Source organism: Myotis yumanensis, unplaced genomic scaffold, assembly GCF_028538775.1.
Source record: "Myotis yumanensis isolate MYYU_CA2020_CCGP unplaced genomic scaffold, mMyoYum1.0.hap1 SCAF_18, whole genome shotgun sequence".
NCBI lineage: Eukaryota > Metazoa > Chordata > Mammalia > Chiroptera > Vespertilionidae > Myotis > Myotis yumanensis.
The window spans coordinates 9,658,822-9,902,614 of record NW_027223769.1 but is presented as its reverse complement, the minus strand read 5'-3'; the positions used below and the strand labels follow the sequence as shown (position 1 = coordinate 9,902,614).

Genomic DNA, 243,793 nt, shown 5'->3' with positions numbered 1-243,793 from the left:
CTGTGCTTTCCAATAAATAGCTATTGGCTATTTTGGGGTGCGCCTGCTCTCAGGTGTGACAAGCACCCTGTTTCTTCCCTTTGCTAGTATTTTGATGGGGGGATGCATTGCCTACGAGTTTTGTTGTGGGTATTTCCCATAGGTTTTTTGGTCTTGCTATCTAGTTGGTCTGTTTTTATTAGGTAATTCAAAGATGTTCAAACTTATACCTCTAACACTGCCACCATTACCTCAAAAACATCCCAGGGAGAACTTTTCACCTTGACACTTTAATACCACCAGGAATTGCTTGTGACAACCAAACCAGAGGTGAAAACTGTGTAAGCAGTCATTTGTGTAGAGTGTCTTGTACTGATTATGAGATTATAGCAGACCCTCTGGATCCCCTCAGCCCATCTAAGTTCAACCCAGGGACAGTTCCAACCTTAAGCTCTTGCATCTCTCTTCTCGCTCTAGAGCTTTCTCTGGTGGCACCAAAGCTTCTTGGCCTGCCCTGTGCTTCCTGAGATCACTCTCAAATAAACTACCTGAACCCAAATGCCTGTCTTGGGTCTGCTTTTGTGGGGAACACAGCCCAAGACAGATACTAAGCCATGTTCCAGTAACTTTGCCTATTTCAAACATCTCTCGTATAGTAAAAGCTGCTTATGATTTTCAAAAGTGGATTGATGTTAGCTTAATACTTTTAATAGCATTTGGTGAGACTTCTTTTGATTATACACAAATAAAATGCTTGCCCTTCTTTGTCTACACCCTCTTTATTCCCTCAAAAGGCCCTGGTTGAGTAGCTGTTTCCCCTAGACATTGTCTTTCCAGGGCATGGAAATGAGAGTCCTTTATCTACTATTATATGCACCAGAGTATCTTTTGTGTTTAACGAAATATGTACTGAATTACTGTCCCCTTGTTCTTTGTGACTGTGAGTCTTATGAGTAAGACAGGCCAGGTGAGATTAGATCAAGTCAAATGCCACCTCTTCCATTAAAGCCCTCTCTGATCTCCTGGGAAGATACCTCAGCCATCTCTCTCATGGCTGCATTGTAATCTGTCTTGTATTCTAATCTCTCTGTCTTCTTCCTTGACTGTGAGCTGCTTTCCCCTTTGCCTCCCCATATCCTGTCTCCAGCAGTCCCTCAACAAAGATTTGTCTGGGCAGTCTGCCCAACGACAAGTGGCACAGACTCTTGCATAGGGGCCTGGGCTTCACCCTTGAGCCTGCAGCTGGTGCATCACCTCAGCACACCTCTAAGCAGGGCCCATGCCCCACACCCTTGGATCTTGGACAAGGTACTGAGACTAGACAGACACAAAAGGTGGACTCATTTGAGCTCAAGACATCACTGCTCAGAGCAAGCAGACAGGAAGCTCTGTTTGAGGACAGGGATCGGGGACAGAGTGTGACAGGCTCCTTGCTGGGAACTGCAGGGCTGCCTTAATACCACAGGGCCCTTCACATGGTGTCAAAAGAGGAGATTTGGGTTGTCTTGGTTTTTTAAAGCTAACTTTAAACACTACTGACAGCAAGATGTCTCTGGCATGAAAGCCAAAAGCCGACAGGGAGGCAAAGACTCACTGTTTCCATAGCTACCGACTGGACGCCATTGGGCAGCGCTCTGAACTCCAGAGCATCTTGGGCTCTGCCTGCAGGATGAAGTTTCTGGGCTCTGGGAGAATTCGGTCAAAAAGTGGAAGTTGCTTATCTTAGTTTCTGCGCAAACTGCTTTCTATTTTCAGAGACAGTGTTTCATGTCTCCCGGTGTCCAAGGGTTTCCCTGCAGAAACTCCTGCACCCAGGAATCCTGGGAAGCGGGTGAGGTCCCTTCCCCTTAAACCTTCTGCAGGTCACATCATCTGCTCCAAAGCCTGGTGACTTTGGTGCCTTCTCAGCACTGGAGGATGGCTTAGCAAGGCTGGGAGGGGACATGCTGGGCACGGATGAGGGGCTGATGGCAAACTGTAGCATCACCTACTTCCAACCTGGAAAACCTTTGGAAGGTCTGAGGAACCAAACCCTCTCAGGCTTCTCCAGTTCGTCCTTCACAGGGAATCTGTAAGGACAAGGTTTCCTCCAAGGCTAACCTGGGGGTGGCCTGGTGAAGCATCTTCCCACTGAGGCTGTGGGTGCTGAAGTAGGGCAGGCATTCCTCATCTGCTTCCTTGGATGTCCCTCTGACGCAGCAGTTCTCAACCTGTGGGTCGCGACCCCTTTGGGGGTCGAATGACCCTTTCACAGGGGTCGCCTAAGACCATCGGAAAACACATATATAATTACATATTGTTTTTGTGATTAATCACTATGCTTTAATTATGTTCAATTTGTAACAATGAAATTGGGGGTCACCACAACAGGAGGAACTGGATTAAAGGGTCTCGGCATTAGGAAGGTTGAGAACCACTGCAGTCTGACGGGAATGCTGTCTGATTGATGGGCACTTCCGGATCTCGTCTCCTTGGACACATCAGCCACCAGGCTGTTGTTTTCAGTCCTGGTGGAGAGACTCGCGCTGCCAGGTGTTGTGTGGGCTCCCGGCACAATGCGAAAATACCACTCACTCAGGGCTGCCTGATAAGGGCAGTACCTGCCACTGTTTTTCCATCTCCACTGTGGCCGCCCACGTGGTTTACGGCACAACTTGCCTGTGCTAAAGGGTCTGAGAAAACCCGGAGACTAACCGACTGCATTCGGGAGATTTTTAGTCTGTCCTTGGCAACAATTGCTACTGAGCTTAGTGACCTCTTTGCTTTCCAGCTCTGAGGCTCCAGCCTGGCTATGAAATTGCTACTTGTGTGTCCTCTATCTTTGAGTCACATTTCTAAGCCCATCTGATTAGAAACCTTTCCAGACAGGGAAGTCACAGGGTGCACATCCTTACCCAATGGCATGCTCCGGTGGCATCTGATAAATGTTTCTGGAGTGTTCCTCTAGAAATATTTTATTCAGTTTAAAGCAATCCTTTCTTTCCTTTCAGAATCTCCAAACCTGATTCTTAATACCAAGCATTACATTTAGAATAGCATTCATGTTTGCCTTTTTAAAATGCTTTTAGCTATCTCAGGAACTCAGAAGATACTTACACCCCACTTTCCTACCACATGATGGAAAGCGATGAACAGCTTTATAGCCCTTGGTAAGGGCGGAGGCGTTCTGAACACGCACGCTGGGCTCCTGGTGCCGGAGAGATCCTGCTCTCAGAGACCCCACTGCCCCTCTCAGACCCCCAGAGTCCTGGGCGACGCTGACATACCCATGCACTCTGCTCTGGGAGCCACCGACCAGCAGGCACATGAAAGGAGGCTGAGTCCTGTCAATCGGGGCTAAGCCAAAGCAACTCCTAGAGAATCAGCAAGCTCTCCTAATTAGGGAGCATTTAAAAAGAAGTGCCACTTACTTATGTCATACAGTAATTTCCTCATTTTAATGGTCACCTCAGTTAATGACTAACAACATATAGCCAAAAAAGGTCAGCCAAGCAAATCTGATGGACCAGAGAGAACTGTTGCTAATGAGCTCACTTTGTGTCTGGATGCAGACAGATGCACAGAAACAGCACAAAGACGAGAGGAGTCAAACCCCATTTACTCTCCAAGGCGGAAGACACGACCTCGCAGCCTACTTCCCACTATCTTTGACTGACAGCGAAGAGTAAACTTCAGCCTGGCCGTGCATGACATGAATGTTGAATTAGTTTGGTCCAAATTAAATGACATTTACTGAATTGTGACATATAAATATTCTAGAATTTGAAAATCTTTAGCCCAAAGTAAAAAGAAAAATATTGTTTCTGCTCAGGGTCCTTGCACAGTGTCCTCTCCCTACATGGGCAGGGAGCTGGAGGTGATCAGGCTCAAGGATTCGTGGGAACTGAAGGAGCGACCAGCCCAGAGTGATTTTTTTTTTTTTTAATTAAGAAGCAACAAAATGAACTTGAGCTTGGCAAGACCCCAACAGAGAAACCAGGCTGGCTCTGAGCCCAATTTACATGGATGGGCTGAACTGGACTTGGGCCTGGCTCCTTTGGGACTCTGGGGTCAACAAAGGCCCATCTGCAGACCTGCTCATCTTGGTTGGGGGAGAGGGTGACCTTCCTGGAGACCCCAAGAGTCTTCTAGCCCTCTGTCCTCCTGGATGCTCAGCTCCCCTCTGCCCTGTGAGATCTCCCCAGTGTCTTTTCAAGAAGTCTCTCCCTTTTTGCTAAAGTTAGTCATGGTCACTTTCTATTGTGTTACCCAGAAAACTGAATCTGTTCACCAACTCTTGTCTGTGCTAAGGACAGACACTGGCGTCACCTTAGCCTGCCTGGAGACTTGCTCTTTAAACAGGAACTACTCTTATGCCCTGAGGGATGGTGGTGGAATTTCAGAAATTATAACAAGTGTATGGGATGTTGGGGTGCCTGGAACCCCCAGCAGTATTACTACTATAGGGACTCTCACTCACATGGGAATGCTGACTCCAGGACATTTCAGGCAACTCAACACAGAAAAAAACAAAGCAACCCATTTTCTCCAGCTCCTTGGAAACCAAGGGGTAACAAAAAAGGAGAGGGGCCTTAAAGAGAATAGGAAAAGGGCATGGAAGGGATGTTCATTCATTAAGTCCCCAGGTGACCAAGGGAAGCCCTGGGCCTTCTTTTAAGGTGAGGAATTTTCAGGAATCATGGACTCACAATTCAGGCCTGGAGGGGGCCTGAGAGCCTGGGCTGCACTTCCCTTCCTGCCCACCATCCCACACCAGGGCCACAGCGGAGGTAGCTGGGGAAGGCAGCTCTGTTCCCAGGGAAGACTTCTGGTCATATTTCAGAGCCAGTGCAGGGCCAGATGCTTGACACCTACACTGAGGTGGCTGATCTATAAGCCAGAGGAGGTGGGGATTCCATTTTCCAAAATGCTTTCACACCCTTCACCTTATCTGAGCGTCCTTACTGCATGAGCAGGAAGAGTCTATTGCCCTCACTTTCCAAATAAGGAAACAGGGTGGGAAGAGTTAGGAGACATGCTCAAGATTGCCCATCCAGCAGCTAGAAGAGCTAAAACAGACCCCCTGGTCCATCCTACTCTTCTCTTTCTCCCACAGGATACAGGAAGACAGGTGTTCCCAGACCCGCCACTCCAGATGGCTCCCACTTCCTCCTGAGAACACTGTGCTGGTTCTTCTCACGGCAACAGAATGGAAGGGGTAGGACTCAGGCCTCAGCCCTGCACCTGCTTTACCTGCCCTTCATCAAACAAGGTGCTTCCCCACTGGGCTGCCTTCAGCTCCCTGCCCAACAGCGAGTGGGAACCTTTGTTCCAAGAAATGCCAGGGGCCCAGAGCCAGGGGAGGAGGTTGTTTGCCTGCTGCCAACCTCCAAGCCTGGTCAGGCCCCCTCCTCTCAGGTCCACCCCTTTGGCAGCAGACAGAGTGCCTTCTGAACATCTCTGTGACCTCTTCTGTGGCGTGGGTTGTGAACTGATGAGGCCAGCCAATGAAAATAGCTTTTCATCTTAGTTGGGATGCAAAGGGACAAGTTTGCCACTAATCTTTCATTGGGAGCGCACATATCAAACCTGCACGCGGGCACCGCCTCCCCTGCTGCAGAGGCCGAGCCTGACTTTCAAAAGAAGGGCATGCAGCCCTGGGCAGATCTTGAGGAGGAAACTCAGTGAACGGTGGTGTCATCGGCCTTGGGTCCCCCTTTGGGGATTTCCCCGGGGGCCTATCAAAACAAGAAGCAGTCTGAGTGAAAAACGAAAAGCAGCAGATGCTGAAGGAATGCAGCGTTGTTGATTCCTAGAGGCGGCTGCCTGAATATTAGATGCAAATAGGTGCTAATAAGTACAGTTGGAGAAGCTAATGAAAAACTGTCCTTCCCAGGAGGATCACTGCATGCAGATGCACAGGCAGCAGGGATGGTGGTCTGGGCGAAGCCTGTGTAGACTCCTTCTGTGGAAGCACTTGTGGTGCAGAGCTTCCTCCTGGCTCAGGGCTGGCCCCAGGGAATAGGAAGAGAAAGAGAGAGAAAGAAAGAGAGAGAGAGAATTGGCCCAAGGCAGTGTGCTCGGTACGGAAGAGCTGCTCAGCCAACCAGTGGCCCTGGCCATGGGTAGTGAGGGGGCTGCAGGTGTGGGGACAAGAGGACACAGGGGCAGGAGCAGGGGCAGGAGCAGAGACAGCGCACTGGGCAAGTAGCTTTCTGCTCACTTTAACGCACACCCCGACCTTTGCTTTAACAGTTTGGGGATGTGAGTTGGATAGGGATTCCACTATCCTGTCGTTCCTGACATTTGAGTCCTTGTCTTTTACATTCTGCTCACCCAATCTGCACCTGACTGAGCTGGAGTAGTGATTTCAGCCATACACATGTGCCCCCCCCCCCCCCCCCCCCACACACACACGAGTAACACACAGCCACTGGAGTGTGGCTGGGCCAGTGCCCTGGGTCTGGCATAGTTTCTGAGCTCAGGGAGACCCCAGCACTGGACCTATGTCACTTTGGAATCAGCAGCCCAATCCTGGCTCTGCATTTTCATACCTCACTTTCCTCATCTGTACAACAGTACTGATAATGCCTACTGCGTTGCTGCAAGAATTAAGGAAGAGCCATGCTATCACTGGTATATACTTCAGTTTGCTAGCTCACCTTTCCTGCTCTATCTCTGAGTGCTCTGGGCTTACCTGGGGCATGCAGGAGGCCTTGGAGCTGCCTGTGGCAGAGGCTGGGTGCCTACCAGAGCCCTAGTGCTGGAGAGCCTGAGCCTTCCTCAGGAGGGGCTCTGCTCTGTCAGGGTGGCCCTAGCCCCATCTTCTCTGGCCTTTCAAGCTCTATGAGTCCACCCCAGCCCCCAACTTCATCCTATACTCGGGGTCAGCTGCATGGAGTCGCCAGGCCAAACCAGCAGCAGATAAAATGAGAGGAAGGGGAGCATCCTTTAACTTATTTTATTACAGGTTTCTTTGCATGTTTTTAAAAATACCAGGTGGCCCTTCAAGACTGATTTACGCAGCTTTATGTGGTTCCTGGGAGAAGCCTGCCAGCCTCCTTCCTGGGACTGGCTTGCTCCCTGCCGGTGGGGCTACCTCTTCACAGGAAGAACAAAACCTGGAATCAGAGCCCCAAGCCCCCTTCACATCCCTGCGCTGGTGCTGTGTGCTGTGGACCTGGCACGTGCCCACTCTGTGGTGGGGGGTAGTGTATGGGGAGGAGTCGCTTGAGCCCAGTTGAACTCACCCACGACCCTCCCAGCTCTCAGGCCCCTGACCAAACAAGGCCTTCAAGGAGGTAGCCCTCAAGGTAGAGTCTGGGTCAGGGAGCATTTGCAGTTGAATCAGAGCCCCAGGAATTTGGGCATCGGCGTGGACAAGACCTTGACCGAATTGCACGGAAGCTGGATTTCTCAGAATCTTCCTCGGTGCAATCCTCTGCGTTTTGCTAGCCCCGCGCCCCCGAAGCGTGGGTCCTGGGCGCGCACCCCTGCCCAGCTGTGTCACGGCCTGCTCTGGCGGCGCCTTGCTCTTTTCCCCGGTCGGCGGGAGCGTGCGATCCACAGAGGCAGTGGCAGCACTCTGGCCGCGGTCTGGAGCCAAGTGACAGCCGGGAGTCCAGCTCTCAGGAACCCAGGAGACACGGGCGGCCCACGACTACCTTCACCCCCGCGGCCGCCGGGCCGCGCCCAGCGGCGGCTCCTTCGCAGCCTGTGGGGCCGCGGGAGCCGCAGAGCGCGCGTGGGTGCGGCACCGGTGAGCTCCCGGGAGCGGCCAGCGGATCCCAGGAGTGATCCCCTCCCCGCGGGGCCACCGCCGCTGCTGCTACCACTTCGGGGCGGGGCCCAGGCCGGGGGTGGGGCGCCAGGCGGGCGCGGCGCTATTTCCAGCCCTGCCGAAGGCTTCGCTAGCACTTCGCTGGGAGCCTTCCCGGCGCGCGAGCCGCATCCCGCGTTGCTGTAGGGAGGAGAGAGGAGAAGGCAGCGGCGGGAGGCGGGAGGCGGGGGACAGACCTGGACCAGGGCGGAGGAGGAACACGCCACCGCGCCCTCTCCCTCTCCTGGGCGCTCCGGTCGCCGGCCCCGCGTCGCTCGCTTCACCCACCGCACGCAGTTCCGCTGCGAGCGCGAGGAGGCGCAGGGCCCTCGCAGAGCTGGGGCGGAGGTCCTCCTTGCTCCCCCCGCGCCCCAGAGCCGAGGATTCGCCGCGGAGGACCGCGCCGGGGCTGGAAGCGCCCGCGACCCCGCGAGTGCCGGCTGCGACAGGTAAGTGCGCTGCGCCCCTGCGCCACCCCTTTCTTCGCCCTGTGCAGGCTCCTGGCTGGGAGGGGCGCCCTGAAGGGTCCCGAGAGGGCCCAGAACTGCACTGCGCCCCAGCCCCGCGAGCCCCGCGAGCGTGAGTCCGAAGCCTTGGGCAGAAATAGGGTGCGCGCTGGGTTCTGGTCTGGCAGCACTTTGGGGACCCCAGTAGTGGGAACCCGCTCCAGTAGTGGGAACTTTAATTAGACTTTTGCTTCTTGGATTTCACTTGCGGCCGCGCCTCTCGGGCTTCCTGGGTCCCTACGGATCCTCTGCTCCCGGTCCCAGCCCTGGGTGCTGGGCGCGGGGAGGCAGCGTCTGACTTCGACAGGGCCCGGCCGGAGCGCCCCGGGCTTTCCCGCGCGCTGGGGACTGGGACTCTGGGGCGGGTTGTGGCGAGCGGGGCGAGGGAGGAGTTAGAGGCTCCCTCGCTTCCTACCCAGCGGCGGAAGGTGCCCTGCCGCTCCTTAGCGCGAGTCCCCACCCTGCGACTCTCCTGGGCGCCGGCCTGTTTTGTACTCGAGGCGAGTGTGTGTGCGTCAGTGATCGGTGAAGGTGTGTGCGTGCATGTGTGCAGGAGTGCGGGAGTCGGAGTCTCGGGCGGCTTGGTGGGAGGTGAAAAATCCACTTTGCCGCGGGACCCAGCCGAGCTCTGGCCGTGGCTGCAACTCCAGCTGCTGGCTTCGAGTTCTGCACACCAGCTCTGGCCTCGCGGAGGCCGGCCGGGCCAGGCGAAGGCGCCTTTGCGGGGTTCAGCGGTGCCAGTGCTGGCGCTTGGGTCGGAAGTGACCCCTCTCTTTTCCCCGGCGCCAGACTGCCCCCGTGCCAACTTAGGCTGGTCTTCAGGCCCTGCGACCCTGACCCAGAGCTGATGCAGCAGCCGCACAGCGCCCTCGGCTGTGGACACTGGCTGCCCGGCTGTCTGACCTGACCGAGAAGACTCCCTGTCCCGCGGAAGTCTCTGGTATCACAGTGGACCGACCCCCTTCCTTGGGCCGCCTCCCTGAGCCGAGACTGGCTATCAGAAGGGGAATGGGCACCGAAGCCCTCTATGTCTGCTTGGCCGGGATTTACCCCCAGCAGCAGAGCGGAAGCGGTTGAATAAAGGGACCTCCTCTGGACTGAACCGGGGGAGGGGCAGTGGCAGAGGGTCACCCCCTTCCGCATCCCTGGGTGCTTACAAGCTGCACACCCAAGCCCCCTTTCTTTGGGTAAACTTTCACATCTGAGTTCGCCTTGACCCTTGCTCTGGGGTGGAAAACTTTTTCTAAGTCCTGCCCTACAACAAACAGCAGGAGTGGCAGAGTTCTCTTTCAAATTTCTCAGCGGTCATGGCCTCTCCTGCTCACCCTCTATCCCTGTCAACAAGGCAAGGCAGACAGGCCACAGGAACGGGTGACACTCTGGTCCTTGAAGGATACCTCCCTCTTTTAATCCATACAGCCCATGATATGTGGCAGGGAGAGGGCCTGGGAGCCCTGGGGGCGGGGGCGGGGAATGGAAGCACATGGCAGAGCCTTCATCAGATTTGCCTCTGTGAAGTGACCCACATGAGAGATAAAATTCAGATCTGAAGAGACGGAGCTTCATAGGGTGATCAATAATTCTATAGCATTTGAACACAGAAAACCTCAAAGTCTGACCCCATCCCATCGCCTGGCCTGTTCATTCTGGGACATACAGATGATTTATTTACCTGGATTCAGACTCCACACGAGTGAATTATGTTCCCCAGGTATTGATTTCTAAAAAGACCCCAAATTAAAAAGTCAGGGCTTTCTTAAAGCAAGGTCAAGGATTAATTATTTATAGAGAGACATCAATCAGCCAGTGTGGGGCTCCTGTATAAGTTGCCTGCAAGGGCAGAAGAAGCATCTTCTGATTCTGGCTCCAGCCAGGAGAGGAGCGGCCTGTCTGACCTCCTGGGTTTGGCGGAGGTTTCCTGGACTGTGGCCGGAGGAGGTTGCTTTGTAACTCAGCCTGTTGTCGGAGATGCCTTTTTAATCTCGTAGCCAGGATCCCACTTGGGAAATTTCAGGCATATTTGCTGTGTTTCCGTAATGAACATTTACTGATTACAGAGTATCAAGGGAATTTCATTTTTTAAACATTTATTCACAGCTCTGTTTATGTAAGCTAATAAGTCTGGGAAAGTTCGGCAAAGACGTTTTTGCTGCATGGTTGTTGGGAAAGTAGGCCTGGTGGGCTCATCTCAGAATGTACTCTCAGTTCAGTTGACAGGAGAGAAGTCAGATTCTCCTGATTGAAAGCGTCATGCAGGTTGCTTCTCTGCTCTTTACTCCAACTCTGAGCCAGCAGGGGCCTCATAGGCTTTTTGTGGTTTTGTGGATCGAAGAGATGGTCACTTAGAGCTTTTATCGTTGTTTGCTGATGTGTCTGGTTGGAGGCACCGGAGGTGAGCTCGAGTCCTGTGGGGCTGGCAGGGGAGGGTGTGGTGCCCCATCTCCTGCCCGGCCTGGAGTCTGGGACATTTGTCTTCCCTCACCGGCTGCACTTCCTGCTTTCTCCATCATGTAGCAGCCACGCCGGAGACACGTGGAACAGGGAGGGAACCAGTGGGCAGGAAAGTGGACACAAGTTTATGGCATCTTTTTAATGAACAGCCTTGGCAATTAGAGTCAGTAAACGCTGTGGGGAACAAGTGCCTAGCCTTTTAGCCAGTCAGAAGGTACTGAGTTACCAACAGTAGATTTATGAAGTACTGGCCCAGGGAGAGCAGTGTGGCCCTGTGGAGGGACGGCAATAAATTTTTTTAAAAAAAGGGTGAGGATGGTTCTCTGGATGTGTCTATGGCAATGGTGTCCTAGAGCCCCCGGAAGTTTGCTGGGAAGGCAGCCTGTGTGGTGACAGTGTGGTGACGGTAGGCTCCCTGGCACTGTCTTTGGAGTCATAGCCAGGACTTGCCTGGCTCCAGAGCAGCTCTGTTCCTTCCCTCCTGGGAAAAGGCTGCCCCAAAGCAGAGGAAACCCCTGGGCTCAGCCAGCCAGGGGCCAGAGCTGCATTAGCTCAGGGGGCAAAGGACACAGGAGACGCAGTCTCATTCTTTCCTGGCTGGAGGCTGTGTGACCCGTCAGCAAATCACTGTGGCAGCAGATGAGACTTACAAATTGGTCGTGGGAAAAAGTTGTGACTTTAACCCTGTACATAACTACCTGTCATTTGTGATCTGGAGCTGCCTGCACCTGCTGGCCGTAAATGCAGCCTCCGCCACTGACAGCATGAGGAGGCCTGCATTCAGGTGGGCTGACACCCACAAGCAACCCTGATTCCATCGCAAAAGCCGTCTTTCAGGAAGTCTGAGTGCCTGTATGTAGGCAAGGTGCTGGGGCTGGCAGACACAGCTGCCCTCCCAGGCCAGTGACCTGGGTCTCAGCATTCCCACTTCCCACCTGGAACGCCATGCATTGCTGGGCGATCAGTGCTTCTTGCTGCTAGTGACTGAGGACAAGGCACCCTGTCCCTGCCAAGACATGGCCAGAGCTGCCCCTGGCAATGACATTTACTTGAACTAAATGAGAGTTGTCAACATTGAAACCTGAAGTCAAATGACCCTGCGTCCCACACTCCCAGTGTCAGAGCCGCTGTCCATCTTCTTCATTCTGCCATCAGTGAACATTTACTGCGCATGGATTAGGTGTCTGTCATTGTGCCAGGCTCTGGGGACACAAGATGAGCAAAACTAAGAGTGGTCCTTGCCCTCGTGGGTTTTGTAGTTTTGTGGGACAGAAATTCCCTCACATTCATCCCTCACTGATTCAGGCTCTGCCTGCAACACTATTACTAAACAAACACACGGTGCCTGTGTGAGTCTAGGCTACAATGAACATATGAAGGACTCGGCTGGGTGAGTATGAGATCTGCAGTAGAGTAATCTGGCCTAGACTGAGGGGTCAGGAAGACTTCCCTGAGGAGGTGACACTCCGCTGAGATCTGAAGGAGGAGCTGAAACTAAGCAGGGAGGGGTGGGAGGAAGTGATGGAGAGGGTTGCCTGGCACAGAATGTAAGTGGATGAGAGGGAGCATGGAGCACGGGAAGCTGCGGAAAGGCCCATGTGGCCAGCAGAATGAAGGAGGGGAGATGTGGTTGGAGATGAGTGGAGTTCCGTCCGGCCCTTAGGGCCTTGAAGATTTTTGGGGGGAGACTTTGGACTTGAGTGTACAGCCCCTGTAGAGGAGGGAGTCGAGTGAGGAGGGAGCTGCAATAATCCTGGAGGGTGACCATGGTCCTAAAGAGGAGTGATGGACATGAATCCACCAGGGAGAGGGTGAGGGTGGTTGGGACCGTGACTCCTGGATCACGAGTGGGAGCTGTGAATGCTCTGAGGCAGGGCCCTCTGGACCAAGCACCTGTCCACTCTGGCTGGCGTGTGTTCTTCAGGGCTGGGCATGTCAGGTAGCTGCTCGTGTGGCTCTGCCTCTGTGTCCCTGCCCACTTGGCTTGCCTTCCAGCTTTCCTCCTAGCTCTTGGGCCTTCTGCTATATTCTCCCATGTGGTCACCATTTAACCCTAGCTTGTGTGCACACTCAGTAAGTTACAGCCAGTACCCTGTGCCCGGTGTTCTCTGGTGAGGACAAGCTGTTATGATGCCCACCTTTCTCTTGGCCTGCATGTCATCCATGTAGCTTCCTGGTGATCTGGTAGGTCCTTTACCTACCACCCACTTGTATCTGACCTGGCAGCTCCACTCCTGTGCCCTCCCCTCATTGCCAGCTCTTTCTCCTTTCCCTCCTACCGGTGGGAGTCAGCTTGTACCTACTCCTTCAAGGGGCTCTGCCCATGGCTCAGAGATCCCCAACTCCCTCTGATGTTGGTGCTTCGCTCTGCAGCTCAGCTCAGGCCCCAGCGTCCCTGCAGGCATCACCAGGTCCATGCAGCTCTTCTATAGCTGGGGTGGGACAGCAGGCCTGTGAGTCACCCCACTTCCCGTGGTGCCCACACTGCTGGCTGCAGGCCCTGCTCTGAGTGGTCACTGAGCTGCAGGCAACAGTCCAGGTCGCTGTCACCTTGTCCTCACTCTGCCTGGGCCCGAGCCAGCTCCTCCCTGGCTGTGCCAGACTCAGGGACAGGAGGGATGAGAAACAAGTAAAGGAAACTAAGAGGCACAGATGTGCTCGTTGGGCCCCAGGCCTCTCTGGGGCTGATTCCTACCTCCCTTGGGCTCTCTGCCTGGAGAGTGGACTCATCAGACTAGTCTTCCTTCCTATTCTGGCCACTGCCCTCATCACCATGGACCCGTGGCCATGCCCTGGTGCCTATCAGTGGGAAAGTGACACAGGAGAGCCCCTCTGCCAGCAGCTCCTAGCCCGGGCACAGGTTGACTCATACTTGGCAGGCAAGTCCTCCCCACATTCAAAGCTGCCTCTTCGTGGGGACTGATTTCTCTCCTGGGACAAGACCCATCTGCCCAGGCCTGTGAGCACTGAAACTCTCCTCCATCCCTGAGAGGTAGGGGTTTGCTTCCTGTGCTCTTAAGGGGACCATCAGGCACCCAGCAAATCTGACGGTGGTCCTGCCATGCGCAGAGCCTCTTGCCAGATCCCAGAGGAGGCTGAGCAAACCCAGCAGGTCACAGTGCTGCTCTCTCCGGCGGTCTTGGCCACGTGGAACTTGGCATAGAGCAGGTTCTCGGTGATTGCTGCTGGCAGGCTGAGGGAGCTGAACTGTGCAGTCTGTCTGCACGGGAGGGGCCACTGTGTGATGCAGGCACACTGTCTACACTGGTTGAGTCTAGGGTGTGAGCACCGTCCATTTAGTCAGTGCCTGCCCCACTCCTGCTGGGATCTTTGCACAAGGTTCAGAGCTCTCAAACCCTCTGTCTTCAGTGAATTTCCCTGTGGTTGAGCTCAGCCCAGACCTCGGCTTCCAGTCAGACAGTGGCTTGGTCCATCAGGTCTGTCTCCCAGAGCTGAGGGTGTTGAGCCCAATGTGCCATGTCTACACTGGTTGAGCCAGTGCACAGAGCAGGCACTGTCTACACTGATTGAGCCCGGTTCTGGCTGAGGGCTGTTTATACTGGTTGAGCTCAGCACATGACTCAGGCAGTCTACACTGGTTGAGTCATGCATCACGCAAGCTGTCTGTCTAAACTGTCTGAGCCAATGCTCAAAGCAGGCGCTCTGTGTACTGGTGGAGCCAGTGGGTGATGCGTCCAGCCTGTGGCTGGCTGAGGCCTGTATTCTGGACTTCTTCTGATACCCTTGCCAGGAATACTCCTTTCTCCCCTCCCGTGTACACCTCTGGGTCCAATTTAACTCCTGCTTCCCAGGAACTTTCCTTGGTGTTCCCTCAGCTTTCTCATGTCCTACTCCAGTCTCTGCTGGCTCGGAGCTGGGGGTGGTATGCATGTGGGGCATGGGGATGCATCGTGATCTCACCTGGATGCCCCCCACATCGTGGTTGGGGGCTGAGCCTGCTGCCACCAACAGATAGAGAGGCTGCCTGCTGTCAGTGGTCATGGCCAGCTCCCCATCCCTTACAGCAGCCATGCACAGGCCTTTTTCTCAGAAAAGTCATCTGGGCGGGGGCTCTGCCTCCATGCACATGGAAAACACACACTCCTCCAGACTGAGTCCATCTGGCTGTCTCCTGCTTAGCTTTGGGGCCTCTGTCTCCATTGTTGTTATTTCACCTCCTGAGGGTTGGCCTTATCTGCGAATTTAACTTCATCCCTGTGAAAGAACAATCTATGTCTATTATTTAACTCTTCTCAATTCCCTCTGCCATGCATTGAAGTGTCAACCAACAAACATGGCAACCAGTTCCACCTCATGCAGCCACTTCGAGGTTGTGACTGAAGCTAGTACCTGGAGTCAGACTGCCTGGGTTCAAACCCAGCTTCACCACTTAGTCACTGTGCGGACTAGGGACTCAGTTTCCTCATCTAGAAAATGGGGATGACAATAGAAACTGCCTGAGAGCCATTGTGCCTAGCAGCCAGCCAGCCCAAAATCAAAGGCAACTACACTATTATTATTATTGTTGTATTATTTTTATTATTACTATTATTATTAATCTCCTGTGTTTGGTCTCTCAGCTGAGGCTCAGTCCCTCTTCATCTCAGATGCAAGGAAGCATGTTGGACAGTGGCCTTGCCAGGTGATGTGACAAAGGCTTAGGGGGCATGTGAGCTAACTGGCTGGTGTCCCCTCAAGTCCCACCCTTTCTAAGCAGTTTCCTATCAATGCCTTTTTTGTGTTCCACATTCAGTACATTTAAAATTTTTTATTCCAAACACATTATGCACACCCCCAAAAATGTACAGATTGTGTGCACAATGCAGTGAACATCCGCAAACAAAACAGGCCTATGTGCCAGCACCAAAGCAGAAATCAGAACGTGACCAGCAGCCCTGTGTCTCCTTCCTCCCCATAGCAATTGTTCGCCTTACTTGTAATGACATTGCTTGGTTTTCCTTATTTCTAAACTTGATGTAAGTAGATTCATAAATCTGTACACGTTTGTGTCTGGCTTACCTTTATTTGTGAGATTCATCCACATTGCTGGGAGTCATTGTAGCTTGTTCATAGTTATTACTGTGTAAGATTCCATTGTGTGAATATACCCAATTTATTTATCCATTCTCCTCTTGATTGACATTTGGATTGTTCCGAGTTCTGGGCTGTTAGGAACAGTGCTGCTGTGGCCATTTCGCTTGTGTCCCTTGGACAGATGCACACACTTTAATAAGTGTGCCCCTCCCAGAGAGGGGCTGGGTCTCGGATGCATGTGTTCATGATTTGCCGGTGTTGTCAAACCATTTTCTCTAAAGGTTATACTAATCCGCACCCCTCCCCTGTTAAGTGTGAGAGTTCCAGTGGCTCCACATCCTTTCTAACTCCTTGTGTTGCCGGTCTTTATGTTTTAGCCATTCTATGAGTATGTAGAGGTACCACACTGTGGTTTTAATTTCATTTCTCAGATGATTAATACAGTTTGTTTTGTTGCCAAGGATATGTTGAATTTGAAAACATTATTCAACAAATTTAAAAATTCACTTCTATCTCCAAATTATAGATAGATGCCTTAGAAGTTGCGGGTGCTGGTGACTGCCTCAGCTGGCAGGTTGGATCTGGAAGGCAGTGGGTGGAGGAGGCAGGTGTTTCTCTGGATGAGACTGGGGACCCCACCATCTGCCCCTGAATCACCGGGGGAGCTTGTCAGAGCAGCAGATACTGGGCCCTATCTATCCCAGCCCCCAGTCACCAGATGGACCCCCATGATCCATCAGTCTCTCTGGGGCTCGCCTTTCTTTCCCTTCACAGATCCCATGAGCACTGAGACCACCTTGCCTGTGTGTCCACTGCTGGGTCCTGGCACAGAGCAATCCCGTCAATACCCATGGAATGAAGGACCAGAAGACAAAGTGCTGCCTGTGGGCCTCTGTCCTCTCCCACCCCCGCTGACCTGATGGGGATTTGTTGAGAGCCTGAGCTGCTATGGAGGGTTCTAGAAGCTGGGCTCTCACACCCTAGCGGGTGTCCTGACTGGGGCTCTGTTCCTCTAAATGACGCCCCCCCTTCTCCAGAGCCAGCTTCTGACCAAGGTCTGTGGCTCCAGGCCCCAGGCTCGGTGCTCACCCCCAGAGCTCCAGGCACTGGCCGTTGAGGAGCATCCCCTGGGCGACCTCATTCCTGGTGGGCTTATCTGTCACTGGGTCCCTCTGGAGAAGCCTGAAAGCCCTCGGAAAGCAGCACTCCATCCTGCACCATCTGGCCCCCTCAGCTCTTCAGCACAACCTTTTCATGGACGGCATGTCCTCGGGTCAAGTGGAGGCCTAAGGCCATGCTGTGGCCGCTCCTGCCCTCACAGTTAATGGGGACCGTGGCCCAGCCTCCTTTCTTTGGTTGTAGCTTCTTCACTTTCTCCCAAGTCTGACTTAGCTATTTGGAAAGCAGCACAGCCTGGAGGATGAGAGCTCTGGGTCAGACCCTCAGGTTCAAATTGAGGTTCTGTTCTTGATGGGTTTCAAGACCCAGCCATTACCCCCAGGGGAGAGAGGCAGATTCACAGTCAACTCTGATGCAACAAGTAGGGGTGACTGAGATCTCTGAGGTTGGGGAATGAGGGCAAAGGATTCAGGCTGGGGCATCTGCTGGGGGCTCCACAGAGGAGGAGGCCTGGGCTGGTCCTTAGATATGGGAAGGAGGCAGTGAGGACATCGGTAGTATGAAGTCCTCAGAGAAGGAAGTGCACTGAGCCCCCAGGCGACTATGGTCTCGTTGACCCAACACGAGAGGGCATAGAGCAATAATCAGATTTCATTGGTGAGTTATGGAAGGCTGCCGGGAGGAGGCAAGCTTGGGACTACATGCATGTTCAGGGCCAGGGGTGAGAACTTTATCCTGGTGCCACTAGAAATTCTCTCCACACTGTCGGATCATGGGCAATGGACAGTTGAGCCAAATACCAGTTGCTCTAAAACAGGGCGACAAAGAATGCACATTGTTTATGCGATGTGGAGGCGGGTGTGCAAAGATGGAAGAGCTAAAAGCAGTTTGGGAAAAACAACACCTTTTTTTTGTGGAAAGACAGATTAGAAAGGTTTATGCTCTTCTGTGATAACTAATATGAAAGGTTTATCAAAGTTAAAAAAAAAACCTTGACACTTTCTCCAAAATTGATTTGAGGACTTGGCAGATTTGAGGAATCATTCAGTAGCGTTTTATGGGTCGATGCTAATTTGATGCAGCAGACCCGTGCGTGCATCGTGCCAATTTACTGCCAAAGCAACATTAAGCACCGACCTTTCGTGCAAGGTTTATAGGCGGATAGCTCATAAAGATGCGTGCTTGACAAGTATTCTGCTTCTCTTAGGATGTGCAATATGACGTGTTTAGCAAAAAGCAACTAAATCGCCCTTGCCTTTTACTGGTAAACAATCTCTGGGGACTTGTATTATGTTTATTTCTATTATTTTTATTATTACTTGGATCCCATGCAATATTTCACCTCTTTGGGTCCTGGTTCGTGAGGAGCCTTTGTCTCCAAAGGCTGTGGTAGAGAGAAGTAGGAGGAGCCCTTTGGCATGGAGGATGCCCAAAGTGACCACTTTGGAAATAACTCGTAACCCAGGACATGGGAAGGCCAGTGACGCCCTTCCTAAAAGGAAGCAGAGGTTGCCCCTAAACAAGATCCAAGATCCTTAGCGCCAAGTAAATCCATTTCCTGCTCTCGTCGCCCTCCCCCCCCGCCCCGCTGATGTGTGATGGATCATCATAGCATGTCTCTTCCCGTCCAAATATGCGCTGTCAGAGCCCCTTCAGCGAGCAAATCATCAAGCTTTGTTTTGCACGTCAGAAAGGGTTTAACAATAAAAATTATCAAACCTCCCGTCTTTCACCACTGAAAGCCACTGCTCATATTTTCCACCAAGGAAAAGTGGACTTCCATGGTATTGTCTCCTCAGCTCCACCCGGCTCCTCGGTTCCTCCCATCCCACTGTTAATTCCCGGGGCTTAATGAAGAAGGTTGCTGGAGGGGTAGAGTGTGCAGACGGTATCAGCACAAAGCCTCGCGGGTTTCCGCAAGGGGAAATTTGATCCTGGGCAAATGTCAAGGCGTTTTTGAAATCTGTGTTATGATATCAGCTCGTTGCCAGTGTAAGGCTTCATTTGGATTTCATAAATATTGTATGGGGCTCTCTTATAACCACCTCGGCCAGCTGGAGAACACAATAGCCACTCCCAACACACACACACACACACACACTCACACACACACACACGCACACGCACACACACTCACACACAGGCACCCCACTGCAACTGCAATCTATTGCAGGGTTGTCATGAAAAGCCAATTGGTGATATTTCAATCACAATGTTCTTGTAACAAATTCCATTCAAATTCCCCTGGAAAGGGAGTTAAGGTTTCCTCCTGCTGCTGGGAGAATGATATGCTAAATGTAGCTTCCTGGGGCCCTGGCAGCCATCCAGAGCTTTGTAATTTATAGTTCTCTTTTGTGGTTTTCCAAGTGACCTTGGAACTCGCAACCTGGAGGATTCCTTAGGGTTACACGTTGCCCTTCAACGTCTTGTGAGAATGGTCCCCAAGTGAGAGCTCTCAGGGCCCCTGAGGCTGCAGCCTGGGAGAAAGGAGGGGAGCAGGGGTGCCCAGGAAGCCCGCGGCAGGTGGCTGGGAGATTGCTTGTGGCTGCTGACCTGCCCTCTGGAATTTACATCAGCCACCGAACAGTCCCATGTTGTGGATGAAGGCAGCCCGCAGGTGACGGGAGCCTCTCCCACCCCAGCACATCAGATCACCCCGGAAAAGAAGGGGCGGGACCATCTGCAATTACATTCATCAGCTATTTTTGGTTGAGGAATAAACAAAATGGCCCAACTACTGCTGTTACAGATTCTAGCAGAGGAGTGGCGTGTAGGAAAGATTAATGTACAATTAAAACCTGTGTATGGGTAAATTACAGGGTGACAGCTATCTAATGCAAACACCGCAGACGTGTAATTAAGAGGAGTTACAGGCTCTCGAGGGTGAATTTGCTGAGGAAAGCGCTAGGGAGATGTCTGTGGAGCTGGACAGGGACAGGCGAGGGGACAGCGTGGTGGCCGTGGAGCTGGGGAGGAGGAGCCCCACAGCGCGTAGGGGGGGCAAACTGGGGTGTGATGGGAGCCCCGGTCCTGTCAGGTGGCGCAGCCTGCCTCTCCAGTGTCCCCGGCTCTTGCTCCCAGCTGCCAGCCCTTTGTGGACCACCCTGCTCTCCCCTCCTCACCTTTGGCTCCGTGGCAGTGAATGCCCATGGACGTCTTCTTTCACGTTTTTAATTTCTCCTGCTTTGTCAGCTTTTTAAGGAATATGTTACATTATGTGGAAATTGGATGCTAACAAGATTTGTATGAATAAATTAGACTCTTAACTTTTTATGTTATTACAAAATTGAAATGGACTCTAATGACAGTCAGAATTAATGTTCTGTTTCAAATAAATGCCAGGGATGTGACTGAATTTCCAGTGCATTCTCCTCGTTTTCCATCTTTAGCCCTTCCCATAGGGCCTCGCCTGAGAGGGGGTCTCACTCACAGACCTTCCCCTTCCACTGAGGAGGCTGTCACTCACCTGGCCCGTCACCCAGGGCTCCTCCCTGATGACCTTGGGGTGCTCTGCCCGCCCTTTCCATGGAGGCTGCTGGGGAAATCTGCAGCGGCTCCTAGCGATTATGGCTTTTCTAAACCAACTGCCAGGTGAGTGTCACCTGCGGGGATCAGAATCCCCACAGACCAGGATCGTTCTTTCTGCTTTGTGTCCCCTTCTTGAGCCCAGGACTGGGGTGAGCACTGACCAGGTCCAGCCCCCTGCCCAGGGTTGAAGCAGCAACAGGGCCAAAGGGCTTTTCTGGATCCCAGTGGCCACACCACCAGCTCTGGGTGGGGGTGGACTTGAAGGGCTTTTCTGAGACAGAAACCCAGTGTCCCAAAGGGGCAGGACAGAACAGGGAGGGGCATGGGCACTGGGCCGTGGGCACTGTTTCCCAGCTGATGTGGGGAAGAAAAGGGGCCGGTAAGCCTAGACCTGGACCAGCCCAGTGGGAAATGCAGCCCTGTGCAGCAGGGCCTCGGGGCAAGGAGGTGGCGTGGTCTGGGATGCTTGGGGCACTGACGTCTTTGGAAAGGGGCAGTGGAACTCAGTTCCAGCTGCCATCACAGGAAGGGATGGGGGCTCAGCGTGACCAGAATGGTAACTATTATATGAAATCTCCTCCCTTCTGAAGTCCGGAGACTAATTCAAAATGTAAAACCAAAGTCCTGCACTCACCTAACAGTTTCCCCGTGAACTGCATTTGGCTTCTAGGCTGGAGGACCTTGGAGCCCAGGGCTTCCCTGGCTAAGCGGACACTTTCCCACCTGGAAAGTGAGGGCCAGAGCCCTGGGAGGGAACAGTAATTGCCAAGACTGCAGGCCACGGCTGCACAGCTGTTGGCTACAGATAACCGAGGCCTGACCAATCGTGGCCTCTTGAGACCCCCATCTGCTGGAAGGGGGGTCCTTACCCTGGGACTGTGAGCATCTGGGAAGCTGGTTGGGCCCCAAGCATGGCTAGATCCGGGCAAGCCCATCCCTGGCCACTTGGGCCACTCGGTTTGGGACTCAGTGGATGACTGGGCAGCAGAGGGGCCTATGCAGACCCCTACCCCACATCTGAGGGACCTCACCTCAGCATCCCTGCCTCCGCCTTCATGAGCCTTAGCAAGTCCTCGCAGGAATGCTTTCAGAAGAGCAAAAGAGGAAAATGGAAGCCTACCCCGCCTCTGGATCTGGGGTTCCCGCACCTTGTCACAGAGAGGGGGTGTCTTATGTTTTAAATCCTTTTATGTACATAAACTCAGAAGTCATATTCACTTTATTAAAATGCAGTAATTTTTATACCTGCTGCATGTAACCTATTCAATCACTTTGTATACCATGAACACCTCTTCATGGTCACAGATCTGTTCCCATCCTACTTTTGACGCCTGCATGGCATTCCTTCAGATGAGTTTATCATCATTTATTTACTAGTAAACAGTTTCCTTTAGACGTTCTGGTGGTTTTCATTTTTTTTTTTCAATTTTAAAGAATGTTGGAGTGAACATTCTTGCTGTATTCCTTTGTGTCATTTCAGAATAAGTTCCTAGCAGTGAAATTGTTGGCTCAAGGGATATGCATGGTTTTAAGACTTTGAATACTTCCCGACAAACACCTTCCACAAAGACACAGCGGTGCTTGAGTGTGCCTGTTTGCACACCAGCAAGTCTTCGTTTCTTAGATCTTTGTCAGTGTGATAGGTTAAAGAGAAGCATGCTTATTGCTTTTTAAAAAATAACTTTTATTCTCATCAAAATAACACCTATATGTAGTTTAAAAAGCATAGCCAATAAAAGGTTTACAATAAACCTAGCATCCTCTGCTTCATTCCTTACTGCCCTTCCCAGCCTCTCCCCAGAAGCAGTAACACATGTTTCCCCTGCATGGATGACTTCCTCTATAGTTCTACATAACATACATGTCCTGCAAGTGTGAAATGGACAACCAGTTGTCCCAGCATCATTTACTGAGCACTCACTCTTCGCCTTACTCTTTTAAAATGCCAGCTTCATCATTTGCTTCATTCTTATATTTACTGGGGCTGCTTTGGGACTCTGACTTTACTCTGTCTAATTTTGTACCAGAACCCACAACTGCAATAAGAATTGGTGATTCAGCTTATGAACACGTTTTTACTATCTTAGAAGGTAGGTCTCCTCTTGTTATTCCTGTGTGATATCACATTTTTATTCTTTTACATGCATTCTATAAATAGTTGGTCCAAGTTTCAAATATCCAATGGAAATTTGTATTGAAATTGTTTAATTATAGGTAAATTTAAGATAAATATGCAGATAAGTTGGTCTTTTACTTTATGTTTTACCATATTGCATCTTCTGATCAATTTATTCAACAGATATCTATTGAGAACTAGCTGTATGCCAGGCACTGTTCTAGGCACTGGGAGGGTATATCAAGAAACAAAGCAGAGGAAGATCCCAGCCCCCATGAAGCCAACATGGTAGTTCTCTGAAAAGCCAAGGAGGCCAGCCGGCATGGCTCAGTGGTTGAGCCTGGACCTATGAACCAGAGGTTATGGGTCGATTCCAGTCAGGGCACATGCCTACGTTGCGGGCTCATGTGGGGCGTGCAGGAGGCAGCCGATCAGTGATGCTCTCTCATCATTGATGTTTCTGTCTCTCTCTCCCTCTTGCTTGGAAGTTGAAGCACTTATTTATTCAATCTTCTGGCTTTCTTAAGTTCTGAAACACTTTCCGTCATCATCTCTTCAAATAGTTCCTTTTCTTTATTCTCAACATTAGCCTTTGAATTGCCAGTCACACATGTGAGGGACAGTGTATATATTAAGAATATGAACTCTGCACCCTGGCTGGTTTCAGATAGAGTGTCAACCTTCGGACTGAAGGGTCCCAGGTTCCATTCCAGTCAATGTGTGTATCTTGGTTGCAGGCTCAATCCCTGGCCCTGGCTGGGGCGCTTCGGGAGGCAACCAATCAATGTGTCTCCCTCACATCGATGTTTTTCTCTTTGTGTCTCTCCCCCTCCCTTCTACTCTTTCTAAAGATCAATGGAAAAAATATCCTCAGGTGAGGGTTAAAAAAAAAGAGAGAGACAGAATATGAGCTCTGCAGATTGCTACATGGATTTGACTTTACCTCTTCGCTTAAATTAATAGTTGAGGAACATGACTTAAACTCTATTCTCAGTTTTCTCATCCATAAATTGGGCATAATATTACTATACACTTAGGTTGTTATGATAATTAAATGAGTTAATATATCGGGTATCCCCAAAATGTATACATACACTTTGTATAATTATAAAGGCAGTGTTGCCGAAACCGGTTTGGCTCAGTGGATAGAGGGTCGGCCTGCGGACTGAAAGGTCCCGGGTTTGATTCCGGTCAAGGGCATGTACCTTGGTTGCGGGCACATCCCCAGTAGGAGATGTGCAGGAGGCAGCTGATCGATGTTTCTCTCTCATCGATGTTTCTAACTCTCTATCCCTCTCCCTTCCTCGCTGTAAAAAATCAATAAAATATATTTAAAAAAAAAAGAGTTAAACCTTTACAGTGTTAAGTTCCATATCACATCCCTTTAAAAAAAAAAAAAAAAGCAGTGTTTATTTTTTATTTTTTTAAAATATATTTTATTGATTTTTTTACAGAGAGGAAGGGAGAGAGATAGAGAGCTAGAAACATCAATGGGAGAGAAACATCGATCAGCCGCCTCCTGCACATCTCCTACTGGGGATGTGCCCGCAACCCAGGTACATGCCTTTGATCGGAATCGAACCCGGGACCTTTCAGTCCGCAGGCCGACGTAAAGGCAGTGTTTATTAAAATACATTTCATTTTCAGAACTGAGCTACCTGCTGTTAAAGTGTGTATACACCGTTTTTGGACACCCGGTATGTAAAGTGCTTACGACAGTTCCTGGCATGTGGCCATCTCTATGTAAGTCCTAGTTATCAGTTCCCGGATGCCCTGGAGACCCCACACCGACACCAGCATGTTCACCTCAAGGTCATTATTACAGGTTTACGAGAAGGACCCGGCTTTGTCTCAGTCCCTGGGGATGCATTTCTGCCAGTGTCTCCATGGTGGTTAGTACTATTTTGGACCTTCTCATTCTATTCTCTTCCTTGTAACCTCAGTCTCCTATTTTTCATGTATGCATTCTGGGTGGTTATGTCAGATTTATCTCCTGGATCCCTACTGCATCTGCTGGTTTACTAATTAATCTGTTATTAAACTCTCGTACTGTGTTTTTAATTTCAATCACTATGTTTTTTTATTTGTAGATATTCTATGGAGATCTTTCAAATCTCCATACTTGTTTTTGTAGTTTCCAATTCTTTTTTTTATTTTTAGTCTTTCTTTATGCACTTAATAATCTAAAACATAATTATATTGCCTTTTCAGGCATTTTCTTATTGCAGGTTCATGGAGTATTAGTTCTTCTGTTTGCTTATCAGCTGATTTTGCCTCATTTCTTTGAGCAGATTATAATTTCTATGTGATATTCTAGGGAAGCAGAAATGATCCAAACTAATTTAAGATTGGTGATATTTTAAACAGTATACCTGTGCTTCCTGGGTTGTGAAAGTTTTGGGATTTACACCACAACATAGGAAGTGTAAACTTGGACTTTACGGCCATGGTGCCAAACTGGGATTGACATTCTTTCTGGAAATCTGCCCCCCTACCCCTTCTCCCACCCCAAGATTGTTTTGTATTTCCCCAGACCGGTTGAGTTTTCCAGCCCCATTCCAATGAGTGGGGTCCCTGGTAGAGCCTGAGCTTGGTGCAGGAGCTCAGACCAGGCTGCGTCTCCTGCCCTTGCGGACGCCAACGCCTGTGCTGGCCTCTGTGGTCTGTCCGCTGCTGTTCAGCATCTCTGGGCACCAGCTGACAGTTTATTCCTGCAGCCCTCATATCTCTTCATTTTTGACACCTGAGGAAATTCAAGCTCAATTATGTATTTAATTATTTTATATTGTATCCAGCATTTCCATGCATTTGGAGCTAGGGGTGGTGGTGGTGGTGGGTTCTGTGTGTGTCTGCCATGATGTTTTATTTTATTTTTTTAAAAAAATATATTTTATTGATTTTTTTACAGAGAGGAAGGGAGAGGGAGAGGGATAGCGAGTTAGAAACATAGATGAGAGAGAAACATCGATTCAGCTGCCTCTTGCACGCCCCCTACTGGGGATGTGCCCGCAACCCAGGTACAAGCCCTTGACCGGAATCGAACCTGGGACCCTTGAGTCCGCAGGCCGACGCTCTATCCGCTGAGCCAAACCAGCTAGGGCATGCCATGATCTTTTATTTAGGATTTTTACATCTAGAGTGACAAACAAGATTAGTCTGTGATTTTATTTTTGTTTCATCTTTGGCAGGGTTTGGTACCAGGGTTATGTGTTATTCATCAAATTAATTAGGAAGTTTTCCTGCTTTCTCTATCCTCTGGAACATTTTAAGTAGCATAGAAAATTTCTGAAATTTCTGTTCCTTGAAGGTTTGAAATTTCCCAGTGCAATCTGTGTGAGGACACCGCCTCTGGGGGAGAATGAGGGTTTTCTGCTGGTTTCTGTTCAGCTTTTCTAGTTCTTAACTGTTTGTATAACTTCTGCTTCCTTAGACTATCATACCTTCTATCAAGATTTTTAAATTTACTACCACAGAATTCCACATGGTATTCCTATATTTTAATAATTTCTTTGCTTCTCTAGTTATATCTTTTTCATTAATGTTGTGTTTCTCTCTCTCTCTCTTTTTATGAATAGACTTTACCAGGCAGTTGTATATTTTATTGGCATTTTCTAAGACACAGCTGTTAAATTTATTTATTCATCCTACTATTAAACTCTTAAAAATCTCTATTTCTTCCTTTCATCTTTAACTTCTTTTTAAGGTTTATTGTCTTGCTCTTTTTCTAATGTTTAAGTTGAATGTCCAAGTCATTAATTATTATTTTTTTCCTTAAGAATAAAACACTTAAAGCAATAAAATTTCCTCTGAGCACAGTTCTGGCCACATTCCATAAGTTTTCGTGTGCAGTTGTCATCATAATTTTTCATACTGTAAAATTGCTATTTTGATTTCCTTTTTGATATAAGAGAGCTGTTCAGGAGAGTATTTTAAAGCTTTTATTTTTTCTTTTGTTATTAATTTCTAGTCAGATATTATTGTATCCCATACATTTTTAAAAACTCCCATATTTTCATGAAATCTAAAATGATGCTGATTGTAATGCACACCGTTATTTTTGTACAACTAAGAAAGAGGGGGAAAGGCACTGCTGGTTAAACTCAAACACCCCATCGATTGTAAGATACACATTCCACACACACACACACATGCGTGCCTACATAAAATTAGTCTTGAAACTGTTTTTCAAATTTTCTCTTTGCTTGTTCATTTTTTTATCAGCTTGATCTTTCCATTTCCGAGTGAGACCTGTTAAATCTTCCACTTTAATGGTGGATTGGTGAATTTTCCTCATGATTGCCACTGTTTGCTTTATATATTCTGAGGTTTTGTTGGTAGATCCCTACGAGTTCCTAATTGTTATAAGAAATTTTTATATTGCTTTTTTTCTCATTATGTGGCATTCCTCCTTACCCCTATTAATTCCTTTTTGCCTTGAAATCAGTATCACCATGTCAGCTTTCCGTAATACTTACTGGCACCCCACTCTCCATTCCCTTGTTCCCAGCCTTTGTGTTGCTTTTAAAGGCATGTTTTCCCCCCACCAAGATTGATGGTCTTCATCTGGCCAGCAGTAGGCTCTCTATGTGTGTAAGCACCTGTTTGTGAAGGTGGCAGAAAGGACGGGCTGGGGAACCCCCACGCTTAGGTCTGAAACCCTGCTCTGCCCTCTACCAACTGCGGGCACTGCACACATTGCTTAACCTCCTGGGGCCTCAGTTACCCCATCTATACAATGGAATAATAATGGTACCTGGCTATATGCTTATTTTGAGGATTAAATAAGCCAATACATGTAAAGTGCTTGGACTGAGGCCTGGCACATAGGGAACATCACTAAATGTTAGATGGGCTTAATCCCTTAATATTTATTCCTCACTAATATTTTAGATTTATTTCCATTACCTTACTTATGGCTTCTGTTTACTCACCTTTTTTGTGCTCAGTCCAATCAATATATTTTTTCCTCAGTTGATTTGAAAATTATAGATTTTTCTCTGTCATTTAATTGAGTACTCTTAAAATGTTAACATACACATTTAACTATACATTTTTTAGCAAGTCTAAAGTCATCTCTCTCATCCTTCGAAATAATCAAGTGTCTTTGCATGCTGCACGCTCTCCCTCCATCTTTCTACTTAGACTGTTAGTCAAGCATTTAAGGATTTTTTTCTATCTTAATACCAAAAAATGCATTATTAATAAGTAGAGTCAATAGTTCATTAAATTTGCTAACAAATTTTTACCAGTGTTCATGTTTTTAAAATCCTGCTCCTTCTCTCTGGGTTTATTTTTCTTGCAGAAATGTATCCTTTAGCATTCTTTCATTTTAGGTGGCAAAAGGTCTTTATTTTGCCTACATTCTTGAATAATGGAATAAAGGACCTTCATTTTCCTACAGTGCTTACCAAAACACGACCATCTCCATTGTCTTCCGGGCAGCTCCTGAAGCGAGGATGTCTGCTGTTGTTCTAACTGTTGGTAGGTAATGTCTTTTCTTTCTGGTAAACTTTAAGATTTGTCTTTTCGCTTTTGGTATTCTGGAGTTTTACTAAGATGGGTGAATTTTTTAAAAAATGTTATTATCCTGCTTAGCACTGTGTGTACATTCTCAGTATAAGAAATCATGTGTTTCTTCGATTCTGGAACATTCTTAGCCGTATCCCCTCAATGTATTGATTTTTCTACCAGTACCCCCTTCTTTTCTTCTGGAACTCTGTATTAGATGAATGGGTGATAATTTTTAACAATTGCATAGGATTTCAGAGTTTGAATAGACCAAAAATTAATTAAACATTTTTCTACTAATAGCAATTCATATTTTTCCATCTTTTTTCTATTACAAACAATGCTGTAGTCAGCATTTTAACCTCTCTCTTTTTTGTTAGATTCTATTTTTATTGCATTATGGTTAGGTAATGCCTTCTATTGGGATTTTGTCCTATAGTCTAACGTAAGCCCATTTTTCTAAATAGTCTAAGAGAGATCGAGAAAACTATTCTGTTTGCTGAGAACAAAGGTGTGAGAGGGAGCGTCAGATTTTTATTACTGAAATCTTTAATATTCTCACTTAATTTTGTTTGTGTAATTTGTTCATTTAAAAAGTGTTGACACCTTTATGACTGGGGATTTGTCGAGTCCCTTTTGGCCTAATCATTTGCTTTCTAGACTCTGAAGCTACGTCCTGAGACATAATGGTGCCTGTCCTAGAGGTCACTCTGCAGGGCTGACCCCTGGGTCCCCCGGAAGCCTCATGGACCTCCTTTGTGGGCCCTTGGGCTCTCCCTGTGCCCTGATCCCGAGTGGCTGCCCTGTCGCCTGTCCTGTGCCCTCTGCACTGGGCTTGCAGGAATTCCTGGCTCTGCCTGGTTTGCGGTCCCCACTCCCCTCGTGGATACAGGCTCCACCCACCCCCTCCATTTTTACATTTGTTTGATCTTTTCCATGGAAATTGGCAGGGAGAGAAATTAGACAAATGGTGCTCGTTGCCATTCTTAACACAGAAGTCCCTTTCCTTCTGCCAGCTGCTTTTCCAAGCACGCAAGCTTCCTCTTACTCAGCTTGATCTCCTTCCCTAGCTCCAGCCTCCCCATGTGCATGGTTCATGGCAGGAAGGATCATTTCTAGCACCTCTGGTCCCTGTGTGGGGACTCAAGCCTGTGGGGCTAGCAGCCTTGGCTCCTTCCAGGCGGAGGCTCCCTGCTTCCTGCTTGTCGGCCAGGCTGGGAACTGTCTCTGCAGGTGGATGGTAGCGAACGGCCAACAGTGGGCGTCTGCTGCCCCTGCAATCATCCAGCCCTGGACTGGGTGCATTACTACGTGACCCCATCAAGTTCCCACGTGAAGCCCTGAGAACTGTTAAGAGGAGGAGCCTCAGGTTATGCACCATGTGCATGGCCATCCAGTCGACCAGTGGCCCAGCGGGATCTCTAACCCGGGCCTCTATTCCTGGCCTCTTGGTGAATTTCAGCTGGCGCAGAGCTCAGCATCCCCCGGAACCCCTCTCCTCTTCCCCAGGGGAGGTTCTGTGGGCTCATTGCTCAAGGGACAGTCCTGTTTCCCACGCTGGACGTCAGGAGAGGCAGTGCCTACTGCCCAGCCACATTCTGCCCTGCAGCCTGCCCGCCCCTGCCCCAGCCTCCTGGGGGACCCCTGCTCCTTTGGCAGATGTTTCTCCAGTGCCTCTGGCTGGGTAGAGTCGGTGGGTGGAACAGTTGCCTCCCACAGACCTGTTCACCGGCAGCCAGTGTGGGTCATTTTAAACAGAAAATTACCTGCATCCCAAAGGGAGGGGTTTATGCTCATCCCACCAGAGTGCCGCCCATCCCTTCCCTGCCCGCCCCTCCTTCAGTTCTCATCTCCTGTCCTACACAGGGGCCTTCCTTTGCCCAGGCCAGTGCCCTTGCTGCAGGACTGTCTGCCTCACTGAGAACTCTGCGAGGGTGGTATATAGAGGCTGGCACGTAGTAGGTGCAGTGCTCAGCGAGTGTTTGTGGAGGAGGGGGAGGTGGTGAAGGTGGAGGGAGACGGAGAAGGCTGGGGAAAGAGGAGGAGAGAGAAGGGTGGGGGTGCTCCTGAGCCAAGCTCCAGGCTCTGCCTGTTCCGAATGCCCTCCTTTGCTGCACTGTTCCCAGCGGGTGCCAGCTCTGAATGCCTGTTTAAGTCACTCCACGAAGCTCAGCTTCTCAATCTGTTTTGTATTTGCAAGGGCCAGATTCATCTTCCTTTTTTAAAAGTCAAGCTTCTGAAACAGTCATTTAAATTCACAATGATTCTTCTCTAAAATAGCTGCTCTGAACGGGGCGTTTGGAGCCGTGGTTCTCGGGGACTCTGCCAGGAGACATGCAGGCCACGCAGAGACACCCTGGCGGTGCTCACTGTCGGTGACGGGGCGGGGGGGGGGGGGGGCTTCCAGGGTGGGGGCTCCCAGGGTGGGGCCAGCTTCAAATAAGGGGGGAGGCGTCGGGCTGCAGTCCATCTCGCTTCCCGAGGTGACCTGTGCACATTGGACCCGCTCTCCTGGGAAGGAGAGAGCTGGTTCAGCGGCCACTCCAGATGTTTGTCTGCACTGAGATTAGACATTGCAACACCCACACCTTGGAATATTCTGGACAATTAAAAAGCAAGAGGTAGATCTGTATCTACTGCCTGGGAAACATGTCCAAAATGTATTGTTAATGAAAAAGCAAACTGAGCACTATGTACATATATACTATTTCTGGCTAAAAAACACATACGTGCAAAAACAGCCACAGCTATATATTCACTGTTTACATATGTGTAAGTGCAATCTTGCATCTAGAAAGAAGTCTGGACTAGATTAGGGTAGCATTCAAAGGGGTCTTTAATTGTATTGTTTGAAGTTTTTTCCTATGAGAATGTATTTCTGTGTATGTGTGTAATTTAAAGAGATGCATGGATTTAGAATTGGGAATGTACACCACTTATCCTGAGCTTTTGGGGTTTTCATCTTTCTTTCTTTGAGTGATGATGTTGAATGGCTTATGCAATGTTTATTGGACATTCCAAAAAGTTTTCTGACTGATGCTTTATATGTAAATTGTATTTGTAGTTTAGGTCAGAGGTAGAAAATGTCTACTTAAAAATCAACATAGTAAATATTTTAAGTTTTGTGTCCCAAAAGATCTCTGCTGAAACTGTTCAACTCTGCCACCGTAATGTGAAGCAGCCATAGATAATATGAAAATGAATGGGCATGGCTGTGTCCCAATAAAACTTTATTGACAGAAACAGGTGGCCTGTAGGATTTGACCTGTGGGCTGCAGTTGGCTGATCCTTAAGGCACAGGGCGATATGAAATAGAGAAAAATAGTAAATGGAAATGTGTTAGGAATTTAATCAGAACTATCGTGTTGAAAGGCTAGTTTGAGGATCTGCAAAATTGGAAAAAAACAAAAAGCATTGCTTTTCTCAAGCACTGAACTGTATGTAGCCTCTTCCAGCTGGACCCAGGCGAGGCTGGGGCTATGGAACCCAGGAGAAAGGCCTGTGAGGGTGTCCTCTGTGCTCTGGGGGGAGCTGGCCCTCCGGATCCTGTGCGAGTCTTGGAGGGGCCTGAGCTTGCACACGGTTGGCACTTTGATGATATGAACAGGGCTCCGAGTGACCTTCCCAGCGAGACAGAGGACAGGGTCAGACTTGGGGCCGACGAGTGACCCGTAGGTTTGGGAAGAGACCAATGGCGTCCCTGTGGCTGGATGCTGCGAGCCTGGCCTCTCCCGGGGCCAGCCCTGGCCCTCTCGGGTGGGGTGTCAGCACCACCAACTCCAGTTCTCAAGGTTAGGGGCTGAGGTTAAGCACCAGGGGCCGTAGGACAGGCAGGACCCATTAGCCCAGCTGTGTAGGCCACATGAATTAGTCTCATGGCTGCAGATGGAACATTCGTGTCTGGGACTGAGCACCTCATGCTCCATGTTGGCAGGAGGGTCAGGGACCCCTAGGGTGTGTGCGTTTTCTCTGCTCCACCCCCACCAGCTGCAGCCCTCCATGCTGAAGCGCAGGGCGAGTGTGTGCCTGAGAGTGCACGCGAGCGTGGCAGAGAATAGTCACTAAGAGGGGAGGACGGAGAGTCCCTCCTTCCAGCCTCATGGGGAGAATTCTGTTCCCCTGACGTTTCCTGGGCCTGTGTATGGTCAGGGTAGTGAGAAGAAGCAAGGCAATCCTGGTTCTGGAGGGAAGAGGGTGCACGCCTCCCCAGGGGAGAGCAAAGTTATCACAGCTGAGGAAAGAAGGGAGTGGAAGGTGAGAGAGACAGTGGGCCGAGCCCTGAGGCCGGATGTGAGGGGAGAAGAGGCTGAGTGTTTGGGGAGAGGGAGGAGGGGACTGGATGGCTGCTATGCATACGTGTGAGGTCTCAGGTGGGGAGGGAGAAAAGGCTCTGACAGGCAGCTGGGTGTGACCAGCGGGATTTTGTTATCCTAGTGAGTTTCAAGAATAGATTTAGTTGGAGGTTGGTTGTTAAGTGGGTATATTTCTGAAAGGAACCTCAGCAATGCCAAAGTGAGCCTCAGGCCAGGCCCTTGCGGTCACAGGGGTGAATGTGATGTGTGTGTGTGTGTGTGTGTGTGTGTGTGTTGCTCATGCTCAGGTTTGGACAAACCAAGGCTAGCCCAAATGGGTGCAGCCAGCACCATTTCACCTTGAAGAATGGGGTTCATAGGGTGCGTTCATTTTGTCTGTGTCCTGGCAGACAGTGTCACCCAGAGACCTTTTCCTGGGTCTGGGCCCGGCTGTGGGCAGGGCAGTGGGAGAAACGATGTAGGAGAAAGCCTCAATACAACGCCCACAGGAATTTCCTCCCCGACTGGAAGCCAGCCAATTCGCACCCTGGCACAGCGTGGAGGCTGGCGCTGGCTGTTTGGTAACATCGTGGCGAGCGGCGCCTCGTCTCTATTTTGGTTCTGGCCACTGCCGCCTCTCCGCACCTTTCAAGAGTGTTCCTTCCTTCTGGAAGGCCAGGGTGCCAACTCCCCCAGCTCCTTCCCATTTTGGTAAATTAAGGGACAAATGGTGCCAAATTGTTCTCATCTCTTTCACAAGATTATTCGTAACCAGCTTCTTTTTTCCTCCCATTGAATGAGTGCATTAAAATTAAAATCGTTACCCGCAGCACAGACGACACTCCCCTTCATAATTACATCCTCTTAATTGGCATCTGAGGGCCCAGCTCCATTTAATGCTTGTCGGAAAATGTCTCAGACACATTTAATATTTTTAAGTTTAAAGGTCAACAAGAATACCTTACTTTAATTTGACAAGTGTGCAAGAAATAATGCTAGACTCGTTTAGGTTCAGGTAATGCACAAAGAAATCTATAAATCAAGCTGGGGGAATATTAGATGATGCCATATCGGAACCATCTGCCTTCATGCTCAGAAGAATCGATACCACAAAGAAAGCGCCGAAGATGTAGTGATTTATGCTCTTGTATCAGGGGAGAAATATTGGCCATTTTGAGAGTCACTTCGTATCATCCTAAAACAACAGGGCCCGAGGAAAGAGTGAGCGTGGCCATAACCCTGCACGTGTCAGAGAGCAAATCTGACACTTGGTTTTTTATTGTCTCTGCTCAGAAACGATGATTCTAAGGTCCCTTCATGCCCATGACTCTGCCCATTCTGCTATTGCATGCAGAGTATTGAATGCTGAGATGGTGTGGAAGGGAATTAACTAAATTGCCTCTGAGTGGGTGTTGCCAGGGGATGGAGGCTTACAGCTCAGGGACCTTGGGTTTTCCATGCCAGGCGAGCTACTTAAAACCCGGCCTCCTTTCGAGAGCTTTTGCTGGCCTTCGTCTTGGGCTGGGAAGAGGCAAGGTCTCCGGAACTCCATCCCCTGCCCTGTCGGATGCGGGGCTGTCACACCAAGATGTCTAAAATGGGAGGAGGTGCTGCGGCCCTGTGTGGAGGGAAGGAGCATCTCTGAGCAATTAGGTTTGGAAAAACTGGTGGCATCATTTTACCTCCTTTTGAGAGGTTGTGGTCGACAGCGCACTTCTCCAGGGAGCTGGGGGAGGCAGAGATCAGGTGAGCCTCAGGCAGATGTCTTAATCTCTAGGGAGGGCGAGGGGGATGTTTGAGAAAGAATATTTTGTAATTGGAGAGGTTTATTGGGGGGAGGGTTTGAAGTATAAAGTTATATTTTCACTAGAGGCCCAGTGCATGACATTAGTGCACTGGGGTGGGGGTGGGGTGGGGCCTTTAGCCCAGCCTGGGCCCTCTCGCAGTCCAGGACCCCTTGGGGGATGTTCACCTAGGGGTCCTTAGCGCTGCCAAGGAGGCAGGAGAGGCTCCCACCATCACCACCGCTGCACTCACCAGCCATCAGCTGGCTTCTGGCTGAGCGGCACTCCCCCTGTGGGAGCGCACTGACCATCAGGGAGCAGCTCCTGCATTGAGTGTCTGCCCCCTGGTGGTCAGTGCTTGTCATAGCGACCGGTCGTTCCACCATTCAGTCGATTTGCATATTAGGGTTTTATTATATAGGACTAGAGGCCCGGTGCACAAAAATTTGTGCACTCGGGGGGGGGGGGGGGTGTCCCTCAGCCCAGCCTGTGCCCATTCGCAGTCCAGGACCCCTTGGGGGATGTCCACCTGTTGACTTAGGCCCACTCCCCTGGGGGATCAGGCCCAAGCTTGCAGTCAGACATCCTTCTGGCAGCCAGGGAGCCCTCGGGGGATGTCCAACTAAAGGTTTAGGCCCCCAAGGGATCGGGTCTAAACCATTAGTTGGACATTCTTAGTGCTGCCACGGAGGTGGAAGAGGCTCCTGCCACCACCACTGCCCTGGCCAGCCATGAGCCAGCTTCTGGCTGAGTGGCACTCCCCATATGGAAGTGCACTGACCACCAGGGGGCAGCTCCTGCATTGAGCGTCTGCCCCCTGGTGGCCAGTGTGCATCATAGCAACCGGTCATTCTGCCGTTCAATGTGCATATTAGCCTTTTATTATTATTATATAGGATGTCCCTATTTCCCCTCTTTTTCCCCCTCTACCCAGCTCTTGCCCCCCACTGCTCTCTGGCCATCACCATACTGTTGTCTGTGTCCATGGGTTGTGCATATATTTTCTTTGGCTAATCCCTTCTTTAAATTCACTTCTTTAAATTTTTATTTTCAGAAAAGTGCTTATAACTGCACTATTATGTATTTTCTATTATATCATTTAGAATTAAGATATTTTTTAATTGAACTCTTGTAAATTTTAGCACAATTTAATAAATTATGCTAGAAGCAATTAGGAGATTTTTCATGTAATGCAGATACATTTCAATTAATATTTTATTAATTTTTAATATTTTAATTTGAAATAATCTCATACATGTAAAAAAACTATAAAATACTATAGCATATTATATGTACCCTTCACCCAATTTCTTAGGTGTTAATAATTTAAACATAACCATTATACAACTAACAAAATTTGGAATATATTTTTCTTATAATCTCTTTAATGTTACTTAATCCATTTACTTTGTTTTTGTTAATCTTCACCCAAGGATATTTTTCTGTTGAATTTTAGAGAGAGTGAAGGGAAAGGGAGAGACACATTGATTGGTTGCCTTCTGCACATGCTCTGATAGGGACTGGGGATCAAGCCAGCAACTGAGGTACATGCCCTCGAACCTGGGACCTTTCAGTCCACGGACTAATGCTCTATCCACTGAGCAAAACAGGCTGTAGCTTAATTCATTTACTTTTAATCTATATGTGTCTTTATATTTAAAGTGGGTTTTGTTTTTGATTTACCCTCATAATCTGTCTTTTAATTGGTGCATTTATGCCACTGACTTTCAGAGTGCTTACTGATAGAGTTACTGCCGTATCAGGCAGCTTCTGGGGCTTCTGGGGCTGGCCTGCGCCCGGGCTTGGATCCGGTCATGGACGGCAGGCAGGCAGCTTCTGAGGCTTCTGGGGCCGGCCTGTGGCCCGGGATCGGATCCGATCATGGGCAGCAGGCAGGCGGCTTCCGGGGTCGCACACAGGGGCCTGGATGGCGGCTGGCACTGGTGGCTCACGCTGTCCCGCCCTGCCTGCAGTATGCAAATTGGCCTCCATCTTTGTTGGCGGTTAATTTGCATATCACGCTGATTAGCCCATGGGAGGTGTAGCGAAGGTACGGTCAGTTACCATGTTTGCCTATTATTAGATAGGATAAGCGATAGAGAGTAAAGCTTTTCACAATTTTCCTGGTCAGAAAATTCCAATGAAAGAGATTCTGAGGTTTCCCTTTGTGACACTTGTGTTTCATAGGCTTGGGCTGTTATTGTGTGTTTATGTTGTCGTGTGGACTGCAGTCCCCATTGCATGTCATACACAGAGTGTTTTCTGTTTTAATAAAAGGAGAGGATGTGCTTTGAGGAAAAGTTTGATTTTTGTATTTGCTGCAGATTAGCACAGAAAAGGGACTGGGAGCCTGTTACAGCTTCCGTTTCCTCCTTCCCAAGAGTTGGTCCTAACACTACCAGCTAGAAATCAAAGTAGGAACATTTCCATCACCACAGGTGCAGTCACTGTGCTCATGACGTTCTGTGTAGAACAAACCCACCGTCGCATTCCTGCCTCTCAGAGCCTGGGCATGGAGGGATGCCTGGCCGGCCACACCCTCTGGCTGCTGGCTGTGGAGGTCACACTGCCATCTGAAAGCCAAGTTTGAGCCTCAGGGCTCTGTCCCTTTCGGGGGAGCTGACGATGATGTGTGAGGCTCATATCAAGTGTGGATGTGTGTCAGTTGCAAAGATGAGCTGCACCTTCCTTGAGGTGCTGGCATATTTTGGGCAGTGATGCCAAACCACCTTTATACCTTAAGTCATGTTGGACCAAGATCACTTGAAATTCATTCTAAAACCTGTGGGTTTTATTTTTTCTCACAAAATGTCCTTTTCTGCTTCACATGAAAAAAACTAGCAGTGGCAGACATCAGCAGGATCTGAAAGGTTGTCACTTGTCTGTCTGTACGAAACCCTTCCAATCTGAAAGGATACAGGTCCTTGCCTTATTGGAAATTCCGATGAAACTGGTATTGAGGGCAGTCAGGCCTTGCCTTGGTGAAGAAACTGAGAATGCAGCCCTGGGGAATTCACGGTGAAGACCAAACTGTGGAGGTCGGCAGGCCAAAGGTCAAATCTATTATTTGGCTATTAGTTGTGATGAATGGATGATAAGGGAGGCCATCCAAACTAGCGAGGTCTGTGTGACACACTGCTGAGGAGACGAGAGAGGAATGGCTGTGTCCCTGAGCCTTGGAGACCACCAATAGATTTGATTATGTCTCTAAACCGGAGTCAAATTTCTTGGAAGTAAATGAGCTGAATTGGAAAATAATATTAGACTTGCATTATGGGTGTTCTTGTAATGCCAAATTCAAGACAAGGACTGTGTGTGTCTGTGTCTGTGTGTGTGAATACAAGGGAAAACCTCACAAATATTTTCAGAATAGACTCCATTATTCCCTGCCAAGCTTCAGCTTCTAACATTTTGCCAATTTTTTAGAAGAATTCAACCTTGCTAACAACAGAATCTATAATAGTAAAAGAGTAATATGCTAATTAGACTGGACATCTGAACGACCTTCCAGACGTCCTTCCAGATGTCCTTCCAGATGACCTTCCAGATGAAGCCACAGCAACGGGGCCAAGGCAGAGGCACTTAGGGGCGATCAGGCAGGCAGGTGGGCAGTTAGAGGCAATCGGGCAGGCGAGCAGTTACAGGCAATTAGGCAGGCAGATGAGCGGTTAGGGGCAATCAGGCAGGCAGGCAGAGTAGTTAGGGGAGATGAGGCAGTCAGTTGAGCAGTTAGGAGCGATGAGGCAGGCAGGCAGAGGTGGTTAGGGGAGATGAGACAGGCAGGCAGAGGCGATTAGGGGTGATCAGGCAGGCAAGAGAATGGTTAGGGGTGATCAGGCAGGGAGGCAGAGGAGTTAGGGGCAATCAGGCAGGCAGGTAGAGTGATTAGGGGTGAGCAGGCAGGCAGGCAGGGGAGCAGTTAGGAGCCAGCGGTCCCAGATTGCAAGAGGGATGTTTCCCATGGGATCCTGGATTGCAAAAGGGTGTAGGCCAGGCTGATGACCCCCTCCCCCACCCCATACACTAATTTCATGCACCGGGCCTCTAGTTAATTATATAAAAACCCAACAACAACCCCAACCCCCCCCCCCCCCCAAACCCAATGCATTGTATGCGAACCTGTTTTCCTAGTTCTTTGAAGATCTAAATGCCAGTGAAATCAAATTGCATACTGGATTCTTTTGATCCAAACTGAAATTGTCAAAGGTTCTTGGTGGGTAAATGGGCTGAAGGTAGATGTTACCATATTTTTAATCATCAGGGAAAAGACCAACTGCATTAAACTTTCAAAATCAATCATTCTGATGTGCTTGGCATACTCAGCAGATGTGATGGAAATAGTTTTGCAAACACAGAACTTCAGGATAAATGCCAACCCCATTGCTCGTTGAGACACAACCCCGTAGTGGTAGACCGAGTCCAGCACTGGCTGCAGTGCCCAGAACTGCCGGTCACTTTCCCTTCTTGATGAAGTGCTTGAGGGCCAGTCTCAGGGGAGCCCCTCCAGGAGTATCACATTTCTCTGTGGGTTTGCCCGCAGCCTGAGCTCCTTGGGCGATTTTTGGAGACCCCAGCAGGAAGCTTCACAGCTTGGTTTCTTACTGGCCTTCAGGCTTTGCTAGATGATAGCAGGAGAAGTTGTTTCTCCAGCGCCCGGTTGATGGACAGGCCTGGGAAAGAAGCACCTTGGGGAGCTCTGTTCATCTTCCCCGAAGCAGTCGCTAACATGATGGAGCACTCCCTGTGCACCAGGTACTCCTCCAAATTGGCAATCTTATTGCCATTCAGCCCTTATTACAACCTTGCAAGGTGGCCGTTATCACACCCACTTTGCAGGTGAGAAAACCAAGGCACAGAGAGCTCAAGTAGCTTACCCAGAGCGACATAGTTGGATAGAGCCAGGACCTGGGCCCAGGCAGCCTGGCAGCTCCCGGGCCCTCCGCCCAGTGTTCACTGTCTCCTTCTCCTATTTCTATTTCATTCACCTATGCCGAGCAGCTGACTGAGTTTCCTGCGTGTCTGGATATGAAAACAAGCAGGGAGGGCCGGCTTAATGTGAAGAGTAACATCGTTTTTCAGGATCCAGAATACTCACAATACTCACATCCGAAAAACGTGTGGCCAGCAAGTGACCTAATACATGATGATATCAGAGCATCAAAACAAAAATGTAATTTTCAACATCAAATAAAGTGTCCTCTAAAAGTGTCAATTCTCATGTGAATGGCAGACATGGATGTTCCTGTCATGGCTGAAACTTCTCACCAGGACCGCAGGCGTCCTCTTCCCTGGCCTCCCTGCCTATGTGGCCAGAGGAGTCCTGCTGAAACCCAATGTCCTTGCTCCACCGCATCCCACTCAGTAAAAGCAGCATCCTCGCAATGGCCCACATGGCTGGCCCCCACGTCACTTTGACCCTACATCCTTTCACTCTTCCTTATGTTCATTGATCTCCAAACACACTGGGTGTCTTTGCACAGGTGGCTCCCTAGACAGCCACATGGTTCAGCTGTCACCTTCTCAGCGAGGCCCCATCCCACATGCTTGGTTTTGAGACCTTCCTCCAGCCTCCAGCCCTCCCAGCCCCCTTCACTCTGTCCTGCTTTTCTTTTCTTCATGGCATTTATCACCCTCTAATGTTATTCATAACTTACTAATTTATTATGTTTCTAGAATTGTGTCTGTCTCCTGGTTTCAATGTAATTCTATGAGGGCAGGATCTTTGTTTTGTTCACTGATGGGTCCCGATTGCCTAGAAGAGTGACCGGCACATAGTAGGTGCTCATTAAATATTTAGTACAAGTATAGTTTCCTTTGAGAGGAGCAGGAGGAAGGGGTACAAAGGGGACTAAGAATATTGGCAATTGTTTTATTCTTTAAGCTGAGGGAAAGTGCACTGGTTGTTGACATATATATGAAATATTTTCTAATGAATGTCTAAGAATCAAACAGGGCCAAGAAGTATAATTTATAGATGGTTTGTATAAGTGGGGGCAGTCCCCTGTCCCCATCCATGCACCTTGTCTCGTTTTGTGTATTGTCTTGAGTCGGTGGCTGCAAGGGCAGGTTCTTAGGCAGCTGTGCTTGTAACGGGGGAGGTGTGGGGGGACTGAAAAGAAAAACTGGGCCAGGGACTCTGACCATCAGGGCAGCGGGGCTCGGAGGAGCAACAAAACGAAGGAGCCCAAGCTGACTTGCAGAGCTGACTGGCAAAGCGTGTTGGGGCACAGCTGAGAAACAAGACAGCATCCGCCAGTTCAGGCTGCCCAGGGTCACCTCCTGAGAGCAGGATGCCTCGGGGCGGGTGTCTGTCGACCTTGGCAGGAGGACTGGTGTCCCTTCTGTTTGTCAGAGGAAAGACTGCAAGGGAAATGTTTTCTGCTGGAGCTGCAAGGGCTGCGTCAGGAACCTGTCCACTGCAGGAGATGGAGGCTTGACCTGCACAGGACAGAAGTCATGACTCAGCTCTGTGACTTCCTGCAGCCCCATAAGACCCCCAAGTGCTCGAAAGAGCCCGTTTCTGGGTTTGTTTTAGTCACGGTCAGTCTCTTTGTCTGACACTGGAGGAGTGAGTCCCGGCCGTGTGAAGCTCTGGCCCAGCCAGGGCAGGTGGTGTCAGTGATGTGAGCTGGTCAGTGTCCCGGCCTCATGTCTGGGAGGACACATATCCTCCCACACGCCAGGCAGCGTCCCAGACCTCGATCAATGCCTCTGGTGAGCATGATTTCTCCAGAGGAGCACCATTGATCAGGCCAGACGGAAAACAAGTGGCAGATATTGGGGCGAGTGAATATTCATTTGGAAATGTCAGTGAGCAAGTGGGATGATGCCTTCGGTGACCTGGCTGGCAGGATCGATTCTGGACATGAGGTGAACCAGATGTTTACAGAGGCTGAGGGCTCAGGCCAGGGACCCTGGGTAGGGTGGGAAGGGGCCAGAGTGTGTGTGGAACAGAGGTCAGACATTTCCCGGCCATCCAGCCCTCCTCCAAGTTCTTGAGGTGCTGATGAAAGCTGGGGCTGGCAGTGTGTTTATGGGGTGCGGGTAGTCACCCTGTCCAGGGCCTTTGTCTTTAGGTGAGTCACTCTGCACAGTGGCCACCGGGCCTGGGGGTGTCTGTGTGCCCGGAAGGTGTTGAAGGACCTCAAGACACACAGTTGCTGGTACCCTGAGCCTGCCTTGGTCTGAGGTCCCCACCTCCGGCCTGCACACTGGGGGAGGGGCTTTAGCAGTCTCTAGTCTCTAGCTGAGGCCCTTCTCGCCACCTTCATCCCAGCTCTGCTCACAGGAGGGCTAGGGCCAGGGGAGGCTGTGAGGTTTGGGATCAGGGTCCTGTGTTGTGGTGCCTCCTCACCCTGGGAGGGATGGGTGGGTGGGTGGGTGGATGGACAGGTGGATGTTCGGGTTTACTCTACCCTGGGAGCCCTGTTCCCTGGCTGGAAGCTTTCTAGACAGAGGTGGGAGGTCATCCCTGCTGGCCTTGGAGGCCAGGAACCCTGCCAGCTCATTGCCAGGTGCACTGTCACCTAGACACAGCCCACTTCTCCCCCAAGGCCCAATTAACCATCTGCAAGAGCTGCCATTGGCATGGGGAGGGACTTGCCTCCGCTTCTCTGTGCAGTCTGCTCAGCTAATGAGGGGGTTTGTGAAATTTTTAATTATGGCTTCCATGCCTGGCTTAATTATTTGCATATGGCTTTTGCAAGTGAGAAGAGGATGCCTGCATGCAGCGCTTCTCCTCAGCCCCGCATTTGACTTTAATTAAAGGCAGAACCTGAGGTCTTTCCATCACTAATGATCGTGGAAAATTAGCTTCCAATTCCCAGGGGTCACCAGAGTGATGCACCCTGAGGCTGAGAGGGGATGGAGGGGGGAGTGGAGCAGAGACACAGATGGCCGGTGGCCCCGCTGGGTGGCCCTCCTGAGCCCCCCTCCAGCCCACCCTCCCCATCTTCCCTCCAGGCCCTGGTGGCAAAGGGAGCTTTGTTGTCCTTTGCCAAGAAGGAGGCCTGGCCCCGGGCAGCGGCTGTGGGGGAAGCACCGTTAAGCTGGGCGTGAGGGCTGGTCATGGTCATTCTTGTGGTGTCCAGGAGCTGGGAATGGCCTGGGCGGCACTGGACTGTTTTCAGCTGGTGGCCATTGGGCAGAGGAAAGGGAGGTTCTGAAATACCGACATATGGGTGCACTAAGGTCCATTCACACAGGCACTCACCCAGACACCAATATAGGGGCCTTCACCCACTCATCCACAGGATGGAGTCACGTGTGCACACACAAAGTCACAGCAGTGTTTACGTGCGAGCCAAAGGCCTCAGGGCCTCCCTTGCTCTCGCCGTCCCTCAAGCTCTCACCGAAGCCAGCATTCGCTTGGTTAGTGGGCTGGTGCTGCCCAGGAGGTGGCTCGGCTGGGAGGGCTACTGAGAGCAGCAGAGTGACCACTTCCCGGCTGACCGACACAGGTCTGTGCTGGCCTGTGTCCAGGATGTGGCTTCCCCCATCACATAGGCAGTGTTAACGCTAGGAGTGCTGAATACGACCAGAGTTCTTATCTGCCTCAATTTACTAGCAGTGTCGCTGTGGGTAAGTTACTCAGCCTCTCTGAGCCTGGTTCCTCACCTGTAAAATGGGGGTTATAATTGTTCGTGTGGCTTTTGCATGGAACAAAGAAACTAATGCATAGTGGACTCTGTGGCCAACTGCATGTCACCCTCTCCCTTGGAGGGGCTGAACCCACGGCTAGGTCCAGGGAGGACAGCTCCATCCCCCTGGTTCCAGTAACCCAGGTCTGCTCCCATCAGAGCAGGGTATTCCCCCAGCCCCCGGCATTGGGTCAGGGCGGGGCCGTGGGCTCAGGTCCAGGAGTTTTATTCCAGGGTTGGGGATGGGGCTCCCTCTCTCCTGCTGGGTGTAATGAGGATGCATGTAGGACTGTGGCTACAATCATCATGCAGTCATGCAGGAGCCACCTGCAGACAAAATCTGCCCCAAGGATGGAAGAGCAGGGCCACAGGAAGGACTTGTGTCCTGGTGACACCATGGAGCTGCAGGGCTCCCACCGAGCTGGGTTTTCTATTCCTCATCCTGGTTGTCACAGGGTTCATGTCAGATGCTGGGCCTGACACTGTCTGCACACAGTTGATGGCAACTGTAGAAAGAGGAAGAGCTAGTCTCCTGGAAACACCCCAAGCGCCTTCTGAGAACGGCCCCTGTGCATCGTGTGCTGGGGCTGCCATAACACAGATCAGTACCGGGGGCTTAAATAACCATCGTTCATTGTCCCACATTCTGGAGGCTAGAGGGCTGAGGTTAAGGTGTCAGCAAGATTGATTCCTTCTGAGGGTGTGAGGGATAATCTGCCCAGGCCGCACCCCTAGCCTCTGGGGTCTGCTGGTAGAGTTCTGCTTTTATCCTTACATGGGGGTCTCTGTGCATGTCTGTGTCCAGATTTCCCCTTTTATAAGAACACTAGAGGCCAGGTGCACGAAATTCGTGCACTGGGGATGGGTGGGGGGTCCCTTAGCCCAGCATGTGCCCTCTTGCAGTCCGGGACCCCTCCCTCGTTACTGCCCACCTGCTTGCTGCTTCCTACCGCTTGGCTTGCTGCTCCTTAGTGCTGCCACGAAGGCCTTGGAGCTGCTGGGTACAGGCCCCCCGTTGCGTGTTTGTGTCTTCTATCAGGTCCCCAGCAGCCCCAACAGCCCCAGCACCACCTAAATAACTTAAGGGAAACTTTATTTAGTCTTCTTTTAAAAGCAATCTAGTTTAAAAATGAGTTGCAGTTAAGACAGAACAAAGAACATGGTACCTAAGAGTGAGATAGACTGACAGAGGAGAGGCTGGGCACTGGTCAGGGGCTTACATGCCAACTGTTCTCCACCTGGGAAATGATGTAAAATCGGTTTCTTTAGTTTTCTGCTTAATGGTCGTCTCCAGCACTGAGGTCAGAGGAGCTGCCTTCCAGCCCGTAGGCTGCTTCTCAGAGTCGAAAATTTCCCCATAGGCCTCTGCCTAGGACAGGACCTCTGCACCCCCAGGGTGCATAAACACACAGGGCTTCCATCAGGCTCCGCTGATCCCAGGCCAGGAGGCCTCTCGGCTCTGCTGATCCCAGGGCGGGGAGGCCTCTCGGCTCCGCTGATCCAGGCGGCCTGGAGGCCTCTCGACTCCGCTGATCCTGGGGCCCTGAGGCCTCTCGACTCCACTGATCCCGGGGCCAGGAGGCCTCCCGGCTCTGCTGCTTCAGTGCTGTTTGGCTTCGCTCTACCGCTTGGAGCCTGAGTATGCAGATTAACCGCCATCTTTTAGCTTCTGTAATTGAAACATTGTATCTTTTGGAGCTGTTGCTTCAGGAGCTCAGAGCCCGGCAGCTGCAGGCGGGAACCTTGGTTTCCTCTATCGCTGGGGCAACCAAGCATCCTGTTCTCAGCTGCCTGGTGGCCGGCCGCCATCTTGGCTGACAGTTAATTTGCATATACTCACTGATTAGCCAATGAAAAGGGTAGCGGTCGTACGCTAATTACCATGTTTCTCTTTTATTAGTGTAGATCAGTCATATTAGCTTAGGGTCCACTCTATTCCAGCATAACCTCATCTTAACTAACTTCAATGACCCTATCTCCAAGTTAAGTCACATTCTAAAGTACTGGGGTTAGGACTACAACATACGAAGTTTTTGTTTGTTTTTTTGTTTTTTTTGGGGGGGGGGTGAGGAGGGACACAATTCAGTACACAGCAGTGTATATGAATGTGAGTGTGTGTGTGTACACGTGTGTGCCACTGCTAGGCAGGGATCCTGTGCCACTGTTCCCCTGTCCCATCGCAGCGACCGTCCTGCAGGCAGAGGCAGATGCCCTGTGCTGGACTTGCATGTTTCTGCGTGAGGGCCATTTCTACGGAGCTATTGGAAGCGGCTCCTGACCAGTGGCCGCTGCGGCCTCTCTCCACACCAGCTGGCTCACAGGCTTTTTCTTCCCTCAGCTGATTTTGCACAAAATTTCTTGAACTGTTAGCATCATTTTTATCCAGAGGTCAGGTGCCCTTCCCCAACTAAGGCTATTCTTTTTATGGCAGGGGTGGCAACAGGTGGACCCCAGGCCAAATCCAGCTTGAACCTGAGTTTTTATTCACTCAGGTAGGGTTTTTTTTTTTTTAATGGACATTGCTTGCCAATTTGAGAATCAGGAAATTCAAGTTAAAATACAGGTTTCCAAATTGGAAGAACTGAAAGTCTGGGTCTGCTACTGAGGGTCATTGGATATGTCATTTTAAAAACAATTTTCATTATAAAAGTGTCTACGGTTATTATGGGAAATGGGCTGCTTCACACAAGTGTTCACTGAAGACCAATAATTGGCCATTTTGGGTCTCATCATAAAAATGTGTATTTCCACCTGTGTCATCCTCTTTTTATCAACCACGTAAAAAGTCAGGGCTCAAGTGACCCTTTGGATGACAGAGTGGCACAGGGCACAGGCGTGGAGTCCGTGTTTGCCATTCTGCTTCCAGGTGCTCCCGGCCAGCTGAGTGCTGCCTGCATCCTTGGCTCATCACTCCAGCCCAGCAAACATGCCACTGAGTGCCATGTCCAGGGATCATAAAGGTTTAGCACCTTTTCTATGTCTTTGGAGCGGAGAGAGGACATTTGGGCTAGCAGAAAGAAGCTGTAGGCTCAAACCCCCTTCTCTATTGTTCAAGACAAGCAAAGAAGTCAGCAAAACTGTACAGCAAGAAGAGCAAGACTGACCATAGAGGAGCATGTGCCCTTCGGGGAGAGGACTGGGACCCAGCATCCACCCACCTGCCTGGAGCCTCTTCCCTCCACCCCAGGACAGTGTCTCACCACAGCAGGAATCTTCACAAATAGCCCCGTGATATCAGTTTACCAGGGCCTGACTGACTGGTTGGAAAAACTGAAGCTCGGAGATGTAAAATGGTGGTGCCCAAAGTCTCCCAGTGAGAAAATGTAATGCCAAGTAGCAGACACTCAGAGCCCAGTGCTCCTTTCTCTGCAGCAGCCACTGTTACCTGTGTGGGAGGCAAGCCCCGGGGCTCCTGGGAGACACATGGGGGTACCACACCTGGCCTGAGGGTTGTCAGGGAATTGGAGAGATGAGACTGGAGGTGGGAGGTCGGCGGAGACTGCTTACTCACGGGCCTTGTGGGACATGCTGAAACATTTAAACTTGGACCATTGGGCAACTGGGGCCCCCGGACAGTTTTGAATAGGGGGGTGACAGCGAATGTTCTTTAGGCACAGTTGTGGATGCAGGGAGCTGTCCAGACCACCGGTGCTGAATCCATTTCACCGAGGGGCTGGAAAAGACAGACAAGACAACGTGCAGGAGAAAGAGTCCTCAGTTGGACGTCGGGGAACAGAGGAGGGAGAGTTAGAGTGGGCCTACATTTCTGGCTTTTCAGCACCCTGTGGTGAAAGAAAGGGAAGGCACTGGGGGTCAGTGTGGTGGAGGAGACTTGAAGCACAGGATGTCAGCTGGAGGCAGGAGGCAGAGACTCCCAGAGAAGGCAGGCTCCTATCTCATGTATAACCACTCATTAGAACTTCCAGGTCACTAACAGACCTACCCCCATCCTGGTTGCCTGCAAAAGACCCAATTAGCCACAGAGCAACCAGGATAAGGCCAACTGACTTGATGGTTCTGCCACATTCTTAGTCTTTGAGCCTTCAGATTGGAAGAAACCAACTAGTTTTGAGGAGAGGGCCAGGGAAAAACATGCCAAACTACTGGGGGTCAAGAATATGATTGTCAGCCTTGCAGCCAGCTTAGAGAGGCCAGCCTGCCCTCAAAGAGGATGGCTGTGCATGCGCACAGTGTGGGCACGCAAGCCACACCTGCTGGACTCCATGTGACCTCAGTCCAGAGGACCGAGCAGGCTCTAGTATGCATGCATCCCTTCTCCCCCTCCCTCCTCTTACTAGCTCTTTTTCCTTCTCAAACATTTCCCAAGTGTGCCTACTCTGTGATGGACACTGTTGGCAGCAGGGTCCACAAAGGCAAGTCTGCTGGGGCCTCCTGTGCCAACCCCAGAGAGAGGGATTCCCTGGAAGGAAGCCAAACCTCCTTGCCATTCTCTCCTCCTCTGGAGTCTGTGGATTGCTGTTAGCAGCTTGGAGGCAGTTGCACCCTGCCAGGGGCCAGGGCATTCTGGGTTTACTCGTACATTCCTTTCTGTCCATATTATACCCCAACTTTCAATTTTGAGAAGTAAATATGCAATTTTTCCCTCCCTGTAATTTTCCCTGCTGTGGCTGTGGATGTCAGAGCAGCTGGAGAATGTGAATAGCTCAGTGCTTTCTAAAAGTAAAAGGAGGCCGTTGAGCATCGTGCATCGTGTGCTGCTCTTGGCTAGATCCAGAGGTTCTGTTGGGGGACATGCTCTCCAGGCTGAACCATCAGGGGAACTTTAACCCCAATAATCTGTGTCCTCACCTTCCATTAGCAATGAGATAATTGCCAAGAAGTGAGCATGTGTGTGCACACATGCATGTGTGTGTGCTGCAGGGATGTTAATAGAGGGGAGTCGAGGGTATCTGCTTATGCAGTCAAGCTTTCTGCATTTTCCTCTGGAGACTTTTGAAGGTCAGGACAGTCTCGTGTATGCTTTTGTTTGGGAGAAGTGAGTCAGGCAGATCTGGGATGGCTTATTTACTGTGTAACCTTGGCCATATTTAGTCTATCTGGGTCTTAATTTTACCATCTGTAGAACAGAGTGGTGGGCTTGGAAATATGCTGCCAGATCCCCTTCCAGGAAGGACTCACTGATCACCCACAAGATGTGTGGTCAGCAACCAGCTCCCAGCTGTCAGCTTCTTCAGGGTCTGCCTCGGCAGCAACAAACTGCCGCATCCGAGGTCATGCCCTTCCCGGAGCAACCCACATCCAGCTACTGAGTAAGGGAGCCTGGACGGCGTGGCTACACCTGCTCCGGGCCTCCCCATTCAGGCTTGGCTGGAGCCATGTCCCTTTGACTTCTACCCACTTTGGAGTCTTCCCTTTTCCCTTCACAGGAGTTGATCATTAATAAACATCTTGCACCCCACGCTGTACCTCAGCATCTCCTTAAAGAGAACCAAACCTATGACAAATAAGGATAATGATTTTCACTTCAAGGGGTTATTGTGTGAAGGCTACATGGGATGTTTATATGTATCTAATACTGCCTGGAATGTTAACAAAGCATGACAAATATCTAATTCTTTCTCGTTCCTTCCCTGGAAATGGTGACACTAAATCCCATTCCAGGCCTTGAGCAAGTGTTCATTACTGGGCTCTGTAATACGGTTTGGATAAAGCCCAGGGAGGAAAGTGGCCCTGAAGGTTTGTGTGGGCTGCTAGGTTGGAGGGCCTACCCAAGGCGTCTGGAGCCAGTCTCGTCCCTGTTGAAGTTCATTTTGCCTGGATCACACCGGCCCTCTTAAGGTTCCTCATAGAAAAGAAATGGAGCATGCGAATACTCTTTATCATAATCACCATGTATCCACAGGGTGATTCATAAAAGTGCTGGAAATATATTGAAATTCAATATTGTTTTAGTCCAAATCAATATTAATAATTGTTTGCATTTTAAAGTGCACTTTGCAATTGAAAAATGCACAAAGATCAACCAGTAGATGCTAACACATCAAATTTTCCTATTAAAGGCATAGTACCTTCACTTTAAAATGTTTCTTATACAACTGAGGATGGCGCTGATCCATGAAAATGGTTATTTATTATTTACATGCACAACATTAGAATTTGCTTCCATTATGCATAAGCTGAAAGGCCAGTAAGTTTTATTTTTAAGTTCTTGATTTTTTAAAGTTACACTTTTTATTTTGAGATAATTTTAGATTCACCTACAGTTGTAAAAAAGAATACTGAGAAATCGTGTGTACTCTCTATCCCATTTTCCCCAATAGTAACATCTTATACAACTATAGTACAGTATCACAGTGATGATATCGATGTCGAAATAGTCAGGATAGAGCACACTTTCATCACCCTAAGGATTCCTTGTGTTGCCCTTTTAAATTCTTTAAAAATTAATTATTTTTAAATGACAATGGTGACTATTAGATTTCTGCCTCATAATGATTTCTATCAATAAGTGAGGCACTATCCTAGCTGGGTTCTGTGTAGGGATTCAAGCAGAGCAGTGGTCACCTCAGTAGGGAGTGGCCTCAGCCAGACTTGCCTCGGCCAGGCAGGCCTCAGGGGAGCATGGCTTTGTGGATCAGAAAGAACCTGAGAACACAATTTACAGTTTGACACTTGCGTTATGGGCCTTTGCTCCCTCCACCGAGACAAAGTTGTCTCAAAGAGAGACAACTTGGCAGCTTTGATCCACAGGGGCCCAGCAGTGACCCAGATTTGTGACAAGGGTGTAGGTGAAGGAGATCCTCACCAGAGGCCACCTGCTCTGCCTGAAAGTGGCCTCATGCAAATGAAATTGACAAGGTGCCTTTCTGTTCTCTAAGACGTGTGTCTCACACCAGAGTTGCAGGGAACTTGGGAACGCATCCACAGTGGATATTTTGGATGCTGACTGATTCTGAGATTAGGAAAATCAAATCTTGGGGTGTGCCTGACTGGAAGGACAGTCAGACACACCCCACTCTGAGCACATATCCATCTCATGGCACCTGCTGCTTGTTTGGCTTCCCGGGCCGCGAACTCAGCTCCCCGTGTCCTGGTCATGCTTCACATGGTCATGCCCTGGACCACTCTGGTCCTCCGCAGCTCCTGGGCCCACTCCCAGCGCCTGTGGGGTGAGTGAGACTAACAGTAGAGAGTGGTTTCTGCTCAGTGTCAGTCTTCCATTTGCTTTCATTGATTTTTTTATTGTGATAAAATATATATGTAAAATTTTCCATTTTAACCATATTTAAGCACAGAGGCATTAAGTATATTCACATTGTTGTGCAACCACCACCACAATCCATCTCCAGAACATTTTTTTATCTTCCCCAGCAGAACCCATTAATTAATAATTCCCCATTCCTCCCTCCCCTGAAGCCTTTGGTAACCACTATTCTATTTTCTGTCTCTGAATTTGACCACATGGAGTCATGCAGTATTGTGACTGGCTAGTTTCACACAGCATAATATCCTCAAAGCATGCATGTGTTGCTCTCATTGACTTTTGGTCAATATATTCAAACTGTAATTTTGTTTGGGTATTTCCCAACTTAACACTGTACATTTAGGGATAATCCATATTATGACATTTAAATGCCTTGTATATTTGTTTGTGCATATATCACATGTGTCGATGTAAATGTGTGTATAGTCAACATTTTCCCCTGCAAGTATATTAATTAGTCCTGAAGCCCCGTGCGGGCACACAGTGCTGCCCTCGCAGGGAGTGTGCATTCAGTATTTCAGCGCTGTCAGGTTCTGTTGGGCTCCCTCGTGGAGCTCACTTCCTTGCCTCTTCTCTCATAAGATTGGGCTGCAGTTCAGACCTGATTCTAACCCAGACCTGATAAAAACAAACCCACAGCTCCCTGAAACATAAATGACCTTTTTAAAATTCCAGGTCCATGGAGTCCCTCTCTCCACATGGCCCAAACACCTCCATCTATTAACTCATGCTCGCTCAGCATGCAGCAGAGGTTATTGATCACCTTCCCATGCCAGGCACTGTGTAGCGATGCTGGGAATGCAAACACGAGGGGAGCCCCCAACGCTGCTCCCCAGGCTCTGAGACAAGCGGGTAAATGCTCTCCATGCTATGAGGGAAGGGCTGTCATTGAGGGACACAATTCGGGGCACTGACCATTCCACACGTTGCAGGGTGGGGGTGGGGAGGGATTCGGTTTCTCTACCTGCAGAATTACTATCCCCTACCCTGCCCCATTGGCATAAAATGCCCTGAAAATGTAAGAAGTCCTGGGCAGAGGTGGTATTTATGGTGTGTTTCTACCCCCAACAGCTGTCAAGGGCCTTGCAGTCTGTGGCACCTTGGCAGAGTCTTAAGGACCCCCTTGACACAGCTGTGTGTTTTCAGGCTTCCCCTCAGCCTCTTTGTATAAGCAACTGTGGGAAGCTGGGACGTGGGACAAGACTTTGGGGCTGTTTGGGCCTGATTTACACCTCTGCCTCTGCCTTAGGACTCCCTTCTCCTCACTGCAGGAAGCAGGGATTGAAGGTAATCCCTTGCCTTGTAACAGGGAGGTGGATGGCTGGCGTATTTCCTGCCCTAAGAGGCATCTGACTGGGCTGGGTCCTGGGTATTTCAGGACCCTGGTCAGCGCCCCCTCTGTGCCCCACTTCACAGGAAGGGCAGGAGCTATTTCTAGCCTGCAACCCCGTCCTAGACCCCCAGCCCTTCCAGCCATTAGTCATCTTCGCAGAGCCTTGCAACTTTATGCCTATGCATAAAAACTGGAGGGATTCGTCCTGGAGTTTGCTGCCGGCGCCGCTGCCATTAGAGCGGTTTTAATTAGCTCAGGATTTTAATGATCTGAAATCAAGAAGAACCCCATCTCAGAAGTAAAGCCGGAGCTGCACACATGGAAGAACTTGTCTGACGAAACAGATGGAGGTGGTGCTCTCAGGGGACTGGGCTGTGTGCTCCTTTTCAGCAAGCAGCAAATGAGTTTCTGAGGCCAGAAGGCTGAGGAGGGAAGCAGAGGTCAGTCCCAGTGTCGCCCCGGCCGGCGCCCGGCGGGGGCAGAGCCAAGGTTGGCCCCTCAGCCGCCAGGGCTAATGCTTGGTGCCGGATTCAAGGTGACGGCAGTGCCTGGCTCCATTCTCCTCAAGTTGCCATAGCAGCCTCTCTCTCTCAATGAGAGCTTCTCCTGGAGCCCTCAGCTGGGAGGGAGGGACGTCATTGTTCGCTCCTGCCTGTTCGAGGAGGACACCGACTGGACAGAACTTTCCCAGCCAAGGCCCGCACACCATGTGGGTGCACCCATGGGCATGTGCTCGGATGCCTCCTGCTGCTTCCACTGGGGTGTGGGGTGGGTCCCCACAGCCAGAAGTGGTCCTCGGGGGGGCTGGGGGAAGCATCCAGGCCTTGTAGCAGCCGCAGTCAAGTGTGTCCTTGGAGCCGTCCGTTCATCGCCTGCCGGGCCATCGCCACTGGAGGTGCGTGTTTGGGTTTTTTTTTTTTTTTTGGCTGAATTCCCAAGTTCTTGCTTGTGCCCTGAAGTGAATTTTTTGAAGAGACAATGTTTAAATCAGATAAATAAGGAAATGGGAGGAATCCTTGGCCCTGCCCTGTGTCCCAGGAGGTGTTTACAAGATTAATTGGATTTTTTTCTTACAGTAAAAATCGGCGATGCCATTCAGGTGTCAGGAAGAGGAGCCGCTGGGAGTTCTAGGAATTGTGATGAGGGCGGGACCTTCTGGAAGCTCAGTGGGCTGTTTATTTTCCTTGCCTTACTCCTCCCTCTTTGCCCCCAGTTATTTGAGTTTTCTTATGGTCTGTTGGTGGTGGAAGGGAGGCAGGGAGATAGAGAGGGTTTTCCACTTGTCATCGGAACTGAGGCTGATGCCGTGCATGGTGAGGAGACCGCAGGCCCAGGTGGGCCTGCGAACGTGTTTATGGGGCCTGGGCAACCTGGCCGTGCCTGTGACAGATCCTAGCCTCCACAACCTCCAGGAGGAGACAAACAGCCTTTGGACCAGCATCTCCCTGTTGCCTTGAAAATAACCTGTGACTTTGAAGACCAGGACCCTTAGGGGAACAATAGGAGACCAGTTGTGCATACTCTCTGGAGTGTCTGGTGGTGTGATGATGACTTCCCATCTACCCCCCACCTTTAAAGAAATAATCTTACTGATTCTGTGATGTTGGCCCCCTCCTGGGGCATTGAGACCCAGCAGACTTGGAACAGTCACCTGGGAGGGGATACATGCTAACCTTTTGGTTCCCGTTTGCATGGAGCAGGGAGTTAGCTGGTCAGATGGTCTCCAGGGAGAGCAAACACTGACAGGAGGGTCTGGTGCTTAGGGGCTGGGTAGGGGAAGCCATGCTCGGCTCTAACTCCCGCTCCCTGGGCTGGAGAAGGTGCCTGTAGTCTCTCAGGAGCCAACAAAGGGAAGGGTCTCTGAAAAGAGAAATCTGAATGGTTGATGCTCTTGCCACAGTGAAGGTGCAGATGCTGAGGCTTCTTCTTACAAGAAGTGCCACAGAGGTGCCACACACTGAGGGGCTGGGAGGTGGTCCTCATCCAGGCTCCCAGGCTCATGGGCTGCCAGAGCCCAGCTGCATATGGTGGGCTGATTTGGGCAAGTTCAGAAACAAATGAGGGCGGGTCATGGCTGCAGGACAGGGGAAGTCAATGTGGCAGATTGCGGAGAAGAGGGGACTGACCAGTTCTTCTGCAGTCACTTCTGCAGCACCAGCTACTGTCCAGACAATGCGATGATGATCACTGGGGCGTCCGAGTCCCCCCTTTTCATCAAACGGAGTGTTTGGGCTGAGGTTGGGTGGCACTTTATCAGTTATTTTCCAAGCACATTTAGCCATAAACTTGCCATCCTTTCTTCCCCCTTTTCTTTGTCCTTCGCTCTCCTTCCTTACAAAATGTCCTGATGTCAGAGGTCACCCTAGATCAGATTGGCCTCCTGGCCTCGTGTCAGACTCAGGAGGCCCGTGTGGCCGCAGAATGTGTGCCAACACCATGACCAGCATAGTCAGGGCTTTGTGGCCATTTCCTCAAAGCTGGGTTCTTGCTGGGGACAGTCAGTGGTGTGGGTGTACAGGTGCCTGCCAGAGTGTGTGCAGGTGTGTGTGTGTATACGTGTTAGTTCATGTGTCCTGTCTCCACCGCATCCCCACTCTTTCAACTCTTTTCTGTGATGCCTGGCAATTTCAAGGGGTTAATCCAACTGCTAGAGATAAGAAGCAGAGCGAGGGTGGGAGAAAATAGCTCCACCTCCCCCATCCGTGGCTCACACTTCCCCTGGACCTCAGGGCTGGCCCCAGTGGGCCCCGCAAGCAGTGCCTGGGAGTCCGCAGGGCGTGAGCATGCTGTGGGCAGCACTGAGAGTGGCCTTGTTCTTCAACACAGCCTGGGGTCTGCCCTGGTCCCCAGGACAGTCAGACGGAGGGCAGCCACGGAGGGGGAGACATGGCCCCACATGCAGGGTCTAAGCCTTGGGGATGGGGGCTGTGGCTGCCCATTTTCACCCACTGCAAGCCCGGGGCAGGGTATCCCCAGGGATGGCAGGAAGCAGCAGTCTTCCCCTGAGGTTGGGGCCAGCCTGAAACCCCAGAGCCAGCTCCAGAAACAGAGCAGAGCTTTACACTTCCTCCCAAACATAAAAAGCTGGGAGGTCGTGGGAACCACCTGCTCAGCACAGCCCAGAGAACCCAAGATCCAGCGCGTTCCTCATGCGTAGAGGCCTGGGGCAGGTTAATTAAAGTTAACTGAGTGAAAAAATAATTACAGAGACTGCAGTGTGGAGAAACCCAAACCTGTAATTTAACACTCCTCAGCCCCAGAGCTTTCTCAGAACAGTCCAGGCCTTTCTGGTCTGGGCAGGGGAAGGGAGGGCTTCTTTCTTATCACTGCCTGCCTCATGCCCACAGGCTGGATGCAGAGGGGACAATAGCTGGGACTTCCTGCCGGAGTGCCTGGGTGTCCAGTCAGGAATGGGTTTCCTGCCCCGAGCAGGGAAAGGTCCTTGTGCTGAGCCACGTCTGGTCTGGGGCCCAACCAGCCACTCACCTGTGGTCTCAGAGGCCACGGGAGCTGCCCATCTGGCTCAGCCCCCCTCAGGCACTGCCCTGTTCCAGGATGGGGGAAGCCAGGGCTCCTTGGGTGGTCAGAGAGTGGTGTCCCTGGGCCCAGGCTGGTAAGAACTGGAGAAAGTTGGGGGACAGAGTGATTCTCTTTCAAAGGAGAGGTCCTGGGATACCTGCCCGTCTGGCACAGCCTCCTGTGCGGACTCCTCTTCAGCACCCACACTGCCCCACTGAGGGAACTGGCACCCTTCCTTTAGGCAGATGGCCTTGGGTTGCCCCATCATTGACCCATAGCCTGGCCCAACTGGGGTCACTGGTTGGTATTGGAATTTCTTCCCCTTCGGGAGGAACCGAGGTCAGGGGCAAGTTACATGCAGGCTCTGGGTCTGCAGTGGCCCAGCCTCTGAGCCAGGGGTCAGTCAGACTCGGGTCTGGCTGCCCTGCCCCAGGCCTGAGGGCCTCAAGATCGGAGACAACCACGATCTGGCCAGAGCTTCAGCTCCACTAGTGTGACTGTCCACAGTCCCACCAGCCCATCCAGCAAGTCTGTCAGGAGAGCAGCTCTGGCTGGTGGTGAATGGCCAGGTGGGGGCGTCAGTCTTTCCCTGACATCCTCTGGGCCTGGGAGGCCCCTTCTCAAAGCCTCTTGCCCTGTGGACACCTGTCCTGAATATCTCATAGAGAGGGGCCAGGGCAGAGGAGACTGAGGCCTTCACTGTCCGCCGGGTCAGTTGCAAGGGACAAGGACCTGGATTCCTATCTGTACCTAGAACTCACCATGGCATGCAAGTGTGCTTGTTCAGAGGCTCAGAGAGTCTGGACAGTGTAGGTGGGTGGCCACTGTGCCTGGCTCTGGGTCTTGGGGCCTTACTCTGGGCTGTCCCAGGCAGAGGCCAGAGTGTGTCTCTCTCCATGGTTTTTCTGGGGGTGCCAATACAGGAGGCCCTGGAGGGGAGCTGCTGTCCCAGCTTCAGGTGGTCACTGGACCTCCTTGGGCTTGCAAGGTGGGAGGGACACACCTGAGTTCCGAAGGGCTGAAGGCTTCAGGGATTACACTCGGTCACGGGCAGTGACTGGGGCCTCAGCTGCCCAGGAGGCCCTGTGCCGTGGTGATGGACCATCTTTCTCCCCTTCTGCCCTGTAGACTGTGGCCTGATGGACACCTGGTGTAGACAATGAGGGAAGAACTCGCCTCCCACACCCAAGAGGTGACCCCAGAGCAAGGCCCAGATGACCCTACGTGCCGGGACGATGCGGCTGGCCTGCATGTTTTCATCCATCCTGCTGTTCGGAGCCGCGGGCCTCCTCCTCTTCATCAGCCTGCAGGACTCCACGGAGCTCACCTCCCAGCAGGTGCCAGGTGAGCCCTTGCATTGGCCCCGCCGCCCGCTTGCCCTCCAAGGCTGCCCTGGTGCCAAATCTGTGCTGAGACCCCCTAGCTTCCTCCTGGTGGGCATCAGCCTCAACATGGGAACACTTTGTCTGATGTTAGACTACTAGCCTTAGGGCTCTGGCTTCTGACCTCTGACCTTTGGCCTCTGCACTTCTTTTGGGAATGATGGCCAGGCTGACCATCTCTCAGCAGGTTGTTGCCTTTGGTGAAACTCAGATGTAAGGAGGATTCTGCCACCTCTCAGGACCTCTCCCAGGATCTGGGACATCAGAGGGTGCACGATTTCTCCTTGAACTCATGCGCCCAAATGGGACTCTCTCTGCCCAACCCTGGGACCCCTTGAATCTAGCCCCTCTGGCCTGGGCAGAGGGATAGGGTACCTCCTGGCTTTCTGAGGCTGAGACTGTTCCTGCTGGTGTCCCACCCGCTGCCTCCTATCCCACCTGTCCCTGGTGACCCACTGGAGGGGCAAACCCTCACTGACTAGCAGGGGTCCGCTGGGGACAGTGAGGGGAGAGCAGGTCACATGGTTCTGGAGCCTTGGGCAGATGGGATGTGGAGAGAGGAGCTTGGGCAAGGTTCCTGCCTGTGGGACACAGCCCCTGCCCCAGAGAACACGGCAGGGTCGGGGGGCAGCAGGCACAGGGCCAAGGCCAGGGTCGCTCTGCTTTGGAATGAGAGGAAAGCACCGCTGGCAGGCCCGGAGCACGGGCATCTCTCAGCAGTGGTCCTGGGCCTTATTAGGGGAGGGCCATGAAGACACCCATGGGCGGTGTGCTCTGGGACAGGGGCAACACGGAGGAGGAGTGGAGGCTGGGGGCTCAGGCAGAAGGTCCCTGCGCCATCCCTGCCAGCAGCACGCAGCACAGGAGGGCGGAGCACGGCCTGGGGGCACCTGGCCCTTAGGTGGGCAGCCTCCTCCCCAGCCACCCTCAGCCCGGGCTGGCTCACACTCTCAGGGCAGTGTGGGCCTGTAGGCAGTAGGTGGGAAGGCAAGAGGAGCACGAGCAGGCCAGAGTTAGGGCCCTGGGCTTGGCAGCTGCTACCAGAGGCCCTGGCAGGGAGTGCCTATGAGTTGATTCTCTCATCACAGAGAGTGAGTGAGAGGCAGCCAAGGCTGTGTGTCCCAGGAGATGGCAGCCAGTCACTGTGCTGACTCAGGCCTGGCTGGACCCTCACAGATGGTGGCTGTCACAAGTGGGTCTGGCTGCTCCCCAGCAAGGACATGTGACCAAGCTGGCTCCTCTGTGGGGACTTTGCAGCCTCGTGGGGTAGCGACTCTGTCAGCCAAATCGGGCCCCACGCCATCAAGATGGACAGAGTTGGCCCCGAGGTGTGTATTATCTGGGAGGAAGTGAGCTCCTGCAGAGAGGCCCCCAAACACAGCCTGGGGTGAAGCACCGCACATCCTTGATGCGTGTGTGTGTGTGTGTGTGTGTGTGTGTGTGTGTGTGGTGTGGGGGCGCACATACAGGCAGAGGGTCTTCATGGCCGGTGTCCAGCTGGGACAGTGCCATGCACCTATCCGTGGTACACGCTAGGGGCAGGTGCTACATTCCTGGGTGGAGTTGGGTGTGGTGGCTGGGATTTCTAGGGTGAAGTGGTGAGTGGGGTGTGGGGAAGGCTCAGGCTGGCTGGGTGTGAAAGATGGAAGGAAGCTGGAGCCATGGACCCCGTGGGCCTGGCAGATGCAGGAAAAGAGCACTCTTGGGTCCTGAGCCGTGTTCTTCTGGCTGTAAATGGAACTGAACCCCCCTTGGCACGTGCCAGGTGACGGACAGCCTTGACACTCTACGTAAGGCACATCAAACACAGTCGTGGAACTTTAAATAATGCTTACATTACTTTCCCTGAGCAAAGTGTTCCTGACACAGGCTGTTTGTGCTGATTTGTTACTATTCATTTATTCTTTCCCTGTTCTTCTCACAGCAGCCTAATTGTGATTCGGTACCAAGAAAGCAATATCAAAGTAATTTTCCACAACATTAGTTACAATTTTCTTCTGATCTTTCAAGTGAAACAATCCCATCCTGTTGGCTTCTCTGAGCATATAAACCTTGATTACACTTATCTGTTGGAAACCAGTGCTTACAAAGTGTATGTATCCAGTTGCATGGGTGGGTGGCCCCCAGGGCCCTGGACAAGCCTTCTCTGGGTGCATTTCTGCCGGTGGGAGCTGCAGACCCAGGAGGCTGCCCTGCCGCCCGGATCGGGCGAGGCTGAGGGAGTCCACAGAGGAATTCCACACGGCTGCGCTGTCTCTCACAGTGGCAGAGAGTTCCGTGGGAACCAGTCACTGGGATCTGCTCTGGGCGGCACTGACCAATGGGGAAGGGGAGGCTGGACAGGTGGTGATTTGGAAACAAGCTAAGAGGGCAGGTGGGAGCTCTTAGTTACTTGTGTCCTCAGGGTTGGGGTGCCATTGAGGTTTCTCCCATGCAGTTACCAGGTGAACAGCTCCTAAATTTCTCGGGACCAGTCAGCAAACATCACCTGGCTAGTGCATTAGAAGTAATCTTATGGAATTGCCAACTGTTGTAAATCAAGCCATATTTTCAAAAATGTTTCCTATATTTATTTATTTTTGTTGTTAATCCTCACCTGAGGATATTTTTCCATTGATTTTTAGAGAGAGTGGAAGAGAGAGGGAAAGACAGAGCGACATATAGATGTGAGAGAAACACATCGATTGGTTGCCTCCTGCACGAGCCCAACCAGGGCCTGGGCCAGGGAGGAGCCTGCACCCGAGGTACATGCCCTTGACCAAAATCGAACCCAGGACCCTTCGGTCCACAGGCTGATGGTTTATCCAGTGAGCCAAACCGGCTAGGGCAATATTTGCTATATTTAAACCAAATCTTTTGAAATGTGAATCACTTTCAGTTAACCTACCTTCAGTCTAAGGTTAGATTTTCTTGTGGACCAGAGAACTCACCTATCCAACATTTTATTCTCCAATATTGCCAGGCCCTGAATCACTTCTTGACCCAGACTAGACTTGCCCCTTTCCTAAATGGAAGACTTGGAGAGCATGCCAGAACTAGGAATGACTCACCCGACATGCTGGCCCTGGGGAGGCAGAAGACAGGCATACTGAATGTTTATGAGCTGCTTTTCTTTATGGACTTTTCATATGGAGAGTTTGGAACAGAGAGATAAGTAGATTAGGACAGTACAATGGACCCCATGCACCCAGCACCCCCACCCTGGCCAAGCTGGCCCATCCACATCCCCACCCACCTCCCTCCTTCTATATGATTTTAAATCATGTACCATGTGGAATATGAATGCAGCCATAAATATTTCAATATTTTTCTCAGTTTAAAAGATAAGAATTCTTGGTTAGCATTCAACATTTTTAATATCATCAAATATTCAGCCAGTGTTCAAATATCTTGTTGTCTCACAAATATTATAAATACCTTTATTTCCCATTTGTTGTATTCAGTACCCAGGTCAGGCCCACACATCGCAGTTGATGGGTAAGTCATTAAATCTCTGCCATCGGTAAGATTCCCTCTCCATCTTTATTTCTCTCTTGCTATTTGTTGGAGGAAACTGGGTCACAAGTCCTGTAGAGTTTCCACAGTTGGGATTTTTGCTGATTGTGTCCACTTGGTATAGTTCAATATTGTCTTCTGTTCTTTGGAGTCCCTATCAGTTAAGTAAATTCGCAGTTCGATCAAATGTAGGATTCGTTTTTCCTTCTTCCTTCGGCCAGAATGCACGTGTGGCACCAGGTTGTTCCTTCAGGAGGCGCACCTCTGCCCGGCTCGCTTTTGTGAAGTCCGTAGCCTAGACGCAGCCGTTCACTAGGGCTGCACAGCGCGCTCTGCTGTTTTATCATCCCTCCATCCTTTTCAGTGGGATGGACTTTGTTCTAATGGGGTGAAGTGAGTCATTAGTGACCCGTGAAACCAAAGTGACCAGTGGATTGATTGGGTTATTCATTGATACATTAAAGAAATTGACTTTATGATACAAACTGTGTTGCTAGCACACTATACATAGTTTTTCTTAATGTTTGGTTTTTGCAGAATGAGTTTTTGGAAAGCGGGGCCACCCCATGTTTCAGTGATGTAACTGCTTCCCCAAAGCTGTGGAGTTGTGGGTGGTGGTGCTGGGGACTGGGGCTGGTGCTGGGGAGTCGGGGCGGGAAGGCAGCCAGGGTCACAGCTGAGGTTCCCCGCAGAGGTTCTGCTCAGGGGCCTCGAATGCAGACAAAGGGACTGGACAGCTCAGGTGGTGTCTTGGTCTACAGCCTGCCCCAGGGCACTCCTTCCAGGGCACGGGGCATTCAAGGATCATAACAATAACAAACAGCCACTTGCCGGGACTGTGCTAACACTTTACATGTGTTCATGCATATAATTCTTATAAACAGTGATTATTCCTATTGGCAGATGAGGTGCCCAGCTCTCCCTACGGTGGACACACCAACAGCAACACCGCTGACGTGGGCACACTCTGGGCATTCACTCGTGATGGGCACTGTCACGGGTCTTCCCATGTGTTTGGAATTCATTTGATCCTTTCAAAACCCCACGAACTAAGTCCTGTTACACTATTCAACAGAGGAGCTTGCTGAGGTGAGAGGTTAAAAGCTGTGCCTTTGGGCTTCGGAGCCAGCTGTAGAGCTGGCTGTTGCCCACTGCACCTACTGCCTCCCCACAGCCGTGATGGTTGGTATTGCCTGGTCTGGGCCCACAGCAGGGCCGGGCAGAGGGAAGAGTGTGGATCAGGGTTTGGAGGCATGAGAGGCTGGGGCATGGCAGGGACTCCCAGTGGGTTCGGGGCTGGATTGCGACCTGCAGATCTAGACTTGTGGCTGAAGACACACCCAGGCTGCGGCCCAGGGAGCCCTGGGAGCATTGCAGAAGAGCGAGCCTTTGCCACGGGCCATGGGGGTGCTCTGGGATTCTGAGGGGGGAGCGGCCATTAAAAGGCCCATCTTAGTGGCTGCATGTTGTGGCGCTGTACACAGGAGCCGGAGAAGGGACAACAACTACAGGAGACCAGCTGGGAGGGGTTGAGTGAGGCCAGAGGGATGGCAAGGCCCAGGGCCGGCGGGGGCAGGGTGGGGTGGATTCAGGGCATCAGGGGGTCAGGTTCGGATAGGGCCACATGTGTGGGAGGATGTGGAGGTGAGGAGGGCAGCCATCTTGGTTCAGGGGGCTTCGGTTCGGGGTTTCTGGCTCTGGAAGCTGGGGCACAGGGGTGCCACACACTGAGGCAGACACACAAAACGGGGAGTGGTCTGGGGGAGGGGCTGGAGACCACACATTCTGTTTTAAGCAGATGGCACCTGAGATGCTTGGCAGGGTGTGTGGAGTTGCCCTATAACGCCTCCACCCAGGGCTCCAGCCCCAGACCTCAGAACCAGACTAGAGAAGCGGGAAGCCCCCACCTGCCTCCCTCCACCTGCATCTTCACTCTAAGGTCATACACCCACCCCTGCCCTCTCACACACCTGAGGCAGAGTCCTGGCTGGCGGGGTTAGGAGGGCTTCCTAGAGGAGGGGAGGGGTGAGTTTCTTGTTTGCCTTCTCTACCTCACAAGAGGTTGACAGGTGCTGACCGCCAGCAGAAGCAGTGAGGTGGCTTGGATGATACTGGGGTCTGGGTTTCTCGCCAGAGCACACACTGCCGGGTGTCTTGCACAGTATCTCACAGCTAGAAATCGATAGAGTCAGAATTCCAATGCCATGGGCCTGGCCAGCTCCGGGGTCCTGCTCTGATCCCCTGGAGGCAGGGCTGTGCTGGCTGGAGGAAGCGTGGCCCTCGCTCTTGGTCCCACGGTGACCAGGGACACACAGTCCTGTGTGAGCCATGATGAGGCGGCACTGCAATGTCAGAGGGTTTGTCTTGTTCCTACAGTGACCATTTCTGTCCACGTGTGTCCCCAGGAAGCTCTGAGCACACACCACCAGGTCAAAAGCCCCGGGCGGAACTGCTGCGAGGCTCTGGAAGCTCTAACACCACCCGTGTGAGGCGGGTGCAGAAGAGGGAAGCGTGGTGGCCGTCCCTCGTTGGCTGTCGGCGGAGGGGCGGCCTGCTAGGCCGGGGTGTCCAAACCCACGCTCCTCCGGCCCAGGGGAGCCAGCCCCTCCCATTTCCGTGGAGCCATCTGCTTTCCCCAGCCAGCTGGGTTTTATTGGAATCCTCTCCGGACAGGTGGGTTTTATTGGAATCCTCTCGCGTCTGTTTCCTAAAACCATTTTCTAACGGCATTGCGGAACATCATACATATTTCCTACAAACCTGGTGAGGCTGACACATCCTTGTTGTGACTGTGAATATCAGAAGTGACATGTAATTGCAGTGATCCATCCTGTTAAGTAGCTGGCAATCTATCATTGCAAAATCAGCAGGGCTGGGCCTCTCGGAACCCGGTGTTTCTAAGCAGTGCACCTGCAGCGTGTCCAAGCTCTCCCCGGGTGCTGCTGGCTCACGAGGCCGGCCTGCCCTCCCTCCTCTCCCTGTCTGCGGCCACAGCAGAAGAAGTGTACTCTGGGCAAAACCACCCACTGACTTGCATTCTCTGGAGTACCCTCCCCTCCTCACGGCATGCACCAGGCTCTCAAAGCCAGGGCTGTGGGGCGGGATGCTTGTAACAGTGCCCCTTCCGAGCGTGGCCTTGGCCTTCCTCCCCGCTCTTCCTTGCAAACTCCAGAATAGCCCTGTGGGGGTTCTTCTGGTGCCATGGAGTGGCCAGTGAGCGGAGCCCTGGCCAATGTGAGGGCTGGAGACGGAGAGGGGACTGGGGTTGGCCAGAGCCCAGGAGCACAGATGGCTGAGCTCGCCTCGATGGTGTGGGTGCATTGAGGCAGGGCCTGCACATTTGGGGGCACACTCACGCTGTGTTCTGTGCTGATTCCAGGGCAGTATTGACTTAAACTGCACTGTGAAGGATGCCCCTGGAGGCCTCCGCCTGGCAGTCAGCCAGTGAGTGCCCAAAAGGAAGGTGGTGTCAGATACACAACCCTCAGGTGTGGGCACTCAGAGCCCAGGGGTTTTGGGGGAGGCCAGGGATACTGGCTTTGGCCCTTCTCTGATTGTGTTTTTCGGGGCAAGGCTTCATGAAGGATCCTCACTACTGCCCTGACCTCAGGGCGCCCACCGTGGCCCCATCTCTGCAGTGGAGTTGACCTGCCACAACCTTCTCTCACCTGAGACTGGGCTGTTCTGAGGGGCAGCACGCCCCGCCCCCGCTCCCAGCATCTGCTTCCCTGGTGGGGTCTCAGTTCCCCCGTTCCTCCGCCATCCTGTAGGTGGGGGGACATTTCCCTTCTCCCTGCAGAAGACGCCCGGGGGTCTCCAGCCCGAGCCTCTCTTCCTTTGGTGCATTAAATATGCTAAATGAGAAATAATGAGCATGTAGGAACTAATAACAGGAATCACCTAATTAAATTAGGAAACAGACATCATATTGCTATAATCTGGAAATTCATATTAATAGAAAATGGTCCCAGAATTGTTCTGCTAAAGGTTCCTAGGGGTGGGGGAATTAAAAAGGATAGCAGAACGGAATATTGGGACAATTATATCCAATAAGAGCAGGACTTACGTTTTAAAGGAACTAAAGTAAAATGCAAAAATAGGAGACAGGACCGTTGTGTGGGTCTAATGAAGGAATGGACAAAAATGGCTTTGAAAGCCACAGGGCTCCACACACGTGTGTGATGATAATTTTTAAAATGAGACAATGTAATTCGCTTCAGTGTGCATGAAACATAGTGCCACTGTGCCGGTGCCTGCATTTCATCTCCCTTCACCCTGTGAGGCAGGCATCACCGCCCTCACTGACACTCAGAGAGGTTCCGTCAGATGCCAAAGTCCTGCAGCCAGAGTGGCCCAAGGCAGGATTCCAGCCCAGGTTTGCCGGGCACACTTGCCTGTTGCTACTAGTTAATGTCATGGTCTGCATTTCTCGTATTTTCTGTTTTTCTACCATTTCCTCAAGGGGCTTTCTTGCCGACACGCAGCAGATTTCAGCAGCAGCCCCTCTCCCTGACCCAGCCCCAAGGCTCCTCTGGTGTCTGGTTAATCAGGCCACACAAAGACCCCTTCTGAAATTACAGTCCAGCTGGGAAACTGGGTCTGCCATTGTGTCCGGGCCTGGGTGCGGCGAGCAGGGCTGGTGGTTCGATGCCCGGAAGACCCGGCTCAGGCAGTGTCTGCACAGCAGTGACTGCTCCCCCAGGCCCCGCTCGGGGTGAATCGGGCTCTGTTCACCTGCGACAAGTCATGACTCAGCGGGCCCAGAGCGGCGCTCAGGTGTGGGCTGACCCCTTTCCCGCTCTGCCAGGCCCGGAGTGAATCGGAGGGACCCAGTGAGGAGGAGGGGGTGAAGATCTGTGCGTGAGATGCCCCAGAATTACTTCTGGTCTGGGGCGCCAGGGCTGCAGCTAGTCTGGCTTTGAACCCAGTGTTGGGGTGGTGCTGGGAGGCAACCCAGACGGGGACTGAACTTTCTCTCCCTCCGCCCGTGCCCACACCTTCCTCACCTCTCTCCCCACTCACTGCCCAGGTATCTTCAGTGGGAGTCACCTGACATCAGAGCTAAGCCCCCACTCGGCCCAGGGGACCTGCCAGGAAGAGCAGGGCGAGACTGCAGCCCCAAAGTGGCAAGGGTTCAGGGGTGGGGGTGGGGAGCCTTCTGCCTGGCTGGCCTCTCTGTGCAGCCCTGCTTGGCCTGTAGTCTCAGGGCTGTGTGTGTGGGGGGCGGGGGGGGGGGGGGGGGGGCGCGCGCGCTCAGGACAGTGAATCGGAAGACCGCGCTCCCTGTGGCGTGGGGAAGGGTCTGTGGAGCCTAACACATGCTTCCGGGCCCCGCCAACCTTCCTGATGTCGTACATGCTAACATGGGCAGCGAAGGAATGGATCTGTGCCAGGACAGGGTCCAAGGACAGGGCTGTTGCTATGGTTGCTATCCTTCTCCATGGCCACTGGATGGTTCGTGACTTCTTAAACCCCGGAAAGATCACGGTGGCAGTTATGACATCGGAGGCACTGAGGGCTGGTTCCGGAGGCTGATGCACATCCAGGGGGCAGTGGGCCCCTCAGGGACGCCCTGGGTGTGGCTGAGCCCACAGGCCTCAACTGCCAGCCCCTCCTGTTTACGGTGACACCTTTCATGTGGCTTTAGGGTCAGCATTGGTGTTCTCCTTCCCAGCATATTTGCAGGATTTGGGAGTTGGCAGATCCCACCTCAGCCAGAAGCTCACAGTTACATTATCTGCTGATATTTTCATTATAAACCTTATTTCCCCAGATTGTGGTTCTGCAGAATTAATTTGAATCGTGGTGGAATTCAGTGGACAATTCTTTCATTCAATTTTTTTTTCTTATATGGGAAAACAGCTGAACTTAAATGGGTCCCGTTACCCTCAGCAGCCACTGCTTGGGGACCACAGCTAGCTGGCTTCTGAGAGAGGGTAAGGAGCACCTGGGGGTCTTCCCATTGTCGCTGTCTGGGGCCCAGGCAGGAAGCTGGGGCTGCCTCTCACTGAGCCCTAGGGCCTGGCCATGCCATTTTCTAGCCCCAGAAGTCCTGAAGGCCACCTATAGAATAGATTGGTCCCCATCCAGGCTCCCCCTTCTCCCCAGCTTGGTTGTCCCCAGAGCAGGTCAAGGGTCTAGTTCCTGGCCGGTTCTCAGCCCAGGTGTTTCCCAACCTGGGTTGGACTGAACCCCTCACCACATTTTGGTTGTGTGTCTGAAGGTGCTTGTCCTGGGAAAGGCAGCCTGAAAGGAGTCTGGGACTCCTACCCACCCCCCACCAACAGCTACCATTTGTGAATGCACTCGACCTTTGCCCTCAGAGTCTGGGCCAGCCCTGGAGGGAGGGTGATAGGAAAAGGAAGGAGGAGGAGGAGGGATGTTAGTGAAACTGTGTGCGGTCTCCAGTCCCTCAGAAAATGCATGCTGCGCTGAGGTGGAGGGAGTGGACAGGCAGCCCCCGGCGGCTGTGCGCCTCCAACCGAGAGATCTGTGTGGGATGCAGGCCCAAGGTGGCCAGAGCTTCCTTTACATTTTTTTTCAAAGAAACTAGGAATCTGTAGCATATATTTATATGGATTCTCCTGGTTTTTAAGTGGCAGCTCAAAATTTAGAAGGTGTTTTCAGAGTCTGACAATAAACCATCTTGGCACTTGCTTTGGTTGGATGGGCTGGAAGGGTCTGTCCAATAGCCCAGCCTCCCTCGGGCTGAGACCTGCCCCCTCCCACACTCCCAGGGCATCTCTCCTGTCACCCCAGGGCAGAGAGGTGGTGGGTCCCCCTGGTGGGGAGGGGACTCATTAACTTTCCAGCGTCCTCAGGACTGGAATCATGCCAGACCCCAAGGGAGTCACAGGGAGAGCTTCTCCAGGTGCCTGCTGGCCAGCATGGCCTCAGTCTGGTTCAGAGGGTCAGGGGCCCTGCCAGATACTGTTCTCCACTCAGGCGTGAGACCTGGGGGGCCTAGAAGGTGACTGGTCAGCAGGGGTCTGGGGAGGGGCAAGGGCCAGGTGGGGGCCTGGGCAGGGCATGCAATGAAAACCTCCCTGCATTTACACGCAGTTATGCATATGCAAATATTTGCACCTGGAGCAAGCTTTTGTTGCTGTGAATAAAGAACAAATCATTTCTGGACAAACCTTCCTGCAAAGGTGGGCCCTTCACCTAGGAGCTGGGAAGTGGGCTGTGGGTGCCCTGTGAGTGCACTTGGGTTTAAGTGGAAAGTGATTTCTTGTTTCCCACAGTGATGGGGAAAGGCCGGGACAGCTGCACCGGCCTTTCTGCCTCACTAGGACATGCCTGGGGCGGGAGAGGGGCACTTTGCAGACAATTACTTCGCTGCTGCCTCCACTTCAGGCAGGGGCTATGCCACTGAGGCTCTGAGTGGGACCAGAGAGTCCCGTAGGCATCCAGGAGGCGGCACCTGGGGTGTCGTCTGAGCAATGATGAGATAGTGAGTACTGAGAGCCTACTGTGTACCAGGCACTGCACTTTACCTGCCTTACAAATACCCTCCCACAGAAGCATCACAGCACCCTGTCTCCATTTTACAGATGGGGAAACTGAGGCTCAGAAAGGCAAAGACACTTGCCAAAGATTACACAGCCAGTAAGTGTCTTCAGATCCCAGACACACAGGGCCTTATTAGTGACTGACAGCCACTCAGCGCTCTAAAGGCCTCGCTGTGAGACACACGGTGTCGGAGGGCAAGCCCGGGGCCTGCACGGCACTGCCACGCCGGTGTAGGGTGTGCTTCATCCCTGTGCAGACATGTTCTGATCTGTGCACATGTGTGTGCTGGTGAAGCGATGGGACCTCTATGAATGGGCGTGCGTTTCTGGCTCTCATTCACAATCGTGTGAACGAGTGTGTGTGTGCACAACCACAAGATGTGTGCGTGCTTCGGGCTCACAGCTTGTGTGGGAAACATTTCCCACCAAAGTTTGGGTTTGGTTGCTCTGGGCGCACATTGACCTTTTAACCTGCCATGAGCAGGCGTGGGACACAGTCAGGACCCAGGCTGGGGCAGGTGCCTTCAGCACCACAGGGGCAGCTGTCGCCACAGAAGTGGGTGAAGAATTGCCATTTCAGCACAAAGTTGGCAAAACCAGTTATTGTAACCCCCGCTGAGACCTGGGCAGACCAAATGATGAAATTACATTCATAATATTTCAGGCCAAGTGATCACTGCTCGAATTAGTTCCTTCTCAGAACCCAGCCAGAAGTAGCAGCAGTAATTAAAGGATTTTCTGGGCTTAAACCAAGTCTGCTCGCCAAGCAGGTACAATATACAAGGGCTTGCAAATGTGTGTGGGCCTTGTCCCTTCCTGGGGAGGGAGGGCAGGCAGTGAGAGCAGGAAGACGCAGCCAGGAGGAGTGGTTCTCACTGCTAGGGCACTTTCCCCCTTGCACTCATTTCAGAGTTGTCTCTGAGCCCCAACCTGGTTGGGGGCTGGGATTCTGCAGAGAATGGGACCACCAGGCCCCTGTTCTCCTGGAAATCATGACCAGGGTGACAGGGATTCCTGGTGTCCCTCGCTCCTGCCCAAGCAGGCTTCCAGCACTGTTAACAGGAGCGCTTGATATCTGCAGCTGCCTCCTCCTCCATTCTGCAGCTGTAACTTAGGGTCTGAGGCTGAGACCAGGCTGGGACTTCCCACCGAGCAGAGGAGGAGGAAGGAGGGGGCATTAGTGTGGCTTGACCCCTGCCTGACCATTCCTGTGTCCTAGAGAGAGTGAGGGAGCCAGGCGCACAGCAGGAGTCACACCCAAGCCGGGCCATCCCTCCACCAAGCCTGTTTTTCATTTCTTCTATTTGCCTCACTGAGGGCAACACACAGCACTCCTCGGGGAGCAGAAAATGCCAGAATCTCATGAAAGCAAATACCAACAATGTGGCCAGCCTCGGTGGTGTGGGCTGACTGAGCCCATGCGCCCGCCTGCCCTGGGTAAAATGGGACCTAAAACGTTTTTAAAACTCAGGAAGGAGAAATTCCAGGAGCCCAAAAGGGAGAGGGATTAGAGGGAATTGGTGAACTCCAGGGAATGCCAGCCACGGGGTCTGGGGCTAGGGCCTTTTTTAAAAAGCTTTATTCAGGTAAAATTTACATGCTAATAACATTCATCTACAGAGTGTCCCCAAAAATGTATACATGCTTTAACAGCTGATAGCTCAATGAATGTTTCCTTCTTTTCAGATTTAACCCACTGGAATTAATAATTATTCAAAGTGTGTATAAATTTTTGGGAGGCACCCTGTATTTTAAGTGTACACTTCAATGATTTTTAATGAGCTTACAGAGCTGTACAACCCCCACTACAATCCAATTTTAGGATATTTCCATTGCCCCCCAAACCTCTCATTCCCATTGCAGCCACTCCAAGGCAACCACTCACCTGATTTCTGTCTTTATAGATTTGTTTTTTGAACATTTCATATAAGCGTGATCATACAGTATATAGCCTTTTACATCTGGCTTCTCTCACTTAGCATAATGTTTTGAAATTTGTCATGTTGTAGCCTGTACTAGCGGTTCACTCCTCTTTATTGCTGAATAGTATTCCAATACATGGAATTTTGGTTTATTCATTCCCCAGTTGATGGGCATGTGGATTGTTTATGCTTTTTGGCTATATGACTAATACTGCTGTGAACATTCACATACAAGTCTTTGTATGAACACGTTTTTATTTTTCTTGGGTAAATATTTAGGTTGTATTGCAAATTTAAAGAAACTGCCAAACTGTTGACAAAATGGCTGCACCATTTACATTCCCACCAGCAATTCTCATCAACACTTGTTATTATTTGTCTTTTTAATTATAGCCGTTCTAGTGGGTATGCAGTGGTATTATTGTGATTTTAATTTGCATTTCTCTAGTGACTAATGACATATTTTCATGTGCTTATTAGCCATTCAAATATCTTCTTTAGTGAAATAATCTCCTGCTCATGCTTTAAATTATTTGTCTTTTTATTGAGTTGTTATTCTTTATTTTCTAGATACAAGTACTTATTGGATTTGCAAATAATGTCTTCCATCTGTGACTTGTCTTTTCATTTTCTTAATGGTGTCTTCAAAGTGCAGAAGTTTTTTTAATTTGATAAAGTACAGTTCATCCTTTTTTTTTTTTATGGGTCATGCTTTTGGTGTTGGATTTAAGAAATCTTTGCCTAACCTAAGGTCATAAAGATTTTCTCCTATGTTTCGCTCAAAGTTTTTATAGCTTTAGCTCTTACGTCTATGTCTGTGATCTATTTTGAGTTAATTTTTGCTTTGTGTGAGATAATGGTCTAACTTCACCTTTTGAGTGTGGAGATCCAATTGCCCAGCACCACTTATTGAAGACTATCTTTTCCCCATTGAATTGCTTTGGTACTTTGATGAAAAATAAATTGGCCACAAATATAAGGGTTTTATTTTGGTGTCTCAATTCTAGTCCATTGACCTATATGTCAATCCTTACTCCAATAGTACAATGTCTTAATTACCATCTATAACAGTGATGGCGAACCTTTTGAGCTCGGCATGTCAGCATTTTGAAAAACCCTAACTTAACTCTGGTGCCATGTCACATATAGAAATTTTTTGATATTTGCAACCATAGTAAAACAAAGATTTATAATTTTGATATTTATTTTGTATGTTTAAATGCCATTTAACAAAGAAAAATCAACCAAAAAAATGAGTTCGAGTGTCACCTCTGATACGCGTGTCATAGTTTCACCATCACTGATCTATAATAATAAAACATAACATGCTAATTAGATTGGACGTCCTTCCGGACGTCCTTCCAGGATGAAGCTGGCGCTGCAGCCGTGGGATCCAGGCCGGTGCCCGTAGCTGCTCAGGAGGGATCCAGGCAGCCACCCCAGCTGCAAAGGCCTACTCTTGCACAAATTTCATGCATCGGGCCTCTAGTAAGTTTAAAAAAGGATCATACATCATGAAATCAGGAAGTATAAGTCCTCCAGTTTTGTTCTTTTTCAAGATCATTTTGGCCACTGAGGCCTTTGTAAAGCCATGTAAAGTTCCATGTAAATTTTAGAATTAGTCAATTTCTGCCAACAAAAGGCCTTCTGGGATTTTGATAGGCATTGCATCAAATCCAACAATCAACTGGAGAAGAATTATTCTCTTAACAATATTGAGTCTTCCAATCCATGAACATAGACTGCCTCTCCATTTATTTAAATCTTATTTAATTCCTCTTAGCAATATTTTATAGTTTTCAGTATAAAAGTCTTACCCTTCTTTTGTTAAATTTATTCCTACAGTAAGTATTTTATTCTTTTTGATGTTTGTAAATGAGATTGCTTTCTTAATTTTATTTCTGGACTAGTGGCCCAGTGCATGAATTCATGAACATTGAAAGGAAATTAATTAGAAGAAATATTTTTTTTTTTAAATATATTTTATTGATTCTCCACAGAGAGGAAGGGAGAGAGACAGAGAGCCAGAAACATCGATGAGAGAGAAACATCGATCAGCTGCCTTCTGCACATCTCCCACTGGGGATGTGCCCGCAACCCAGGCACATGCCCTTGACCGGAATCGAACCTGGGACCCTTCAGTCCGCAGTCCGACGCTCTATCCACTGAGCCAAACCGGCTTCGGCTAGAAGAAATATTTTAATATCACTATTCTCCCTTTCTCTATAATAGAAGTGTCAACCAAATTCACAATCAACAATGACAGATCGAAATACACACGTGCGATTGGTGCCAGCGAGAGCTTTATATGTATCGTGCATGCATGAGTCAACTTAGCCTTTTGTATATAAAAAATAAACTTGCTTAATTAAACCTGTTTTCTGATTTAGCTAAACTTTTTCCAGCCCAGTAAAGCACCCCAACTTCTCTTTCAGGTAATTGTCAGCAACACAGCAGTAAATATCTACATGAAGCAGATTATTATTATAGATCACACAGGGAGAACAAAGGGTAAAATATTTAACTGCCACAGTGTTTGACTATATTCTGTGCAGTGAGAAAACCTGAAGTCATTTTCAAGGTCCACCATTTCTTACTTCTTTTCAGTTGGGTCAAGTTTCTAAGCTTTCTAAATATCCATTTTCCAGCTAATGAAAAGAAAATAGGATTTCACCAAGTCTTCTATCTACCTACTGCAGGACTTCTGTGAGGATCAAATGAGATGAGGCATGGGAAAACGCTTCATAGACATTTGGTTAAAGTGTAAAATGTTTCCACCTGTCTATAAGGCAAGTCTTGTTCCTGGGCTAAGAAACTGCAATGAGGCTAGTTGCTAGGGACAGGAAGCCAGCATTGCTACATGACATCATTACCTGGACACTTAGCATATTAGCCTTTTACATGTATAGATTGTTCATTGCTAGTATAGAGAAATCTGGTTGATTTTTCTATATCAATCTTGTACCCTTCAACTTGTCAGTTAATCCTAGTAGTTCCTTTTGTGAATTCCCTAGGTTTACTTGCAGACAACAGAGTCATGATGTCCTCGGATAAAGAGATTTTTACTTTCTTTCCAATCAGAAAGATTTTTTTTTTCTTTCCTGATTGCATTGGCTAGTACAGTATGAACTAGAAGTGGTAAATTCTGATCTTAGTAAAAACATTCAATCTTTCACCAGTAAGTATAATGGTACCTACCTATATATGTAAAAGCCTAAGCAACCGAACAACTGAACAACCGAATGACTGAACGACTGATCGCTATGAAGTGTACTGACCACCACGGGGCAGATGCTCAATGCAGGAACTGCCCCCTGGTGGTCAGTGCACTCCCATAGCCAACCTCTCATGGCCAGCCAACCTCCCATGGCCCCTCCCCCCAGCCAGCCAGCCCCAATGGCCCCAATTGGAACCTCCCACAGCCCTGCCCCACAGCTGGCCAACCTCCTTTGGCCCCTCCCCCCGGCCAATCTCCCACGGTCCCAATCAGCCCTGATCCCTGGCCAGGTCAAAGGACCCTACCCATGCACGAATTCGTGCACCAGGCTTCAAGTAGGATAGATAAAGATGACCTGTACAATCTGAGGAAGTTTCCTTCTACTGCTACTTTGTTGAAAAAAAATTTTTTTTTATCATGAATGGGTGGTGGGTTTTGTCAAATACTTGTTCTACATCTACTGAGTCGTTTAGGTGGTTTTATCCTTTATTCTGTAAATATGGTGTATTACATTAACACATCAATCTTGCATTCTTTAGATAAATCCCACTTGGTTATGGTGTATGATCCTTTTTATATGTTGTAGGTTCCGTTTGCTAGGATGGTGTTGGGGATATTTTTGAGAGACAAGTTTCTATTCTTGAGATGTTTTTGTCTGGCCTTGGTATCAGATTAATATACTAGTAGATCTTAGAATGAGTTTGGAAGTGTTTCCTCCTCCTCCTCTTCATTTCTAGGAGAGTTTGTGAAGGGTTGGCATTATTTCTCCTTAACTGCTTGATAGAATTCTTTAGTGAAGCCATCTAGAGCTGGATTTTGTGTGTGTGTGTGTGTGTGTGTGTGTGTGTGTGTGTTGGGGGGGGGGGGATTTTATATTTATATTTTTTATTATTTTTAAATCATTTTATTTTTTAATTATAGCTGACATACAATATTATTAGTTTCAGGTATATACCCCAGTAATTAGACATCGTATAACTTACTAAGCGATCATCCTGATAAATTTTGTTCCCGTCTGACACCATACATAGTTATTAGAATATTATTGACTATATTCTCTATGTTATACTTTACATTCCCATGGCTATTCTGGAACAACCAATTTGTACTTTCTAATCCCTTTATCTTTTTCACCCATCCTCCCAATTGCCCCTCCTATCAAACTGTCAAAATGTTCTCTGTATCTATGAGTCTATTTCTGTTCTGCTTGTTTATTTTATTTTTTAGAATGATTTGTTGATAGATAAATATTGATTACCATTTTATTGTTCACATTGTTTCCTTCTTCTTAAAGAAGACCCTTTAACATTTCATGTAATACTGGTTTGGTAGAGATGAACTCCTTTAGCTTTTCCTTGTCTGGGAAGTTCTTTATATGTCCTTTGATTTAAATGATAGCTTTGCTGGGTAGAGTAATCTTGGTTGTAGGCCCTTACTTTTCATCACTTTGAACATTTCTTACCATTCCTTCTGGCCTGCAAAGTTCTTGTTGAGAAATCAGCTAACATTCTTATGGGACCTCCCTTATAGGTAACTGACTGGTTTTGTCTTGCTGCTTTTATGAATTTCTCTTTGCATTTAACCTTTGGCTTTTTAATTATGGTATTTATTGCTATGGGCTCTTGGGGTTCATCTTGTTTGGGGTCTCTGCACTTCCTGGACTTTTATGTCTATTTCCTTCACCAGATTAGAGAAGCTTTCCATCATCATTTTTTTCAAATAGGTTTCCAATTTCTTGCTCTCTTTCTTCTCCTTTGGCACCCCCATGATGCAAATGTTGGTACACTTGAAGCTGTCCCAGAGGCTCCTTACACTATCCTCTTTTGGGGGGTTCATTTTTTTATTTTATTTTTTTGCTGTTTTGATTGGGTGGTTTTTTTGCTTCCTTGTATTCCAAATTACTGATTTGATTCTCTACTTCATCTACTTTATTGTTGATTCCTTGTAAATTATTCTTCATTTCAGTTAGTGTATCCTTCATTTCTGACTGGTTCTTTTTTTATGGTTTCCATGTTTTGTTTGTTTTATGTGGTTGAAGTTCTCTCCAAATTCAACTACTCTTATCCTAAGTTCATTGAGCATCCTTAAAATCAGTGTTTTGAACTCTGCATCTAGTAGATTGCTTATCTCCATTTTGTTTAGTTCTTTTTCTGGAGTTTTGTTCTATTCTTTCATTTAGGACATGTTTCTTTGTCTCCTCATTTTGGCAGTTTCCCTGTGTTTGTTTCTGTGTATTAGGCAGAGCTGCTACATCTCCTGGGATTGGTAGAGTGGCCTAATGTAGTAGGTGTCCTATAGGATCCAGTAGCACAGCCTCCCGGATCACTCAAGCTAGGCACTCCAGTGCACACACACCACCAACACCCCCCAAGTGCATGGGCTGTGCACACCCACCTGTTGTAGTTGAGTCTTGGTAGCTATCAATGGAAAGGATCTGCTGTGCAGAGGCCAACCACACAGAGCAGGATTTGCTTCAGCGGCGCTCTGGTGCCTGCTGAGTCCTCGTCTTTAGTGTGTTGTGGAGGTGGCAGGGTGGTACTTTGACACAGTCTAAAGATGTCCACCAGGTGCACTGGCTCTGGGGCCTCCCAAAAGGTACAGGCCAAGGTCAGCTGCCACCTGTGTTTGGCCCAGGGCCAACTGGCTTGACCTACAAAGCAATCTCCAGATGGCTGCTACTTGTGCTGGGCTTGGAGGTGCCTAGGATAGGCCAAGCTGTAAACCAGAGGTACACAGTGAGAGGTACAGGGCACACTATGGCTAGATGCTGCTTGTTTGAGAGATTTTAAAAAATTCTGAAGCATGAGCCAAGTCAGGCCATTCATATGGAAAAGCAACTGGAAACAGTTTGTGTGGGCCCAAAAGTTTGGTGGGGCACTGTCTTGGGAAATCACCAGGGTAGGGTGAACAGTGTGAACCAGGTTAATGGGGACTCAGATATGGTATCTGCCTACCAGCTCTGTTGAGGGGAGGGTTCAACAAAGGAACAATGGCCTCTGCCAGCACTTTTGTCATGGAGAAAGCTGCCTTCCACAGCTCTCACCCTGATGTGAGACAATTCAGGTCCTTCCAGTATGTCCCTGGTGCCTTTTGAGCTGCTGTCCCAGAGCTGGAGCTCAGAGGAAGTGAGTCTGAGTAAGCCCATGTGCAGGCCCTTTATGAGGAACTATCTGGGGCTCCAGCAGCCCTCCGTCTCACTCAGACTCAATTCCCACTGGTTTTTATAGCCATAAGTTAGGGGGACTTCTCTTTTGAGCACTGGAACTTAGGCTTGGAGACCTGGTGTGTGGCTGGGACCCTTCAGTCCTTAGGGGGGACCACTGTAGCCAAGATATCCCTCCTGAATTTTATCTACCATAAGGGTGTGGGACCAGCCCATTCTGCATCTCCACCCCTCCTACCAATCTTGATGAGGCTTCTTCTTTAAATCCTTACTTGTAGGACTTCTATTCAGCTAGATTTCAGGCTGTTCTACATGATGGTTGTTCTGTAGTTTAGTTGTAGTTTTGATATGGTTGTGGGAAGATGCAAGGCGCTTTTACCTATGCTGCCACCTTGACTGGAAGAGCTTGTGGGAAAATTTTTCTTTTTAGTCCTTGCCTGAGGACAGAGAGAGACAGAAATGTGAAAGAGAAACATTGATTGGTTGCCTTCCATATATGCCCTGACTGGGGAATCAAACCCAAACCCAGGTATGTGCCCTGACTGGGAATTGAACCAGAAATCCTTTCAATGCACAGGCCGACACTCAACCAACCGAGCCACTCCAGCCAGGCAGTAGAAAGATTTTTTAAAGGACTAATTCAATTTCTTTACTATAGGTCTATTCAGATTTTCTATTTCTTCTTGAGTCAGCTTAGTAGGGCTTTGTTCATTCCATTTAAATTGTCTCATTTATTAGCATAAAGATGTTAATAGTATTCTCTTATATTCATTAGTGATGTTCCCTCTTTCACTCCTGATTTTAGTAATTTGTGTATTCTCTCTTTTTTCTTTGTTAAGTCTAGCTAAAAGTTTGTCAACCTTGTTGGTCTTTTCAAATAACTTTTAGTTTCATTGCTTTTTCTCTTTTATTGTTTTCTATTTCATTGACTTCTACTCTAATATTTATTATTTCCTTCTCTTTGCTTGCTTTGAGTTTAGTTTATTCTTCCTTATCTAGTTTTTTAAGGTAGAAGCTTAGGTTATTGATTTGAGATCCTTTTTTTCTAATATAGATATTGCAGCTATGAATTTCCCTTTTAAACTGTTTTAACTGTTGTCCACTTTAGTAATCTCATTTCCCAGATCTCCCTTTAAATTTCTGTCTGGTCTGGTAGTCTACTGCTTTCCCCAACCTGTATCGCAAACTTGGGCTAGCTGAGATTTTAGAATTATGATTTTCAACAACATTCCTGGGCATGGAATTGTTCAGTCAGTCTCCGTGGCCTGCTCCACCTTGTTAGAACCTCAGCCATCAGGGAACTGGGTGGGGGTGATGGAAGCAGCCCAGACTAAAATGCCACAGGCTTATACTGTTCTTTCTGGGGTTCAGTAGATTTTTTTTATGAAAAAAATTGCTTCTTAATATGTTGTATACCTTCGGTCAAATTCCAGAGTTCTTCAACTGGTTGTTGTTTGTTGGTGTGTTTTTTTCTGTTCTGCCATTTCTTTGGGGTAAGGAATTTGCCAGATCCTCACTCAGCCATTCCAGAGGCCCTTCCTCTAGGACTGGGATCCTGTGTCTACACAAACAGGAGATGAGGACTCTGGCCCAAGTGCTGAACCTGATGTCCAAGCTGCACCCCAGACCCATTCAATCAAATCCACATCTTTAGGGGAGGGACCCAGGCAGCAGCTTTCAAAGCTCCCTAGGTGACTCCACTGTGTGAGCAACATTGAAAGCCACTGGTTCAGAACAGTGCTTCTCAGACTTTAACGTAACTACAGGCCACTTGGACCACCTGGTAAATGCAGATAATGATCCAATAGGCCTGGATGGGGCCCACGATTCTGCATTTCTAACAGCAGGATTTATACTTAGAATCATGACGCCTAAAGTGTGACTATAGACCACGAGCATCAGCAACATTTGGGAGCTTGCTAAGCAGACTCTTGGGCCTGACCCAGACCTACTAGACTAGAATCTGCATTTTAGCATGATTCCCAGGTGGTCTGAACATGATGGGAGGCTGAGAAGTGCTAGTTTGGGGGACTTTAATGGCCCAGCAAGTCTGAGAGATGGAGGATGCTTTCAGGTCTCATTAGGAGTCATAGGCAAATATGACTTAGTCCTTCTAGCTGGACAGCTCTTCTCCTACTGGTTGTCTACTCTGGGAGGCTCTCTCTTTGCCGTCCCCACCCCCTGCTTCAGCTCCTCCTTCCCTTTCTTTCCTGGGGTGGGTTCCGGACTCCAGGCTTGCCCCACACTACCCAGTCCTCATAATTCCACTCAGGCTATGGCAAAGCCCACTGGCACACACCCTACCCTGACAGGCCAGCCTACCTCTCCCTCCCTTGGCCCTGACCCTTGTGCAAAGGTCTTGTCACCTTCCAAAAACTCATCTGCTCTGTTTTCATGTTTACCCTGTTGCTCTCTGAGCTGCGCCCCCTCACCACTGCCTCACACCTTCCCCACCCACCCCTTCCCCACCCACTGGGGCTGCTGTTTGGTCAAGGCCATGGGTGTACTGTGACTAGCCTGAAGCTCCCAATCTATTGTCTGGCCATGCCATCCCTTGTCTCGTCCTTGGCATGATCTGAGCCCTCTGGGAGCTTGGACCCAGGCCCCCATTCCCAGGGATGGGTAACGTGGGGATCTTGGCCGGGCTGGGTCAGGGAGGGACAGGAGACACAGAGGGCCAGTTTCCGCACTGACAGTGACAGGCCTTGAGAGATGAAGGATGCTTTGAGAGAGAGAGCACTGACAGGACTGTGATTCAGGAAATGAAGACAGGACTTCCCTTCAGCTCTGCATCCCAGCTCACTTCTGGTTGCCTTGGCAACTCAACAGGTTCAACTTCTTTTCTGGGCATTCGTGTCTATTCTGGCAGGAAGTGACAGGGTCCAGGGAGTGTGCAGGTCTTCAGGGAGCAGACACGCGGTGCCCAGGATGGTTTTCACTTCCTTGCTGAGTTAGCTGTCCCTGGTTGTCACCTAGCTACCTCATGACTATATGATCATGTCCAACCGGCCACCCATCCTCCCATCCGTCCATCCATCCATCCATCTTTTTGTCTAGTAAGCAGTCATTGGAGCACTCCCCCAAGATGCCGACCCTCCCCTCATGCAGCTTCCTCAGGCAGGCATATGAGTCCTGACCCTCCAGGTCAAACAGGACTGCCTCTGTGGGTCCAAACATATCTGAGCAAGCAGGGAGATCAGAAAGTCCATGGTGACTTTTTTACCTGGCACATGTGTAGGCCCATAGCAGATATTCTCAACACATACCCACTGCAAGCCCGCCTACCACCTTCTGCCAGACCCTTCTTCTGTTCCTGCAATTTGCATACACCTGCCTCGTACTGGATCCTTTCTTTCACCTGATGCTACATGGTCTACCTGCTTTCACATGGATACATATAGAGTATGAGAGGGGTGAACCCCGTTTAGCAGCTTAACGGTATTCATTGTAAAGATGTGGCATTGGTTCATTTCACCAGCTCCTAACTGATGTATGTTTAAGCTGTTTGCAGTTTTGACTAGTTCATGAGTTATTTTTGTTTCCTCTGGGGTCACCTTTTTTTACTTCTTTTGGTCTTTCTTGTGTTGGAGGCTGTCCCCAGATGCCTGGTGACCTTTAGTTATCCATTCGTTGTTGAGAGCGAGACACCGAACGCCTGACTGATGTACGTGGGGGACGGGCTCTGCTCACAGTGTGTGATGAGGGGTCGGCATCTTGGGGGAGTGCTCCCAGGAAGAGTGCGCAGTGTGCCAGGGCTGCCACGAGCCACCACAGACTGGGCGGCTTAAACAGGGAAATTTATTCTGTCAGCTCTGGAGGTTAGAAGTCCAAGATCAAGGTGTTAGCGGAAATGGTTTCTTCTGCGGCCTCTCTCCTTGGGTCTTCTCCTGTGACGTCATATGGTCTTCCCTGTGTCTGTGTGTGAGTTTCTTCCTATAAGTACACCAGTCATATTAAGTTAGGGCTCACCTAGTAACCCATTTTAACTTAATACCCCTTTAAAGGCTTTATCATGAAGTCCTGGGCGTCAGGACTTCAACATTTGAATTTTGGGAGGACACAACTCAGTCCATAACCGAGAGACTTGCAGTCCCTGGTGTGTGCAGGCTGCCTTGGGGTCCTGGGGCGCTGGCCTCCTTCCATCTGAAGGCTTCCAGTAATCCTCTTATTTCCACGCTGCCCTGCTCTCCTCCCAGCCTGAGTGCCGGTCCTTTGCCTGTTGCAGCTCCAGCGGAGGACATCTCCCATGTGCTGAGGGGAGGGCCAGGCTCAGCCCAGTATGGACTCCTCCCCGTCTCCAGGCTCCTGCGAAGCCCCCCAGAGAGTCTGGGGTGTAGGGAAGGGGCTCTGCCTTTGGTCAATTTATTTTGAGTGACAAGAAATAAATAAACTTGTGCAGGGGGCCTGCACTGTTCACAAGCAAGCCCAGACTTTCAGCAGCTCCCCAGCCAGCCTGTGAGTGACAGGGCCACTGCTGCGACCACGCGCTCACTGTGTCAGCTGCTGGGAGGGGTAGGAAGGCGGAGGCCACAGAGGAGACGCCTGGGCTCTGGCTGCCCCATTGTAGGGCTCCTGCACTGCTTGTTTGCTCCTCAGGCCTCCATGCCTCCCTCCTGCCCAGGCCCCTGAGCCGCAGAACCCCGCCAGGCCTTCCCCGTTCGAGAACCTGCCGTCAGAGGAAGGAGAAGGACCCAAAGTTCCTGGTATCTTAGGGAGGGTCTGTCTAGGCCCTGTGGTCCACACCACCCACACAGCCAGCACACACACCATATACCACATACCTCACTCACCACACTTCACACACCACACACATATACCACACATCTCACTCACCACACTTCACACACCACACACATATACCACCTACCTCACACACCACACTTCACACACCACACACATATACCACACACCTCACTCACCACACTTCACACACCACACACATATACCACACACCTCACACACCACACTTCACACACCACACACATATACCACACACCTCACACACCACACTTCACACACCACACACATATACCACACATCTCACTCACCACACTTCACACACCACACACATATACCACATACCTCACACACCACACTTCACACACCACACACATATACCACACACCTCACTCACCACACTTCACACACCACACACATATACCACACACCTCACACACCACACTTCACACACCACACACATATACCACACACCTCACTCACCACACTTCACACACCACACACATATACCACACACCTCACACACCACATACATATACCACATACCTCACACACCACACTTCACACACCACACACATATACCACACACCTCACACACCACACTTCACACACCACACACATATACCACATACCTCACACACCACCCTTCACACACCACACACATATACCACATACCTCACACACCACACACATATACCACATATTACACATACCACACTTCACACAGACATTCACACATACACATACCACACTACACACATGAACACCACACACCACATGCACACTACGCACACACATAATCACATGCCACATACATTGCACACACCACACACTATACATATGAACATCACATGCCACACAATCACACACCACACACCCACATACATCACAGTCTATACACACACGCACTCTACCTGTACCACATATATGCCACACTCACCACACACATGTACCACACACTCACCATATACACACATATCACACACCCCATACACACACCCACACCGCTCCATCCTATTGGCCACTCTTCGCCAGCCAAAACCACACCCAGCTGAAGCTCCTGCGCCAAACCTGGCATCCACTCACTGCAGAGGGGCAGCTCCTTCCCCTGCTTTACCCTCTGGGGCTCCCACGGTGGCCTCAGAAGAGAGACAGGTACCTTCTCCACTCCAGACCCAAAAGGATGCAGGAGACAGAGAGCTGGTGTGCAGTGCAGGAGCTTCCAGAAGCAAGGCCCTGCTCGCCTATTCTAAATGTCACCCATGGGCTCCTTTCTCCTTGCAGGGGCCAGCCTAGCCTGGGAGCTGGGCCAGGAGTTGGGGATTCTCCATCAAAGATGGCTGTGCCCGTCATTGCTGAGAGCATCAGTGGCCAGCACTGTGCTCTAGCCCAACCTGGATGCAGAGATGAATGGTGGTCAGACCTGGCCCCAACTAGGGTGGCAAAAGCTTGTCTGACCAAAATGCTGTGCCCATGTATCCCGATCTGTAGCAACAGGAAACCCAAAGTCCACATACCCGTGAATGAAACCTTTGCAGGAGGTAGTAGAGCCTGACAGGAAGGCTGATGGTCTCTGGGGACCCTTTCTTGGAACCCCGTGGCTACCCTTGGAAGCCCAGTTCCAAAGTCTCTGGACTGAGCCAGTTGACTTTAAAGGTGTGTGTTTGCTTTGCCACCAGCAGAGAGCGCCCTGAGCCAGCTCACGATGTACTAATCCAGCGGTCACCAACCTTTCAGACCTCAAGGAGCACCAGTTGGCGACCGCTGTACTAATCTGTCCCCAGTCCTTCTCTGTCCTTCTGGTCCTCTGAGACTGGCCACCCCTCATGGCAGATCTGTTTCTGTCTCTGTTTACCTCCAGCCACCTTCCCACCTCCTGTAAACATAGCAGGATTAAGCACTGCTAGGTACTTAATAAATGTCTGTTGGGTGGAAGACAGGAAGGTAGGGATGGGCAGATGGTTGGATAGATGAGTGGGTCTGTGGGAAAATGGGTGGGTCAGTGGATGAATGGGTGGGTGGCTGGCTGGCTGGATGAACAGATGGATGGATGGATGGATGATGGATAGGCGATGGATGGATGGACAGATGAGTGGGTGGATGGATGGACAGACAGACAATGGATGGATAAGCAAATATACTATAAGAAGGAAGTGAGATGGAGGTCAGTAAAGGTTTATTGATAAACTAAAGCCATAGCCCCTGCTGTGGACTAAATTCTGTCAGGAAACAGAGAGAAAGCTTAATAACATCTCCAGGAAAAGAGCCCAAGTGCTGATTTTGTGGTAGCTCTCATGACCAGTGTTTCTGCGGTCTTGTCATCACATTCCCTCTGTCCTCCCTGTTCCCTAGTCATGCTCCTTCCCCTCTCCAACCTGAGCTGGGCCTTCACGACTAGGAACACAAGCTGGGAAGGGGTGTGACTGCACAAACGAGGTTTCTGAGAGAAGCGGCTGTTCCCGCAGCACCCACCCCGCACACTGGCCTGGCCCTTCCCGCCCCTGCTGCTTATGTGCTTTAGCTAGTCCTGGCTCAGGCTCTGGGGTTGCTGGTATGAGTACACTAAGTGGATCAATAACGTGTCAGCCCTTTGCCAAGAGCAAACCGAATCAATTGAGTGCTGAGTGACAGCTAATCATTTTCACCTGGTGTTTACCCTTCCAAAGACCCTCGGGCTGAGCTCCGAGGCCTGCTGGAGACCAAGAGGCAGTATCAGACTCTGCCTCTCCCCTGCAGGCCGAGGGTGCTCGCCCAGGCCATGTTTCCACTCCAAACACCCACACGTATGCGGTTTAGTGGGAACGTGTGCACGCCCTGGGCTCGTGAGAACGTGCGTGCCTGTGAGTGTGAGCAGAGCTGCTGGAGGGTAGCTGCGGGGTGAATGCCGGGCCTTTGGGGCTCATTGCCAGTGTGTGTATATGACTGTGTTTGTTTGACAATGTGCATGTCTGTTTGTGTGTTCATGACTGTGCACATGGGTGCCTATCTCTGAGTATCCATGTGAGTGTGAACACACAGGTGTACAGGTGTCTTTGTGAACATGTGCCTCTCTGTGTGCGTACGTGTATGTTTACATCAAGGTGTGTGCTGGGTGCCTGTGTTTGTCATCAGGGTGTTGCTGTACAAGCCAGAGGCTGCAGCCCCTGCTCCTCCTGCGTTCTCTCCAGGAGAGCGGTGCTGGTGGGATGCCCTCCTGGGCCAGCTCCCTCACTCCCCCTTGGCCAGTGCCTGGCAGGGAGGCGTGCTGGCTGGAACCCTGTCCTCCCCACTGTCCTCTTCCTGAGGGAGGGGTCCCGGGTTGACAGGAACATTTCAGTGGAAAGGGATGGCATCAGACAGGGTGCTCGGGCGGTCTCAGTGTCATCAAACTCAGCTTCATTCCTCGCTTCTGCTTTCCCCAAAGGGCTTCCCTCCCAGGCAGCCTTTCCTCTAGGGCGGCCCTAGCCTCCCCAGGCCTCCATTGTCAGCCCAGCTTTGTCACCTGACCCTCCATGAGCCCGTTCCTGTCCAGCTGACGCCCATGCCCGCCCTGGTGTTTGTGGTGCCACCTCTTCCAAAGCGCAGGGGCTGAGGGCGGGAGGGGCAAAGCAGGTGCTGGGGAGGAGGGAGAGCGGTGGGCAGAATAGCCTCTGTGTGCTTTGCTCCCAGACATAGGTCTCATGTCCCAGGTACTGACAGGAACATCCCAAAGGGTGCTGGCCTGCCTCCTCGGTGTCCTTAGCCCCACACGGGGCTCACAGCTGTCACTGTACAGGCCCTGGGTGAGGCCAGCTGCTTTGCTTGCTTCAGGCTTTCAATGACCCTGGTCTCTGGCCATGGGCCCTTGACCAGACTCTCCTGATTACCAGTCACCCAGGCCCCGAGCTCATTCCTGCCCCTCACACCCAAACCCTACACCAGATTCCCCGGCTAGACCACAGGCAGTGTCTTCACCTCGGGTTGGGTCCTTGCCCTGTAGCCTCTCAGAAGAGGGGAAGGTGCAGGGCCAGCCCGCACCGTGAGGTCAGGTACAGTGCAGGGTGAGGGGCACTCGCCTTTCCCAGTGGCCCTCCCATCCTAGATGAGGACACGCATGGCCCCTTTGGGGCACAGCCAGAGGAGCCCCAGGCAGCTTCTGCAGAGTGTGGCTGCAGGGTTGCTCTGGGCAGGCGTGCAGCTCTTCCAAGTCCCCATGAATAATTGAAGAGGCCTTAAAATGTGTGCCTTCCGCTGGGAGGCGGCCCCTCCCCCACTGTGTGCAGGAGCGAGCCCAGACAGTGCCTGGGTGGGCCCATCTGCTAGGGAGGTCTCTGGAGGGAGAGGGAGGGCAGGTCCAGGCTTGCCCATCCTGGGCTTATCCCCCTCCCCCATTCCCTGTGACCCTGCCTCCTGCCCCACCCTCGGAGCCCCCATGCCATGAAAGGGTCAGCCAGGAGGGCGTACTGCAGCCCAGCAAGCTCGAAAGGACTCATGGGCCAGGTGGCAGAGAGGCTCGCTTTTGGGTGAGGGCAGAGGTGGGGCTGGAGGACTGACTTGGGCCATCCCCAGCAGCCCCTCCTCTCGGCAGCCATTCCAAGGGGCCCAGGGGGACACACCACCCCTGGCTGGACTCCGGCGAAGGGCCAGAAGGAGCAGAGCCAGCCTGTGGCTGCTTTAAGGCAGGTCCCTGGGGGAGGGACCAGGTAAGCAACGAGGAGACCGGGCAGGTAGCGATTGCCCAGAGTTCCAGGGGGCCATGAGCTCCGCTGTGCTGTGCACGTGGGGTGCAGGGGGCAGGGCCATGAGTGTGTGTGCAGGTATTCACACAGTGTGGGTGCACTGGGGAGCTGTGTGGCCCTGTGTGATTAGGGGACACCCTGGGTCTGCACATCTGTGGCTCTGCGTGTCAGAGAGACTGACTGGAGCGCAGAGGTCCTGGCCTGGAAGGGCACCTCCTTTGACTCCAGGCTGAGCCCCACACACAGCCCCGGGCACCTCCTATACCTGAGCTGTCTGCCCGCCACCATCTGGGCTCCTTCCAGACCCTCATTCTGAGAGCTGAGCCTCAAGTCTTAATACCTCAAACCTGAAGAAATTTCTGGTAATGAGGTTTGCAAAAGGTGAAAATTAAAAACCAACTGCCATATCCGTGGTCCTGGGCTCCCTGCTGGGCCCTGCGAGGGGCCTGGGAGGCCGAACCGCCCTCCTCCTGAGAGCCCGCTGGCCTGCAGGAGCCTTGGCTTCCTCCTTAGGAGAAAGGGGTGACTTCCTCATCCGTTCCAAGGTCACACGCATGGACATGGATTTCCCCCTCGGCCCTTCCCCCACCTGGGACTTCAGGGATCTCAGGAGAGAGGCGTGAGGAGGAACGGGGTTGGGGAGTGAAGGGAGCTGGAAGAGCCAGGCGGGGCATTCAGCTGGGGTGACCCCTCCCCTTTGGCCCCGGCATTCCCTGTCCCTTTGTGTCCCTTCATCCAATCAGATGCTTTGGGAGGCTCAGGTCAGAGTGGCCTGGGCTCAGCTAAATCGGGACATGAGAATGCCTGCAGGTGGCCTTGTCCCTGTGAGCCCAGAGGGCTGCACTCAGGATGGGGCATCAGGGTCCTTGCTCACGGGGGTCTCCCTTCACTTTCCCTCTCCTTCCCACCTGCAAGGGTGGCCAGGAGCTGAAGGTAACCCAGCTCTGCCCTGAGGCCTACATGGACCTGAGAGGGGCCTGGGGCACCGGTCTCCTCAGATGGCTGTGCTGTCTGCCTGGAATGCAAGAGCAGCACACCAGGTCACATGCGACTGGGCACTGGCATTGGACCACTTAAATGTGAGGCCTCAGCTGGGTGCGGGGGGAGGAGGGGAGGTGAAGCTGAGCTCCCTTCTAGGTGGGAAACAGGCTAGGTCCCCTTCCCAGGAGCAGAGGGCCACCAAGCCTGTGCCTCTCGACAGCAGTGCCAAGCCCAGAATTGGCAAGGGCAGGTCTGGGTTTGCTTCTTCATCGACTGGCATGGGCGAAGGGGATGTGGCCGAGATTGTGAGCAAAGGCAGTGGAAGGGAAATGTGACAGGCCTGGCTCTCAGGGCTCCCATCTCCCCGCCCAGCAGCACCCGAGCCTGGCCAGGGCCCCTGACTGCTCCTGGCCTAACAGGCCCTCCCAGCATATGCAGATACAGGATGATGTGCTTCACCCAGAATCTTTCTGGAGCAGCCTGTTTCCATGGGCCTCCCCTCCTGGAAGTCCTCTGTCTGTAGAGCTTGGGATGGAAAGGCAGGGTCGAACCACAACCTCCTGCTGACCCTCCCTGTGGGGCCTGGGGCTCAGCCTGAGCCTGTGCGTGCTGAATGTGTGCCCAGGCTTCTGCAAGCCTGTGGACATGTGCATTCACACACACGAGTGTCTGTGCACATGTGTGTGCCACATAGTCCTGAGTGGGCCCCGAGGGAGCTGAGTGTCTGTGGCTGGCGGGTCCCCTGCTCCATGAAGGAGCGGCACCGGGCAGAGCTGGGGCCGGGCTGGTGCTGGCTGTGGGCTGTGCATCTCGCCGTGGCTGGGTCTTTATTAATGCATTTGTGAGCAGACCTGGGAGTTCATGTTGTGAATCTGGCCATTTGCTCCCGTTTCCTCCGTGCCCCCCGGGAGGAGGAACACATGTTAAATATTTGCGGTTTTGCTGCGTTAGTTTTTAAAGTTCAGCAGTAATTACCATGACCAGGTGCCAAGTGCAGCTGCTCCCCGGGGAAGCCCCCTCTGCAGCGGGCTGATGGCTGCATTCCAGCCAGCCGGTGTGCGCTGTTTGCACAAACCTGTGTGCTTTTCCTTCTGGAGTCCCTGTCCTGGGCCCCCTGGCCTTGCTGAGCCCGGAACCCAGCCAGGCCACACTGCCTGTGCGTGGGGGCACAGATGGGTGCCTGCAGAGGGTCTCTCCCCAAGGGCCCAGGGCAGGGCAGTGGGGGCCGAGCACCGGCGTGGGACTGCCTGAGCAGAGGGGTCCCAGCAAGCGCCTGAGCCCACGGCCGGCTCATGGCCACACCTATGGCAGCGGCACACGGATGCTGGCCTAACAGGCAGAACTGTCTTTATTTCCAGAATAGATTTTAATTGTTTTCTAGACCTCCGGCCTGTCTTGTGTCAGATGACTTGGCTACTCTTTAAGGTAAATTCAGTTTAACCCATGATTTCCTGGTCAAATTCAGGATAATTGGCACATTCCCGTGCAGTTCAGAGTTCTCCCAGGCTCAGGCCTGGCCCTGGGGGACATCCATTCCCCCATCTGGTTGCATGTAGAGACTGCTTTAGGGGAGGCTCTTGTGGCTTCCTAGGTCACAACTGCTTCTCCCCTTGGCTTTCCCAGGACTACAGTCACCCTCTCAGCAAGGGATGTCCTTCAGGGTAGCTGCAGGTCCAAAGAAGGAGAGGGCGTGGTGCCAGGCAAAGAAGGGGCATGTTTGGGCTGAACCTCACACCACCATGCCCATGGCCTCAGGCAGTCCCGGGAGAGAGCTCCTAGCATGGCCCCTGGTACTGGGTTTGGCTTGGTCAGTCTCCTGGCCTCTCCTCTGCCATCCCTGAGCTGGTTGTGACACCAGATGTGCACCTGCACTCCGAGGCTCACAGCCCACTGGGAACAGAGGTGCAGGGGAGCCCAGAGCAGGGGATGGAAGGAGGGACAGAGGCTGACCCCAGCCCTTCCAGCCCTCTGGGAAACTGTGAGCTGGGGGAATGCACCACAAGGCATTCAACCTGGTGAGGGAGCCTTGAGCCTCAGGATGGAGGCAAGCTCACATGTGCATGGTGTTAGCTGCTCCAGTCCAACTTCTGGCCCCACCCTCTGTGAACCACCTCCGAGTCCTGTGAGAAGGGCTGGGTGCAGACAAGAGCATCTTACCAACTGCTGCAGAGCATCTGGCACAGGAGCTGCTCTGCTGGCATCCAGGAGGAAAGATGGGCCCATCCCATTTGTACCCCTCTGGGCATGCCAAGAGCTCCAGGCCTCAGTCGCCAGTGGTAACTAGAGGGAGATCCAGCAGAAGCTCAGAGGGAAACAGGCCACAATCATCTGAAGGTTCGACTGAGGGCGGGACTGTTTTCAAGCTCAGCCACATGGCTCTTGGCAGGATTCATTCCTCTCAGGCTGTTGGCCAGAGAACCCCCTCAGTTCCTGTCCTTTCCATAGGACAGCTCACAGCCCCAGCCGGCTTCCTGCAGAGCCAGTGTGAGAGAGGGCAAACAAACGGGTCTCAGCAATGGCATCCATCGTGTTAGCTGTGTTCTTTGTGTGTGAAGCTGGCCTCTGGGTTCAGCCCACATTAGGGAGACAGGAGTGCAGGGCAAGGGCAAGTTCCCAGGCCGTGGGGCCATTGGGCGCCATCTTGGAGGCTGTCTGCCATGGGGGGGTGGGGAGGGAGTGTCTGCTGTGCTTTCAGGAGGACATGTTCTGTGTAAAAGCAACACTGGCTGCTGTGGAGAAACAGGTGGGTGGGCAAGGATGAAGCAGGGAGACCTTTTGGGAGAAACTTCTCTCACTGAGACTGGTTGGGTGGGTATAGCGTTCATAATAGAGCCTTCCTCAGAGGGCATCATGAAAATTAAAGGAGATAATATGGGAATCTTGCTGGGCATGACCTGTGGTCTGGGAAGACATGTGGTGTTTTTCCTGTGGACACACCATTGGGTCTGGCATTTGCTGCCGCCCCCTTTAGTTCGCTGGACGTGTCTGTGTGTCCACGGGTGTGTGAACAATGATGGGAAACAAGGTTCCAGTTCTTCCCTTGGAGCCTGGGGCCTGTGCGGGAGGGGGCAGCCGATGCTCTGGTTTGCCCAAGAAGAGCCTGGGCAGAGGGGAGGCGTGAGGATGTGCCGTTCATCCTTGTGGGCTGCCTAAGACCCTGCCCCTCAGGGAAATAGGAGAGCCACCTCAGCAGCTCGATCGCATGGCAGAGATTGGGGCACAGGCGTAGGGGTTCCTTACCCACACCGAGCGGCTCTGTGAGTTCAGCTGAGAGCTGATGTGCTCCATGATGCTGCCTCTTCCCTCCGAGGGTCTGGAACACTGGCCCCTGAGGCTCAGGATTGCCCTTCAAGGGTGACAGGGAGAGGCTGCAGATGCCCCTGGCAGCATGGGAGCTGGGTGTGAGAGGGAACATGCCTGCCGGCAGCCACACACTTCCCTCCTCCTGACCCCCGCCCATCGCAGCCAGCGGGTCTGCCCCAATGCACTCCCCTCCCCCCCCCCCCCCCCCCCCACACACACACAGAGCTCTCTACAGCAGTCATAGAAATTCACACTCTGCCGTCTTCTGGAAAGACTGCTCACACCTGTGAAAGGAACAGGGCATCCCGTACACCTGTTTCTAGTTAAGGTCCCCTGCTTTCAAAGGTCCCATCCCACCACCGACAAAGAGGACTGTTCCCTGTTGAGGGGCCATGGTGGCCTCAGCCCAAGAAAGCCAAGAATTTCATGACAGACACCAGGGGGTGGCTGGGATTCCAGCCCCAGCCCTCCACCTCTTGCCTCACTCCTGTCATGGACCCTCAGCCTGGGGACAGTCTTGGAGGTCATCTGGGTAGAAGCTGCCTGTGGAATTCCTGCCAGAGCCGGTGTTTGGGGAGCCTAGCAGCACCCGGAACTGCCCTCAGACTGAATGATTGGCTTACATTCTAGTCCCTACCAACTGTGCCCACTGAACTGGGAATTGGGCCCCAGGACAAGGGAGGAGGCTGGAGGACTGACGAGAGAGCACCAAAGTCCAGGTGCATTTGGAAGTCGGGGCTGAAGAACTGGCCAGGAGCTCAGTACTGACCTGGGGCCCGCACGCGTTCCCTGGTGCCTCCGGACGCCATTCCCGGCCTTCCCCCCTGCACCCCAGCTCCTGGGCCCCTGCCTTTCATCAACTCTGAGCATGTTGGGGTGGGGAGGAGGCCTTAGTCTAGCCAGGGGCTCTCAACCTTGGACACAGGTCAGAATCACACCGGACTCTCACAGACCCTCCTAATCAGTGGGGTCCCCATCCCAAGGGCATTGAGAAAGGCTCCCCAGTACATTCTGGTCTAACCCATCGCCAGCCGGCCTCTGCCTCCCCATCCCCATCTTTAATTTGCACCTGGCTGTGCCTTGAACTTGGCACTGCCATCTCCAGAGAGCAGACTCACTTCTACAGAGAAGGGGTCCCTCTGAGGACCCTCCGAGGCACCGGGGAGTTTGCTGGAGCTCAGACCGGCTGTGTAGTCCAGCGCCTGGCGGGACAGCTTACCTGTGATGAGTGTGGGGCAGCTTCGGGGACCTGGGGCACTGCAGGGAGCCTCATGTCCTTGGGTCTGTGGAAAATATCCCGACCAGACTCCCTTCCCATTCTTGAATAGCTACACTGGCACCAGCAGACCCGCTGGCCACCCCCATGCCTCACACCAAAGAGGTTGTGGGCTGTGGCCATGTAGGGTAGCGCCCACAGCCTGGACCCCAACATACCTGTATGTATGGTGGGTCGTTGTCATTCCACCCCCGAGTGCAGGGCCGTGGGGTGTGCGCTTGGAGCTGTGCCCAGCACTGGGAATTGACCAGAAATAAAGGCTCGCTATGGCTGTGATTAGAGACAAATGGGGAGACAGTTCAGCTCCCCATGCTGTTATGTTCTAACCGTGAGCTTTTCAAAACCCAGAAATGGGCCACAGGACAGAATTCAAGGGAAATGTCCCCAGGGAGCGCTGGGTTGTCACACTCTCCTCTGAAGTACGGCCGCAGGACGTGTGTAGCCGGCTCTCCCCTTGGGCTCCCTCTGGGCCTTCCCAGTTTGCTCTCTGCCCAGCTGACTCCTCTCGCCTAATCCGGGGCTGCTCACAAGTCCCGACCACTTGTCGCTGGCCTCTCCGTTTGATAGCCTTGTTCCCAAGGCTGTGACAACATTTATCTCCACGTCCCGGAGAATTTTCTCCTGTCATCTTCTGCAACAAGTGGTTGCAGTTTTCATTATGAGACTGAAAAAAAAGCAAAAACCTGTAGCTGAGAAAAGAGGCATGTGCCTTCCACCCTACACTGGGGACATCTTGACATTTAAATCCAATTACCCTTTCCCATCCTTGATGAGGATATGACATGCAGCTACAGAACATCCTGCGAGATAAATGCATCATGTTCCCTGTCTGCTCACAACTCCCAGGTGTGGGCCCGGTGTCCCCGGCCACCGCCGCCTGTGCGAGAGGATGGGGTCACGGACTGGCCACGTTAAAAGATCCTGGAAATATACGTTTAGAAAATGTTTGCAGCATTTGGCCTCTGCCCTTCCCTGAGTCATCAGTTGGGAAAATGGAACAGCAGCAGGAGCAGGAGAACCCTGTCAACCTTTGCAAAGAGTCTGTGGTCATGCCGGGCTCCCAGCCCTGGCTTTCAGCAAAAGACCACAACCCAGCTGGCTGTGGCAGAGCAGGGTTAGTTCAGCACATTCCCCCATTACTTCAAAGCTGCAGTCTCTCAGAAGCAAAGCACGGAGGACTCCCAGTGAATCAGTGAGCTAGTGAGGACCTTGTGCTACTATTCTGATGTAAATATCGGTTCTTTGGCATCTGGAGGGATGGAGTGCAATTCTTTAGCAAAGTGCACAGAAGGTTCCCTGGCAGAAGAGGGAGACAGTGGGAGGAGAGGAAATTGCTAGGATTAGAATCCTGCCTCTGTCTTCTAGAAGGGCTCCCGGCTATGGGCAGTATCCAAGGAGACCAGGCCCAGCTCCCCGCCCCAGTCCTGTCCCTCTTCAGAAATCCCCTTATCACTTACAGTTACAGGGTCTGCCTTGACTCTCCTTGCTCCATTTCCATCTGCAGAGAGAGAGGTCAAGAAAATGTCAGTGCACGGAGATTTAGAGTCTCGTCTTAACTGGGCTCCCCCGCCTGCTCCCTTCCCAGCTCACTCCCAGGCCTGCCTCTTCAAGATGGAGCAGACAAGCAGAGAAAGGTTAGCCCCTCCCCAGGAGTCCTGGAAGCAGGAAGTCTTTTCTCTCTCCCTTCCTAACAGCGCCCTCCCGCAAAGCACAGCTGAGGTGGTGCCCAGCCTTTCCTGGGTCCCAGCAGGGTCACCTCTGTGAGCCTCCACGCCCTGCACAGTTCCCTTAGGTCTGCTTCATTGATGTGGGCCACGGTCCTCTCTGCGTGTCCCAGAGCCGTCCTAGCAGCCTGTCAGCCTCGGGACAGAGTGCTCCCCTGTGGATTTCTCTTCCTCATCCAACTCTACGTTCTTCTCTCTTAGCCAACATCCTCAAGACAAGTTCTATGTTCATGCCTGGCTCCTGCCAGTACCCGATTCTGGGGTCACCTCTTGGGGTCTAGCCCCTCCTCTTCACGTGTCAATCTGGGTGTCCCCATCCCATTTCTCAGGGCCTCTTTCCCTCTCAGTCTGGTGCCTGACGTTGCTGAGCATTAACCTTCTGCACCTGGGAGTCTCTTTATAGGCTGCCAGAGAAGCCAGAACCAACCAATTCCATTGTCCCTAAATTACGACTTGTCCCATATCTCACAGCCGTCTACGCACCAGAACACTGCTGTCCACTGCGATGCCATCCAACTTCACCACCAGTAAATGTGTCAGCAGTTGCATCACTTGCCAGGGGCTACCTGTGCCCCACCTACCACCAATTCTGGGGTTCCTGTTGCTAGCTGGTCACCAGGTGATTCAACACTCATATTTCATCTTAGCATCCACTTTCTCAGACCACTGTCAGGTCATTGGGAAGGAGAATCTGAGAGTGGAGACACCTGTGGGAAAGGGAGGGCAGCAAGAGTGAGCAAAGGGAGGGTCCAGCTTGATGGAGTCAGCCCGTCCCATGTGGAGCTCAGGAGCTGGGATGGCCCTGCAGACTGGCCCAGGACTGACTCCAGGGCCTGAACCTTTATACTCAACAACCAGTCGCTGGATGTAGGCAGCCCCTGGGAGCAAGATGGGCAGCGACTTTCTGCAGCTGAGAGTGAGGTGTGGAGGGAAGCTCGGCTGCAAGCTTCCACAGTGGCCGCTGCACCCCGTCATCCCACAGTTCTATCTGACCCCAGCCTCCCCGCAGCCTTCACCTCTGGCCCCCAGCACCTGACCCCTTACCCCAAGCAGGACAAGGAGTGCCTACGGCTCGCTTTGTGAGGGGTCAGTTTTCCCAAATTGCTTGGCTTTCTCAGGATCATTGAAAATTGACTGTAGCTGATGTTATTGAATTCACTTCTTTCTGTCAGTTTTATGAAAGCTTTTTCCTTCCAGGTATTGCCATTTTGTTTCTGAGATACAAGCAAGATCTTGGCAAAGCAGAAATAGCAGTGTTTTTTTTTAACATGGCACTTGGGAGTTCTAGAATATGTTCACACAACTTTTTATCAATTTAATTGAGGTATAATTTATATACAGGAAAACACATTCATTGTGAGTTTGGACAAATGCATACCATCACCCCAATCCAGATCACACAACATTCCCCTCACCTGGAACATTCCCTCGGGCCCCTGCTCACCCAAAGCCCCTCCACCACGGCCCCCAGGCAACCACTGATCCCATGGCCAGAGGTCAGTGTTGCTTGTTGTGGAACTTATGTAAGAGAGACCCACAGGAAGTACAGTTTGGCTTATTTTGTTCAGCCCAGTGTCTGTGAGCCCCGCCCGTGCTGTCGTGTGTATTGGTAGTTGGTCTCTTTATGGACCGCAGCACCCATTGTGTGGCTGGGCTGCAGTGTGTGTATCCACTCCCCTGTCGATGGGCATGTTCTCTGCAGTCATCACCGCAGACGTGGACACAGGCAGCATGGTCCTTAGAGACGTTCAGGCAGGAAGTGTGACCTGTCCACAGCCGTGCAGCCAGGAGTGCTGGGAGGGGGCTCCATGAGCCAGGAGGCTGGACTCACTCCATCACTTAACTGAAGAACTCTAGAAAACAATGGTCTGGCCCAATAGCTGGTACATTCTGTAATTCCTTCCAAGGCATGTATTTTTCCAGAAGATTCTCTGGGCATTTTTTTTTATTGGATGCTACTTGAGTTAACATCCTTTCTCAATTCAGGGTAATCGTCATGGAGGGGCAGACCTACAGAGCAATCTGTTTGGGCACGTGCATGTCGAACGGACTATATATCATGACATCAGCCATTCTGAGAAAATTGCTTTTCCTCCCTGAATGCCAAGTCATAAATAATTTCAGGTTGGGAAGAGCTCTGCTAAGCATATGTTTGACTTCAGGGAGGGGCCTGTAAATATTATGAGCCACAGAACAAAAAAATGAGGGGACAGATTTGTGGGGTCACTTCTTGTCTGGACCTTACTATAAGGTGCTCTAGCAGATGCTGTGGGTGCCCCGCCCTGATCTATGTTCCCAGTGGGCTGTGCATAGCTCACAGCTGCACCCTTTGCCAGAGATTTGACCTTTTCTCCCCGAAGGTGATGCCTCCTCGGAGAGGTGGCCTACAACCAATCACATGCCGGTATGAGTGCTCTGGGGCAAGGGACCAACCAACAAGCAAAGCCCAGGTTTGTAACATTTGTCAGTTTCTGTGGTGTAAATACTCCCACTGTGGCCAATTCCAAGCTGCCTTGCAAAAATAAATGATAAGTTGCTTAAGGGTATACGCACACGCCAAAAAAAAAAGACATTTTAAAAGACAAAGGAATGATAAACACAGAATTCAGTGTGGTGGCCGGGGCGGGATGTGATGTCTGAGGGGCAGAGGAGCTTTGATGATATTGATAAAACTGTTTCGTAAGCCGGGTGCTGAATACAGGTGCGTGTTCTTATTCTTTACTAGAAGCCTGGTGCATGAATTCGTGTATGCTTGGGGTCCCCCAGCTGAGGGTGCGGGGGAGGGACCACAGGAGGTTGGCCAGCCAGCCAGGGGGAGGGACTGACTGGGGGGAGGGACCACGGGAGGTTTAGCTGTGGGAGCGCACTGACCACCAGGGGGCAGCTCCTGCGTTGAGCGTCTGCCCCCTGGTGGTCAGTGCATATCATAGTGTCCAGTAGTTCCACCATTCAGTCAATTTGCATATTGGCCTTTTCTTATATAGGAGGATACTGTATGTATTGTCATATATTTTCTTTGGTGTGAATGAACACTTCACAACAGAACAACTCTAAGAAAGCCTTTCAAGCTCTGAACTTGTTTCACCCACTTGTGCGGGGCATGGCTTTTGGTTGACGGAGCATGCAGCCTGAAGGCTGGTCTCGGCCTCCTGCATCTGCCTGCTGGCTGCACAAAGCTCACATTCCTAACGAGTTCTGTGCAGGAGAAGCGTGGCCTCGTGCATGGAGACTGCCATTTCCCTCAGGGCGGGCAGCTGGAGGAGGTGAGCGAGGGTGGTGGGCAGACTGCCCTGAGGACCTAGGGGAACGCCCATCCCCGCTCACCCGGCGTAGTTCTTTTTTAGACCTGGCAGCTGTTAGAGCCACGCCCGCCCACTGCCTGGTACTCAGCATTCGGACCTCCAACATCTAAATATGCCAGGTACTTACCGCCTCCCTCCTCCTGCGGGTGAGCGTGGGCAGCCCTCTCCACAGTCCCCGCATCACCCTGCCTTCCGAGCGAGGAGGTGCAGGACTAGAGCAGCTCTGGAACCGGCCAAGGCCCCACAGCAGGCGGGACGTGGGGCTGTGACTTCCACAGGACGGATTGCTCCCGTAGCCACTCAGTGCCACCTGAAGTCTGGTGCCAGCACCACTGCGCAGCTGTGGCCTGTCCCCTCCAGCAGCCCAGGTTCCCCGTCACCAGAGCCTCCCTTCCCCCAAGGCTCTGCTTCTGCGTGCAGCCTGGCCTGGGGCAGCAGCTGGGACAGGGAGACAGAGGGTTGGTCCGGACCTGGGCACCAGGGAGCTTACTGTCTGAGCATGACTGGGGGCTCCTGCGAGCCGGCGGGCCAGGTTGTTCACATGTCCTTTCCTCCCGGAGACATTCCTCTTTGGGCACAAAGCCACTGGCTTCCCTTTACCGAGATGACGGGACACAGGCTGCAGGCAGATGAATGGGCCTGCAGGGTCTCTCGGCTCAGTCCCTCATCGCTGACCTGGAAGCCAGTGCCACAAGGGAGGAGGGACCACAGCTCGGAAGGCAGCCAGGACTGAAGACAGGGAGCCAAGGAGAGACTAAAGAAGGAAATGAGACCAGGAAGCTGACGTCCCACAGGTGCACACACTCACCTGAGGGCATCCGAGAAGTTTCGGAAGCTGTTTCGAAGACCAGCTTCAAGGAGAGACCCACCCTGAGCCGACCCCAGAGAGGCCCTGTGGGATGGTGGGGCGGTTCAGTGCTGAGGGGAGGAGCCACGAGCAAAACTGTACAGGAAAGCAGTAGGTGGAGAGGAGAGCAGACCCTGGGGCCAAGGACAGCCAGGTTCAAGTCCATGCTCAGCCACTTACCAGCTGTGCACCCTGTGCAGCTCAACATGGGGGCATCTCAGCTCCTTTCTGTGTCATGTGGTGTGGGCTTCTTGGAGAGTCCAGGACTGTGAGGCTCTTCACAGTGAGTGGGATCCTAGAATCAATAAAACCCTCACTGGCGAGGGCAGGGGGCTCTGCCTGGGTAGCCCCTGCTGGCAGTCTCTGGGTGCTATGGGGGTGCACCTCTCAGGCCCCAGGCTGCTGAGATGGAGACCCAGCTTTCTAGGGCAGGACCAGACTCCGGGGGAGAGAGGCAGGAGCCCTGGCAGAGGAAGGGCACGGTGCCAGCGGACTCACAGAATCAGCTTCATAAAAGAAGTGGGGTCCGTGGATGCAGCCGGCAAGGGCCCCTGGCAGGTGCGCCGATCTCCGGGGGTTCTTGCCCTTCACCTGTCCACCAGCTGCATGTTGAGTCCTGCAGCGCCCCAGGACCTCTGTGAAGCCTGCTGCCTGGGCTAGGGGTGCTCCCAGCCAGCTGATGTGAAGGAGTGGCCACAGCACACAGAGACAGGCCAGAGGGATGGGGGTGGGGTGGGGGAGGACCCAGACGCTGCATCAGGGTGCTCGGCACGGGGCCTGCCTGAGACGTGGGGACCCTCACAGGGGAGGAGAGGCCAGGCAGTGGGGAACCTGCGAGATAAATGGGGCCTGAGAAGGATGTTCTGAGGCGGGTGGTGACAGCAAGGGTCGCTTAGGAGACCCTGATGGGGTCAGTGAGTGAGGATCTCAGGGGTGTGACTAGAGGAGGGGCATGGGGTCCGTGAGGGTTGGAGCATACGTGTGTGTTTTTTTCATTCTCACCCCAGGATATGTTTATGGCTTTGTGTTGTTGTTGTTTTCATTGATTTTAGAGAGAGAGAGAGAGAAAGGGGGAGAGAGAAACATTGACCAGTTGCCTCCTATAGGCACCCCAACTGCGGATCAAACCCACAACCTTTTTGGTGTACAGGACAACACTCCAACCAACTGAGCCACCCTGCCGGGGTGCAGGATGCATTCTTGAGTGGGGACCTGTCACCTGTCCAGGGAGGGTCACAGCTGAATCAGGGTTTTCAGCTTCATGTAAAGCTAGGTGCCCTGGCAGGGGGCTCCGGTCCCCCTGAGGCCATGCACAGCGACAAACTCTTTCTCCTCAAAGTCTCCCTCACTCCTCTCTGGAGCCACCTGGGCCTGTGAGCCTGTCCCTGAGGAAGAGCCACAGCGTTGGCACCTCCTTGGGCTACCCACCTCAGCCTTGGGCCAGGCCAGTCGTCACAGAGACTGCCAACAGAGAACCACACCCACTCTGCCAGCAGCCCGGCTCCTGGAGCCCCCTCACAGTCTCCCTGACCCTAACTCTAAAACTATTGGTTGGCTCCTAACTAGTTGTCCATAGGAGACCAAAGACAAAAATGGACAAAGCAAAATAAAACATTCTCTTTAGTTTTCCACAAGTGTGGGCACCAAAGTCTCCTGGTTCTCACATGAGGGCCTGGACACCAGACCCTCAGACCCTCAGACTGAGCCTCCCCTGCGGCCAGCGCCCAAGTCCCTCAGCAGCAGGGCAATGCCCCCACCAGCCCCTCACCCACCCCGCCTCGCCCAGGCGGGCCTGAGGATTCACTATGAGCTCACATTTGTATCAAGTACAGGAGGGAGTGAGGGGGACGCTATGGCTCTCCTTTTAATAGTGAATCCCATTTCCTCTTTCAGTTGGTTTTCTTGCAACAGATGCTGTTGCAGAAAATGGGACAGAATGGACAAGATAAAAAGGGGAGTAATTAACTCGGCACAGGAGCCTTCCCAGCAGCGGCCCGCTGCTGCGGCGGGGACACACATGTTCACAGGATTCTCGGCGCTCCCGATGCCGGAAAGCAGGGAGCGCCCTCCCGCTGTTTAGTAACTGATGACCATTTTTCTCCAATTAAGCTGAAATTGAAGGATCCTCAGACTTAGACACCCAAGTGAAATAATTAGTGCTTCGAATGCTAATTGTGCTCAGATGTGCCTTTGCCTGTGGCGGCTGCCTGCAAGCGAGCATGTAGGAAGGTAATCATGTGAGAGGAGCAGGCTGGCCCCCCAGCACCCCCAGAGTGACAGCCCCAGGCCAAGACTGTGACATCACTGATGCCATTTAAGACCTGCTGTGACCCTCTGCTCGGCCAGCCCCCTGGCCCAGGCACCGACAGGCAATGCGGTGTAATGGTTAGAACAAGGGCATATGGAGTCTAGCAGGTTTGGCCTAGACCCCCAGTTCCAGCGATGTGGACCAGGGCAAGAATCACCTCTGAGATTCACTGCCGTCACGCAAAACATTGGTTGTAACATCGGTCGGCCGGAGCACTAGAGCATCTCTTTATCCACCCTGTGTCCTCAGCGCCCACTCCGGGGCAATTAAGGGCCAGTTCTGTGCAGACTGACTGCCCCGGGGAAGGCTCTGCAGCTGCCACCTGAGCCCTGAGAGGACGGAGTGTGGGGGTTGCCCGCACCCACGAACCTGCTCACAAACTGGGGAGCATCTCTCTGCCCCCGAGAGGAATGCACTCCCTAAGGCTTCCCTTGCTGTGACCTTGTCCACAGGCACGCCCCAGCCCTGCTCTCTGCGGAGATGACAAACCTAAGAGGCTTAGGCTTCTTTGTGTCGCGCGTCCCCAGGAAATCCACTTAGATATTCTGTGTTCCCTGATCGCCACATAATAAGATTCCTTTATCTCTTGTTGTCACGGGAAGTATATATTACCTGATTAATATTAATGTTTGGCCGATTAATATTAATATCTGAACCGATTCATACTTCACAAGGCGACGATGTTGACGAGCGCCTTGGAGCCCAGACAGCTGTGGGGTTTTGGCAGGTCCCCGGGGACGGCAGAAGCCCGTGCTGACCCCTCTACCTCGCTCCCCGGGCCGCCGTGTGCTGCCGCAGTGTCTGTCCGAGCTGGCCGGGAAGTGTGTCTGGACTCTGATTGTGGCAATTAAAATCCTTGCATCCAAGACAGCATATTTTATCATTTAAACTACATTTTACATTCTCCTAACATATTTTCCCAGTAATGTTGTTAAATTGCGTGATAAGGGCTATTTCTTGCTTCTGAGGTTGAAATACATTACCCTTATTCCTTATCTGCCTGGAATTAGAAAGGTTTTGGCCTTATATGTTCAGGTTTCATTATCAAAATTTGCCTGACTTTATAAAACAAACAACATTTTGTTTGCCCTTGTTTTAATCTAAGAATGATAGAAGCTTTGTTTTCTGAAGTGGCGAGTGCTTTCAGCACTGGGGGGAGGGAAAGCGCCATGTTTTGCTGCAGCCAGATGATCCCCCAGGGCTCCAGGGGGTCAGTGGGGCCCTGGCTTACCTTTGATTTGGAGATGCCACCACCCCTGTCACCTGAGCATCCAGGAAGCCAAAACAGTCAGGGATGCCAAGCTTCCTGTTCCTCTTGCCCACAGGGAAGGCAAACCAGAGACTGCACCTTTGACCAATAGTGCTGGACTGTGGCTATATAGTTTCCCCATCCCGTGCCTCCCCTCTAGCTACCTACCAGTCTAGCCCCGGCCCTTGTCTGTTCCCCATCTCAAATTCTTTCCTCTCGACCTTGAACCATCAACCTACCATGAATCCACTACCGTTCATCCACCCACCATCATTCAATCACCCGCCACCCACATGCCACCCTCATTCCATCCTCTGCCACCATCCATCCCACATCCCAGCTGCGGTCAATGTGCCCCTGATGTGCCGCCTCCCCATCACCTGTGCTCCGCACATCTGACATGGAAGACACCCCTTGTGCAACATGTGAACCTCTCCCCACCCTGATTCCCCCACCTACAGTGCCAGTTAAATGTGCCTGGAACAGTGCCTGGCCCACATGCCTGGTAATAAATCACCTTCCCCCAGTGCCCACCATCCTGAGTCACCCTGGATGGTGACCTCTGGTGGGCTCTTCTGAGAACACATCTCTGTGCCTCAGGAGGAGAGGACATGGCCGGGCTGTGTCTCCTGGGGTGAGGGGACTTCCCTGAAATGTGACCCCAGCCCACCTCCTCCCATCCCCTGTCCCTCTGTGTGGATGGCAGGGGCAGGGTTAGTTTTAAGTGAGGAGGCTCCTGCTCTCACAGACGGAGCTTTAGCTGGGCTAGTGGGGACCGTCAGGTTGCTCTGTGGCAGCCCCTCAGTGTTTGCCCACCTGCATGCCATCTCCAGCCTCTGCCCTGCCTCCTGGGGACAGCCAGATGTTGGGGGCAAGGGTGACAGCCTCTCTGGCAGAAGACCTTGGCCAAGGACGAGGACGGGGCTGGGGAAGTGGGGCTGCCCGTTTCTTCCTGGGCCCAGGCCTGGTCTTATCTAAATCCATTGTGGAGGTGAACCTTGACGTTGACTTCAGTTCCTCTGAGCTCTTTTCTGCAGAGTGAGGTCTCAGAGGAAGGGGCTGACTCTGCTGGTCATTGAGTGAGAGATGCTGGCCCAGGGGTACCTGTCTGCGGCCCCGTTGGCCCTCCTGCTTTCGAGAAGCTCGGCCCTGCAGAGTAATCCTAGCCTGGCCCCATCCAGGTCTCTCCCCACCCAGGACAGAGTTGCAGTCTGGGAAATGGCCCCCGTGTATTCCGGAAGCTGTCCTGAGCACACGAGAGAGGTGAACCCCTCAGGAGGCACGTGTGGGTCCCGGGGCCCCTACCTCAGCCGGCTCGTGTCCTCAGTTGAGGAGGCAGCAGGACAGACAGGAGTAGAAAGCTGCAAATGACACTCTCAGGATGTCCACCACCCACGCGCTGCCCCCAGCGCCCAGGAGAGTGCCTTCCCGTGGATTTCCAGCTCTTCCCAAATCCCTGCCGTCTCCAGGCACAAACTCTCACCAAGACCTCAGACGTTCAAAGCCTGATGCCCCTGCTCAAGCTCCCCAGGCCTGACACCGTGTTTGTCCTGCGCCCCTGGCCCCACCTGGGCGTTACGGCAGCCCCTCCTTCTGCGTCACCTCCCTGCAAACAGGAGCATGCTGGTCGTCGTTCTAAGCGTCCCCGGCGTGATTTATTGCCATCATCACAATATTTTGTTTGGAGCTGTAAACCTCCAGACATAAATCAAGTCATTAGAAAGAATGACGTTTAATCCTGCAGAAGATGCCTCGGTGGGCTGAGCAGCTCTCGCCCAGCTTTCGAATCATTAATTCTGGAGAGGATGGCCCCGTGCACACCTCCACCGGCAGCTCCTCTTCTCCGCCACACACGGGCGTGGGAGGCCAGAGGCACGAGCCAGGCTGCTTTTTGTCTTGAAATAGCACGTTCATGACTGCAAAGAGGTGCCCAAAACACAAGCCCAGTCATGGAGACCGGAGTCCTCATTCCGCAGGAAATGCACGCAGCCGGGAGGGGCCGCCGCTGCGCCTGTGATGTCTCTCTCGCCTGAGAGCTGCCGCTGGCCGGACTTCAAAGGCAGCAAGAGAAGAGCTCAGAACATCTTCCGATCTCCTCTCACCGTGACCCTGCCATCCTTCAAGCAGCCATTATGCAGAGGCCACATTCTGTTTGCAAAGCCACGGGTCTAATTCCCAGGTTTTGCTGCAGACGTGCAGGCCGACGCTAACGGTACCTCCCAGGAACCCAGCCGCCCCCACCCCACCAGGCAAACACCACACCACACGAATTCCCTGCCGTTGGGGCCTCTCGTAGCTCAGGAGACGCCCGCATCAATCATGCTGGAGAGGGGATGGGGTTGGGGGTCTCGGCTGAAGGACCGCCTTAAACTCTGGCAAATTCTAAGTCCACATGACAATTGTGAACATTCTGGATGACATTTCCAGTGTTTAGTGCTACTTCTCGTGCTCAGAGTTAGTGAGGGTGCTGTTAGCAGCATTACGTCGGCTGCACGGGTTACGGTGTTGGAAGTCGAAGGGCTGGGTTGCGTGTTTGTGTCTGGACACTGTTTTCCCCACACTCTGCACTATTTCCTGAGAGCTTTGACCTGCAGATCTTGTGTTTCTGTTCAACAAGGCCAAACCCAGTCTCCTTCCCCATCAGCTCCTCCCTCCCCGAGACCGCCCTCGGACAGATGTAAGGGTGGCGGGCAGACGCTCCCTCGCCTTACCCCTCAGACCTCTGACTCCACAAGCCCTCCAGCCCGGCACATGGTTGTTCTCCAGAACCTGCCGTCCCTCCTCATCTCCCTGCCCTGCTTGAGTTCACGCCCTCCATTCCTCACCTACCTCAGGCCTTACCCTTCTCCAGGCCGTCCCCCAGTCACCTCCAGAAAGATGTGGCATGTGCAGCCGAAGGCCCCTCCCCTCTCCGCCCTTATCTCAGCATTGTGGTTGGCACCCCAGGTCTGGTCACCTTTCATGAGCCTGGGGCTGGGTGCACAGAGCCTGGGGGTCTTTGTGTGCACATGTGATGTGCGTGTGGAGTGCAGCCACAGTATGTGGTGATGGGGCTAAGGGACAATAGTATGTCTGCTCCCCAGGATGACCTGGGCCTTCCATGGTAAACCCATAGCCAGCCCAGTGGGGTTCACTGCTAGACCGACCCAGGGGGCTGGGCAGAGCAGAGCAGAGCCAAGGGCTGACCAGCCAGAAGGGGGAAGAAGTGGGTTTAGGCCAGATGTCCACACAGCCAGCCGCTGCAAAGGCCAGGATCGATGTCTGTATTCTGTGCCTTACTCCTCAGAGAAGCCGGACACATCCTCAGGCCAGAGGCTTCCTGAGCTGCTGGCGGCCCCAACCCAGGTGTGAGGCCTTGTTAACCTCTCCTCTCAGAGGTGCATTGCAGCTATCCAGACCCATGGCAGAGAGCGTCCAGGCTGACTGCCAGGGCTCCCAGGTGTGCAGCCACCTCCGGCCTTGCCCTTTCGGTCTGTGAGTTGTCGGGGGCCCTGTTCTGCTCAGGGGCACAAGGATGACCCCTGAAATTCAGTTGCCCCCTGAGCTGCAGCTGCCCATTCATGGTGCTTGAGCTGGGCCAGGACGGGGTCAGTCAGTGAACAGCGGTGACCACTGGTGCACAGCCATTCGGGGCTGTCTTATGAGGATCAGCGCATCCATCCCTGAGCCCCTAGGCAGCCCTTTACAGGAGCCCGGCTCCCCCAGGGGCTTCGGGAGCCCCCCTCAGGAGAGAGAGGCCCCTGTAGCAGGTTGGGGGTGGGACATGCCAAGAAAGCATCAGCTCGGACGGATTTGCTTTTGTGGCTCTTCAGGGTCTCTCAGGCAGCAGCTGCGACCATCTGACAGCCACAGGCCAGCTCAGTAATTGACGCCGGAGCCGGAACAACACATCCTGAAGCCCGGCTAGAGCTGGGCTGATCATTATCTTGTGGCCTGGCCATCTCTGTAATGAGGCTGCCCTGCTGGCAGCCCCCGATGGCCTGACTCTTCCAGGAAAGGAGTGCCTGTCACAGGCCGGCCAGTCAGCGCTGCTGGCACTGTTCCTGCAAGCAGGCTGCCCTTCCGTGGGGCCACTCTGCCTCCAGCGTGACTCACTCATTTTTATTTCCTGGTAACCCCCGGCGGGAATTCACCAGTATTTAAGCCAAACTAGACCCCTTCCTACAGAGCTGGCTGGAGAGCGGTCGCTAGGTGCCCTGACAGCCAAACAAGAGTCATATGCTCCTCCCATTTGGCGGCCGACCTTAGACTCCCTGCAGGTTCTGGACAAAGGCAGGACACTGCTGGGGCTTCGGCAATCGGCTGCCTCAGTTTTGTGTCCTCTCCTCTGAGAAGTGCAGGTCCCACCTCTCACGGACACTGGAGGACCACGGGCCGTGGAACTTGTTCCTGCGCACGCATAGGTCCCACCCTCCGACTGCCCTCAGGACGGCTACATTTGGGAGACCCACAGGCATCTCATGCTCAGCGAGGTCTGCCCTCCTTTGCAGGACATGGCACCTGTGCCCTCTCACCATTCAGTCGAAACCACAGTCTCCCATCCTGCTCGCGGGCGGCCCTGGACCGCTGACGCACTGCGCGCAGGAGCTGGCTAGTTCCAGCCCACAGGGCCCAACTCCACGTTCACGTGAGCAACCTGAAATCTGCCATAATGGGAGCATTCACCACAGGAATCAGCACACACTGCAAGTTAGGCTTCTGCCCATCGCCCAGGGAGCCAGCTGTTAAACACTTGCCAGCACAACACCCTGCCAGCTAGTCCTGAAGCGTTCGCCGTGTCCTCCTCCACCTCCTGGCACCAGCCCCGGGGCCCAGGCCTTGCACGTCCTGCCCGGACCATGCAGCATGCACTGACCAGGAGTTCTGCTCCTGTCTCCAGCTCTTCATCTCAGAATGGGCTTAAATTCAAAGTAACTCCCTGCTTAGAGCCCTGTAGGCTCCCTTGGAGCTTAGGGGATAAGATTTATGCCTTTGCCAGGACCACAAAGCTCTCTGCATGCTGGCCCCTGCTGGCCCCTGGGGTCCTGCCATTTCTTGACCCTTCAGTCTCTACATCCCTTCATCCCAGGAGCCCTGCACTCATGGCGCAAGGCCACCAAGCTCTTCCAAGAAGACCATCGTCACTGTCAGGTGCCAAGGAATTGTCACCCCCTTTGGAGCCCTCACCTAATGCCTGGGCTTGCGGACATTCCCCTGTCACACGCTGTCTGCTCTGTCCTCCGTTGCTGCCACCGACTTGGACTCGCTGTCCAGTGCCTCATGTCCTTGCTGGACTAAACTCCACAAGGGCAGGGACCATGACTGTCTCATTCGTGGCCAAGGCACCGTCACCAGTGCCTAAGACACTGCCTGGCACACACGGGTGCTCAGGAGTGAATGGGAAAATGGTGTAGGACAGTACGATTGTTCTGCCACCTGATATCCTTGCTGCTGAGGTGCTGGAGGGAGGCAGAGACGGGGCCGCCAGGGGAGAGGCAGGGCTGCCAGGGGCACGGCGGCCTTGCTGGTGAGTGAGCCCTTGCTCATCTGCAGCTGCATTCACTGGCTCCTGCCTATCCTTCCAGGCCCACGTGTGTAGAAAGGATACACAAAGGGAAGAAAAGGCATGACCTTCTGTAAGCCATGTGCACGTACTCTCAGAACCGTCCACGGACATGAACCCACCCAGCACACGCCACGGCAACAGCTGGAAGCATGCACACGTGCGGCGCAGAGAGGCGGTGTGACTCACCCCCTTGGCATGAGCCCTGCTCCATGCAGCGTGCACGCGTGGGTGGCAGTGCATGGCACATGTGTGCTGGGGCCACACACCGAACATGGTGGGAGTCCCCCCAGGTTCTAACAGAGGACAGCTTCACAGCAGGAGCTGAGGACCCCTCCTTTGTGAACAGGTGTGCACACGGAGGGTGCTCAGGGACACCCCGCCCCCAGCGTGTGATGGGCAGATGAGTGGGTGGGGAGTGGCAGGACAGCTGCTGGGTTCGAAGAGCAGCTAACTGGCTGGCTGGTTGACTGACAGGCAGCGCCAAGGCTCCACTCTGACAGCTCCGAGGGGACTCGCAGCCCAGGCTGAGCTGACAGGGAACTACCCAGTTGAATCGTGGATCCTAATCACGGAGGTGAGGGAATGAAATCGCTAAACAAAACAAGTAGCGGTCAGAGCTGTCAGGTGCGCGTCAGCCCGAACGGGAAGATTCCCGAGTCCCTCCCACCCTGCCCTGGTGAGGAGGTGGCTCCGGGAATCTCAGCTGCTCTGAAGGTGGCCAGGGGTTAGGAACACCAGGAGCTGGTAGCTTCCATCCGAGGGCCCTCTCTGTGCCAGCACTGTGCATATTTGCATTTCATTTGCATATTTGCGGACCTGTAAGATGGGTATATTTTATCCTATTTTATAGATGAGGAAACTAAGGTTCAGTGCAGTCAAGGGATTTGCTCAAGGACTCTCTCCCCCCCCCCCCCCCCCACACACACTTGTTTAAAAAATGTGGACCCCTTGTTAAAAGCTATGCAGTCTCCAGGCAAAGGGAGAGGCCAAAAGCCTCCATGAGTTCAGTTTCCTCAGAGCAACTGGGGGAAGCCCATCCGCAGAGGCTGAGGCAAGAGGAGAGGTGTCTGGCTGACTCCTGCCTTCCCCAAGGTGCACAGAGCCACCTTTGGGTTCCAGGAGCAGCTGGCACCTTTGTCCAGGGCAGCCCCACTGCCTGGAACACCATTTCCCTGCCCTGTACCCTGGGCAGCAGAGGTGGGCACGGCTGTGACTGAGTCTGGTCTCCAGGCTGTAACTGAGGCCCTAGCAAAGGATTTAATGAGTTGGATTTTCCTGTGAACACAAGTGAGAATTTAAGGCCCTTTGGTGAGGCTTCTTCCGTCTGAATTCTGTGCTTTGAGTCCAGGCTGCCCTCTAATTGCTGAGTGTGTTTAAACTTTAGTTTTGCATCTAATCTGCATAAATTAACAATCTGCCCAGATGAAGGGAGCTGCTTACAATGAGGCAGAGGCTGACGTTGGGCGGGGGTGCCCCTCCAAAGGGCACAACCTGAACTGCCAGAAGAAGAAAGAGCCTGAGGAGGTGTGGCCACTTCGAGGCCCCAGGCCCCAGAAGCAGGCTCCAGCCTGTGCCCCACAGATGGCAGTGAGGCAGCCAGCTGGGTGTGTCAGAGTTCTGACCCCACAGACCTCACACAGTCCGGTGGGGTGGACGGACCTTCAGCCAGGGCAGCTCCTGTCTGCATCCAGCTACTTGGTTGGCAGCTGCCACCCAGACATGCAGACTCTTCCCAGGCTGCCAGGCTGAGCTGGAGAAGTCTGCCCAGGTTGTTGGACTTCTGCAGGGAGGAGCCCAATGCCCATCCCCACCTCCAGGGCCAGCTCTCAGTCCAGGCAGCAGTGGCTTTTCTACAAGCATTTGTTGAGCTCCCGCTGTGTGCCAGGCATTGTGCCAGGCTCTGTCTGACACAGATGGACCGATACGGTCCCTCCCCCAAGAACATGGAGAACTAACACAATCTTTCGTTCCTGATGAGCCGAACCAACCCAGCAGGGAAAACGTTCCTCCCTTCCTCCAGGCGGCTGCCGCCCCGCCTCCCGAGTGCTCGTAAAGCCCCTGAAGTCACATTTCCCCTGTCATGAGTTGAATTGTGTCCTCTTAAAATACAACCCCTGGTACCTGTGCGTGTGACCTTATGGGGTCTTTGCAGATGTAATCAAGTTAAGATGAGGTCGCTGGGGAAGACAGCCATGTGAAGTTGGACTTAAATTGCCAAAACCAAGGGACATCTGGGGCTGCCAGAAGCTAGAAGAGGCTTCAGAGGGAGAGGCCCTGTTGACATCTTGACTTCAGACACCTGGCCTCCAGAGAGAATACATTGTTGTTATTTTAAGCTGCCAGTGTTGTGGTAGTTCGTTAGAGCAGCCCTAGGAAACTAATACACCCCTGCGATGGTTAATTTTATGTTAACCAAGCCATGGTGCCCAGATGTTTGGTGAAACACCAATATAGATGTTGCTGTGAAGGTATTTTTTTAGGTGTGATTAGCATTTCAATCAGTAGCCTTTGAGTAGAGCAGATTGCCCTCCATAATGTGGGTGAGCCTCATTCAATCAGTTGAAGGCCTTTGGAGAAAAGACTGGGGTCACCAAGGAAGAAAGCATTCTGCCTCCATACTGTCCCCAGACTCAAGCCATAGCATCGGCTCTTCCCTGGGTCTCCAGCCTTGGCCTGCCTTGCAGTGTTTGGACTTGCAAACCTCCAAAGTGCATGAACCGATTCCTTAAAATATATACCCTTCCATGTATGTATCCTATTGGCTGTTTCTCTGGAGGACCCCGACTAACCCAGCCCATCATTCAGAAACCTTCCACACTTCCTCGGAGTGGGGCCTGGGGTTCCCGCAGGCTTTCTCCCCTGACCCCTGTGGGCAGCACACCCACCCTGGCTGCGCTTTCTCCTGCCAGCACCCCCGCATTGCACCTTGTGCTCATCCCTGCTGTGGGTCCCATCCACGCACCAGCTGTGCAGGAGGCCTTTCTGTGGCACACACGTTAGGCACAGGGGCTGCTGCTCTCTGACTGGGATGTGGACGGTGCAGAGCACGGCAACAGCCTTCATCCCACCAACTGCCAGGGCACCTGGGGTGGCCGAAGCGTGGACTCAGGATCTCGAACATAGGGCCGCCAAGACGCAGTGAGTGCCTCACTTTCAGGTGTCTCCCCTGGCTCGGGACGGCCTGAAGCTCCTGAAGTTTCCCGGCCTGATGGGCAGCCTAAGTGGACATGTGAGTGTGCTCACAGGTGGGTGTGGCCACACGGGCTCGCCCTGAGAAGATGTGGACATGGGACAGGAGCCAGGGAAATGCAGCTCGGTCCAGGGAACCTCAGGGATCCAGGGAGCACGAGTCTGAAACTCCGCCCAGGGCAGGGATTCAGACTTACATCCACACCCAGGTGCGCCTCCTGGGCCTTCAGTTCCCCATCTCTGCCCTCCCTGCGGGCCTGACTCCTCAGGATGGCCCTGCCTTGCCTCAGGCCACAGTGTTCAGAGTGGCCGGGCCCTCTCCCCACTGCCTACCAGGGCCTGGAGCTGGGATTTGAGCAACCAGATGAGCAGTCATTTCCCTTAAATATGTTCAAGGGCTCCAGAGACATGTCTAGCCCTTTCTAGGCACTTGGGCCCTGTTTTGACCCCTGTCGGTGTCACCTGTCTACACAAACTGGCACCAAGGAGTTGGAGTTTTTGAGTTGAACCCGGCGAGCCTCCCGCCTGTGACTCGCAGGGCAAGGGACCCTCCTCTCCCACCGCTCACCTGCCAGTGAGGCCCCCTCCCAGCCCCGCTCCAGGCCAGGCTGCACCGCCTAATCCTAAGCACTGGCTCTGCACACCCCCGTCAGCCTGTGCCTCCCCTTGGCAGGCAACCGGGAGCTTTTCAGCCGAACCCTCGGAAGAAGACCCGTGAAGAGCTCACGGTGTGGAACCCACTTGACAGTCCCCATAACTCATGCCTTGTTTGCTCTCACCAGTGCTAACTCTTATTGTATCGTGCGTATTCTAACTGCTCTGCATATGTCATCTGTCCAGAAAGAGAAAGTGGTGGTTTATTTTTTATCCAAGTGCAGGGGGATTGTTAATGTTTTATTGAAAAGAGGGGACGGTAACTCAGATATTGCAAGTGAGGTGTACATGACTGCCTTGGGAGTCCCCTGTCCCTGGGGGGGGGGGGGGGGTTGGGGAATGTGTGTGGCAGCATTGGCATTGGGTGGACACGGAGGCAAGGGGTCATGGCTTGTGTTGCTCAGACCTAGTTTTACCTGGATTGTGTGCTTATTTCGGGGTTTAGGGGGGATGATCATGATTATATTGAGGCCAGCCCCCCCCCCCCCCCCCCCCCGTTCCGTAAGTCCCCCCTGGCACCAATTCTGCTGGCTCTCAGTGACAATACTGTACCTTCCTTGTGAGTGCAGCAAAGGCAACACCGTCTTCCCCGGGCTCTCCATGGAGCTGTCCGGGGTCCTGAAGTGCAGCCCACGGGGCGGGGGGGGGGGGGGGGGGGCAGGGAGGGGGGAGACGCAGACCCCAGTGTCAGGATCCCAAGGTCCTGGCCTTCCCTCGTTCAGAGCTGGGGTGGTCTTTGCTTCAGCCTTTATGCAGCCGGTGTGTGGAAGAGCAGCGTCCTCCGTGGGGAAAGGAGCGCGGGGCCTCTGCCAGGGAGAGAGCCCATTACATTTCCTTTGTTAAAATTCTGCCTTTATTCCAAAGGGCCAGTCTTTGTCCAGCAAGTTGCCATAAGTTTAAGGGTTTGGAGCATAGAGCTTGTGGCAAATATATTCCCCCACAGGATCTGTTGTTGGGTTTTCCACAGACAGTTTTTCTTTACAAAGGAGGCAATTGCAGCCAGGTTGGCTGTGTTAAACAAAAGTGGCCAAAGGTCAGGAGACTCGCCCAGAGCCAGGCTCTGTCCAGCTAGAACTTTTTCTCCAGCCTATGCCCAGGGCTCTGGCTCTACCAGCCTCCGAGTGGGCCAAGCTCGGACACACCTGTCCAGTCTGCACAGATTAAATGGGACAAGCCCCACGGCCACCACCCTTTGGGCTGTGGGGACCGTGCAGGTGGGAGGTCACAGCTGTAGGGGCTGCAACCTCAATAAACACGTTGTCATCGAGTCCACCAGCTGGCAGGTGGCTCCTCGGCCCCACTCTTGGCCAAGCCTGGCATGACTCATTTGCTCCAGAAAAGGACATAAATAAGCGCCATCGTACCTTGACAAGTTGACAGGGTTGACAAGCAGAGTAAATTCCTGTGTCTGAAGCCGAGGAGGGGAGGTGATTTAGCAGAGCCAGCTGCCATCACCAGAAGAAAATAATTAAGGAAACGCGGCAGTGTGGAGGGAAACCGAGAGTGTGCGGGTCCCTTCTGGAGAAGGGCTCTGTGATCATTGGCCGCCGGAGGAAGCAGCATGTGCCAGAAACACTGAGCCCAGGAAGCTCATGCTGGGGGTGGCTGCCTGAGGGGGGTGAAGGGGGCGGCGAAGGGAGGCAGGATCGGGGCTGAGAAGAGGCCCCTGGCAAGGGGCTGAACTCTAAAGGCTCCTGTCTCACCGTCAGGCACTCCCTGATCATACCCCGCCCTCAGGGGTGCAACCACTTCTGCCTGGAGCTTCTCCTCAGCCTCGCGGAAGAGTCCGGAAGGCCTGTTTCAGAGCTTGCCCGCCTCCACACACTTATGCACATAACCTGGGGAATGCTCAGGAAGTCAGACACTCTGCCTTTTGCCCAGGGCAGGGCACACCCCTGTTCAGAGCCCAAAAGGATCAAAGGATAATACTGCAGCAGAAGAAAGATGCAACGTGCCAAGTTCTGCCTTCATTCCCACCTCTCTTGGGACTTGAGAAAGGCCCCAGCGGGCTCAGGGACGGCAGGCTTTCAGTCCAGGGTGACCTCAGGTACCCCCAATTGCTGATAAATGAAGGAGACATGTGGGCACATCCTCAGCCTGACCGTATGAGGCCATGGCCATTGCAGTGACTGAACCTGTACAACAACCTCAGAGAAGTGAGTGGAGTTTGGGGGTCAGGGACAGAGGACCTGGACGTCCTCTCACCAGCTGGGCTCCAGCCACTGGGCCTCTGCCAAGTCCTCAGAGACGGCAGGGGCAGGGCTGGGCCTCCAGAGCACCCACCCCAGGCAGCGCCAGGCTCGGCCCTCTGTGTGAGGGGAGGTGGTTCTGATGGTGACTGGCTCTGGCAAAGCCTCAGAGCAGGAAGTGCCCCTGAAGTCTCCCTGGCCAAGCAGGGGTGGGCGAAGGAAGCCCAGACTCCTAAGTAAGTTCCCCCAAAGGAATCGTCTTGTCCTTCTGGGACATTCCCCAAAACAGACCAAGCCTGCTACGAGGCAGAATCCTCTCCTCTGGCCAAAGGCTCGCCTCTCAGTGCTTGTTGTCCTGGGTGAGCCCAGCCCCAGCCTAGGCAAAGGTGGGCAGAGGGGACACCTGGAGTGTGGCCAGTGATATGCTGACCTCTCTCCATCTCCCCGCAGTCACCGTGAGTGCTCGCTGGACACACTGTGCCTGGGCTCTGCTCAGCCCTTTGGAGGAGGGCAGTGTGTGGTCAGCTCACCCCCAGAGTCCCAGGGCCAGCTGTGAGATCAACATCGCAAAGTGGATGGCTCAGTTAGGGAACTTCCCAGAGGGAAGTGGGGAGACCCCAGTCCAAGGAGAATGAGTGTGTTCCAGTCCCAGGCTAGGTGTGTGCAAAGGTTTGGGTGCAGGTGTGTCATATTCCAGGTATGGAGCGTCCACATGGACTACAGTCGAGCAGAGCCAACAGGGCATAGAGCATGGACAGGCCTTTCGGAAGGGTCCTTTCCCCTCTGATTTAGTGACAGTGTGGGTGGGAAGTGGGCTGTGAGGTTTCTGGATGCTCCGCTGGGCAGGTGTGTGGCAGCTTGGGCAGGGCGCTTTTCCAGACCTTCCAGGTCACGCTAGGAGGTAAGACGCCAAGAAGGGAGCATCAGCTGGCAGCCAGGGGACCAGGTCTTTCCTGCGCCCCCATTTCCATGTGGATGGGAGAGGGACGCTCACACTGAAGCGCGCCTCTCCCGCGTCCCCCCTGAACTGCCGTTTTATGGCGCCTACCCCGAGTGCCCTCCCTTGGGGCACCCACAGTCAAGAGCCCATAAGCAGGTCCCTGGGAACTACGTGGTTCTTCCGGCGCTAATACTGTGCTCTCTGTTCGCTTTTCAGGAGTAAAGTTCAACATCAGGCTACAGCAGCCGCGCGACGTGAGTTCTGATAAATCTCAGCAGGGCTGCCTGGGGAAGTTGGCGAGGGCAGGGGAGAAATTTGGAGCGCACATTAAACCCGTTCTTGGAAAGAAAAATGTGTCCGGCCCTTCCCGGGTGCCCTGGGAACAAAGCCCCGGGCCTGGTGCCATGAGTTTCCCTTCCCGGTTGGATGGCAGCGTTGGAGTGTGCTAATTGACTCAGTAAATCTGAGCGGCTCCTCCAGCCACCGCTGCCAGCCCCGCCCGCCTCGCTCGGCCGCGTTCCTGGGAGGCCTGCGCCATCTGGTGGCCAAAATGACACGTGCACCTCGGGCCATGGCCAGCTGAGGGGGGGACCCCAGGGCTGGGCGGAGCTCGGACCAGAGAGGTCACCTCCCTCAGGGCCAGCTACCTCCCTCTCCCTCCTCTTAGAAACCTCCTGTCACCGAGTGGGCAGGGCCTGGGCGTGGCGAGGGCCCGGCCTGTGTGACCCTCAGGGCCAGCTGTCCTGCCAACCCCGGTAACCCTTTCTCTTCTTGCTCCAGGACTTCCCGCCAGGCAGCTCCCAGGATGGTGTTTTTAAGGCACCCGCAGAGAGGGTCGCCAGAGACGTGTCCAGCCGGGCGCCCAGAGGCCTCCTCCTCCTGGGGCCTGACCCACCTCAAGGCCGCCCAAACAGGGGGGCCCGTCTGCGGCCCCGGCAGCGCCGCCGCCGGCTGCTGATCAAGAAAATGCCCGCGGCGGCGGCCATCCCGGCCAACAGCTCGGCCGGCTCCGCGGTCCGGCCAGCGCCGCGGGCCCCGGACGGCCGCTGGGTCAGCCTGCACCAGAGGCAGCAGGAGCGCAAGCGGGTGATGGGGGAGGCGTGCGCCAAGTACCGCGCCAGCAGCAGCCGCAGGGCGGTCACGCCCCGCCACGTGTCCCGCATCTTCGTGGAGGACCGCCACCGCGTGCTGTACTGCGAGGTCCCCAAAGCGGGCTGCTCCAACTGGAAGCGGGTGCTCATGGTGCTGGCCGGGCTGGCCTCGTCCACCGCCGACCTCCAGCACAACACCGTGCACTACGGCGGCGCCCTCAAGCGGCTGGACACCTTCGACCGCCAGGGCATCCTGCACCGCCTCAGCACCTACACCAAGATGCTCTTCGTCCGCGAGCCCTTCGAGAGGCTGGTCTCCGCCTTCCGGGACAAGTTCGAGCACCCCAACAGCTACTATCACCCCGTCTTCGGCAAGGCCATCCTGGCCCGGTACCGGGCCAACGCCTCCGGGGAAGCCCTGCGGACGGGCTCTGGCGTGCGCTTCCCCGAGTTCGTCCAGTACCTGCTGGACGTGCACCGGCCGGTGGGCATGGACATCCACTGGGACCACGTCAGCCGGCTCTGCAGCCCCTGCCTCATCGACTATGACTTCGTGGGCAAGTTCGAGAGCATGGAGGACGATGCCAACTTCTTCCTGAGCCTCATCCACGCCCCGCGCAACCTGACCTTCCCCCAGTTCAAGGACCGGCACTCGCAGGAGGCACGGACTACCGCGGGCATCACCCACCAGTACTTCGCGCAGCTCTCGGCCCCGCAGCGGCAGCGCGCCTACGACTTCTACTACATGGACTACCTGATGTTCAACTACTCCAAGCCCTTCGCTGACCTGTACTGAGGGCCTGGCGGCTGCCCGTGGGCGCCTGCCCACCACTCACCTGTCCAAGGGGCATGTTCCCTTAGCCAGGAGCTGAGATGTGCCCAGAACAACTGGGCTCCGAGGACGTGAGGAGCTGTGGCTGCTGCAGGCCCTGGTGGGGACAGAGGCCCAGGCCTTGGGTGGGGACCCTGGCTCAAGCCTCATAGCCACTTCCTTCCTTCTTGGCTGAGGAAGGTATGGAGGGGTGTGAACTGGACACCCAGGAGTCCCAGCTGCTCACACCCACCTCAGCCAGGAGTCAGGATGACCAGGGAAGCCTGAGGCCCGAGGATGAGGGCCGGGTGGTAAGGGATCTCCTGCAGTCCCTTCGCCATTGCCTTGTACCAAACCACATGGTTTGCAGCTTTTCTATGACCCAGGAGGAGGTTCCAAATAAAGCACATGGTTTCCAGAACAGCAGTGTCTACACTCGGTGTTGGCATGGGAGCACCAGCCTTTTCCCGGGGCTGTCGAGGGCTCTTTCTCCCTCCCCAGAGCAGCCAGAGCCAGGCGCCCACAGGCCCAGTTGCACGGAAGTCCAGGGCAGGAGTGACCAGTGTGTGTGACAGGAGCAGCTTGCAGCAGCTTCCATTCCGGTCTAGCTCCTCACACTCAGGCCTCCGAGGCCAGCACTTGGTTAACTGGGTCCTCCTGTCTCTGTACCAGCACCCTCGTCTGCAAAACGATAGACCTGTCCCCACGGAGTCCCACTGGGTCTCTTCTTGTCGGTGCTCTTTGTGGGGGCCCTGTGAGGACTGCCAGGGCAGTGACAAGCTGCCATTTGGGGCTGCCACTGGGCTTGTTGCAGTTCCCCTGGGTCCCAGTGGGTGTGGCATTGCCGGGCAGGGAGTAATGCCATCCCTGGCTTTCTGAACCTCTGGGCTAAGCAGAGCTTTGGACTAAAGCTGCCATCTTCAGACCTTGACCCTGGCCTTGATCCCTGGCTCCATTCACCTGACTGGACCACCTCAAAGTTGTCAGGATCATCTTCCCCTGGTGAACCAGGTCTGGGGAGGGGGGAGGAGAGGCTATAGGGAAAACATACCCAAAAGCATACATTTTCACACAGGAATAGCTCTGAACTTGTCAAAAGCCAGGGAGATTCCTGGAAGGTCTTGGAGAGAGTGTTTGTTGGAGCTTTGAGTGTGGGTGTGACTGTGGCCGCTTTGGGTCTTGTTTGTAATGGGAAGTGCTGCCTGACTGTTTCTAGGCATCTGTGGGTCTGTCTGCCTACCTTTGGGTCTCATTTCTCTGTCTCTCAGGAGTATGCTGCTCGCCCTTCTTGGCCCCCCATGGATCTCTCCCAGGAGATTGCTCTCAATCTGTTCCCACTGGCGAGGGGAGGTGCTGCTGGACCCTAAGAAGGAGACCCTGCGGTCCCCACAGTGGGACACGCTGCTGGATCCCACCCTGGACTGCAAGGCTCACACTGGTGTGAGCTGCTCCATCTCCCTCTCTGCCTCCAACATGGGCTCTGGAAACTTACAAAGGCGGAACAAGGAGATGAGGCTGCTACCTGCCTGTTCAGGCCACATGCGTCCAAGAACCCTGAGCAGGCTGAGGCTTCCCCTCAGGTTGCAGCTGGAGTGGCCTGGGCCATCTGACAGAAGGAACCCAGAGCGCCAGGGAGGATGCTGTGGTCAGGGCCTGAGGGTGTGGGAGGCAGGAAGGTAGATGCTGAGAGCCAAAGAGGCTGACCCACCAGCACCTTGGCCAGGGCCAGAGCAGTGTAAGAGGAGGCGGGAGGCTAACAATGGCCCAGAAGCAGCTGTCCCCAGGCTGTGTGCCCACAAAGTCAGACAGAATTCACGATGCAGAAACAGTGTCTCTGGTCATGGATGCATTGGCCAAGCCTGAGGCAGTGTCACTGGCCATCAGCTCAGCTTAGAGACAACCAGGATTGCCCTGAGACCATCCTCCACAGTGTGTGCATGTGCGAGTGTGTGTGTGTGTGTGTGTGTGTGTGTGTGTGTGTTGGGGGTAGGAAAAGACATCTTTACTTGTGTCATCTCTCAGAGACAACCAGACCTGAGTTGGGCAGATATACACACACAACACATCCATCAAAGAGGGGTCTTCCTCCTGGGTGGTAACAGGTGACACAGTCCTGGCCCAGCATGACTGCCAGGCCCAGCCCTGAGACCTCACCCTGAATCCACTGAGGTGGACCCAACTCCGCCTCTAACCCCAGCCTCAAGCCTTGTATAGCCCTAGGGCTTGGGGACAGTGGAGCTAACTGCCAATACAGGAAAGTGTGTGTGTGTGTGTGTGTGTGTGTGTGTGTGTGTGGTGGGTGTCTGGGCTGGGAGAGTGGATGGGTGAGTATGTGAGTCTATATATATGTCTATGTGTCTGTGTCTCCATGTATGTGTCTCTGTGTGTGCATCTGTCTGTGTGGGTGTGTCTGTGAGGGTATATGTGTCTGTGTGTGTGTGTCTGTGTAAGTGTCTGGGTGTGGGGTTGAGCATGTAAGTCTCTATGTGTATATATGTGGGGGGAGCGGTTAGGGTTAGGTGTGGTAAGTGTCTGTCTATGGGTATCTGTCTGGGGTGAGGGAGTGTGTATGTGTGTGAGCCTGTATAATGTGTCAGGGTTGGGGGGCCTTGGACAGTCCTCCCCCTCCTCTCTGGGACCATCTTGTGCTGCCCATCCCTGCCCTACTTCATCTGCTTCCCACTTTGTGGGTATAGTGTGGAGGGAGGGCTATCTGGGTCAGGGTCCTAAGAAGGGCCCACAGGCTCCTCCCAGAGGTCAAGTAGCCCACCATGCATGTAGGGAAAATAACCACTGAACCCCCAGTGCCCTTCCTCTGCCTCTCTGGTGCAGCCCACAGTGGAGTCCCTGCCAGGCCTTTGCCCTCAGAGCAGCTCAGACCTCCTCAGACAGGAGCCTTGCTCTCTGAGTGATGAAGAGGACAGACTAGGGTCCTCCCGGAACCTGTGAGCTCTAGGAGACCTGAAGTCCTCTGGAGAGATGAGATTTGAGATCCGCCAGGTAGTCAGGTGTGACATTCAGGTGCCTTGGGCCTCCAAGACACAGCCAAACCCTCCTACTCCCCACTGTGTGGGCTTGGCCTCCCCCACAGGGAGGGGCCCAGGACAGAGATAGGCAGGCAGTGGATGGAAGGACAGTCCTTCAGCACCCCTCCCCTCCCATGTGCCAATTTCAACCTTGGAGTTGCGCCCCCTTGCCAGGGGGTGGGGCACTGGAGCCTCAGGAGAGGCCTGGGGCTGGCAGGCCGTCTCCCTTCACTCCGCCCCCCCCCCCCCCCCATCCTTAGCTTATCATCTCTGAGGAGCACCCGTGGCTCATCAAGGGACTTTCCTCCTGGTGTCTCCTCCCCACTCCACCCAGGGCAGCAGGACCTGGAGCTGGGCACAGGGAGCTCAGTGCTGACCCATGGGCACAGGAATGGACCGGGATGGTTCCCAGGAGCTGGGGGCAGGCTACTGGGGCTGAGCAGGGCTGAAATGATCTGTCCTCATCTTGGGGACCCTGTGTTGATGGGTACAATGACCTGGATGAAGAATAAACCGGCACCCTTAGGGAGCTGTGGGCTTGCCCTAGTGTGGGGAGAGGAGGGAGGGAGTTGGCCATGGCTGCCCTCTCAGAGGAAGTGGCTCCATGGTCCACTCACCCATGCTGGAGGGGAAAGGGAGCGGGAGTGAGAGCCCTGAGCTGTGGTCCCTCTGGGTGGCCTGGCCTGGCCTGGCCTAGCGCTGAGGCCGGCGTTGCTCCCAGACTCTGCACCCTGCCCTTTGCACAAGAGTCTCAGCTGGGATATGGTGGCCAGGAGCGGAGGGTGGCCAGGGGTCTGATGGGGCTGGGGCCACCCAGGAGCAGATGCTTCTGCCCCTCCCCCACTGCTGGGGTGGAGAGGGAGGGACTCCAAAAGTTAAGCTGGGGGGCTGCTCACAAGAACACTTGAAGCCTAGGACAAGGGTCAGAGGTCAGAGGTCAGAAGTGAGTCGTTTCAAAGCGAGGAGCCTAGGGTGTGCCAGCCTAAATCAAGCGCTCAGGACAGTGGGTACTGTGTTGGCCTGGCCCATGCACTCCATGGTGGGTAGACCTCTCCCAGCAGCTCTGACTGTGCCTGCTTTGCCCCACTTCACAGGCGAGGGGACAGAGGCAGAGAGGCTTGTCCAGAGATGCACAGGATGGCACCTGGAGCTGCGATCCACCCAGCAGCCGGGCTGTGACCCCCTCACTCTTGTGGCCGCCCCCCGCCTCATCCCCTGGGCATCTGGGCGATCCAAGGGGGGGAGGGGGAGAGGAGGCGGAAGCAGGCCGCCACCGGCAGAGACACCGCTGGCCACCAGGGGGGGCTAAGACCTTGCTCCTGAGCAGCGGCCTGGGTATCCCCGGCCAGCCCACGAGGTGGCAGCAACACCCCGACTGTGTACGGCCAGGCGGCGACACTGTGACTGGAGACCCTCTCTCCCTCCCAGCCATGGGGTCACCCGCGCGGTACCTCGTGCTCACAAACCTCACAGGGCCATCAGCAGCCTCCGGCGCTTGTTTGTCCTCCACTCTCCATGAGGGTGACACAGGCCTTCTGTGACCTCAACCACAATACGCACACACTGACACGGGCACAGACACAAGACATGCCCCCCCCACAGGCACACATGGGTGCACACATACCCATCCTCACAAATGCACATCCAGACCCAGAGACACATCCACGGACACACAGATACAAACATACGTTGCAGATGCACGCACACACTCATGAGACACACACCCGCACACTCACACAGACACCCCCGGAAAGGTCACAGCTAGCCGTGCATTTCTGACTGCGGTGAAATAAAGGGAGGACCGGAAAGCCCCTCACTATGTCAAAGGCATGCTCCTCTGCACCGCCGTCCGGGTCTCCTCGCTGCCCTTTCGGAGGCCAGCCCTCCGCTCCCTCTTGGGTCCCCCGCCTCCCATCTCCTCCTCAAGAACATCACTCGCTCACTGCTAGGTCATCAGACTTTCCCAGCGGGGACCCATCTTCAAAAAAGAAAACGCGTTAGCCTCTTCCCCTCCATGGCTTGCGCCCTTCCTGCACCCGTCATTCTCTCTGCCCTTCAGTGAATCCTTCTGTCCCTCTCCAGTGCCCACCTCTTTACCCAAGCCACTTCGTCTCCTGCCTAGGCTCCCAAAGCAATCATAGGAATATGGTATTTCCTGGTTTACAGGTACTGTGCTAAGCATTTCATGTCTAGAAGTCCTCATCGCTGCCCTGTAAGACAGATATGATTGTCATCCCCATTCTGTGCACATGAGGAAACTGATACACGGGGGAAGTGATTTGCCCAAACTCACACAGCTATTAAGAAGATGTTCTGCTCGAGCCGGTTTGGCTCAGTGGATAGAGCGTAAGCCTGTGGACTGAAGGGTCCCAGGTTTGATTCCGGTCAAGGGCACATGCCAGGGTTGTGGGCTTGATCCCCAGTGTGTGTGTGTGTGGGGGGGGGGGGGACGGGGAGCATGCAGGAGGTAGCGATCAACGATTCTCATCATTGATGTTTCTATGCCTCTCTCCCTTCCTCTCTGAAATCAATAAAAAAAATTTTTAATTAATAAAAAAAAAGAATATGTTCCAACTGACAAATCTCCAAGGGGGCTGGGGGATGGGAAGAAATTAACCAAAGAACTTACATGCATAACCAGTGGACACAAACAATAGTGTGGTGAAGGCCTGTAGTGGAGCAGGCCTGGCAGGAGGGGGATAAAGAGGGGGGAAATTGGGGGACATCTGTAATACTGTCAACAATAAAATTTTAAAAAATTTTAAAAGAGACTGACAAATGTTAAAAGAAAAAAGATGTTCCAAGATTCAAACCCTGGTAGTTTGGCCCTGGTGTCCACCAACGTGCCATTCTGCTTCTCAGAGATGACCTCGCTCAGACCTTACAGACAAGTCATGTCCCATAGACACATCCTCTTCAGCCTCCTGCTGGATTCAAAGACACCATCATCCTACACCCGTGTCTGCACCCAACCCCATCAGATCATGCCTGTTGCCTGTCCGCTAACCTGCTGGTCGCCTGGCACAGCCTGGCTGTGCTCTGTGACTATTATCTGTCTCTGCCTGTGTCTGGGTCAGCCTGTCAACCTGGGTCAGTGGTGGTTGCCAGGGCTACAAGCCAGGCCTATCCCTTCGGTGCAGGGGCTGGAGCAGGAGGGTGGGGGTGGAGCCCAGGGCTGCTGATGCCTGGAACCTGCTCCTGGGAGACCCAGGTGCCCAAGGGGTAATTCCCACAGGCCTGGGGAAGAGAACCCAGCTGGGCAGGATGGGGCAGGGTGGGCGAATGCAGGCCAGGAGGGAAAGCTACATTCTTACTCACCAAGCCGATGTGCTGAATTTTACTTTTCCTTTTATTTATTTCTTCTTCTTAAATCCTGTTTCTCTCCCTGAGGCATTTAATCTATTATTTAACATTGGATTGTGCGATTGAAACTCCCAGGCAAATTGAAAATTATTTGTGTTTGAGGTTTCAGGCATGAGGCTGAGGCAACCGATTCTGGGAGATCCAGGGAACCTGGCAAAGGTGCAGCACCTGCAGCCCTGCTCCTCGGAGGGGCCAGGCAGAGCAGGCGGGGGCATGGGGATCAGGCCCCGCGGGCTCAGCCCACCTTCGCGCAGGCCTCTTGCACCCAGAGCCCCCAGCTCAGGGGTCATTAATCTCCATGCAGCATTTCACTAGGGAACTGCTGCCCCAGCCTCCCACTGGCCAAAGTCCTCGCAGGCGGAACAGGTGCAATCAGTCACCCTGGCCCTATGCCCACCCTGGGGGAAAGGCCTCAGTCACAGGAGAATTAATGACATGGGACAGGGGCCCACCATCATTTTTCAGGGGTTGGGCTCTCCATGGAATTGCAGTCAGCTTTGCTGCCGAATGGGGTCCTAACCTAACCAAGGGGGATGGGAACCGGGTGGGGCTCAGGGTGGGGCTGAGGGCCCTGGCCTGGGGAGCACAGACCCCAGTTGGGTATTTGAGGGCCCAAGGGCATGTGACTTTGTAAGGCTGGCTCCAAGGACACGACTCAGGACCACCCCTGAGTTGGAACGGGCTGGAGCCCAGGGCAATGTGCACACGGTGTGGACCGGCAGCAGATATGTGCAGGCTGCTGGACAACAGATGCCGGGGCAAGTAGGACCTTGTAGGCCCCGATAAGAAGCTTGGATCTGGTGCTAAAAGCGATGGGAACCGCCGAAGGGGAGTAGTGACCACAGTTCCATACCCAAAAAGGTCCATATTGAGGCAGGGAGGCCAGAGCCTGCATCTATTTCATATTTTCTGAGTGGCCGTATGTGGCAGGTGTTGTGCTAGGCACTGAGGACATGTGGTGATGGCGTGCTGCACGCACATGTGTGTGTGTGTGTGTGTGTGTGTGTGTGTGTGTGTGTTTCCAGCCTGGAACCAGGGCTCAGCATCAGGACAGTGAGGATCAGGGAAGAGCATGTGCAAATGTCCTGCGGCGAAAGGTTGTGTGGCCAGGTGGAGCAGAAGGGATGTAGTGGGTGCCATGATGCACCACCCAGATCCCCTTCAGAGAAGAGGGACTTGCAGGCACTGGAGTGCTGCTGGCACAGGTTTCTGCCGCCGCCCTCTTCAGGGATTGCTCTGGCTAAAGACAGTGGCTCACTCATGGTCACAGCACAGCCAGTGTTCTCTCCCAACAATTCTGAGGGGCCACCCAACTTCAAAGCTACATGTGGTGGAAAGAACAATGGCCCCTAAGATGCCCTCCTCTTCCTTCTAAGAATGTATGAGTATGTTAGTTTACATGTCACAGGGGATTTCTCCCATGTGATTCAGGATCTTCAGGTGGGAGATTATCCCGGAGTATCCAGATGGGCACATGTACTCACAGGAGTCCTTAGGAAAGGAGAGGGTCAGTCAGAGAGAAGAGGGGGCCATGGACACAGAGGTCAGAGTGATAGACGAAAGGATCTACGGACCAAGGAAAGCAGGAAGCCTTGGGAACTCGCAGAGGCAAGGAAACATGTTTTCTTAGGGCCTCCGGAGGGAAGCAGCCCATGTTAGGCTTCTGGACTCCAGAAGAGCAAGAGAGTAAATTAGTGTTGTTTTGTGTTGTAGCTGGAACCTGATACACCGTCACAGCCCAACTTCTTCCCCTGCCTAGCCCTGCTTTCCTCCCTTCCATTCCACAAGTGTGGGTCCTGGGAGCCTCCCTAACAACTCCTTGCATGTTCATGAGTTCTGCGCCCCAGGGAGCCCCACCTACAGCCCTGTGCGCCAGGGAGTCTGAGGAGGCAGGTGCAGGGCAGGACCCTGGCGCAGGTTCACCCATCTCTGCCAGCCACCGCTGCAGGTGGGCACAGGTAGCCCCTGGCACAAGTGGTCGCAGTTGCTCACACTTGCGCCTTTGGTGGCCTGGGATGGTTTGCCCATGCAAGGAGATGCAGTGCTGAGGGCAATGTATTCAGGTGCTTGAGGGCTACCAGGGAAAGCAAATCAGCAGAATTAGATGGCCACTGCTCACAACTAACACTTTGAGAAAAGGTAACAAAAAGCTGAGAGCAGCACAGAGCTGTGTGAAAGCCTGTGGTACACAGCAGGTGGTCCTCCCATCCTGTAGCAGGAGGGCGGACAAAGCTAGGACCCGGGAGCAACCAAGTTCCAAAGAAGGTCAAACTCAGCCTATGCAGGTCAGCCAAGGTCATGCTCTGGTGGGGAAAGTGACACCCTGACGTTCCCAGTGGGACATCTGAGTTGATGCACCCCAAGCTGTAAGTCCCTAGATTGCCTTGAACCCTCTGAGCCCACAGAGGTGGCCCTTCTCCCCTATTAAGGGTTAATGGCCCCCATTCCTTGAAGAAGTGGGAGGTCTCTGCTCTGTAGGACAGTGTGCAGCCCCTCCAGGACCTGCCCCCACCTCCCCTTCTGGCCACTAGACCACAGCACAGCTGGGGTAAGGAAGGGCTGCACCTGATGGGACAAGAAAGGAACTTCAGCCCAAAGGAGCTACAGCACCTGTAGCTCTCGGGTATCGCAGGGCCAGGACAGCGAGCACAGGTGGGATGGATTCTGAAGGTGCTTGGTCCCAGGTCAGGCAGGGAATGTGCTGGGCAGGCACATAAGGTTGAAATGGGTGAGCTTATTGATATGAGAGTGCTTTCCTGGGGCAGGGGCTTCAGTATGCTAGCAAAGACTACAGGAGATTGTGCAAACATGCTGCTAGGATGGGTTCTAGAAGCATGGGGAAAGCAATGGCCCGTGCTTTTAGAAATGCTGGAATTTTTGTGTTAGATGGTGGACATGCTCGAAGTGGACGTGCTGAACTGAATGTGCACGTAAGGCCAGGAAAAAATGGAAGAGGAGCATGGTCTTCAGGAGGGTCTGGCAGATACACCAGTTACCAAACCCAGTGTCACTAAGAGGGTAGGTGCCAGCTCGCATCTGTAGGTCAGATCAGGTAGAAGAGACTCTCATAGCAGATCTGAGGCAATCCTCTCAATAAAAAAATAATTGTGATTCCTTGACCAGTTTATGAACTTTGAGCCAGTTTTCAGACCAGGAACCCAGTGGCTGAAAGAGAGGTAAGCTCCCAAGATGAACCTGAAACCCAAAGCACATGTATTTTGAATAGACTTACTTAGTAGCTGACCAAGAAGACCTGGATTGGCTGATATCCTGTAGAATATCCTATTGGTCATATATCAATAACCTCACGCAATCAGAATGAATGAGCAAGACATGGGCCTTCAGAAGACCCAGGCACTGCAGAGGGTGGAGGGCAAGCCAATGACATTGCAGGAGCCTGTCATATCAGAAAAACGTTGAGGAGCTGCAGCGGGCCGGAACAGCCACAGTAAAGGACAGATCCTGGCTTCTCACACCTCCCCCCTTGGAGAAGGAAGCCGTGTCTGGCAGGCCTCAGGTCTGGAGGCATCGTGCTCATGTAGGAATACTCCAAACCACTTACCGGGGGCCATGGAAAACCCCCAGCTGCGAGCCAGCTCAGAGATGGAGAGGGTGTTGCAGCAGGTCCAGGCTGTGGTTCGAGGTGCTAACTTGGGCTATGTGACCCCGAGGACCCTATGGTATTGGAGGTATCAGTTTTGGGAAAAGACACCATGTAGAGTTTTTGGCAAGACTCTTAAGGTTCTGTCACAAGGCCATGCCCTGTAGAGATGATGAGTCTTTTGACAAGCAGCTCCTGGCATGCTACGAGCCCTGGTACAGACTACCTGACCATGACCATGGGACACCGCGTGCAGAGGCAACCATTCACTGCCTCTCTCAGTCCTTTCTGGCTGCCATAACAAATACCGTAAACTGAGTAGTTTAGTAACAACAAATGTTTATTTCTCACAGTTTTCAAGGCTGGGAAGTCCCAGATCATGGCGCTAGCACAGCTAGGTAAAGGCCCTCTCTCTGGATCATAGCTGGTTCCTTCTTGCGGTATCCTCACAGGATGGAAGAGCCTAGGGATCTCTATGGAGCCCCTTTTGTAAGGCACTAATCCCATTCATAAGGGCTCACCCTTATGACTTATGCACCTCTTAAAGGCCCCACTTTCTATTACTGTTATCTGTGTGGGGGGGATACAAGCATTCAGATCATAGCACTACCCATCATGAGCTGAGTTCTGTCAGAGGACCCAGGAGCATCCATCCATAAGACAGAAGTGGTACATCCAGGACCCAGTGTGAGCAGGACGAGAGGCCACAAACAAGCGGTGTGAGCAGGTAGCCTAGACTCCCAGTTATCCACCACTGCTGCACCAAGTTCTCTCCCTGGACTCCTAGGGCCACGTGATGGGAGGTACGACAGCTGATAACAGGAGAAAAGCCAGAACTTGGTTCACAGAAGTATTGGCTTGGTATGTGGGAGCAAGTAAAAACGATGGTGTCTGCACTGCAGCCCAAATCAGAGACGGACTTGAGAGATGGTGGTAAATGTACCTGGTCATCCACTTTGGTGGAAGAGAAATGGTCAGGGGCCTGGAAGGAGACTGATTAGAAGACAGTCATGCGGATGGGTCTTGGCACAGAGAGTGAAGCTCGCTGTCTCCTATGTTAACACTCATTGGAAAACGTCCGTCATCAAGACACACTAAACAACCAGGTCAACAGAATGACTTGGAAAAGTGACATCCACCAGCTTCAGCCATTGGTCTCTTCACTGCTGGCACAAAGGGGACATGAAGGAAGTAGCCACGGTGGCAGGGTCAGAGGCCGCGAAGAGGTCTAACAGCATGGCTCTCACTCACCACGGCGACAGCTACTGTGGCTGCCGAGTGTCCAGCCCTCCAGCCACAGAGCTCAACGCTAGGTCCCAGACACGGCGCCATTCCCGAGGGCACCAGCCAGTCGCCTAGTGGCAAGTTGACCACACTGGGGTGATCCCTTTCATCCTGGAAGGAGTAATCATTCATTTTGTCAGGGGTATACACTTATTCTGGGCACAGGTTTGCTTTCCCTGCCCACAGAGCCCAAACCAGACCACTGTCCAAGGACTTACAGAGTAGCTGACGCTCCAGCACCACGGAACATTGTGTCAGATAGAGGGAGTCACTCGGCAGCAAAGGTGGGGGGGGGGAGGGGGAGGGCACATGACCATAAAATGCACTGGCCATGTCACTCACTGTGTCGCCCCAAATCTGCCAACCTGATAAGGACCTGACGGAAGCACCACTAAAGTGCCAGCTCACGGGCGGTATCTTGCAAAGATGGGGTACCATTCTCCGAGCAAAATGTACACTTTAAATCAACAGTAGGTCAGGTCTACCCATGTGAGGAAGGCAAAATGAAGAGCCCTTCTCCCCAAGATGTCCTCATTCTAAGAACCTGTGACTATGTTCCCTTACATGGCAAAAGGCACTTTGCAGATGTGATCAAGTTAAGGATCCCGAGATGGAGAGATCATCCTAAATTACCCGAGAGGGCCCAACATAAGTGAAAGAGCAGGGCAGGAGAGCATCAGAGTGGTGCATGTGAGAGATGCACGCGGCCGGTGCTGGCTGGGAAGGTGGAAGGGGCCCTGAGACAAGGCGTGCAGCCAGCCCCTGGGAGCTGGGAATGGACTGCCCCTGTGGGGCCTGTAGGAGGAAGGCAGCCTTGCCTACACCTTGATTTTTTGCCCAGTGAGACCCATTTTGGACTTCTGACCTCCTGAATTATAAGATAATAACTTTGTGTTGTGTTAACTCACCAAGTTTGTTGTAATTTGTTACAGCAGCAAAGGGAAACCAATACGCTGTGTCGTAGGTAAGATGGGTGTGGGAGCCGAGGCCTGGAAGTCAGGGCATCTGCTTGCCATCACTCCTAGCCACCCACTCGGGGGGTTGGGGGCGGGGGGGAGATTGTGTGCTTCCCTGGGCACTCAGCGTTCAGACATTCCAACAAGGAAAGCTCTGCCAAGGAACACAGCGAGGCTTTCATGGACTACATGCTGGGACGCTGCCTGGGCACTCAGGCTCCTCACGCCAAGGTGCCAGCCAGCAAGACAGCCTCCGTCTTGGCAGAGATAATGGGCCTGATTATGAGAAAGAAGTAACATTTCTGTTATAGAATGGGGGCAGAGCAAAGTGTATTTGGTGCCTGGTTAATCCCCTTGGGTGCTTCTTGGTACCCCCCCTTGCCCAATTTTGACCGTAGTGGACAAGTGTAGCAACTCTGGCCCGAGAAGGTCGTGTGGGCCAGTCTCAGAGCCTCAGGGACGAGGGTCTGGTTCCTCCACCAGAATAGCCACTGAGGCCAGGGCAGGTGTGAGATGAGGGCGAAGGGAATTCTGAGAGAAGAGGAACATCAGTTGTAGCCTCAAGCCCAACTGCAGTGGGGGGTGGGGGTGGGGAGGCTGTAGTTTACCCCACTAACCACCCTCTTCTAAGTTCCCCCACGGCACACCAGAATCCCAAGGAGCTGCTCTCTGAACATATATGAGAAGTGGGTCCATGCAAAGGGTGATGCCCCACCCAGATCCCCGTCAGTAATGGAGGGCGTGCCCCCCAGCTTCCATCACCACCTTCACAAATGCCTCAGGTGAAGAGTGCCATCTCGTCCAAGGTCACACCCTGCATCAAATGGCACATTCAGCCATCAGTCTGGTCACACGGAGGCGCAGCATGTGGGCCTGCAATGGGTCGCTGAGGCCTCTGTTGAGACTGCGTGAGAGCTCAACTTCTCCCTCTGCCTGCTCCTCCCCTCCACAAATGTTGATGCAAAAAAGCACCCCCTAATAAAGCTCCTGCAATAATCTTCCCCTCAGAGCCAGCTTCCCAGGGAGCCCAACCTGCAGCAGAGAAGGAGGGAGGTATGAGGGGAGCGAGGGCAGAGGTGGGCCAGTCCGCATGCACCACACGGGATGGGTTATTTTATCTTAGAGCAAGGCTTTCAGCAAGCCGTCACATACTCTTGTGAAAAGATGCCCTGGCTGCCATGGGGAAATAGGTTGTAAGGACAAGACTGGCAGTGGTGAGACCGAAGGACAGCTGCTGCAGCCATCCGGGTGAGAGATGATGGTAGCTGGACCAGAACGGCCGTGATGATGGAGACGTGTGGGCGGGTCTGAGGAGAAATGGACAGGTCTCGGTGATGGACTGGAGATGGGAAAAGGCGAAGAGGACCAGGAAGAGGGCGATTCCTGGACGACTCCCAGGTTCCAGTTTGCACAACTGAGTGGCAGGGTGAGATGGGGACACTGGAGGAGGCCAGGTTAGGAGGGGCAAGATCCTGAGTCTGAGTCATGACATGTTGAGTCTGAGGAATCTCTGAGGCATCCTAAGGGAGGCATCAAGTGGGAGGTGGGATCTGGAGGTGGAAGGAGGTGTAAATCTGTGAGTCATTAGCACTACACAGCTGCAGGAGACTACTGCCTGAGAAAGTGTGAGAAGAGAATGAAGGAAGCCTGGGGATGGTCAGATAAAGGGAGGAGCCAGCTGACAAAGCCAAAAAGCAGTGGGCTGAGTAGGAGGGGAGAGCAATGGGTGTGAGTTCTGCTCTGGAGATGCAGAGTGCAGGCAAGGGCACTCTGCAGAAACTGATATCCCTACATTCAAAGTCCTAAAAAGACAAAAGTTAACCTCACTGTGCAAGTCCAGCGTGGGTCCCTGATCATGGTCCCTTGGGAACCCGGTGGATGGAGGCTCCACCTCAAAAACCGCTTCTGCAGTTGCCCAGGCTGAGAATGGCACACTGGCTTCTCAGGTTCGGTCTCACATGTTGCTGGCAAAGCAAGTAGCATGGCCTTGCTAACTTCAGAGGAGGCATGAAAGGACAGTGCTGCCATGGAGCCCACCGGGGAAGAGATCTGGGCGCTGAGGAAAGAGGAGAACCCGGCTGAGCCCTGTGCCGCTGAGGGGCCCAGTAACATGAGGGCTGGGAGAGCCTCTGGATGAGGTGATATGGGTCCTTGCTGACCTGAGAAAGGTGTTTGGGGGCCTTAAGGGACTCAAGGCCAGAAGGTGACTGGAATTGGTTAGGGAGGAGCAGAGGTAAGTAGGACATGTCAGCTGGGACAGGTGGAGGGAGGCAGGGAAAGGGCTGGAAGGGCATATCTGGAACACAGTTTTGTTTGTTGTTTTTAGTGGGAGATAACTTAAATGTGTATAAAGCAATGGATACAAACTGTAATCCAGTTTCATTCGTTTGCATGTGACTTTCCAGTTTTCCCAGCACCGTTTATTGAAGAGACTCTCTTTACTCCATTGTATGTTTCTGGCTCCTATGTCGAAAATTCTCTGCCCATATACATGTGGTGTTATAACTAGGATCTCTATTCTGTTCCATTGGTCTGTGTGTCTGTTTCTCTGCCAATACCATGCTGTTTTGATTATCGTAGCTCTGTAGTATAATTTGAAGGCAGGTAGCATGATACCTCCAGCTTCGTTCTTTTTTCTCAGGATTGCTTTGGGTATTCAGGGTCTTTTGTGGTTCCATAAAAATCTGATAATTTCTTTAAAAAATGACATTGGTATTTTGATGGGGATTGCATTAAATTTGTATATTGCTTTGGGTAATATGGCCATTTTAACTATATTGATTCTTCCAATCCATGAACACGGGATATTTTTCCATTTTGTTTTGTCTTTTTCAATCTCTTTTAATTATACCTGGAAATTTTCAGTATATAGATCTTTCACATTTTTTGTTAAGTTTATTCCTAGGTATTTTATTCTTTTGGTTGCAATTGCAAAATGAATTGGGGTTGTTTTTTTTTTCATTTCTTTTCTTGAAGTTTTGTTGTTAGTATTCAGGAAGGCAATGGATTTTTGCACATTGATTTTGTATTCTACAACTTGACGGTATTTGTTTATTGTTTCTAATAGTTTTTTTTTTTTTTTATGGAGTCTTTAGGGTTATCTATATACAGAATCATGTTGTCTGCGAAAAGTGACAGTTTGACTTCTTCCTTCCCTATTTTGATGCCTTTTATTTCTTTCTCTTGCCTTATTGTTATGGCTAGGGCTTCCCTCACTATGTTGAATAAGAGAGGTGAGAGTGGACATCCTTGTCTTGTTCCTGATCTTAGAGGAAAAACTTTCAGTTTTTTCACTACTGACTGTGATATTAGCTGAGGGTTTATCACAGATGGGCTTTATTATGTTGAGGTACTTTTCTTCTAGTCCTATTTGATTGAGTGTTTTAATCATAAATGGATGTTGAATCTTATCGAATGCTTTTTCTGCCTCTATTGATAAGATCATATGATTTTTATACTTTCTTTTGTTAATGTGGTGTGTAATGTTGATTGATTTGTGTATGTTGAATCATCCTTGTGCCCCTGGAATAAACCCCACTTAATTGTGATGTATAATTTTTTGATGTACTGTTGTATACCATTTGCTAGTAATTTATTTAGGATTTTTTCATCTGTATTCATTCATTAGAGATATTGGTCTATAGTTTTCTTTTATTGTCTTATCTTTGCCAGGTTTTTGTATGGATCAAAGACCTAAATATAAGACCCAAATAATAAGTTACATAGAAGAAAATATAGGTACCAAACTTATGGACCTTGGTCATAGAGAACATTTTATGAACTTGATCCCAAAGGCAAGGGAAGTAAAGGCAAAAATAAGTGAATGGGACTCTATCAAACTGAAAAGCTTCTGCACAGCAAACGAAACTGACAACAACACAAAGAGGCAGTCAACCAGATGGGAGATGATAGTTGCAAACAGTAGTTATGACAAAGGTTTAATTTCCAAAATATACAAAGAACTCAACACCAAACAAATAACCCAATCAAAAAGTGGGCAAAGAACCTAAAAATATACCTCTCCCAGAAGACATACAAACAGCCAATAGATATATGAAAAGATGTTCAACTTCACTGGCAATTAGAAAAATGCAAATCAACACTACCATGAGATATCATCTCACACCTGTTAGAGTGGCCATTACCAACAAACAAGCAATAACAAGTATTGGAGAAGTTGTAGGAAAAAGGGAACCCTCATTCACTTCTGGTGGGAATGTAGACTGGTATAACCACTATGGAAAGCAGTCTGGCAATTCCTCAAAAAATAGAGAATAGAGCTACCATACTACCCAGCAATCCCTCTCCTGAAAATCATGTATTCACAAAGATATATGCACCCCTATGTTCATTGCAGCATTATTCACGGTGGCCAAGACATGGAAACAACCAAAGTGTCCCATGATAGAGGACTGGACAAAGAAGATGTGATACATATACTCAATGGAATACTACTCAGCCATAAGAAAGGGTGAAATAGAGACATTTGCAACAACTGGATGGACTTTAGGAACATTATGCTAAGGGAAATAAGTCAGTCAGAAAAAGCTATGGACAATATGATTTCACTCATATGTGGGATGTAAAACTGAACACAAACAGCAGTGTGGTGGTTGCCAGAGGAAAGGAAGTGGGGGCCCTAATATAACTTGACAGGAGAAGATTTGACTTTAGGTGGTGGGTACACGGTGCAATAAGATCTTGTCACATAGAAATCTACACCTAAACCTATATGTTCATGTTGATCAATGTCACCCAATCAATTTAGTGAAATAATAATAAAAAAAAAAGGACCAATGGAAAGGACCCACTGAGAGGGAGATTAACTATCCAAGAGGAAACCAGGATAAGCAATAAAAGACAAACAGGTCTGCATGTGCTGACACACCTGGGGCCCTAGGATTTCCTGCCAAACAGCCCTAAGCTTAGGACCAGGGCCTGCATGGGCCTCTTCCTCTGGGCCATTGTCCAGAGAGTGGACAGCATCCACCAATGTATGCACCCCAAGGTCTGAGGGGTAACCAGGGGACAGCCATTTGTGGGGTGTGTGGACACAGCCTGGCAGTGCAGGCTGGAGTGTGCATATGGTACCCAGGAAGCCCCCAGCCCCACAGTGGGGAATGGAGCCAGAAAACTGAGCGAAGGGGGCAGCTCTTCCCACGCCACCAGATTCAGCCTCTCACTCCAAGGAACCTGAGAATTCCAACTGAACCGGCCTTGCAGGTCATTATGAAGGCATAGCTGTCAAGGTTGGAGGATAAAATGTATTTTATTTAACAGTTCTTAGCTTAATGTATACCTCTTAAACATTTAGACATAAGATATGTAGATTCCCAATTTTCCTTTTATTCTGAGCCCTGTAAATGTTAGGGGTGGGCCAAGGTGTGTAATAAATAAACAAACACACATATAATCCGATATAATAAAGAGGTAATATGCAAATTGACTGTCACACCCTCACACAAAGATGGCCGCCCCCATGTGGTCACAAGATGGCAGGCAAGGGAGAGCACTTGTGGGTAATCAGGCCAGCAGAGGAGGGCAGTTGTGGGTGATCAGGCCAGCAGGGGAGGGCAGTTGTGGGTGATCAGGCCAGCAGGGGAGGGCAGTTGGGGGGGACCAGGCAGGCAGGGGGGAAGTTAGGCGTCGATCAGGCCGGCAGGGGAGTGGTTAGGGGGTGATCAGGCTGGCAGGCAGAAGCAGTTAGGGGCAATCAGGAAGACAGGCAGGCAAGCGGTTGGGAGCCAGCAGTCCCGGATTGTGAGATGGCCAACTGCCGGTTTAGGCCCGATCCCTAGGTCCGGCAGTCGGACATCCCCCAAGGTGTCCCAGATTGGAGAGGGTGCAGGCTGAGCTGAGGGACACCCCCACCACCACCAGTGCATTGATTTCATGCACCGGGCCTCTAGTTTCATATAACATCTATGTATTATAGAATTCTAATCTTAGAATAAAATGTTTCACATAATCCCAATGTAATTTGTGTGGGAATATACACACAGACACAAGGATACAGTTTGTATCAGTCAGCTCTTGCTGTGTGACAAACACAAAATTTCAGTGGCCTAAACAATAGGCATTTATTTCTCTATGTCTGTGGTGGCTGGTGCAACCCCAACCCATGTGTCTCACTCTGGGCTCAGCCTGGAGGGTCAGCAGCTGCCTGGGCATTTTCTTCCTACCTGGATGGCAGGAGTCCTGAAGCCAGCTCAGCACAGGCATGGACTTCAAGACTCTGCTTGTGCCACAGCTCCTCACTGCCTTTGTGAAGACCAGGACCAGGGAGTGGAGAGGTACATTTTGCCAAGCAAGGAGCCACTGCAAGGATGTAGATGTCTAAGCTACCAGAGGGTGGGGGAAATAGGAATTAATAATTTAGCCTATCACATACCAAACCTAGAAAAGTGAGATTGTCCTAGGGGAGAGGGGGGCTAATTTGTAATTAATTCTAATTACTAAAAGAATCGAGGTTTTAATTTGTACAACTCACATGTATTCCCATACTCCTTCTGTGACAAAGCAAAAATAAGAAGACCTCAATCTTCTCCAATTCCAATCAAAATCCTAATATAAAATTTTTACTAGTTGATTCACCTGCAAGACTGGCTAGCCATCTTTTAAAAAAACATTAACACATAAGAACGGAGGAAACCAAGATGGCGGCATAGGTTAACGCCGGAGTTTGCTGCCTCGAACAACCACTTCAAAAATACAACTAAAAGACAGAGCGGACATCATCCAGAACCACAGGAAGGCTGGCTGAATGGAAGTTCTACAACTAGGAGGAACCGAGAATCAGAGGAGGCGCAGTGCTGAAGTAAAATACTAAGGTGCGGAGTGCGCGCGGCGCGGGCTGGTGGCTGAGGGTGCGGTTGTCTGTTTCAATCCGGAGGGAGCCTCAGACTCTGAGCTCCAGATCCAGGCGAGTCTCTAGAGACCCAGACTCAAACGGGAGAAGCACGACTGTCTGGCTACGGTCCCTCCGAGGTTTGCAGCTGTTTCTGGGACAGAGAGGCAGAGCCCCTGGGGACGGACTGAGAGCAGCCATAACTGCTCCCTCCTCCGCCCTGTTGATCCCGTGGGACCCGCTCCGCCCAAGCCCTGCACAAAGGCATTTGCCGGATAGCCTCAGGCAAAGGCTAGATTAGCACCTCCCTAGAGGACACAAGTTCTTCCACTGCAAACATAGCTGATTATCACAGCCAGTCGGCCTGGAGGTCAAATCCCTCTATAACAATCAAGGCTTAACTACATCAAGACTGTGCACAAAGACCACTAGGGGGTGTACCAAGAAAGTGTAAAAAATGCGGAGACAAAGAAACAGGACAAAACTATCAAAGGAGGATATTGAGTTCAGAACCACACTTTTGAGGTCTCTCAAGAGGCTTCTGGAGTCTGTCGATAAACTTGATGAGATGTACAGGAAATCTAATGAGACCCTCGATGGTGTGATAAAGGACCATCTAGAAAGTAAGCATACACTAACTGAAATAAAGAATATTATACAGACTCCCAACAGCAGACCAGAGGAGCGCAAGAATCAAGTCAAAGATTTGAAATGCGAAGAAGTGAGAAACACCCAACCGGAAAAGCAAAATGTAAAAAGAACCCAAAAATACGAAGATAGTGTAAGGAGCCTCTGGGACAGCTTCAAACGTACCAACATCAGAATTATAGGGGTACCAGAAGATGAGAGAGAGCAAGATATTGAAAACCTATTTGAAGAAATAATGACAGAAAACTTCCCCCACCTGGTGAAAGAAATAGACTTACAGGTCCAGGAAGTGCAGAGAACCCCAAACAAAAGGAATCCAAAGAGGACCACACCAAGACACATCATAATTAAAATGCCAAGAGCAAAAGACAAAGAGAGAATCTTAAAAGCAGCAAGAGAAAGAAACTCAGTTACCTACAAGGGAATACCCATACGACTGTCAGCTGATTTCTCAACAGAAACTTTGCAGGCCAGAAGGGAGTGGCAAGAAATATTCAAAGTGATGAATAGCAAGAACCTACAACCAAGATTACTTTATCCAGCAAAGCTATCATTCAGAATTGAAGGTCAGATAAAGAGCTTCACAGATAAGGAAAAGCTAAAGGAGTTCATCACCACCAAACCAGTATTATATGAAATGCTGAACGGTATCCTTTAAGAAGAGGAAGAAGAAAAAGGTAAAGATACAAATTATGAACAACAAATATGCATCTATCAACAAATGAATCTAAGAATCAAGTGAATAAATAACCTGATGTACAGAATGAACTGGTGATTATAATAGAATCAGGGACATAGAAAGGGAATGGACTGACTATTCTTGGGGGGAAAGGGATGTGGGAGATGCGGGAAGAGACTGGACAAAAATCGTGCACCTATGGATGAGGACAGTGGGTTGGGAGTGAGGGCGGAGGGTGGGGTGAGAGCTGGAAGGAGGGGAGTTATGGGGGGAAAAAAGAGGAACAAATGTAATAATCTGAACAATAAAGATTTAATAAAAAAATATTAAATAAAAAAAAGAAATAAAAAAAAATAATGAAAAAAATAAAAAATAAAAAAACATTAACAAATTATTTTTTAGATCCTGATCTCAAACCATAAACAAAAGTTAATTCTAAAAGGATAAGGAACCTAGTATAAAAAGAGAACTATAAAAAATTGTAGGGAGATAGTATTTTGAAATACATCAAAATGTGTTTTCTTTCTGTGCTTCCTTGGGTGACCTTCCAGCTCTTCAGCCAGAGGCTTGCATTGCCTAGAGGTGGAGGGGGATGGAGGGAGGGGAAGGAGGAGGAGGGAGAGAGGAGAAGAAGGGAGGGGGGAGAGGGAGGAAAGAGAGGAGGGGGAAAGGAGGTAGGGAGAAGAGCAAGGAGGAGGGGAGGAGGTAGGGGAATTGAGAGAGGGCAGGAAGAGGGAGGAAGAGGAAGGGAGGAGGGGAAGAGTAGCCATCCCCTACCCAAACACCTGCCAGGCAAGGCCCTCTTCCGAAAGCAGCAGGAGGGAGGTGGGAGTTGGAGGTGGAAGGTGGAGCCTTTCCTTCCTTCTGACAGCCATGGTCAGAAACCACTGCTTTCAGCAAATGCATCAAAGACCCAATTCCACCATGAGAGCCGCTTTGGGGCCCTTGGCCTGTAATATGCAGATCTGGCTGGGGGAGGGGCACCAGGGAAGGAGACAGAGGCCTGGTGTGGATCAAAGGAGTGACAAGGGGTGTCCAGTGGTGGAAGGAAAGCAAGTGGTAGAAACAAAGTGCAAGGGGACACACGCATCGGACACCATTCCAGTGAAAGTTTAAAACATACACAAATGTTATCACTGTTGACATACATTCGTATGTTGCAAAAGTATAAAAATGACCCTAACCGGTTTGGCTCAGTGGATAGAGCGTCAGCCTGCGGACTGAAAGGTCCCAGGTTTGATTCCGGTCAAGGGCATGTACCTTGGTTGCGGGCACATCCCCAGTAGGAGGTGTGCAGGAGGCAGCTGATAGATGTTTCTCTCTCATTGATGTTTCTAACTGTCTATCCCTCTCCCTTCCTCTCTGTAAAAAATCAATAAAATATATATATTTTTTAAAAGTATAAAAATGTATTCAGGAATGTTATATCTTCTGGTTAGCCATTACAGGGGGAAGAAGGAAGGGGTTTAAACTGATCTGTATCATTTCATTTTATTTCAAAATATTAATATTTGTATGTCCTGGGAGTGAGTGGGTGGATGTCTGTTAGATTATTTTCTATATTTTGAAAGACATGGGAGGGGGAAGACAGCCTGTGGATCAGTATCAATAATTTGATGCCATAGTTTAAAACCTATGTGCACATGTGCATGTTTGCATGTCTGTGCTCAGGTATGTGGCCACATATCTGTGCAACTCTGTGCAACATTATGTGTGTGTCCTCATGTCCCTTTGTGTCTGCCACTTGTGTGGGAACATGTGTGTATCTGTACATCTAAGTGCATGAATCTGTGCACCTGTATGCGCATCTGTGGCTGGCTGTGTCTGTGTGTCTGTATGTGCAATTGTGTCTGAGGTTGTGTGTGTGTGTGTGTGTGTGTGTGTGCTCGAGCGCACGCATACCTGTGTGAGTCTGTGCCTTGAGTATCTGTGTGTGCTGCGCAGCTGTGTGTTCATGAATAGGAAGAAGACTGGACAAACAAAATCATTGACACATTTCTTTCTGGGAAGACAGGAATTTTGTTTCCCCTTCTTATATTTTACTGTGTGTGTCTTTAGCAATGATCATGTATTATTTATTAACATTTGAAAATACTTTAAAAACATAGTAGAGTTTCACAATTTAAAAAAAAAATGAAAAGAATTTACCAGCAGACCCTCGATGCCCTCAGGGCTCCTCTTTGCCCAGGGCCCCAACCTGTGATTGCATCTACCCCATGCGCCTGAGGACAAAGGCGCCTGAGGACAGAGCTTCGCCCCAGCCTAGGGGCATGGACCAAAGCAAGCATGCGATTTCTCTGAAGCCTTGTGTTTTATCTTTAAATGTTAGGCAACTTTACATTCCCCCCCTTCATGTGTATGTACATGTTTATCTTGGTTTTAAGCCCCAAATCTTGAGTCAAGGGGCCACAGAAGGGGTCTCCCGCTCACTCACTTTCCCAGCTCCTGTTTGCCTCCTGTGGTGGGTGCTGGGCCAACAGCGCCTGGAATAGGGGTGAGTGTGTAACCACAGCCCCAGTGGAGGCTCTTGGAAGGTCAGTTGGAAGAGGAAGCCAACTATCTCATTTCAAGAGCACGTACACTAGGCTGGGCCAAGTTCCCTGCATAAGCTGTCACACTGATTCTCCCAGCAAGCCCTTCAGCTTGGAACTATTGCTCTCACATCACAGGGAAGATACTGAGGCTTCAAGAGATTAAGCCCAAGGTCACCCAGTTGGATTCAGACTTCCAAGTTCATGTCTCCCTCCCTATAGTACAGGCCCAAGGAGAAGGAATTGCCTGTGTGTGGAAATGAAGAGGGTCAGCATACCAAGCTTTGGCCCCAGGAAGGAGACCTGGGCAGGTTTGTGGGTGTTTTTTTTTTTTTTTTTTTCTAGAGAGAGAGGAAGGGAGAGAGAGAGAGAGAGAGAGAGAGAGAGAGAGAGAGAGAGATATCACTCGGTTGCCTCCCATACTCGTTCTGACCCAACAATCGAACCCGCCACCTTTTGGGTTGGGACGATGCTCCAACCAACTGAGCCATCAGGCCAGGGCTGGTTTCTGCTGGACCAAAGGCTGCTTTCCTTACTGTCTCACCTCTCTTTTCCCCTCAGACCTGTGCAAATGTATCTGCCAGGCCCCTTGTCCTGTGTCCCCAGGGCCACTTCAATGGTCACTTCAAACAGAGTGGCAGCTACACAGTCATTTGGGGGCAGGACTTGGTGCTTAAGGCTGTTCTCCCGGGGACCCAGATGAGACTTCCATTGACTGAGAGACCTGGAGGACCCCAGAGAGGGCCTCACTGTCCCCCTCGACAGCACAGCTTCACCTCTCTGGAAATCTTTTCCATGTGCTGAGTAGCGGAAGCAGTCCTGGGTGCTGCTTTTGTGCTTCCTGCTCACGTCGGGCACCAGGCCTAGGTGGAGAGCCACTGCCCTGCGGGCCCCGAGTGCTGCTGGCAGGGAACAGCCCTGAGGGGCTGCTGGGAGGACTGCAGCTGGAGAGAAGAATGCACCCGGAGAGGAGCCCACAGGTAAGGGGTCAGAGAGCTTGGGGCCAGCAGCCAGCTTGATAGCCTGGAAGTCGCTATGCTCTGTCAGGCCACTTCCATGTTTGGGTCTTGTATCTCCTGGGACCCTAGAAAGGCCTGGAGCAGCATCGCTGGCTCAAGCTTCCTTGGAGGTGCCCTTTGGGGTTTGGGGCCTCTCTCCACTGCTTAGCTTTTACCTTCCTTCCAGCTCAGGGTTTTGGCCAATAACTCTTCACCTTTCGGGGGCAATAGCCCCCAACACAAAGTCTATCCTCCCCCCAGGCAGAGCCTGACCATGCCCAGGGTCCACCTTCTTCCCTAGGGATAAGGCCAGCAACTCCGCCCCATGCAGGCCGGGTTAGACCTGGTTGTCCAGGCGAATCCTTTTCCCTGGGGTTGGCTTGCAAGTTGGTGAATGGGATGTGACAATGAGGGCTGGGCGGCCCCTGGGATCCTCTCCTGGCTCCCATGAGCGTACAGGAAGGTGTGGAGCTTTGAGCTACCTCCATGTTGCGATCGGAGAGGAGCAGGTTGAAGAGGCCAATGTGAGCAGGACGGCAGAGGACAGTGGAGAGAGCCTGGGTCCTTGCAGACTCCCACTTGTCATTCTGTGAATCAACTTTCTTCATCATGAAGCCATCCTAAGGTAGGTTTTGTTACTTGTACCCAAATTCACATAGACCCTTTGAGAATCTGGTAAAAATGCTAAAACTTCTCTTGGGAGAAAGGCTGAAATTCAGAGTAGTGATCACGTTAGGGCATTCCTGGCCTCCCAGGGGCCACCCACAGTCCACAACACATTGGCACTCCTGGCTGTCTCTGTGATGCTGGGTCCTGCAGAGGGCAGGTGAGTTTGGTTCTGAGCAGCACACCCAGCTGCAGGCAGAAGGCAGGATGGGGTGGGTGGTCTGCAGCCCCTGGAGACAGCCCTGCTTTCTCTCCCATCAGAAACTCCAAGTGACCAGCGAGCATAGTGTGGGGACCGGGCGGTGAAGGCTGGCTGGTCTTGTTTATTTTCTTCAAGGACAGGCAGGGGCAATCTGCTCCTGCTCCACCCCTCAGGCAGGTTTGGATCTCTGCTCTCCAAGGAGTGGGTCTGCTGGCTGACAGACAGGTCTGGTTGGGGGAATGTGGTGGGCGCCAAGCTGGCAGCACTAACAGTCCCAGGTTTTATCATTTCCTTTATTCTCCAGATACTCTGGGGTCCTAACCAGGAAAAAAGATTGAGAGGATTCTGGAACAAAGGCAGAGGCCAAGTGGATGTCAGATTGTGGCTGGCTCCATCCGAGCCTGGTCAGGGGCCATCTCTGAGCCTTGAGATGGGGACCAACCTCGGAGGATCTGGCTTTCACTCCAGGGGGCCTAGGGGTAAAGGTGGAGACAGCGGGGGCCTTAAACCCCAGCCCCCCAACCCCACCCCCAGCAGGTACCAACTGTGTCTCAGCCTGTTCATCTGCTATGTGGTTCTGGGAAGGCTGAGTTCAGCAGACTCTGGAATCTCATTCTGGGCTCATTTTACTTTCCTTATTATGGTCCTGATTTTTAAAAATTATTTTAAAAAATGTTTTTATTGATTTTAGAGAGGAAGGGAGAGGGAGAGAGATAGAAACATCAATGATGAGAATCATCAATCAGCTGCCTCCTGCACACCCCCAACTGGGGATCAAGCCTGAAACCCGGGCATGTGACCTGACCGGGAATCAAACCGTGACCTCCTGGTTCACAGGTCGATGCTCAACCACTGAGCCACACGTGCCAGGCAAGGTCCTCATTTTTAAACACAGTCTGCAAGCAGCAACAACAACAAAGTGGAAGTTACCCTTGAAGCCACTTTGAAACATCTGGAGACTGAGGGCTTGTCAGCAGCACCTGGATGCAGTGCCTGACCTCGTGTGCTTCACACAAGCACTTAGCGAGGCGCCTCAAAGCAAAGCAGGTTTGACCCCGCTTTAAAAACACGAATTGCAATGGCTTACATGCAAGCCAAATCTACTGATAAAGCAAGTTACATTCTGATTAGACTCACATCAAATTTTGCCACTTGGACCCAGATGTATTTCACAAGATGTTTCAATATGTTTTCAGTCCTAATTATACATCTTCAATTTAAAAAAAGCCTCACCGTGGCCTTATAGACTACGGATCTTTAAATGCTTCTCACGGTCCATGTCCAAGTCTCTCAGTGTAAACGATGGTTGACATTCAGCCAGGAACTTTTAAAACACTGAGAATAAATTATGACCCAAACTTACTCTTCTTAATGACATGTATAAAGTTCAACTCTTTAATAAAAGAATTCAGGAATATAAACACAGTTTCCAGCAATATTAAGAAAATAAAGGTCCCTCAAAATAGTCATTTCCTGTTTTGATTAAGTTCCGAATTTTTAATATAGTTGGTATAAAATGAAACTCTTAAAAAGAAAAAAACACGTAGGAATTTAAAATAAAGTGGAATATCCTATTTTCAGGGTCACCAGTACCATGGTGAGATCTGTCTCTTAAACAATGACACTTAGAATCTGTGTAGTTCCATGAATACTTTTGAAGTGTCATATTAAAACCAATCTCGTGGCCTTGAGGCAAAGAGAAGCAATTAGTCTTGGAGTTGTGAATAAATAAAAATCCATTTATACACCCGTCCTTGACATGTACCTTGCAAATCTTAGAAACTTCATCTAGTGGGAAAAGAAATGTTAAATCATGAATACCAATACTAATCACATTGCCATGTGGCTTCCTAAAATAGTTTAGTTCATACCAATCTTTTAAGTATTAATTTATATGTATATATTCATCCATATTGAATACAAAACAAAAAAGCTCTAGCAGCACCTAGAGAGGGAGACAGGAGTGAGGGGCGCTGGGGGCCACAAGGGCCACGACAAGGTTTTCAGTGGGTCTGTGCGTCTCAGACATAAGCGTGGTGTGTTTTTGCATCGGCTCCTTCCTCCCCCACCCCCTCCCGCCCCCCCAAGCAGTTAAAGGCCTGGGAAGGGGTAAGGTTCTGTCTCTTCAAAAGTTTGGGGTGCCTACAATGCTCTCCTTCATTTGTGATCCTAGCCATCATTTAAGGGAGGATTCCGGAGGTCAAAGTATTGCTTCACTTCTTATATGGGTCCATTTCTTCAATGCCGGGTGGGGTATGTGTAAATGGGGGCTTTGTTGTCCCTTGGCCTTGTGCAGTGCTGAAGCGACTAGGGGTGTCAGCCAGGGCGCAGAGCAGACCTGCTGGGCCTGGCCTGGCTGGGGTGCGGAGAGCAGAAGAGGGGTCCTGTCAGGCAGGAGCTGGGAGCCCAAAGCCGGCGGCGCCAGTGTGAGGGGAGCAGAGTGGGCAGTCCGTAGGGTCGGCTGGAGCGGCTGCACAGATCCCTGACCTACTTCCACCGCCCCTTTCTGTTCTAGGAGCAGCTAAAAATCCATAAATTAAGGATATTAACTGATGGGGCCTGCGGCATTCTTATAAGCTATTTAAATCTATAAATTTACAACATCTTCTGCATATATCAAGTAATTGAACTAACTGCAGGGATGTAACTTTAATGAGAAAATTTCCCCCTTCTCCTGTAGTTCAAGCTCTAAAATAAGTAAATAAATAAATAAATAACATCTTCCCCCTAGGAGGAAAGTTTCTGCTTATTCCCGCGTGGAGAAGTTACAGCAGCGCGGTCCGGGCGCTCTTTCCACGCGCGAGATCCCCTAGTCAAGAGAAGCAGGCCTCCCACTTCGTCCACCTCCTACAAGCGCCCGCCCCTTCCCGCCCCCCCCCCCCCCCCCCCCCCCCCGGCTCCACACACACACTGCCAACCCCTAGTGCCCCCAGTGAGTGAGGCCGCTAGAGGGCGCCCAGGTACGGCTGGAACTCGGGGTGGGGGCCCCGGCGGCGCTCCCGGACCCAGCGCACCCACCCACCCTCCCTCCAGCACCAGCCTGCTCAGGCCCAGGCGTCCCAGGAGCCAGACGCGGAGTGCAATGCAGGCCCAGCGCACCCGGGGCTCCGCGCTCCGTTTCCTAGGAGCCGGGAAATGGTCCAAGGGTGTGGGGGACGGGCGGGGCGCCAGGGAAAACGGAGGAAGGGAAAGAGGAGGGTAGGAAAGGAGGAAGAAGGAGCAGCCGGCGCGGGGACCTGGGAGGGACGCCCCGGGCGCTGGCCTGAGCGCCATGGGGTGTCTTGACTGCAGATGTCTCCAACACGCCGCGCGCGGAGAGGAAATGGCGCGTCTGGCCCGGGGCGGCTGGCCGGGCGCCCCCCGCGCGCCCCTCCCCCGCGGTGGCTAACCGCGTGTCCGTAGACGTCACGGGCGGCTCTGCTCCACGGGAGAGGGGCGGTCCGGGCAGAGACCAGGAGAGGAAGGCCGGGGAGGGGGAAGGGTGGACTTGGCCCCCGGCTCCGCTCCAGCCCTGGCCGACTCGCAGCCCAGTTTCTTCCCAAGTCCCGCCCCTGGCCCCGGGCGCCGTGGCGGCGGCAGCTCTCCTCTTTGTAACCGAGGAGTCAAGAAATGTGAGAAACGTGCCCTGTGTTACTTATTTGGGAGCCGAAAATTTATGCCCAGCTGAAAGCGCCCGGGGAAATATTACATCAGATGAAATGACAATGATTAAAATCAGCTTCTCCCCCGCCCCCTTCTGAGCCCAGAGGAGGCCCGGGCGCCGCGTGGCCGGTCAGCGGGGGGCGGGAGACTGGGCAGCGGAGGGCGCGGGGGCCTGGGTGCACTGCTCCCGGGAGGGTGCTGGCGGGGGCCCCGGCGGGATCGCCCGGGTTCCGGGAGGCGGGTGGGAATCGCCCGACGAAAGGAGGGGAAACAGTGCATCTCTGTCGCCGAGCGCGGCAGGCGCGGGCGCGCGGAGCTAATTGCGACTCTAATCCTCTGCCCCGCGGCGCAGCCGAGCCCCGAGCCAGGAGTCGCCGCGCGCTCCCGCTCGCGCTCGCCGCGCCGGGTAATTTGGACCCGAGTCCTTGCCCTTTGCGTCCAGGCTCGGCAGCCACGGGGCACGGGCCACGGGCTGGGGCGTGGGGCTGGTTTTCTCGCCAGCAATCGGGGGAAGGCCGCTGGAGAGGAGGGAGGAAAGGAGGTGGGAGCGGCGGGAGGGCAGCCGGAGAGCGGCGCGAAGAGGAGGAGGCGGTGGCGGCGGCCGCGAGGAGGGGAGGAGGCGAGGGGAGGGCGGGGTGGGGAGGCCCCGGCGCGCCGCGCCGCGAGGGGCCGCGCGAAGCGGGGGCCGGGGCGGGAGGGGTGGGTGGGGGGGAGGGTTGGGGGCGAGAGAGAAAGTAACTCCAGGACGAGACCGGAGCGACCCGCGCAGCGAGCACAGGCGGCGAGGCTGCGCCAGGCGCTCGAGACCGGCGGCTGCGGGGGGCGGGGGCTGTGCCCGAGCCCGATCCCCCGCTCCGGCTCCGAGGTAAGCCCCGCAAGGGCGGCCACCGCTCTGCACTATGCACCCCTGTCCCCAAAGTGGCTGCGTTACTGAGAAAGTCGGGGTTCATACTTGGGCGGGGGCGGCTGCTTTGTCCCAGTGCTGGGCGGCGGGGGCACCCAGCACAAAGGCCTGGCGCGGGAGGGGTGATTGCCCACGTGGGCTGGTCCTGGCCCAGGGTAGACCCTCCCCACGCGGGCGGGCTCGGCGCTTCCTGCAGCTCGGGGCGGGCGGGGGGGCGGGTTCAGGCCCCAGCACTGGAGCCCCAGTTGCAGGGCCGGTGAGTTTCCGGGGTCAAAACTGGGCTCACGCAGCTGGGGCTTTGGGGCGGACGGGGCTCGGCTTGGCGCTCAAATCAGAGCGAGGAAAAGTCTCTAACGGGACAGATGTGCGTCCTCTGACGCCTACCCCGTGAGTGCGAAATGGGGCGGGAGGGGTCGGCGCGCTGCTGGTCGTCCCAGGCGCGCAGGGTTTGAGGCTCCTGGGCGGCCGCGCGGATACGCGATCGCCGCCCCCGGGTCTCTGCTGCCCGCCTGGACGCGCGCACCGGACACACTCCCAAACATCCCTTTTTCCGTATCGAAGCGCCTTTAGGTCTTCCCGCGCCCCCCACCCCGACTGCAGAAAGATAAGCTTCAAGTTTTCACTCCCTCAAATGTGCATGAAGGAATTTAACTGCATTGAATAACAGCATTAGTTTCAATTAATTTTTTTTAATCCCGCCAACAATAAACTTTGAGAACAAAAGCGCTTTTACGTCCTTAATTAGGCAAGCTTCCCATCTGTGGTCTCCAAGTGTCTGCTTCTTGATTTAACTTTGTCCTCCGCCCCCGCCACACACCCCTCCCCACCCTGCCAGGCTCTTCGGGTTCCGTGGCCGCCCCCGCCCCGCGGCGCTGCGGGCCTGGGCCCAGCCGGCTCCAGGCTCCCTGAAGTTCACACCGGCCGGCGGCCTTCGCGGCTGGGCTTGCGCACCAGGTGGCTCGCGGGCCTCGCTCCCGGCCCACCCCCCGGACAATCTCGCCCCGGGCTGGCGCCCAGGGCGCAGAGCTGAAGAGAACTAGGGAGGCGCCTTCTGTTTACCTTTTATGGCTAAAATAACAGCTTAGCAAAGAAGCGACTTCACGAAGAAGCGATTTAGTGAAATCGTCTCAAGCTGCCGCAGCTCAGCCAGTTTAATCACCCCCAGAGAGCTGAACAACTGCGAGCACAATGGGACACAAAATCATTTTGTGTGTAAATGAGCGTGGCATTCTGCTCGCTTCCCTCTGCTCGGGCGGGCGGGGCTCGGCGGTGGTGGGCGGGCGCGGGTCTGGGGCTCCCGCCGCAGCTCCCAGAAGCGGGTCAATACCTAGCCAGTTTGGAAACCCGTGGGCCCTCAACAGGCTGTTTGGCCAGCCTCGGGAGGGCTGGGTGTTGGGGCCGGGTCATGGGTTTGATGCTGATGTTGTCGGAATGAGCTTGTGTCTTACTGCACTCACTTTATGCTTCTGACCTTAGCAGTGGTTTCGGAGAAAGGGTCGTTGTCCAGCACAGATGCGTTGGTCAGAGGGAGCACTGGAGGTTCTGGTCAAGGCGTAAAGCCTGGGGCTTCCAATGGTGAGTTTCCGGTTTGCTGTGAACCGCAGGTTGTGCTTGCAATGGGAAGGAGGCTGGGTGAGAATGGCAGGGGGCAGCTTTTGTGCTGGGTGCTTGGTGTTAAATGTCACTTTTGAGCAGTGTCCTGGCAGTAGGGAAAACTGTGCAGTTGCTTTGATAGAATGAAGATCCATCAGAATTCCTTCCAGCACAGTTTGTCCTCCGCATGGCTTTCCTTCTGACTCCTCACCCAGCAGAGCCTCCTACCGCAGGACAGCCCATTCTGGAGATCTGTTTTGGTTTCTCAGAACTTCCTTGAGATAAGTGACCTGCTTTTTAAAAAGCTAACTGGAACTCAGGAATGCCAAAAGCAGCAGCCCCCGACAGCACCCCCAGTGAGGGTACAAATTAAACCTCTCTGTTCCCTAATAGCACCTCCACCCCACCCTGGTTCCTGTCAAGGAACTTGCCAGGACCAGGACAGAGTAACCTGACTTAAAATTTGCACGATCTGATGCTCGTTGGACCTTGGTCCATATTTCAAAATTGGATGTTGAATTTCAGGGCACAAAGTCAACCCTTAGGGGAGATTGCACGCTCATTTAAACCAGCAAGAGACAAGTCCGGGTTAGGCTTGTGGAAGCCACTGGTGAGGGTGGTAGTCGCTGTGAATGCCCTCCTCCCAGCCCCGTGAGATTGGAAAGGGCTGCATAAGCCTGCTCTTCTCCACCCTCCTCGCGGGCTCTGTCAGTGCGCTGGAGTGGCTTCTAGTGACTGAGGAACAATTTCTTCAGGTGACTGTGGAGCAGAGGAAAGGGGAGGAGCAGGAGATGGGGTCCATTTGCTGAGCCACTGTGGATTTTTCTGGCCAGCTCTCTGATGCCTTGGGGGTGGGGGGGATATCATCCCAAGGGGCCTGAGGCACAGACAAGACCACCTGGGGTCTGAGAGGTTCTGAGTTCCCCATCTCATAGAGGGTGCAGGATCCTCCCTGCACAGTGGTCCACAGGGTTCTCTGTTGATGCAAGAGGAGACACGCTTGGTAACATGGCTCTAAACCAAAATACCGGGAAAATCAGATTTGTTCTGAAACATTTTGGGCAATTACGGTGAGCATATGTTTCAGTATTGTCATTAGCTGAGTTAGCAGACATGGAGCTCTCAGAAAACACATGTGAGTGTGTGTGTGTGTGTGTGTGTGTGTGTGTGTGGGAGAGAGAGAGAGAGAGAGCGCGAGAGAGAGGGAGAGAGAGAGAGAAGTGATTTGCTATGGCCCGAATGCATCCTTTGGGGTATGGGGATAGGATAGCAGTGGGTGGAATCTGGAGAACGCTGTGTAGTAGGCATGGGGTCCAGGAGAGCATGTGCAGAAAGGACGACTCGAAGTGTCTTTGACTCCATTTGCTGAGCCACAGCGCCCATAACCTTTGAGGAGTAAGCCCTCTGGTCTGTCGGTGCTTCCCAGATACTCCGGGCAGTGATGGAAGCCTAGATGCCTCACCGCAAGGAGCGACCGAGCGGGTCCTCGCTTCACGCCCAAGGCAGCGCCGGAACCGAGGTGAGAGCCAGAGGGTGGGCTGGTCAGCATGGGGTCGCCTCTTTGCCCTCTTCCCGAGTGCCTGCTCACTGGTTGGCCTGGCTGCCCCTCCTCGTAGCTGCAGCATTCAAGAGATAGCTGTTGACTGACTATAGGATTATATATTTTTTGAAACAAAAATGCTCTTAATTTGATGTGAAATTTACTACATGTATAAAACTCAACGCCTTAGGTGCTGAGGAAGTCACTAATTTAGAGGTGTCTCGTTACTGAGACAAACTTGCAAAAACCCCTGAATCCCAATTCACAAATTGGTGATTCGTTTGTCAGGGGATATTTCACATCTAACACATAAGCCCACGACCTTTAATTAGAATTTTGCAGTTTGTTTTATGCCCCTGGAGGCTGACACCTTGAAATTTTTTTTTCTTGATTTCTTATTGCTAATAAGCATCTTTCTTTCTCCCTCTGGTCCTTTGAAGAGAATGATGCAAATACACTTAATTACAGTTGTGGCCATAATTTGTCAGCTGAATATGTGATCAGGCACAGGCGAAGTGATCTGATTAGATCTGTGATCACATAGGTAACAAAGGGAGTACACAGCTCTGTTGGGAAGAAACCCCTGTTTCTGCCTTGTTTCCATCTCCAGGAGGGAGGAAGCATGTCCCGGTTGTCTCTCACCCGGTCACCCGTGTCTCCCCTGGCTGCCCAGGGGATCCCACTGCCAGCCCAGCTCACCAAGTCCAATGCACCTGTGCACATCGATGTGGGCGGCCACATGTATACCAGCAGCCTGGCCACGCTCACCAAGTACCCCCGACTCCAGGTAAGAGCCGAGCCCCTTGTACTACCAGGTGTATGACGGTGACTGGCAGCATCTGCAGCCTGCTACCAGTGATGTCTGTCTCCTCTGCCAGCCAACCTGCAGGGCTCTGCAGTCCTGCTCCTCCCCCCCCCCCCCCCCCCCCCCCCCCACCTCTCGCTGCCCCGGGGAACTAGGGTTTGACAGGGACTTGTGACCCTTAGCTGGCTGCATTGGTAGTGCTAGGAGGAACTTCTGACCCACTGGCAAGAGCCACTTATTCAGAGCCAATCCTACCTGAAGCTGGCCAGCAGCTGGCTGGGGAATCTGACATGCCTTTAGGTTCCTTTTGAGTGGGACTTAGGCCTGGCCTTTGCAGGGGGTCATTTGTGAGCAATGCTGTGTACTTCTTGGGGTCATGCATTTAATCCTGCTTCTGATTCTAACCCTTGGGAAATCGCATAGGCGGGGGAGGAGAGGAAGCTACAATTTGCCATCTTTGTTGGTGTGGCTACTGCTGGACCCTGAGGGCTAGCAGCAGGCTCCCTGTGGCAGAGGGTGGGGGTGGTGCAGTAACTGTTGTGGAGAAGCAGAAGCCTCATGCTCCATCAGCAAATGGACCCTGGACCCTCTCTGACCAGGACCCTTCCAACCTGCCGCCTCACACTCGGCAGAGCTCCCTGGTATTCCTGCCTTGTGGGCCCATCTGGGCAGTGCTGGGAGGCCAGGGAGGCGCTGGGCGCTGCCCATTCCTGCTTTTGCCTCTTGGGCATTTTCCTCCCAGGGGCAGCAGGGCTGACCCGAACTGGGGTGGGTCCCCGTGAGGCTGTCCAGGAGGTGATGTGGAGCGCTGCTTGCTGAGCCCCCAACTGCTTGCTCCTGGCGCAGTGAGGCAGTTGCTGCTGAGGGCTGAGCAGCAGGAGGGCCAACGCTACGGGCACCACCCGTTTTATACAGTTAAAATAGCAAGAGGAGTTAATTAATCCCCCAGACACCCAGGGATCATCTCTGGGAAGCTTTCTAGTCAGGCTGCCTTGTCAGTGCAATTGCTCAGAGCACAGAGGAGCCCTAGTGTGTGGAGGTGGCTGTTAGGGTGGCTGGTATGGGGCCAGGGTGGAGCCCTCCATGGGCCTGAGGTGCTCACTCGAGGAGGGATCTTTGGGGTGGATGCAGGGTCAAGTTTGGAATCTGGGGATCCTGGGGGGCAGATGGTGGTTGAGGCTTCATTTTCTTTGCCCAAAAGAGGCTAGGCCTGGGGCACTTGTGCACTTGGGCCATGGGGGTGGGGGCAGGCATCAGCCATGAGGCCACGTCGGCAGTGTTGGCCTGTGCACTGGCTTGCAGAGCCCTGTCTAGAACAGGAGATGGATTCAGTTTATTTAATTTCAATTTTTCCCTCTGTGGCATTCTTGAGTTGTTTGAGATAGATCACCCCTTAATTGGTTGACGACGTTTGTGAGTGAAATTCATAAAACCCTTGCCCACAGCCTCTCTGCAGAGAGTTTCCTGAAATCAGACACTTGCCCTTCTGGAGTAATCACAGCCCAGGCCCACAGGGAATGGCCTCCTCATTCTTGTGTCCAGGCTGCTACCTGGGAGCCATGAGGGCGGGGGGTGGCCCTCCCCCGCAGGCCCACACTGCAGCTTGTCCTTGCCCCGTGGTCCTGTTCTGAGGTGGGGTGGGCCCACTGGCTGAGCAGCTGATGTCCCTGGGGCTCCTGGGCTGCTGGATGTACCCAGAGGAGGTGGCAGTCACATTCTTCCCTGAGGCTGGGCTCAAGATGAATCTGCTGTTCTGTCTGATGGTTTCTGGCTTACAGGCGACCTGCTTCCCTAGCCGGAAGCTTTGGCTGGGAGGCCAGGGGTACCTGTAGGACAGCCAGGGGACAGTGGATCAGGCAGCTGTGCTGCCAAGGGCCCCTCAGGTCCCTCTCATCCCTCTTTGAGTGAATCATTAAAATAACGATTTTTCATCAATTCTGGAAACCAAGAGCGATCCCTTACCCAGTATCGCTTTGTGAGTCACCTGGAAGTGGAGGACTAAAAGTGTTAAGGTCCCCTGGGGAGTTTCAGTGTAAAAGTGCTAGAGTCCCGTCCTGGGCAGTGCTGGGAGACCAGGGACCCGTGCCCCAGGCCCTCAGGTCCCGGGGCCACAGAACGTCGCCTGGGCTCCTGAGTCTTGGCTGGTGGGGGTGGTTCTGACACAGGACCAGGTGCCACCACTGGTTGGCCCCAGAACAGCTGTCAGTCAGTCACTGCTCAGAGGCAGCGGAACAGAGACTCCCTGGGGCTGTCACCCCGCTCATGCCAGCCTGCTGGGCATTGTCTAGCTGCTGCCATTGCAGCCTGACTCGCAGCCCTCCTGGCTGTGGGAGGCAGCAAACTGAGATGTCCAGGAGCTTCAGAACTAATAAAACCTCCCCCTGAAACATTGAGGAAATTGGAACCAAAGCTTAAAAAAATAAAGAGAAGATCCCTGCCAGCTGGGGTCAGAATGACCAGTCCATACCGTGGAGAGCCTCTGAAGTTGGCACCCAAACCCTGACGCCTCCCTCGGAGGGTGGCCCGGGGCAGGAGCTGACTCTTCAGCCCCTGTATGTGTCTGCTGCTCCTTTGTGGTGACTGACCTAACCTTCCCTCAACCTACTCACATTCTTGGTAGCCTCAGACCCCAAGGGCATGAAAGCCTTGGTCCTGTGAAGATACAGTGAGTCATGGAAAGATCTAGAACCAGCCAGTCCTGAAATAAGACAGATTAAGCACCTTCTAGTCTTGGTACAGTGAGCAACCTGGAACCCAGTCAGCCCCAGAATTGGGTGGGTTCCGAGTCCTGTGGACTGACAGGAGGGTCTGGAGCCCCAGCCAGCCCTGACACCAGAGGGACCGGCCACGCAGCCAAACCTAGAACGTCGCTGGCTGCACAGAGGGTGCGAGCTCAGCCAGGAAGGGTGGAGTAGGTTGCCCGGGCTTAGGAATGGCTGGCTCATCTGTGGATGTGGCTTTCACTTCTGTCTGCTGATGCCGTGTGGAGGCCCTCGGCTGTCCCATCTGTTTCCAGTGATGCTGGGTGGCCCTCAGTCTGACATTGGAACACCCAGGCTCTGCTGAGGCCAGGTCTTTGGGGCTTGGACAGTTGGGACACGCCATGGAGTCCACAAGGCTTTCCAGTGGGGCTGTGTCCCCCAGTACCGTTGTCACCAGGCCTAGGGGGGTTGATAGGGCTTGGTGGCCTGTGGAGCCCTGAGATGAGTTATATCTGGGTGACAGCAGCGCTGGTTCCACCAGCTCGGGCCTCTCCACGCCTCACCGCAGGCTCTGACCTGTTTGTGCCCATCCATGAAGGCAGACTTGCCCTTTTATTTTCTTAAGAGATATTTTTATTGATTTCAGAGTGGAAGGTAGAGGGAGAGAGATAGAAACATCAGTGATGAGTGCGAATCATTGATCAGCTGCCTCATGCATGCCCCCTACTGGGGGTTAAGCCCACAACCCAGGCATGTGTCCTGACCGGGAATCTAACCATGACCTCCCGAGTTCATAGGTCGACGCTCATCCACTGAATCACGCCAACCGGGCAGCCTTGTCCTTTTATACCAGCGGTTCTCAACCTGTGGGTCTCGACCCCTTTGGTGGTCGAATGACCCTTTCACAGGGGTCACCTAAGACCATCCTGCATATCAGATATTTACATTACGATTCATAACAGTAGCAACATTACAGTTATGAAGTAGCAACGAAAATAATTTTATGGTTGGGTCACAACATGAGGAACTGTATTTAAAGGGCCAGAAGGTTGAAAATCACTGTTTTATACAGTCCCACTGGGACAGGGCCTGGGCTACTATACACCTGGGCAGACCCTCAGAGCTGATTCCTGAATGTGCCAGGCCACCAGAGTGGAGGACGGTGCAGATGGGAGGCCCTGAAAGAGGCTTTGGGGCTCTAACCCCTCAGCTTCTGCCCAGCTCATGTGCCCTGGTGCACAATGGCAGGGGCAGGGCAGGGCCTTGGGCATAGTGACCTTAATGGACAGAAGGCTAGGCTGCTAGGGGAGAGAGGCATGTCCCTGGAAGGTCCGTGCCAGGCAGAGAGTGAGGGGGCTAAGGGGTCAGACTGTACAGGCTGGACTGGAAGGCCTGGGTCTCAGGTCAGGGCCACCCTTTTCCCAGGCTGTGCAGACGAGCCGCAGCCTTGGAAGGGTCTAGTGGACACGTGTGGCCCTGCCTGCTGAAGGATGTCTAGAGGTGCTGTCCCTGGGAAGACCCTGCCAACCTTCCTCCTCTATTTCTGAGCCAAGCTCTTGGCTGTCATCACCCCTCTTTGTGGCTCCTAATTGTCCATAGCTGGGCCTGGGGTCTGCCGGGGAAGTTAGCCAAACCAAAGCCTGCCGCCCTGGGCATTAGGGAGGCCAAAGCCTTGGCTCTGAGGCTGCTTCCTTCTCCCTGGAGTGGATGCAGACCAGCCTCAAGGGCTCCTCCAGACCCCCTGAGCTTCTGTCAGAACCACTACCCTTCAGAGGACAAGGTGCTGGGTCCTGTCTCCCCTCCCAGGAGTGCACACCTATGGTGTATGTGCATACATAGTGGTGTGTGTGTACATGTGTGCCCTGTAGCATGCAAGCACGCGTGCAGAACCTCCTGCCTCCCTGGGATCTCCCCGAGGGCTCCCTGAACGAGTGGCTGTTGTTGGTTTATCTGTGAGTTTGTCTCATGTACATAGCTGTGTCCCTGGTTGACCTGTGCTGGCTGGTGTGTCCTTTGCCCAGATGTGTCTAGGTCTGCCTGTGATTTGTGTGTCGTGAGGAAGAGACCATGTGACCCTGTGCTTGTTACCCAGGTGTGTCACATAATGCTCCTTCCTATGGGTTAGATGACATGGATGTGTGGGACCCAAGGCTGTCTTGGCTGCTTTACATGTGTTCACTGCGTGTGTGGCTGTGGGCTAGGGTGTCTGATGGTTGGTGGGAGTTTTTGGGTGGGTCTGTCTGGCTAGGGTTTGTGTGTGGGGGCAAGGAGGCTGTGTCTGTGTCTTGCTGAAGTTTTCCAGGCCTGTAACACGTGTCAGCAGGCAGGTGTATGCAGCTGGGTGTGTCTCCTGGCTGTGACTTGTGATGCTTGCTATGCCCTGTCTGATTGTGGCCTGACTGCCTCTGGTTTGGTCCAGTTTCAGTCACCCATGTAAGGCCCCTCGTCCCTCCAGCAGGGCAGGCCCTAAGGAGTGGGGCTGGGGTAGGTGGAGTGGCCCTTCCATCAGATATCCCACCCTTCATCTCTCCCAGAATAAGCCGCCTCTTCAATGGCACTGAGCCCATCGTCCTGGACAGTTTGAAGCAACACTATTTCATTGACCGGGATGGGGAGATTTTCCGCTATGTCCTGAGCTTCCTGCGGACGTCAAAACTGCTGCTCCCAGATGACTTCAAGGTAAGTCTGTAGCCGGTGGCAACCCTGCTGCCTGTATGGTGGCATTACACGCGGACGTCAAAACTGCTGCTCCCAGATGACTTCAAGGTAAGTCTGTAGCCGGTGGCAACCCTGCCGCCTGTATGGTGGCATTACACGGGGGACGCTGTGACTTAATAAGTGGACCCGCGGTCGTCATAGCAACCATAAAAAGTTAAGCGATGAAGCCAAGGGCTAAATCAGTTTTTCTAAACTAATTTTGTTTTCTCACGTTTTTTAGCTTATTTCTCAGGGTGTGACAACAGTTAAGCAGTGGCACTTACCCTGGTTTCACATTTGTCGTGTTGAAGACTTGTGTGTGGGAGTTACAGGAGTTAGCGGTTCCTAGATCTGTTTCTTGGTGGCCGTTTGCAGGGAGGAAACCCGTCCAGGTCCCGAGAATCCTGCCTCGGTGCCAGTCCCCTTTGTGGCCCCAGGGACCTGGAGGAAGGAAACTCAGGCCTGGGCCACCCCACTCAGCAGCAAGTGGCCTTTCTTCCTTCTGGCACCCCGAGAACCAGTCACCCTGGGACTGTTTTGTCCTCCATCCAACTTAGTTCCTGGGTCCCAACAACTGAACTTACTGGTGGCTGAAAATACAGTGCAACAAGGCAGACGCGGGTCCTGTCCCCATAGCACTTAAGATGTGGTGGGAAGACAGATGTTGAACAAAAACCAGTTGAATTCCACAGAATTCCAATTCAGAGAAGGAGTCGGGGTGGATGTTACTCTGGGAGGTGAAGGAGGAAGGGGGCAAACAGGTGTGAGGGCCTTGGTGAGAAGGCAAGGAGGCAAGGACCGTCCTGACCCGGAGAGAAGGTGTTAGCCTGGGGCTGTGTGAACTGGGAGGCCAGGAAGGGAGGCTGCTGGTTGATGTCAGGACCTTGGTGGCTGGTTCAGCATTTGTAGGGAGCAAGAGGCCAAGAGGGGTTATTTGAAGGCTTTGGACCAGGGTGGAGGCAGCGAAGAGGGAGCCAAGTGGCGGGTTAGACATATTTAAGAAAGGCTTGGGTTGGGGGTGGGGGCTCTCGAGGGTGCCTCCCGGCCTGCAGCTTCTGGCTGAGTGGATGGTGGAGGCCCAGCAGGGGAACAGGCTGGGGGGAGTGTGGCACCCAACGCCTGCGTGGAATTGCTGGTGGGACGTTGGGTGAAGGCGTTCTGGGCTGGGGAAAGATGTGGGAGTTGTTTGCTGTGCAGATATCACTTAGGAGCAGATGAGAGCAGAAGCCCAGGTGGGGCTGAGGAACCCCTGTGGAGGGATAGAATGGGTTCCGCCCCCTCAGGGTGGTCCCAAAGGCCGGGGCCAGCAGATGCCAGGTAGGCTCTGCTTTGTGTCCGGCTTCCTTGCCTCTCCCCCAGGGGTCCTCAGGTTCACCAATTGACCTTGATCTGAGCCCCATTGAGTGGCATGAGTCATGGGCACTCTCGGCTCCACAGGGCTGGGGCAGGTGTGGGTGACCAGGTGTGTGAGGGATAGTTGGTGTGAGCCTGTCGTCCTGGGAGGGGGCTGCCTGCCTGGTGAGAGATGGGCTCCCCACCCAGCCCCTCCTCACACAGCTGCTAGTTCAGGGGCCGGCCAGGCACTTGGCAGATCTTGTTGTCCTTTACAAAGCCCGTCCCCTTCTCTGAACTGGGTGTCTACATGCATTTTATAGAAGAGAAAACAGGCTCAGAGAAGCTCAGTTACAGATGATCAGAGGCTTCAGGGCTAGCACATGAGGATGCGAAAATCCAGCCTTGGCAGATCTGTTTTGCCTCCCTGCTGGGCCGTGTGCTCTTTCAGGGCAGGTGAGCTCCTCCCCTCTGGGATTCTGAGAAGCAGCAGGTCCCAGGCATAAACAGAGCCTCAGACTTCTCTCGTCTAGCCTCCTGGTCTTTCCAGAGGCTTCTCTCTACTTTGGGGTGGTGGCGGTGCAGGGGGTGGGGGGGCGGGGGGATGAAGCCTCCCTGAGTGCTTGGGCCAGATGGAAGGACTCAGGGGGTCTGGCACAGATGCACACCAGCCGCTGCCCTTGGGACAAGGCTAGACTCCTTGTGCTTGCACACATTCACTTGAGCCTCATTTTCTCCATCTGTACAATGGGCACAATCATCCCAGTTCACATTGTGCCCTGGGGGAGGGGGTCACGGTTCTGTGGAATGGTGAGAGGAGGCCCTCCTGGCATTGGAAAAGGCAGTCCCCCACCTCCCTCCATCCTGTCTGCTGTTCCGCAGGACTTCAGCCTGCTGTACGAGGAGGCGCGCTACTACCAGCTGCAGCCCATGGTACGGGAGCTGGAGCGCTGGCAGCAGGAGCAAGAGCAGCGGCGCCGCAGCAGGGCCTGTGACTGCCTGGTGGTGCGGGTCACGCCGGACCTGGGTGAGCGGATCGCGCTCAGCGGCGAGAAGGCCCTCATCGAGGAGGTCTTCCCAGAGACCGGGGACGTCATGTGCAACTCCGTCAACGCTGGCTGGAACCAGGACCCCACACACGTCATCCGCTTCCCGCTCAACGGCTACTGCCGGCTCAACTCGGTGCAGGTGAGGGCTGTGCCTGCCCCACTGGCCTCCCCCCGCCTCCCCCAAACCCTCTGGCAGCAGAGAGAGATGGAGGGAGGCTCGGCCCTGAAATGGCGAATCCCTCCCTGCCATCTCACAGAAAAGGCAACAATGTATGGATGCATAATTTATGTCCTGCTCATAATTAAATGATGGCGCCTGGGGGATGGACTTAAAAAAATTGATCTGTACTCTTTTTTTTTTTTGCAAAAGGATGTTCTATAAAAAATGTCCAGAGTACTTTCAACAAAGTGTGCTTCATTTGACACCCAGAGTCTGAGTTTGGATTCAAATTAAACCCAGACAACAGGAGCGGCAGGTCAGAGGCGGAGCGTGGAAGTGGCCTGGAGCCCCTTCCTCTCCCTCCTGACCCGGCCACAGGCACCCAGTTGGCTGCCCAGAGTGATTCTGGACTGGCTTTCCCTAGATGGGCCTTAGAAGCCCAAGATGGAGTGGGGACCATTTCCCACCAGCTCTTCCAGACCCAAGAGCACACCCCCGTTTCAGGTGTGGGGCAGAGTGGATTTGTAGGGAAAGTGCCCCCCATGCACACGTTCCACAGGCTGTCATTCAGAACTTGCTGGTTGCAGGACAGGTGTCAGACAGTGACTAGACCCAACCCGCACAGAGGCACCAACCCACGTGGACTCAGAGGCCTGCAGAGACGCAAACACAGAGAGGACGCCTCCTCTCCACCCCAGCTCCCGTGAGCTGATGCGCCCCCAGGCCTCAAACCATCTGGGACTCGAAGCTCAGGGAAGCAGGTGGCTGCCCAGAGGCCAGAGGCAGGGTCTCTCTATAAGTGAGGCAGGTCTCCGTGAGGAGGGGCCCTGGGACCACATGTCCAGAGCGAAGGGCAGGTTACATCCGAGAAGAGGCAGGGGCCCCAGAGGCTCTTTCTCCTGCTCTGAACCAGGCTGTGGACCCTGCAGGCTGTAGCTCAGAGTAGCCACTCGGATTTGGTCACTGGAGGTGTTAACAGAAGGTGGCTGCCCAGGCGAGGGCCCAGCTGCCCACCAGGCCAGCCAGGCAGATTTGCAGCTGGGCATTGCTGACTCCTGTTTCTTCCCGGCAGGTCCTGGAGAGGCTGTTCCAGAGGGGTTTCAGCGTGGCTGCGTCCTGCGGGGGTGGCGTGGACTCCTCCCAGTTCAGCGAGTATGTGCTTTGCCGGGAGGAGCGGCGACCACAGCCCACCCCCACCGCTGTCCGTATAAAGCAGGAGCCCCTGGACTAGGCCCTGCCTCCGTGCCCACCTGAGGCCCCTGACCCTGGGGATGGCCAGGGACCTGCGGACAGTGCTGGGGAGTGCTGCCTATACCTGCTTCTCGATCTTCGTGAGACTGAGGGTGAGGCTGGGGGTTCCGAGGCCAGCCCAGGGAGCCCCAGGGCCCAGGTGTCTTGCAACAGAATGGGGTGCTGGAGGCATGTTTTCCAAAGGATTGGTGTGACCCAAAGATGCCTCGGTGAGAACTCTGCCACCAGTTTCCCAGTGCCCCTTGGCTCCCCAGCCTGGCACAGTGTCCTCCAAGGCCCTGGGGCCTGCCATGGCAGAGTCGGCACTGGCCTCCCAGCCCACTGCAGAGGAGCTTTTCGTCCTTCTCCACATGTGGCAGACTCCAGTGGGTCTCTGCATCAGAGATGGCTTATTTTTCTACAGTATTTAAAACAGAAGCAACTGTAACTGCACAAGCCAGAGAGGCCCGGAGAGGCCGACAAGGACCAACACTTCTTTATCTGGTGCTTCATTCTCAGTCAGACATGCGCATGCCCACCCGCATGGTGGGAGAGTGGCCTGGCGCTCCGGCCCAAGTGTCCAGGAGTGGGGCTGGGAGAGCTCTGGTCCCTGCTCTAGGGGCATGCAGGGAGGGCAGTGCTGTCGGAGCTGAAGCAGGGCCCCCAGGGAGCAGGGCTGCTGGGAGGAGGGTGGTTTGGGTGTGGGGGATGGATGGCTGTGGAACCACCTGAGACCCTCACCTTTGCTGTCACCTGGGCCACACCTGGTAGACCACCTGACCTAAGCCCAGGGGCTTCCAGTCCGGTTGTGTGTCCTCACTGCTGGGGTCTCGGAGGAGTCTCTTCCCATCCAGACCAGCCCCAGGGCCACAGGGCATCCTTACCTCAGGAATGGGCCCCTCGGTGAAGGGGCCCGCCTGTCAGTAGCATCCTCTGGGTCCCCACCTCAGGAAGCTGTCCCCAGCTCTGATTTTCCCACACTAATATGCACACTGAATTTTAATGAAATTTGTTATACTAGCTTGCCAGTAAGACCTGGGCATGGGCATACCTGGGACTCTTGCCCCAGATTCCAACAAGGACTGGCCCCTCGGGGTCCTCACAGACCTGCTGCCTCTTAGGCCGAACGACGGACACCCCAGCCTTGTCACACTTGGCCGAGCTGGCTCTTCCCGGGTGGAGAAACCACAGACAACTGCTCGGTGGATGGGGTATCCAGCCACCCTGCATACAATGCCTGTAGACTTACTTGTATATGACTCCTTTAATATTGTAAAGATGATGATGTACAATTGTCGTGTTTGTGTGAACACATGATGTTCCTAGTTCATGCCATAAACGATGCTATAAAGCAAAAGACTGAGGCTCCATCCTGTGCAGAAGCAGCAGTGGATTCCTGCGTTGGATGTTGTGTAGGGGTTCAGGGGGTTGGGGTCCTCCCTCTGTTCCTTCAGTTCAGATCAAGGAAGAACCGCCAGTGCTCTCGGGGGAGGGGCAAGGTTCCAAGCTGGCCGTTGGTCATGATTGCGTGTGGGTGTTTCCTCGCTGTGCCTGTCCCCTGCGGGCAGCACAGTCTGTGTTCTCACTCACAGCCCCTAACCAGATGCAACGGGGAGGCCGATGGGAGGTGTCCGGGGGCTTTTGAACCCAGTCACATGTTTGAGATTTTCATTCTCTCTGGCTTTTGGTTTAGGTTGATATCCTCTTTAGAGCCCCACAGAATATAGCAGGAGAAGGTGACAGTCCAGAGCTCGGGCCGCCAGGGGAGGTGCAGCCCCCGGCTGAGGAGGGTCAGGGTCGAGTGCCCCAGGGCAGCACAAGACTGGGTGCATCTGCTACCAAGGGAGGAGTTTGAAGGCATTCCCGGAGGCCTCCATTTAAAGGAGCCTTTTTGTATTTTTCCTCAAAGCCCTCATGTTCTAACCCAGTGGTTCTCAACCTTCCTAATGCCGCGACCCTTTAATACAGTTCCTCATGTTGTGGTGACCCCCAACCATAAAATTATTTTCGTTGCTACTTCATAACTGTAATTTTGCTACTGTTATGAATCGTAATGTAAATATTTGATATGCAGGATGTATTTAGGTGACCCCTGTGAAAGGGTCATTCATCCCCCAAAGGGGTCGCGACCCACAGGTTGAGAACCGCTGTTCTAACCCATGAGGGCCCTTTTACATGCCAGGTAAAGGCCACCAGCCTCGACCCTCCTGGAGGACGAGAGCACAGCTGCTTCCTGTCTGGGTTGCAAAGCAGACGCCATCCCACTGTACAATCTAATTTGCTGGACAGACTCGCTAGCCTTCTCCTTTGCTTAGCAACACGCCTCTAGTTGGCACATCTGCATTTTGGCATCGGAGGTTCACATCTGAGAGGAGGAGAAAGTGTTGTGTTTATTAGAAAGGAAGTCTTGTGAAAACAGCTCATTGCGACGTATGTTCATGGATTTTCCTGGTATGATAGCATGGTTACTGATGGAGATGCCCTAACATTTCTAAGCAAACTAGGTTTTTGACTAAACCATGGTGCTTAAAAAAAAAAAAAAAAAAAAAGTACCTTACTGAATGTTACTCTTAATTTATTTCTTCTTTCCTAAGTAAAATCAGGAAGTATGATTTTACATAAACTGGGGAATTTCTGAATTTGTAGAGAAACACTATGCTCCCATAGTAATGCTTAAAATTCTAATAGACATAGTCCCCTAAACAATAAGTACCAATGTTCAGTTCCTTTAAAACATTTACATACTTCCTGGAATGAATATATTGTAAGTAGTCTTTTGATCAAATACCAGCAGTACAAATGTCAACTTCTGCTCTTTGTAAACCTCTAAAGTAATTATTTTTTATTATAAGCAGGAGAAGGTAACCCCCTGGACAGAGAGCTGTTCGACGCCTCCCGGTTCCCGCAGAACCTCGGCCCGTGCCGGGGAGGCCTTTGCAGCAGGTGGCTTCTCTGCTGCCCAGCTCACATGGGGCTCGAAGCCAGGTCACAGCATCAATAATACCTTTTTAAAAGTGGTGTGTGTTTTTAAAAAAAAACAACAAAAAACACCCACCACTTGACCATGTTCCTTAGAATAAATAAAGGATATTTTATAAGTTACACGTGCAGATCTAGCACTTTGTTTCTGAGGCAGCCACAAGAAGGTACTCTGGCTTGGATGATTCCTGAGCCACCACTCCTCCCACTTGGCTTGGCCACTGAATAGAACCTTGAGTAGCTCAGGTTCCCAATACTGAAACTTCCTGGTCTGAGGAGCTGCTGTGAAGGGCTAGAGACCCTGAGCAGCTGCCTGGTCCCCAGGATCCTAGCATGCACTCTGCTGGGAGTGGGGGCCATGCAGGCACAGACTTCCTGACTCTTCACCTCTCCTGAACCCCCAACCTGGATTCCTGTGTTCAGGGTAGGTTGGGCCTTTTGCACTATGGAGAGTGTGTGTGTGTGTGTGTGTGTGTGTGTGTGTGTGTGCCAAACCCCTGCATTTGAAAAAGGAGCAAAGAGCCCTAACTGGTTTGGCTCAGTGGATAGAGCGTCGGCCTGCGGACTGTAGGGTCCCAAAATCAATTCCGGTCAAGGGCATGTACCTTGGTTGCAGGCACATCCCCAGTAGGGAGTGTGCAGGGGGCAGCTGATCGATGTTTCTCTCTCATCAATGTTTCTAACTCTCTATCCCTCTCTCTTCCTCTCTGTAAAAAAATCAATAAAATATGTTTTTTTAAAAAGAAAAAGGAGCAAAGAAGGATGGATGTGAGAAAATGAGGATGTGGTTTCCATTGAGCCCTGACTAAGGAAAGACTCATTTGGCCAAGCCCAGCAAAGCATATGATGGCCCCATCCGATTGGGCCTGTTCTCTCCTGATCCTCCGGAGACGAAAGCAGCTGCAGTGTCCCTGAAGGACACTCTAGGACATACAAGATTGCAGTTTCTCTGAAGTAGATGATAAGGTAAAACATACAAAAATGGGGGTTACCAGAGGATTTTTAGTTCTAGGCAGGGTGCTTGGTTCAACCCAATGGGGGGCCTCTAGACAGAGCTGGAGGGACAAGAGTTGGCCAGAGAGGATAGCTGCTGGCCTTGAGCCTGACACCGAGGCTGATGTGTGGTGTTGTGATGTCACAGTGTGATGGAGATGAGGTAACCTTTTGTGGACCAAGAGAAAGAAAAAGGTATTGGTGGCAGCTAAGGGCAGCTTCCTGCCAGGAGCAAGACTAGCAGTGATGTTCTGTTAGAAGCATCCGAGTTTTGTGATGGGACCTAAATGGAATGCAGCCCCAGTGAGGGGTGAGGGTCAGAAAGGAGGGCTAACCAGGAGCTTTCCCTGGACTCACAGCCCCCGCTTCAGTCCCTGCCCTCACATCTCGGTAGGTCCAGGGCATTTCTCTGGAAAGGAGAGCCCAGCCTTTGGGCAGCCCCTACCCCTCGCTCCCCGGTGATCTTGTTTGGGACACTAGGTGGCAGCTCTCTTCCCCCAGCCCCACAGCTGGACAATCAAGACACCTGCCTGACCCTTGAAAAGCTCTCCAAACCTTAGCAGTGGTTCTCAACCTTCTGGCCCTTTAAATACAGTTCCTCATGTTGTGACCCAACCATAAAATTATTTTCGTTGCTACTTCATAACTGTAATGTTGCTACTGTTATGAATCGTAATGTAAATATCTGATATGCAGGATGGTCTTAGGCGACCCCTGGGAAAGGGCCGTTCGACCACCAAAGGGGTCGCGACCCACAGGTTGAGAACCGCTGCCTTAGAGCCACAGGCAGTGTGGGGTCCCTCGGGGTCAGGGCCTCCTGCAGATGTGTATCCAAGCACTGCTGCCCGCCGGTTGGTGTTTGTCCACAGGGTGTTGGTGTTTCTAATCCCACCCTCCTCTCAGTGGAAGGATGTCTTGTACAGAATGTGTGTGATGTTAGGGTCATGTGACTTTGACCTGATGTGGCTATGGAGGTTTTAGATGTCCATTATCAAAAGGGTCCCTGCTTACTGCAAAATCCTTACCGCCCAACCACCCAGGGAGGGCCATGGATTGATGGCAGCATGCGCCAACCACCGCAGGCATGTGGGTGACAAGACCGCCCATGAGACTGAGAAGACACTTGTTTATCTGCAAGAAGAGTTTCCTTGAGGTGCTATAAAGTTACCTGGCAGAGAAATTTCCATATAACATCAAACATGGATTACCCCCACGTTCCTTGGCTTGAACATGGAGCTAACAACCTCTCAGGCCTCAGTGTGACATCTCCACGGTGAACCAGGCTTCTCTGAAAACCCAGTGAGAGACCCAAGGAACAGGCAGGCACAAGCCGGGAAACACAAGCGTGAGGGGTGGAGGTCAGCGGCACTTGGATTCTTGCCTTTATTTCCATTACACAGAGCAGCCGGTTCTGCCAGCCCTCTCAGCCTGTCCCCGTGCTGGACCAGGATCATGGCTCGGGAGCGGTAGCAGGTGGACCACCTCACACAGACATCACAAACCAGGATGAAGTGTTAGAGTGCAGGGGCAGCGGAGGGGCCCCTTGAGGGTGCCCTCAGGAGCGCCCAGACCCCCACATCCCTGTCTGGACGAGCGGGAGGTGCCACCTGCCACTGACTCGAGCTGTTCCCAGCCACGCCTGCTCCTCCAAGCCCATGTCTGGCATGTCACCAGAGCTTCCTCCTCTGTGTCCTGGACCCGGTCCAGGACTCCCGAGGGAGCTGCGGTTTGGGGCGCACAGTCTGTACCAGCAGGGTGGGGCGGCAGCTCCCACTCTGGACGCGGGCCACGCCCTCTTGGACGCTAACACACCCCCATTTCCCGGGGCCCACAGAGACACGCCTGGCCCTGCAGCCAAACAGCAGGAAGGCAGATTGGTGCGAGTATGTACAAGGTCCTGGAATTCTTGCCCGGTTGCCACACAGTATTCGGAACATAATTGGGGGAGGTTGTGCAACTGCCCTGCCGAGAAGCTGGGCGCGCTGCGGGAGCTCTCAGCACAGGCGTCCAGGGAGCCTTGGGACAGAGCCAGAGCCCTGGGACATTGCCACCTTTGGGTGGCAGTGATGGCCTCGCCCTGACGGAGGGCAGTGTGGCTCTGCTGAGAGCTGAAGAGCCCAGGTCCCTGTGGGGCCAATGGGAGTGAGTGTGGGGCAGAGAGGACCCTGCCCACAGCAACAGCCCCACCTGGCAGTGCCCTGAGCGCGCACCAGCTCCTTAGGGATGCACACAGGGGACTGCACTAGAGGGAGCCCCACCCAACGAAGACGAGGAACTCACAGCCCCTTCCCCACCCCATGGGGCCTGTGCTTGGGCAGCTGGGCTGCATTCTTGGTCCCCCTGAGCTCCCATGGGTGGATCCATCCAGGGGCCCAGTGAGTCACTTCCCCAGGCCCAGAGGCCTTAGTCAAAGGTGCCTCCCTCTCCTGCAAAGCCTCCTTTGTTCTGCTGGCTTCACTTCACCACCCTTTCCTCCCCGTGAGGTTGCAAATTCAGGTCTTGAGGGTCTTAGGGGCACCAGCTATGAGTAGCACAGAGGTGGGCAAATGGATGCTGCCTGGGAAGTGGTCTGGCACTGCAGAAGGCTAGAGCTTACTTTCTTGCTTCCTGTGTCCCCTGCCCTCTCAGGGCCCAGCACCCCCCACACACCTCCCTACCCCTCCGGGGAAAGCCCCACCTCCTTGCCAGGTAGTGGGTGTGCAGCCTCAGGAGCACTGATCCTGGACGTGCACCAGGAGGGAGGGTGGTTGGATGTGCTCACCTGGCAGGCACCACCCAAGCTGCTGAACTGGCCCCTGACACTTCTCTTGCCTCAGGGAGAGGCTCCCTGGGCTCAGATGACTGCCACACCTCACTCTCGCTTTTGGTGCTCCCTCCCCTCAGCCTCCCCTAGTTCCCATGCCTTGGTGGAGGAGCCCAGGGGAAGCCCTGCCTAGAAAGGTAACTCATCAAAATATGTACTACTATTTGTAATACTTTAAATAATAAAATAAAAAAATAAATAAAAAAGCACCTTCAAGCACAGCCTCTAGTCCGCCTCCCCCGCTCGCCACCTTCCAGGCCCAGCTGGCCACATGGCGGGGAAGAGGAGGGAGGAAGGCGGGACTCGTTATCCTGGGAGTTGCCCAGCTGCAGGTGAGCTGAACCACCCTGTGCTGTAGGCAGCTGTCCACAGCACAACTTATATGTGGTGAACAGCAGCCTTGCAGGCAACTGGGCCTTGCATTTTGAAAAATTAGAAGACTAATTTCCAAAAAAAAAATTGTATTCACGAAAAGATTCTCAAATTTTATTGACAACAGTAAATTCAGAAAATGGAGGGAGGAGATCCCATGGTCCCAAAAACAGAGGAAAGAAGAAGTCTGTTAAGAACATCGTTGGATGAAATATATTTATCCTCCCACAAATGTGTATTGTTTGCGGTCAGCCACGCATCTGTAGGGCCCTGGACAGCAGAGGGGTCCCTGAAGGCCAGAATCGGCGCCAAGTGCATTACACACATCAGTTTAGCAAATCCTTAAACCACACCTGTGATGAAGGAGCAATTAATGGTCTTATTCACACAGAAAAGGAAAGGCATAAGGTCCCTCGCCTTTCAGGGCCAGAAGAGCAGCCCCAACTGGCTCCACAGCCTGTGCTCCTGCCATTGAAACAAAGGCTAGTGACTTAGCCTCCCACTGCCGTGGGGACACATGGCCACAAATTGAATGGCTTAGAACCATGAATTTATCATTGGACAATCCTAGAGGTCAGAAGTCCGGAATGGGCCTCCCCAGGCTCAGCCAAGGTGCCAGCAGAGTTGTCTTCCTCTATGGGGGCTGGAGGGGAGGCTGTTCCTTCGTTTTCCAGCTGCTGGGGGCTGCCCGCATGCTTTGGCTCGTGGGCCTTCTTCCATTTTCAAAGCCAGCAGGGTGGCATCTTCAGCCTCTGACTGACCCCTGATTACACTGGGCCCACCCAAATAATCCAGGATAATCTCCCTGTTTTAATGTCAGCAGTTTAACCTTAATTGCATTTGCAACCTTAATTTTCCTTAGCTGTGGCACTTAACATATTCACAGATTCCTAGGTTTAGGATGTGGACTTCTTTGGGGGCATTATTCTGTCTTCCACAGCTGGGTAGCACCTTTGTCCATTCAAAAAATATATATTTTAAATTTTTAGGGGAGGGAGCGGGCAGAGGCTGCCATGAGCTCACGGCTGCCACAGTCACCTGAGAAGGGAGGGGAGGAGAGAGGGAGAGGGAGGGAAAAGACAGGAAGAGGGGGCTGGGGTGGAGGGGAGTTACTGCCTCCCAGGCTCTGTGGTAGCAGTGCCAGAGCCTGGATGGAGGGGCATTCAAAAATATTTATTGAACACATGCCAAATGCCAGGCACTAGTTTAGGTGCCGCGGGGGATACAGCAATGAATGAAGAAAACAAAAATCTCTGACCTTGTGGAGTTTACACCAGTGGAGGAAAATGGACAATAAACAAAATAAGCTAAGTGTATCGTAGATTTGATGGCCCTAGGTGCTAAGGGGGAAAATAAAGCAATGAAGAGAATAGGCAATGTGTGTGTATTGCTATTTTGGTCAGTGTGCTGGACATCTACCATTTGGCCCTCTCCCTTCGCCCTGTGTCTGGTGGTTAACATTTGTGAACAGCAGGAAGGGGCTCCCTTGCCCTCTGGCTCCCTGTGGACATGGCTGATAGGAAACACCTTCAGGAGACTGGAGGGCAGAATGCAAGTGAGGTCAGCATCCTTCCACCCTCCTCCAAAGGCCTCAGTCCCTTTCAGGAGACTTTTCCTACTCAGCCCACTCAGCTCCCCAAACACCTCCCTTTCCTCGTGCCTAAGGATAGTAACTATGGCTGCATTTACTAGCCCTCAGGGGATTCACTGCCCTTCTGGTTTCCCTATACCCTGTTCACACTTTTGTAAGTAGTTTATTAGACTCTCCTCACATTGTCCTGAATGGACAGTACCATCTATTTTCCCAGGAAGGAATTGCTGAGCTGGTGACATTTAGGTAAGCCCCGAGAAGGTAAGGTGGGAGACAGGCAGATACCTGGTAGAGGAGCATTTGGGGCAAGGTGGCTGTCAGTGCAAAGGCTCTGTGGTACACCTGCATAGATGTGTGAGAAACAACAAGAAGGATGTGGGTGGCTGAGGAATTTGTGAGAGTGGGGAGTGGTGGGAGGTGAGGTCACAGGGCTACCTGGGGTAGGATGGAAGTCAGGTTGGGTAGGGCCTTTGAAGAAGGTGCTGCTAGTGTCCTGCCTGTATCCCCTCAGTACTGCCCACCGATGGGCACAGACCCTATAGCTTCCTCCTGCCCCTGCCACTCACTGTCAGAGGGCCTCTGCTGGCCCCAGGAGTGCAGCAGACCCTCATGCCTGGAGCAGACCAGGGAGTTAACTCCCCTGAAAGTAGCCTCAACCAGTGTAGAGTTGGTCAATAAATGCCCAGTTGTCTTGCCTCTTGCATCTGACAGTTGTGAGGCACGCTATGGGCACTCTCCCAGAGGTCTCCAGGGGGTTGAGCTCTGGTTGTGCACTCGGGGAACTCAGTAACTCACCCTGCATTGGCTTTCTTCCTCTCCCTACCACACTCCCCTGTTTCTCTTCCCTTGCTCTCAGGAATCATCTCCCAAATAAATGACTTGTACTCAAGCTCTTATTTCAGCATCAGCTTCTGAAGCTTCCCAATCTAAGATACTCTGCTGGCCATTATGAGGACTTGGGCATTTATGAGAGTGAGCTGGGCAGCCACTGAAGAGTGGTGAGCAGAGGAGTGACGTGGACTGAAGGGGACGGGGAAGCAGGGAGACCAGTTTGATGCTCCTCTAATAGTTCAGAGGAGAGATGCAGGCGGCTTGGAGCAGGGTAGAAGCAGTGGCGGTGGTCAGAGGTGGTGAGATTCTGGATACTCTTTGAAGGAAGAGCCAATGCAATATGCTGCCTGTTCAGAGGTGGGTTGTGAGAGACAGAAAGGTGTCTAGGGTGACTTCAAGGTGCTTGGCCTGAGCAAAGAAAGGATTGAGTTGTCTTTTACTGGAATGAGGAAGATTGTTGGGAGGAGAGCAAGATAGAGGAGGTTTGATTTAGGACATGTTTAGTTGAGGCCCCTGTTAGACATACGAATGAAAACGCTGAGCAGGCAGAGGGTCAGGTACACAGTGGGGGACTCAAGAAGGAGTCCAGGCTGCAGGCAAGAGGTGGAGGGTCCGGTGAGGCTGAAACGGCCCCCGTGAGGTAGGGACGGCCCCGGTGAGGTTGAAACGGCCCTGGTGAGGCTCAGATGGCCCTGGTGAGGTTGAGACTACTCCAGTGAGGTTGGGACAAATAAAGGGGACCAGTATGGACTGATGAACAGGGGTAGATGCAGAAGCAGAGCAACATTGAACAGAATGTTAAACTACAGTGGGAAGCCTGGGGAGGGTTGGGGGGGGGGGGGATTAAGAGACCAACTGAAGGACTTATATGCATGCATATAAGATTAACCAATGGACACAAGACATGGGGCGGGGGGGGGCGGGGGGTAGGGGCCGGGGGAATGTCATTGGGGGGAAAAAAGGAGACATATGTAATACTCTTTGTAATACTTTAAGAAATAAAAATTATTTAAAAAAAAAAAAAAAAAAGAGGTGGAGGGTCATCAGTAGATAGATGGCATTTAGAGCCAAGACTGCATACGTTCTCCAAGGGAGTGAGTGTAGAAAGAAAGGGGAAGAGTCCCAGGTGCCTGGGGTTCAGACCCAATGTCTAGAAGTCAGGGGAAAGGGAAGGACCAGCAGAGGAGTTGGAGAAGAGCAGCCAGCCAGGTGGGAGGAGGGCCAGGAGGCTGCCCTGCGGTTGATGATGAGGCTGATGATGAAGCAAGTGCTTTGAGGCCTGGGCTTGACTGCTGGATGCAGCAGCATGGAGCTCACCGGGGACTTCAAAACCAGCCCTATCAAGTGAAATGAGGAGGCAAGAACCTACATGGAGAATATTCAAGAGAGAACAGGAGGAAATTAGAAACAAATATGGACAACTCGAGGAAAACTTGATCAAATATTTTAAATGAATTGTTTCATTTGGAAACAATCCCAAATTTGCATAAAAGTTGTAAGTATCATGCAATACTATTTTTTGGATGAACCATTTTACAGTAACTTGTTGACACGATGCCCCCCTTCTAAATACTTAAGCGTGCTTTTTCTATAAATAATGGCATTCTCCTAAGTCACCGTCATCAGTCACCGACATCAGGAAAGTACATTGATACTCGGCCAGCACCTCCTCCTCCGACCCATTCAGGTTTCACCAATTGCTCTGGGGGCATCCTTTTTTTTTTTTTTAAATATATTTTATTGATTTTTTACAGAGAGGAAGGGAGAAGGACAGAGTCAGAAACATCGATCAGCTGCCTCCTGCACACCCCCTCCTGGGGATGTGCCCACAACCAAAGTACATGGCCTTGACAGGAATCGAACCTGGGACCCTTCAGTCCACAGACCGACGCTCTATCCACTGAGACAAACCGGTTAGGTCTGGGGGCATCCTTAATAGCAAAGCTGCTATTCGATCACATGCTGCATTTAGCCGTCCTGTCTCTTTTAGTCCTGTCTCTGGAAAAGCTGCTCATTCTTTCCGTAACTTTCAAGTCCTTAACATTTTTTATGATTACACACCAATTATTTTATAGCATGTCCCTCAGTTCAGGCTTGTGTGATATTTTCTCATGCTAAGACCAGGTATGTGACCCAGCAACTCCACTCTTACATACCAAAAGGAATTGAAAACAGGTGACCAAACAAATTCTTGTACACAAACATTCACAGCAGCACTATTCACATTAGCCAACAAGTGGAAACAGCCCGAATGGCCATCAGAGGATGAATAGGTGAACAAAATGTGGCATAGCCATACGATGAAATGCTGCCTAGCCATAAAAAGGAATGGAGTCCTGATATATGCCACAACCTGGGTGAACTTCAAAAGCATTATCTAAACTGAAAGAAGCCAGGCACAAGAGGTCACACATTGTATGACTCTATTTATATGAAATATCTCGAGTAGGTAAATCCACAGAGACAGAAAGATATTAGTGATGCTAGGAGCTGGGGGCAGGGGATCCTGGGGTGGCGGGGAGTAATGAAATATTCTGGAACTAGGTAGAGGTGGTAGTTGCCCAACATCGTGGATGTACTAAATGGCACTGATTGTTCACTTTGAAATGTTTGTGTTTATGCTTGGGCATTTCACTTCCATTTTCAGAAAATATTCTGGGTCCGCATCTGGCAGGAATGTCCCAGAAGGGTGCCCTGTTCTCACTGCATCCTCTCAGGTAGCACATGAGTTCCATTTGTTCCATTTCAGGTGATGCTTACTTCGATCACTAGATTAAGGTGGTGTCTACCAGCTTCCCCTCCACAAAGTGACGCCTTTCCTCTTTGTAATTAATAAGTCCTTCGTGGGTGGCTGCTTTGAAATTATGTAATACCTTGTTCCTCATTAAATTTTTCATCTATTCATTTATCTGTTTACATCAGTGACTTCCTACTCATTCACTTCTATTATATTAATTGGGTTATAATCTGTTGCTTCCATTACTTATTTTGGGGCCCCAATTGTTCCAGATTTGGCCAGTGGGTGCCCCTTTATGCTGACTTTGAAGTTCTTTTGACATGTCCCCATCATTTTTTAGTACCTCCTTGCTTCCTGGCACAACAAGCTATTTCAAGATCATCTTGTACTTTCCCTGCTCCAGCCCTGAAGTCAGTTCTTTCTGCAAAAACACACTAGTTTCTTTTCAAGGAGAATAGTATTTAGAAGCCATGATTTGGGGGCCACTTCTTCTAGATCTTCTGGGTGGACAATGTCAAGGAGCATATGCATACAGGTACTCATGCTTTCATGCATGTTATTTCTGTTTCTACATAGAGAAAATCATGACTTCTCACCAATACTTCCAATCCCAGTTTAACACCACATGTTTCAGTCTAATGTTTCCTTTTTCATGTTTTAACTGTTTTCCAACAGTGAGAAACATGACCCATAGCTTTAAAATATCCAGTTACAGCCCTCCCTCCGAACTCTCAGACACCTGCCTTGTTCTGCTTGGATTCTGAGTCACGTGCCCGGTCACTGCCTGCGCGGATGCTCCCTCACCCACTGTGGGTTCACGCACCCCACCTGCACTGCTCTCCTGGGCCCCGTCCGCCTCACGTCTCAGGGTGCAACGTCCATGCTGGACCACCAAAGCTTCCTCCCAGGCTCAGCCTCACCTCATAAGTTTTTGTCTGACTTGTTTAGGAAAGAAAGAGAAGACTGTGACAAAACGTCAAATGTGAAAAGCAGGTTAACAGACCATATACATTCTATACTCACACGTTTAAATTTTGTGTGGAACAGACTGCAGAAATTATACTAAAATTATAATTGGCATGGTTATGGGTTGCAATTATGAAGAATTTTTCTTTTCCATATTTCCAAAATTATCTGTAATATGGTTATGTTCTTTTTCAATTAAAATATTTCAAGGAAAACATCATTTAAGTTGCACTTTCTAAATCATCTCAAGCGGCACACAGCATGCTCGAGACTCCTGCTGATGGTCCAAGAAAATGTCACAATTTGAATAGAAGATCTGGAGAAGAGGAACTTGTATTCGGGGTCAGAATACAAAGGTCTCTTAAAAATAAACTTGAGTTCCAGTTCTAGAGAAAAGTGATACTTTCCCCATGCTTCTCTCTGTGTAGTAAGGATCAATATCATATGCTGCCTTGACATCTGGTAAAACCAAGAGGTAACCCTCCTCACTCTGCTGCCATGGATAAGGTCCTTTTATCAAAGGGACCAGGCAGGCACAGTTCCTGTTTATCCCTGCACATCCGGTTCCAGTCCCTTCCAGTCCATGGAATTTTCAAACAAGCTAATCACATCCTCCTGCAGGAACCAGGGGCACCTCTCCCTCTTGATACTACTAGCCTGCCTCCCACAGCCCGTTTGCTCACTCTGTTCCCAACGGCAACCTTCATGTGACCCTGTGTGTCATGCGGTGTCCTCCTCTGGGCTAGGAGTATATGTGACTATTAAAATGTTTTCGATCATATTTGTCCAGTCTTGGTAGCTGTGTGTTCAACCATCCCAACAACCCTAAGGAAGGAAGCCCTCCTCACCAATGGGCTGAAGATGAGGTGATTAAAATACTGTCCTCTAAATACAATGAGACTTTAGGTAGTGGGCACATGGTGCAATATACAGATCTTGTAACATAGAAACCCACACCTGAGCCCAGCCAGGATGGTTCAGTTGTTGAGCGTCAACTATGAACCAGAAGGTCATGGTTCGATCCCCAGTCAGGGCACATGCCCGGGTTGCGGGCTCGATCCTCAGTGTGGGGCATGCAGAAGGCAGCCGATCAATTATTCTCTCGTATCATTGATGTTTCTATCTCTCTCTCTCCCTTCATCTCTGAAAACAACAAAAATATTTTTTAAAAGAAACCCACACCTGAAACCTATATGCTCATGTTGATTAATGTCACCCCAATCAATTTAATAAATAAATATTAAGAAATGTTTAATTACAAATAAATAAGTAAAATGGAATAGCCTGGAAATTACTTGACAAACAATGATTAGAAGCTTTTTAAAGCTGGAAAGAAGAAAATGGATTAGCTTAGAACCTTAGGATTTAAGGAGTAACAATGTAGTGAGTTTCTCAAGTTTTTTTAATCTCTCGTACCTGGGTCTAGGTGCTGAAGATTCCTATAACCCAGAACTGTCAAAAGGCATTTAAAGAAAAAATACAAATAAAGCCTGCTCTCTCTGGACAAAGGACAAGAAAAGGAAAAGCCTAAAAGAGAGTTAGTGGGGAGCCCCAATGCCCACTCCATGACAGAGGCACTGGCAGGCAGTCCAATCCACCTGCAGCAGTTGCACAATCAGAGTATGGTTGGTGGCCTGGTCCACCTGCGGGTACAAGATCAACTGAGCCCTGTGTCTACCTGCCCTCCACCTGGTGGTATAAAGAGATTCAGGTCCAACAGTTCTGTCCCCCATCCCCAACCCTCCAGCTACAGAGGATGGACCAGCAACACCAGGTAGCCCTGTCCATGACACCAACAGATGGATAGACATTGAGCAGAGCCCCAGCAGTGGTGGAAGAATGAAGCTAGAAGGTAAGAATCACAGTGAAAGGGCTCTGATAACCAAACCATCACTAAGACTAATGCCAATGAATGTGTGGCAGGACCTATATCCCAAACCTAAACAGAGCAATTACCTACTAAAACAGACATAATGTCATCACATAATAACCAAAATGTCTAGGATACAGGTGAAAATCACTTATCATTCTGAAGAACCACAATTTGAATGAGAAAAGACAACTGACTCCAATATCTAGATAAATCAGATGTTGGAATTAACTGACAAGAATTTTAAAGCAGTGCCATAAAAAAAATGCTTAAGCAAACACAAATTCTCTTACAACAAATCCTATAAAATAAAATGCTAATATGCAAATGACTGAACTCCTGAACAATGGGTCGCTATGATGTGTGCTGACCACCAGGGGGCGTGTGAAGAACATGGCGGGCATTGGCCGCAGTGGGATGGTGGAAAAGGTGAACGGGGGCACCAGATCAAGGTGGGGCACTGGTGGCTGTCATTGGGGCAAGCCTGTGGTGGTTACTAAAAATTCTTTGCTCCCATGTGCTGCAATCCTGCCTGGCATTCCCACCTACTGCTGGTGCCAGTCCGGCTCGCACCCAGAGCCAGCTCTGGAGCTGCCTCTTGCACCCGCTGCTGGTGCCCAGCACTGGTCCTGATCACTTGGTGCCATCAGCAGGTGCAAGTGGCGGTTGCTGACCCTGATCGCCCCTGAGGGCTTTTCCACCTCTCCCTGCCCCTGAGGGGCAATCAGGGCAGCAGCCGTAGCTCACACCCGCTGCTGGCACTGGCCCCAATTGCTCTGCACAATCATCGGGTGCGAGCAGGGCCAGTGCCGTCAGCACGTGGGAGTGGTGGTGGTGGGAGCAGGGCTGCTGGCAGGCGGTACTGGGGGGCTGTGGTGAGAGGGGCCGGGCCAGGGCACAGAGGATGGGCCAAGACCTGCCCCAGTGCCTACTGCAGACTTGCGACCCACAGTTCCTTTCAGGGTGCATGAATTCGTGCACTGGGCCCCGAGTGAAAAAATAAAAAGTATTAGCAAAAAAATAGTAGTAATAGAAAAGAACCAAATAGAAATTACAAAACTGAAAAATGCAACTAAAAAAAAACATCCTTCCTAGATAGATTCAATAATAGAACGGAGATGACAGAGGATAGAAACAATGAACTTGAAGACAGAGCAATAGAATTTACTCAATCTGAACGACAGAAAATAGACTGAGAAAAATGACAGAGTCTCAGAGTTGCGTGGGAACAATAGCAAAAGATAAAACATTCATATAATCAGGGTCCTAAAAGGAAAGAAGAAAGAGTGTGGGACTGAAAAAGTATTTGAAGAAATACTAAATCTACAACAAACTATTTCATAATCAAACGTTTGAAAATTAAGTACAGAGAAAAAATCTTAAAAACAGCCAGAGAGAAAAAAACATTATCTGAGAAGGAACATCACTTTAAATGACAATGAATTTCTCATTTGAAACTATGGAGGCTCAACATTTTTCAAGTGCTGGAAGAAAAGAATTGTCAACTGCAAATCCTCTATTCAGTGAAACTAACCTTCAGGAACAAAGGGAAAATAAAGTCATTCTCAGATAAAGAAATACTAAGAGAATATGTTGCTTGCATATCTATCCTTAGAGGAAGCTCTCCAAACAGAAAGAAAATAACATAAGGAGGCTGGGACATCCAGAAAGGAAAGACAAACAATGAAATGGGTAAAAATAGAAGTATATACAATAGACTATCCTTTACCTCATGAGTTTCTTTAATCATATATTGTGGATGAAGCAGAATTTATAATTTCATCTGATATGGCATCCAATATATAGAGAAAACCCTTAAGACAATTGTTTTTATTTATTTTTATTTTTTTTTGAAATATATTTTATTGATTTTTTACAGAGAGGAAGGGAGAAGGACAGAGAGTTAGAAACATCGATGAGATAGAAACATCGATCAGCTGTCTCCTGCACACCCCCCACTAGGGATGTGCCTGCAACCAAGGTACATGCCCTTGACTGGAATCGAACCCGGGACCCTTCAGTCCACAGGCCGACGCTCTATCCACTGAGCCAAACCGGTCAGGGCAAGACAATTGTTTTTAAATGTATTTTTCAATTATAGTTGACATGTGATATTATATTAGTTTCAGATGTACAACATAATAATTAGACTTTTATATACCTTACAAACTGATCACTCTGATACGTCTAATACCCATCTGACACCATCCATAGTTATCACAATATTATTGAGTATATTTCCTGTGCTGTACTTTACATCCCCATGACTATTTTTATAACTGGAAAATTTGTACTTAATCTCGTCACCCTTTTTACCCACCTACCCAACCCCCTCCCATCCGGTGACCATCAGTTTGTTCTCTGTATCTATGAGTTTGTTTACATTTTGTTTATTAATTTTATATTTAAGATTCACAAATAAGTGAAATATTTTGGCATTAAGACAATTATGTTTAAAAATGGGGTTAGGAAAAGTATCTAAGTGGAAGTATGGTTTCTACACTTCAACTGAAGTGGTCAAGCATTGACACCTGTGGACTGTGATGTTATATATGTATATAGTCATACCTAGAACAACCATAAAAACTACACAAAGCAATATACTAAAAAATCATAAAGAAATCAAAACAAAACTCTCAAATTGCCCTAATGGCCCACAGAGAGGCAAGGAAAAAGAAACACAGGTGAGAATCAAAGGTGACAAACAGAAAACAAGTAATAAAATGAAAGATTTAAGCTCTAAATATCAATAAGTACTTTAAAAATAAATGCTTTCATTTCTGGTCAAGATGGCAGAATACATAAACACTAAGCTCACTTCCCACCAGAGCCACATCGAAATTACAACTAAACTACAAAACAATACCCACCTAAAGTCTAGTTGAACAAAAGTCCTATAACTAAAGATACATAGAAGAGCCCACATGGAGACTGGTAAGAGATGTATAGATGCTGAACAGGGCAGACCCCACACCCATGCGTATTGGTTAAGAATAGGGAGAGGGCCCTGGCTGGTTTGACTCAGTGGATAGAGCATCTGCCTGCGGACTAAAGGATCCCGTGTTCAATTCCTGTCAAGGGCACATGCCTAGGCTATGGGCTTGATCCCCAGTAGGGGGCGTGCTGGAGGCAGCCAATCAATGATTCTCTCTCATCATTGATGTTTCTCTCTCTCTCTCTCTCTCTCTCTCTCGCTCTCTCCTTCTTCCTTCCTCTCTGGAAAAAAAAAGAATAGGGAGAGAGACCTCAGCTGCAGAGAAGGAGTGAGGGGTCTCAGCCCCACACTAGGCTCCCCATCCAGCCCAGGGTTCTAGTGCCAGGAAGAGAAGTCCCCATAACTTCTGGCTGTGAAACCCAGTGGTGATTATGGCTGAGTGAGACAGAGGGCTGCTGAAGTCCAGGCATTCCTCTTAAAGGGCCCATGCATGGATTTTCTCACTGATGGACTCACTTGCTCTGAACTCCAGTGCAAGGGCAGCAGCTCAAAAAAATGCTAGGGACATATGGGGCGGAACTGAATTGCCTAGCTTCAGGGCCAGGACTGGAGAAGCCGCTTTCTTCCAGGCAGAAGTGCTGAAAGATGCCATTGTTCTCTTTCTGAGCCCTCTCCCCCACCTCACAGACTGCAAGTGCAGGTGGCCACCAAGTCTGGGTCCCCATTAACCTGGCTAATAACCTTCACCCTGCCTTGGTGATTCCCTGAGACCTTGCCCCACTCAACTTGTGGCCCTCCCAAGCCACTTACTAGTACAAACGTGTCTCTGTTTAGGCTATGGACTTTCCTAAAATCTCTCAAAGGTTCACAAACCCCAAAAAAGCAGTGTCGGGCCTTGGCATGCCCCATAACTCTTGCTAAGTGGCCCCAAGCCTGGCACTAGTGGCACCCAGTCTCAATTTGCAGCTTTGCCTCTCCCGGGTACCTCCCAACCCAGCACAAGCAACAACCATCTGCAGATCACTTTGTAGCCTCCTGGGGTGGGTGAAATGGGTGAATGTGGTCAAAAGGTACAAATTCCAATTATAAAATAAATTAGTCCTGGGATGTAATGTACAGCATGGCCACTATTGTTAATAATACTGTGTTGTGTATTTGAAAGTTGCTAAGAGTTCTCATTACAAGAAAAAAATTGTAACTATGTGAGGTGATGGATGTTAAGACTTATTGTGATGATCATTTTATAATATATAAATATCGAATCATTCTGTTGTACCTCTGAAACTAATATAATGTTAAATGTCAATTATATCTCAATAAAATAAGTAAAGGATGGAAAAAATAAATCATGCAAACACTTTTTAAATAAAACAAGAGTGCCAATATTAATATCAGATAAAGTAGACTTTAGATCAAATAAAATTACTAGGCACAAAGAGGGACATAATAAATCCAAAGCAAGCAGATGGAAGGATAACATAGCAGAAATCAACAAAATTAAAACAAGGAAAACAATAGAAAAATATTAAACTAAAATATGGCTCTTTAAAAATATTTTTAAAACTTAATAAACCTCTAGCAGGATCAACAAAGATTAAAAGGGAGAAGACACACATCACTAATACTAGAATGAAATGGGATTTTTACAATAGATCCTGCAGCCATTAAATACGTAATAATGGAATACTGTGATAACTTTACACTAATAAATTCAACAACTTAGAATGGACTAAATTACTTGAAACTATAAAACTTAGCAAAATTAAATAGATAGCCTGAATATGTCTATAACTATTACAGAATTTAAATTTGTGATTATAGCCCTAACCGGTTTGGCTCAGTGGATAGAGCGCCGGCCTGCAGACCCAGGTTTGATTCCTGTCAAGGGCATGTACCTTGGTTGTGGGCACATCCCCAGTAGAGGGTGTGCAGGAGGCAGCTGATCAATGTTTCCCTCTCATTGATGTTTCTAGCTCTCTATCCCTCTCCCTTCCTCTCAGTAAAAAAATCAATAAAAATATATTTTTAAAAAAATTAAAAAAAAATAAATTTGTGATTACAAAGCACCTGAAAAAGAAATAACCAGGCTCTGATGTTTCTATTAAAGAATTTTACCAAACATTCAAAAAAGGATGTTTCAAACCACCCATGAACACCAATTCTACATTTTCTCAGAAAACAAAAGAATCTTCTCATCTCATTTTATTAAGGCCAGTATTACCTTGATACCAAATCCTGAAAGAAAGAAAAAAACTACAGACTAATATCTGTCATGAACTTAGATATAACAATCCTTAATGAAATTCTAGAAAACTGAATCCAGCAATGTATAAAAAGAATAATACACAATGACCAAGTGGGGTTTATTCCAGTATGCAAGATTGGTTCACAATTTGAAAATCAATCAATGTAATTCATCTCAACAGACTAAAAAAGAAAAATCAGATGATATTAATCGATACAAATCAAGCATTTAACAAAATTGAACACCCATTTATGATGACAAGTCTTGGTACAGTAGGAATATAGGGGAACTTCTTCAATCTCATAAAACGCATCTATAAAAAACCTATAACTTATATCATACTTAATAGTGAAAGACCAAATGCTTTCCCTCCAAGGTCAGAAACAAAATAAGGATTTCCATTCTGACCATATTTATTCAATATAGTACTTGTAGTTTTAGCCGCTGTAATAAGGCAAGGAAAATAAATAAAAAGCGTAAAAATTGGAATGGAAAAATTAAATGATCTCTATTTGCAGATGACATACTAGTAAAATCCCAAGGTAGTAAAAAAACAACTCCTAGAATAAGTGAGTTCAGTAAGGTTTCAAGATATAAGATCAACACATGAAAATCAGTTGCATTTATATATACTGATAATGAACAAGTGGAAACCAAAATAAAATACCATTTAAAATTGCTCTTAAAAAGTTAAATACTGCCCTAACCAGTTTGGCTCAGTGGATAGAGTGTCGGCCTGCAGATTGAAAGATCCCAGGTTTGATTCTGGTCAAGGGCATGTACCTTGGTTGCGGGCACATCCCCAGTAGGAGATGTGCAGGAGGCAGCTGATCGATGTTTCTCTCTCATCGATGTTTCTAACTCTATTCCTCTCTGTAAAAAATCAATAAAATATATATTTTTTAAAAAGTTAAATACTTAGGTATAAACCTAACAAAATATGTACAGATCTATATGATGAAAATTACAAAATGCTGCTACATGTCAATTATATCTCAATTAAACAATATATAAACATGAACAAAATTATAAAGTGCTGATGATAGAAACTGAAGACCTAAGAACTTGGAGAAATATACTATGTTCATTGATTGGAAGACTCAACATAGTAAAGATGCCAAGTCTCCCTCAAATCACCTGTAGGTTTCATGCAATTCCTACCAAATTCTCAGTAAGTTTTTTTGTAGACATAGACAAGCTTGTTCTAAAATTTATATAGAAATATACAGGCCCTATTTTGGTCAAAACAATTTTGGAAAAAAAAATACAAAGCGAAAGTTCATTACATATGGTAATTAAGACAATGTGGTTACCTGCAGAGGGATAAACAAATAGCAGAACAGAATAGATTACACAAAAATATATCCACACAAATATGCCCAATTAATATTTGACAAAGGAGCAAAAGCAATTCAATGAAGGAGGGGCAACTTTTTAAAAAAATATATAGTTTTATTGATTTCAAAGAGGAAGGGAGAGGGAGATATAGACACATCAATGATGAGAGAGAATCATTAACTGGCTGCCTCCTGCACGCTCCCTACTGGGGATGGAGCCCACAACCTGGGCATGTACCCTAACTGGGAATTGAACTCTAACCTCCTGGTTCATAGGTCGGTACTTAACCACTGAGCCACACCGGCCAGGCTGGAGGACAACTTTTTAATAAATGGTACTGAAACAATTTTATATTGATGGGCAAAAAAATTGAACCTTGATCTAAGCTTCATGCCTTATACAAAAATTAATTCAAATGGACCAATGACTTTAAATGTAAAATGTAAACTTATAAAATGTCTAGAAATAAACATAGGAAGGAATGTTCAGAATCAAGGACTAAACAAAGAGTTCTGAGACAGACATTGAAAGCATGATCCATAAAAGGAGAGTTTGATAAACTGGACCTCATAAAAATTAAAATAAACATGTTTGCCTATAAAACTTAGGATGAAAGGGAAAAAATACAGACTAGGAGAAAAATCACACATCTGGTAAAGAACTTGTACCTAGAATGTATAAAGTACTCTCAAAACTCAACAGTAAAAATACCCCAAACAATCCAATAAGAAAATGAGCAAAAACCTACACAGACATTTCACTGACGAGGACATACAGGTGCAAGTAAGCACGTGAAAAGATGCTCCACATCGTCAGCAGTTAGAGAAATGCAAAGCAAAATGACATTGGATATTATTGCGCATAACTGCTTACATGGCTAAACAAAAGTGCTGGGGAGGATGTGGAGGAACTGGACCACTCGTGCTTTGCTGGTGGGAAACTGTATAATGGGCAGCCACTCTGGGAAAGAGTTTGGCAGTTCTTGTTACAACTGTAAGTGGACTGACGTCCCATACAACTGGGCAATTGCACATTTGGGCATTTGTCTCAGAGAAATTGAAACTTATTTTCATGTACGAACTTACCATATACATAAATGTTCGTATAAGCTATATTCATAATATATGCAACCTGGAAACTTCCCAAATATCCTCACGTGGGTAAATAGTTCAACAAACTATGTGCATCCATCCAGTGGAATACTACTCAGCAATAAAAAGGCATGATGTGTTGTTAATACACACAAAAGCTTGGAGAAACCTGTAGGAAATTATGTTTGTTTGTTTTAAAAAAGCCAATTTCAATAGGATAACATTACATGATTCCATTTATATAACATTTTTGAAATGATGTAATTATAGAGATTGAGAATAGGTTAGTGATTGCCAGGAGGGATGAGAGAGGATGGGGAGGAAAGGGGAGGAATGTCCATAAAGGAGTAGTTGGAGGGAGTCTGGTGATGATGGCCCGGTTAAGTATCTTGACTGGGGTGATGGTTACACAAAGCTACATGTGTGATAAATTGCATACAGCCGCTCTCTCTCTCTCTCTCTCACACACACATATATGTGCATATGTAACTGGTGAAATCTAAATCAACCATGGATTGTACCAATGCCAGCTTCCTTGTGTTGATAGCATAGGTAGTTATGTAAGATGTCAGCCTTGGGGGAAACTGCGTGAAGCATATACAGTTTCCTGTACATTTCTTTGCAACTTCCTGAATCTATAATTATTTCAAAGTAAACATTTTCTTAAAAGAAAACCGGAGACTTTGAGCCCATGCTGGACCACGTGGGGCTTCTCCTAAGACCCTGGGGTGCCTGCTCTCGCTTTGTTTCCTGCCCTGGAGCGGGCTCTCCCTATTGGATCCCGTGCCCCCACCCCCCGCAGTGCTGGGCACCTGTGAGGTGCTCAGTAAATGTCTGCTGACAAAGGGACAGGAAGAACAGGACATTGGGGCTCCTGGGGTGGCAGTGGGGAGAGACACGGGAAGCCCAGCCCCACCCCTTGCTGTGCACTACATTGGCCTCAGTGCTTTTCCCCTTCTCAGTATGAGCAAGGGGTGGTAGAGACCACACAGGACTCCACTGGTGCAAACAAATGACACCAAACAGGAGTCTGTTTGTGCCTTTGGCATTTTGGGTAAAGGCAAGCAGGCGACAGGAGCACAGAGCTGAGGTGCTGTGGACGCAGAGGGTCCGTTACCTGTTTTCCCAGAGGGTGTGTGGAGGAAAGGCTGTCGCTGTTGAAGCGCATGAGAAAGAGGCGAAGCCAAAGATACAGAAATGCCCTGATGGGCAGTGACGGTATCTGGAGAGAAGGCCGGCCGGTGCAGTGGGTCTGTCACCATGCGGACACGAGAGAAACGGAGCCCTGGCACAAACATGTCTCAAGGTTTTGGCTGTGGATGACATCTCCTGGCTCAGGCTGTGGGCTGGCAGGGGAAGTGGGTTTTGTTTGTTTGTTTGGTTTGTTTTGTTTTTGCATTCTCTCCATCCTCTTTCCTCCTCATCATGGCATAGACCTCCTTCTCTCTCTTCTCCTAGTTACAAAACAAAAGCTAGAGTGTGTAGCAACAGACGCAAAGAGATACTCAGTAGGTGGGAAGAGAGTGTCTGAGTGGACATTCTAATAAAATTCTATATGCACTCATTATAAAGATTAGGATAAAAGAATTACGGCAAAACCTACACCAAACATTGTTCCTAATAGTAAAATCCCCCCAATTTTTTTAAATTCAGAAATAAGAAACCAGATACTTATTATCATTGCTCCTATTATCTTATATTGGCAGTTCTAGCCAGCTCAATAAAGAAATAAAAGGATTAGAGACGTTATAAAAACTTACAGAAAAAAGCTGGAAACAATAAGTTAGACCTAATGAGAGAGCTTAGCAAACTTGCTATATACCTAATGAGTATACAAAGTTGACATACCTTACTAGCAACAAACTATTAGAAAAATAATTTTAAAAATTTAAGCAAAAACCAACCAAACAAACAAAAACACCAACCCTCGTAAGACACAGACAACAGTATGGTGATTACCAGAGGGAAAGGGGGTGGAGGGAGGTAGAAGAGAGTAAAAGGGGGATAGATGGTGATGGAAAAAGACATGACTGGGGGTGGTGAACACACAATACAATATACAGGTGATATATTATATAATTGTACACCTGAAACCTATATAATTTTATTAACCAATGTCACCCTAATAAATTCAATTTAAAAAATGCATGGGATGTGCCCATTCTCAGAAAAAGAGAGAGTGAGAGAGAGAGAACTGTGTATTATAGGCTCTAAAGGCCTGGAGGAAGTTTCATATGCTCTATCTTCCTTCTGACTTGTGTTTCTTATAGAATGTTTTACACACATATGTAGCATCAAAAAAAGTCCCATCAAATCTGATCCTTGCCTACAGATGTCACAATGAATGGCATACAATGTCAAAAGGAGATACTTGACATTTGTGCAGGGTGCCTCCTGAAGACCTCAGAAAGCTCGCAACCTCAAAGTTGGCCATCATCCAGCAAAACATTTTTTAAAAGAAAGAAAAAAGAAAAAAATTTAAATCCCATTCACAACTACAACAAAAACTTCAAAGGGGTAAATTTAACCAGACATAAGCAAGATATTATGGAAAAAAATTTTACAGAAGGACATACTGAAACAAATAAATGGAGAGATATATGCTATTCATTGATGAAAAGATGATATCATGAAGACATTGAATTTTCCCATATAAACATATAAATACAATGCATTTCCAATTAAAATACCAAAGTAATTTGTGTGTGTGTGAAACTTGAACATTGTTATTAGAAGTCAAATGGAAAAGTAAAAGGTTTCAAATAGACAAGAAAATTATAAAGAAGTAGGACTTGCTCTACGGGAAATGTAGGCTTGTTATAAAGCTATGGTAATTAAACCAGTGAAATACTAATGCCGGGGAGATAAGAACCAAATGAATACAATAGTATGAATGGGTGAATGCAAATATAGAAACTTGACATGGCAGGTGACTCTAAAATGATGGAGAGAAGATAAACTATTCAATAAGTATTGTTGAAACTACTGGGTACATGTATAGAAAAAAAAGTCACTTCCCGCCACCTTTTCACATTATGCATAAAAATAAATTCCAGAAGGAATGAAGTTCAAAATGTAAAAGCTTCTAAAAAGATAATATAAGTGAATTTCTTTTTCTGGACAAAATTAGAAAACTGGACAAAGTATATTAATAAACTACTTTCTGTCATTGAACAACAGGTAGTGCAGGACTATGATGTTTGAGAGAATGGAAACAAATGAAGGGGCTCCTACAATCACTTTGGCTTTCTGCTTGACGGCATCTTTTGGACTGTGTCATGGGGGAAGAAATTCAAACAATTGAGAAGACAAAGATAGAGTTCAGAGAGGCTAAGGGACAAGAATTAGCAGGGCATGATAAAAGAGAAGAAGGAATTATGCTGAGAAAGATCTCCAGAAATATGCAGAGGTATCCCCTTGAGTCTTTAGTTGCAACTAAGCTGTGCATGTATAGGATGAAATTCCAAGAAACTATCAAGAAGCAATAAGGGAACAATTCCTAGAGCTCACAAAGAGGTGGGAGATGTTAGAATTCTAGCAGGTAGAATGGAGAAAAATCATTGAACACTGAGGCCATTCAGCATATACCCCAGAAAAATCACATGGTAGTACTAGAGCCAAATCAGCTGTAGCATAAATACTACTCTAATCCTACCTAACAAATCTTAAAAACATGCATCAAATGATCCATAGATAACTTATGGCTACCAAAACAAAAACTTCTTTAAAGGAAGACAGCAAAGCCAAAACTGGTTTGGCTCAGTGGATGGAGCGTCGGTCTGCGGACTGGAGGGTCCCGGGTTCGATTCCGGTCAAGGGCATGTACCTGGGTTGCGGGCACATCCCCAGTGGGAGATGTGCAGGAGGCAGCTGATCGATGTTTATCTATCATCGATGTTTCTAACTCTCTATCTCTCTCCCTTCCTCTCTGTAAAAAATCAATAAAATATATTTAAAAAAAAAGGAAGACAGCAAAATCCAGTCACTAATGTTTAGCATCCAACAAAAAATTACTACACATGTGAAAATGTAACCTATAACCATGAGAAAAATGAGTCAATAGATATACCAGAAATAACAGGGATGATAGAGTCATCAGACAAAGAAACTTTAAACTTCTACAGCGTATTTCTTAAAACTCAAGGATTTAAAGGTAACATAATATTTATGGAAGAGAAGAGCCAAATACAATTTATGGAGATGAAAAATATACCTTTGAAATAAAATTTTACTAAATGAGATTAATATTAGAATAAAAACTGAATGAAATAATTATCAGGAAACATGAAGACATAGGATTTGAAGACATAGAATAGAAGCAAATTGAAACAGAAAGAAAAAGACTAAAAAATTAATAGTCTCAGTGACTTGTAGAACAACATCAAGCAACCTAACACACCTGTAAAAGGGGACAAGGAAGTGGAGGGGAAATATTTTCTTAGGAAATAATGATCCAAAATGTTCCAGATTTTATTTGAAAAATGTCCATCCATAGATGGAAGATCTCAAAATCCCTAAACAGGATAAGCACAAAGAAATTATATTTAAATGGCTAAAAACAGATATACTCTTTAAAAGGACATCATATACAGGATTACAAAGATAATAGTTCATTCTGACTTCTTGTGAGAAACAATGCAACCAAGAGGAAAATGGAACAATAACTTTAAGTGCTGAAAGAAAAAAAAAGAGAGTCAACTTGTAATTCTATCTCCAGCAAAGATAATTTTCAAAAATGTTTGTCTGAAAATGTCTTTATTTTACTTTAATGTTGAAAGTTACCTTTGCTGGATACAGAATTACAGGATTACAGGCTGACCTTTTTTTTTCTTTCAGCATTTCAGAGAATGTGTCACTAGCAGACCATTATCTAAGAAATGATAAAGGAAGTTCTTCAAGATGAAGGAATATGACACCACATGGAAACTTAGATGAACACAAAGGAGGGAAGAAAAGTGGAAATGGTAAATATGTTAATAACTGTAAGCCCTTCCTTTCCTTTTCAAAAAATTCTTTTAAAATATATTAGACTAAAGGCCCAGTGCACAAAATTCATGCACTGGGGGGGGGGGGGGGGGGCGGTCCCTCAGCCTGGCCTGTGCCCTCTCACAGTCTAGGAGCCTGCCATGGGGAGTGGGCCTAAGCCATCAGTTGGACATCCTTAGTGCTGCCACAGAGGCGGGAGACACTCCCGCCACTGCCACTGCGCTTGCCAGCTGTGAGCCCAGCTTCTGGCTGAGTGGTGCTCCCCCTGTGGGAGCACACTGACCACCAGGGGGAAGCTCCTGCATTGAGCATCTGCCCCCTGGTGGTCAGTGAGCATCATAGCAATCTGTCGTTCCACTGTTCGGTCAATTTGCATATTGACCTTTTATTATACAGGATTATTTAAAGAAAAGTAGTAAAAATACATTTCAGGTTTATACCATATATAGAAATAAACTATATGATAACAATCTTTCGAAGAACATGAGGAGGTAAAAGGAAGTATACTGTTGTACAGTTATTACATTGCACACAAAGTGGTATAATATTACTTGGAGGCAGATTGTGATAAGTTAAAGATGCACAAAGTAAACACTCAAGCAAGACTAAAAATAAAATGAAGAAGTATTCAGCCAACATAGAGGTGGGATAATAAAAAATAATTAATTTAAAAGACGGCAGGAATGAGGAACAAAAGAACAATGAAGATGGAACGAAAAGAAAAAAACTCAGCAAGATGGTAGATTTAAACCCAACCGTATTAATAATTATTTTAAATGTAAATTGTTGTCAATACTCAGAGTCAGAGATTGTCAGTCTGGATTAAAAAGCAAGATAAAATTATAAACTATTTAAGAAAAAATTTCAATATAAAAATACAGGTTGGTTAAAAGTAAAAAGAAAAAAATAGATACTATACAAATACTTATAAGAAACCTGAAGTAGCTCATATCATACAACATAGACATCAGGGCAGAGTATTATTGGAGATGAACAAGAACATTACATAATGATGAAAGGATCAATTCATCAAGAAGACATAAAAACCTAAAATTGTATGTACTTAATAACAGAGCCTTAGAATACATAAAGCATAAACTGTCATAACTAAAAGGAATAATGAATGAAATCACAATCATAGTTGGAAATTTTCACACTTCTCTTTCACTGCTAAAATAAGTAGACAGGCCCTAGCCAGCTTGGCTCAGTGGATAAAGCGTCAGCCTGCGGACTGAAGGGTCCCAGGTTCGATTCCCGCCAAGGGCACATGCCTGGGTTGCGGGCTCAATTCCCAGTAGAGGGCATGCAGAAGGCAGCCAATCAATGATTCTCTCTCATCGTTGATATTTCTCCTTCTCCCTCCCTCTCTGAAATCAATAAAAAAATATATTTATTTAAAAAAATAAAATCAGTAGACAGAATATAGTGGGAATATAGAAGACTTGAAAAAATATTATCAACCAACTTGATATAACTGACGTTTATAGAACATTACACTTAACAATGATAAAATGTACATTCTTTTCAAATGTCCATGGATCATTCACTAAAATAGACCATTTGCTATTTGTTACATAACACAAGTCTTAACACATTCAAAAAGATGGAAATCATAGAATACATTTTCCTATTACAAAATGTTAAACAAAAAATTAAGAATAGTGCCTTGATTTGACACAGCAATCCTTCTTGTGGGTATCTACCTGAATTTTTTGAAAGTATCCTTGTGTAAAGATATATGTACCCCCTTGTTCATTGCAGCAATATTCACAGTGGCCAAGACATGGGAACAACTGAAGTGTTTTTCAATAGATAATTGGATAAAAGCGATGTGGTACATATACAATGAAATACTGCTCAGCCATCAGAAAAGATGAAATACTGCAGTTTGTGACATGGATGGATCTTGAGAGTATCATGCTAGGCAAAGTAAGTCAGATGGAAAAGTCAAGATCATATGACTTCACTCATATGTGAGATATAAAACTGAAAGCAACAAACAAGACAAACAAACAAAAATTCATGACACAGACAACAGTACAGTGGTTACCAGAGGGGAAGGGGGATGGGAGGAGGTAGTAAAGGGTAAAGAGGGTCAAATATACGGTGACAGAAAGATACTTGACTTTGGGTGGTGAACACACAATGCAATATACAGATGATGAATTATACACTCAAAACTACATAATTTTATTAATGATGTTACCCCAATAAACTTATAAACATTTACCAAATAAATAAATAAAATACAATAATCAATAACAATAAGATATCTATTAAATACCCATTTTTGGAAATTAAATAATATAGTTTTAAATAATTCATGAATTAAGAAGGTCACAGAACATTTAAAAATATCTTGACCTGAATAGTAATGGAAATGAACACACTAAATTATTGGTACACAGCTAACGTGGAATTGAGTGCATCTAAACAGTGCTTAAAGGAAAACGTAGAGCTTTCAATGCATGTATTTAGAAAAGAAGAAAAGTCTAAAGTCAATGATGTAAGATCCCACCTTAAAAAGCTAGAAAAAGAAGAGCAAATTAAACTTAAACAAAGTAGAAGGAAGAAAATAATATAAATTATTGTAAATCAATGAAATTGAAAATAGACAAATAATTGAGAAAACCAATGAAATAAAAACATGATTCTTGCCCTAGCCAATTTTGCTTAGTGGTTAGAGTGTCAGCCCATGGAGTGAAGGGTCTCGGGTTCAATTCTGGTCAAGGGCATGTACCGTGGTTGCAGGCTCAATCCTTGGCTCTGGGTCAGGGCCTGTTCGGGAGGCAACCAATCGATGTGTCTCTCTCACATCCATGTTTCTTTCTCTCTGTCTCTCCCCCTCCCTTCCACTCTCTCTCTAAAAAAAAAAAAAAAAAAAATCAATGGAGAAATGTCCTCGGGTGAGGATTAAACAAACAAACAAACAAACAAACAATTTTGATTAATTGGACTTTATTAAAATGAAAAAAACTGCTCTGAGAGACACTTTAAAAAATTAAAATTTCAGATATGAACTGAGAAAATATTCTTGAGACACATATCTTTCAAGGGACTTGTATAATATCTTACAAAGAACTCAGTAATATAGGCAAAAAATTTGAACAGACATTATTAGTCATTAGGGAAATGTAAATTAAAACAATACCAGTAATCACCCATAAAAATAGGCTAAAAAAAAAACAAAAAAACCTGACAATACCAAGTTTTGTAGGAGCAACTAGAACTCTTCCAGATTTTAGAAGTGTAAATGGTTCAACTACTTTGCAAATAGTTCAGCAAGTGTTATAATGTTAGAAACACATTCATCATGTGACCCCGAGATTCCACACCTAGATATTTGCCTAAGAGAAAGGAAAATGTATATCCACAACCAAGATTTGTACACAAATGTTCATAGCCCCAAACTGGAAATAACCCAAATGTGTAACAACAGGTAAATGGAAAAACAAATTGTGGCACATCCGTACAACGGAGTACTATTCAGCTATAAAAAAGATGGATCTCCTGTGCGTGTGATAGCATGGTTGAATCTCAAAGGCATTATGCAGGGCAAGAGAAGCCAGGAGAGTATTTTTTATACTCCATTTATATGAACTTTTAAAAAGGCAAAAAGCAGACTTGTCATTGGTGGAGCCAGGGTACAAAGTCATATTGTCTTGGGTGGGCTGAGGGAAAATTCTTGCGGAGTAGAAATGGAAATGTCCTTTATTTTTGGGGGGTGGGGGGCATGGTTACATGGTTATAACCATGCATCAGACTTTCCACTTAAAATGGGTACATTTTATTGTGTGTGAATTATGCTTCAATCAACTTGAATTAAGAGGAGAAAATATTTTTATGTTATTGGGATAGAGACTGATTTTTTGAATAAGATAGAAAAATTATAAATCACAAAGAAGGAGCATTGTTCTGCATTAAAATTCGAAACTTCTGCATATCAAAAGACACCACCATCAATATTAATAAAACAGTCCAAAGACTGGGAGAAGATATTTATAGCCCATACAATAACAAAACAGTTTAGTATCTGGAATATTTCACAAACTGTTATAAATCAGTAAGAAAAATAAATACAACTAATCTAATAGAAAACTGGTCAGGATATCATCAGGCAAATAAATCATAAGTGAGAAAAACTAAATAGTCCACAAACCTGTGAAAAGATATCCAAGCTCACTAATAAACAAACAGGGTAATATAAATAAGAATGGCAAGTTGTGATCAGCTGATAATACCAACTGGTAGCAAGCATGCAGGGAAATGGGAACATTTTGTTGAACAATTTGGAGACAAATTTGCAAGAGCTAGGAAAGTTGACCATGGACTTCCCTATCACCTGACAGTCTCTCATTTAGCTATCGACCCCAAGTCCTCAGGGCCAGGTTCACAAGCAGACATTAACATGTGTTCAGCACAGCATTGTTTACAAGCCCCAAATTTCCACTATTTGAGCAATGAATAAATAAAATGCAAAATAGCCATATAATGTAATATACTCAGTAATTGAAATAAATAACCTAAATCTTTATCTATCAACAGGACCATAAGAGCTAAATATACATATATACTTATTTATATAACATTTATATTAATTTAAATTATATGTGAGAGAGAGCGCTACAAAAAGAGATATACTGTCCTAAATGGGAGGTGCTTAGCAGGACCCGAGAAGGGGTGCCCACTCTGTGGAGATAGAAGTGTTGGGGTGCACTGCTGAAACTGCCTGTGGACAAGGCGTCTCAGAGACCCTAATATTTCCCAACAGAGACCAAGCCGAGCTCTCTGTCAGCCACGCAGATCCTTTGAATGTGAGGGACGCTGCTGCCCGCCCGCCTCACCCGTGGCAATAAGATAGGAACAAGCACTGGGAAATGTTGTGATCCCGCACAACCTGAGCTGCAGAATGCGAGATGAGGGAGCCCGCAGGGCCTCCCGCACTACCCACATCACAGCCTCGCCTGCGTTTTTCTTCTCTCCTACCATTCCACTTACTTGGGCTCCGCAGACTTGCTTTGAGGTTTGGCACTTTCACATTTTTAATATAAACCCAGATTCTTAAAGACATCGGCATCAAATCCTTTATAAAAATAATAAATAAGTAAGTAAATAAATAACACAAAAACAGAAAAATCTACTTCCTAATTTTCGACCTGCCCTTTGTCTCCATAAAGGACATGCACATAAGAGTAGCCTGTAGGTTGTAACCTTTTTTCTAAAAGAGCAAAGAGCAATCTGCTTTCTCCTCCCTGCAACTCGCACAGCAGCACTGGGCGGAGGCCTGCTGGGCCTTGCACTCCTGAACCCAACCCCGCTGGAGACTGGGTGTAAAAAGGTGGGAGGTGGACACGGCTGAGGTTTGTCTGTAACCACGACCCTGCCCGAATCTGTCTTTGTCTCTCTTCTGTGGGGAATTTAAAAAGCATCAGCATCGCAGCTGGACAGGATCAGCAAAGTGAATAAAGGCCCTTTTTGTACCGGTCAGAACCACTTCCCTGCCAAATGTGTTCCTTTTGCCCTGGCAGATACCCTCTCCACCTGGCTCTGTGCCCTCAAGGCTGGCTGCGTGGATGCATTAATGGGCTCCTTTGCCTCTGGCTTCCAGTTGGGTCCAGCCCCTGGGATTCTCCCACTCAAGACCGGAATGGGAGAGAAGGAAAGAGGGCTGTCTGATGAGGAAGGATTTCTGAGGCGTTTTGGTGAGGAAGTGGGCACTGGGAGAATGGAGAAGGCCATGGGGATGGAGGGAGTCCACCAACATTCTTCACGTACAAGTCCACGTACAAGTTCTCTGTGTCTACAAACAGAGTGGTTGGGAACACATGGTACACTTCTGCTGGGCTCTTGAGTCACCTGGTGACTAATCAGTCCCTGGCAGGGTGTCTACTGATAGGCAGCTGCGGCCTGTTTCCCAGGGATCCTTGGGAGCAGCGCTGTCCGGCCGTCCGAGGACCTGTGAGCAGGCCCAGGAGTGAAGGATGCAGGCTGCCCCTATGGGAGAGTTTGGCCAACATTTTCCTCCTGAGAACCAACGACACAAACCAATTTACCAGTAAGTGTTACCTAAACACCTGCCATCTTTGCCCCTGCTGCTGCCCTGAGGGCTCCCGGCCTGCAGCCAGCATGAAACAGCAGTTAGAGGTGCAGAGAGAGCCCACAGAGGATGATGCCTTCCATGGGAGGTGGTCGGTGTGGAGGTGACAGAAATGGACCTGGAGTCTGGAGAGGTGGCGGGTAGTGATAATAGTGATACTGCCCAACAGACGTTACCTGCGTCCCAGGCCTGTGCTGAGGGCTTCACCTGAGTTATCTCAGTCAGTCCTCCCCTTGCAGGACAGGAAACTGAAGGTGAAAATAGGTAAGTGACCTGCCTATGATGACAGAGGGCGCAGTGGGCTGAGGGATGGGACAACACAGAGCACGTCAGGGGAGGGGCAGAGGCCAGCGAGGGTGGAGTGGAGACTGGTGAGGGGTATGGAATGGCAGGGGGCGCCCTGTGGTGAGGGCTTCCAGGGCCAGGCTGAGGGGCCAGGGCTGGAGGGGGCGGTGGGGGGGTGGGAGAAGCCAGGAGGGCAGCCCTGAGGTGCTTCCGGGAGAAGTGCCCTCCCCCCGCCCCCGCCCCCCCCCCGACCCCATCAGTTCTTTTTCATTCACATAAAGCTGGGTTTGTTTCCATTTATCTGCTTGACTTTTCAGCCAGATGCTGTTAGAAAAACATATTGCTCTAATTTAATCCACATGTGCATCCCCAAGACAGAGTCTCAAAGGAAACTTTAGGTCCTGAGTCCCAGGCCCAAAGCCTCAGCCCTGTGGCCGTGGCAAGGAAGGGCTCTGGCCTCAGGGCTGACCCTGATCCACGTTTTAGGCCCTTCCTGAAGAGAGTCCGTACCCCACTGTGTCCTGGGCAGGCAGGAGGGGGTGTCGTCGGAAAGGAGACTTGAAACCTGGCTTCCAATGCTGGCTCCCTGCAACTGCTGGCAGCGGAAGGGACACAAAAAGGCCAGTGGGTACCGGATGGGGTCAGTGCATGAGGGCTCGGCCTCCTCAGCACTCCTCCTACTGCCTTGCCCAGGATCAAGGTCTCAAAACTCTGAGGCAAGCAGGAGTGGCATGAGGCAGTGGGGAAGGTGCTGTCTGCAGGGTCGAAGCCACAGATAACCCAGGGCTAGAGCCCTTCACTGAGCACAAGACCCCATGAGATCTGGCCCAGCCGCATGGCTGTGCAGGAGGCGTGGTTTAAGAAACTTGTCTCACAGCCCTGCCTTGCTGGCAAAAGTGAGCAGGGAACAGAGCCAGCGTGCTTGTTTCAACACCCTCTTCCAATTCTCTTCCTGTCACATAACTTATTGTGAATAGACTTCTATTGGTTGGAGTAACTGATTGCCAAAGATTAGAAAACCCATCTCACATATGTGTTTATTCACTATAGGGATTAGAGACCTAGCACCAAAAGACAGAGCCGAAATGCCTGATTCTGATTCAAGATCTAGGACCCTTTTGTTGGCTTATGAGTCAAGATCTTGGTGAATTAATCCATGCAAAAATGATGGTCCGCCTTCCACACGCTCACCACCTCCAGAGTGTCTTTCTCTACTCCAGAACTCACTGCCCGTTTGGTCTGGCCTTGGTTTCTGAGCAAAGGCACATTTAAGTGCCTGCACATGAGGAAATTGATGTCTGAGGCAGCCCTGAAGCATTCACACAATCACACAAGCAGCTTCATCTGGGACTCTCGGGGACCCCTCTCACCCTTACAGAGCCCTCAGCTGGGAAAGGCCAGGATTAGCCTTCAGAGCCCATGTGGGTGGTGTCGCAAAGGATGCTGCTGGAAGGAAGGGATCTGGGCAGATCACAATCTCATGTTTGAATTGTACTAAAATGTATTTCTATCAGAAACAGCAAAGGAAATTAGAATAGTACCTGAGAAGGTCAGCCCATTCACTGTCCACAGTTGTAGAACAGTCCCTGTTCATGTCTATGACTGAGTGGCCTTCTCAGCATCCTTTCTGCCAGAGGCAGAGCAGGGCTCCCTGGGGCTCATATGGAAAGCTTTGGAAGCTGCCAGACCTCCTCAATCTGGATAGGTGTTCAGCTGCGCCGCCAGCATGCAGCTTCCAGGAGCTTCCTCCTGAGGCACGGCAGCACCCTCTTAGTGCCATTTCCATACGGGCAATGTCGAGAGGCCATTCTGGATTTTGCAAGGACAGGTGTCCAGGCCAGACTGGCTGTTCTGGTTCTATGGGGACGGTCCAGCGCAGCTCTTGGCCAATCCTTTGATGAACCCCAGGCAAAGAAGCTCCCAGGCAATCGCAGCGGAGGCACTTAGCAAGAACCCAGAGCAGAGAGCAGGCAGGGGACACAGACGTCCAGAACGCTAGATTTGCACACGCAACCCTGAGCCAATGCATGGATCCCACAGTGAAGGCCTAGGACTCCGCAGCTTTGAGCTCACCTCACAGGAGGTGGAGGTAGGAGGTCCCAGATGCAACCCCAGGTCCAGCACCAGAAACCAGCCACAGGAAGGAAACCCAGCCCACACGAACCTCAGGCAGCAGGACAGACACATCACTTTCCCTCCTTAGTTGGGGCTGGGCCTGAATGTTGGTTTAGCAGATTGGTCTTTCCAAGTCCCAGTGATGAAATTGCCTTTCACCAGTAACGGAGTTGATAACAGCAACACAAATGTACGCCAGGTCCCTGGATCACAGGCACCGAGGCCGCCCGTGTTCCTCTGATGGAAACTTTTTTATGGTTTGACAAGAATTTAATGTGATTCTTTTTTCCATGAAGAGCTGGGCCTCTAGACACAACGCTATACAGTTACCCTATAATCTTGGGGCTCAATCAAAACATATTCCAACAACCTAGTCTAGTGCTACAAATGAATGTTTATTTTAAGACAATTTGCTCTGGCTTTCATTTTTTTTTAAGGAGAGAGAAGAGAATTTCTTGGAGGGAGATTTCTCCCTGCCCCTAAGCAGTTCTCTTCACTCCAAAGGCTGTGTCATTTGCTCAGGTTGTAATTAGCCACAGAGCTGTTTGGGAGAAAGGAACAGTGAAAGGGCATTTGACAAAGAGTTAACAGATGTCATTTTGGAGGTGGCTGGCCCACTGCTCCGTTGTTTGTTGAGTGGAAGCTGATTTTGCTGCTGTTGTGAGCAGAGAGTAGTAATAATTACATGCGAGCTGCATTAGGCATAACAGATTGGATTATAACATTCTGTTCAGAATCAGCTCAGGCCGTTCTCTCGAGTTACAATGGATACGGCCCTAGATCCCAGTTTTGAAAGTCATCTTACGGATTCTTAAGACTCTCCAATGGAGAAATAGGTCATGTTCTGCCCCGGCTAATTCCGCCGCGGTCCGGGGATGGCAGAGTCTGTTCCAGACCGAGCCCGGGCACACTTCAGCGAGCCAGCCTCACCGCACCACAGAGCTGCCTTTTTCCATTTGAAAAATGAAAGAATTAAATTCAAAACAAACAACTTCAATTTAACACCAAACTACAGGATAACCAATCTTAAAAATGTCACAGCGTAATGGATCTTAATACCCATAGAAAACACAAAAACAGCACCATTGTTCCCCAGCAATGCAGAGCAACCTCACAGAATTTCAGTGAAGGAGAAAGAAGGGAAAAACACCTTATTACTTCCAACCCCTGCGAGCCATTTTGGTCTCCAAAGGTTTTAGGCTGCCCGAGGCCGTGTGTCTGCAGTGTTTCGGGAAATGACTTGCCTTTGCACGAAGCTGCTCTGTTCTGCAGCGAGGCTGCCTGCCCCGGAGCAGTGCCGCTCCATTTCTGGTTAACTCTTCCTTCCCGGGCTTGCCGCTCGCAGGAGCAGTATGGCCAGGCTGGCGGGGCAAGGCCCAGGGATGCCAAGCCCGCAACCCGGCCTCCTGCAGGGGCACCAGGACCCACCCAGCGAGGAGCAGCTTCTGGCCCCAGCAGGAAGGCCAGCCGCCCACAGCTCTTTGGAGAATCTGTTCTCAAACCGACTGTTATGAAACACACAACACACTGAAGCCAGAGGACAGCAGTGGGGCCCTGTGGACCAAGACTGGCCAATCCAGCTTCTCAGGGTCCCCCCTGGAGACAGCTTAAGTCTCTGCCACAGGCCCAAGCAGGGACAATCTCCCGGTAATCACGGTTGGAGCAGGGCCCAGCCCACTACCTGGGCAGGACCTGGGCCTGAGGACACTTGGTCCCATCCCCCCATTCCAGCCCCACCCCCAGACAGAGACTGAGACACTGACTAACACCACCTCTGCATAGGGACAGAAACACATCTGGGCTGCACATCTGAGCGAGGAGACCACAGAAAACCTCTTAGCACTTAAGAGGTTAATACAATTCCTAAGTGTTCGGCAATCAGTGCAATTTAGTGCCATTTCGATTATTACACAATAAACGGACCATGTTGTCTGGAAGCAAATTTTTATGAGTATAGCTGAAGGGGCTGCAACTTATTTAGCTGCTGAAGCTCAAAAGGGAAGAGCATTTCCAAATGCTAACACCACGGATCATAAGTGCAGGTAGCAGAGAAAGGTTATTCTTAGGTCACTGCTCCTGCCACTCAACACCATGACCTTTCAAATGACTCTGTCATTAAAAGGAAATAAAGTTCACCAAAGTGTTCTTTAAACAGAATCATTTTAATAACAATGGTGTTGAGTTTCAGAGGGAAAGATTTGGGAATTTTGAGAAACACGTTATGTAAAGAACATCTTGTTAACATGGGCTGGGAATATGTAGACTGTTTTGCCTACCTCATATACACATTAAACACATGCACACATGTGCACACACGTACAACAAAACCAGGCAGTTCCTAGACACACAAGCCACTGCTGTATTTTACAGGTACTTGGGTGCAATGATCACAAACCACAGCAAATTTCTAATATAACAAGAGACTCATACATTTAAACTGGAAAATGGGAATGTGGGGAGAACTGCAACTCAGAGCCTGTGCAAAATTTCACTGCACACTCATCTCCAAGAGGCACTTTTCCCTCCAGGCACCCCAGGTTCAGATCTGGGGAGGAGCAGAGGTTCACCCCAGACCCAGCAATGGAGGAAGGAAGTCATCCCAGATGTACTTCAGGATTCGAGGTTAAAATGTGCACATGTGCGCACAGACTTTGCATATTTAAGACTTGCAAAGGGCTCTCACATTCATGAGGTGTCTGGAGCAACCAAGCTGCCCTCTGAATGAGGCAAGGAAGGTGTTATCTGTATCCCCATTTTACAGATGATATAATTGAGGCTCCACCTATGAAGGAACAACTGTTTTGGCCCACACCAACAGCTGCTGTATTTCAAGGACCTCTCTCAGAGGGGATGAAACCCCAGGAGAAAGGTCTAGATGCCCTCCTTTGGGGGATTTGAACACTTGTAGCTAACCCTGATGCCCGATCCACAGTCCCAGAGGACCTCTCATCACACAAGGCCCCTGGGACCCAAGGAGCTTGATGTGGGCAGCATGGGGGACAGGGCAAAGCTGCAAAGGTCCACCCTGAGCCTCAGCCAGGGCCTGAGGAGTACACTTGCTGCTGAGGGAGCTGGGTGGGGGCTGTGGGAGCATAGCCTCTGCCCCGTGGCAGGGAGGGAGAGCACCTCATGTCCAGGAGGCTGGACTGGATCCTGGAGCTGCCTTGGCCCCACCAGTAGCAGGTGGTGCAGAGAGGTTCCAGCTGGTAAGAGCAGGTAAGCATTTCCACTCCACCTCCCGCAGATCAGCATCCTGACTCCAGAAATCCTACCATTGGAAAAGCAGAGGCTCTCAAACACAGGAGCGCCTACGGAAAAGACGCATTTCTGATTAAGTAGGTCTGGAGCGGGCCCAGGGGCCCCCGCATGAACAGGCTTCTCAGGTGAGTCTCATAGCAGATGGTCAGAGACACACACCTGAGAAACGCTGATTTGGGGTCACATTCCTTTGTGCGCAGCAACCTTCCTAGGCCTTTCAAAAACACCAGGCTCCTTGGAGGGACAGCATATTCAGTTCCTAACATGAGTTTATGAGATACTCCCAACGACCCTCCAGTCTGTCTGTCCATCTGTCCGTCCATCCATCCATCCATCCATCCCTCTATCCATCCACCATCCTTCTCTTCAACAGATGCTTCCGGACACCTATTCTGTGTCAGGCTACCTTCTAGGTGCTGGAGTGATAAAAGAGGCCCTTCCTGCACAGGAAGGAACAGACCTTGAAAGGGGCTGGTGGATCAGAGACGGGACGCCACTACGGGAGACCCAGAGGTGGCTGAGTCACCATGGTTGTACACTTGCTTGGCCCTGGGCTCAGGGTCCCACAAGCAGACCCTGCATTGCTTAGACCACGATGAGAGATGACTCACAGCATGGTTCGGGCCCCTAGGGCATTAATAATCTTCTCAGGAAGTAAAGTCCTTGCCCTCTCAGGTAGGAAAATGCATTTCATGATCATTGCATGGTGAGAGAGAATAGGAGGTTGACATAAAAGAAAAACGAGAATAGGAGGAGAATGGCTACGGGAGCCACAAAGAGACTGTGCAGAAAATTCTGCATCTGAGGCCCCTTTAGAGACCAGGCAGACCTATTAGGAGCCCAGAAGCCACCAGGCTTGTCCCCATGCTCCAACTCTATTTTGAATTCTCTTTGAAACATTGTGTGTAATTGGCCATTCAAAACAACCGCAGTACTTATAAAGCCATCACCCATGTGGTCCACTCTCAGGGCAGTGTCTCAGACAAAGAAACACAATCAAGTAACTGAAATGTAATTTCAAAGTAAGCCAAGTTCAATCCTGACACTTCTCCGACAGTCTGAAAAAGATACATAGATCACAGCACTGAAACCACCCCTTCTCTCCTGCTTCTCCCCTGGCGTACTGCAGTTGCCCCATCTTTTCCACACTCCTTCTCTCTCTATATATATATTTCAAACATATTTTTATTGATTTCAGAGAGGAAGGGAGAGGGACAGAGAGATAGAAACATCAATGATGAGAGAGAATCATTGATCAGCTGCCTCCTGCACGCCCCCTACTGGGGATTGAACTCGAAACCCAGGCATGTGCCCTTGACAGGAATCAAACCCAGGACCCTTCAGTCCACAGGTTGAGGCTCTGTCCACTGAGCTAAACCAGCTAGGTCTCTCTCTCTCTCTTTAAAATTTTATTTTATTGTTGACATTATTACAGGTGGCCCCCATATGCCCCCTATGTCCCCATCCACCCAGACCCCGCCCTCCCCTCCCTCTGGCTGTAACCACATTGTTGTCTGTGTCCATGGACTATGCATGTATGTTCTTTGCCTATTCTCCTCACCTTCTTTCATCCCATCTGCCCCCACAACACACACACTTCCCCTCTGACATCTGTCAGTCTCTACCATGTATCCATGACTCTGGTTCTACTTTGTTCGTCAATTTATTTTGTTCCTTAGATTTCATATATTAGTGAGATCATATGGTATTTGTCTTTCTCTTACCGACTTATTTCACCTAGTAGTATAATCTCTAGGTCCATCCATGCTATCACAAAAGGTAAGAGTTCCTTCCTTTTCATGCCCATGTACTATTCCATTGTGTAAATATACCACAGCTTTTTTATCCACTCAGCACTTGGGCTGCTTCCATATCTTAGCTATTGTAAATAATGCCGCTATGGACATAGGGGTACATATGTTCCTTCTGATTGGTGTTTTGGGATTCTTAGGATATATTCCCAGAAGCGGTATTGCTGGGTCAAAAGGCAGTCCCATTTTTAATTTTCTGAGGAAACTCCATACTGTTTACACCAGTCTGCATTCCCATCAACAGTGCACCAGGGTTCTCTTTTCTCCGCAGCCTCACCAGCACTTGTTGTTTATGTTTTTATGATAGCCATTCTGGCAGGTGTAAGGTGATATGTCATTGTGGTTTTAATTTGCATCTCTCTGATGATTAGTGATGCTGAACATTTTTCCATATGTCTATTGGCCATTTGTATGTCCACTTTGGAGAAGTGTCTCTTCAGGTCCTTTGCCCATTTTTATCTTTTTAAATGTTGTTATTGACTTCAGAGAGAGGGAGAAAGAGAGAGAAGAAACATCAGTGATGAGAGAGAATCATTGATTGGCTGCCTCCTGCATGCCCCCTACTTGGGATCGAACCTGCAACCTGGGGCAGGAATACAACTGTGACCTCCTGGTTCATGGGTCAACTCTCAACCATTGAGTCACACTGGCCGGGCCTTTGCTCATTGCTTAATTGCATTATTTGTCTTCCTGGTGTTGAGTTGTGTAAGTTCTTTATATATTTTGGATATTAACCCCTTATCAGATTTATCATTGGCAAATATATTCTCCCATACAGTGGGTTCACTTTTCATTTTGTTGGTGGTTTCTTTTGCAGAAGCTTTTTAGTTTGATGTAGTCCCACTTGTTTATTTTTCCTTTGTTTTCTTGACTGAGGAGATATATTGACAAAAATATTGCTCTGAGAGATGTCTGAGATTACTGCCTATGTCCTCTTCTAGGATTTTTATGGTTTCATGACTTAACTCTCTTGACCCTGCCCTTCTCTCCTTCTCCCATTCTTTCTGCTATACAAATCCCCAGAGGTCTGGCCTGGCTGGCCAGAGAGAGAAGTTGCTGGATGATCATGGGTCCCTTAGACCCCTTTATCTGAAGAGTGGGGATTATACCATGACTTCTCTGGATTTGTGGTAAGAATCAAATGAAGTAATAAAGATAAAGCATTTAATAAAGGAACTGGTACATATTAAACAATTAATAAACAACTTTTCTCATACTAAAACCTAAATGTAAGGGAAAATCACTAAGATTTGTTTCATAAAAATTTATTCCACACAAAGTGATTCTATATATTATAAAAATAAATGTATAAATTTGGAGGAGTGTTTTCATAGTTTATGGCAAGGAGAATTGGAGAGTAATGTTACTATTTTGTAACATTTGCCCCCAAATAATTCCCATATTGGTATTCTAATGAAAATGGGTTCCCAAAATTCTACATTTTTATCATGTGTCTTTGCTAGCATTTATGCTACATTCTGAATTAACAAATATCAAACGCTAAAAAATTACATATGCATAAAAGTAGGGAAAGGAATATGCATCTTATGTAAATCTCAGTGGAACATACTCAAACCTCTAGCCCTACTAGATACTCCCAGCTCAAACCACACAATGATTTTGGAATAGGGGAGAATTAATGACTATGAGATAATAAGGAGGCTGTTTGGGCATGTGATTAAAAAATATCTTTAAATCAGGCTGTCCTTATCATTGGATGCCTACTAATGAATATCATTCTCAATAAAGAACCTTCTGGCACACCCATGTTCTTTGTGTTTGTTAAAATAGCCTTCATCTTTTTCTGTAACACAAAGCTAATGCAAACCCAAAACAAAATAAAAAGGAAAGAATGTCAAAAGAACAAACTTTTATATTCTGCACTTTTTATTATTAGATGCTATTCCTAACTTGTTAAAATTGATCAAATAGAAAGCTGTGAAAAGAGAAAAAATTAAGCCAACTAGAAAAGTGTGACTTGGATTTAATATTTTATAATTGCCAAGGGACATACTGAGATCAATGAATTTTTGCCTGAGATGAACGTCAGAAAGAGATGTACTTCAGTCTTTTAGGGAACATTGGTCTATTTAATTCTTGTGTCTGATGCATGTGAAATAGGCCTGCCTTGGCCTTCGTTCTTTGCCAGGGGCATTGCCCACAGCGAACATTACCACTTTTAATAGGCCGCTGTCTGAGGAGTGGCAAGGGATCCGATAGCCCATCGACTCTAATGGATCTGCCTGTTTATTCACTTACACCTTTTTCCCAGCTAATTTCAGTTTTGCATGCTGAGTTGTTTCACTTTGAATTAAATGAATAGAAACAAAGGGGAAAGCCTGTGCTGCTAATAAACCACGATTATGTCCATGCCCCCCTCTCGACAGGCTTCTCCACGGACCAGGAATACTATCTGAGAACACATTCACTGTGGCATTTTCTCCACTTGTTGACAAAATTAACGTTTTATACATGCTCAAATTTAGAGGAAAAATTGGATTATTCAAATCACTTTCCGTCTAATATGCTGTTGTTTGTAGTAGACCTAAATGTTCAGCCTCAGGCGGCCAACGTCCTCAGATTTCAAACACCGGCCAGTGACTCTTCCTGCCTGGAGTCACCCCAGAGCTCTCTGCCGGTCACAGAAGCAGGACAAGTGTCCAAATGCTTTGCTTTGTCTAATGAAAAACCAGAGAGACACGTCTGAGTGCCCTTCAACGGAAATAACAGAAGTCAGTGGTTTAAAAACATCCGCCCTCACAAACTCCCTCCTTATGCCCATAGAGCTTGAACGTTCCGGAAACCTTTTAGGCCAATTCCTGCCAAGGGATATGAGAAGCACACAAATGTCCAAATAAGAGAGAGGGGAAAGGGATAGCTTCCCCACATTTTCTGAACAAGAGCCATTTTCTGTTGCGAGGTTTTATCGGAAAGATCCTGACTGCGGAGAGAGTGGGCAGCGACCATCCCTGCCCCTCGGGGACTCCCACTGGTTCCTTGCAGTCCCTGCAGGTTCAAGGGGCTGTCACCTTCCCACCACAGTAACGCCAGCCTCGGTGGAGGGTGGTGGGTGCCTGAGTCCCAGAAAAGGCATCCTCCACTGTGAGGAGGGATGGGGTTCACCTCTAAACAGCTCAGGCCCCAAAGGTGACTGCCCCAACGCTGGCACCACACTGTGTGGCTGAGTTGTCTCGTGGCAGAAAATCAATATCATCACCCAATCAGACGCTGAGATGATTTACAAAAAAATCTGGAAAATCTTGAGAAAATTTAGACTTAGCTGAGAGAAATAGAACGTGATCTGTCATGAAACGGAATAAAACTAGGGCCCTCGGAGTGTTAAACGGGATGGTGGCAGCTATCTCAATGAAATTCATTTTCGACAAAGCAATAGCCTCGTATTTTGGTCCTTGCGCAATTAAAATAGGGTGATTTTTTAGCCTGTGTCTCTCAGCTATAAGCTGTCACTGTAAGAAGAAAAGCCCTTAGCGTCCCAGCTGTGTCCAGCTTCACACAATGGCTTTTCTTTTCCCACCAGTTCTCTGACTCCTCAGTGCTGTCTTTCTTGGATTCACATTCCTTAGCCAGGCTTTCTTCCCTCCAAGCCCCAAATCACCCAAATAGTCTTTCCTTCAGTCAGCAGCATTTCTTCAGAAAATATGCATCTCCTTTCATCATATGCAAACACTGAACTGGGTGCTCAGTCCTTAGCATGCAGCCGAGTAAGGCGAGCTTCTATTTGCTAGAGAAATGGAGAAATGCAGTGTGTAGGGTCCCCGGCTCACCTCCCTGCACAGTCATTCAATCCTGCCGTTCAACCCAGAGTATAACGGCCTTCTCTCTCTCATCAACATGGGGTAGCAAAATAGTGCTTCGGTCCACAATACCTGCAGCATTGCCGCAAGCGTATCTTCCACGGGCAAGAAACGAGATGGGCACCGAATAATTATATTTCCCCTCGATTCGTGTGTGTGGACCTGGATCCTCACTCCCAGACCCAGTGTGCAGAGCAGATGGGGAACAACGGACTCAAGTTGGAAGTGATTTACTTCATTAGCTGGGATTACAAGTTTAACTTACAAACCAGAGGTCAAAATTTCTCATTAACAAGGGGGCCGTGAATCGCTGCAGGCTTTGGTTCAAGAGGAGACCACTCTTATTACTAACTACACATTTCAATCTGTCTTTGATGTTCTCCTTCCCTCCGCCCTTTTATTTTTTGGCAGAGGAGCTGATTTTAATTGTGGCACTACAGCAAGGCTCCCTCCGAGCCGGGAGCAGCCTTCTGTCTGCTGCCACCAAGCGAGCCCGGCTGCAGGAGTGGGTGCAGCCCATTGCTCAGGGCACATTTTAATGGCTCCCCTTTCCTACAAGGCTGGGATTGTTTTCCACGTGATTCTGGTTAATTTTGCTGCAGGAAAGGGCATCAGTTTTCCTTGTGAGCTTCTGATCAGCCTGCCTCAGAGAGGTGAAATATGTTAAAACAGAGAAGGAGGCGTCCTTCTAACTTTCCAAATGCAAAGACCAAGCCCAGCACATTCTCCAGCCTCCAGAATAGAGAAAGGACTTTGACAGGGACCACTATGCTAGAATAAGTGCTCTTTTGATAAATCAGCTTTGGTCCTTTACAAAATATGCAAACAGCCTCTACTCTTCAGAACCACTGCCAAGGGTTAAAAGAAGCAACTCGAGTGAGATAGCGTCTTTGCAGAGGGCATTGTACTTGGAACTCAAACCCAACACCACAGAATCCTTCTCCAAATAAGAACGCCAGGAAAACACAGCAGCAGCTTGCGGGTTTGTGACACAAAAAAATAGATGCTTCACATGCACTTTCTTTTTCTAAAGAGCAAGAGCCACATGCAGGCCACGGTGACACAACGACCATTTTAACTAAAACAGGACTTCAAACAGTCACCGATGGAAATGATTACAATATCTAATTATTTAGAAGCATGGCAGTTATCGAAAATAACTAAATTGTTATTCCGGTCTGGCCTGGTAAGAAGGTCACATTCCAACCACATAAGTCTAAGTACTCCTCAGTCACCGTTACTGTGCGGGGACGTGGCTGTTAGCATTTGTTCTCCCGAAAAATGTTTTTTTAGTCGCCCCGCGGAGAGCCCACAGGTGCCGCAGAGGCGAGGATGAGTGCCCCGTGCCCAGAGGAGAGGTGGCTGCACTGCCCTCGATTCAAAGGGCAGCGTCTGCTGCCCGAGCCCGGACTGGCCCCGTTGGCTGCCCCTGACTCGACCATGTTCTGGCAAAGACAGTTTGCTGTGGAAGCCGGTGCGTGGGGAACAGAACTCTGCACAGTGAGCACGACAAGCAGGGGCCTACGGGGCTCTGCCGGGACGCCCGGCTTCCGTTCTGTACCCCTCTGGTCCTTGGAGGGATGACTGCTTTCTTTCCTGAAGTTCAGTTTTAGTCCCTTTATGTCTCCAGTTCCCTTTAACAAAAATACTGGTTACAACTCAAGGAATCTGACCTGGAGGTGAAGCGTGTTTCTCAGCTGGGGACCGTGAGCAGCTCAGCCCTGGGAAACCACGTGGCTCCTGGTTGCAGGGGCCGGAGGTAGCCTGGCCATCTGGGCCAGCGACCACTTCCTACTGCCGGGCGGGCGGCACCCCTGCAGGCCAGGCAGTCACCTTGACCAGGCTGCTGGGGCCTCTCGCCCACCCGGGCTCCCGCCCCTCCGGCAGCCTTTCAGTTTCAACAGAGGGCTATCTTAACAACGAGACATCTTAGAAAGGTCATTATTGCTAGTCTAATTTAAAACAGGCACCACAATGAAGGGCTATCTTTGTGTGGGATTAATTTTAAAACCTCAGGATTTGATGTCAGTGGGAAAGAGCCAGCGTGGGACTCCTGCTGCTGCCTTCTCCTGCTCCTGGCCAGCGCCGGGGGCGCGTTTCTTAGGAGATGAAAAGTCTGACAAGCCCTTCAGTCAAGCTGAAAGCAGGCAGCGGTCCAACAACACCCACGGGCCTCCCGGGCATCCTGTGACCCCTCCGAAAAGTCACATTCACTTTGCTCTTGAGAAAGGAAAAATAATGCTGGAGGCTTTTTATTTTAAACCATGTGAAATAAGGAAATTCGAAGATGCGAAAATGAGGTGGAAAAAAAGTTGGAATTCATTTCCGTCCTTTGCAGTGGCTTAGAAGCCAAACTGGTTCATTTTGAAAGAGTGTAAAAATCTGATCCATTCACCACCAGGCAGAGACTACAAAATGCTTAAGGTAAAATATGTAAATATGTAAAATTATCTGTTGAAAACCATCTTCTTTTGTGCTTGAAAGAATTTTTTAAAGCATCTTTATTTCTATTCTGCATTAATATGCTGTTGAACAGAAAAGTTACTTTCTGGCAAAACAACAAAAACCAAGGCGCTGAAAATAGTGATTCTAAAATGAAGTCCACACATAAAGGGAAGGACAAACAGGATTCTACCTTAATGTTCACTTGTGAGGCATTTTTAGTAATAATTTAAAGAATATCATTAATATAAGAAATGCTAGTATCCATTTTTCAAAAGCTGTATTTGTCACCCTGGCCAGGTGGCTCAGTTGGTTGGAGCGTCGTCCCGTAAACCAAAATGTTGCCTGTTGGATTCCCAATCAGGGCACATACCCAGGTTGCAGGTTTGATACCCGGTCTGAGCCCATTTGGAAGGCAACCAATCGGTGTTTCTCTCTCTGCCCCCCCTCTCAGCTCCCACTTCCTCTCTCTAAAAACCAATAAAAACACAGCCTTGGGTGATGTTTTTTAAAAAAAGACTATGTTTGTCTGAAAAATTGAACCAAAACCCACCTGCCAGGCACCACTAGATTTCTTTTGGAAGAGGGTCCTTTCCTCCACCCCTCTTGGGCCCAGCCCCCCACTGCCTTCCTTGATAGAACTGGGGACCCTCAGCAGTGTGTTTAGATACACACACCACAAAAAATGGACATAAACAGCCTACCTTATTTCAAATATTCACAGATTAATTTTTTTAAATATGTAGAAGAATGGCAGAATAAATGCATGTGCCTATATTATCAGTCACTTAGTTTGTTTTCAATATATTTTATTGCAACAAAAATAGTTTTAGTCACATGACTTCCAATTTCAGAAATAGTTTGTTTTCCCCCCTAATTCCATTTCTTTTAGGAGGGTGTTCAACCAACTAATGGGTTGTCTCATCAAACCAACATCTCCTGGCCGTTTTCCTACCTCCTCCTGGGGGGAGTATCCTCCCCGGCTGGGCATCCCCCATCAGCCAGGGATGGGGGCATTGAGATGGGTGTTCCTGAGGCCAATCAGCTGAGCTTTCCAGCCAGGTACTCGGAACGCTCCGATCCTGGAGGGGCAGACGTGACGTACGCTTGGACCTGTATTTATGACAGTAGTATCGTCGGGGAAAAGTGAAGGCACTTAAAACTGAAATATTGTTCTTGGCTTTGCAAACCCTTGGGTGTTTTCTGAAAGATCAGACAATAGAAAGTGGAAGTCTTTCTCAAAACAGTTTTCAAATCTACTTTTCTACTGTAAACTCTCATGTCCCTATCCCTTGTTTTCATGTTTGTTTAAATTTCTCATTTTCCCAACAAATCACCAAAAAATAAAAGTTTTAATAAAACATGTATTGTCTGGAAAGGATTTCTATGCCTCTCTGTGCAGTGGAAGGCAAGTCCGCAGGCCCACCTCGGGGGCTCTCCTTCCCCTGGACCTGGGCAGACCTACACCTGCCCAAGGACGGAGCTGCTGGCTGGGTCAGTAGGTGGGGCTGGGAGCGAGGGTGTAAAATGTGATGTTCTGTTCATCACAGGTTTTTTTGTGTGTTAATTCTTATTTTTTAAAATATTGCATTCAAATATTATTCATCTTGATTACTAAGTTTTTTGACTCCTCCTTACATTTTGCCCCTAAGGGAGTTCTCACTCACCTCTTGGCGGTCCTGGACTCTCCGTGGGGAATGCATGGTGCACTAGCCATGCTGCTCCTGCCTGGATCAGCAGCATGGCAGAGGAGCAGCTATCCTCCCAGCACCCTCCCTGAGGGGCCCGGAAGCAGTTTCTCTGCTGACCCTTTTCAATTCCAGCTCATTGGAATCTCTCTTCTTAAGCTTCATCCCTTCATAAAGATTTCTGAGTCAATGAAACTCCAACTTTAAGAAACCCAAGCTGGGAAAGAGTCACTGAATTAAAATAGAGCTTTTCTTGTACATCACCCTAGAACAAAGTATTCTAAGTACCATCAGAAACCACATTCATAGTAAGTAAAGGTCTGGTATTCTGATGAAGGTCTTGAAAAGACAGGAGGAGATGTGTGATTAGTATCATTTTTACCGGCCACCACCATCACTTGCTGGATGCCATTCATGGAGCTGAGGGTTTGTGGGGCCCCTGTCCAGAGTACACCGGATGTGCAAGGCCAATTTGCCATACACAGGTGCAAAAGCAAGGACACGGCGATATTACTGTATGCACCGCACGGGCATACTTTTCTATAACCCAAATATTGATGTCACTATTTGGCAAGAAGCCTCTTTTGTTTGAGCTTGTATGTAAGTTGCCACTGACCAGCCAGTTGTTGGCTGCTTTGTGTGTAATGAAGCATGTCCCACTTCCCTGTTTGTACCCATGTGTTTTTCCAATTTCCGGCACCCAGAAGGGTCAAGTCCCTGGCTGAGGAGCTTGCCCCTAACAGGCCACTACATGTTTTAGTTTGCTTGGTTCCCAGCAACCCTGACAGCAATCCGAGGTGGCACAGCCATGGGGCTAAGGTAGGATATGAAGTCAGATTGGACTCTAACTCCTGCCTGCCATGGAGCCTTGGAGATAGGTGCGGTTTTTCTATTTTTTGCCCATGTAGCTGGCCTCGCTCTGTGCAGGGACGCGGAGCCCAGGGCTGAAGGTTGGTCTGGCAGCTGCGATCATGACTTCCCACCACCTCCACCACCTCCCATAAGCTGGAGGACCTGCAGCTGAAGGCCTCCGATGTGACCAGCAGAGCCAGGTAGCCCATCCACATGGTGTGGGAAGAGGCAGGCCTCCTGCCTTGTTACTAGCATTATTGGGGTCCTGGACAGCAAAGTGTGCCCAGGACCAGAGTCCATTTCCTCTGGGTGAGGCCTTCAGAGGGGTCAGCAGCAAGAGCACTGATTTTTAATTCTGGGTCCTTATGCAAAATTATCAAGACTTCCTGTCAGAGCAGCAGGATAAACAGAGCTCCGGTTTAAAAGGAAGACAGGAGGGGTGTGGGAAGAATCCTGGTGCCACAGCTGGAAACTTAAGCATCAGGAAAAGTCTCCGGGTGTCATGTTCCCAGCCAGGCCAAGGACAAGGCAATCAGCAACCCTGGCTCTTCACCCTCCCTCCCTGGAGGTCCCTTCTGTGTGTCCAGGCTTCCTGGCTGTGTCTCTCTCCTCCTCCCTTCTCTCCCCTTGGCAAGCCCCAGTGGGTGTTTGCACAAAGTGCTCACCTCCAGCCTTCTTAGCCATTGTCTCAGCTTTTCACTTTGTATTATGCCAGGAGTCCCTAGTTGCACTCTTTCCCCAGCCAAACCTTTTTTAAAATTTCATCTCTATAATGAGGTGCATTAACCTCTAATGGGGTACATTGACCCATTGCTTCCCCAAAACCTTGAGCATTATATAGAAGTCTCAAGTCTCACTGGACTCCTGGAATCCATGGCTACTCCTCAACATTCCTAAAGGTAACTACTGAATCTGTTTATACTCTCTGATTTTTTTCAATGCTTTTGCACCGTACATGGGGCTCCATTAAAACGATGTAGTATTAGTTGTTATTGATGTTCTGTGGGCTTTCTAAATATGAATTATACATATACTGTTCTGTAGATTGGTATTTTTACTCAACAATACATCTTAGAGATCTATTTGCACACATATAGGTCCAACACAGTTCTTAAAAATTGCTGTAGAAAACTACGCTGGGAAGATACCTCGACCTGTTCAGGCATTCCCTCGATGGGCAGTCCGTTCTGCCATCCCAGAGGCGCTGCGATGGTCCTCAGGCACACAGGTGTTTCCCGAGGGTAGGAAAGCAGAGGGCTGCAGGGGCTGCCCATTTCTAGTTCTACTGGACACCACCAGTACATGGTGCAACTGCATCCGCAAGCAGCTACTGGGGGCCTCGCTAGTACCTGCTACTTTCAGACTTGTACATTTTTGCCCATTTGATGGGTGACAAATAGCACCTCACTTAATTTTCATTTCTCTTAAGATTTGAGAGGATTGAGCATCTTTTTAAAAATCTAATAAAATTACAACCCATTTTCCAGGCCTCCTTTGTGATTTTCCTGTCCGTGTTCTTTGTCCATTAAATAAAAAAAGAGTAGTTTGCACTTTTACATCATCATTTGCTTCCCTGCTTGAGCACACAGCAGGAGCAGAGACACATGGGGTCTCCAGCCATCGGCTCGTTTTGTAGATGGACACAGCAGCTTTAGGCTCTGACATGTTCCTTTAAAAGCGATCAAATATCACTTCTGTGAAGCTTTCTCAGTATCCCCAGGGCCTCTGGGGATCGCTGATCCAAAAACTGGCAATGCCATGAGCTAGCATAGACCAGGATCCCCTTGAAGTCAGAGGAGAGGACCCCAGGACATGCTGCACCTCAGGCCCCACAGCTCTGCCCTAATGGGCTTTTCGCATCCAGCGGGGGCTTCACCCACTGGAGCGGTGCAGCACTGGTGAGCTCTTCCTAGCCCTGGCCTTAGCCCAAGGTTTGGGGTTCTGTGGGCTCCACCTGCCGGAGCCTTCCCCAGCTGAGTGCCTGCTGTGCACAAGTCCTAACCAAAGTGGCCCACATCACACCTTTGTGTAGCCCCACTATCAGACAGGTGGCAACACCAAGTTCCACACTTACTCCAAACCCCCTGGGAGGGGGAGACTGAGATTTGAACTCACATCAGCCTGCCTGCAGCATCCATGCTCTGCTGACCCCCCATGCTCAGGTTGCACTCCTGAGCTGGTCACAGAGCTAGGACCCCCACCCAGTGCCCTCTCCACGGCAGAAGCACCCGGTCCAACAGCTGAGCCACTGGGGACGGAGTCCTGGGGAGCTCAGTCTCTCAGTGAGGAGAACCCTCGCCTTCCCCCTCCCCACGGCCCCACCTCAGAGGATGCTGAGTGACAGGTGCACCTGGGAGAGCCATCCTGAGCTGAGAAGGCCTCAGTGGAGGGCCAGAGAGAGCCAGAGGGTCATCCACCGGTGCCCCCCGCTCCAAGAGCCCACTGGGGTGGGGGACAGAGGTAAGACAGAGACAGAGAAAGTGAGAAAGAGAGGGAAAGGGAGTGTTCCTGAAGGTCAACAGACCAAATCATTGTCAAATTTCAATAAACCTTCCACTTAATATTAACATTTAATACTGAAAAATACTAATAGTGACCCAATTCCCTCTTTTGAATTCCAGCCCTCAGATAGCCTCTCTCTCAAGGTGACAAGTCGGTGGTACCTACACCCTTTACTGCCTGATTAATTATGCTGCCTTTGTACAAGGGACCGGGGACTTCAATCAGCCCGGGCTGCCATCCCCAGGCCTCTCTGCCTCGTCAGGCTGGCCGCTGTCAGGGAGCCCGATGCGGGGGCAGCTGGCAAGCTGGGAGTGGTGGCTGGGTAGATGTGGCTGCCAGCAGTCAGAGGCCCTGGGATTAGGGGCCATTTGGGGGAGGGGGTCCGGGGGGGCGGGCAGGGGAGGCCATTTGAGTAGTCAAGGAGGGAGGAGTGAGTCAGGTCCAGAGGCTGCAGAGTAGAGATTTCTGCTCTGTCCCCGGAGGGCCAGGCCCTCTTCCAGATCCTCTGAAACTGGGAGTAGTCCCTTCAGGGTGGGGCACTGAGTCTCAGAGGTGCTATTTAGAGCAAATGTTTCCCTTGGGACACACGGTCACTGTGGTGAAGAGGAGGTTCGTTTGCCAGTTACCCCGTCCCCTGGGTGCGCAGCCCTAATGGGCACCTGGGGGTAGGGGTCAGGGCAGCTCCAGGCTTTGAGACCGGGTGAAAAGCACCCTCCCTACGTGCTGGTTTGTTAACCTCCCAGGCACTCCCACCGTGGCCCTTTGTCCCGTGCATTCTGCAATGTTGGAAACACAGTCACACTTAAAGATCTGCGAGTGATACAGCTTTTCAAAGAAGAAAGGACTAGCTATCTTTGTAAATGTCAGTTCCCACCCCTACCCTGAGCCTGCACAGTGTGGTTCAATAGGCCAGGCACATGCCAGCCTGATGCCCTGCAGGCCCTGGCCTCAGCGGGTCTGGTTTTAAATTCTACTCTGCCATGGATGTGCTGTGTACTGTGGCCAACTTACTCAACCTCTCTGAGCCTCAGTTTTCAAAGACAGTCCTGTGTTCCCCGGAGTGCTGTGAAAGTTAAATGAGAGCACACGGGAGTCCCTGTTTTTGTCCCAGAGCCTCCTGACCTGGGCAGCTTGACCCAGCTGCCTTGGTGCTGCTTTGTCAAAGCTGAGCACTCAAAACTGGAAGTGCTGGTTTTCATTTCTGACTTATGTGTGAATCCATCATCCCATCTCAAAGCTCCGAGCCTGGGAGAGTGTGCATTACAGGGCAATTGTGTAAAACCTTGTTTCTAGGCCACAGCAGAGCATTCCACACCCCACAGCCCTGCCCCACCTGGTCTGCCCTCCCTGGAAGCTTCCCCGGCCTCCTCACAAGCCACCTGGCAGGCGTGGTCACAGGAGCACCTCCCCAGGGCAGGGATGGAGGATGGAGGTGCCAGGAAGACCCAGACAGTTGCTCATGGCCTAGGGAGTGGGGTGAGTGTGTGCAGAGCCGTGGCCTGGGAAGCCATGAAGAGTTGGCAGTGGTTCAAGGGCACAAGGAAATGGGGGTGGTGGCATCACCGATCAGAAACCAGGACTGGGGTTCAGTCAAGGGAGAAGACACAGCCTACTTGGGGTCATGTTTCTCAGTGGGGAGTCTAGCCCCTCCTGGTCTGTACCTGTGAACCCGCCAAAGTTGCCTCTGAGAAGACAGAGGGAAAAGAACAAACAGCAGGGCAGGGCTCTTAGTTGCTACCCCTTTGGAATCATAATATGTTCACTATGCTAGTAAGAACTTAAGGGATTTGCCTGAAGGCAAAAACCAACCACTATGGACTGAATCCCCGCCCCGCCCCTCCCCCCCCCCCCCAACAACTCATCTGTTGAAACCCTAACCCCTAATGTGTGTATGTGTTGGGGGCGGGGGGATGGATCGTAATTAGGGTTAGGTGAAGTCGGGAGGGTGGAGTTCTCATAATGAGATTAACGCCCGTATCAGAAGAGACACCTGAGAGTTTGTTCCCTCTGTCATGTGAGGACACAGCAAGAAGGTGGCCTTGTGCAAGCCAGGAAAAGAGCTCTCGCCAGAACCCACCTGTGCTGGGACCCAGCATCCAGAGCTTTGAAAGAATAAATTTCTGTTGTCTAAGCCCTCCAATCTGTGTTACTTTCTTATGGCGGCCAGATACCAACAAATGGGCTTCTCTTCTCTCCTCTCCTGCCTGGTTCTGAAGCCACACTGTTGACCAAGGTGACAGTGACTGGGTGAGTACCTTGCACTAGAGCCATCTCACAGACCAGTTCTTAATGAGTATGGAACCTTCTGGAAATTGTTTAGGAAATGCTAGGACCCTGAGACCAGAGGATCACCCACAAGGACCAAAGCCTTCACGCACATTCCTAAGTGCAATCATATCACCTGCCAGTGCTGGTGCCAAGTCCCAAAGATGGAGACTAAGGGGCGAGCCAGGGGTGGAGGAGACACCAACCTCCAACCTCATCTGGGCTTTCAACCCATCAGTATAGCAGACACAGAGCTTGAAATGTGTTCCCCAGGTCCCCTCACATTGCTTCACAAATGCCACCCCCAAGTCCAGGGGCTGCATGAGTATGGAAATGTGTCTTTCAGGACACCTACTTCTCAGCTGCCTGAGATGCCAGGAAGAACACTTAATCAAGAGTCAAAAGACTTGGCACCTATAGATCAGCCCCTCAATTTGTAAGCTGGGACCTCAGGCCAAATTATATAACCTCTATGTGCCTTAACTTTCCTTTAAAAATATTTTTATTAATTTTTAGAGAAGAAGGGAGAGGGATAGAGAGACAGAAACATCAATTGGCTGCCTCCTGCATGTCCCCTATGGGGATTGAGCCGAAAGCTGGGCATTTACCCTGAGAAGGAATCAAACCAGTGACTTCTTGGTTCATGGGTTGACAATCATTGAGCTACACTGGCTGGGTCTTAATTTTCCATTTTTAAAGTGTATCAATACCTCCTGTGTTAGGTTATTATAAGGATCAATGATATAACAAGTAATGGAGCTTTATAAAGGTTGGTACTTTCTTTCTTGTACCTCGGCCTCTGTAGCAGCCCATTTGCCCTTAATTTTATAGGTAATTCACAAAGTTCACTAACTGGAGAGAAAAAAGTCTTCTCCATTTTCTTTCTTTTTTTTAAGGATATCAAAGTATTTTAGAAAGAGTATTGGTCTTAGGTCAGAAAAAAAAAATGTCGACTAGCCTAGCACATAGTATGTGCTCAATAAATATTTGAGGAAAGAAAGGAACAAGTGAACTGTCAAGGAAGAGTGGGTCACTCTCTGGTCAGGCTCCTGTGCCTTTGCTGTAATGCATGCTCAGAGATTTGGGGTTCTCTCTCTGCATGTCTGTCTCTCTCTGGAGTTGTGAGTTCCACTAGGGCAGGCTCTGCCCAACACTGAGCCTAACTTCTGGCAAAGCTCCTCCCTACACTCAGATTGCCACACTCAATAGCATAATTTTCCAGGCTGGAAGGAAAGTCTGACCATTTGCGTATGGATGGCATAGAGGGTAAGACAGAGTATGGCTCTGCTTTAAGAAAAAGATTGGCCTCAAAGGCATGGGGAACAGATATTTGATGAAATAAAAGTCAGGAAAACACATTTTCCATTAATTGCTATTGATAATGGCAAATTTGTATGGTCACATTAGAAATATTTATCTTTTTACTTCTTAACTATCTCTCTAATCATTGTTTGCGTGGTATATCTTTTTCCATTTTTGCATTTTCTACCTTTTTTATCTTTATGCTCAAGGTGTGTCTCAACATGTAGTTGGGTTTCACTTATTTATCTTCTCTGACAATATTTGTAGTTTGATGGCAGTGTTTAATTCATTTACATTTAATTTAATTACTTATATATTAGTGTTTCTACTTCTTTTTCTATTTGCCTCTCCTTTGCCTTCTTTTGGAACAATTATTTCCCCCTCTATTATTAGCTTGTTAGTTATTATTTTTTTTTTTACTATTACTTTAGTGGTTATACCCTAAATATTATGTTATAGGTTGAATTGTGTTCCCCCACCAAATTCATATGTTGAAGCCCTATCCCTCAATGTTACTGTATTTGGAGATAGGGCCTTTATTGAAGTAACTAAAGTTAAATGAGGTCATAAGGGTAGAGCAATGATTCAATAGGGTTAGTGTCCTTATAAGGGACACCAGAGTGTTCTCTCTCTCTCTCTCTCTCTCTCTTTTCACCCCACCCTCTGTCTCTGTCTCTCTCTGTCTCTAACATCTGAGGACCCAATTCAGAATGGCCTTCTGAAGATCAGGAAGAGAGCCTTCTCTAGAACCCAACCATGCTGAGACCCTGATCTCAGACTTCCAGCCTCCAGAACTATGAGAAAATAAATTTCTGTTCTTTAAGCCCCCAGTCTATGGTATTTTGTTATGGTAGACTAATAGATTATAACATGCATTTCAACTTATTAAAATCTAAAATAAATGAGTAATTTTACTAATTCTAGAACAATGCAAGGACCTTAACATATCTTAACTCTATTCATTCCCCTCCCACTTTTTGTTCTATTATTGTTATACATTTTAGTTCTTACATATTTCTGAAAAATCTTTTCTATATGTATTTAAAACACTACAATACATTATTTTTGTCAATATTCACTTAGGTTTACCTATTTACCCTCTCATTTCTGCATTTCTAAAGTTCCATCTGTGATAATTTTCCTTCTGTCTGAATTTCCTTTAGTATTTCTTTTAGTGCATATTTGCTAATGACAAATGCTCTCATTCTTTGCATATTTTAAAACCTTCATTATTGGTGAGTATTTTTATTGGTTAGAACTCTAGATTGGCTTTTCAATGTTGTAAAGATGTTATTTCATTTCTGACTTCCTTGATTTTGGTTGAAGAGTTAGCTGTAGCCTGGCTGGTATGGCTCAGTGGTTAAGCATCAACCTATGAACCAGAAGGTCATGGTTCAATTCCCGGTCAGGGCACATGACAGGGTCGCAGGCTTGATCTCCAGTAGGGTGTGTGCAAAAGGCAGCCAATCAATGATGCTCTCTCATCACTGATGTTTCTATCTCTCTTTCCCTCTCCCTTCCTCTCTGAAATCAATAAAAATAGTAGTATATATATATTTTAAAAGAGTTAGCTGTAAGTCCTATGGTAGCTCCAGTGAAGGTAATCTGTCATTTTACTTGGCTACTTTTAAGATTATCTTTTATTCTTTGGTTTTCAGTAGTTTTACTATGATGTGTGTAGGTCTGACTTTCTTTATATTTCTATTTAGGGTTCTACAGGGTTTCTTGAATTTGTGAATTGGTGTCTTTCATCAATTTTGGAAATTCCTGGCCATTATCTATTCAAATATTGCTTCCGTTCCATTCTTTCTCTCCCTCTTTCTCTCTCCCTTCTTCTGGGACTTCAGTTATAATTGTGCTAAACCTTTCCCTATATCCAAAATATTCTTTCTCTATTCTTTTGTCTCCTTGTGCCTCAGTCCAGATATTTTCTTCTAATGTGTCCTTTAATTCACTAATCCTCTCTTCATCTATATCTAATCTACTTTGAACTCATCTAATATGTTCTTAATTTTAATTATTATATTTTTTCAGTACTAAAATTTCCATTGTTTTTAAAAATATATATTTCTATTCTTTGTGGAATTTTCCACTTTGTTTTTTATCTCCTTGAATGCATCAATCAGAAGTTATTCTGAATAATTGGATTGCCTGTGGGTCAGTTTCTATTATCTATTTCTTCTCTTGGTTTGGGTCATTTGGTCTTGTCTCTTGGTTTGCCTAGTAAATTTTGATTAAATGGTACATGTTGTATATGAAAAATTGTGGAACCAATGTGATACTATGGATGGTACTATGTTTCTGTAGATATTATCTTTTGCTTTTATAAAGCAGTTAATATAGAGGCAGATCATCTTAATCTGGTTTGGGTCAAAGTTGTATCACTGTGACAGTTGATCCTTTTTTGATTTGCCCTTACTGCTAGTATGCCCTTTCACAGCTCCTAACCAAAAACCTAGGATAGTACCAGCACCTCCCTGAGATTGTCAAAGCTTTGCTCAGCTTCTTAGCCTTTAAGTCACTGTTCTTAGAAGTAAATGCCATAATAATACTGTTAGGGATGAAGTGTTTGTGTGTTCCCAAATTCATATGCTGAAGCCCTTACCCCCAATATGATGGTATGAGGAAATAAAGCCTTTGGGAGGTAATTAGGTTTAATGGGTCATGGGGGTGGAGCTTTCATGATAGTATTAGTGCTATTATAAGAAGAGGAAGCAATACCAAAGTTTCCTCTCTCTGTCATGTAAGAACACAGAGGAAAGGTGGCTATCTGCCAGTCAGGGAGAGAGCTCTCACCAAGAACCAACTCTGCCAACACCTTGATTTCAGACTTCCAGCCTCCATAACCTTGAGAAATAAATGTCTGTGGTTTAAGCCTCCCAGTCTATGTATTTTGTTATAACAACCCTAATGAGCCACGCTGGCCAGGGCTGGATAGTTTTGATCATGTCCCCACAGTGCTGTTTAACATGGTCTCCTGCACTTTGTATTTCCTGAAAGGTGATCATTGATCTAGATGAGGCTGGATCAGATTCAGGTTTGATTTGTGTGCAGGAGCAGGGGCATGAGGAGTGTCAAAACTACTTCATAATTGGTGCTGAGTTTTTCCATTAGAAGGCACATCATGTCAGGTTCTCTTTTCTTGGTGTTAGTAGCCATTGCTGATCATGTCTAGATCCATTTATTCATTAGGAATGCAAAATGATGATTTTTTTTATCCATCACTCTTCATTTATTAGTTGGAATCTACACTAATAAAATACAAAGATGCTAATTGACCGTACCTTCACTATGCCCCCAAGCCACACCCACCAGCCAATCAGAGTGACTATATACAAATTAACCCAACCAAGATGGCGGCCGGCCGGCAGCCACGGAGCTGGAGCAAGCAGGAGGCTTGGTTGCCCCGGTGATGGAGGAAGCCAAGCTTCCTGCTTGCCCTGAGCTGGCTGTGGCCTCCGCTCATGGAAACAAAGTTTCAATTATAGAAGACAAATAAATCCCAGATACCTGCTTCCAGCCAGCCTCCACTGGGAGCTTGGGTGGCTGGGGGCCGTGGCCAGCCTGAAAACAGACATCAGCACCTCACCCAGGATGGCCACACCCTCATGGGGTGAGGGTCCCCACTGGGGGGCTTGGCCAGCCTGCAAACAGCCATCAGCCACTCACCCAGACTGGCCACACCTTCATGGGGTGAGGGCCCCTGCTGGGGGGCTTAGCCAGCCTGAAAACGGCCCTCAGCCCCTCACCCAGACTGGCCAGGCACCCCAGCAGGACACCCCACCCTGAAGGGGCTGTGGCCAGCCTGCAAATGGTCCTCAGCCCCTCACCCAGGATAGCCAGGCACCCCAGGGTGGACCCCCACACTGAAGGGACTGTGGCCAGCCTGCAAACAGCCATAGGAGTGCCAGGCTGGCCAGGCACTCCTATATAATAAAAGGGTAATATGCAAATTGACCCTAACAGCAGAACAATTGGGAATGACTGGTCACTATGACACACACTGACCACCAGGGGGCAGTTGCTCAATGCAGGACCTGCCCCCTGGTGGTCAGTGTGCTCCCACAGGGGGAGCTCTGCTCAGCCACAAGCCAGGCTGACAGCTGCCAGTACAGCGGTGGTGGTGGGAGCCTCTCCTGCCTCCTCAACAGTGCTAAGGATGTCCGACTCCAGCTTAGGCCTGCTCCCCACTGGCAAGTGGACATCCCCCGAGAGCTCCTGGGCTGCCAAGGGATGTCTGACTGCCAGCTTAGGCCCAATCCCCCCAGGGAGCGGGCCTAAGCCAGCAGGTAGTCATCCCCCGAGGGGTCCCAGACTGTGAGAGGGCACAGACTAGGCTGAGGGACCCCCCTCCCCCTCGAGTGCACTAATTTTTGTGCACCAGGCCTCTAGTACTTTTATAAGGAGAAATCTCCCCTCATCTGCCATATAAAACTCATTTAGTCATGCTTTCTCTCAAGTTAGAAACCTCTGCAGGAGGATGAACAACTTTAGGAAAACCTTCATCTATTCTTTATTTTCTAGCCAAGAATTAACTGGAAGATGGTGGGCCTGAAGGCTGCTGAGATCGTGCTTGGTTCTTTTCCCGTCATCCACAGAGGACCTGCCAACCCTGGGACTTCCTTAAGAAGCATTGTTCCAGGGCTTTGCTCTCAAGGCCTGCCCTTTCTCTTTGAAAACATTTTCTCCTGTAATTAAGGGAGTTTCTAATTTGGGGAAGAGATAAAAACTCGTCAAAATGTATATATATATATTTCATAAAAATCCTGAAGCTGCAAAGATCTGGCTCCAGGGAAATCTGGAATTGAGGAAGGATGCTAATCAGAGCAAAATTTAAGACAATAGTTTATAATCTTTCATTCCCAGCACCGAAAATATCCCAAGGAAATGCCAAGTAAAAAAAGTAAAATCAATGATTGATTTTGCATTTTGAGAAACTGACCAAGTTTCTTGAGCAAAGGCTGATTGCAAGTCTGACTCAGGCTTGAGCAGACAAAAGAATCCTGCAGGGAGGGCATCCCCCCAGGGTCTTAGCATGCAGAGGCTTTGAAAAGCCAGACCTTGGCAATCAGCAACCTCACTTCCACCGCTGAGGCTTCGCCCCTGATTCCTGGGTCCTGCTAGCAGGTCCTGGGTGCAGGCTGGCACCAGGCCGGGAGGGAGAGTGGCCCCTGTCTTGCGGTCTGCAGAGGTTAACTGGGAAGAAAGGCCTCTTCCTCACTCATTTCTTGAGGCCGGACTCTCGGGGCTCCCACAGACCCCAGGAATCGGACCCCAGAAAAACCCTGGCTCCTGTCGGGCAGCTCCTAGGCTCTCCCTGGGCGGCACCCTTGTGGTGCCCACTCATGTGCGCCCGGGGACAGCCTGCTGGCACCTCGGTGGCCCCAGCTGTACAGTCATCCGGTTGGACTGGGGCCTTGATTTGCTGAATCAACCAGGAAGCTTTCCCAACGCCCTCCGCCCTCCGTCAGGGCGGCCGGGGGACCCACCGATCGGAACGCGGGCGGCGTGAAGAGGCCCGGAGCTGGCCTGGCCCGGGCGGCGTGCGGGCTCCGGGCGGTTCCGCGAGGCGGGGCGGGGCGGGCGCACCTGGCGGGGCAGCCCCACCTGAAAGACGCGTTGCAGCCGGAGCCGGGGAGGCGGGGAGGAAACAGACATGTCGCCCCTCCCGGGTCCTCCGGGCCCCGCACCCCCGACGCAGCCCACGGGGTCGGGAGGCGCCTCCTGGGCGGCGGCAGCGCGGGGTCACCGCCCACAGGTCGCCCTCCAGGCTCCCCCGGACCCGCCGCCCGCCGCCGCTCCGACTCCAGTGCCGCTTCGGGGAGGGAGGCCGGACCGGAGCCCGGGATCCGGTGCCGAGAGCCCGGCTCGGGCTCCGGCCGACAGCGCCCCCAGCAGCCGCCTCCCCGCGCCCCGCCCCCCGCGTCCAGAGAAGCCTTCGGGCGCCGCAGGGCTCCGGCGACCCGGGCGGAAACCCGAACCCGGACCGCGGCTCCGATGGTGGAAGCCCGGGGGCAGGCCAGCCGGCCACCCCGCTCCGCCCCCGCGGGCCCCGGCTCCGCCTGCAGCCTCCGCAGAGGCTCCTCCGCTGTGGGCTGAGCCTCCCGCCGGCGCCCCGCTTAGCCGCTTGGGCTGGGACCCAGGCCTGGCCCTACGCCCACGGGGAGCCCCGCGGCCAACGCAGACCGGGCTGGGGGCAGCATCTCCGGCTCTGTCCTGGCCAGTATCTGGGCACGAGGGAGGCCGACCCCGGCCCCGCTGATGGCGGACAAGGCACTGCCTTCCCTAGGAGCCTCCTCCCTGCAGAATAGGGGCCCTTTCCTGCTGGGGAAGATGGGCACCATTAAGTCTGGACGGAAGGGGCCACACGCTAACCTGACACGCTCAGGGGAGGCCTGCAGGCGGTCTTGCACACTCAGAGACCTAAAGTAACCACAAAGGATGGTCTGCAATTAAACCTTAACTAAAAGCAGTTATGGTGGGTGGTCACCTCCTAGGTATCTTGTCTGACAAGGTCAGCCTTTACCTTCACTGAGCTTATTGTCTTTACATCAGTGATAATATATCCTTGAAATGTCAGGGTAACTTGTAACTTCCCTTTTTCCAGACCCCTCAGGGCACAACTATATGCCCTGGGCGCCAGGAGAGATACTCAGATTCCTTCCTTGTTACTGTTATCATGTTAATTGTTGACTGTTAGCTATCCAGCACCCACCTAAGTAAAAGAAGTTAATGTCTATCATTTTACTCTTTATCCAATCCCAGAGGTCCCCCCGCCTTTGCTTTCTCCCCTCTCTGTAATATATCACCTATGGATTTCATATAACCCACCTACATCTCCTCCTTTGATTGTAATGTATAAAAACAGGTAAATAAATAAATAAATAAATAAATAACAAAACTGTCATTCTCTGGAACATTATCCCAATACATTGAGATTTTGCTTCCTGGCAATAGCTGACAGTTTGGCTCAAATAAACTCACAAAAATTCTTTACAGGTTTGAATGTTTTTACGTTACCAGGTCTCTGCCCCTCCCTAAGACCACAATGAAGCACAGGATGGGATATTAAGGTGTGAAAACAGAATCCTAGATGAAAACAGCCCTTTTTGTAAAGGCTTGCAGGTGGCCAAGAGCACATTTCCACCCCTGGCTCAAATCTCAGCTCATCTGCTCAAAAACTCCAGGATTGTGCCAGGCGAGGAATGCTGATCAGGAAGTATGACCGTCTGGAAGGTATGCAACGAAACCAAGGGCATCTGAGAGCAAGGGCAGCTTCACTGCCAGGCCTGGTTTAGTCGGAAACCAGCCTGGAGACCAGGCAAGAGCGCGAACTGGAGATCTGCCTTGGTCTCCCAGTGTCCTCATTCATGAAAAGAGCCAGCCCTACCTTCAGAACACAGGGAGGACAAAAGGAGACATGACAACTGGTGGCCACCTGGGGAACCCCACACACAAGGCAAGTTTTCTTAGCACCTGGTAAAGCATGTGCAACTGCCCGATTGCTGGGAAGGAGACAATCCCAATCCCAAAGGAAGAGAACTTAAATAAGAACTTTATTTTTCCTTCTATAGAAATACAATCCAATACTTGGGAAATGTAAAAATTAAGGCGTCATTAAGAGCCATTCATTGGGTTTTAATTTTCTCTTTCTATCAAAGAAATGGATGAGGGTAGACAGGAATGCTGGGTGCTCTACACCCAAGGGAGTTAAGAGCATTGATTATAGAATCACATCCTATATAATCCTATATAATAAAGAGGTAATATGCAAATTAACCCTCATGCCCTCACAAGATGGCTGCCTATGACCAGGCTGGCAGGGGGGTTAGTGAGGGACAACCAAATGACTGAACAGCAGGCTGCATTGGGCAACCAGGCCGGTGGGGGGGCCGTGAGGGTGACCAGGCCAGTGGGGGGGGGGAGTGCAGTTGGGGGTGACCAGGTCGGCAGGGGGGCCTGTTGGGGGCAATTAGGCTGTAAGGGGTGACCAGGCCAGCGGGGGGGGGGGGGGGGGGGCAGTTAAGAGCAACCAGGCTATCAGGGAGGGGGCAGTTAGGGGTGATCAGGCCGGCATGCAGAGGCAGGGAGGGGCGATCAGGCCAGCAGCGGGGGGGCAGTTAGGGGGGACCAGGCAGGCAGGCAGGTGAGTGATTAGGAGCCAGCAGTCCAGGATTGTGAGAGGGATATCCGACTGCCGGTTTAGGCCCAATCCCGAGGATCAGGCCTAAACCGGCAGTCGGACATCCCCTGAGAGGTCCCGGATTGGAGAGGGTGCAGGCTGGGCTGAGGGGATTCTCTCCCCCACCCGCCCCCCCGCAAGAATTTCATTCACTGGGCCTCTAGTATATCTGAATTAGAGTCCTGCCTCTACTGTTTAAAACATTGTCACCTTAGATAGTGATTTAGCCTTTCTGAGCCTCAGTGTTTTCATCTGCAAAATGGAGAAAATAATAGCAGCAACTATGGGGTGGCTGAGAAGATTAAATGAGATAATGACTATAAAGTGCTTGGCATGGGGCCCAACACATTGTAATAGAGAATAAACCCTAGCTAGTGCTTTTCTGTTATTCACGATGGTTCCTATTTTTTCCTCCCTTACCAACATTCTATTGTAAAATGTTTTAAATATAAAGAAAAATGGAAAGAATTGTACAGTGAACACCCAGGCTTGTTCCACCTACATTCTACAATGAACATTTTACTATACTTGCTTTATCACATATCTATTCATCTATCCATCTAGCAACCCATCTATTCTGGTTACTAGTGTAATAATACTCCCTCTCCCCCAAAACACTTAACAACCATTTTGTTATGTTCATGGATTCTGTGAGTTAGGAATTCAGACAGGACATAGTGGACTTGGCTTGTTATTGCTCTATGATGTCTGGGGCCTCAGCTGGGAAGACCTGGGGGCTGGGGGCTGGAATTCCAGGATAGTAGATTTAATATAGTCAAACGGGCATTGCCTCTATAACCTAATTTTGGAAGTGACATAGCATCACTTCTTATTGATGGATGCAGTCATAAATTTACAGGAGAATTAGACTCCAGTTCTTGATGGTGAAGTGGCAAGGTCACTCTATAGCAGACTAGAGGCCCGATGCACGAAATTTGTGCAAGGGGCTCAGCCTCTGCTGCCTCTGCCTCCTCTGCCTCGGCCCCCGGCCACAGTGGCTTCGTCCAGTCTAATTAGCATATTATGTTTTTACTATTATAGATGATATGGGACAGGAGCTCTTGTTGTGGCCACCTTTGGAGATGACCACATTTGCTTCTTTGGCATAACCATTTGGCAAAATGTTCACTCTAAGAGCTCCCCCAAATCTCTTTCCATTAAAGCATCAGGCTCAAGCTCAATGTCCAAAATTTCTTCATATGAATCAAGTCCAGGTGTGAATAAGGTCCCTCAGGTATAGTTCCTTAGGCACTCTATTTGAAAACCCATGAACTAAATAGACACATTATCTGCCCCTCTCCCTCAGCCCCTTACATAAAAGAACAGGACAGGAATAATATAACCACAAAAGGTACTCCTATTCAGAAAGAGAGAAAATTGGAGGCACTAGACCATAACAATTCTGAAATCCAGCTGGGTACAAGTTGCCAATTCATTGGGAGTTGTTTTCCATGGCTCTTAGTTCTACCCTTTGGGATCTTGACCCTGCCTACTGAGTCACCCTTCCTTTCCCATAAGAAATGGCCTGCATTTGCAACTAAGTAGCTTTCTGAACCTGCTTCCTACCCATAAAAGTGTGGGCAGCCAAAGGCCTCTTCACTTTGAATTGCCTCTTTCACTTTCATTCCAATCTCATTCAATTCCTTTAAAACCTTTGTGGATTTCTTCTGTATCAGTTGTAATCCTCTTCCATTAAACAAAAGCCACACTCACAAATCTCTTCAAAATAAGCCCTCTTCTACTTTGGGCTCTCCATGAGGTTATTGTGGAACAAGGCCTTTAAAATCATTAGAAATTCTATTAGTTAATGCAGAGGGTCTACAAGGCATGCTGTCAATATCCTAAAAGGCTTTCTGTTTGGTTGAAAGGGTCTACAAGGCACCACCTAAAAATTTGCAGATGTCTTGAATGTTGGGCACTTGCCTTCACCTTTATCCTGCGATGTTTTCTTGGTAGTGCCTTTGATTTTATCTTTGCCCTGGAGCTCTTTCTAACTTGGAGAATCAACTACTGGGAGAAATTTGGAATGAGAAATTGTTTTTGAATCCAGCTACTCCTGACTTGCAAATTCTTCTAAATTTAATTCTTGAAACTGATTCTTTTCCTCCTTTAGTTCATCTCTCTCTCTCTTATACCTTACTAGAGGCCTGGTGCATGAAATTTGTGCACTGAGGGGGGGGGTCCCTCAGCCCAGCCTGCCCCTCTCACAGTCTGGGAGCCCTCAGGGGATGTCTTACTGACAACTGCAGGCACCCCGTGTGTATGTGTGTGTGTGTGTGTGTGTGTGTGTGTGTGCATGCCCCCAGCCACACTACGGAGGCTCAGAGCAGGTGCCCTGTGTGTGTGTGTGTGTGTGTGTGTGTGTCTGCTGGGGGCCTGCCCCAAGCCGTGCCACGGAGGCTCAGAGCAGGGGCCCCTGCGTGTTGTTCTCTCAAGCTCCAGACAGCGCCTGGCCCCTCCTCCTGAGCTGGTTGTGACCATTACGAAGTCCTGACATAATTTGCATATTACCTCTTTATTATATAGGATAGATGATACACAGCCAAAGGAAACCAGGTAATACTTTCAATGTTCTCCTTGGAAATCTCCTTAGGCTGGGGGTGACTTACTGCCTAGGAGCTGCAAATAGCTGGAGGTTCTTTCACTCACGTCTGGGCTGGGATGACTTGAAGACTGAAACAACTAGATGAAGTGACTGCATGTGGCCTTTCAATCAAGTTGGTTTCATTATATATAGCATGGTGGCCTCAGAGAGTTGAACTTCTTACTGATGGCTCAGGGCTCTAAGCACAAGTGTTCCTGTGAACAAGGTGAAAGTTTCCTGAGCTTTTCTGACCCAGCCTGTAACTCAGACAGTATCATTTACACCGAACTCTATTGGTGGAAGCAGTTACAAGCAACCAGATTTAAGAAGGGGATTCAACTCTTATGTCTAGAAAGGAGAGTGGCACAGTCGCCCTCTGTTGCCATGGTTATACAAGAGCAGGTGGGAAAGGAGATGTTGCTGTTAAATACAATCTGCCTCACTATCTATATTTCGATACATTTCGAAATAAGTTACAGACACCATTACATTCCTACACCCAAAATGTGTGAGATTGCCCCAAATCCTTACCAACATTTGGAACCACCCATCATTTATGTTTTCATCATTCTGGTTTGTGTGTAGTGGTATTGATTTGCATTTCTAACTAATGATGTTGCCTACTTTTGAAAAAATCCTATATAATAAAGAGTTAATGTGCTAATTAGACCGAATGGTGGAACGACCTTCCAGAATGACCAGTGGGTGGGGGGCGGGGCCATGGGGCGGGGCTGCGAGGGCCAAGCCCCTTGCAACATGAATTTCATGCATCGGGTCTCTCTCTCTCTCTCTCTCTCTCTCTCTCTCTCTCCCCTTCACCCCAAAATTCATGCAAGAAGTAATTTTGATAGAAAACACAGGTTTATAATTAAAAATTGTAAATTTTTTATTGATTCATAAAGTATACAGTATAGGGTTATGTATGGAATAGAATATTGGGAAAATGGCCTCCACAGCACAAAAAACTGGATTATCATGTCACGATAGCAAGCACCATTAACTGTTATTGCCTAAGCAGCTGCATTTCGGTCCTGGAAAATTTCAACAAAAGAGTGCGTATGTGCCAGCAAAGCTGTGAAGGCCATTTACCCGATATGCTATTCCATACATAACCCTATACTGTATAATTTATGAATCAATAAAAAATTTACAATTTTTAATTATAAACCTGTGTATTCTATCAAAATTACTTCTTGTGTGGGTTTTGGGACAACCATATATATATATATATATATATATATATATATATTTGATTTCAGAGAAGAAGAGAGAGGGAGGGAGAGATAGAGACATCAGTGATGAGAGAGAATCATTGATCGGCTACCTCCTGCACTCCCCTCAGTGGGGATTGAGCCCACAATCCGGGCATATGCCCTGACCCGGAATTGAACGGTGACCTCCTGGTTTATAGGTCAACCTACTCACAGTTGGGAAGATATTCTCCTAGAATATCTCCTTTAAAAGCTTTATAGCTTTAGCATTTTTTTTTTCAGGTCTAAACTTGTATTAGCCATGTTTAATTAATTTTTTAGTGTGGTTTGAGGCAAGGGTTGGGGAAGGTTTTTCCTGTATTACTTAGCTAAGCTGGAACTTCATTGCCCTTCCCTGTATAGGTCTAGGTTAGGGATGAGCACAAGAGAAATTTGTATCATACATGGGAGGTGGAAGTAAAGAAGGCACCATCTTTAAGCTCCAATGACCCACACAGGGCAGGCACATTATCACTTAGCTGCCGGATCACCTCGTTGGTGCTGGGCAGCAACCAGGCACACAGCTCCCCCAGCTGTGCCAGAATGCCTCCTTCCACTCTCTGAGTGCCGGGCTAGGAAGTGCCACTCCCCGGGGAAGGCACCAGCTTCTTCTGCAGGGTGCCCGTGTCATTACAGCTGGGGTGGTGAGAGACAGGAGCGGGGTGCAGTTTGCCCTGGCTGTCCCTCGCCTCATATCTATCTTTCCTTCCTGCCTACCCGCTTCTGTTAGACCCAACACTTAAGCAAAACAACAGCTTGACACAGACTGTCTAACAAGCTCTCATAATTGGTAATAATAAAACCTATAATAGATAATGAATTCCTATAATAAAACCTTTCTGTGTCACTCACAGTGGCTCTGCTCTGCTCCAACCCTGCCTGCTACAGAAGTTGGGGTTCACCTAGTTTGTTCCCATATGGATACCCAGTCGTCACAGCACCATTTGTTAAAACTGTCCTTTCCCCCATGAGATTGCTTTAGCATCTTTGTCAAAAATCAAGTGACTGTATTCGTGAGTCTCTGCTCTGGGTTATCCATTTTCATCATTGATCTATTTTTAATCCTTTTGCCAGTACCACACTGCCTTGATTACTATAATTTTATAGTAAATCGTAATATTCTCACTCCCTTTTTAGTGCACAAAATATTGCTGACTTCCAATATAGCTGTTGTATTTCTAGTGTGTGGTGATTTAGCAAATACAAAATACTGAAAGAATTTGCGAACACCTTAAAATGCCTTGGGTCTTACTAATCAGAATGACAACTAGGTATCTGAGAGTCAGTCACCTGTGCACGGGGGGACATTGGCGGGGACCCCAGGGCCCTGTAAGGACCACGTGATGCCATGTATCCTCAGCAGGAGAGGATGTATTTTTCTGCTCCTGGGATTACTGTAGCCATGAATTCAGGTGAAATTTCCACAGGAATGGATTTCTTTTTTGTTGTTGTCTGTGTGTTAAGCCTCACTGAAGAATATAGTATATTTTTTTTCATTGATTTTGTGGAAGGGATGGGAGAGAGAGAGAGAGGAAGAGAAGAGAGGGGAGCATTGATGTGAGAGAGACACATCAATTGGTTGTCTCCCGCATGCCACTAACCTACAACCCAGGTACATGCCCTTGACTGGGAATGAAACCCAAGGCTCTTCAGTGCTTGGGCCGGCATTCTAACCACTGAGCAATGCCAACCAGGGTGGGAGTGGATGTCTTTTCACCAAGAAGATAATTAGTCTGAGCTTTCCAGTTTGTCCAGAATGACGTTTCCTCCAGGACTGAGCAAGATACACAGGGTGGGAAAGGTATTATCTGGAACTTAGTCTTTCCTAAGACATTGCATTAGATATCTCATGAAGATTGTTATGGGTTGAATTGTGTCCCCCTGCCCCCAAAATTCATGTCTTGGTCTGAACCCCCAGAACCTCAGAATGTGACCTTGTTTGGAAATAGGGTCATTGCAGATGCAATTAGATCAATTAAGATGCTGTCATACTACACTAGTGGGCCCTATCTAATATGACTGTGTCCTTATAAAAAGGGGAGATTTGGCCCCAGCAACAGACATGAATAGAGGGGAGATGACATGAAGACATAGGGAGGACACCATCTACAAGCCAAGAGCGCGTGGGCTGTAAGAAGCAGCAGAGGGGCCTGGGCCACATCCTCCCCTCCCAGCTCCCAGCGGGAGGCAGCTCTGCCACACCTTGATCTCAGACATCCAGCCTCCAGAGCTGCGAGACAACACATTGCCGCTGTTTAAGGCACTCAGTTCGTGGTGCTCTGTTAGAACCTAGGAAACAAACACGAGGACCAAAGCCTTTACCCTCAGCTGCTCATGGACAACAGGCCCCACTTTTCCTCTGGGAATCTGCCCTTTTCCTACTTCAGGGGCCCTAGTGAAGAGTTCATTCCAGTGCCTACTCCCCAGCCAAGGGTCAGCCCGACACACACACCCCCTGCTAGGAATCTGAGTTTTGAGTGGAGAGACCCAGGGAGGAAAACGGTGTGTGCTGAGCCATTCTGATGGCAGTCCCCGCAATCCTTCCTACATGCCCCAATCCTCCGGCCACCTTGGTCCCGACCTACCCGTGGCTGACTGTCAAGCTTTTATTTGATTCTTTGGTGATGTCCCACGTCCTTTCAATTATGATAATTACTAGGGGCCCAGTGCACAAATTTGTGCACCTTGAAAGGAACTGTGGGCCACGAGGCTGTGGTGGGCACACAGGGGCAGGTCTCAGCCCATCCTCTGCACCCCCGCCAGGCCCCTCCAGCCGACCAACTGTGGCCCCCGGTCCCCAGTCTGTCGTGCATTCAAGACAGGTGACGCTCTCTCTACTGTCCAGGTTTTTAGGCTGGTCAAGTGAGCCTCCAGATAGATGGAATGGTAGATAATTGATACTTTTTATCACTAGAGTTTAAAGTTGTTTTGGCAAGCAGCCCAGAACAGCTAATACACTCTTGTTTTCGGTTGATGCTAGGAGTCCATTTGAAATGTTCCAAAATTGCCTTGGACCTCAGCTACAACAAGGCAAACTCTGAGAGGTCCTTGGCCTTTAGAATCTTTTTTTTTTTTTTTAAACAAATTTCATTTCTTAGAGCAATTTTTGGTTTACTGAAAAATTGAGTAGAAAGTATAAAGGTCTCATATAATTTTTACTCCCACTCAATTCCCCTTATTTAAACATCTTGCATCACTGTGGTACACTTGTTACAATTTATGAGCCAATATTGATACATTATTAACTAATAGTTACATAGTTAACATTAGGGTTCACTCTTTGTGCTGTACATTGTGTTTTTACATGTATCCGCCATTACAGTATAATATAGAATAGTTCCACTCCCCTGAAAACTCCTGTGTTCCACCTCCTCATCCCTCTCCCCCTGAAAATGCCTAATCTTTTCACTCTCTCCAAAGTTTTACCATTTTCAAAATGTGAAATAATTGGAGTCATACAATATGTAACCTTTTTAGGTTATCTTCTTTCCCTAAGAAATATGCATTTAAGATTCCTCCATGTCTTCTCATGGCTCAACAGCTTATTTCTTTGTAGTGTTGAGTAACATTCCATTGTCTAGATGTACCACAGTTTACCCATTCACCTACTAAAGTGCAGGTTGGTTGCTTCCAAGCCTTGGCAATTATGAATAAAGCTGCTGTGAACATTCATGTGGAAGTTATTGTGTAGACATAAGTTTTCAACTCATTTGGGTAAATACCAAGGAGCATAGTTGCTTCATATGGTATATAAAAGTCTATTTTATTTTGTAAGAAACTGCCAAATTGTCTTCCAAGGTGGCTGTACTATTTCGCATTCCCACCAGAGCTCCTGTTGCTCTACATCAAGCATGTCAAACTCGCGGCCCACGGGCTGCATGCAGCCCACAACGGATATTTTTGTGGCCCAGACAATATAACGGTATGTAAGAAACGTTTTAATAAAAATGTCATAACTTAATTTTTACAATATCCTGTTATACATAATTATTGATAACAAACTACAACGTTTGCTAATGACCAATTATTATAATTGTGCTGCATTCATTTCCCTTACTCACCTTATGCGCAGGTGCACCATTTCTCTCCACTAATACTAGCAGCAAATATTTTAGCAGCCAATTGTCATGTCATTAGTCTTGGACTGACTTGTTTGGTGTGCGCAACAGGAAGTATTTCACTTTCGGAAAATAAGAAAAATAGGTTTATTTGTGTTACACTTATTAATTTGTGCAGTTATTCAGTGTCTGGTAAGTTAATGTTCAAGAAAAATATTAATTTTTATTAAAATATTCTATTATTTTATGTTAACGATGACTCATTTACTTCAGCCCTTTGGATTCAGCATGTCTCTATTGAAATAAACATACATTTCTATGAAAATTGAAGCTTTTGTTTTTTTTTTGCGGCCCACATAAACTTCAACCTTGTTTTCTGGCCTGTGTTAGCCTTTGAGTTTGACGTGCTTGCTCTACATCCTCACCAGCATTTGGCATTGTTAGTGTTTTAGATTTCAGCCATTCTAACAGGTGTGTAGCGGGATCTCGTTGTTGGCTTAGTTTGCATTTCCCTGGTGAACATGTTTTTATTTCATTCTTTGCTACTTTTTGGTGATGTGTCTGTTAAGGTCTTTCATCCATTTTTAAATTGGCTTATTTTCTTATTGCTGGTTTAAAAGAGTTCTTTATATCGTTTGGACACCCCTAAGGATGTGCTACGTCTCCTTCATGTTTCCAGATTCCTTTCCAGCCACGAGGGGCTTACTCTTATTGAGAGGAGGGGAGGGGGGGGGCAGAAATATTCCTGCTGCGAGCCGAGGGTCACTTCTGCCCCCTCCTCAGTGTCGTCCCACCCGACAGGAAAGGCAGGAGAAGGGAAGGGAAATCCGTTCTGCTACTCGGGGAACAGAGGGTGAGCAAGATTCTGGAAGTGCTACTTTTTGGTTACATATTTTCTGCTGCGCTGCTGTTTCTTTGCATCTGACTCCAGGAGGGTCTGCATACGGTCACACTGCTGTATCGCTGCTCGGAGGTGGGGCCCAGGGACGGGGTCCTGTGGAGTCTGGCAACAGAGCCTGGGGCTTTGTAAGCAAAGCATGTAGGGCTTGAGCAAAGACCTCCTGGGCTGGGGCTGGGTCTTCTGCTTTCCACGTCAGCCCCAACCCTACTTAGGGAAAATCACCCTCCATTTGGAATATACTGAGAAGTAGAGCTGAAAAGTTGGGTGAGCAACTGGGAGAAGGGTGAAAGGGGGGTGAGGGGAGGAGTCGGGAGGACTGCGGGGTCCTGGATCGGGCGGCCCATTCCAAAGGGGAGGAGAATCCAAAAAGTAGCACTTCCAGAATCTTGCTCACCCTCTGTTCCCCGAGTAGCAGAACGGATTTCCCTTCCCTTCTCCTGCCTTTCCTGTCGGGTGGGACGACACTGAGGAGGGGGCAGAAGTGACCCTCGGCTCGCAGCAGGAATATTTCTGCCCCCCCTCTCCCCCCTTCTCAATGAGAGTAAGCCCCTCGTGGCTGGAAAGGAATCTGGAAACATGAAGGAGACGTAGCACATCCTTAGGGGTATCCAAACGATATAAAGAACTCTTTTAAATCAGCAATAAGAAAATAAGCCAATTTAAAAATGGATGAAAGACCTTAACAGACACATCATCAACGGGGCTCCTGGATCGGGCGGCCCATTCCAAATGTGTAAAGTCTAAAGTACCTTGGGAACATCTGGAGAGTAACGTGTTTCTTTTAAGGACCCAACAAATGAGAGCAAGGGCTCCCCGTTTCCCGGAGGTGCCGAGGAATCCAGCGGGTAAGGGGCAAGCATGGAGGTAAGTGGCACAGCAAAGACCCTCTTCCTTCTCCACCCTTACTGTTAAAATCCCTTTGATGGTCTAGGGGCCTTGGGCCAACAGAAGGAAAGAGTTCATGAAAAACCATTCTAAGAACTGAAAGTAACTCACTTATTTCTCAGCTAGACTGCTTTTGCTCAAGTCTTGGAAAAGGCGAGGAAAAAAAAGAACACTTGAGAGCAGAAATCCATGGCAACAAGCAACTTCTGTTTACGGATAGCATCCCCGGGAAATTAAGTGTCTGGCTGCTAGAGAGCAGAAGTGAACGTGAAGTCATACATGTCCATCTTGTTCCTCCGTCTGAGCACACAGAAATCCATACCTGTCCCATACACTCATGAGAATTAACCTTGTATTTTTGTTTGATGTGACAGCTGCCATATTGTTTCAGGAGTTTTGAATAAAGATGATAACAAACCACTCTGATTGCTGACCTGGGTTGCAAACTGGTTTGTGTTGCATGGATTACCCGGAAGAAAGGAGGACAGAATGAAAGGAGTAGTGTGAGTAGGTGTCTGTTCTAATTCCTAATTTAAATTCTTGTCACTTTTTCATTTAATCTGTTGAATGTCCACCTTTGATTCTCTTTTTAAATTTTCTAATTGGTTTCAAACATACATAAAAGTAAAGTGATCCATATATACTCAGTTGTCTCTAAATATTTCAAACATATTTTTGAATCTCTTTCAGGTTGCTCTGTTTCCAGTTCTTGGGTTGTCAGTTCTTCTGTGTGTTGCAGCAGATTCTCCTTCATGGGGGTTTGTAATTTATTATTGTGAACTCAGCTCCAGCAGGGGTCCTTGTATTGAAGTCTCATGTGCCTTGAGGTACAAAAGCAACATAACTGAGGCCCCTGGGGTGGTGACACCCCCACCTTCTTCCCGCCTTTGGAGCTCCTCGAGCCCTTTTTTGCCTCAGGGCCTTTGCATGTGATGTGTTTCTGCCTGGAAACTTCTCCCCTCTGATGTTCATGTCTGTCTTCTCCTCGACATTTGGATCATAACTCAAAACCACCTTGTGAGAGGTGCTTTTCCTGACCACCAACTCGATCCCCCCCCCCCCCCCACTTTTCATACTATTAACATTTATTATTTTCTTTAAAGCAGCCACATTCTCTGCCACTGTTTTGTGTGTGTGTGTTTATCGCTTTACTAGAGGCCCAGCCTCCCGCCGTGCGAGGAGGCACCCCATGGGCCACTGCAGGAGTCAGGCCGCCGGCGCTGCAAGCGGCCAGGACCCGCGCCTGACTTCCGCCCCAGGTCCCCCCTGCCCCCCTGCCTGTGTCCTCTCTGGGCCGCCGGAGCCGCTGGCAGGCCCCCTTGTCTGTCTCCATCTCCGCTCCGGGCCTCACCTGCATGTGCAACCTCCTCCTGTCTGGTACGGTCCCAGCCTAATTTGCACATTAGATGATAGATAGATAGATAGATAGATAGATAGATAGATAGATAGATAGATTATCCCACCTTGCCTGAATGTGAATCTCATGAGGACAGATCAGGCTTGTCTCATCATTGGAATAAAATGAGGTTATTTGAGGACCCACCATATTTACTTGACTACACAGGTCAATTATTCCAGAATCCTGAGGCACTCAAGCACTGCTTTTCCTTTCTTAACATAAGACTCAGGAAAGAATCGGTTAGAAAACTAACTGAGCCCCAAACATTCGGCATTTACAGACACAGACCCCCGAGCCCGGAGGCATCAGAAGCGGGCCAACCCTCTCTGCTCCTGTTTCTCCCGAGTCGCCCACGTGTGCAGGATCCGCAGAACTCTCTGCAAAAGAGGTTAAACAGCGACGTTAAGTGCAAACTGTACACTTTAAACATGCAGGCCATTATTGTAATCAGAATCATTACTAATGCTGTGTGTGCCGAGACGAAGGTGGAATTGGGGAGGTGCATACCGCCTGCGGTGGGATCGACGGTCACAGCTCACCGCGACAGCCGCACTCCTCCTTCAGGGCCCGGAGCCATGGAGGCCGCACTGCGGGTTCTCACCTGGATCCCACGGCGACACGGCATCTGCAAAACACGGCACTAATGTAAGCATCTTCGAAACACCTCCATGTACACATGTTAATAGTGGGAAAATAAAGTAAACAAAATCGGCTAAGTCGCTGCTCTTCAGGGAGTGAACAAAGGCAATGCAGACACAGAGGCAGGGGCATCGTCAGCAGCCAAGACGGCTCACCTCCAGCGGTGCCCCGACAACGCTGCTGATGCAGGGGCTCCATCCGGAAGGCAGTTCCTCGGATCCTGGCTCCAGGCGCGACCGGCTGCTGAGCCCAAGGATACGTTTTAGAGCCCATCCTGACAGCACACAAAACATCTCCCGCCTCCAGACTGACACGGCGTTTGGGAATTAAACCAATTGCCTCAAACTGTAATCCTTGAATGTACCACAACAGAAATATCTCGAAATACGCTGTGCTTACATACTGGGGCCCGCTAGAATGTATACATCAACCCAATCATGACAACTGGAAAGGCCCGTCGACGTCAGCCCCCACCCGTGAGCTAACGCTCTCTTGTTCTATAAATGAAAGAAGAGGACAAGGACACTCAATGGCACTTGGTTTTGCTGCATTTCAAAGGCCACACCAGAAACTGTGCAGGTGCGCACAGCCCGGCCGCCTCTGCCCCTGGAGAAAGAAGCTCCGGTGGGTTGAGCTCCTGGGTTTTCTGGGCTGGACGCTGCCACTGCTGCTGCTTCTTTGCCTCCGCTGAGCCAGCTCTGGTTCCTGCACCTGGGCCAAAGAGAGAACATTGTCCTCCGAATTCTCTCCTGACGCCTGGCACACACCTTCCACACTTCCACAGCAGGCCAAAGCCGCGGTGTGCTTGAGAACTTCCGTGACATTTTAGATCTCAGACTCTAAGAGCTGATGATGGCTTTCACTTCTGGGCGACAGTGATGCTCTCATAAGAATTCTGTTAGCAGTTGCGCCACAGAGAGACCCCGGCAGGCCAACCACAGACCAAGTCTGATTTGCTTGCACACCTTGACTTATCCCCTCCCCAGGCCTCCTCCACTCTTCCTGGGACCTAGGAGTCCAGGGGCCAAAGCACTCTGGTGAGAGGTAGGGAGACAGATCTCCTTGGGGAGTGGCCGAGGGGCCGCGTGTGTAGGAAGGTACAGCAGGCGCTCGGCATGGGGACAGGGACAGCTGCTGCCTGGGTCCCGAACAGGTGCCATCCCACTGCCAGGAGCGCTCAGGGCCCCGAGGTGAGGCAGTGAGCAGGGGGAAGGGTGGGGGTGATGGGGTGTTCTGGGCATGCTCTGTGTAGCCTAGGAGGGCCAGTCCCAGCGAGATCGGCCTGGCCGGAGAGGGGAGGGGAGGGTAGAGAGAACCAGTGGGCACCAGGCTTGGCCTTAGGGATTCTCAAGGAAACCCCAGACAGTGTTAGTAGCAGACAGCCCAAAGGCCACGGCCCAGAAGGAAACATGATGCTATTGCATGGAAGACTCTGGGGAGGCAAGGCCAACACAAGTGTATTTCAGTGACACAATCCACACCCTGACCACACACAAAGGCAGCAGACTGGTTCCTCAGAGCAGCGGCTCAGGAAACTAAGGTGGGGCTGCAGTGGGTACAGGATGCCGGCTTGCCTCCCGGGACCCTTCACTGCCACCCAGGGAGGTGGTGGGAAGCAGCCTGCCCCACACCTCTCCCCTGAAATGCTGAAGGCCAGTGTTCCGGGGACTCTGCGGCTGGGCTTCCGGGGTCTGCCCTCAAGCAGTGCCCAGGCCTCGGATGCTAAGCGCTCTGTGCTGGCTCCAGCTCAATCAGAAGCAGCTCTGAGGACCACGTGGGTGTTAAGTGGGGCTCCAAGCCGGCCTGGTCCCCACCTCCTCAGTAGAACTCTTCACCCTGCAGCTTTCTCAGACTTCACAATCCAAAGCTTAGCATTTGGGCCCGACGGGCATGGTGAGCGTCGACCTATGAACCAAGAGGTCACGGTTCGATTCCCCATCAGGGCACATGCCCGGGTTGCGGCTTGGTCCCCTTTGGGGGGCATGCACGAGGCAGCCGATCAATGATTCTCTCTCATCATTGATGTTTCTATCTCTCTCTCCCTCTCCCTTCCTCTCTGGAATCAATAAAAATATTTTTTAAAAATAAAGCTCAGCATTTAAGGTCAAATCCAGTAATTATAAAAAGAAAAAGAAAGAAACTTATCTCTGGGGGGAAAAAAAACAAACCCACAATTTCTATCTGCAAGTCTAAAACTTCCAGAAATGTTCTGTATTCAGCCCCGAAGGATGCCAAGGGCAGCTCTGTCAACAGACATCCATAGAAACCAGGACTCAGACAAAGGACAGGCAGCGGAGAGAAAGTCCACCAGCTCGTTCTCCACAGGCAGGTCATGGCCGGTTCCCACCTGGAATGTCTTTGGCCCACGTCCAGATTAAATGCCAGTGAGAAAGCTCTACCCGCTCGCTCTTTCTGGGCAGACGGCAACGGTGTGAGCGCTAATCATTTACAAAGGTCACGATCGGGAGCGAGCCCTGGAGCGGTCATTTAAAATTCGATTGATCCCTATTTGTAGTCAGGGAAAGAAAATGGGCACTTGGACTGTATTGTAATTATGATGCTTCCAGGCAACCGTAAATAGATGTGCAATCCTGATCCTGGCAAATACCTGGGAGGAGAAATTATTACCCTGGTAGAGCAAGTTGCTAGGAAAGGTTGAAGATAAAATTGTGCATTAAAAAAATCAATCATCTTTTAGCTAATTCGCCCTGCTCGCCACCCATCAGGGTTATCACAATGATCAGATGTCTGCTGAATATATTAAGAGGGGGGGTCTACTTGCTAAAAATGATCAGCAAGAAAGCAAAGGCCTCAAACGCAGTGGGGACTTTGGAGAACCGACATTTGGAGGTGGTGGGTTCCAGGGAACCCGAGCTGAGGAATGGGGAAGTGAGAGGAGCCAGGGCTACCAAGAGCGTCAACCCTCATGGCCAAGGTGTCTTCCATGGACACTTCGAACACCACCTGGAGGCCACACAGCTGGTGTCTGGGCGAAACAGGCCGGGAGGAGGAAGGCCTGCTTGTCCTGTGAGTGGCAGCGGGCTGGCGGGTGGCGGCACATTCTGTGCAGCTGGGCCTGGCACTTTGATATCTATAACCTTACTCCTCACCACAACCAGCACTATTAGTCCCCCCCTTACCAATGGGGAAATGGAGGCGCAGTGAGGTTCAGAATGTGGCCAAGGTTACATAGGGGTGAGTGGCAGGGTGGGGCCCAGAGCCGGCCGGAGGAGGAGACCCACGTGTCAGTGCCTCATGCTGCACCCAGGGCAGGGCTGGCCGTGCCACGGTCCAGCTCTGCCTCGCCTCTCCCACACCCCGGAGAATCGCTCTCTCCCTTTGCTTCCTTAGTTGCCTACCAGGCAGTAGGCAAAGATGACTCTTGCTGGACAGCAGACGTTCTCCAGGGGCTGGAGGCCTTCTGCCCCCTTCTGGGCCGAGGCTACCTGGCAGCCCTGCTCAGATGACCTCTAACATCCGCTCCATCTCGGCAATCCCACATCCCAGGTGGACACTCCCAGGAGCTCCATGGCAGCCCCCAGTAGAATTGGCAGCACCTCTCTCAAGTGTGATGCACATTACCCCGGCCGGCGTGGCTCAGTGTTTGAGCGTTGACCTATGAACCAGGAGGTCACAGTTTGATTCCTGCCTGGGTTGTGGGCTCCATCCCCAGTGTGGGGTGTGCAGGAGGCAACCAATCAATGATTCTCCCTCATCATTGATGTTTCTATCTCTCTCTCCCTCTCCCTTCCTCTCTGAAATCAATAATAATAAAAAAAAGAGTGGTGCATATTAAATCAAGATACTCTTCTCCATGGAATCAGCAGTGCTGGGCGCTGAGGGCAGGGCACACTGGTCAGCCAGACGAGGGTGCTCTCAAAGGGCTCAAGGTTACACCCAAGTATGCTACCTCTATCCCAGGAAATAACCAGAGTGTAGCTAGAGGTTGATGCACAAAGATGTTGATTATAGTGCTGTTCATTATGTGAAAAAATGTGGAGAAAAATATCCAACATTTGGGATTGGTCAAGTCAACTATGGCATTGGGTAGAATATTAATGGCCATTACAGTGTTTTATATAAAGAGTTTCTAGTGATATGGAAATGTTTATGAAAAAAATCTAAACAACCACAACAACAAAAACTAAGGTATAAAATTATATAAAGAAAACCTTATAAAGAAGAAGTGTGGAGGTTACTATGAGGATTAGAGGTGTGGTTCTGCTTTCCTGTACTTTAGCTCTTTTCAAAATTGTCTAGTTAGAGATCATCCTTCCTTCTGGGCTTTAGTGTATTTAGAGAGGTGACAGGGGCCAGGCCTGGGCCAGGGGCCAGCCATGACCCCAGCAGCCTCAGGAACTCCAGTTCATCAGAAGATGCTATTCTTTTTTTTCACTGTGGTAAAATATACATAACATAAAATATACCATTTGAGCCACTTCTTTTTAAAAAAAAACTTTTAAAAAAATTTATTTCAGAGAGAGGAAGGGAGAGAGAGAGAGGGAGAGAGAGACATCAATTATGAGGATCATTGATCTGCTGCCTCCTGCACACCCCACACTGGGGATGCCCGACCGGAAACGAACCATGACCTCCTGGTTCATGGGTCGATGCTCAACCACTGAGCAACACCAGCCGGAAGGAACCATTTTTTAAAAAATATATATTTTATTGAATTTTTTACAGAGAGGAAGGGAGAGGGATAGAGAGTTAGAAACATTGATGAGAGAGAAACATCAATCAGCTGCCTCCTGCACATCTCCTACTGGGGATGTGCCCGCAACCCAGGTACATGCCCTTGACCGGAATCGAACCTGGGACCTTTCAGTCCGCAGGCCGACGCTCTATCCACTGAGCCAAACCGGTTTCAGCAGGAACCATTTTTAAGAGTACAATTCAGTGGCGTTAGCACAGTCACATTGTTATACAAACATTGCTACTGTTCCTTTCCAGAACTTTTTTATCATCCCCTACCAGAAACTCTGTACCCATTAAACAATAATTCCCCTTTCTCCCTCCCACCCTCGGTCACATTCTCCTTTCTGTCTCTATGGGTTTGCCTATTCCAGGTACCACAGAGAAGTGGAATCACACAATATTTGTCCTTTCATGACTGGTTTATTTCACTTGGTAAAATGTCTTCAAGGTTCATCCAAGTTGGCACAGCCACCCTACCCTTCCCTTTATTTAGTCTTCATTGACTCGGGGTGGCCGGGGTTGTTCCTATTTAACAACTGAAGAAACAGGGGCTCATGAGGTGGCGCAGGGATTTTTCCAGGGTTTCACTCTGAGTCCATCACCCACTGCCGGAGACCTGCCGAAAGTGGTCCAGTCAGGTGAGGAACTGTGGTCTGGCCTCTTCAACCTATGCACGCACCCCACCCCCAAATCCAGAGAATAAATGGGGCATTCCCTCAAAAGCTTTGCTGAGGTCACTAGACAGTGGCCCCCAGCCCACACCTTCCCCCAGCTCTGCTCTGGCACTGGCCCTCCCACCCTTCGCCCACCCATGGGTATGAGGTGAGCAAACTCCGTTGCCCACCCGTTGGCTCACTGCCCTCCCCACATTCCGCCCTCTCCCTGCAGCACCCCGAGGCTGACAACTTCAGTGCAGCCCTTGGGAGCCACCTTACTTCCTCCCTTCAAGTCAGTCTCAGGAGGGACTTGGTGAGGTCGAGGCAGCAGGACAAACTGATCCCAGGAGCAGGTCTTCTCCCAACCAGGGAAGCATTCACGCTGGAAGTCCCATTCCCGTCACGGTGGATTTATGAAAAACCTGCCTCTATTAAAGGTACATTTCCACCCCCAGTCATTAGCTGATGGCATCCTCTGAAGCAAGTGCGATACCTGTTACCAGCACACACCTGATAAAACCCCGGACCTGTGAAGTGACGTTAGGTGATTATCAGGCTTCCACTCTAATGCCACACCTTCCCTCACTGCTGTGGTGTGATAACCTTGGAAACGGTGTTTAGTCCTCCCGTGCGCCCTTCTGCTCCTAGAGTGATGATAAGCCAGAGGCCAGTGCCTGCGACGCCTGACCTTGCTCAGCTCTCCCCGCACCCCAGGTCAGACGACCACAGGCCTCTTCACTCCCTCCTGCTTTCGCTCTTGACTTCGTCAAGTCATTGATCCACGAGAGCCACAGTGACTTGTAAAAATGTAAAGCAGGTCATGTCATTCTCTGCTTCCAAAGCTCCAACAGCTTTACATGGCGACTAGCCTCACCTCACACTCCCCACGGCTTCCATGCCCTCTGGGATGTGACCCAGCGGCCTCCTGGCTCCTCCTCCACCTGCCCTCTCACCCACTGCCGCAGACACACGGGTTCCCCCCGCCTCCTTGAGCACTCACCCCAGGACCTTTGCACTGGCACACCCTCCCCCAGTTCTCTGCTCATCACCCGTGAGCCAGGGCAGCTGTCACCTCCTCAGAGAGGCCTCCCCTAACTGGCCCAGCTGAAGGAGCCCTGTCCTTCTCCCATGTGCCCGGATTTGTGTACTGATGCTTACTATTACTATATGAAATCATTTCTTTTACATCACATGTTTACACTCCAAGAACAGAAGGTTTGTGTATTAATTACTGCTGTATCCCCAGACACTATCACAGATTAGACACTCAACAATGTTTGTTGACTGACTGATGGAATAATCTTAGAAAAAAAAAAAAAGTCCTCCTTTTACTCCAGGTCTCCCTCAGCCTCTGTCCTGCAGTTTTCTCTTTGAAGGAGCGTCCTTCCCCAGCTTCACTTGCCCACGCCACTTCTACCCCCCCTCCCCGCCAGGTCGCCTCTGCCCCTTTGTTCCACCACAGCTGTTCTCACCAAGGCCACGTGTGCCACCTCACCCACTCCAGGTCCTCGGCCATGCCCCAGGCCAACCTGCCTGACACCCGGGTACACTCACCCCCACTGGTGACGAGACTCAGACCTGTCTTCCACCCCTGCTCCTCTTCCTGGTTCCCCACTCCAGCACTTGCCCAAGCTGGACACCCGGGAGCCTGGGCCGATGCGGTCTGTGTCCTAGCTGCATCCCTGGCACAGCTGGTTTCAGCATAGCATTGTGAACAGTCCTGTGCACACAGCCTGGGTTCCACCTCAAATGCACACCTCAGCATCCCTCAGACTTTTCAGTAGCCACTGAGCAGCGGGCGGGCGGAGGGATAAAGCCACTGGGCCAATTGACTTAATTCAGTGTCAACTTGATTGGGTCATGGAATGCCAGATATTTGGTCAAAATTAGTCTGCACGTTTCTGTGAGGGTGTTTTGGATGAGAATGGCATTTGATTGGGAGACTAAATAAAGCAGATTTATCTCCCAGTGGGTGGGCCTCATCCCATCAGGTGAAGATCTGAATAGAACAAAAAGGCTGAGTAAGAGGCAACGCCTCCTGCCTGGCTGCCTTGAGCTGGGACTTGGACTGGAATTTGGCTCACCCTCGGTCTCCAGCTTGCTGGCTGCAGATCTTGGGACTTGTTAGCCTCCAAAATCATGTGAGCCAATTCCTTATAAAAATTCACACATACATACATACACACAAGTATCTCCTAATGCCTCTGTTTCTCTGGAGAATCCTAGCTAATGCAGGCAACCATCAACCACTGGGAGATGGGAGCCGGTGGGAAAGCCCAGCTTCCTGTCCTTCTGAGGGACAATTCAAGGAGCATTCCACATGGTTCCTCTGCCCAGTGCAGTCACCAGCTCAGCCATGCACCTTCCCAGGCATCTGCCCTCCCCTCTGCTTCCTATGCTCACTCCTGCACCCATAGGTGAGGCTCAGGCTGGCTTTCAGCAGACCCAACCTGGGGAATTCTAGATGCTTCTTACCCCCCCCCTCGCCCCCCCCCCCACCTCCCCCTCCCTTCCAGAACACACCTGTGGGGAGCATGGGACTTGATTGGAAAGTTTGTAAGAAGGAATCTCTGAAAGGTCAGGGGCCTCTAGCAGGACCTTGCAGAAGGCAGCAGCCGCCTTGACTTTTCCAAACAAGTCTGAGCCCCTGGCTGTTTACTGGAATCTTTATGTTTAGTCTTCAGACTTCCTTGCTTAAAGGACACTGCAGACGCATGTGTCTTCTCAAGGATGCTTATCCTGCTGATAGTGTCTAATAGTTACTTTTAGTTCAAGCTGTTGCTACAATAAAAGCCTAAGGAGGCAGGAGACTGCTTGGTTTGGTTTCTCAAGCCAAGCAGTCCCTTAGCCTTCTCTTTCACAGAAACGTGTGTCAGAGTAATCATTCATCACTCAGGGTGTACCAGTCAGCTCCGGCACACACCCACCCAGTTCCAGTCCGGTGGACTCTACCCCAGTGTCTCTGACGCTGTCTGTATTGGTTTCCTGTGGCTGCTATAGCAAATGACCACAAACTTGATGGCTTAAAACAACAGAAATAGATTCACTGACAGTTCTGGAGCCAGAAGTTAGAAATCAGTGTCCCCGAGCAGCCGGCAGGGCCGCCCTCCTGCCAGAGGCTCCGGGGAAGAACCTGCCTGTGCTTCCTCCAGTTTCTGGGGCTGCCGGCGGTGCTTGGCTTGTGGCTGCATCACTCCTATCTTTGTGTCCACAGTCACATTGCTTTCTCCTCTCTGTCTGTGTCAAATCTCCACCATCTCCCTCATAAGGATACGTGATTGCATTTAGGGACCCCCTGGATTAGTCAAGGATGATCTCCCGATCTCAAAATCAATAACTTAATCATGTCTGCAAAATCCTCCCCCCGCCCCCTCCGCCCATATACAGTAATGTTCACAAGTTCCAGGGATTAGAATCTGGTATCTGTGGGGTCATTATTCAGCCACCACAAGTCTCATCACCCCTCCCACGAACTATTGGGAAGGGCCTCCTGTCTGGCTCCGTCAAATCTGCTCTCTGGGCTGTCACCAGAGAGCCTTGTGGAAAGGCAAATCCGATCAGGCAGCTCATGCCCACAGCTCGCGGGTGGCTTTCTGCTTCTGCAGGACCCAGGGCCCACCCCTACCCGAGGCCTCAGCACTAACTCTGCTGCAGCTCCAGGCTCAGATGCCTGGGGACCAGGAAGGTTCCTAGCCCTGTGCGCGCTCAGGAGGGCGGCTCCAGCTGACTGCTGTCGGGTGGGAGTGCGGATACCATATTTTCAGAAAACCCAACATCCAGGTTTGGTTTAGTTTGGTTTTGACTGTGAAACCTCTCAGAATTTAAATGTTGGCAGCTAATTTAAAAAGAAAATGTAACACAGCACAGGCCACACAAAGCGGTCTGCGAGCTGCCCTTTGCCACCTCCACCCCGCAGCTGCCAGGCTGCTCCCTGGGGCCGAGCCTGCTCTGGCCCCATGCAGGGCAGGGGCGGGGGAGGGGGTGAGCCCCTGGCCACCCTGCCCCCCAGGGTCCTGGCCTGACTGACCCCAGCTCTCCAGTGTTCTCAGGTCCTGCTTCTGATGGGCCTCCGGGCCCAGCTCATCCCCCTGCCGGGATGGTGCCTGCCCACAGGTCGGGCTCCCTTCAGCAGGGAGCACCCCAAGGATGAGAGCGAACCCCCTGGTGTCTGTTAGAGAACCCGGCACACAGGGGTGCTCGGCAGATCTTTGTGGAATTATGCCTATGTCTCACCCTTGAGAAAACAAACATTTTCAGAACATAGCCACAAAACCCCCAAATTTGGAAATATAAATATGGCTTAAAGTTGTTCCAAAATGAGTCCTGAAATTCAGACTTAAGGATTGTCTGGTCTCCTCCAGCAAAGGAAAAGCAGAAGCTGCCGTGTGCTACAGGCAGATGGAGTAGCCATCGGTTCGCACTCGCAGGTCGACCTGCTCCCGCAGCGGGGATCCTGCCTCCTCCTCACACCCCCAGGCCCTGTACCCACGACCAGCCCGATTGCTTGCGGGCAGCGCTGTCATTCCTATGGGTGTGGATGACGTTCCTCTGCCGTGTGGACACCAACTGGACCTTACCTGGTCTGTAGCCCCCAACCCCTTAGGGAGGAGGCAGGTGTCACCACTTCAGTGAAACCAAGCTGCGGGGAGTTTGTACTCTTGTATTAATTATTGCTGCAAAGAAGTACCACAAAGTTTAGGATCCTTCCTTCACCCCCCAAAAGTCCATTGAAAGAGTTAATTTGACAATGACCAATGCCAAGTAAGGAAGCTAACATTCTATATTAAAGTGTAAAATCAGTTAGAACATTGTGTGTGTGTGGAGTGTGTGTGGGAGGGTGGGGGGGGGGGGGGGGTGTACATTGGACTTCAGATGAAACAGTTGCTCCTGAAACAAAGTTCAGCAGCTTTGCACTTTCCCAACTGTCGGCCGTCAACATGCATTGCCTTTAGAATCAAGCAAAGGACGACACGCTGAAGTGTGTGGAGAAACTGTTACGCAGTCCGCAGAGGCTTCCCAGGAGTCCACAGTGCCGCTGGCCTCCGGGGCTGAGGCGGCCCATACTTTGCCCTCCGGGAACTTGTCACAGACTCGGGAAGCTAGAGCATCAGCGAGGCGCTGGGCCTGGAGGGAGCCCGAGGACGGCAGGGTGGTCCACAGCCCCCAGGGTGAGGCCTGTGGTGGTGGGTTCCGGAGGGTCTCATGTCCTGGGAGGAAACCGTCTGGGGCTTTCTGTTGCACTTTAATACACCCTCCGTGTCACGGTGTGTGCCTGTGTTTCCACCTTTCGTTGTTTTGTAACTCATGTCACTGAAGCAAAAGACTTGCTGAGGAACCAGGTCCATAGGTGCAGGGAGCGGCTTCCCCTGAGTGCCGATGCCCTGGGGGCGGTGGGGGGTGGGGGAGCCCGGCCTTGGCCCTTCCTGAGAAGCTCCTCCCCGCGCCCTGGTCTTCGAGGGCCATTGCAGTGCCCAGCTCCGGGCCTCGCTCCATCGGTGGTGCTGACTGACTCCTGAAGGCTTGTAGGCTGACTCCTAGCACCTCCCTAACCCT

General features: G+C 50.4%; 2 protein-coding genes across 4 annotated transcripts; both read left to right on the top strand.

Annotated features, from left to right (window-relative positions):
* Positions 1-7,957: 7,957 nt before the first annotated feature.
* CHST8 (carbohydrate sulfotransferase 8) lies at positions 7,958-114,785 on the top strand. 3 transcript variants are annotated; one of them, XM_070398015.1, is made up of 4 exons: positions 7,958-8,226; positions 55,960-56,175; positions 112,679-112,716; positions 113,243-114,785. In XM_070398015.1, exons 2-4 carry the CDS (start codon positions 56,046-56,048, stop codon positions 114,347-114,349), a joined length of 1,275 nt encoding a protein of 424 aa, XP_070254116.1. In that variant the 5' UTR covers positions 7,958-8,226; positions 55,960-56,045; the 3' UTR covers positions 114,350-114,785. The 3 variants fall into 3 exon arrangements, with proteins under 3 accessions (XP_070254116.1, XP_070254117.1, XP_070254118.1); XM_070398016.1 differs by lacking the exon at positions 7,958-8,226 and adding an exon at positions 27,945-28,012; XM_070398017.1 differs by lacking the exons at positions 7,958-8,226; positions 55,960-56,175 and adding an exon at positions 70,593-70,629.
* A 28,742-nt stretch (positions 114,786-143,527) lies between these two features.
* Positions 143,528-158,176, top strand: KCTD15 (potassium channel tetramerization domain containing 15). Its single transcript, XM_070398046.1, has 7 exons — positions 143,528-143,672; positions 145,188-145,286; positions 146,731-146,823; positions 147,455-147,621; positions 152,877-153,030; positions 155,263-155,568; positions 156,662-158,176. Exons 3-7 carry the CDS (start codon positions 146,758-146,760, stop codon positions 156,818-156,820), a joined length of 852 nt encoding a protein of 283 aa, XP_070254147.1. The 5' UTR covers positions 143,528-143,672; positions 145,188-145,286; positions 146,731-146,757; the 3' UTR covers positions 156,821-158,176.
* The last annotated feature ends 85,617 nt before the right edge of the window (positions 158,177-243,793 follow it).

Bases quoted from the DNA above. Each gene is read 5' to 3' on its own strand.
- CHST8 (XM_070398015.1), top strand. From the start codon at position 56,046: ATGACCCTACGTGCCGGGACGATGCGGCTGGCCTGCATGTTTTCATCC. The intron at 56,176-112,678 runs GTGAGCCCTTGC...TTCGCTTTTCAG, and splicing joins CACCTCCCAGCAGGTGCCAG to GAGTAAAGTTCAACATCAGG. The intron at 112,717-113,242 runs GTGAGTTCTGAT...TTCTTGCTCCAG, and splicing joins GGCTACAGCAGCCGCGCGAC to GACTTCCCGCCAGGCAGCTC.
- KCTD15 (XM_070398046.1), top strand. From the start codon at position 146,758: ATGCCTCACCGCAAGGAGCGACCGAGCGGGTCCTCGCTTCACGCCCAA. The intron at 146,824-147,454 runs GTGAGAGCCAGA...TTCCATCTCCAG, and splicing joins AAGGCAGCGCCGGAACCGAG to GAGGGAGGAAGCATGTCCCG. The intron at 147,622-152,876 runs CCGACTCCAGGT...CCCACCCTTCAT, and splicing joins GCCACGCTCACCAAGTACCC to CTCTCCCAGAATAAGCCGCC.